Genomic DNA, 286,404 nt, shown 5'->3' on the forward strand with positions numbered 1-286,404 from the left:
GGTGAGGCAAGAGCATGCCTCGACTTCACTATAGATGGGGAAAGAATGCTCTCCAGGTGGTGTGGCCTCTGAAGGTCATAGGCATCCACAGTATTAGCTTTGGAGTCCAACACTTGTCTCACTGCGTCTAAATTCAGTCTTAGCCATGGTCAGAGGAAGATATTTTCCTCTTAACAGCCTTTCTAGGCTCTTCTGGCTGCTCTAAATTGATGTGAGATATTAACAGAAAGACAAAAGGTGAAGAGGTGTATCTGGGGGAGGCCAAGGGAAACTGAGGAACTCGCCAAGATGGTCGAGGCCCCCACCTTTACATGTGGCCTCCAGGTAAAGACAAAAGGTGTCAGGTAGTTTGGGACTTCACAGGAAGGCAATTCACATGGAGACGGACATTTAAAAACCTGGTCACTGGCCCGTGCAGAGACAGTAGGACACTGAACGGCCTCTGGTCTCTAGGCCCTGCTAAGTCTTGCCACCACACCTAGCTTGTGTTCTTTGCAGATACTGCTGCCTGCCTTATTCAGGGAACAAACAAACCATTTAGGTTCTCATAGGCAGTTGAGGAGAGGTAGCAAGAAAAACTTAACTGTTTCCTAAAAATCGGCATAAACTAACCTTAGAGGCAAAATTGCTCCTGTACAGCAGGCTTGGCTGGCCTTAAAGAGAGCCCTAGAACACCAAATCAGGTTTGATGTTGACTCGAAGACCTGTTCATGCAAGTGGTGTTGGTTTCTTAAAGGTATTTCCTGTCCCCATGCTTAGCTTGTGAGGTCTAATTGGTCTGGTGCCACCCTCACAAAGAGGCCCTTCCAAGCCCTAAGGGACCAAGGGCGAAAGTAAGGTGAAACTTTTAAGACCAAATTCCTGTCTTTCCCGTATTCAGAAAGGGTGTACCCTTGCCTAGAAGTGAACCTGTTCAAAGCTGCTGGCCTGGAGTAGGCGCTCAAATGCACATCCTCAACAATGACATTCTCTTCCCATGTTGCCCCATGACACAGCCCCTTCTTGGATGGGTTTTAACAATAGACTGAGGGGCTCAGGTTCACGTCTAATGGGAGACAGGCATCTGTGGCGTGAGCATGGCTCAGACCTGGGAGATGTCTCAGTGTGTCTCCCAAGAAACCCCTTCATGGTGTCTTAGGTCTCCTTTAACAGATAGTGACATAACAAAATGGATATTCTGATTTAGATGCTGGTTGACAGAGGCCCTTTAAAATGTATGTTTGACCATTTCTGACCTCAACGGAATTGACTCACCTCCACCCTGGTCTAGTAAGCCACTTTAAGCATCTTAAATCTCTGGTAGGGACTTGACTACGAAGAGTGGCGGAGACAGTCCTGTATCATCCCAAGAGTATTACTTGAAAAAGGGTACCACACAGCCAAGCTTCAGTGCCCTGCAATGCTCATGCACCTGTGCCTTTTCCTCATGGCACACACAGCAATCATGGCTACACAAGAAGTATTAGTCTTCTGCTGCATAACAAACTCGGCTTCCAAACGAGGCTACTAGCCCTTCTGTAGGCACTGACCAGGCTCAGATGTCCCAAGGCTGAAGCCATGGTGTCAGCCGTGTTGCGTTCTCATCCGGACACTAGAGGCAAATTTATTTTCTGATCTCATTCTTGTGGGTATATAATTCAGTTTCTTGTGTAAGGCTGTGGTCACATCTTGCTGGTGGCAGCCAAGGGCCACTCTGCTTCTAGAGGCCCTCTCGCACCCCTTGCCACATTCCCCCTTCCATCTTCAAGCTGCCATCTGTTTCTTGTGCTTTGAATTGCTGACATTGAAGGGCTGGTGTGATAAGCTCAGACCCATACTGAATAATCCTCTTCCCCATAACAATCACAGGAGCAATCTCCTATGTGTGCACAGGTTCACCTACACCCAAGGGGTTATAAAGGGGTATGCATGTGGGGTGGAATCTGGGGCCATCCTAGGATGCTGCTTACCACACCTGTGGCTCATCCTTTGCTGGACTTGAGGACAGGGACCTTCTCTCCCTCACTGCAGTCAGTACCTATGACAGAACTGGAGCATAGATGTCGAAGCTTCCAGGACTTGTCTCATAACAGACATCAGGATGTTCTTAGACTCACCAGGCCTCTTTGTAGACACAGCCTTCAAAGCCAAGTGAGGAAAGTAACACTGACAGCACATCTTAAATTTACCAAGAAGGCTGCCTTTTGAGGTTTTATTAAAAAAAAAAAAAATCCTCTCCTCCTGTTTTAAGGATATCCAAAGCATCTATGCAAGTCCCAGTTGAAACTGGCATTGCTCTGTCTGCCACTGTGGCCCACAACGTACGCCTGGGTAACTACGGGCTTATTGACCTTTTCTAGCATCCACACACTTGCAGGATGTGGCCATGAGAATAACTGGACTTAAAGGCCCCTTATATGGGAACGAGCCAAGGATCTTCTTTCTAAAAAGGGCTTTAGGACTTTCCCTCCCTATGTTGGGTGAGTGCTGCCCCCTTTGGGTCAGAGGGAGTAGTTCTCGTGCCGGCCTAGTGTTTGTTTGAATCAAGTGTCAAGAAAGCTAAGGGCCAAAACCTCCTTTGCTTCCTTCCTTCGTCCCACATCAGGGGACTCTAGTTGGGTGGTTGCGGCCGTTAAAGAACTTGCCGCAACGTGTTGCCCACTATTCCCTTCGTGTTCTTGGAGGGTTGGTCCGAAGGCCTGGGCAGTGCCATTTCAAAGGCAAAAGCGGGATTGGCTCTAACATTAGTCCTGAGCCCTGCTTCCCTTGTGTGTAAACAGGGTGGGAAGTGGCCACATGGTGCACACAGCAAATCTGCCCCATTCCTCACTGGGTCGCTGCTGACCCACGACAGGGCTCGGTCCACAGCAAGCTCCTGTGTGGATGTGGAATCCTAGGACAGCCGAGAGCAGAACTGCGCTTAGCGTTCGGTATCCCCCACACAGGCCCGGGCACAGCTCCTAATAAGTGCTGGTCCTCCACCCCCCCCATCCAGGTGGTGCTTGTTGGCATTGTGGCTCTGCTGGGCCAGCCTGGGGGCTTCGTGGAAATCTCTGGGGGGGGGGGGGTCGAAGGGGCCAGGCTGCAAGTTCCTATGCTGACCCAACTTCAATGTGCATAAGAGGCTCGGGACAAAGGTTGAAAGTTGTCTCGGGTTCACAGGTAAAGTTTGGAGGGAAAGTCTAAGCTGTACTTCTGGCCTGAGGTCAAGGTCTTCCTGGTCCTTCAGCACAATTCTTTGGGGAGGAGACCCAGCCTGACCCACAGACATGAGTTCCAGTCTTGAGTTTTAACAGCTGTCTTGGCCTGAATCACGTACCCTCTTGGAGCTGGCTTTCCAAAACAAAGAATTGAGTATCTACCTTCAGGCTTCTGGAGTGGAGATTGCCTTGTAGGTGGCAGCAGTCCTCTGCCAGCTAAATGACTGACCTAACTTACCCCTTAAGGCGGAAGAGCCTTAACTTTCTCCCAAGAGAACTCTTCTCCCTTAGTCACCTATGCGTATGCGTCACCCCCTCCCTCTTTGGAGGCACTGCTCTCTCGACACTGAAGGCCACCCTGTCCTGTGGGGGAGGTGGTGACCAGATGCTTGTGAGATGAGGGCATTAGGGCACATCATCACACGTTCTTTCCAGGCTTCTAGGGATCCAGAGGTCGTGAAAGCTGCTGCCAGGGATGACTAAGCCTGAGCCTTAAGGCACTGCACGCTCAGCTCTTCACTTCCAAAGAGTCAGTTCAGGAGGCTCTGGATGCTGTTTAGCTCCAAGCTTGCATGTCAGAGTGGGATTACATAGTCCCCGAAGTGGAAAAACTATTAAATGGGGGATGGCATCAAGTAAACATCAAATTTCCTAAAGCCAAGCTTTTCCAACCCTTTAAGATGTGAAATGCTATTTTGATAAGACATATTGCAGGGCAGAATACAAAAATGTGGTCACAAATCCCCTTGAATGGGAGCCTGAACATGTTAACAGTGGAGTAACCTACTCAAAACTGAGGGCTGGCTGCACTCTGGAGACTGCTGTGTAGGTGCTGAATATTCAGTGGTGGATGCCTGCATGCACAGCATATTCTAGATGGACAAGCAGAATAAATCAGGTAGTTGATAGGGCCTATGAAGAAAAAATGCAGGAAGAAGATAAACAGGGGAATCGTGTGTCTGCCCTGGGTCTGAGGCCACAAAGATCCTTGGGTAAGCAACTAATCCCTATTCTCTACTTCCTAATCGACAAAAATTGTCAATTTTGTCTTCAGAGACTGTGTAAAATCCTAGAACTGAGTTTTTTCTGCAGCATAATAAAAGGTTGAGACGACCCCCTCCCAATGATTGAGGGAAATGTGCATGTCATAAATTTCACATCCATGTTGGCATATTCAAAGCTCTGATAAGTCCTGCAGAGGAATGTGTCTGATTTAGGAACCACAAATTTCTGGGGTAACAGTGGAACCAGTCCACTCCTGTGGACTAGGGTAAATGTTCACCTAACCTATGAAAGAAGAGTTGAAACACCTGGAGTGAGGTAGGAATGCAGTTAACTCGTGTTCCATTTGGTTCCTTTGCCAACACCAGTTCTCTCTCAATCAAATGATCACCATTTATAAAGATGTGCTTGGCTGAGGCCCACATGCAAGGATGGAGGATCACCTAGCAATTTTTTATCCCAGGGTTTTCCTCAATCATTTAAGTTGACCACTTCAGAACAAGAAAGCACAATTTTTCCTTTAGAAGAAACTCAGATCTGGTATTGTCATGGCTGTGGTGCAGGTTCAATCCTAGGAACTTCCACATGCTGTGGGTGTGACTCCCCCCACCCCAAAAAAAACCTCACAATAATGTTGGTCAACTTATATGGGAGAATCATGGTATATGAAAGGCTCACTTAATAGGAACAGTTTGCTCTTGTTTTAAGAAAGATTGAACCAGGAGGGAGTTTCCTTTGTGGCTCAGCAGTTAACAAACCCAACTGGGATCTATTAGGATGCGAGTTCAATCCCTGGCCTTGCTCAGTGGGTTAAGGATCTGGTGTTGTGGTGAGCTGTGGTGTAGGTCACAGACATGGCTCAGATCTGGTGTTGCTGTGGTGTAGGCCGGCAGCTGTAGCTCCGATTGGACCCGTAGCCTGGGAACTTCCATACGCCACAGGTGTGGCCCTAAAGACAAAAAAAAAAAAAAAAAAAAAAAAACAACCAGGATTTCCCTTGTGTAACAGTGGGCTGATATCACTGCAGCAGCTCAGCTCACTGCTGTGGTGTGCATTCAGTCTCTGGCCCAGGAACTTCCATGTGCTTCAGGTGCAGTCCCCAAAAAATTGAACCAAAGGGTTATCCTCAGATCTTAGCAAAATGTTTCCACACTTGGGCAGGCTTCCTAGAAGTGCTCATTGAAAGAATGGAGAAGTGATTAAATGTACTGAGGAGAGTAAATAACTGGACTCAGGGAAAAGGGGGTTCTTTAGTGCTCTCTCCTCCACAAAGGAGGCGGGCTGTCCTACTGGGTTTCCTGTCTAAAATAGACATGATTAGCTGTCAGGCTGCACCTCACAAGCCTGCAAGCCTTGTAATTGCTCAGCCATGAGACAGCAACAGAGACATTCATGACTTATTGGCCAGGGAAGCTTCAATGTCAGAAACCAAGTCCTGGAGTGACAACCCATCCTGTACAGCACTCAATGGGACAAGATAGCAGTGTCCCCCTGCTTGGAGGAGGTTACCATTTATAGGGGGAATTGACATTGAGTTGGCTCATCATTACTCAGGTAACCAGCAGAATGAGCACGTCCCTGAGAGCCCCTTGCATTAATAACCATCCCAAGGATGGGTGTTTCCCTTTAGTTAAACTGGCAGGCAGGGCTGTCCTGGAGGATTAGAACAGCTACTGGTAAGGGCAGGGAGCAAGCACAGGGGCAGTTACTGATTTAATATTAAAAGGGGAAAGCTCAGCCGTGTGAGTTGGGTGTAAGCGGATCGGGAACTGGTCCAGCAGGGAGTGCAGAGGATGAGAACAGCCATCCTGAGGTGAGGGGGCTGACAGCTTGCTCTGGGTTTTCTTCAGAACTGTTTCAAGACATAAGGTCACAGATCTGGGGACAGATTCCATTTGGCCCCAGCAATGCTTTTTGGGTTAATGCTTGACTTAGCTCCTAATGCTGCTGCTTGGTGTTTGGGGGCCGTAACTCAAGTTTGCTTGTTAGTGGAAGTCCTAGAGCAAGTACTGCAGTATGTGTCCCGGTCATAACTCGGAGGCAAACAATTGGAACATGAAAGTACATGGACTATAAAAAATGTGGAATGTTCATATAGTGTACATATGTGGAAAAGATTAAAAAACCATAATCCTCTGCGAGTTAATGAGGACAGATGTTTGGCACAATGGATAGGTCAAGACAGACCCCAATCTTAGACTCTGGGCTAACCTGAGTCTCTGGCGACTCTCCCCACCCGCTCCCTGTCTGTTCACTTTTGAGGTGAGCTGGAGAGGAAATCGAGCTGTTCCCAAACTGCTAAAGGAGGTGCATCTTGGTGTCCCAGCCCCAGGAGGGAGGGGAAAAGATGCACAGGAGCAACTCTCATAAAGGGATTTAGCAAATCACATAAATAGCTTTGCTGTGAGTTGATCTTGTTCACAAAACCCAAACTTGCAACTTCATGGGTTGAAATAGGGCTTCTCAAGAACTGGACTTGATCTGAAGTGGGATTGGCTTTGGGTAGAAGCACTGGAGTTTTACTAGTGAGTTTGCCTTTAGAGAAGCAGAAAGGGGAACTGCCACACTTACTATCCCTACTGTGCCCTTCCTTGGGGCACCTGGGTGGTGGAGATGTCTAGACTCTTAAACTGAGTTAGGAGCAGTAAGTAGCCTTTGAGCTGTAACTCGGTTCTTATACCTGGAACATCCTAGCGCCTCTTCCTCTGGTCCTCCTACAATGTGGCACCATGGAGCCAGGTGCCTTCTCCCCACCCATCCCTGGAGCAAGGAGTATTTTCCTCCCAGTCAGGGAGCTGGTACACTGAATATAATCGACTCTCAACCTCACCTGCCTTCCCAGGAAATAGAGGCCAGCAAAGAAGCCTGCTGTGATCATCTCCGTAGCTCTTGGAGATGGGATTCAAAGGACTCAAGTAGAGTCAGGCAGGGTATGTCTCTCTCCCCACCTCCTCCCACCCCTCCATAGGGCTGAAGGCATCAATGGAGTAGAACGTCCACATTCAAGTAGGGACTTTGTGCTTTGACCCGTGGCAGGGTTAGGGCTTGCTTGGCTTCCATAGCACCCTTTATCGAAGAAAGCAATACTTATTATACAGGCATAGAGTGTAGAGATGACATGCTGCCACTTAGACAGAGGAGCAGAGAGGGGTATTGGAGGAATCAAGGTCCATGTTTGTTACCCTGAACCCCATATGAAACCTTTCAATCCCAAAGGCACTATCGGGCATTATGCCTGCAAAAATGCTCCTCTGTGAACTTCTTGAAAACTATAATCTATTGTAGCCTGACATGAATACTGAGCTTGGTGCTATAAGGCCACTGCATAGGTGACAACTAGCTGGTCCTATAAACTCCTCACCTCTAACCTGAGTCTTCAGATTAAGAGTAGGAAGGTGTGTTATTTATCCCAGTGACTTAACAGTCGTCTTTGTAGACGTGGCAGCCTCTAACTAGACTGAGTTCTGCAAGGGTAAGGACTTTCGTTGTTCCCCGAAGAGCACATGGACCAGTGCTTGGCATAGAGCAGGTGTGAGGACATAAGGTGTGTTCCTCCAAGGGGGAAACCTTACATTGGAGCCTTTAAGTTGTGTAAGGTCATCCTTCAATCTTAAAGTGCTATTCTGAGGAAACTGCATCTGCGATAACCTCAAGGCTCACAGAGAAAGACTAACTCAGACCTCATAGCTAATCCCTGGAGTATGGCCTCATATTTGCAAGTGTCAGAGGTCATTGTCAAAAAGTATTTGTAGCTTAGGATAGTCTCTAGCTGCAGCACTGCTTAAAGAAAAAAAAAATCTCAGATGGAAAAAAAATATGTACCCTGGAAAACCAAGTAACTAAGAGGCTCTAGTTTTTTTGTAACCAGCTTTTGAAGAGGTGTGTATAAAAGTGCTAGACCTAGTGTATGGAGGAACAGGATTTCATAAATAAAACTTCAAGTATGGCCCACTGGTATAGGTGGATATTCGACACCTCAAAACTTTAACATCTTATTGGGGGCAAAAAAAAAGGCATTTAGTCATCTGGTGGTTGTTGAAGTGTCAAATCTCCAAATAACCCTCAGCAGAATATTTTGTCCGAAAAAAGGTCATTCAGGCTTTTTTTGCTCACCAAAAGTCCCACTTTTAAAAGGGAACTGGCAAAAACCAAAACAACAAAAAACTTGGCATGAAAACAATTCAGAATTCTCTTGGTAGCTCAGCCAGTTGAGGATCTGGTGTCACTGCAGTGGCTCGGGTCGCTGCTGTGGTGCGGGTTTGATCCCTGGTCTAAGTCACACTAGCTGTTGCCAAATTGCCTTCCAAAAAAAGACAATATACACCCCACTGCAAATAGTACACTCTTCAATGGAGCTAAAGGTGGAATAACCGGGCGATCGTCCAGGAAGTTGGAATCCTTTTGATAAGGTATCTGGGCTATTCAAACCTCAATACTGTCATCCTGTGGCAAGCTCTTAAAACTTCAGTTAATATTCCAACACAGTCCCTCTGTCTTAATCATTAATGCATCCTAAGCCGATTACTAAATATTTCCTGGGTCACATATGCAAATATACCAAATCTATTTCCAAGCAGGCCTCCTGGCAAGATGTTTAGAGGAGCATGATTTCACATTAGGAGAAAAACTTGAATGTAGTTTGACTCATTTCTTATTCCCTGAACAAATGTCTTGAGCCATCACCTGACCTGAGTTCAGCGAATAGTTAATCCTTGTTCTCTCTCCCAGCTCACCCTATACCCTCTAAATAGATGGGCATCTAGAAACTGCAACCTAACAGGGAAGCTATTTGGATGGGATATAACCAGGGTGTTAAACCAAATTGTTTGTGGCTTTGGAATGTGGGACAGGATTTTGCACAAGGGCTTTATCTCTATCCCTGCTTGCCACTAATAGGTCATTAACTTATCTGGGCTATGAATGCATCCTCATTGCATATGTCCATCAAATCATAAACCCACAGCCACCCGGGCAGGCTGCACATGCAATGCTGCAGAGGCCTCTGTCTTGGAGCCAAGTGCTTTATATAACTCCACCGTGGTGGCCCCAACCAACTTGCTTTTCAACAGTTCTGTGGCACCCTTGCCTGTCTCTTGGTGACAAGCCAGGACCTTCTTCAGGCATTTTCTCAGCAGGTTAATCATATGGCATCAGTGGGAATGTTTACAGCTTGCTGCCACTTAGGGAGCTTTATCAGAGCTCTTTTAATATCAGCCCCCAGCCCCAGGCTGATAAGAGGACAGGAGGGGGCGGGGGATGGACAGCCTCAGGAGAGCTAGTGAAGACCAAAAACCAAGATGTCAATCTAATCTGAAAGACCTCCTGTAGGGTCCCTGCTGTGGGGTAGCGGTTTGGTCTGGAAATTCTTTTCAGGGGATCACATCTCTAGTTCCAGACAGACACTTGGCATCTAGCACTAGGGCACCAATCAGGTGCTGTGTTTACCAGGCTGTGTTTCTATGGTGATAAGATGCTGTTCTTCTCTACCCTTTCACAGATGTTAGGCTAAGACTTAATCCTAAGCACTACTATTCCCGCCTCTGTATGACTTTGAACAACTTTTTGGCCATTCTGGACCCTAGTTTTACAGAGGTGTGTGTATTTAGGATCTAATGAGATTTTAAAAAGGGCTAGAGAGCAGTTTGACCTTCCCCTTACAGGGAATTGTGGTTGACCCAGAATTAGAATGTATCTGAGCTTGACCAGACACCTTTAGGAAGAATAGGAACAAAGCAGGAAACCTAAAAGCAAAGATACCTTGAGGGGCTCTCTGGTGAAATATACCAAGGCGGGGGGGGGGGGGGCTCAAAGTTCACATTTGCTGCTCTTGCTGAAAAAATAAGTTTTATGTGTATCTCTTAAAGTGTAACCCTTTTAATCACCAAATTATGGGTATTCAACATTAGAGGCATTTTGTGCTAAAAGAGGCCACATGCAATTATCTGGATATGGATGAAGCACAATTTAAATCCCAGGCAGATCTCCTGGCTTCACACGAGACTTCAGCGTCACTGGGTGCCTCACCACTGTTGCAAAAGTAACCTTAGTACCTTAAGCAAACTGAGTGGTGTTGCCTTTGGCCTTCTAGAACTGTGTTATACTCTGAAATTCAGCAAATGTTCTGAAGTCTTGTATGTTAGGACATCAATGAGCCTTAGTCAGTGTCTAGATCTAGGCTAGACGCAGTGAATCACAAAACATCTTAGTTGCTCACATTGGCAGTTCTCACACTGCACCTGAGTACTTCCTCTGAACTAATCCGTTGAACATCTGTGACAACCTCTAGGTGCTTACACTGTGAGCTAGTCTGCCTCCTAGTGCTAATCTCCAGGTAGGTGATGGAAATCCTCATTTTACAAATGACATTTCACAAGGTCAACCAGCAAGTAAAGAGATTCAGACTTGGTTTATAAAGACTGGTCGTCGTCTTTTATGTACAAGCTCCCATAGGCACATCCATGTAGTTGAAATGGAGTGAAGAGTTATCAATGAGGTGGAGGAAGCAGACTGACTAGGCAGTGGAGGTTAAAGCATGACCTTGGAAAAGGGTTCTGGAAGCAGAGAGCACGCCAAGTGTCTGCCGGTTGAAGTTTAGCTGCTTGTACATCTCGCTCCTCATGTCTAGAGGTCTAGCATCTGTCTGAAACTCCATCTTAAGAATAGACTTAAGATCTTCAATGGGTACAGTTTTGCGTTGCAGGTGGAGGGCTAAGCATTTGGCTGAGTCTGAGAGCAGTTATTCTGCCTCACCTTACACCCACCTTCCCACAAAGTGGGGCTGCAGACACTGCTGGGCAGATTGGTCCATTTTGTATGTCGTCTTTGACATTAGTTTGGGCTTTTCCCAGTCTTCAAGGTGGGTATGCCATTCCTCCATCTTTTCCAGGAATGTCTGTCTCCACTGACTTGCTCACTGTATGAGCCTAGTAGTATCTCTTCATTTCTTTGGGATTTGGGGACAGAAAAGAAAAACGAGTCATCAGCTTGACATGCTTATCTGGAAGTTCCAGTAGTTAACCTACCTGTCTGTTCACCTCCTTTGAGGTGTCTGTCTCCCAAGGCAGCACTTCCCATCATTAAATCTGCATGTGAATTCTGGCTGGTCCTCTTCCAGGAAACCTGTTGAGATGGAGTTAAGAGTTATTGGGGAGTTTCACCTATGAAGGAAGGACAACGGGGAAGCAGTAATGGATGCAGGGAACCACTGGACTGTGACTTCTACCTGCAAAAATCCTTGGTGGCTCCATAGGGTGCTCTGGAGCTGAGACTGCCTACGAGGGCTTTGCATTGTGCTCACTCTTATGCCATTTCTATGCATCTCCAAATACATTTCCCTGTAGTCTGTAGAAGAGTTGCCATGTTTCACTGTCCATCATTCCTTCAACCTATCTTAAAACAATACACACAACTGAGCATCCACTCTCTAGATATGGTCTCCATAATGCTAGGTTTTCTAGACTTAATGAAGATTCAGAATTCCTAATGAAGCTTAAGTTTTGGATTAAATGTGTTCAAATATTACATAGGTCACTGTTTTTAAACTCGCATCTTGTCAGTACAAATATGAATGTTGTAGAAGTTATAAGAGCCCAAGTTTGAACTAAATTTAGCAATGCACTCAACTTCTATTGAAGTTTTTAGGTCTTCCCCTAATGCTAGGAAAACTTTTTTGGACTTTTAAGTTTTGATCTATCCTTAAACTAGTCTTGGTGAAACTGGAATGAGACTATAGTTGTCAACATATTAGCTTTAACTATGTTATTATTAGACCTATGTCTTCAAGTCACTCAGATATGATATCAGTCCTGGTGTGGGAACTTAAACCCTCTCCCAGAGGATGTGAATCCACTATTCTATGTTCTGCTACTTGCCTCATCCAAACATACTAACAATTCCTTTCTTTGGCTCATGTGTTTCCAGGTGCTAACATGGTGGTTTAAAGTACTCTACATCAGTCATTCTAAAATATTAGTAGGACATTATGAAAGTTTTCAATCTTCTGAAAATCGGTTCTTTTCCATTTCTTGCCTTGACAGCATCGAAGAGAAGGTGTCTAAAGATGACGCCATGGGGGGCTATATTAGCAGTCAATACCTGGGGGTTTAAATCAAGAAAGCAAATACTTGATAGAGCCTTGACTTTGTCTAGTTGCTGGCCAAATCAAAACACAATCTCATAGCTTAATACTATACTGAGGTTTCCCTTACTTAGGTTTAATCATTGTGTGGTTATGTTAGATGTTAAGGGGAAGCTGAGTTAAGGGTCTACAGGAGGTCTAGCATTCTTTGCTCCTCAGTTAAATTTTTCTCTAAAGAAAAAGCTAAAGGTTGATGTTAATGACACAGAATTCTCATAACTTTGGTCCCTGCTTGTCCCAGAAAACTGGCCTGGTGCTCCCTCTGACACTCAGGTAATGAGCAAACATTTAGGTAGAAATGAGAATTGTCAAGTGTCGAAGTGTTTTCTCCCCAATATTTAATAATTACCAAGGGGGAATTTATAGTATAGAATTCAGAAGATACTGCTTTAACCAAGTACTCATTAACATCACCAGCACGTGCCCCCTGCTACGAAGCTCAGAGGACAGAACAGCATCTCTTGCGTAGTGTCTTACCCAGAATGCGTAACCTCCAGCAAGCCCACATCAAGGGTGTCCAGCAAAGTAGCTGACCAGAACTCTAAAGAAGCAAGATAAGGAAAGATTGAGAAATTCCCAAAGATCCGAGAAGGTGGGGACATGAGATGCAATGCAGACTCCTGGATAGGATCCTGGGACAATGAAAGAACACAAGTGAAGAAGCGTAAGGATCATGGATTGTGAACCAGCTTGTTTAGCTCTGAGGATGGGAGATGAGATGTGCTTGTGCTAGAACACGAAGAGCTTTTCTTTAAGGAAAAAAAAACATGTGAATATTTCCAGTGTGACAGCAACCTGTAGAAGCCAGGATAGGACAGCCCCAAGCCACCTTGAACACGCTGAACTCTACAGCTGGAGAAAGCTGGCTCCTCTGGCAGGCCCAGGTCAGAGGCACCACCACTTGACATCTTCCTTCCACAACTCTACTCTTTCTTCCTCTGGTTATTACTCCTTGGCCCCCATAGTTATTCCACCGTAAGAAGTTTTACCCTCAAAATGTGACGCCTCCCGAGGGCAGGCTTACCCGAGGTTCCTTTACTCAGCTCTCCATTTCCTTGACAGTCATCTTCATCCTGGTCCACATTCAGCATCCCAGGCCTCCTTTCCTGGCAGACAAAGCTTTGTGAGTGGAATATTAAATAACCCTCCCTGGAAAGGGGAGCTTGGGTTCCATCCTTCCATTGTGTGGACCGTTTGCATTAGATCATTCTTTGCTCTCAAAATTGGGAGGGGGAAGGAGTGGGATGGACTTGGAATTTGGGGCTAATAGATGCAAACTATTGCCTCTCTGGAATGGATAAGTAATGAGATCCTGCTGTGTATATAGCACTGGGATCTATATCTAGTCACTTGTGATGGAGCATGATGTGAGAAGAATGTGTGACTGGGTCACCTTGCTGTGCAGTAGAAAATTGACAGAACATTTCAAACCAGCTATAATGGATAAAAATAAAAATCATTTTAAAAAATTAGGTAAGATCAGACTTATAAGAACAGTAGCTGCTATGGGCTGAAGTGTGTTGAAGGAAAATCCCATTCTGTGCTCCCACTCAGCAGCATTGAATTTGTGTACCAAAGCTTTTGGCTACTAGTTCTTATATTGCTCTGCCTTATCAACTGCTCAGGGCACCTAACTTCCCTTGAGCCCTCGTGGCAGGAGGGGTAGGGTAGATGGCAATATCTCTTCCTATCTCCCTGGTCTAATGCCATGAACTTGCTTGCTGACATCTCAGACCCTTCTTAAGAAATGGAAGCCTAGACATCAGAAACCTACCTGGAACCCAAAGTTAGATTTCTTACCGCCCTGCAGGGACTTTCCTGATTTTAAAAACTTGAACAAGCAGCGTTGAACTCAGTTTGAGTCTTCTGACTTAATCATTCCATTTGAACATTATTATGTGCTCAATGGGTCATGGATATTTGCCTTTGGGTACATCCGTATTAGTGGGAAATGTCAGATAAATCCCAAGCTACAGCTATGACAAGTCTATGAAGAACAGGCATGTAGCACTAAGGGGGCTAGACAGGAGATCTGACTTATGAGGATTCATGAGGAGGTATACTTGAGCTGAAAACAGGAGGATTGGGGGCAGTAGCTTAAGCAGCAAACAGTGGGGAAGGGAGGGGTTTGGATAGAACAAGCAGGGCTGGAAGGAGGCCTGCGTGGCTGGAGAGTGTGGATGGGGGGAGCCAGCTCAATAAGGCCAGAAAAATAGATGGCAGCAGTGGGGTGTAGACAGCAGACAACATCTGTGGGTGAGTCACGGAATTAACTCAGGGTCAGCGAAGTTCTCTGAAATGGACAGCTCTCCAGTTAGGAAGGACTTGCTAATGAAACTTCTTGAGTGATGTCCAGATCTTAGGCTGAGGACTGACTAAAGCATTGACTAGCCCCCACGCCACCCCTCCTCGAGTCCTGACGCAATCTGGCTCAAGGAGTTTGGTCTGCTCTTTTGAACTTGTCTTAATTCCCCTGATGGATGTCTATGAACCCCCAGGACAGGTAGGCGATGTCTTAGTTAACACAACCTCACCTCTTAACGAATGCAGTTTGAACATAAGACCTTACTTAATCCTAAGCACCACTGAGTTTCTTAAAGCAGAACCAAGAGTTGGGGGGGGGGGCGGAGGCTGATGGGGTTACTGGGGCCTTGCCCCAGGGCCCAGTATAAACCTCCACGATGTTCTCTAGGCTGTTCATTTTAAGACCATCTCAACAATGTGGTTTCTATTTCTCTCCTAACGGACCATTTTCTGCGGTCTTTCACATATGTCTGAGATGTTCTTCCAGCTTCAGTGTTCTCATGTTAGATTCCTCTGGTCGGGTGGGTAGACTGTATCTCCCAACCTCTTTTCCACTTGTGTTCCTCACAAGGAACTTTGCCAAGACCTACTCAAGGGTCTGCTGGTTTGGTTCTGAGTACAGACTGGACTGTGTCTTAATTCTTAATGTCCCCCTTGAGGTTCATGATAAGCTTAGGGTGGGGTGTTGTGATATTTTTACATGCTCAGAAGTGAAATTTCACCCAGAGGCACATGTGAGGGCAGTTCATCTCGTGTCTGGACTTCTGGTTGGAGTGTCTATCTGCCCACATGCCCCCAAGCTTAACACGTTGGACAGTGTCAGCTCTGTATGGGCTGGGTTTACTTTTCTAGTAGTCAACTGTTCTACCAAACCTTGTCTGTTGAGCATTCGGTTTCCAAACATTCAGCACATTTCCACACACACGTTTTTATGGCTTGTTAAATGAAAGCTATGGAAACACATGTGCCGGGCCGATAGCATGACCAAACCTGTAGGGGTTTGGAAATGGTGTAGTGTGGGTGATGGCCAACTATTTCTTCATACTTTGGCAAATACTTCCAGTGCATCAAGGCTCTTGCTCTTCTTGAAAAACATGCAAAATGATGAATGTGTTGGAGCAAAGGTAAAATGAACTTAAAAGCTTCAACAGGGCTACAAACTTGCTTCCTGGTGGCCAAAAGTGAAGCATGGTCTATGGAGACTAATAATTAAACTCAAGCCCACTCAGAAGGAGCCAGATTCTCCTAATGCCAAGACCCACAAGATAGAGACCTCTATTGGTTAGAACCACTGTGACAACAGTATGCCTTGAGCTGGTGTCTTAACCAGAAGATAGGTGGGTTTTCATATCTCCATTTTACAGTGGAGAAAATCGGCCTTAAACTTAAGTATTCCTGAGAGCTCAGCGAAGGAAGTGGCAGAATCAACACTGAGTTCCAGATCTGCTGGATTCCAAGCCCATGCTCATCTTTGATGCTGCCCCTCTTGTATTTGCTATGAACTGGGTTCTGTGGACATAAGGGGCTTTCTCAGTTCAGTATAGGTCAAAACGAAGAACTTCTGGAAGATGGCAGTCTGAGATTATATCCCACTGGTCCAGGGTGAGCAGGTGGGCCAAGTTCAAAACTTAGGAAAATGGATGAAACCTCTCCAGGCAGTCCTTGAGGGTTTTGTTGTTGCTATTTTAAACGCAGGCTTTGGATCCCAAGATAGAATTTAAGGTTGCAATCCCAAGACTGAGACCCAAGTTTGGGGCTGGTATCTTAAAGGGTGGGGTTTTAATGTGCTTCTTAAAAACAAACCTTTATTTCTACAAACTCATGTATTCCAAACAGTTGAATTCATAACGTGGAAAGTTGGTCTCAGAGAATCATCATTCTTGAGACAACACTGATAAACACTGAAAATACATAATGGCTTATTCTAATCACTTGCTTTATAATAGAAACACTGGGTTTCTACATAACTGATGTACAGCTTATTTTTTGCAGTTGTATTGACACACGTCAATCTTAAAATATATGAATTTAACCACTTTCATGTACCCCTTTCCTGATTCATACTGTTTAATCTTGCCCCGTTGGCTTTTTCTCTGAAGCTTAAGCCATTAAATTAGAGCCCCCATGCCTACTTACTCTCTAAAAACCCTTGTGTGCATTAAGTACAATCTCTTATGCCATAGAACAGTCAAAATGTGGAAATTTAATCTATGATCCATAGTGAAATTTCATAAGTCACACAAAATTATCCCATCTTCCCTTGCCATAGAAGTATAATTTTTTAAATGCTGTAGCAATGAAGGTACTGTAATTGAGGGATATTTAGGAAGATTGACTTTCTATCCAAGTATCAAGTATATACATTACTCACAAAACAGCCCACCAATTTGGAGTTGGTTCACAGCCACATGATATTAATCTGAGGTCCTGGGCTTCTGGCAACTGAGACTGATGTGAAGAGCCCAGAATCTTTCAGGATGCTGTAGATTCTACTCTAGCTTTCCCTTGTAAGATACTCAATGAACTGTATGTCCAATAACAGATTAGGATGCCAACACTCGAAATGTTCATTCTTCCATCTTTAATCCCCATCCGTCTTCTCTCAAGCTTCTAAATCACACTGATCATCCCTGCTGTAACTCACCCAGTTCTGGACAGTCCACAACCTGGGCAGATGGAGATGACAGGTCACCCAACACATTGCTCATACCTGGCTATAATGGATGGCAGCTTTATTCAAGTGCCATTGCATCTTACCTAAATATCATTCTAGAGCACTAACATTCCACAAAATTAAGAACATTGCTATTCCTAGCCTCGCAACCGAGTATATGAAAGTAAAACTGAAACACGTCTATAGCATTTATGTACCTAAAATGGTACAACAGCTCTGCAGATGCAAAAAGCCCAAACGAGAAGTCAGCTAATTCAAGAATGCATGAAATGAACGCCACGTCAGTGCACTGAAGGACCAAAGAGTGGGGGGTGGCTGGAGTAATTTCTGAGAACCGGGCTTTAGTTGAACCACTGTTTACATCTTAGGTCTGTCTTGACCAGCCTCATGATACAAAGTGAATATCACGAGCTGTTTTGCAATGTCATAATTCTCCTTCACCCTACTTTAAAAAGCAGGACTAATCTATCCTTTGCAGAGCTGTTAGATGTAAGTATGAATGCAAGGAAGCTAGTATGCTGCCTGTGTAAGTGGTAGCTGTAGTAATAAAAGGAGACGCACTCTCCCTAGGACCTTTGGGAGTTTGAGGAGCCCAAACTCGTGTGTTGCTAAGTAACAGCTCTCCATCTTGAGGATCTAAGTTGCCAAGTGCTCTTGGAGCTGGACCAGTCCAACACCCTGCTGATAGAGGGCAGAAGCAGGGGCTGTGCAGAGAGGAAGTGGGGGTGGGAGGCCAGGTGCCTGCTGCTGCAGCTGTGTGCTATTACCCACAGCGGTCCTGGGTAAGAGCAGGCCTAACGCTGGCCACTTGTCCATATAGTTTTATTGCTTTAATCCCACCATACTGGCCAAGGCCAGGCCAGGATAATATATTTAGGTAATGAGACATGACAGCTGGGGTCTGTGTGATGATTAGAACACACCTAGCAGAGTGTGAGAAGGTCCAAAGGTGAGAATCCTAATCCCTTGGAAATGGCTGCAACTGTGAGATGGCAAATGAACACAGGATGTTTAGGCCCAGAGCAGGGCCACAAGCCAGTTGGAAAACCTCCTCAGACCCAAGTAAACAGATGCGTCCAAAAGCATACGAATGAAGGTCTCTTTCAGGGTCAGGCGGATGATGGGTTGTGGTCAACTCTGGCCAGTTTTAGACACAAGGTGATTACATACTAGGAAATACTTGATTGTCGAATTGCCCAAATACCTCCTAGGATTTCTTTGACTATTACAACTAAAAACCACCGTCTCTAGAGTCTAAAACTCTAGATTCAACTATCAGGTTTGCCGTATGAACTTGAGCAAATGCCTAACCTCTCTGAGCCTTCTATGCATCTCCTAAAATGAACAGAAGTTACATGGATAGAGCGATATCGCACTTCATGAAGTTAGCCAAAGATATCATTTATATATGGACCCTTTAGAAGATAAACTGGGCTTCTATACAAAACAGATCCACAGACACGGAAAACCTACTATGGTAATCAGAGGGGAAAAGCGATAAACTAGGAGTTTGGGATTAACATATACACTGCTATATATAAAACCAACAAGGACCTATGTAGAGCACAGGGAAATATACTTAATATTTTGTAATAACCTATAAGGGAAAAAAAATCTGAAAAATGACATTGATGTATACTGAATCGCTTTGCTGTACACCTGAATCTAACACTTTGTAAATCCCTTGTATTTCAGTTTTAAAAAGTACCAAAAATGAATTATGAAATTAACCCACTGCTATATCCATGAAAAGAAAAAATTAAAACTTCCTTTAAAGCTTTTTAAATAGAAGTTCTCATTGATCTAGGTCCTCTGGGAGAGAGATGCTGTGGCAGGGTTAGATTTGGAGATTTTGGGAGAAGTGCCTGAGAGGGGGAATGGGAAGAACTGGGGGACCCTCAAAAATGTTGATACAAATTTGTCCCCTATGCAGGGAAAAAGGGAGTGGAGGCCAACTGCTGGGCAGCCTAAAATTTTGGCAAGGCTGGGGGGAGACCCCTGTGAGCCATAGTCACGGGTGAGCCTTTTCTGGAGAGTGGGAAGTTTCCCTGCAGTGTAGTCGTTGGCTGGGAGCTGCTCTCAGGGGATGGTGACCTCAGTTCAAATGCAGTCACAGCTCTTTGAATTCATGTGGCCATTGACCAACCAAGTTTCTAATATACATTTGAAAAAGCCATGGTCTCACAGTTGCTGCAACACTATCATCGGAGATGTAAAGAGGGGTAGCACCTGAAAGGCTCAGTTCAGAAACCAGCACATGGTTGCTGTTAGACACTCTTACCTTGGGGAGCCGTTCAAAGGCCACAGCTCACCTCCACTGCTTGTGTGAACTAAGCTAGGCAGACAAGAGGTGATGGGCCTCAGTTTTCCCACCTCTGAAACAGGGCTACCCGTTCAGGTTCAGACGAACTTGGAATGCATCTAAATGCCCCACCTAGCACAGGGCGAATGCTGAGCGAGAGCGCACCTCCTGAGTTCTTGTCAGCTATCACTACCAGAGTTTCATTGCCTGTGACTTTGGGGAAGTTTTCCTTCCATGGCTGGAGCATAGCAGGATCTGTGTCTCCAACCCCTCTTTGGTGGGAAGAGCCCTGGTATTCCCCATCCTTGCTGTCATCCTGGGCAAGTGGCAGCCTCTAGTTGGTCTCTCCTCAGGCAAGGAGTCAAAACTTGGTAAAGTTGCTAAAAAGCCGTGGTTGAGCCCTTAACCTTCTCAAGCAGCCCTGGATGGCCTTGGCCTGGTAGGGGGAACCCTCCTGGTCAAGCAGATGCAGAACCCTCTTTATCAAAGTGCACAACCTTGGGAGTTCCAAGCACCAAATGCTTGGTGCCCTATCCTTGTATTAATGCTTTGATGTTGGCAGACTTAAAATTCTTAATTTTGGCACAAGAGGCCCAGGTGTAGCTCACAAATGCGTCTCAGATCTGGCACGGCTGTGGCATAGGCCAGTGGCTGTAGCTCCAATTATTCAACCCCTAGCCTGGGAACCTCCATAGGCAGCCCTAAAAAAAACAAAAACCGAGAAACAACAAACGAGCAGATCATGTACAGAGATATGGGCTCCTGTCCTTGAAACTTGGCAGAATGTCAGCCAGGGTTTCCTGGAGCAAGTCACAACTAAATAAAACTTGTAGCGTGTAGGACTTGGACCAGGAAAGGAGAGCTATTGTCTGTCTGGGCCTAGTGGCAGGTGACTGTGTCACCTCAAATGGCTTAATCGGTTGGAAGTGTCATTGGACAGAAGAAACTTTGGGATGAATTGTCTCCCATCCCACGCCTCCCCTCCCCTCACACCCTACAAGACCTGACCTTTGCTGGACTGAAGTGGTAAAGGAAACGAGCAATGGGCTATAAGAAGTCACGGCCGGGAGGTGGGCCATTATTCCAGCTCTCTGCACACCCTCGGGGCAGAGGGATGGCTACAAATCCAGAGGAGCTGTCCCTTCCCCAGGGCATGCATCCTGGTCCAGCACTTCCTGCCATGGCTTAGAAAGCAGAGGGGCTCAGCAGAGGTCCACCAGACGTCGACCAGACGTCCCCTTCACTTTCTAGTCCCATCCTTTCCCCTTTCATCAGAAACCTTAGCCGGGCAGATGGCAGGCATGCCGAGTGTCCGCTGGGTGATCCCGTTCTCCCAGCTTTGCCGTGCAGGGACCAGAGCCTGAGTGTGGGAAGAGCCCACGTGCGTCCTCCCTGACAGCCACACGCAGGAAATACATTCATTTCCAACCTGTTGGCAACGCACTGACAGAGGAGCCACAGCTGCGGGTGTGCGGAAAGGCTGCAGGGGAGAAACGATTTCCCAGCCCCAAGCTGCTACGGAAGGAGAAATTGAACACTTACTTGTAATTTCCCCCTGAGGCCTGTCGGGGACTAATCTAAGTAGGCACTTGGGCAGAAAGGGCAGAGCCCTGGAAGCTGCGACTTTTTCTAGTGGCCACGTTCCATCCCATCCCCCACTCAGCACCACAAGAGCCCTGTTTTTGAGGATGCTAAGAACGTTCTCAGGCCTGAGTGCCCTCTTCTATAAAGATACTATTTTTTTTTTCTTAGACCATGAGATCACTAATATGTAGAATCTTAAATGATACAAAATTAATCACAAAAACACTCAAAGATTTCAAAACCAAAATCAGGGGAAACATTAGGGATAAATTAGATTGGGATTGACATACACACTATATAAAAGATCTAACTTATGCACTAGGTGTGTGTGCTTGACACAGGCTGTTTTTCACAAGGATCTACTGTATAGCACAGGAAAATCTACCCAATACTGTAGTAATCTATATGGGAAAAGAATCTCAAAAGGAACAGGTATGTGTATCTGTATAACTGACTAGCTTAGCTGTGCACCTGAAAATAACACAACGCTTAAGTCATCTGTACTCCAATAATTCTTTTTAAAAAACTTAAATCTGGGTTTGCCTCTACCTATGTGACCTCAGACAAGATCTCCGGTGTTTTAGACATCAGTCTCCTATAGAACCGTTGCAAAGAAAACCGGAGAATGCCTCTGCAGGACACGGGCCAGGCCTGGCATCTGTTCCCCAATAGCTTGTGCACCTGCTCCTGCCTGTCACTGGGCTTGCAGTAACTTTTTCCTGGGATCCCCTCGAGGTGAAGTAGTCTGCCTACTCAAAGGCTGCACACAACAGGAGTGTGTGCCTGGTGTTTCAGGAGAGATGTTGGGTGTTGGACCAACTTGGACCCTAGTGGCCAAGTTGTGATAAAGCTGATCATCCCATAGTGACTCCAGGGAATGCTGGCTCTGTGACGGACGCATTATCGTTGAGAGAGCATTTGGCATTGTAGCCAATATACCCTTGATCTTCTGAGCTATGTGACCTCTTTAGTTTTGTCATCATATTCAGACCGTGCAGACAGGAGGAACCAGAAACTCCAGAAGCCTGACTCCTGGTTTGGCTGAGTTCCTTGCAAAGTAGCACTCAGCCCTGTGAAGTCCCCCTAAGTGGAATCTTACAGCCCAGAAACCTTGAGACTCAATTCAATGCAGTCTTTCCCCCAACCTTGCCTCCTCAGATGAGAGCACCTGAGAAATAGTATCTCCCAGGCTGTGGTCTCCATGTGGGACTTGAGCATGCAGTAGGACAGAACTTAGCCACTGGAAATGAGAGAACATTGTTGGCAACTGGGTGGGTGAGCCTGGGGCTGCACCTAGCTGTGCTTCTAGCCATGGGCTTAGCCTTAGGGGTTGGTAGAGTGTGGCTGTTGAGAGCCTGGCTGTGCTGTGAGCTGGGTGACCTTAGGCAAGGGGACAGCTTTCTCGGAGCCACAGTTTCACCTGGAAGGAATGTCTGCCCCTTAGGACTTCTGTAAATCTAGATGTGTGTAAGTGCTTGACACACAAGCTGTTTCTGAGCACTTTCAAGACTGCCAAGACCCCACCAGCTTCTAAATGACATAAAAACTCAGGAGTCGAGTCTGCGCTTTTTACTTGCCTAGAGCGAGATTAAGCCATAAACCTAAATTTGGTGACTACACAGTTTCCTTTCAAATCCTTTCCATGTGCTCAGACCATTGCTGAGATTCCATCCTTATTCTCCTGTTGGACACCCCTCCACCCAGCATCACGGAAGGTGGCTGGCCAGGGACACAAAGGACCCCTACCAGCCAGGTACTCTTGTTCTTGCCAGCTCGCGTGAGAGGTGGGGGTATGTTACGTTATACTTGGCTTGTCTGGTAATGATGGCTAAAACCTTAAAAGAACAGTGGCTTAACCAAAAAGGTTTTCCCCCTTTTAAAATTGGGGGGCCGTCCGTCTCAGGTGGCATGATACACTGTGACGCGGGCAACCAGCCTCCTTAAGTTTCATTACTCTGTTCAAGGCATAGGTTCCTGAAGTCGCCTCCTGTTACAGGGTGGCTGCTGTGGTGCTGGTCCCTGTCAAGATTTCAGTCATTGGGAAGGTGAGAGGTGCCCTCCTTTAAGAACATGGCCTAGAATCTGAGCTCACCAATTTCACCTCCATCCCATTTGCTAAAATTTTAGTGACATGGCTGTACCTGGCTGCAAGAAAACCCTGTCCTATTTGGGGGTAATTGTGTCTACCCAACTAAAAAATGGGAAGTTCTATGACCAATAAAAGACAGGAACGAACTTGTGGGGCTAAATAGCAGTCTTTGGCTGATGACTTTGGCATTCCAAAACCAGTGCCGTCATCTGCCATGTGTCCTTGGGGAGACTAGAATGCCTATTTTATAGATGCGAAGGTAGCTGTCAACCTCATAGGTCTGAGGCTTGGCTTCCATGATAGGAGTGTATCTCTAGTTCCTAGCACCCAGCTGCTACTCAGATCCTTCCTCTCAGAGTTGCATGTGCCAGCTTTCCAATTCTCCTGCAATTACCTTAGTGAAAATGCTAGTTCTCCAGAAAGAAGTCTTCACAGAGAAGTGCAAGTTGCATGTAGACATCTGGGCCTGATTTAGGAAGTCTTTGAGAGAGGCACTGTTCGCTCTGCAAAGCATCCCTTTTGTCAGAGGCTGCCAGCATCGCAGGGACACTTAATGGCTAAGTACAAACAGCTGTCCCACATCTGCAGGATCCATTTTCAATGACTGTATACAGTAGATACTGCTGATAATGAACTTGGGTCGAGCAGGGCTCAGTTCATCCAGCGTACAGATTGGAGGGTGCTGCTGGGGTTGCAAGGTGCAAATGATGATTCCAGATAGTGAGGAAGCCCTGGGAGGCTGCTCTGCCTTCAGACTTGGTTTCTTAGCTAAGTAAAGTGAGACCTCAGGCTGTTTCCTCCAGAACTTTCGGTTTGTGAACAAGGGCGGTACTGTGTGATGGCTGCCCAATAAGTTTGAAAGCAACCCCCTCCCTCACCCCCAAAGAACTCTGATACAAGATCAGTATCATGAAATGTTAGAGCTGGGAGAACCTATAAAACCACCTGATCTGTTTCTCTGGGCAGGAAGAGGTGCTTTAGAAGTCTGACAAATATCCATTTTGTGGAAGAGCCCATCGTGGTATCTGGGCTTGTCCTGTTTATGACCCCAGTGATAGAAAGTGCTTCTTACATCCCTAAGGTCTCAGGTGACAGATGCTGGGTTGCTGCAAGGTTGCATTTAGGGTTTCTGGGAGCCGCTGTCAGCACCACCCCCTCCCCCGTGGGCAGCCGTGCCTACCCAAGTGATCCAGACTTGGAACAGGAGTTCAACTTTCTCTTTCAAAGAAGCTGAGTGGAAGCTACCACCCCCTGCACGTGAGGAGGCATCTCTTTTACCAAGAACTTGAGCGGTTTTCTTCCCACAGGTAGTCAGAACCTTAGCTTTAACAACCAACCCTCAACATAAAAGGCAAAGATGGGCTTTGAGTTTTCCAATCATCAAGCAATGAAGATGTCTGTGTTTTTACAGACATCAGCATTTATGACCTATTTGAAGGCCTGTGATAGAGAGGCAGTAGGATCAAGTGTGGCGATCAGACAGGGACCAGACTTGAGAGTCCTGCCCGAGCACTGATGGGCTCTGTGTCTTTGGACAAGTTACCTATCTACACCTAGGGGAGCTGAGGCACAGAGGTGTTGAGATAAAAATAGCACAATTCATTTAGTCCTCAAAGCACTTAGAAGTCAGTGCTTAAAACCATGTGTGGCATGTAGTAAGCAGAGTATTTGGAATATAAATTTTTAACACAAACTTATTTATAAAACCTGGGGCATCTCTGCTGGGGGAGGGACCTGACCTGTAAGGCATTAAGAGTTGGTTTTGAAACCTACCTGTGCAGGTGACATGAATAGTGAGTTGCAGGTATACAACTTGTGACCCCAAAAATATCTCTTTGGTATAAGAATTACTTTAGGCTGGCAATTAAACAGCAGACATGGGAGAAATGGAAAACCAAGTAGAAATCACTCCTTGTAAAAGACAGTGTGATCTAAGATCTTTTATACTTTTTAAACCAAGATTTTGAATCTCCTTTGTAGGGTGTCTCCCTCCTGTACTAGGAAGAAAAAAGGATAACCGTATCATTAGACACTCATAACAAAGCAGGAGGCAGCAACTTACATCTGTATAACAACTTTATTATTTCCTGTGCTTTTCCTGGGCAACTCCATAACTGAGCCCTTCCCCCTCCCTAGCATGGTCCCTTGTCTTTAGCTGAGGATGGTATTTAAGGTGGTGGCTCCCCCATCCTTCCCACAGCTCTGCCCTCACTCTACCATTTCATAGGTCAAGAGAGTGGACAGACCTTCCAGCAATAGTCCTGAATGTCACCCTGGTTGAGGAATGCTATTGACCTGGGGTGAACCTGGATTATATGAACCTGTCCCTGTGATGAAGGGCATGTGACTCCTGACTGGCCTCAGGCAATTGGTACCCATCTCTAGATCAGAGGAAGAGTACATATCACTCACTGGTCATTTGGCACAAGCTCAACATTCTTTGCAGGCTGATACAGCTCAACCTGGGGAGGCACTTGGCTCTGATGCCCTTCCTGTGGCTGCTCTGTTGGTCTGGATGTATTCTGAGTACATCCAGGCAGAGAGGCCGAAAATTGCCTGCAGGTAAGAACACTCTGTCTTCCCACTGGTTATTCAAGCTTGTCCAAAACCTTTGGCTCACAGAGCTCTCTGTATCCTCAGGCCATCTCTGCCCAGGGGTATCTGAGTCCCATTCTTCATCCGTTGGACACTCCCGAAAGCTCAGTTGAATGGTGGTCTCAACCAACTTGAGCTGGGCAAGAAGTAGCTCCAAGTTAGGCAAAATAATTTGGGCAACTGTTACTATAGTGACCCACATAACAAGAGATGTTATAGGGGGTGGTTAAAGGGTCTTTGTGATAAGCTAAGCTTGGAAGGTATGCAGTTAGCAAAAACAGCTAAAGCAAGCTTGATCGGCAAAGGCATATTACAGTTGGAGACAGGCAAATTAGTTTCATGGAGCTAATCCTCAGTTTCAAAGCTAGAGGCTCCTGGAGTCAAGATCGATCCCGCTGAGGGCAGGAATGGAAACCTCCCTGCTGCCATAGACTGCACCTCCTTAAGGCTCTTCTGACCTGGCCCTAGAGCTTCAGGAGTCAGACCACCTATACGAGCCTCTTGGAGTACCCTAACCCCTTCCACTTTCCACCTCTTGGGTTCTGGAGAAAGCTCTGCCATCTTGGCCATCATGTGCACCTCTGAACCTCGCTTCCTTGGTTCTCTGTGGTTGAATTCCCTCAGAAGGGAAAGAGCCATTCGTAGAGAATCTGGCCAACTTCACTTTAGGGACCACATATAATCCTATCAGAATGTATTATGGAACATGTGCTCCCTCCAAATCAAGATCTAGCATAATCTGGAGACAGGATGTAGGAGGCACTGTGTGCTTTCTGAGAGATTGGAAAAATTAAGTCAAGTCAGGTTCATGATAAACCTTGGCTAGAGCTGCCCAGCTGGTGGGCCTAGTCATTTCGTTCCTCATGAACCTTCTCTCTGGAATCTTCAGCTCTTGGAGAATGAGTGTAATGGTTTCCTTATGTACTTTCTCTGGGCCCCTTTCCTGACCATTGTACTACTGGGATCACAGCTTGGAAACTCCAAGGTACTTTAAGGTAACATTATTCTACATATTTGATCTTGAATGGACAGCTCATCTAAATGACCAAACTAATTAGATGCTCAAACTTTTGCCAAGCTTGTTGCAACAGTTTTGACCAAGCCGTCCCCCACCCCTCCCCAAGTGGGTTCCATGCCCCAAATAATGTACTTTAAGGAAAAGCTCTTTGGGGGAAAATTCAGTTTTCTATGCTGCTTACCTTTTCTAGTCCTCTGTAGTTACCAACATGGAGCCTCCAGATTCGGAATCAATTAGCTTCCGGGCCGTGATGAGAGATCTGAACAAAGCCAGTCATAATTGCTCAGTGCAGGAGACAAGTAGCATCTCCTGGCTCTGGCCTTAATGAGCCCACATGCTTGGGCCAGAGTGCCCACCCCCACCCTGACTCCCATCCTTGCTGTTTTAAGAATGGGAGCAAGGCCACTGGGCTCAGCTCTCTAATGAGAGATGACAGTGGCTCCAGCTTCTGGCTTCGGGGGCGGGCAAGGCGCAGGAGTGGCCTTCTCTGGGGGGTCTCCTTCCTGACCCAGGAGAGCAGAAGTCTGTTTCCCTGTTGCTGGGGTGTGGGGACGGGGGCACAGATGGGATCTCTATCTCTAGAGAAGAAAGCAAGCATGGTGTTTGTTTTGCATCAGCTTAGAAAGGAGGGATTAAACTCAAATGCCAAAGCAATGAGACGCAAAGGAGGGACAGATCAGGGCCAAATTCCCTCTGAGACTGATCTGAGAAGACGGGCTGCCTCAAAAGATTCCAGGCCCACTCCCCGCTCTCTGGTGACCAGATAACCTGAGGAACAGGTACTGATGGGAGCCAGAGCACCCTTGCCTGGAGCCTCTCCCACCCTTTCTCTTTTAATGTCATATGCCAGGAGCCCTGGATACCCTGCTGAGGGCTGTCCCCCACGTGCATCACCTGGCCTTCCAGTCACTTCTTACTCTTCACCCCAAACATGTACTTTGGGAGAGTGAAGGGTGCTTGGGCTTTTGCCCTCCTTGCTCTCTGATGCTTTATCTTAGCTACTGGGATAGTCAAGGTTTATCATGAGCTTGCTTTGACTTGATTCTACCTGCCCAGCCCACAGGGGACCTCTTCTCTGAATCTCCTGCTTTTAGAGAATGGGGTTTACTTCCTATTCATTCACATTCACCTCAAGATTTCTGTTTCTGAAGCTCCATTTCCAGATCCATCCACAGACCTATTTTTCTTCTAGACAGGTAAACCACAAACTCTTCTGAATCTTAACACACTAGAAACTGTTTGTTCCCTTGCTGCTCTGTGTATCCACTCACGGTCCACAGGAGACAGGTGTAGACCCTTCATTCAGACCATCTTGGTCCACTGTGTGGATCCCATCTCCTAGAACCTTGGGGTCCTCTGCTGGAAGGGCAAGGAGGTGGGACGGAGGCTCTGCTGCTTTCTTATGAGCTATAAGGGCCAATTGACAGCTGAAACTTCTTACTGCCCCGAGAGTCCTTGACTTTGAGGCAGAGCTGACCTCCCACTTAGAGGATGAAATGTCTTAAATGCACCCCAGGGTGCAGTAGACCCATGAACAGTGTTCATGTTCCCTCACTTCAGTCTAAGACTTTAAGGCCAAAATGATTCTCTTGTCCATCATGGAACTGAAAAATCCAAAGTTTAGGAATGTGCTGAAAAGTCCATCTGAGTCCCCTGCCCTGATTCAGTCCCTATTCACCCTCCCCAGGCTGGGCTGATTCACCAAGAGGGTGACTCTCTTGCTTTCTTGCTCAGTAACTTCTAGGCTACTCTGGCCTCTGCTGCTGCAATCCAGTGAGAGATGGGGAAACATACCCTCTCCGTGGAGAAGGGGCTGCAGGCAGTGGGCTCGCCCAGTGCTAGTTAGCCATGGCCTCTAAGGCTCCCCACAAATAGGTTCAGTCCCAGAGCCCCTGGGCCCTCCTGGCTTGAGGACTCCAGTAGATGAAAGGGCACCCACCTCATGCTGACAAGTTTTCCCTTAAATAAAGGCTTTTCGTAACTTTACCCAAACAACTTAATGCTGATCTTGGCTGAAGCCAGCAGTACCTCCTTTCCTCCTTGAACCCTATTTTACCCCCCAAATCTACACCATAAATGAATACAGAGTCAGTTCTCTATGCCAGGGGCTTAGAGGTCTCCACTAGCATTTGTGGTCTCAGACTACATAAAGCATCAGGGGAAGAGCCCCTGGGTTTTTTAGGGGCAGGCTGGTGACCCTATCCCAAGGCTCTCTTCAATGCTACCTGTCCTGTAGAGCAATTACATAGCACTAGGAAGGAAAAAATAGAAAACTATTGTTGGCTCCAGGAGGGTTTGATCATTGAAAGGGATAATTAGGGGCATGTGGTTCCATTGGGGGTGGAAAGCCTATAGAATAAGCTGGTTGTCACCTGCTGTCATTGGCAGAACCCACATGCTTCTCTGAAGAATCTCCTGCTAGACAGCTGATACTCTGAGGAACACAGGAGCTGCAGTACTATTGGAGTGCCATTGACCCATCCTGGTGCCGCTGGGGAAATGTACATAATGAGGACCTCACTGTTGCTGGGGCAAGGAGGGAGCAACAGGTTGTGTGCACACAGGGTCCTCAGAGGTGACTCCTATGGTGGCTCTATAATGGATGATGGCCAAATAGCAAGTGATAAAGCATCAGAAAGAATCCCCATTTTCCTGGTGCAAAGGGCTTCTGGAGTGGGGTCTCTCCTTTTCTGCATTTTAATCTCGGGGGAAACTAAAGGGCAAAACCAAGCTTTAACACTCCGTTGAGCTTTCCTTGTAGCTAAACTGTACCTGGTTTAAGTTGACTTTTCTCTGATGGGCATGCTTGTTTAGTCCCACAGAAACTCCTAGGAGTAGGATTCCCTTCCCAGAGGGGCTCAGAAACTAGCTGCCTTAAATACCAAACCCCAGACTACTCAGATGGTGGGACTACATGACTTTCCCCCATGTGGCCTCTAGATGGCTGAGCTTCCTTAATTTATTTTTTTGGGGGAGGGGAGTCTGTCACAAGAGAGGGCTGCTAATTGCATCAATCAAAGATCTCTTTCTGGGTGAAATAATTCATAACCCCCACCATCACAGGTGGCTATCTTTAAGTAATGGCTTCCTGTGTTGATAAAAACATCTGTATAGCTAAGACTGCAGATAGAACTAGAATCACTTCCCATGATGGCTTCAAGTTCTGCCTGGTTTTCCCCCAGCAGTTATTTGGAAAACACCGCTTTGATTCAGGTAAAAGTGTTGATCAGGTGGTCTTTAGAACCTTAAAACTGATCCTTTGTTCTACAATAAGGTTGCAGATGTAACTGTTTGCTTTACTACTGGGATTTCACAATAGTTTCATTACCCACGTTGAGAGGTTTGATGTGACTCCATCTTTCCAGCGCCTCCTGAATCAAGCCAAGTTGATAGAGGAGTATGTTCATGGGTGCAGTTTCCTTAGCCAGCCTCGGCTGCCCAAATTTGGGCTAATATCACCTGGGGTCTCCATTAGCAATGAAGCTTATAGGGAAGCGGGCCTTCTGAATATGTAATTAGGGTGAGTAAAAATATGTTGGATAATCAACTGGAAGACATTATTTTCAGGTCCAGAATTTAGATATGGGGATGCAACAGCCCTCTTATTTTTGGTTCGAGGGGGTTGAATAAATCTGCTTACAGGCATGAGGCCGTTTGCTGTGGCATATGTGGTAGCTAACCATACCTGTGAGTAGGGGAAATCCTTCAGTGACACCAAGTTTATTCCCTCAGGAAATGCCCAGTGCATATTTTTCCAGAAGAACACCTTAGATGACTCCTGATGTTCCCAGCAAGTTCACATTATAGCATCTTTATCCTCTACAACATGGCCAACAATGATTTTTATCTCAGGAGCTGAGGCAGAACAAAGGCTGAGGGAGAAATGTCTTTGGTCTTCCAGGCATGTCTCCAGTTGAGTATGTAAGTCAAAATGTGAGTGAGATTCTGAGACTTTTTTCTTAGCTCTCCTGGGAACAATCCCTGTAGCCTTGAGTCAGTCCAACCCTGGAGCACGAGGTCTGCTCACCCCCTCAGCCTCTGCTGCTTGGGAAGAAGCAGAGGCCCCTTCTGTTCTATGGTCTTGCATCAGCCCTCTCTCCTGGGTCTCCAAGACAGTTAACCTGAGCTGAAATCTGAAGAATAAGAAGAAGAAAGTTACAAGTCAATACTTCTGGGTAAAACAGGTTTAGAGCTGGAAAGGAAGAGACTCAACAATGTGGTGAACGGCTATCCAAGACTCCCCAGATACAGATGCAACCTGGTTCTTTGGAGGGACTCTTGCATCATCAAACATGAAAGCTGGGACCACAGGAAAGATTGAAATGGTGCCTTGATTAATGGAACTCCTAAGGGGCAAACATTCAGAATTCAGGTGATCTGTGTCTTTCCCCACAAAACTTAAGGGGGTTTAAGATGGTCCCACTGGGGGATCCTACATGTTTGCCCAACATGTAGATGACTTCAGAAAAGGAGCCTAAGGTGGGGACAGGAACAGAGACCAAGCAGGAAGACGAGGTGGACATCCTTTAACTGTGGACTTCCCAGATCTAGATGCCTCACGGTGCCTGGCACCTCAGCAAGCAAACTTAAGCTTCCAGGAGCTGTTTGGCAAGGTTGCATCCTTCCCAAGTCCTTTGTGGGGCTGGGGGACAAGTAGATGATAGCCATGTCAACGTTAGAACACCTATAGAATGCTCTTAATACTGTTATCCCAGCAGGCTGCTCACGGATGAGCTTGGGTAGCTGCCTTTGAGAAAGCAGGACATGAGATTCTGGAAGCAGCCCTGCTTCAACCATTCAAGAGCATTCGTGGGGGGTGTATTGCATTTGGAGGCTGACCCGATTGCTTCCCTGCTTTACAGCTATGGGTAGATCTGATCTGCTTTGAATGGACCACAGCGCCTGGTTGCACTGCGATGCTGGTTTTCCCAAGCTGCTGCCTGGTTCTTGCTGAGAGAAACCTTTCCTGGCTGTAAGGCACCAAGCTCCTGCTCTGGATCCTGGCTCTTGGTTAACCTCTTCGATGCTGCTTTATCTTGAAGAAGCTTTCTCAAATGGAGATTGTTTGCTTCTTCACTCTTACCTGTCTTGCTATCCAGCGTGTTCTTAGAATTAATACCTGAGGAAGCCATGAAGGAAACAGGATTGGGTGGGTAAAGTTAAATTGCCAAGTCTTTCTTTTGGTCAACCAAGCTGTTCTAAGAATGGAAGACTTTCTAAAGCTGTCCTGAGTAGGGGCGAGAGGCTCTCTCTTCTGTATGAATTAGTCACAGGCAGGGGCAATGTCAGGAAATGGGCATATCCCAGGAGAAGGCAGTTCTTCAGTTGAAATAATCCCCCAGGGAGCTGAATGCTGAGGGCTGTCTACCAGCAAGTCAAGGTAGCAAAACGAAGGGCATCAGGGAGCTGAGTAGCGTGTCATATCACATTGGTTGACAAGTGTCAATGTCCCAGAAGTGGCATCTCTTCCTCACTCAGTTTGTTTTATCCCAGTTTCTCACCTTGAGTGATTGCGTCAAATGACTTTTTTTCTACTTTTTTTAGCAAGTGGAGTTTGTAAAATTAAGAGGCTTCAACAAGCTTATAATAGAGCTGATTCTTGTACAGAATCTTAAAAGAATGTACGCTCCAAGTAGACATCAACACCTTTGCCTGAATACCCTGAAAGATAGCTATATTGCTACTTCCTGGGAGGTATTTCTGACACATGTCGCTCTGTTTCCTAGCTCAGTGGCGCTCATCAAATGCCTTTACAGACATCTACCAAGAAGAGTGTTACAACCCATAGGGTGCAGTTGAATGATGTTATATCCTATAAGTTGTAAAAAAAAAAAAAAATTGTGTTGAGTGCCTTTATCTGGTCCTGGGTCAAGAAGGACATGTGACCCCCCCCCCTACCCTGGTATTCCTTACAACCTAGTGACTTGACCAGGCTGGATTTCTGAGAAGTGGGCATCCTCCTCCAGGCTCTGCATAAGCTTTGTTTGGCCCTCTGCCTAAAACTGGGTGAGGCTGTGGACCAAGCCAAACAAAATTGCACTGCGTCTGGACTGTAAATATGTGCACGCTGCCTATCCATTCTCAGCTCTGCTAACAGTGAGAGCATTTCTAACTCAAGTCGGGAACAGAAGTCTTGGCTTCCCAATTTCTAAACTCATGGAATTCTGAGTGGGGGCATTTGTACTGGCTGGACCAGACTGAATGGCAAACTGCCCTTGTAATGACTACATGGTCAAAAGGTGTTTCCAATGGCTTAAGTTCTTTATTAAACACCCCATGAGCTGGGACTGGACCTTGGGAGACATGAAATTATCACCAAGGAAGGTGCAGCCATGGGGCAGTTGATCAGTTAAGACCTGGCTCTGTAACATGGCTCCAGGAAGGGGCTGCTGTCAATGGAATTGCCCCAAACCAAGATTATGACGGTCAAAAGGGTGGCCTGCACAGCCTTGCACTCTGCCTGGCACCCTATCTGCCACAGGGGCAGAGTAGGAATAGGGTGGGGAGAACAGAAGGCGAGGGAGGGGGCCACTGGGTCGGACACACCCAAAAGTTCACCTGGTTTGCTTTTTGAATAGTAGTCATTCTGGTCGTGACTGGTCTGCATAGAGGACAAGGTCTGCAAAGGCTACACCCTGGGTCATCATGCAGATGGAGGCTGGGCCACCACAGGTCTGTGAGTAGCTGGTTACAGGGCCAGAATAGCCATGCCTGAGTGGCTTCCACCCTTGGCCTTCATCGTAGCCACAAGTGTTCATGGAAACTATATCTACATTTATTACTCAATGAATTTATCACACCTGTCATTGTACAATGATCATCACAATCCAATTTCACAGAATTTCCATCTACATTTCTTTTAGAGGTTGGATGCTGTGTGCTTTTCACTGGGGTCCCAGCCTTCTGAAGAGACCACCTCATCCACTTTAAAGAAATGGAAGCGGCCACCAAGGAGGCTACCTGGATAGAATCAGCACCATGGGGTGGCCTGCTTCCCCAAAGCATCTTCCAGATCCCTTTAGGACCAGGACTAGAACAATGAAGGGCCCTGTCTCTGTTCTCTTCCATGGCGATGCTGGTCTTCCCTTCCTAGAGAGGCTATCTGGCTAATGAAATGGCCAGACTCCCAGAGGATTTTACTGACTCCAGGACCTGTTTTTTTTTGGTGTCACTGTCGGGTGGATACCCATTCAGGGCTGCCCTGTTCCACATCCCCATCACTTGTTTAGTCCAAGGCTAACAGCCGAGAAACAGACCTGAACACAACACGTTCTTGTTAGTGTGTAGTGGTGAGGAGGACCCCCTACCCCAGGAGGTTCCCTGGCACTATGGCACCTGCCTATATGGAATAATCTTCGAGACTACTGTGTTTCTCCAGCGCGTCTTGGATACGAGACATTGCTCTGTGCTGTTTCCCTATAGCCTCATCTCTGCTGTTGGTTTCACAGCTGTCTTTGTGGGGATGGCTCTGGGTTGTTGAGCTATGTGTGTTCTATTATAGGCCTCAGAACTGGCTTGTTAAGCCACCTTGGCTATGGGTACTGGTGTGATTTGCACTGCCCCAGCTCCGTCCTTGAAGGCGCTCAATAGGCCCACCCTGGAGGGTCACTGAGGGGTTTGTGCCAAGATAGTTGACCTTCTCTTTCATCCTAATGTGTTCAAGACAACCACTGCTTTACATTAATGGGAATGATACCCTGGTTGAAGGTGCAAGTGGGGCGTTGGGGCGGGGGGGGGGGAGGATTTGCACAATAAAGGGGCGGTGTGAGAAATAAAACCTAAGACCACGTAAGGCTATTGTTGGTATAATACTTCAGAAATCCAACTGTGAGCTAAAATCTCTTCATATGCAAAAAGGAAAAAAATCTTGACAACCAGGAAACCCAAGAGTAGGTGTGTTCCTCCAGCTCTCCTTTAAAGCCTCAGAGCCTGTGTTGTCCAGCTTTTTCCCCATAAAATTGTGTGTGTGTGGGGAGGGGGTTCCTTAGTGAAAATTAAAGATGGCTGTGAGAGAAACTGGGAATCCAGGTTCGGTGGTAACTAACCTAACAAAACCTTGCAGTGGATGCTCCATTTGGGGAAACCTAGATCCAGACAGGCATCCTTAGCATAGCTCCTGTTCCCATGTCCAATGCCCTAAATATCAAACCTGGGATTGGGCAAACTGCAAGTCTTCCTTGGCAACACTGGGTCCCTTTAAGACTGAAAGCTTGAGCAAGTGGACACTGTCCTACAAGGAGGCTTGAAGGACAGCAAGAAAGCAATGCATAGCCACCTGTTGGAGCAAAGGAGCACCTCTGAGGAACTTCACACTAACCAGGTCATCCTTCAGGATTAGCGGCGGGAAGTAAGGATTCTCAGTAAAACCCAGAAGCTTTGCTTCACAGGTGAACTGTTTTTCTTCCCAAAGGCAAAAAGCTATCAGCTAGCTTCCTCCACCGACATACTAAGCTCTACATGGCATGACCCGATTGCAGTAGAGAACCTGCTTCCAGGAGGAATGGGGTTATGTCAGCACAGGAGACTCAAGAATAGCAGGGTGTAGAGTGATGACAAAGTTTACTTCCCGGAGGCCCTGGACAAACATCCACCCTTGGCCCTTAGGGTTTCTCACTTGTCACGTGAGAGTGTTAGAGACTAGGACAAGGGATATTGGAGCCATGAGCCTTGTAATCGTCCCTCATAAGCTTTACACATTGAAGGGCTTCTGCACTTATAGGTTATTGATAATTCTAGGGAGAGGTTTTGAGGAATCTGCCTCTTGATGGAGGTGTCCTGTGAATGCTGCCACTATCAGTTGGAGATTTTGGAGATTTTATCCATGAGCAGAGTGTTAAATGATTCAATAGGTACAAGTGATGGGTGTTTCCAGAAGCAGCTCTTAGTACCATCAGAGATGAAACAAAAGATGTCCAGAGGTCATTAACTCACCAGGCTGGTGCTGTTGAAACCAAAACACCTCGGACTCGAACCCAGCCAAAGGCCAGACTGGGACTTGAACCCAAGGGTTTTTTTAATTAGAATCACCTGGTGTTTGGACTAAGACTCAGGTTCTTTGTATCTCAAAGCAGAAGGAATTCAAGAGGCAGAATGATAGGCAGGAAATAGATTTTTTTACGATAGGACTCTTGTGAGAGATACAAGCGGGCCGGGGAAGGAGGCTCTGCCCCAAGGATGAGGAGGGCTGCAGTTTTATAAGGAAAGTGGGGAGGGGGAAAAGTTGACTTCATCCTCGTTCTTCGAATAGACACCAGGCTCGCTCCTCCTTATTGGGTAAGAGAATATTTGACCCTGTGAGGTCAAAGTAGGACCGTCATAGTGCTTTCATTTATGGTTTTATGGTTAAGCAAGTCTGCTTTCCATGATGTTCTGATGGCTTTCTTGTGAGGCAGAACACTAACTCAGGTAAAGTCAGTGTGTAGGAGCATGGGCTTGGATGCATTCTTTGATATGGCTCTTGATTAACATTTGTGGTTTAAAGGCTCCAGAGAGCAATTCCCCACAGGCCTTGTTTTATGATAGGAATTGTGCCTTCCCCACAGGCCTTGTTTACTATAGGAAATGTACCTTCCCCCACCACGGAACTTAATCACCAACCTGCTCCTCAACTGATAGACTGAGTCACCCTTCCTCTCATTCCTTTTCTAAGGGAAGAGAAAGACAAATCATAAATCTTATGGGACATTTCCACCCCTAAAACCCCTATTGGACAAGGGCTGGTATAGATAATTGGGTAAGGCCAATGGGAGAAAACCCCATCTTTCTAGACCCCACGTTGGTGTCCTCCCATCTTTAAGGGATAAAAACTCCTATAGAACAATGGGAGGGGGCTCTTCTCCCTGCCTCCCAGCAGCCCTGGGAGCTATTTGCTTCCCTGTAATAAAGTCTTTGCTTGCCTGCTGCGTATGTGTTCGCAGAGTTCATTCTTCGACTGCGTGAACAAGAACTGGGATTCCAGTAACATATCTCCAGAATTGAGCCACCATTAACTTAGTGATCTCCCAAAGTTCCCTAGGTTTCCCTCTCTATTGCCCACTACTGGGACTTCTACAACTACCCCTGTAACTATCCTACTCTATCCCTAGCACTTTGTCCTAGAATGTTTCTTTTTTGAGAGACATCTGGCATGAGACTTTCCTAAGAATTCTCTGCCTAATGGATAGGGGCAGGGGAACAAAGAAGAGGGTTGTATCTCACTGAGCCTAAACAAAAGGGAATAAGAGCAGAGACAGGAACCACCATTTGAGCCATTCTGGTTTTCCAAGGCAGGGTTGCTCTATGGTCAGGGAACAGTAGTGGGACTGACCATCAAGATGGGCTCTGATGCCAACTAGAGAAGAAATTCATTGATGTTCTAGAGAAATATTTCTTCCAAGTCAATTAAGAGGGAGGATTGGGAAACGTTTCTGTACTTCTCTGGAGACTGAGAATTGTGTCACCTAAAAAAACATGCACAGCCTAAAAGTTGTTTTATTTGGTGGACAAAACTGAGGACACTGACGTAACCCTGAGAAAACTGCTCCGAGCCTGTAAGGGGGGCAGCTAGGATACACAGGAGCTTTGCAACAAAGGGCAGCTTGATGGAACAAGAAGATTACTGTCTTAAAGAAAAAAAAAAAAAAAACATGTAATTCATTTAAGAAAGTTAGCACTTTCCTATATATGGGAAGATGCAAGAGTCAGGGCTCCCTAAAATCATTCCTTTGATATGCACCTCAGCTGTCTGGGACCGTATCCTGCATTTTCACATCCTATGTTTCCTTGGGGCTCACCACTGGGAGGGGCTGCTGGAAGGCAGGTATTCTTTGTTTTCTTCCTGAGTTTCCTCAGGGCTCACCAGCTCCCCCTAGAAGGTGGCTGCAGTCTCTGTGACATCCTTTGTTTACTGATCTGGCTGGCAATATTTTATTTTTCAACTGGAAGGATGTAGGAAAGGCTAGTTAGAGCTGAAGGTGCCTTCAAGTGCTTGAGTGTGGAACAATCTCTTTACCCAGTGTCCTGATTCTGAAATAATGGCAGAAAACAAGGAGGGTTTTGTCTCGTGGAGGAGCCATCATTTCTTGGAGTTGAAGACAAAGGTTTTTCATGGTCTTCCTTTCTAGAGGATTCATCTAGACTACTCTGGCTTGCCAGGTTAGCTAAATCTGGAGTGGACATGGTTTCCCACTTCATCCTGGTTCCTTCCTCTAGAAGGGGAAGGTCCCAGTTCAGCCCATTAGTAAACAGTTAAAAGCTACTCAGGTTGAATCAACATCCAAAGAAAGGCCAGAATTTCAAAATCTGAGGTCAATTATACTAGTTGTGAACAGACCCATCAGTTTTTCTGTGTGCAAACTTGAGTTTTGTTCCAATTAATAAGCTTTGGAAAAGCCGCCTTAGCACTTGCCTGACAAAGGCCCTTAGTGATTGCCTGAGCCTGGTCAGTAGGTGGGTTACCCTGTTATCCTAGAGGTGTTTTAGGATTTTCCCAGTTGGTCATTTTCATCTAATTCTGGACCTTCACTGATAAGCTTATGACCTGGCTGATACAGTCAAAATTAACAACCTAGTTTCTTTGATTATATTAAATTCCTCGAATCTGTGAGGGGCTTTGGTTATCTTGGGCAAAGCTTTGCCTATGGCTCACAGCTCACTTTTAGCCCAGGGAATGAGAGAAATGAAGGGTTTGGCCTGAAATCCTCAGAAGGCTTAAATGTAAAGGAAGCCCAGAGGAAGGGAGGGGGTGGGGAGAGTTTTGGAAAAGAAATTTGGAAGAGAACTAAGGGGGAACTGAGGATGCAGGAAGGAGGAAGATGGTGACAGGAAGAGCCTGAGATAAAGCCAAGGAGGGCTGGAGGCTTCAGAGGCCATTTTATCTTTCTTTAATCATTTGTTTGCCTCAGTTCATCTCAACATTTGTATTTTGCAGAGGCAATTCTTTGCTCACAATAACATTTGGAAGCCTCAACACTAATTGAAATAGGTGTTCAACTCAGTTTTGGAAATTATAGAGTTCTGCCAGTCCAACTAGGTTTTTAGAAAAATAAGTTTGGGGAATATGGAAGCTCCCCATAATGGCCATCGACGTTCTAAATTGCTGGGCTTTGATTATGCCATTGGTGATGCCTACAGAATGAAGTCTCCGTTAAAAACGCAGAAGGAGGAATTTCTGTTGTGGCTCAGCAGATTAAGAACCCGACATAGTGTCCATGAGGATGTGGGTTGATCCCTGGCCATGATCAGTGGGTTAAGGATCCGGCGTTGCCCCAAGCTGCAGGATCACAGAATAGGCTCAGATCTGGCATGGCTGTGGTGTAGGCGGGCAACAGCAGCTCTGATTCGATCCCTAGCCTGGGAACTTCAAGTGCCACGGGTGGCCCTAAAAGCAAACATGAAAGGATAGGGTTCAGAGGTTTGCAGCTCCTAAGTTTGGTTTCCCTGGCAACCAGCGCACATTTTTAAGGGTTATCCAAAAGTCACTCCATTAACGTAACGGTGTGGTTGAAAGGGGCTTGTCATAAATAAGAAAGCACACCCATTTTACCCTTTAATGTTAGACCTATTTCAGGAACTGAGAACAAGACTAAAGACTGAAACAAAAGCTGCTCCAATGACTCTTGCACTTTCCTGTGGAAGGGTCTTAGGAGCTCTGTGCCAGGACACAGACTAAGACAAAGTGAACATTTATTTTACCGTATCACAGGGGATAATCGGCAAGATAACACATATCCTCTTCAAAAAGCCATGGGTTCTTCCTTCCACAAAGGATTCAACTACAATCTTTATAAAGAGCACAGAGAACTCTACCCAAGAACTCTACCCGGTATTCTGTGGTCACCTATATGTATGACTTGTGTCACTTTGTTGAACAGTAGAAATTATCACAGCCTTGTAAATTAACTGCAATAAAACAACAAACAAAAAGCCTAAGTATGGGGAGGCTCCGATGCTCTATTCTCCGTTCTAGGCTCCAGTGTCGAAAAGCTGCCTGTTTTTGCTGTTGTTTTTCCTTTACCAGCATCTCCCTCTTTCTCCAGCTCACCTGGCTCCACGAAGGAGCCTGGGGAAACCAAGTGACCTGATGAATCAAGTCTGAGGCAAACTCAATCACCAGCGTCTTCTGGGAAGGCCTCTATGATGCAATACATACTACCTTGGCCCAAATATTTAAAACTCAGAAGGGGTCATAAGACTCGCTGATGCCACTGCTGTAGGGTGTTTTTTGACCTTTCTCTTCTTGAAGGCAAATGTCTTCAAGGCCTTTGGTTTAAAGCGTTCACCTCAACTCCAGCAGCCTGGAGGGAAGAAGGGCTGAAATCAGAGCCTTTGTTGCTGTTCTAAGTCTTGGCAGAGGCCTTGCCACCCTGTTCACCGTTAAGGCTCTCCCTACATGGGGCCGTTTCTTGCCTACCTCTGGGGGGGAGATAGGTGGGTCTGCAGCCTCCACTTGTTTCTATCACTTCATTCTATTAACCAAATAAAACTTCACACATTACTTCCCTAGTTAATATTTAGTGAACTGCATAATGGATATACATGTGCACCCATACACAGCAGTGCGAGGAACCGAGTCCGTTATGAGTTGTGACTTTTTTCTTTAGTTTCAATAAAACTACTGCAAACTGGAGTTCCTGTTGTGGTGAAGCAGAAACGAATGCAACCAGTATCCATCCATGAGGATGCAGGTTTGATCCTTGGCCTCAATCAGTGGGTCGGGGATCCAGCGTTTCCATGAGCTGTGCTCTAGTTCACAGTTGTGGCTCGGATCCCATGTCGCATGTCCTTGCCAGGGTGAGGCAGATGGTCAAGTGTCCCTCTCCTGGGTCTCCCATTTTCATGCCCGCTGGCCCCTGAAGCATTTCTAACCGGCAACACCTGCATCTGTTGTTAGACACTGGCAGGCAAGGTATGGTAGGTACACAGGTGAAGTATAAATGCCTTAACCGATGATTGGTTGCTGGTGGGATGGAAATACCCCAGCTCCCTCCCCACCACGAGGTCCCCTGGAGATGATGGAGTCTCCAAGCTCGCCTGGAGGGCTGAGCCAGTTACTTTCTGGGGGATCGGGCTTAATACTAAGGCCTCAATGCTTTCTTGCCTTCCTGGTCCAACTTCCTCACTCCCGAACTGCTGGGTCCTAAGGCTGTTTCCTAATCAAGTCTGCTCTGAGATTCAGGTGGAATTTAAGATGGTAGGCTTACCTAGGTTTCCCACATGGTCTTTTTGCTTAGAGTGTAGCACTTTGGAAATTGAAGTCAGGGGTGTGTGCAACTGTTAAACTCAGTTACCTGAAATTTAAGATGGGCACAGCACTTTTGAGGGGCAGAGATGGGCTTCCAACTTGGAATTCTCTGGACCCATAGTTAAGAGCAAACTCCCTGACATCAAATAGCACGTGTGATGGGATTGAGAAGGAAACAGAAGTAAAGGGCAGCAAGAAGAGATGGCAGAACCACCAACCTACCAGAAGGGCCAAAAAAATCCTAATTCCAAGTGGCCCCAGGCTGGAACGGACTCTGGCTTCTGATGCTGGGGTCATCCCCCAATTAGCTAACAACCTGCAAAGTAGGTTGAATGAACCAGGTAAAATGCTCTGAATGGAGGAAGGAAGCTTATGGTAAATTCTATTGGAAAGCAGATCCTTAAAAAGAACACTTATCTTGGCATTCCCATTGTGGCGCAATGGAAACAAATCCGAATAGGAACCATGAGGCTGCAGGTTCGATCCCTGGCCTTGCTCAGCAGGGCAAGGAACTGGCATTGCCATGAGCTGTGGTGTAGGTCACAGATGCGGCTCAGATCTGGCTGTGGCTGTGGTGTAGACCAGTGGCTACGGCTCCGATTAGACCCCTAGCCTGGGAACCTTCATATGCCATGGGTATGGCCCTAAAGAGACAAAAAGACAAAAGAAACCCACTCATTTCAACATAGAAGGATGACTTGCTTAATTTTGGCTGTACACGAGTGCATTTACCCTGACTCCATCAAGCTCCATACTTAAGATTTTCTCTTTCTGTGATAAAAAGTTACAGTAAAGAAAACATGGCTACAAAAATACTGGCTTGCAGGGAGTTCCCATCATGGCTCGGTGGAAACGAATACGACTGGAAACCATGAGGTTGCAGGTTCGATCCCTGGCCTTGATCAGTGGGATAAGGATCCAGTGTTGCCATGAGCTATGGTGTAGGTCACAGACGCAGCTCGGATCTGGCATTGCTATGTTATAGGCTGGCAGCTACAGCTCCGATTTGACCCCTAGCCCGGGAACCTCCATGTGCCATGGGTGAGGCCCTAAAAAAAAAAAAAAAAAAAAAAAAAAAGACAAAAATACTGGCTTGGGAGTTCAGCCCACAGTCCTATTAATTGCTGTTGAAGAAAAAAAAAAAAAAAAAAAAAAGGATCCGGGACCCAATCATGGAGAAAGGGCTAAGACCTCTCCTGCCTTCTTCTTGAGCCACCGACCTATGCTTTGCAACAGCTCTCCCTCTCTTCCCAGGTCAGCTGATTTAAGGGAGGAGAAAAAAGGGAGATGCGGAAAAGAAGATTTCTGCCCTAAATAGATAGCTTGACCTCTGGCTTTTCCCATACAGCCACGTCTTCATCTTGGAAATCTCCTCCCTGGTGAAGACTCCCCCACGCCCACCCCAGCTAAGGAGGGGAGGCTGCTGTTTCTCTTGAACCACTCTCCCAGGTAACCAGAAGCAGCAGCTTAGTGCTGAGATGGGCATCTGTTTGCAAGGCTGTAAATCAGGAAGCCTTGGATGGGGTCAGGCCTGGTCAGATTTCTGATGGCATTAGGGTAACAAATGGGGAGTGGGGTTTCTGTTGGTTTTGGCTCAAGCTGAGGAGGAATACCGGCATTTAGCTAAATGATAAACTCAGCACCAACACATCCCAGGTCAGCAATTTGTTTTAAAGAGCACTTGGGAGGAGCTGGGTGGAACCTCCCTGGGCAAATTGTGGCCACCTGCTCAGGCCTGCCCTGATGTGAGAGGTAGACAAGCATGACACCAATGAAGGGGGGCCGGGCTGGACAGGGGACTGGAGCTGACACTGGGCAAAGGCTAGTGCTGGTCTTGACAGGAACTCACTGTGATAGCTTTTATACAGCATGCCCACCACCCTGCTTGGCTCCTTGGGGAGACCTGGGCATTTGGTGGGAATGTCAGCAGCTTATGGGGAGGATGGGTGATGCCCTGTGAAAGAAAGAGGAAGCAGAAGCAGGCGAGGAGAGCCACAGCTCACGATGCAGATCTGAAGGGGGTTCCACCCCATGGGGGCTCCAGAGAAAAGACTGCCCATTCGAGAAGCTCCCCCGTTGGGCAGCTGTGGCTGGGTCCTCGGATCCCCCACCCTACTCAGCCACCAGCTGGGGTCACCTGGGAAGACTACAGCGATAGCACAAGTGCTGTGATGGGCCCCAAACACATTGCTGCTATGAGCTCTCCTTCTATCGAAGAGCAAGTTCCTTCTCGATGGGGGTCCCAGGGCTGCTTCAGGGAGCTGTCTCTTCCCACACTTCCCCACACAAAATTTCAAGTTCTTGGGAGAGTCAAGTCAGGCCAATGCATCCAGATAAAGTGCCCATTTTAATTGGACCCTTGTAGAAAATGGACACGTAGCTCATATTATCTGCAATCTTAATGGTGGGCATCATTTGAGAGGTACCTGGATCACCTCCTTAAACAGCTGCACCCCCCTGTATAACTCTTCGAAAAGCCTGAAGCCCAAGTGTCTGAAGCTATGCATTTAGCAAACCTTAATGTCTCCAAGCACCTGGTTTGTTGAAGACTCAAAAAGCGTAAGACAGGGGGAAGGAGGGGAGTCAGGATGAGGTTGCCCTTGGGAGTGTCAATTCCCCAGTGCTTTCAGGCTGGTGCAGAGGACCGTCTCAGGGAAAGGGACCAGACAAAGGGGCAGAGACACCAGCACTAGAGGTGGCCAGCTGAATGGAACTCAGGACGTCAGCAGAGTACAAATTACATTTTCCAGAAATGTCTGTACTTCCTGTCCATCTTGCCAAACCCTTGGAACCTAAACCAGCTTTTGTTTTTTTCCTCAATTGATAAAAATATGGCAGAAATGACTCTTGTGTTTTCCAAGACCAGATCACAAAAGGGGAGATGGCTTCCACCAGGCACTGTTTTAGGACACTTGTTCTCAGAACTACAACCATGGTGTGAGGAAGCCCAAGTATCTCTGAGGAGAGACCTAACTGGAAAGGAAGCAAGAGCCAGGGCCAACTTACCAGCCATTAGATAGGAGGAAAGGACACACTTTCAAGAGTACTCAGTCAAGTTGCCCTAAATGATGCCATGGGGAGCTGTTGGCTCCCGGCCCATCACATGTCTGTGCAGATTCATGGGCAAAAATCAAAGGCTCCTGTCTATTTAAGGCACTCAGTCTTGGCAAAAGATGCACAGGGGACCTCAGCTCTGAAATAACTGTGAGGTCTGGGGAAAGAACACTTTGTTTTACAGATGAATAAAAGTTCAGCAAGGTGAAGTCAATGTGCCTGAAGTCACAGGACTAGTAAGACAATTAATAATCAAGCCCAGATCTGCCTGACCTTAAACTCTTTACTTCTCCTCAATACTAACTAACCTGACTATTGACTGTCTTCTTGAGCTTTCCAAACAGATATCAGCCATCCCACATTCAGCACACAAAGTACTGATTAGGCATCTCCAGCAAAGATTCTCAGGAAAAAAGGGATATGAAAGACACCCTCCTGCTGTGCAAACTTCTCTACTGAAAGGATGCTCCGCCTTCTATTGCTGCTCAGACTCAGAGTTACAGAGTTGCTAAGAGCTGTAAATCAGAGTACTTACTCTTCATGATTGAAGATAAGCAATACTGGCCCATCTCCTAGCTAAGCTTTAGTTTTCTTGGCTGTAAAATGGGGATAAGGAACTTGCCCAAGCCTATACGACCTGGAGGGACTGGTGATTCAAATTTTGACCCCCTCATCCATTGCTCTCCCTACCACATCAGAGCTGCCCCCAATGCCAAGCAGACAGAATGTGCCAAATGATATGAAACTTCTTCACTGGGACTCAAGTGATCTCAGCTGTAGTGCTTGTTAGCAAAGCCTGGGGACCCTTGTTTCTGGCTCAGACCCCAGAGCTGGTCCCCTCCTCTCATATACTCAAGTCTCTGCAAGCACACACACATTGTTGTTGCCAAGATGGAAGTTAGCCCACCCAAATGCTTTGTGGTGGCAAATAAGCCACACCCCTTCTCCCACGTCTGTGGTCTTTACAGATAAGAGGGTGCTGGTTCATCAAGGGGCAGGACCTACGGCTGATAACATAGACAGTGGCCATGGACTCTGCATTGAGAAGCACAGAAAGGAGCCTTATCCAGGAAAATTCATGAGGATGGGACGTGAGATGGCACCCAGAACACTACCTAACAGCTGATGAAAGGCTGATGATGTCCATCCTAGGCTCACGGGTACCTCAAAGAGAGGCAGATGCAACACTTGAGGCCGATGTTAAGAAGGAGGCCCAGTCAATGACCCATTCTGGTATCAGGAATGAGACAGATAGGCCAGCCAAGACACTGGGAGCTATACTGATGAATGCCCGAGGACACATGTTTGGTGTCAGACCCTAGCTTGCCTCTTATCTGCTGGGAAACCTTGGACAAGCTGCTTGAGTCCTTCCACCCCTCCCCACCCTCATCTCTAAAATGGGAATAAGGTTACCCAGTTCTGAGCACTTAAGGACTTGTGTGACTATGTAATTTCTCACCCATCATTAGAGCACCTAGCATGTTGGCTGCTGAATATTGTCTTACCGAAACTGCAACTGTCTGCTTGTTCATGGCTGCTGTAAGGACTGTGACAAGTACCATTCGAATGTCACAGGCTGAGTTTCCTGGGAAATGGACTGAAGTGAAGTTCAGAGGGTAACCTTGGGATCAACTCCCATGGAACGGGTGAGAATTGAGCTGCAGTGTAAACCTAGTGACAGCATTGGCCAATCCCTATGGGATCCCTGGCTCTAGAATAACCCTTCCCAGGCATTATGGGATGTTCTGACCAAGGCTTTATACCACCATACACATGTGTCACTGGTTGAGAGCTACATAGAGAAGAGCGTGACCTTGGTTAAGCAGCTTTTTGCACCTGATATGATCTATGAAAAGGGATCTGGGTGGAACCTCCTAGATATATAGTGGTGGGAGTGGGGCATGGAGGGCTTCCTGGAGGAAGTGTCTTCTGAGCTGCATTCCTAAAGGTCCAATGAGTAGGATCTGGCCAGACAAAAGATACTAAGGGAGAGTCTAGATAAAGATATCACAAATGAAGAGTAGGGAGAAAGCAGACACCAGTCCCACTGATGACTTTGGAGGCCCTAAACATGTTCCTGTTTCAAGCTTCTACCCCTGGGAACACATTTCTCTTAGCTGTCTACATGATTCACTTCCTGGGTGCAATCAGAAAGCCTTCCTAAAGAGGTGACATTCAAGCTGATGACACTAAAGCAGCCCCTGCTGCACCCCTTCCTTCACCATGCTGGGCTTCTGGCTCTCATTGCCCCCTGATAGGGAGGTAGTTCTGTCTTCCAGGAGGCTCATAATAGGAAGCTTCCCTCAGGCGCTGCCTTGGGCACCCACTTTGTGTTTTCAGCATCTCCAGCACAAATACTTGGCTACATTCAAGGGCTTCGCCCGAGTGAGTGAAGAGATTGGAGAGAAGCAAGGGGCAAGGTGGTAAGATGGAAGGTGACATCATGTGTGGGGGTCTTGGGGTGGAGGAGCTTGTTTAGAAAACATCATTACAACTTGACACCCTGCTGGGTGCATTGACAACTGGAATGGACATCCTAGGAGTACAGAGTGGCCTTCCTCCCAAAGTCCTGGAAATTTAAGGACTTGCACTTGCAGCTGATAGGGTCCATCCGCCTGCCTCCAGGCCAGATGGCACCTTAAGCCATCCCAGGTGCCAGACTCCCCAGAGCAGGCCCTTTCAGAGGTCCCTCTCATCAGCTTGCCTTGAAGTCTCTCACCTTCCTGGGCAGGATGTTCCTTTATTGCAAACTCCCCAACTGATTGTTCTCAGGACCAAGTCCTTTGATGGTTTTATCGTCCCTAAATTCACACCAGGCCCCAATAACTTCAGAGCAGGTAGAGAATGCAGAGCAGGGAGGGTGCGGGAAGTGAAGGGCCCAGGATCAAGGCAGGAGATTGCAATCTATAAATCTGCGGGCACCAGACTTGCCTCTGAAGGCTTCCACGTGTGGGACAGGGGCGGCTCCTGCAATCTCCGGCCTAGGATGCCAGGGCTAAGTGGATCAAGGTGGTCCTCCACCTTGCAGAGCCTCTGAGCACACCTGCTCTTTCTGCGTGGGAAAGAGTCCATGCGGCCAACTGGAGCTCTGCTCATTGATGACCAGATCCAGGACCAGGTGTCACTGGGGACTGGATTGATGAGGCTTCCTACTGGCTCTGGCACATCCAACTCCTGCCAGACTGGCTTAGCCAATTTGCCAACTCAGAGTCTGTCTGAGGGATCCCAAACTGAGACCAAAATTTGGGTACCATTGTGTTTGTCAGTTTTCCTCCCTTCTCTGTCATTCATATTCCCCACTCCACTATGCTTTCTGGGATGACCTCCCTTTAAAGGGATTATTAATTAAGGTGAACTACTCTTGAGTATCTAGAGTTTTATCCTATCAGGAACCTCTCAAGAAACTGCTCAGACCAAACCTCAGGATTGTTCTCTGAGAAGGAGCCTGGGGGTATTGAACCACTAACCCTTTCATTGGCTGGGAGGATCACTCTGGGAATTAGCTTCTCAGCACTTCTGAGTTGCTTATGATTATTGTGGCCAGAGGAAGCCCAATGGGCAGAGATGCAGATGCTTTTGGAGGAAGCAGTAGTGGTGGCATTAGCAGAAAGTCATGAGATAGGAGTTGTCCACTGACATTGAAGGTGAACATCAGGGTGGGCCAAGAGGATGTAGCGAACATGCACTGCATTTGGAAACTTGCATTGATGGGGGCTTGTATAGCGTTCCAACTACATGAGCTCCAGCTTCTGCCTGGACCAGTTGAGCAGCCTTTATTTATTCAACTACCAAATACTGAAGCAATGGTTCTGTTCCAGCACTGTTTGAGGTGCTGAGGTTACAGACCTAAAGAATATAATTGTGACCTCTTCAAGAAATAGCCGTTAACTTTTCTCACCCAATAGAAGTAGGTATTCACCCTTCATCACATTGCTCTATTTGGCCTCCATAGATACTCCGGCAAATAAGAAAATATCAAAGGTGGCCTCCTGCAGCTGATTAAGCTAAGATCTGAAGAACAGGAAGCCAGAGAAGCCAAAAGCAGAAGTGAAGAACACTCCAGGTCAAGGGAACAAAGAGGAGAAGAGGGTAGGCTGCAACTGGGTTTGGTGTCAAGCTGCTGGAAGGCCAAATAAGGCTAGTAAAGTGTGGGTAGGAGAGGCCTTTGGAAAGGACAAAGGGGGCTGGGTTATGTAGGACAGAGAAGGAAGCTTAGGTTTTACTTTTAGGCCAATGGGAAATGACTAGAAGCATTAGGAGATTTTAAAACATTACTCTGTCATCAAGGATGAAGCTAATAGTCTTCCATTCTCTCTAGAAAAGTCAATAGGAAGGAAGGGGTCAGATCTGGGATATATCAGTTTGTGACGTGGTGGTGGATGGGATATGGGAAGAGACTTTTGTAAGCTAGACTTCTCAGATCTGTTAGTTTGGTCTTCCAGAAAGTAATGCAGAGGTGGCACTAAAAGGGCAAGTGTCTTATTTGGGGCAATTCCCAGGGGTTTCACTGGGGCTGACACTGCTTCTCAATTCTGCTTTCAATGGTGCCTCATGAACAGGTTGAGCTTGGTTGGGGTAGAAGTATTTATACTGAAGAAATTGGCAAATGCCATAAATCAGGGCCAGTTGTTAACTGATTTCCAGCACATCACAGATAAGCCTGTGAAAGATGAGAAGGGGAAGAAGAAATAGCAGGGAATGTCTTGGCCTCTGAAACAGAGCTGGCAAAATATTAGTTGACCCAATAGGGAGATAGAGCACAGGCTGTAGGACTCTTCTAGCAGCTAGAAAAAGGGACAGACCCCAGAACCCCTGCCATGCTTGGTCATGGGCCATGAGCTGCCCAGGAAGAGCATGATCCCAGCCTGAAAGCTGACGCTGATTCTGAATCTGTGGGCCAAACCACATTGCTGCAGCTGAAGAAAAGCTCTCCTAAGAGATCCAAGAAATGCACCTCCCTGGCTTATCCCCTCTGGGTCAGTGGGAGGGGGTGTCAGTTTTATCCAGTGAGATGCACATGTACCTGGACCTACTCACTGGGTCCTGCTGCTACACAAATGGCTGTCGATGCTCATCCATATTTCCACATCTTATGTGGTCCAGACCTATCTCCCTTCCTGTGCCAGCTGTGCTCCCTTCTTACTCCTGCATCCTGTTGTGTTCAGCTAGTGTATAGAGAAGACCAGAATGCAAGAGAGGTTAGGTCATTGACTGACTCCAGCAGCAGAACTTCCACACCTGCTGTGTTTCCCCCAGACACTAGCATAGTTTATTCCAATGTCAAACCTTCACTCACGAGACCTTTTCTAGCATATTTTAAATTACCCTCCTCCCACTACCTCCACTCGTGTCCCTGCTTTATTTTTCTTCATAGCTCATATCACCAACTGATGTTGTATATTTGGCTCACCTGCCTCCCTCAATATGAGGAGTGAGCTTGAACCATGAGCTCCATAAGGACTGAACTTTCATTCTGTTCGTTGCTATGTCCCCAGCACCTAGAACAATACCTGATGCAGAGCAGGTCAAGGGGCGCACAATGTGAAAGGAGCCCTGGATGTGGGCAGTGCCTACCTGTATGGCCCAGTAGGGTGGATCCATCAGCAAGATCCCAGGCAGGGGTAAATGCCTGGGAACTTAATCAATTTCAAGGCCAGTCAAGTGTTGGAAGAGCAAATAGGGTAAGATGAGCCAATGCAGGAATTAGCAATTGTGGGGAAGGGGGGTATGGCTGTTGCAGAGGCTGGGGGCAAAAGAGGTAGGATCACCTACCTTTGGATAGAGCCATTGTGCTGTATCTGGGAAGGCTTAGGATTTCCCCAGCAGTGGCTGGTGACGAGGGAGGGATAGAGCTGGCATCAGGACCTGGAAATAAGAGACAACACCCGGAGTTCCTGTCATGGCTCAGCAGTTAATGAACCCCACTAGGATCCACGAGGATGCGGATCTGATCCCTGGCCTCACTCAGTGGGTTAAGCATCCAGCATTGCCGTGAGCTGTGATATAGTTTGCAGATGTGGCTCGGATCCTGTGTGGCTGTGGTACAGGCTGGCAGCTGTAGCTCCCATTTGACCCCTAGCCTGGGAACCTCTATAAGCTTCAGGTGCGACCCTAAAAACAAAACAAAAAGGGGGGGGAGAGACAACCCTCAAGGAGGGGAGGGAAGGACGAGTATAGCCTGGTTGTCTTTCTCATGTGTGCCCATTGGGTAGACACAAACCAGATCCAGCAGGCGAGGAGCCTAGGAAAGCCTGCAGCTGTTTACATTTAGAGCTGAGCAGAGGGAAGAGTGAGAAATAGGTAAAAAGGCAAAGAGGTGATGACCGGCAAAGCAGTCCTGGTCTCGCACATCATAGGTATTCAAATATTTGAAGACCGGCACCCTTCTGTTCTCTCATTCCAGGAGAAATAGAATGGAGCAGGCCTGCAGGATGACGGAGTAATGCTATGTGGGTACAGGGAGGTGGAAAGTAGTCTCTTATTGACAGTCTTCCAACCCCCAGCAAGCCCAGACAATGTGTTTCTTGTCCATAGATTTTTGTGAGATCTACACTCTCAAAATAACCCCTCTCCCCTCTACATTTTAAAATAGTGAGCTGGCTTGAGCGAATCTGTTCTACTGACCAAAAAAAGTCTTGATTGGAAGGGTTTGCTTTCAGAAAGGCCATGCTTGGGGCAGAGGGATGCTCTCTTGCTCAATAACCTTCTATGGCTCACTACTACCTTCAGGATCAAGTCCATGCTTTTTTCTGAAAGCCTTCAAATGCAGGCTATAGAGGTTCAGCTAGACACTTACCTCCTTCTCTTTTACTTCTCAGTGAGGCCCAAGCCAGGAAAACCACCTCAGCCCTTGTGCCATTTAACTATTGCTGTGTAAAACTTAAACTCGGTGGTCTAAGCTAAGCATGTGTGATTGCTACTGAGTCTAGGACTCAGGCAGGTGGGAATTTCAGTGCCAACTGGGCTCACCCATGCATCTCTCATCAGCGGGGGTTGAGTGGGCAGCTCTGGGCTTTCTCATGTGTTTGGGAATCTGCTGGCTCTAGTTTGACCTTTGGCTGGGACAACTGGACCCCATGGTCAGTCTCTAGCTTAGCTTCATCCCCATCATGGTAGTATGTCTACTCTTTAGACTCCAGCTAACGTAGTAGATGCCATAGTGTACCATCCAGGTCATCTTTCTGGACTGAAACTCCCCCAGGTGCTGTGAGTTTGGGCTGCTAATGGCTCATAGATCAACTCTTCTCTGGGACCTGCCTTCTGGCTGAAGAGCTGTTTCACTCAACACCTGCTATCTTCTCAGGGGCAAATTATACTCAATGGCTGGTCTACGAAGGGCACAAAACTCATCTCTTCACTTTGAAATGGAAAGGGCCTTTTAGCCTTGTCCTAAGGATCTGTGCGGGGTCCATGGAAGCCCCTGCAGCAGCCTTACAATTCAATCTCTCCCAGGAGAATCCCAACCCTTCTTCCTTGGCCTCCATAGGCACTATTCTAAAGGGTTCTCCCTAGCAAACCCACCTGCATGCAAATACCAGGAAATACTACCTACAACACATTATTTTCTTACTGATGGGTTGAAAGAGGAATTGACACCCATTCTTAACACTGACCAGGGAGTTCTGCTGTGGCTCAGTGGGTTAAGAACCCAACATAGTATCCATGAGGACACAGGTTCAATCCCCAGCCTCACTCAGTGGATTAAGGATCTGGCATTGCCACAAGCTGCGGTATAGGTCACAGAGGAAGCTTGGATCTGGCATGGCTGTGGTGTAGGCTGGCAGCTTCAGCTCCAGTTTGACCCCTAGCCACAAACTTGTGCTGCAGGTATGGCCTTAAAAAGAAAAACAAAACAAAACCAAAAAACTGACCAGCATACCACTGGTATAAACAACCAGCTCTCCAGGGGAACAGTTCTGATTTGTGTGCTTGCCAGTTTCCATGGTGTAAATATTCCCACCATGACCAACTCCAAATTATCATTTTGAAGTCATTGAATATGGAATTGGGATGAGATGGACAAAATGGTCTCATAGACCCATAGGAGCCAGCTCCAGGACCAAGCATCCCCATGCACATGTGCATATGTAACTAAAACAAAAGCATCTTAGAACAATACCTGCCCTTACTGGAGAGAACTGATTTTTCTGTCCTTTCACCTTTTTAAAGCCCACCTCAAGTCACTGATTTTAAGGCCTCTGATGAATCCTGACCTGCAGTTTAAAAAGTGTGCCTTAGGAGTGGGTCCTGCTTGGGCTGAATGCTGGGAGGGAGGGAGTATCTGGGGCAGAGGTCTTCTGCCCCTCCAGAGTGATCCAAGACTCCTTAGTTCAGGAGGTGGAGAAGTAAAGATGAGTAGAAAGTTGAAGGTTGTTTTCTAACATTGAAAAGCTTGCAAATCCTCTCTGCTGACCTTGATATAAGCCCCTCTAAAGAACTGGTTCCCATTGGACAGTCTCCCCCTTTGCAAACACATTTCTCATGGGGTAAGACTTAAATCCAGATTTAGTTTCCAAAGAGAACTCCAAAGTCTTTCCTGATCCAGCATTCCCACTCCCAGCCTCATAAAACTCTTGGGTTCTTCAAACGCCATGGAGTTCTTTGGATAAAACAAGCCATATCCTGCCGTTAAGACCCTGACAGTACCTGAAGCCATCTCCTTCACGATGGTCTGAGGTTTTTGGTACCTTCAACAATTGGCCAACTGGCCACCGCAGGGCTCAGTTCAGCTGCAGGCATGTCACATGGCTTGTGCAAAATGGGGAGCTTGGACACACACAAGCCGGGAGTTGGGCTTCTTGTGAGCAAAGCCTGGCAACACCGGGTCTGTGTTCCTGCAGGGCAATGACCTGATGGCCTTAACTGGAACTCTGAAAACCAGGGTCACAACAGGCAGCAAGAGTTTGACACCCCCAAAGAACAGGGGTGAAAGTTTGGGCATCGCGGTCCTGGGATAGATCGGAAACCAGCCCCTTTCCAATGCCTGTGGTTTGATGTGAGCACAGCACCCAAAGGGTAAGAGCTGACCTGATCCAGGCAGGAATGAAACTTGTCCCCAGCCCAAGCATTCCACGGACTACAGCCCTGACTTTAGCTGTTTGCAATTGGTTGGGAACAGTGCCATTCCAGGAAGTTTCTCTCCTCCAAGGCAGCGGAGCCACCTCTGTCTCTTTGAAGATTATGGGGCTTTAGCATGCCTTTAAAGTGAATTTCCCCCCACTGTGTTTTATTATAATTAATGACCAGAAAACTCTTCTCTCTTTCCCCCTCCTTTATCTCTTAAATATGTTTCTTTCCTCTTTAAAAACGCAATATTTCTTTTAACCCAGGATATGGATGAGCCTGTCCCTAGCAGGGCAGGCCCCGCTTCATCTGTCAACTTGATTATGCAAAGCCCCTGTTTTCAGCTGGCATCCGAGGTGGATTTCAAAGCCATGACTCATGTGCGCTTCCAGGCTCAGGACCCAGAGAGCGACCTCCACAAGGAGCTCTTCGCCCGGGTTTCCCTTCTTGAGAGGAGGTGGCCTCCAAGGTCCCCGGAGGCAATATGATTTGGAAGAGTCTTTGCAAGCACGCACACATGCAGACATACGACCACAGCGTGGATTGTGCTGACCAGAGCTGCTTCTCTGTTCCTGGTGTCCCAAGGTCATCTCTTGGATACAAGAGGCACATCTGCAATAGCTCAAGTGACTCTGGGATCCAGTGGATAAATGTGCAAAGATATACGTCAGAGGCATTAGATTATTTCCAGTTTTTTCTTTTTTAAAGTGTTCTATGGGATGGGCAGACATCAGAACAATGGACAGATGTCCTCAATATTAGGTGCCAAATAGCAGAATTCAGAAAAGTTGCGTTACACATGCCCATGTGCACAGAATAGGTTTTTCTTTTTCTTTTCCTTTTTTTTTTTTCTTTTCGCTTTTTAGGGCTGCACTCTCAGCACATGGAAGTTCCTGGGTTGGGGTCAAATCAGAGCTGCAACTGCTGGCCTACATCACAGCCACAGCCAAGAAGGATCTGAGCTGCATCTGCAACCTACACCACGGCTCATGGCAATGCCAGATCCTTAACCCACTGAGCAAGGCCAGGGATCAAACCCACATGCTCACGGATCCTATTAGGGTTCGTTACCACTGAGCCACAACAGGAACAAGATTTTTCTTAACACTAGAGGTATTGGGGTCCCAATAAGTCTGCCTGGGGGCTGTCCTATGTACTATAAAGTGTTTCACAGGTTAGCACCAGCCTTCTACATCTCTCGAGTGTTGCCAAATACAAAACAGTGGTTCTTGATGGGGGTGATTTTGCCCTGGGGACAAAGATACACACCAAGGTATCAATAGTCAGTTCTTTTGGGTAGCAGAACCAGGGAGTAAGATGTTTTACTGTTTATTTTTTATTTATCTTTGTAATGGTTTTTATTTTTTCCAGTATAGTTTATTTACAGTGTTCTGTCAATTTCTACTGTACAGCAAAGTGACCCAGTCATACACATATTCATACATTCTTTTTCTCTGACTTTTTATTTTTTATTATTAGTTTTTTGTCTTTTGTCTTTTTAGGCCCACACCCATGGCATATGGAGGTCCCCGGGCTAGGGGTCGAATTGGAGCTGTAGCCGCTGGCCTACACCACAGCCACACAAGATCTGAGCTGAGTCTGTGACCTATACCACAGCTCACGGCAATGCTGGATCCCTCTCTGACTTTTTAAAAGTTGCATTGCTTTGGTTTGGGGAGGAGGGAGATGCTCTGAGACAAAGTTTGCACAACCGATTTAATAAATATAAACTAAGGGTTGGGTATTAGAAAATCCACATATCTGAAGGTTCTTGCTGATGCTACTGGTATACAAATGTATGTGTTCCTTTCATTTAGGAGCGTGGTTTACACACTGGGCTCTGTGCTTGAGGGCTCTTGAAGTTTTGGTTCAGGGCCCTAGAGTTCTAAACATCAGGCAAAGTGAGTGTGCACATCTCTCTCATTGGTTATACCATGCATTTGACAGAGGCTTAATTTGGGTGGGAAAGCTTTTGCAAAGTAGAAGCTTTTATAAACTCTTTGCAAAGTAACATCATTTCACGCTCACTGTTAGGTAGGTGGGACGCAGTTTTCCATCAATATAGTGAAGAATGTGCCATGTCTGCTTTGCCTCCAGTAGGACACTTGGCTGGGGTGGGCAGGGTAGGGGAGAGGAAGGATGGGAGGGGCTTGACTTGGAAGTTCAGGTATAACACGGGCAGAGGCCAGGTTTGCACAGCATACCCAAGGTATCTTTAAGGATGCTTCTTTTCACAAACCACTCCTTGAAAAGATTCCTATAATCTAGGGGCGTGTATTCAGGATCGTGGCTCAAGTTGGCTTTGCTCCATCATTTGGGAGATTATAAAAATCCAGAGGCCAGCGTGCTCCTGTCCCAGGAATGACAATTTCACTGGGTCTGGAGCAGGGCCCAGGTCTCTGGATGCTCTGAAAGCATCTCCCGGGGATTCTAATGTAAACTTACCCAATTTCTTGTGGGCTTTTTCAGCCCAAGTCCATTGTTGGAGGCCCTCTGTGATAAATGAGAGGTGGAATGGAAACCACCATAAAATAGTCTTCAGCTAGGGCAAGCCACAGTGATGATGCGCAGGCTAGAAGATGGATCTAGGTGGAGGGCCCGTCCCCATGCATATTGGGCGGTCAGCAGTAGCAAATGTGCTTCTGAAGGGTTTGCAGACCCTATATCTGAGCCATGTGGATGAGTCGCCAGCTGAATTTGGACCTCCAGATCTCTGTGCTGCTGATCAAAGCTTCCAAGCCTAGGGTTTCTCAGTTATTGAGGACTAAGTTTCCCCATGCCTAAAACTCTGCTCCCAGGAGGAGGGAGGGTTGAAACACACGTAGGAGGTCTCTGCTCAAAGCCAGTGATGATTCCCAGGTCCCACCCCACCCCCAAGTCCTGCCTCTTCCTTAAGACCCAATTCTTTTATTTTTTTAATTTTATTTTTTCCATTATATAGCTGGTTTACAGAGTTCTGTCAATGTTCTACTGTACAGTGTGGTGACCCAGTTATATGTACATGTATAGATTCACACAAGTGATCAGACAGTTCCTAGTGCTTTACAGCAGGATCTCATTGCCTATCCATTCCAAAGGCAAGAGTTTGCATCTATTAACCCCAGACTCCCAGACCATCCTACTCCCTCCCCCTACCCCTTGGCAACCACAAGTCTATTCTCCATGTCCATGATTTTCTTTTCTGTGGACTTAAGGCCCAACTCTAATCTCACTCTACCAAGAAGCTTGGCCTAATTCCTATAGCCCTTTGTTACGAGCACATCATTATATTAGCAAATGAGAACACCAACCCCAGGATGGCTCAGCAAGGTCGGGTCACCGTCTGGCTTGAGACAGGCCTGGGTCAGCGAACACGGTTCCCCGAGTTTCCAAACCATCCTTTGTAAAACGGAGCAGATACCTATAGACATGAGTCTGATCCATAGTAGGCAGTGTAAGGACAGGCGGGGAAACGCTGCTGAAACTCAAATAGTCCGGTTTTTAGTTATTATTAATTTGCCAGTGCTAACTTCTACTTTTGATAAATGCCATGGAGACATAAGATGGATGTTAACCCTAGGGGAAGCTGGGCAAAGGGGATGTGTATGTCTGTGTTCTCTTTGCAGGCCTGGCCACAAAGATTTTTTTTTAGGAAGTGGAACAAAAAATAATTCTATTCATATCAAAAAGCCAAACCAAAGCAGAATAGTTCATGGAACTGACAGGATCCCAATTCAGCAGCCAGTGTCTTTCCTCTGCCCAAGGCCAATGCCCCTGGGCCCAAGGCCTATGTCAAATGCCACTGAGATGTTTGGATTTTGCACCAAATTCTGGGTATGGCTCTTCCTCTGAAGAACTTATTTGAATAATGCACAGTGAGAGATGGGTAACCCTTACATGATTCCCCAGATCTGAAATGGGCTGGGAGGCACAGACCACTGACATGTGTTAGGAAACCCAGAGTGGAGTCCATGTCCCAGCTCTGCCACTAACAGCTGGAAATTTTTTTTTTTTTTTTTGAAACAGAATGGGGGGTTTCCCTAGCTCTTTACCTCAATTTCTCCACCTTTGAAATAGGGATAGTAGAATCTATCTAGTGGAACTGCTTTGGATTAAATGGAATTATAAAAGATTTGCACCACCACTGCCATATAACTGCTTTTTTAGAACCAGCTAGTACTATTTCTTTCCATTTATTTATTTTGCTTTTTAGGGCCGCACTCTCAGTATATGGAGGTTCCCAGGCTAGGGGTCAAAACAAAGCTACTGCTGCCAGCCACAGCAATGCAGGATCCCAGCCTCATCTGTAACCTACACCGCAGTTCACACCACGATGGGAATTCCTAGGGCTCTTTCTTACTGTGCCAATCAAACCATGTAATTCTGACAGATACTGGTTAGACGCCATTTTCTAGACTTTTTTTTAAAGTATAGCTGATTTACTGTGTCGTGCCAATTTCTGATGTACAGCAAAGTCATACATATATACATACACACACATCCCCTTTCTTCCATCATGGTCTATCCCAAGAGACTGGATATAGTTCCCTGGGCTATACAGTAGGACCTCATTGCTTATCCATTCTAAAAGGAATAGTTTCAGACACTGTTTTCTAGTATGGGTATCACATTGCTATATCTATGAATGGCATCTGAGGACTGGTGCCTCTGGCTCATGCCTCTCAAAAGTGGTCTTAAGCATACCTGAATTCTGGGCAGACCCTGGCATTGAGGCACTATTGGGTTTCTCTCTTGCGTCCAGTCTCACTGAGCTCGGTCATTGGCCTCACAGATCTGATGGTACATAATTTTTCTGGAGCAGAATTTCTCTTACTAGCTAAAGTTATTCTTCTCTGTTAAGTCACTTTAGGGTGATCTTAAGAGAAACAAGAGCTTTATAGCCTTTACTGTAAAAGGTTCCCAATTTTCTCACGAGTGCCCATCTAGAGGGGACAATGTTTTTGCTTTTTAGGGCTACATCCGAAGTATATGGAGGTTCCCGGGCTGGGGGTCCAATAGGAACTACAGCTGCTGGCCTATACCACAGCATCTGAGCTGTGTCTGCGACCTACACCACAGCTCACAGCAACACCAGATCCTTAACCCACTGAGCAAGGACAGGGATAGAACCTACAACCTCATGGTTCCTAGTCGGATTCATTTCCACTGTGCCACAATGGGAACTCCAAGAAGGGACAACTTTTTAGTGCTAACCCTCACTACGGGCCACAATCAGCTGTGGCCAAAATGAGACAGATTAATAGGTACCAATGTGGAGCGATGGCTAAAACATTAGGTAAAAATGTGATGTGTTGTGCTGTAGCCTACACTCTTTATCTCAAAAATTAAAGGCATGTATGTGTACACATTAAAGCACAATTTCTAGGAAAACACACAGGAAAAGATCCAGTACAGTGCTGTTAAAGTTTATGTAATAATCAAAATCTCTGTCTAGTTCTGCGGCCCTGTGCCATAGCCACTAGTAATACATAGACTGTTGAGCAATTGAAACGTAGCCACTGTGGCTGAGGAATTAAAATTAAGTAGAATTGGAGTTCCCATTGTGGATCTGGGTTAAGAGCCTGACTAGTATCCATGAGGATGTGGTTTCAATGCCTCATCTCGCTCAGTGGGTTAAGGATCCCTCATTGCTGTGAGCTGTGGTGGTAGATCACAGATACAGCTTGGATCTGGTGTTGCTGTGGCGCAGGCTGGCAGCTGCAGCTCCAATTCGACCCCTAGCCTGGGAACTTCCAGGTGTGGCCCTAAAAAGAAAGAAAAAGTGTAAGTAGAATTAACATCAAAATTGGAATGGCCTCATTGGCTGGTAGATACCAAACTGAGTGGGAGAGCAACTTAATAATGGCATTGGGGCAGGAGAAAGGGGAGTTAAAGGGGGCTCTTTCCTCCTTTTGTTTGGCTTATTTAGGAAATTGATCGTAGTTCCATATTTATGAATGAACACTCTTCTACATATAGTAAGGTGCCCTGGATTGGATCCTGGGACAAAAGGACAGCAGTGGAAACACTGAAATTTGAAGAAAGGCTGGAGTGAGTCACTACTAATAGCCCTGTGTTTGGTTTGGGTTCTGACAAATGCATCGTGATAATGTAAAATCGAGAGGAAGCCCGCATGGGGGAGGGTTCTTCCCTGTACCATCTTTGTAACTTTTCTGTAGACCTAACACTATCCCCCAAATCAGGCTTGTCTTAAAAATGAACACTGATAAGTTTGGTGCTCAGTTTTTCTAGATGTTAAAAAGTCAGACATTGGCCACTTCTCTGATGCAGGAAAAGAACACACGCTCAAATCCTCATGGGTTTGGGGCTCAGGATATTTGGGAAGCTTGGCTGAGAGGAGGGAGGCTGTTAGGCTGCTCAGGAGCATGACGGGAAGCTGTGGTACCCACTCTGCCTGACGGCTGGTCTTAGGCCACACTGCCTTCGGAGACCTGGTGGCTACCCAGGATAAGGGCAAGAACCCTGACAGCCACATCTCACAAAAAGGTGCCACCAAAGCTGGTGCTTCTTTGAGGTTCCTTTCAGCTCATTCTGAACATACCTCAAATGAAAAAGCCTGGATGTAGGTCCCACATTCATCACCTGTGTTCTTGATAGCGCCACCTAGAGGTAGATGTAAAGATGTTTCACTGTTTCTATTCTGAGGAAGAAAGTGAATTCCCATTGCCTCTGAGCTTCCAGATCCCAGCCAGAAATCCCACGTCTGAGCTTTTCGATGCCTGGCACTGTTCTACAGAGTGGAAAACAGACAAGGTCCCTGCCCGCTCTCATAGAATTACAGGCTTATTGGACCCCAGGATGCATACTCTGCAAGGATGTAAGGGTTTGGGATAAACTTGGTCCCTGAGCTTCTGGGAGCCTCTGTTATCTCATCTGTAAAATCTGAATGATGATTTTCACAGCCACCAGGATAAGAATTTACTGTGCTTGAAATTCAAGCATCAGTTTTTTTAAGACCTGATACATAGTGGCAGCTACCGTTTCCAGCACACACCATCATTCCAAGTGGAAGAGTCTTGAACCACATATTCTTCTGGAAAGCTCCCTGGCTGAGCAAGGATAAGGGGAGGGAAAGGCTGTAACTCTTGATGACCTTGAGATTCAAGCCAGGTATTATGTAGCAATAGAAAACTCAAACCTGGGGAAAGTCTGGAGTCTGTTTTGGGTCCCAGTTTTGTCATGGGTAAAAGGTGCCTAAGTATTCTGAGTAGGCCGTTCAGTATGAGAGGCTAGAGACCAGCATTTTTAGGAATAAGGACATCTTGTGATAAGTGTCTGTTCCAGTAGGAACATCACAGGAAGTTAACGAGGTCCTCAGCCACAGCAGGACCATTGGGCAGAGTTGCTGGGAGGGCACCATGACTTTCCAGGTTGGGGCCGCCAGTGCCTCCCCCAGCCTGTGGGTCATGTGACACCTGCCTTTCCCAGCATTGTCCCTGACCTGAGTAAATGATGACTATTTAATCGAAACCAGACCGCGCCGCTAGCCCGATGAGCACCTCACGGGCACCAGCCTCCCCCTCTGGCTGCGAGCTCTTGTGCCGGGCTCTTTGTCCTTCAGGGAGCTGCTTCTTGCTAATTTCCTCCTTTGCACAAGTCAGTGGAGCTGAGGGCAAGGTGGGGAAACAAGTTGCTGAGGATGTTGCACAAAGCGGGCTCCTGGCCACCCTGGACCCTGCTCCTTCTGCAAGGACTATTCCAAGGCTGGGATTAGGCGATGCAGGATGTGAGCAGGGAAGTTGGAGATGCATTTGCTTCCATGCTTCCAGGAACACCCTGAATGGCAGAGTAGAGTGAAGACATACCTTCCTGCTCAAAAAGAATACAATTGACTAGAGGATGCTAAAATCCGATGGCTAAATGCCAAGGGGTCCTATCATCCTGGATGGCAGGGCTTGGAGGGGCAGCCACAGTGGTGTAAGGCAGGTCCCAGCTCTAGCCACTCAAACTAGAAACTCCAGCAGCCCCTCTAGCTCTGGAAAACCCCTTGCCTCGCACACAGAAGGTCCTGCAGATCCCAGAGACTCTGCAGGACCCCTACCTCTGCTGCCTCCAAGAGACAGGAAGCAGGCACTAGACCTCCTTCTTCCCTAGGGAGCAGACCAGGCTTCCCCGTGTGTTCCCAGGAGAGCTCTGTCCTGGCCCCTGTGGGTCCCTGAGGTCTGACAACTGGGATCTGGCTGGCCTGCTGCTCCTCCAGCAGGACTTTGGTCCCTGCCTCTTCAGAAGAGGCAAGGGGACAGACTGGGTCTCCTCTTCACTGAGACTCCAATCCTCACCTCCCCAGCTCCCATCCAAGGCCAAGCGCCTTTTGCATTCTCCTCCACCTCTTCCAGAAGCCCCTCCTGCATGCGTGCCAAGGGGCCCTGCCCAAGGGGTTAGAGCGTGAAGCAGCCCACGTATTGCAATCAGGAATCATTCTTGAAGACATGAACATGTGAGAAATCTTAAGTGTCCAAACTTTGCATGTGCCCCTCTTGTGTGCACTTGGCCATGTTGTTCTGTATAGCCTTATTCACTTCTGAGCCTTCATTTCCTCACTTGTGAAAATAAGTTAATAGCTCCCAGCCCGTGGGCTTGTTCTGAGGATTAAACAAGCAGATGTTTTAATAAGGTCCTTCCATCTAGCACAAGGAGCTGTCTCCACTCTCTTAGGGTAGACCATGACGGAAGATAGCATAAGAAAGGGATTTTTTATATATGCATGAATGGGTCACGTTGCTGCACAGCAGAAATTGCCACAACACTAACTCAGCTATACTTTAATAAAAAATAAAACATTTGCCCATTTTTTTAAATTTATTTTATCCAGCAGTGGGAACAGTGCCTGGCACATCACATTATACAAATGTTATTTAATAACCATCCCCCGAGCCTTCACAAAAACCTCATGGAGGAAGGAACTACTGTCTCCCTCTTGCCAAAGGAACAATAACCTGGGGTCTCTGTGCCTCACCAGTCACACAGCATGTGGCAGCCTCCAAATTTTGAACCTCGGCCATCTGACTCTAGTCTTTGCCCCAGTAACCTGTTTCATGCTGCAGCTAACTGATTGGGTGACTTCATGCAAGATAGTTTTTCTCTCTGAGTGTGGTCATACTGTGTTCTGCACCCATGCCGGCCATCAGTCTTAACACTGTGCATTTAAACTACTGGCTTTTTAGCCCATGACATCGCCAGGCTGTTGTCCTATTAAAACCTATTATGAGGGAGTTCCTGTCATGGCTCAGCCATAACGAACCCAACTAGTATTGGTATGGATGCTGGTTTGATCCCTGGCCTCATTCAGTGGGTTAAGGATCTGGTGTTGCTGTGAGCTGTGGTGTAAGTGGAGACGTGGCTCAGATCCCACGTGGCTGTGGCTGTGGCGTAGGCCAGCAGTTGCAGCTCCGATTCTACCCCAAGCCTGGGAACTTCCATATGCCACAGGTGCATCCCTAAAAAGACAAAAAAAAAAAAATTACATCATAAGCCATCCACTGGTTGAATGCAAGTGGAGAGGGTTGATATTTTAAGAGGAACCACAGTAACCCTAGGGAAGCCCTTAGCCAACCGCCAGTTTTCAAATAACACTTGTAATGGACTTACTAGGTATGACACGCTCTACTGTGTTCTCTGCATATGTTAACTTCTTCCAACCACGTTTTCTCATGTGTAATATAGGAAAGGGGGGTTGTTCTCAGGATTAAGGGAGTTTACTTGCCCATGAAGGTCGCAGCGTAAGAAAACCAGCATCTGGCTCCTAACCAGCCTTCTTGATGATGAAGGGCCGAGAGGATACCCAGCTGGTCCCCAGGCTTCTCTGAAAGCCAAGTGCACCCCAGGGCCGGGCGGGATGGTGGGCATTGTGTGTGTTATTCCTGCCCCACCGTCTGAAATGAGGGCATTTGGTCTGCAGAGGACATTGAGTAATAACTGGAGAAAGGGCCGCTCTGGTTCCCAAATAAACAGGCTCGTGAGTGATGAGGGGACTCCCCCCTCCTCCCACCCTCACTCCCACCCGGGGCCGCTGCGGCTGCCGCCGCCAGCCCTGAGCACACGTTTCTTACACGAAGGCGAGTAAACACCACCAGGACCCACTTCAAAAGGCTCCGTGGGCAGCCGCTGCTGATGGAACCGACGTGCCTTTGGGGGGCTGGGCCCGAACAGAGGGGCTGGGGCGGCCTCCGGTAACAGACGGCCCCAAGATGTCCAAATACATCAGTGTGGAGGCCTCAAAGGCCCAGGGCCTGAGAGCAGGAAAAATAAATAATTTCGTTATCTCTGATGAATTTTTGCCTTTGATCTCATGCCCCCCCTTCCATCGCTCTTTCTCCCCACCCCCTCCCCCGATTTTTCTCTCCCCACTACCTCTTTTTTTCCAAACCTTTCCTCCTCGTGGTTTGATTTATGCCCCAAACCGCTCGGCGAGGCTGACGTCCCTGATGAATTGATGGGGCTGTTCTGCTCCGAGACCTCAAGCAGGCGGCTGGGAAGGGGGCAGGGGAAAAGCATTGGATGGTTCGTTTCGAACAGGGAAAGACCTGGCTCCAGCAAGGGGGCTGCTGCATAGACACACGTGGGCACACACATAGACCCATGGCCATTGGCACATCCAGGTACTGGGACTTGGGACAGCCTCTGCTTCACCTCATCCACTGGGTTTGAGCCAACCTCGGAGCAAGGAGAAGAATGCTTTTCTACCTTCCTCTCTTGAGGGTTATCCACTCAAAACCATTCAGTGCTTACTGCGTGCAAAGCCCTAGGAACATGGGGGGTGGGGTGGGTGTCTCAATCAGGGCAAGATCATGCCCAGGTTCAAGTTGTAGCTCTGCATTTCACTACCTATGCGACGTCAGGAAAACTACTCAAACTCTCTGTGCTGCAGTTTCCTCACAGGTAAAACAGTAGTGGGATTCACATCATAGGATTAAACAAGGTAATGCTGAAAGCACTGAATGGCAGCTCTTGGGTGCCAAGCACATTTCTATCTTTTATTAGTGGAGGAAACAAGAAGTGAATGGTGGAGTTCCCGTTGAGGCTCAGTGGGTTATGAACCCGACTACTATCCCATGAGGATGCGTGTTTGACCCCTGGCCTCACTCAGTGGGTTAAGGATCTGGTGCTGTCATGAGTTGTGGTGTAGGTTGCAGATGCAGCTCAGATCCTGCGTGGCTGTGGCGTAGACCGGCAGCTGCAGTTCAGATTCAACCCCTAGCCTGGGAACTTCCATATGCCACGGGGGCAGCCCTAAAAAGCAAAAAAAAAAAAAAAAAAAAAAAAAAGGAAAGGAAGTGAATGGTGTCAACCCAGTTTCCAGAGCAGTCCAGACACTCTCACCAATAGTTCATGAGAAGCCCTGCTGACCCACACCTCTGCCTATGCCTGTCTACTTGGAAGTGACCCGTTACAATGTCTCAGCAGGTCCTACCCTTCTGACACCCCTCGAATACACTGCTGTATCTTCCTTATCATGGTCTTCATTTTACACTCAAACTTTCCCTAAGGGAGGAGGTGGTAGGATCCCCACTTCACAGATGAGCAAACTGAGGATCAACCCACATCACACTGACAGGAAAGGGAGAGATCTCATCTCCACCTGGCGCTTAGTCACAGTCACTCCCTTCAAGAGACCACAGTGCCTCCCTCTATTAGCTATGAGCACCCTCTGTATCCCCAGAGTGGGCATCACCATGGTAACCGCCCCAGGTAAGCAGTAGCTTTCATGGCAGGAGCTGGACTTGATTCTAAAAGTCTGCGGTGCTGTGGGTTTTGTGGCTCCAGGAGTTCCAGACCATGACGTGGCTAGTCCCATGCTTAAGGCTATTGGGCAGCCCCTCAGGGACTGTAAAGTGCTCACCCTTGAGAATCTGGCTGTGAGGTTAAGTGCTGCCTCCATGACAGAGATCCATGTGACGACCTTGAGCATGTGTCTCAACCTTACTGTGCCTCTGCCTCCTCCTCCTCCTCCATCTGAAAAGGGACATAGCACATTGCTGCTAGGACCAGAGACGACCATGCCACATGGTCTGTTTACAAATATCTGATGCTTTAATTAGGACCTTTGGAACACAAAGTATTTGCCACTACCATTTAAAAAAAAAAAAAGAGGAAAAATTATGTTTGGGAAAGTAATCTAGTTCCAGCAGTTTAGGTAGAAACACCAAGGAATTTGTCTTCTTGATAACTTAGATACCATAGAATTTTGAAGGGAGAATGTGTGTGTGTGTGTGTTACTACGAGTTGCTGGAAAGGGCAGCAAAGAGATCACCTTGCTTAGAGTGCCGACTCTCCATGCAGCCGTCACCTTGTAGCCACACTTCCTGCCTGCTACTCCATCAACGAAGAATAAAATTCTAAGTGGATAACATTCCAAACAAAGGATAAAATAAACCTAATTAAAGAGGCGGATAAAAGTAGAAGAGGTTAAAATAACAGAATTAGTGTAAAACAACTCCCTCGAGTAGGGGAACACCTCCAGCTATGGGTCCTCAAACAGCCCCCACTCCCGGGGCTGGAACTCCTTGCCGTCATAATGGGCATTTATTTGCTCAGCCTCCCTGGATGCATGGGAGGAGTGAAACAGAGAAACAGTGGCTGCTGCCTTCAGTATCTCACCCACAGGAGATGCTCCCCAGGCTTTTTTTTTTTTCTTTTCCTTTTTCCTGCCTGTAATTCGATTCAAGAAGACCCCTGGAACCAAAAATCTCCAGTGAAAGGATAAGATAAAGTTTAGAAACTGACACAAGACATACAGTAAGATGGCAAATGATGTAATCATGGTCTAAAGGAGAAAATAGATGGAATGGCTCTAAAGTCAAGAAGCTGTGTAAATCAACTATAATTTTAAAAAAGGTTAGTATTCGTTTAAAAAAAATGAAAAGAGAAAAACCATATGACCCAGCAATCCCATTTCTGGATATATACCCAAAATAAAATCAGTACTTCTGAGAGAAAAAAAAAATAGTCAAGAAGCTAAGGAGTTCCCGTTGTGGCTCAGCAGGTTGGGAACCCAACATAGTGTCGCGAGGAAGCAGGTTCAATCCGTGGCCCCGCTCAGTGGGTTAAGGATCTGGCATTGAGTGGTATGGGCACAAATGCGGCTCGGATCTGGTGTGACCGTAGCTCTGATTTCACCCCTCGCCTGGAAACGTCCATATGTATGCCACCAGTGCTGCTGGGAAAAGAAAAACAAAAACCAAACAAAAGGATGCTAAGAACTTAATCAGCCAACAGGAAACAAGGTATCAGATTTGAGCTGCTCCACCTCTTTGGGAGTTTAAGGTCATAGGTGACCCTCCAGCTTCACATGCCTGGACATCTTCAGACCAAGGCAACTTGACTCTAGAAAGAAGAAACTTCTGCTCACCTGCCTTCTAGAGTTAGAGGTGTCGGCAAGAAACCCCAGAAGAGCTTTCCCCTGACTTCCAGGTGAGCAGGGACTCTCCACCCCTCTCATCTCATGCCCAGGCGTGAGCCTGGGTGTCACACTCAGGCTTGGCTTCTCCTGGCAAATGTCCTTCCCTCAGAAAAATAAAAAACAGGTGCATGCCCATAATTCCCAAGCATAGCTGCCTTCCTGCAGCCTCACTTCTGGAAAAATCTCTCATCCTCCCGCCTCGACTCAGGTGGTGTAGCCTGCTACGGGTATTCCCTGTCTAAAGGATGTCTTCTTCTCAAACCAGGGTGCATCAGCCTTGAAATATCCCTGTGGTTTCTAGGGGAATGTGTGGGGGTCTGGACCGGTCAGAGAAGAAGGAAAAGGAAGGAAGGGAGTTGGCACATGATCCCATAGGACCTGCTGCAGTGGAATGTCCAGCACTGGTTATCCATAAGAGGTGACCCTACTGGAGAAAGACCCGGATGTTGGAGTCCTGCTGACCATGGTCTGCACAGGAAGGAGGATAGTGTGATGGTCAAGGATGACCTAGGCTACAGGCCGGGTGACTGGGATTTTGACCTGTTTTTATCACCCACTGGCAGTTTGCACTTGGACATTCTTTATAACCCTGAGCCTTATTTTTCTCTTCTGTAAAAGAGCAACAATAGTTCCACAAAATAGTACTTCATGTGTCTTTAGGGATGAAATAAGTTTCTGGGTCGTAAAGGGTTTTGAACCCCCTCCCATGCCAGACACTGTTTAGTATTAATTATTGTCTTATCATGCCTCCCGTGCCCAACATTTGCTGGCTGTGTGACTTGGAAAAATGAAAGAGACATCCTAGGAATCGCATAAAATAGGGAGGGTCCCTTCCTCCCCCGAGGTGACTGTGCAAATGAGGAGAGGTCTACCCAGACCTGCCGTGGCCTCAGGCACAGACTTCAGACTCTGTGGCTTTGTGCTTGGACCCTGGGCCCTCCACACTGTGTGTGGCTTTGGCAATGACTCTGTTTCCGTTTTCTCACCTGTAAAATGGAGATGAGAAAATCTCAAGGTGCTTCTGTAAGGATTAGCGGAGATGGTGCTTGGCGCTTGATAAAAGCTCTGCAAACAGAAGCTGTGTTCAGTGCAGGGAAGACCTTTTTCCCAAGTTGCAGCAATGAAGGTTTTCATGATCACGAGTCAGGCATTGTAATCACTCACTGTGTGTTCGTCTTTTTCCTCTCTTCCCTGGGGAACCCTCCTCCACCCCGTCCTATCCTATCAGTGTCTTTCCTTTCTCTCCATTCCTTTCCGTTGAGAAAAAAGAACCCCATCTGAGTCGCTCCCAGCCCATCTGTTTCAAAATTCAGGGAAAGATGCCAAACAGCCTCCCCAGCTGGGGACTAGCTTGCCTCTGATAAGGATGGAGGAGAGAGGTGAATTCTGAAAATTAAACAAATCCTGGTGTCTTTGAAAGGTCACCCAGCTCTGAGGTTGGCCATCCTGTCGGTGACAGGCTGCAGAGCTAGTCAGCCAGAAGAGGGAGCCTCCAGAACAGATGAAACCAAAATCACGGGGGAGCAGGGTGGGGGCACAGAGAAACGCAGCCCCAGGATGTCCCTCTCAGCAGATTAGAGGGTCAGTCCACTCTGTAAGACCTGTTGCGCTCAGGAGGTGAAAAAGGAAGACAGGGACCACACCCCACTCTTTGCTCCAAGTTTTGAGAACTTCCCATAATTGCTGTAGCTGGAACCACAAAGCCCTGTGCCTGGTCTTTTTCACCCAATCTTTAAAGCACATTTGTGTGAGTAACAGGTAGTTCTAGGATCCCTATTTGACAGATGGCAAAGCAAGGACTTTGGATCCTGCTGCTCCATGACTGAGCAGTGGGGCTCAACAGTTGGCTTATAATATTCAGCAAACCATGTTGTCAACAGATGTGCTGTCACCCAGACTTTGTTGTTCCATTTATAGAGCACAGGCAGAGTAGATGGAGCATAATTCTTAAGGGCCCTAGGATCTTCAGACGGTAAATGAGCACGGGCTTCAACTTCAAGTCGCCAGCTGCTTTAGCCTCTAGCAAGAGAGTCAGCCTGTCTTTTGAAGCCTTGAAGCCAGGCATTGACTTCTCCTCTCTAGCTATGACCGTCCTAGGTGGCATCTTCTTACAAGGCCAGGCTGGTTCATCTACATTGAATCATTGGTTGTTTAGTATATCCGCCTTCATGAATTATCTTTGCTAGATCTTCTGGATAACTTGCGGTAACTTCTGCCTCAGCACTTGCTGCTTCACCTTGCATTTTGTCTTTATGGAGATGGCTTCTTAAACCTCATGAACCAGCCTCTGCTCTCTTCAAATTTCTCTTCTGCAGCTTCCTCACCTCGCTCAGGCTTCAGAGAATTGAAGAGAGTTAGGGTCTGTCTTCCTTTGGCTTAGGGAAATGTTAGTCAGTTTGATCTTCTCTCCAGACCACTAAAACTTTCTCCCCATATCAGCGACAAGGCTGTTTTGTGTTATCATCATTCACAGGTGCACTGGAGCAGCACTTCAAATTTCCTTCAAGCAGAGTTCCCATCGTGGCTCAGCAGAAACAGATCTGACTAGTATCCAAAAGACGCAGGTTTGATTCCTGGTCTCGCTCAGCAGGTTAAGGATCCAGCATTGGCCACAGTGCGGCCCTAAAAAAAAAAGACTCAAAAAATAAATTTCCTTCAAGAACTTTGCTTTGCATTCATAACTTGACCCACTGTTATACGAAAAGCTAGGCCTTCTGTGCCAATCTTGGCTTTGGATGTGCCTTCCTCTCTAAGCTAAGCTTTGCTTCCTTTTGATTTAAATTGAGGAGTTCCCGTGTGGGGCAGTGGTTAATGAATCCGACTAGGAACCATGAGGTTGTGGGTTCGATCCCTGGCCTTGCTCCGTGGGTTAAGGATCCAGCATTGCTGTGAGCTGTGGTGTAGGTCGCAGACATGGCTCAGATCCCGTGTTGCTGTGGCTCTGGCATAGGTAGGCGGCTACAGCTCCAGTTAGACCCCTAGCCTGGGAACCTCCAAGTGTCACTGCAGTGGCTCAAGAAAAGGCAAAAAGACAAAAAAAGAAAACAAAAATTGAGAGGAGAGTGACTCTTCCCTTCACTGGAACACTTAAGGCCATTGCAGGGTTATCAACTGGCCTGATTTCAATATTGTTTTGTCTCGAGGAATAGAAAGGCCTGAGGAGAGGGACAGAAATGAGGTCAGTGGAGCAGTCAGAACACACAGCATTTCTTAAGCTTGCTGGCTTATGTGGGGGTGATCGTGGTGCCTGAAAACAATTACAATAGGGACATCAAAGATCCTCGATCCCAGATTGCCGTAACAAGTAGAAGAATAATATAAAAGCTGGAAATGTGAGAGTTACCAAAATGTGACACAGAGACAGGAAAATAAGAGTTCCCTTGTGGTACAAGAGGTTAAGGATCCAGCATTGTCACTGCAGCAGCTTGGGTCACTGCTGTGGCACTAGTTCGATCCCTGGCCTGGGAACTTCCACATGCTGTGGGCGTGGCCAAAAAAAAGACAGGAAAATGAGCAGATGCTATTGGAAAAATGGTGCCGATAGACTTTCCCTCACTTAGATGTGACCTCAAATGTTAGATGGAGAATGGCCACCAACCTTCAATTTGAAAAAAAAACACAATTATCTATGAAGTGCAATAAAACAAGGTATGCATATTATACATGTATATATATGTGTGTGTGTGTTATATATGTTATAGTCATTTATGCATGTTATACACAATACGATATATGAAGTATGTGTGACTATATATTCATATACATTCATTTGTGTATACACATATGCATACATGAATACTGGTATGTATATAGTCTCCAAAAAGGGCTGCCAGCCATTCCTCCCCTCTCTGTATAATTCCTCGTTATAAGAGATGGAGTTCTTTTTCCTCCTCTTCTTGACCGTGGACTGGCCTTGGGACTTGCTGTAATCAGTAAAGCATCGTGGTGGAAATGAGGTTCTGGGACTTCCAAGCTTTTCAGAGACTGGGGCTGCTGCTTCCCCTTCCTGAAGCCCTGCTGCCATGTTGAAAGGAAGCCCACGCTGGACCCACAGTGAGGAGAGGCCCTGTGCAGAGAGGCCCCGGAGGGTGAGAGGTCATCTGGGCATCCACTAGGTACATGCAAACACACAAGCGACTCCAGCTGCTGTCACATAGAGCAGAAGAATCACCCAACATAGCCCTGCCCAGATACCAGATTTCACCACAATATAAGGTGAAATCCATGTTATTTAAAGCTACTAAGTTTAAAGAGGTTGGTTATTCAGCAATCATTTGATTCCCCTAGAGGTAAACTCAAATGTTAGGATTTTGTCTTATTCTGCTATATCCCTGGGTCTAGCACAGTCCTTGGTACTTGGTAATTACTTAAGTGTTTTAATAGATGGTTAAAGCCCTTCAAGTAGGCACAGTGTCTTATTCACTGCGGTATCTCCAGTTCCTGGGCCACAAAGTCCCTGCCTTCTTACTGACTAGAGATGACTGGGGTACACTTTTATCTGGAGCTACCTTTCCTAGTAAGGTAAGAGTAAGGGCAGGCAGACAGTAGGGATAGGAAACAGACCCACAAGGCAGGAGGTCTGGGAACATCTCACCCTTAACCCAGCAGCCAGCTGCTCACAGGCCCCCTTGTCAAAGGGTATACTTCTCCCTACCTTCTGGTCCCAATTCTTTCTGTTGGTGGACTGCACCCCCATTCTTCCTCTAGTTGTAACAGAAAGGAGCCCTTCTAATTCCAAGCAGTGCCCAGGGGACAGGCCCTCCATCTCGGTTCCTTGGTACTGGTTTCCAATGGAAAACAGGGTGTCTGAGTCTGTTTTCTGGTTGATCAGCTCAGGGTCCTAAGACTAGGAGGATCTGAAGGGAGGTGGATTCTGCTTGCTCTGCCCTCACCTCCCAGGGCATGCATGCTTTGGAGAAAGAGGCTGTGGACTAGAGGCGGACAAGGGAAAGAGATGCCCAGCTCTCTGTGGCAGCCACCTCCCCATTATCTGGGCCCTGGCATCAGATCCCTGCTCCAGCTTCCCCGGCTGAGCCTGACAGCCTTGTACGTTAGCACATTTCAAAAGCAGTGTCCACTTTGAGAACACTGCTGGGGCCCAAGAGCAGTCACTTCCTTTGACAAATGCCAGTGCTGACAGCTAGACAGTGTTCTACAAACCCTGGCCTCCTGCTGCTCCCCCGGTGGTGCCGGGTAGAACAGGAAGGAGCTCAGGGGCAAGTCAGTCACCAAAGACAGTGACATTTGAGAGGATGTCCACTTGATGAGAATACGTGCCCACGGATGAGGAGCTATTAGCTCTAATGCCCCAGAATTCTCAGTCTCCCAGAGCATCCCTTGGGCAAGTTTGCTCACGCCTCTAAACCTCACTGTCCCCACCTGTAAAATAGAGGCAGTTGCCTCGCTGTGTACTTATCTATCACTGCTCACCAGATAACCACAAGCCCAGCTTAAAATAGCACATGTTTATTTTCTCAGTTTCTGCAGGAAATCAGTACATTGCCTGGCTGAGTCCTCTGGGACAAGGTCTCTGGCAAAACCACAAAGTGTCAGCCAAGGCTGAGGTCTCATCTGAAGGCTCATCTGGAGAAGGGTCTGTTCTCAAGCTCCTGTGGTGTTGGCAGGACCCACGTTCCTGCAGGTCATAGGACTGATGATCTCAGTTTCTTACCAGCTGTTGGTAGGAGGCTTACTTTGGTTCTTTGCCACATGGGCCTCCTGCACGTGGCCACTGGCTTCATGAGGGTCTGCAAGCAAGACGGAAGTTACAGTCTATGAAACTTGTCACAGATGCAGCATCCCCTCCCCTTTGCCATGTGCTGTTGCTTAGAATCAAGTCCCAGGTCCTACTTGCATTCAAAGGGGTGGGAGTGATAGTTTTACAAAGGCATAAACTCTGGGAGGTGGGGATCATTGGAGACCATCTTAGAGCCTGTCTGCAGGCTTACCTAACTCCTAGCAGGGTTGGGGGGAGCGCAGGGAGACTGGTAGATGATGAAGAAGCTGATGTATGAAGCACTTAGTGTTGGCCCTGGTTTATCTGTTTAATTCTTCTAACATTCAAGGTCCCAGCCGGGCACAGCTGGCACATTCAAATGAAGTCCTTTTGTTAAACTCCCCCTAAAGTGATGGAAAGGCAGGATAGAAACAAAAATGGAGGGTGGGAAGTACCCTGGGGCTAGCTAGAGCAGGCACCTGAAAGGTACACACTGTAGACTTATATCCCTCCGAAGTTTGTGTTGAAACCAACTCCTAATATGATGGTATGAGGCGGTGGGACCTTTGGGAGGTGATCAGGTTATGAGAGCGGAGCCCTCATGAATGGGGTCAGGGCCTTAGAAAAGGGAGCCCAGAGAGATCCCTCACCCCTTCCACCATGTAAGGGCATGGTAAGGAGATGGCATCTATGAACCAGGGAGGGCCTCTCACCAGACACAGAAATGGCCATCACCTTGAACTTGGACTTTCAGCTTCCAGACACTGAGAAATACACATCTGTTGTTTAAGCTCCCTGTCTATAGTATTTTTGTTACAGTAGCCAGAACGGTTTAGGAGGAAGGGTGCAGGTCCTGGGATGTAGAGAAAAGAGCTATATGGAGAAGGCTGCCTGATGGGAACCACAGCCTCTGGTGAGGGAGCAGCCTCTGGCCAACCAGCAGCCCAGCAGGGAGGGAGCCAGGGGGAAATACACAGCCCTCTATCCTCCTCTTCCTGACACCCTGCTTCACCTCCCAGTAGCGGAGCTGCACTGGAAGTCAGAGAGCAAGGGAGCCTTAGGTGGGCAGTCCCCACTGGTCAGCCTCTCCGAAGAGGTGTAGGGCAGATCTAAGGGCCCACAGAGCATCTCCTGCAGTCATTCTAACCAGCCCATTTCCAAGGCAACTGGTGAATGGAAGTAGAATGCAGGTTTCCTGTTTCTAAAGATTGGAACACCTGCTCAGTTCCAGGACTGTTAAGATCCGAAGACAAGTACAGCATAGTTCATGACCCAGTGCAAGGTCAGAACATTACAGCTTGTGGCCCAAATATAGCCCACCACATGTTTCTGTAAATCAAGTTTTATTGGAACCGAGCCATGGTCATTCATGTACGTCTTGTCTATGATGGCTTTCTCATGACAATAACAACATTGAATAGTTGCAGTAGAGAATGTCCAGCCCTCAAAGACTAAAATATTTGCCGTCAAGGGAGTTTCTATTGTGGCTCAGTGGGTTAAGAACCCAACATAGTGTACTTGAGGATTCAGGCTCAATTCCTGTCCTCCTTCAGTAGATTAAGGATCTGGCATTGCCACAAGCCACAGTGTAGATCCCAGATTCTGCTTGAATTTGGCATTGCTATGGCTGTGGTATAGGCCAGCAGCTGCAGCTGCAGCTCCAATTTGACTCCTAGCCCAGGAACTTCCACATGCTATAGGTGCAGCCATAAAAAATAAATAAATAGGAGTTCCCGTCGTGGTGCGGCGGCAACGAAACCGACTAGGAACCATGAGGTTGCGGGTTCAATCCCTGGCTTCACTCAGTGGGTTAAGGATCCAGCATTGCCATAAGCTGTGGTGTAGGTCACAGACACAGCTCAGATCTGGCATTGCTGTCTGTGGCTGTGGTGTAGGCTGGCAGCTGTAGCTCTGATTAGACCCCTGGCCTGGGAACCTCCATATGCCATGGGTGTGGCCCTAAAAGACAAATAATTTAAAAAATAAAAAAATATTTGCCATTTGTCCCTTCATAGAAAAAAAAATGCCAAACTGTGGTCTAGAAGGGGAAAAAACATAATGTGGAAAGTAAGTTTAAGTTGTTTGGAGGATAGGAGTAGGAAGAAATTAAACACAATCCCTATTTTTAAATGTAAGTGTGGGTTGGAGTTCCCTAGTGGCTCAATATGATCTGGCACCAGTGCTGCTATGGCTCCAGTTTTAGCTATTTCACGGATTAGATCCCTGGCCCCGGGAACTTCTGCATGCCACAGGCACAGCAAAAAATAATAATGTCCAGGATCTTAATTAACTAGAATACAGCATGAAAGCTCCCAAGAGACATTGTCTTTCGGGGGAATCAGCACAAGTATATTTCAGTATTTTAAAATGTACACATGAAATTGTTTGACAGTCAAGGCGCATTGAATCCTAGCATCTACTTGGCATAGGCACACATATAGTCCTGGATGATCTGCAACAAGAGTGGGAGACCCAGCAAAACCCAAGTATGCCTTCTGAATTCACCATGAACTTGATTTTGCCAAAGCCAGCACCTTTCTATTACCCAAGCTTCCTTGAATAGAGTCCCCATCTTGTCTTAGCAAACCCACTCTTATCAATAGTTAAAATGGGAAAGAAAATAGTCAACGTTTACTCAACAAACGTCTGAGCATCTTTGGCGTGGGAGGTGCCCAGGCAGGTGCTAGGGGTTTTTGGCAGCTACAATCACTCATTCCTCTCAGAGACCTTGATCTCAGAGAAGATCCCCCGCATGTGTCCCCTCAGTCCTGTTCCTTTCTTTTCCAGCCCCCCTTCAGGGCAGGTGGGTCAGAATGACCTACAGCAGACTTAGGATGGTCTCCTGACTCTGTTGTGTGTGCCTGTGGCATATGGAAGTTCCTGCAAAAGTTCTGGAGATGGGGGTGGTGCTGTTTGCACAACAGCGTGAATGAACTAAATGCCCCGGAATACTTTAAAAAATTCTAAGAGAGATAATGGAGTACTGCTGCAGAAAGAAAGGAGTGCCTTCCCATAGCTGTTGGGCTTTGCTGCCACCCACAGTGGACTCTTGAACCCTGAGCCCTTTGCTCCTTGCAGCTGTCAAGCAGCCTCCCCACCCCAGCTCATCCATCATAGGGTCCTTGCTCTGATCCGTCTCTCCAAGGCCAGCCCAGACACCTCGCTCATCTATCAGAGATGCTGATACCATTCACCTCTTGCCCACCTTCCCTAGCGCATCAGCCCTCCTTCATCCTCAGGCTTGTCTCTGCTCCACCTGCCTCTCCCTCCCTAACCTCCACGACTCTCACCTCTACCTTTCCTAAGTGTCCTTCAACAGGGCAAGATGCCCAAGCCAGAACCAGAGCAGGTGCTGCAGTGACAGAGATGGGACCACCCCCCTGCTTGGAGCTGATCTTCTGGCCCCATTTCCGGAGACTCTGGGATTCTAAGACAGCCTCTCTCAAATGATGAACTTGAAACCAGTCACCTTGCAGAGGGCAGATCTTGTTAAAATGCAGAGTCTGAATCAGGCAGCCTAGGTGGGGTCTGAGACTCTGCATGTCAGACCAGCTCCCAGATGATGTGGATACTGGCCCTGTGGTCCAGGGGCCAGTTTGAGAAGCCACATCTAAGATGCTATCCAGCTCCGCCTCCACTGCCTGATCTCAGGAAGACTTCAGAGGACTCTGAGAAGGATCTGGGCTGATATTGCAGATCCTGCTTGAGAACTTTTGGGGAGAATCCAACCAATGAAATTGAACGAAATCAGAGGGCAAGGCAGTGATCTTCATCAAGCATGCCATTACCCATCTGGGAGAAAGATGGGTGTTTTAGTGGAATTTAGGACATTCACTTTTTACCAAAGTGATTGATGAGGGAAGTGGGACAAAGCTTCATTACAGGAGAGACCAAAGAATAAATAATAAATAAAAGCCTCCCCGGTCCAGGAATGAGCTTAATCCCTTCCCCCTCCCCTATCCCCTACAAATAAAGATTGCGGAAAAGGGGGAAATGGTAACTTGACAGTGAAGAAACTTGGCAAATACCACCTTGACCAAGGGGTCAAGATTAACAGCATCTGGGAGGGCAGGTGACCAATGGGGCAGTGCCCCTCTGGGGTCTTCTTCCCAGTGACCCATCACCCCAGCCTCTTCATGAGAAAAACATCAGAAGAACCCCAATTCAGGCACGTTCTGCAAAATGTGAGTGTTGCTCCAATCGCCCGAGGTCATGAGCAGCAAGAAAAGACTGAGGAACGGTCAGAGATTGGAGGAGATGAGCCAAGGCAGTGTGGGATCCCGACGAGACATGCAAACAAGAAAAGAACTACAATGTGTAAAAGGTGGTGAAATCTGACCAAAGGCTGACCACACTGAGTTATGTCCTGAAGTCGGTTTCTCAGTGCTGTTTTTTTTTTTTTTCTTTTTACAGCCACACCTGTAGCATATGGAAGTTCCCACACTAGGGGTCAAATTGGGGATGCAGCTGCCAGCCCACACGCCAGTGTGTGGCAATGCCAGATCCTTAACCCGCTGAACAAGGCCAGGGATCGAACCCACATCCTCACAGACACTATGTAGTATTTTTAAGCCACTGAGCCACAACCAGAACTCTGGTTTCTCAGTGTTAATGAGAAGACGCCAACATTAGGGGCATAGGGTATATGGGAATTCTCTGCATGATCAGTACAGCTGTTACTAAAATCTAAAATTATTCCAATGTTTAAGAAGTTTTTTTAAGAAAGTAATTAACCTCTTACACTGTAGGCAGAAAAAACTTGGAACCAAGATCGTGTGGGGGTGGAGGGGCTGGTGGCATATGCAACAGCAGAAAGGAATTATTTTATCATTAGCATTGTTTCAAAGTTTACTATCTCCAGCCAAGTCTTCTCCAAAACACTTCTGGGCCAACCACTGGAACCCCACGGGGAGCTGAAGGGAGGGGAAGGGGAAGGGTCTGCCCCAGGACATAAGAAGGCACATTTGTCTATAAGGAAAAACAGCAGTAAAATGGACTAATGGTGGGTCTGCCTTTTTTTTTTTGTTTTTGCTTTTTAGGGCCGTACCAGTTCCCAGGTAGGTGTCAAATCAGACCTGCAGCTGCCAGCCACAGCCACACCAGATCCTAGCCAAGTCTGCAACCTACACCACTGCTTACAGCAACACCGGATCCTTAACCCACTGATTGAGACCAGGAATCGAACCTGCCTCCTCCTAGTTACTAGTCAAGTTCATCACCATTGAGCCACAGTGGGAACTCCAGGTCCGCTTTTTATTATTGCTCTCTGCTGGCAGTTCTAAGCAGTCCTACTTTTGACCCTAAAATCCAGACCTTGAAAATGGAGACCAACCTCAGTTTCTCTTCTTGCATGAAACAATGCTGAGGCCAAGTAGGCAGAACCCAGCTACTGGTTTCAGAACATACTTGCCTCTAGAAGACGTGGCCAGATAATGTGCTTATCAGGACAATTTGCTCATCAAGATTCACCACAAATCCTAGTCTCACTGGGCCCACCTGTCCAGAGCCGTTATGTCATAAATGCAATCCATTCCCCACCTTGCAAGACCCACCTGAGAACCACCCAGTCCAACTCTGGGTTTTGTTTTTGTTTTAGGGCCGCACTCAAGGCACATGGAAGTGCTGTCCCTCATTGGAGAGGACAAACTGAGACTCAAATGTCATCACATGGATAGTGAGTCGGGGGAACCACCTGACCCCAGATTTTTTTCTGCTGAAACAACCACTATAGAGACAAGCATGAGCCCCCAGCCCTGACAACAGCTGAGCTCAGGCCTGAGAAAGCCCCAAGGTCATTCCAAGGTTTCCAGGCATATTCCCCACCCAGACACCTCCTCATAGATCCCTGTCTGACCAATTGTGACCGGAACATCTTGTCGATTCCTTAGAAACACAGTTGTTTTGTTTCGTTTCTTTTCAGGGCCACACCCGAGGCATATGGAAATTCCCGGGCTAGAGGTCGAATCAGAGCTGTAGCTGCCAGCCTACACCAGCCACGGCAACACCAGATCCAAGCCACGTCTTGTGACCTACACCACAGCTCACAGCAATGCTGGATCCTAAACCCACTTAGCAAGGCCAGGGATTAAGCCTGCATCCTCATGGATACCAGTTGGGTTTTTTTTTTTTTTTACCACTGAGTCACAGCAAGAACTCCAGGAATGCAGTTGTTGCTTTTAAGCCAGCCGAGAAGATCTCAGCTGAGAATCTAGTTCCAGCTCTAGAATGATCCAGGCCTAGGGGAGGAGGGCTGAGTCTAGTAACCTCTCCCCCAGGGCCCGTTACGGCCATCCCGTGTGTCAGGGGAGCAGTCTTGAAGCACTGCACACTGGCCAGGTGTATTTCTGGCCCTGAGCCCCAGAACCCTTGCAGATTTAATTCAGGGACTTCCGTGGAATTTTAGCAGCCTCAGACCCAGAGCCAAAGGCCCTCCCAGTTCTCTGGGTGAGGTCATCACTTCCCCAAGATTCAGATCACACAGTTCAGCAGCTTCGGAGTCAAAGACTTGGTCCCAAGCCCTGGAAGTTTCACCCCTGCTGTCTTCAGTCTAGCATGTGGGTGAGTAAGGTTTCATGGATTGGAGGACCTTCTACAGTACGTGCTCCCCAAATGAACATTTTAAAACCATCTGCATCCTTAGTGATTCAGAGCGGGGACTCCAGAGCCAGTCTGCCAGGGTTCAGATCCCAGATCTGCCACTTGCCAGCTGGGTGACCTGGAGCTAGTTACTGAACCTCTCTGTGCCTCCTCTTCTCATCTTTGAAATGAAGCTGATGACATTAGCTACCTCATAGGGTTGTGGCAAAGATGAAGTGAGGGACTATTTCTAAGGTGCTTAGAACACTTTCCATGGACCAGGTCCTGTATCATCACCTGGGTAACCCCTCGACGCTAAGCTTCCATGCTTCCTGATGCTCTTCTTACTGTTAAGAATATCAGTACAAAAGGGAAGGAAACCCAAAGTAAAAGTCCTCCCTATCTAATGACCACCTGCTACCTTTCCTGTTTCCCCACAATAATCAATGCTAAGAGTCCTTTACATTCTTCTAGGAAAAAAAATTCTACTTAATACTATGCCATCATATCATGATGATGAATACGATGGTAATTAATAAGGAATTGCCATGATAGTTTATGAATCCCCCAGTTTGAGAAACATAAACGCCCACCAAGCTGTGAGCAGGCTATACAACAGCATTTATTTAGCATTTCCGCTTTGGTCAGGCCCTGGGATTATCTTATTTAATTATGCATTATCTTATTTAATTCGCACCAGCTGATGATATAGGCACTGTTATTGTTCCATTTCACAGATGAAGAAACCAAGGGTTACCAAGAATGAGCCCCTTGGGCAAGATTACCCAGCTAGCAAATGGTGGTGTGAGAGACAGCTCTTTTTTCCAGCTGCATTCTTAGATGTAGGATGACAGAGCCAGAAGGAAATAGGCTTTACGCTTCCTTTTATGTATTTATTTATTTGTTTATTTACTTTAAATTACTCAAATGAATTTATCACATCTGTAGTTGCATAATGATCAATTCACACTGTCAAACTCACATTGGGAGGCTGACTCTCCGCCTGCTTTGAGGCAGCGTGTGGGAGCTTGAGGTCTGGATTTGGGATGACCGTCGAATGAAGACATTGGTCCCAACAGAGGGCTTCACAGTGTTGCCATGACCCTGGCACTTCAGGTCTGCAGCCTCCAAGACAAGACTTGTATGCAAGGCATTTATTAGAGGGTCGTCCCCAGGAGAAACCCATAAGGGTGAGGCGGGAGCAGGAGAGGGATGGAGTGGGGCAGGGCGGGAGGGTCCATCAAGGACAAAACGTCAGGCGAAGTCTCAGCCTGATCCTCCAGGGCCCTCTGGAGTGTGAAACTAGGCCTCTGAATTTGACCCTATTCAGAAGGCATCTAGGCTTCTCTACCCTCCACCCATTGTCACAGCCTAAGGGCAGCCCCGGGAAAAGTCCCAGATAGTTCTAGCTCTCTGCCAAGGAGGGCAGGACAACTCCCCAAGGGAGGTGGAGATGCAGGCCAATAGGAAAAGAAGGCTCAGACTCTGAGGGTGGAGTCACGGCTTCCGGGGAGCCAGGGGTGTCTCCTCCTTGTGACAACTCTCATTCCTTCCATCCTGGACACCTCATCCCGCCCTTTGGATTGTCATGTGGATGGCCACATGCCCCTGAGCCCTCCCCAGCCCAGCTGTGAGCCTGCTTCTGGATGCCAGCATCCTAGTCAGAGGGCCAGGCAGTGTCCTTCTGGATCTCAAAATCCTTCCTAAAACAAGGCAGTGATGGGACTAGACTACTGGGATTTTTAGCCTCTCCCTTTAAAAGTGGCAGGAGATTTTCTTTTAGAGGCATATTACATAAAAGCCATAAATATAATTTTTTCAGTTTTCATCTACCAGATTGCTTGATCCTAGAGATCTTTTCCCTTTCTTCCTCCTTCCCTCCCTCTCTCTCCCTTTCTCTCTTTCTCTCTGCACACACACACAGACAATGCTCAGGCTCTGTAGAAATGGGCACTTCAGGACACTGGTATCAAGAGTGCTCATTGCTATAGCCCTCTTGGAAGCAATCTGATTTTTTTTTTTTTTTGGTCTTTTTTGCTATTTCTTTGGGCCACTCCCGCGGCATATGGAGGTTCCCAGGCTAGGGGTCCAATTGGAGCTGTAGCTACCGGCCTACACCAGAGCCACAGCAACGCTGGATCTGAGCCGCATCTGCAACCTACACCACAGCTCACGGCAACGCTGGATCCTTAACCCACTGAGCAAGGGCAGGGACCGAACCCGCAACCTCATGGTTCCTAGTCGGATTCATTAACCACTGCGCCACGACGGGAACTCCAGCAATCTGATTTTTTAAAAAAATCTACACTTCCAAAATCCTGTGACCCTAGGCCCACTTCTGCAACTCTAGGAGGGGCAGCAAGTGCTCAAAAAACACGGACAAGGGTTTTGATTGTAGCATGTTTTATAACACGAAAAAAATCACTGGCACAACCTCCCTGTCCATCGGTAGGCAAAGAGTGAACCACAGTGTGGAGTATTATGTGATGCTTAAAAAGAACGAGGCAGACCCATGATTTTTAACTCGAAAAATGTCCAGGACATATCAGCAAAAAGGGCACATTGCACAATAACTATATGATGTGATGTGATTTTTGCAAAGCAGGGGGCGAGCCTATGTATCCGTATGTTTCTCATCTGCAGTAGGAAGAAGGCAGGGAAGGCCACACGACCAGCAATTGTTGTTTAGCTCAGGGTGCTAGGATGCTACACCCCTCCGCATTTCATGTTTTTCCCAAAAAGATGCCAATAGTGCTATTCGAATTTACAAGATGAGGTGTTAAAACTAAAACCATGAAGAGTGGCTGGTCAAAGGGGGAGCGTGGGGAGGGGTGGCATGGCCCCCCGTCTGGCCCTCTGTCCTCAGTCCACCGTCCTGGGCTCGAGGGTGGATTGCAGAGCACGGTCCCCCCACCTCCACTGCCCCCCGGGCCAGCCCCCGAGGTCCTCCTGGGATGTCTCACATTGACAGGCTCCATGCGGCCCCGCCCTCTGGCTCTCGGCGGGCCTGCTGCCCTGGCCCTGACCCCAGCCCTCCCAGAGGTTGAAAGGCCACCGTGAGATAACCCAGCTCCATGCCCCCAGCCCGCAGAAGGTCAGTTAAAAAGCATCAACCTGGCGGAAGCCCCTTGGCTGCCTCTCTGGGCTCTTCAGTGCCTCCTAAGAAAACTACCATCAGGCACTGAGCCCTTAGGTGAGAAGGCCTGCGCTGAGCCCTTTAATGGCTATAATGTCTCAGCCTCCACAGCAGCAGCTAAGAGCCAGGACTCTGAAGACAGGCTACTGATATCTCTGGGACTCAGTTTGCCCATCTGTGAAATGGGGGTGGTGATAATGGTACCTTCCTCAGTGGGTTGTTGAAAGAATCAAAAAATTGTGTCTGTATGTGTTTAAGACTGTGTATTTGCTTGTATGTATTAATATAGACTTCCATCTAAACTCTTACCTATATCCATATATAGATATACAGAGATATTTATATATATTCTCTTATCTATCTTTATGTACATATATGTTTTATATATATTATATTGGCTCTATTCCAATCTATCTTATGGTCTAACTATCGCTAGATAGGTATAATTATTTATATAGGTAGATATATAGATATTGATACATCTATATCTATATATCAATAGCTAGATCATAAGACAGAAGATAGACAGATGATAGACAAGACTAATACTTATTAAGTACTTACTTTTTCCCATAAATTCTCTTTCAAATAGTAGATAGGAGCTCTGGTGTTGAACTCAGCCTGGACCTGGTTTCAAATCCCTGCTCCACAGACGATAATTAAATCTCCCAAGATGACTGCCAGGAGGAGGCTGGGAAAGTGGGACCCTGATTGCTACCCCTTGGAGAGCTGGTGTCAGGTGGGAAGTGTCCGGGAAAATGAGGTGCCACTTGGATGAATTCCTCCCACGAGAGAAGACAGCATGGACAGGACTGTTGAAGGGGTTTCCATGTTGAGAGTGAGTTGGTACTCGGTCCTCTGAAGGGATGGGTGAGGAGCTGGGCCATTTTGCTGCACAGCCAAGAGGGGCACCCCTGCATGCTGGGAGAGGGGGTATCTCTGGGGACAGCTGCTCTTGGGGTGGCCACACGGTTGCCCCATCAGGACATTCTCAGAGGACGCCACTGGGCAGTGTGCTGGGGATGAGGTGGGGATGGGGGACCAACCCCTAGGCCTTCAGAAAGTTCATTGTCCCTTCTGACCTCTTGTCAAAGGCATAGCCTTATTGATCTCCTGCAGTTTTCTGTAAAATGGGGGCATTAGCAGACCAGGACCTTCCAATTAGGAAAAAAAAAAACAAAATTATTTATTAATGGTTTAAAAATTAACAATTCAATCAACTGAAACTCTTGGCTGTGTACATAATGTGTACCATCTCATCTAATCCTGCCCCCAATCCCTAACCCCCAAGAGCCGGGGACACTTTTAATCCCCATTTTGAAGAAGTGAGCAGCAGATCTAAACATGTTATGAAACACTGTCACCTATCAAGTGTCCACGATGCACAGGGCATCACACCAGACACTTTGCAAGGTTACTTGATGCTTAGATAATGCAGTTAAAAGGACTGCTCTCCCCAGTCCCCAGTCGGATACACTGAGGTGCACAGAGGTCGAATCCCTTGTTCAAAGCCTCAGCGAGCGCGCGAGGGAAAGCTGGGATGCAAACCAGAGTTTCTCGGGCTCCAAATTCCTTTCTACTCGGACAAAGGGCTGCTTCTGCTTAAAGAGTATGAAGGACCCCTTGTGGCAAAATTTTGCCTCACTTGAAAATAACCCCAACAGAAGAGGGGCTGATTGACGGGGAGGGGAGGAGAGATGAGCAGGAGGGACATGTTTTTTTCCTGTGAGGAGGAAAAAAAGAGACTCCCCTGACCTGAAAGCAACTCAGCTATTCCACCTCAGCATTCCTAACAAGGGGAAAAATTAAAACAACGCAAACCTGCAACAAGAGATTGATTAAATCTGTTCATTTATCTGATGCAGCTCAAAAGGCCATTTAATGTGATGTCACAGAACACTGAAGAATCTGGAAAGATTCCATTCAATAGGTTCGTGAAAAAATAAGGCTGGAAATAATCATGTACAACTGATCCATCTTCAAAAGACAAAATCTACATTTTACATCTTTTTGGTCCTATGTTAAATCAATGTTGCGTGGTTACACTTGAATGGTAAGATCAATTATTGGCAATTTTTAATATTCTTCTTACTTGCATTTTCCACATTTCATGTGCCTAAATGCTTTATTTTTCCTCTGGAGAAAAACACTATCCTATAAAAAAGATTAAAAATTATTTTTATCAGGAGTTCCCTAGTGGCTCAGTGGGTTAAGGATCTGGCATTGTCGCTGCTGTGGCTCAGGTCACTGCTGTGGCATGGGTTTGATCCCTGGCCTGGGAATTTCTGCATCATGCCTGCACAGCCAAATAAAAAGAAAAAAAGATTTAAAAATTAGAAATAAAAAATTTGTTGAAATTCTTTTTATCATGCTATTATAGAAAAAAAGCCTCCCCTTAGGGGCCTCAGTCTAACCCCTATAAAGTGAGGTTTGACTAGGTGACCTTTAAATGACTCAATTGTTTCTGGCAGAAGGCAAGTCCCCATGTGATTCCTCAAAGTCCATTCGTGAGCTGCAGCTAAAAATCCCCCAAAGTGGGGACGTTGCAGCCCCCACTGGACAGGGAAGGGCCATCTGCGGACACCTTTCCAGGGGGTTGGGGCAGTTCTCTGATCTGGGTCAGTGGCTGCCAATGTGACAAGGATTTCAATCTTACGGACACAGCATGCCTCGATGTTGCTTTCTGTGAAATGGAGCAACAACTTGTCTCTCGAATCTTACCCACTGTGAGGTGGAGGGAACAGATAAAAATGGCACTGCATGTGGCTTGACCAGGGACCAGTCCTCCTTCGAAGCCTGTCCTCAGGGACAGGAGGGACGTGGGTCTGTGCAGAATGCAGTGAGGCTGAAATCTGGAGAGGGAGTGGGCAGTTAGCAGTCCCCTATGGGAAACACTCGTGTGCATTTTAGAATGTCCCCCACTTGGAATGGTATTGCACCCACTGCCTGACACTGGTAGGTGCCTTGCAGGTGTTTTTAGAATTCCTGCCTCACACTCCATCACCAATCCCTTCCCCAGGGGCCAGGCTGTGGCTCTAGCCAGCAAGCCCCACCCATGCTGGCATCTTTCTCCTTCCAGATCTTTAGATAGATTTTCAGCTACTCTAGCCTGCCACCTCCTTCTGCAGGAGCATTTTAACTCAATCCATCAATCAACTGATATTTCAGAGGCCAAGGAGGAACCTACCTACAAGTCTGGTAAAAGTTGTACATGGGTATGAGAAAGCTGGCCCTCACCCCAACTCTGCCACTCGCTATTTGTGACACCTTGGGCATTTCCTTTTCCCCTGTCTTAACCTGGGAGGACACTGAGGCTCAGAGAGGTGCAAGAATTCCCCCAAAGTCACACAGCAGCTAAGTGGAGGAGTGAGCATTTGAGCCCAAGTCTATCTGGATTCACAGCCTGCTCTCCTCCCATTCTGCCACCTCTGTTCTCTATCTATCTTAACCCAGGACCACACCTCCAGTAAAAAGATGGCATTCCAGGTTATATGAGACCAGCTGGGTGGCAGGGCCCTGGCGTGATGTGAGAGGTACTGGGGATTCCTGGTCCTACCCCTTCCCCAATCTCTCTGCCCACAATTGCCCACTGGCTGCCAGTTCCAGATTTGAGATGCTGCCCAAGCCCTTGGTTGCAAAGGCTGGTGTGTGAACTATTGAGCTGAATCCCTAGCCTCAGTCCAGCTCTCCTGAACCTAAATCCTGTTGTGAACAAGATTTCAGGGCATTCCTGCCTAGGACACCCCATGAAATGCAGGTGTAACTCTTTTTATTATTATCATTATTATTATTTTTAGGTACCTGTGGTATATGAAGTTCCCAGGCTAAGGGTCAAATCGGAGCTGCCACTGCAGGCCCACGCCACAGCCACAGCCATGGCAACACTGGATCTGAGCAGCATCTATAAGCCACATTTTGCTGTAATGCCAGATCCTTAACCCACTGAGCAAGGCCAGGAATTGAACCCACATCCTCACTGCCATTATGTCCCATTCTTAACCCATTGAGCCCTTAATATGAGCTAGATGGCCTTACCTGACTTCTTTCACTCACTATTTTTTTGTTTGCTTGCTTGATTGCTTTTTAGGGCCACACCTGTGGCATGTGAAAGTTCCCAGGGTAGGTGTCAGGTTGAAGCAATGCAGGATCTGAGCCACATCTGCCAATGACACCGCAGCTCATGGCAATGCTGGATCGTAACCAACAGCAAGCCCAGGGATCGAACGCACATCCTCATGGATACTAGTTGGGCTTGTTACCGCTGAGCCACAACAGGAACATCTCTTTCGCCCACATCTCGTGATAAATCTATGAGGGAACTCATATCATTGTGCCCATTTTCCAGAGAGGAAAAGAGCACTCACCAGCTATGGGACTTCCAGAAATGTCCTTGACTGTTCTAAGTGTCAGAGCCAGGATGCAAACTTTAGGAAGAGTGAATCCAGATCCTACCCTCTCCACCTCTCCCTTGGGCTGTCTGGGAGATATGAGAATCCTGATTATGCCTGTGGGTGTCTGCACTGTCCCCTCTCTTCTTTTTAACCGAGTATTTTGCCTTTGTCCTCCAAGGTTCATCTCCAACGTCACCACCTCTGTGAAGCCTTCCAGGGTTCCCCTTTCCAAACATCTGGGAATGGCTTCTGTCTCTAAGCCCCCACATCATGTTGTACCAGTTTCATCTTTCTGTTCAGACCCCCATCATACATTGACAGCTCAACACCCTGGTCCAGGAAGAGTGTCCCCACATGAAACTGTGTCTAATCCAACTCAGAATCCAGTCCTTGGACATTAATTCGTTCAGCCTCTCCTCTGTCTACAAAAAAAAAAAAAAAAAAAAAAAAAAAGTCCAAGTTCTTGATTCTTTTGTTCCCAGCTGAATAAACATACCCGGATGTGCAGCCCACAAGAATTTAGGGAAAGGGGGCATTTTCTAATGGACTGGCACACAAAATGGGGTCTCTGTGCCCCATCAGATGGACTCTCGATGCAGAGATGGAGGGTGATGATGGGAGACATTGGGTCTCATAAAACTAGAAGCTTCCGTGGCAGGTGGTCCCCATGCTGCATATGCATATGTTGCCTCGTCTAAACATGTCTACAACTGGTGTAAATCCAAACAGCACACTTGAATACAGTCAAGTGTCAGGATGATCTCTCACAGAGAACAGTATCAAACTGCCTTCCATAAATGAACTCTCTTAAACCTCACAACCGTCCAGTGAGGTTTATACCATCCAAACTCCAGCACAGTCTTTTTCCCATTTTATCTAAATGTATGCACATGAACACTACTAATAACCATCCCCAGAAAGGTATGTGATGATATTTAGGCAATTATTAAATAATATACCAGGTTATCTCTGATTTGATTATGCACCTTCCTAGGCAAAACAAACAAACAAAAAAATAACTTTAGAAAAAGCATTGGCTTTTAATCACTGGCCTGCTCATTTATACACACAATCTTATGTTCTAGTGACTTTTTCATCCCAGGGTCTTCCTCAACCATTTAAGCACTTCAGAACATGAAAGCACAACTCCCTTTAAAAGAAACACAGGCGTTCCCGATGTGGTACAGGAAGTTAAGGATCTTAGTTGTTCCTGTGGCGGTATGGGTTTGATCCCCAGCCCCGGGAACTTCCATATACCACAAGTGTGGCTAAAAAGTAATAATAATAAATTAACTAAATTTAAAGAAACTCAGATCTGGCATTGTCACTGCTATGGCTCTGGCAGTGGCGTGGGTTCAGTCCCTGGCACAGGACCTTCCATGGGCCGTGGGTGCAGCCAGAAGAAAGGAAGGAGGAGGGAGGGAGGGAGGAAGGAAGAAAAATTCTGGGGGAAAAAAAGTGGTTAAACAAATACATGAAGAATAGCATGTAAACTAAGAACCGTGATCACATGTTCATACAACAGGGGCTGGGTGATTCTTGGTGGTCCTGAGCCCTGGAGGTTGTTTAGCAGCATCCCTGACTCTGCCCACTGGATGCCGGTCGTGTTCACTTTCTACAGCTGAACAAGACAACACCAACGCAGCAGCTTCCACAACACACAATTACTATCTTACGCTTCTGCAGATCAGATGTTCTACACAGGTCTGACAGGGCTAAGGTCAAGGCTTCAGTGGGGCCGTGTTCCATTCTGGAAGTTCAAGGCAAGAATCCATTTTCTTGTCCTTACCTGCCCACATTCCTTGGCTCCATCTTCAGACCAGCAACGAGCGTACCTCTGACTTTTGGTCCGTCGTCAAATTCCCTCTGATTTCCTTCTGCTGCCCCTCTTCCCTCATTTAAGGGCCCTCTGATTCCATTTGCCCACCCGGATAATCCAGGATAATCTCTCTCTTTGAAGGTAACCACACTGGCGACCTCACCTCCAGCTGGAACCTTAATTCCCCTCCACCACGTAACACACTCAGTAGTTTCTGGCATTGGTAGAGAGACACCGTTGGGGTGGGGTAGGAGGGCGTTATTCTGCCTACCACACTTGTAGCTACCCTATCCCAAGTTGTCACCATCAAATATAGCTCCAGACATCAGTGAAAGTCCCCAGGGTTGTCAGGGGCAAGCGTGGTGGGGGGTCACCCCAGGTTGAGAACCACTGATTTGGAAGCTTCTCAAACATCTTCAAGCCCTGCTTCTGAGAATCATGTTTTGCAGTGAGTTCATAAGAAATGCAGAGTCAGAGGGAGAAAAGCAAGTGTCCAGTGAAGAGTAAGTGCCAGCTCCTGGACCTTCACCAGATCCCATGAGGTCATGGACACTAAATGAATGAGTGACTTAACCCATCTAACCCTCCGCTTCCTTATCTGTATGAAGGGGGGAAATAGGAATGTCTAGGCTTGTGGAGAAGATTCAAGGAGAAAGCATATGGAAAATGCTCCCACCACGCTTGAGAACAGAGAGGTTCAAAGGTTAGGTGCTGAGGAGATTGTCTGGAATAGACAAATAGTGTCTCACTTTAGGTGCCCTCAAGTCAGAGCCCAAGACCAACGTTATTTAGGGAAGGGCTCCCAGGAAGTTGGAGCAGAGGCTGGTGGGGGGAGGAACGAGAAGGGTAACCTAAGGATGAGAGAAAGCCAACTCAAAGGTGCCTTATTGCGCTGGGTGCCACCTGGGGTCAGTCCCACCTGGGCACCCTCTGGGGGACCACATAGAATGCACCTCAAATATGTCCACCCATGACAAGGGAGGAAAGTGTGCAGAAGAGCTAGCCACCTGCTTCAGAGTCCAGGGTCTTCCCCGAGAATGGTAACCCCCGAATTCTTCCCTTCCAAAGAGACAGAAGATGAGGTGAAGACAGTGGAGAAGACGGCCAACTGCAAGCCACAGGGAGAGCCCGCAGAAGGAACCAACCTGCCGACCCTGATCTCAGGCTTCCAGAACAATGGGGAAATTAATTTCTGTTTAGGGACTTGGTTATGGCAGCCACAGCAAGCCGACAATATCATAAGCATGCTCAAACAATGCTGTATTTCAGATGACTTGGGTTGTTTTTTTTAATAACACAGGGATGTCCAGTCCCCAAATCAAGGCATGCCACGCTGGGAAAGGAGAGTGAAAGGCAGGGATCTTGGAGCCTCAGGCCCAATGCCATCCATCCCTGACCAGCTGCACCTTCCCTGTCTCAGGGCCCTCGCCTCTGTCCAGGCATCATCTCCCAAACACACTTTGCCTCCTTGGCTCACAGTTGGCTGCTGGAGAAGTGGAGCCAGAGACACCTCCCGACCCAGGAATCGAGTCTTTGATCTGTCCTGATTGGGGGCTGAGGTCACTTTGATGTGTGTGGTACCCTTGGCTGGGTTGCCTCAGCCACAGCAGCTAATAGCAGCCGGTTTCCCAGTGGGGATCTGAGCAGCTAAACCACCCACCCTTCTGTGACAGAAGGCAGCCTCCCCTGCTCCTGTCCCGGGTCACACGGGCCTGTGGTTCTGGACATCAGGGACTCAGATGCAGGCTCTCAGCCTTCACGCCTCAACCACACTCAACATGCAACCTGCAACATGTGACAGAGTCCTCTTCAAATTCCATTCAAGAGGCAGGGGCCATTTGCCTACAGAGTTTTTCAGAGGAGAGGGGATACACCGGAATATAACCAGATCTAGAGGCCTAGAAATTACTAAAGTGACAGAGAAAGACAAAGATCATATGATGTCACTTCTATGCGGAGTCTAAAAAAAAAAGATACAAATTAACTTATTTACAAAACATAAATAGGGAGTTCCCATCATGGCTCAGTGGAAATGAATATGACTAGCATTCATGTGGACACAGGTTTGATCCCTGGCCTTGCTCAGTGGGGTAAGGACCTAGCGTTGCCTTGAGCTGTGGTGTAGGTTGCAGACGCAGCTCAGATCCTGGGTTGCTGCAGCTGTGGTGCGGGTCGGCAGATGTAGCTCTGATTCAACCCCTAGCCTGGGAACCTCCATATAAGCTGCAGGGTGCAGCCCTAAAAATACAAAATACAAACAAACCAAAACCAAAAAAACAAACAAACAAACGAACAAACAAACAAAAAACAGAAATAGACTCACAGGAGTTCCCACTGTGGCACAACAGGATCAGGCATTCTCTGCAACAGCAGGGATGCTGGTTTCATTCCCTGGCTTGGTGCAGTGGGTTAAGGATCCAATGTTGTTGCAGCTGTGGCACAGGTCACAGCTCCAGCTGGGATTCGATCACGGGCCTGGGAACTCCATATGCTGCAGCGTGGGCAGAAAAAGAGAGAGAGAATGCCCCCATACTAATGGTGCACATGTATTTTTTCTTTCTATAAATCTTTCAACTGAGCTGTAATTCATTCTTAGGCTTTAACTTGAAGATATCATAGTTGCTGGCATTTGATGTTTAGCAATACAAGCAAAAGAGAAAAATACCAGCAAAAGAGAAAAAAAGAAATAGACTCAGACACAGAAGACAAACTCATGGTTACCAAACGGGAAAGGGAGGGAAGGGATAAGTTTGGGATTAACAGATCCACACTATTATATACAAAATAGCAACCAACAAGGGCCAATTGTATAGCACAGGGAACTATACCATATCTTCTAATAACCTATAATGGAAAAGAATCTGAAAACGAATAGATTTATATATGTATACTTGTATAACTGAATCACTTCGCTGTATACCTGAAACTACCACAACATTGTAAATCAACTATACTTCATTTAAAAGAAAAAAAAAAAAAAAACACTTCCGTAAAGTTGAGAACAGGAAACCAGGTTGCTGTCAACTTTCTTAAAACACAAGGCAGAAGGGGGAAAAAACCTCTTCATTGCTTGCCTATGCACAGGTGGTCCTTAACCAAGATGCGTTTCCTTTGGCTATAAGATTGTTTTACAGGCTCTTTTTGGAAAAGTCAAATAATGTTTTTGAAAATTGTCATCAGATGCTTCCAAAAAAACACAGACCTCTGACCAGAGGGGGAGGTGGTGTGGCCTTTCCTGGGCAGGAGGCACCCGGGAGCCTGGAGCGGGCGGCGGGGGCGGGGGGGGGGGGTAGTCAGGCCATTGGTGGCCGGAGTTAGCAGAGTCCCAGGGCAGAGGAGGTCACACTCTCAGAGATGCCAGTGGACCACCCCAGGCAGGGCTGCCCTGCAGCACTCACAGTGGCTCATTCTCTCTCAGACAGCTGGGCACTAGGCTTGGAGAAAAGGACGAGACTGTGTGTCTTGGCAAAGCCAGGAAGCAGGGGGGGGGGGGTGGGGGGGGCTGGAAGATGGTCATTTCACAAGCCAGGCATTCGCATCTTTCATCCCTGTAGGAGGAGGAGCCAATTCCAAGCAGGCCCCCAGGGGCCAGAGCTATTGGTGGAGCAGAAACAAAACCTTTAGGATCTAAGTAGGTCAGTCTCTCTTTTGAGAAAGGGAGAGATTCTGGAGGAAAAGATGGTAGATGTGGGAAATGTGGATGCCAAGATCCCTCCAATTTCCAGATAGCAGTTAGAAAGAAGGTTCAGGAGCTCCCGTTGTGGCTCAGTGGGTTAAAAACCCGACATAGCATCCATGAGGATACAGGTTCAATCTCTGGCCTCAATCAGTGAGTTAAGGATCTGGCATTGCTGCGGCTGTGGCGTAGGGCAGCAGCTGCAGCTCAGATTCAATCCCTAGCCTGGGAACCTCCATGTGCCGCAGGTGCAGCCTTAAAAAGAAAAAAAAAAAAAAAAAAAAAAAAAAGGCCAGATTCAGGAGGAAGGGCCCTTTCATTCATGGGCCATGTGACTTGGCCACAGGTGAACTCAGGACTTGGTAAATACCTCCCATCTGCAACACTGGGGCTCAACTCCTCCACCACCCAACTACCATCTTCTGATACCATTGGGAGGAAAATTAGGTCATGTCTGGATAATGCTTCCCAGTGACCTGTTTCTCACCACATAAATAATAGCCATAGATTTTTGTAAAGGTGTGTCACCTGCATGCAATCTGCAAATAAAGCTTATTCCATTAGGATCCTAGGTATTAGATGATTACTCACCTTCCACTAATAGGGTGACTATTGCCTGGGACTCTCCTGGGTGTAGCACTGAAAGTTCCACATCCTGGGAAACCCTTCTGTCACGGGAAAAGAAAAGGGACTGTTTAGCCATCCCAAACACACATACACACACACCCCTCTTAGGTCACCCAGACCTTTTTAAGGATATTGGCAATTCAATTGCAAAAATTAGTCTCTCACCCCTTTGGACTTGCTGGTCACCACGCAGAGCCTTTTTACATCCCATACATGTGATAGATGCAGCCAAAGCCCCACCTGCATCCCCTTAATCCCTGGGGCACCCACCCCTGAGCTGCTCCAAGTGCTTCAGGGCCTTACAACCACTCAACCTTCCCTGCAAAACTGACCAGCACTGAGTCAAACCACCTCACTCTAGACGTCTACACCACCCCCACCACCACGATCACCTGCTCCCCCCCACTTCACCCCCCCACCCCACCCCCCTGTCACTAAGGGCAGCCAGTCACTGCAATGCAAGTTATGCTCTAGTGTCCCCCGAGGGTCCGGCTGAGGTGGGACTTCACCTGAGCCCACACTAAGGCTGGGCCCCTGCCCCTGCCGCATCCTGTTTGCCTCACTCCCCCTCCCTACCCCTGAGGCCTCCAGCCACCAATCGAGCGCCCCTGAACCCCTGCCCCAGACTCTGCCTCTGGAGATCCTAACCGAGATAGAGTATCTGGTGGGCTTCACTCCCTCCAGTGTCACCTCTCTGCCACAGTAACTCTTGAAGTTCTTGCCCTTCTTTCTATGGCCACTGGCAGAGTTGAAGCCACCAGCATCTCTTAACAGGGATGACCACACAGCCTGCTCCCTGCCTCCTTGCCTCCACTCCTGCCCCCTGCAGGTCACTCTCCTCTAAACCGCCAGGGTTGGGTGCTTTTAGAATTAAGTGTTGGTTCAAGATCACTGGCCTTGATCACCTTAAAAACTGAAGGAAGTTTTCCCTGGTAAGTCTCTCATAATAATACCTCACATCTCTTAAGCACAATTTGCTTCAGGCTGAGAAGAGACCAGGATATTTGAGAAGATATTTGGGATGCTCAGAATGGACTAAACTGCCCTGCTTATGTTAGGCTCACAGAAGCAGAAACCTAGAGTCTTCTGCAAGAGATTTATTAAGGACTTGCTCCAGGAGGAAGCAGAGGGTGATGGCGGAGGGGAGCAGAAGGGGGACAGGGACAAAGCCAAGCCAGGGTGAGGTTTCAACAAAGCCTCAGAACAGCCTGATCCTGTGGGGAGCTCGTCTCAACTCATCAAGGCAAATAAGCTGAGCATTCATACTCCCGGTCCAGTTGGTCATCAGCTGAGGGTGATGCCTCGGGTGTAGTCTATCTCCTGGCACCTGATCCCCCTAGGTTTTCAGGCAGAACTGCCAGTAGCCTGGGAGCAGACCTCCAAAGACAGATACAGGTGCAGCTGCAAGGAGCAAAAGTTCACAGAAGCCAGAGGATGTTTGTATAGATACGCTAAAAAAAAAAAAAAAAAAAAATGTTGGGGGAGGATCTGGATGGAGCATGAATGATGCAAATATGCTGGAAACCTGGGCATTCTGGTTAAAATGTAAGTCTGCAAGTGCCAGATCCTGTTTACATGTCCCACTTTCCCAAGGGTCAGCAGAGATGGACCGGCATTGGCGAGCCCCCCTGGGAGCCAGACTCAAGGGCCAGCTGAAATCCCGTCCCACCGTTTTTGCCACTTACGCTCCTCCTGTCATGAAAGTTTTCAGGCTTCTCTCCCTTCTCATGATTTATGTTCCTACAAAGGTGGTTCATACAAAGAACATCTGTATATCAAATCCACTTGACTTAATCAGTTCAGAGATGCTTCTTCAAGTCTGCCTGAAATTGTCCTTCCTCTCTGAGCAGTTAAACATCTCCAGAATGTCTCTTAAGGAATGAATGGGTTTGGGGTGGAGATGCTTGAAAACTTCCAAAAGTTGTTTCCAAAATTCTATGGGCATCTGAGCTTTTTGTAGAGGGGATCTGTGGTTTTGTTTGGTGATTCAGGTGGCCCATGACCCAAAACACATCTAAAGAGAAAAGTTCAGAGTTCCTATTGTGGCTCAAAGGGTTAAAAACCCAGTGTTGTCTCTGTGAAGATGCACGTTCAATCCCTGGTCTTGCTCAGTGGGTTAAGGATCTGGCGTTGCCATAAGCAGATGCAGCTCAGATCCAGCACTGCTGTGGCTCTGGCATAGGCCAGTGGCTACAGCTTCTATTTGACCCTTAGCCTGGGAATTTCCATATACTTCAGGTGTGGCATGGAAAATGGGAGCCAGTGGAAAAAGGCTTTTCTCCTTTCTGGCTCGCTCTGAGATGCATTTCATGAGACTTCCTAGGTGCTACAGAATGTTCACCAGTTGCCTAGCCATAGCCAAATCAGTAAGTAACACATGCCTGGCTTTCCTTCCTTCCCTGTCCCTCCTTCCTGTTCCCTTGGGTTCATTTCCCAAGTCAAATGCCTGCACATGAACCCTTGCCTCAAGCTCTGCTTTCAGACACAGGCTAAGAGATTATGCAGTCTAAGATTGAGACAGGAGGTAAAATGAGCTCCAGGATAGACATTTGCAACTAGCCTCTTACTTATCCTTCCTAAGGCAGGAGATAGGTGGGCTCTGGGACAAATATTTACAACCAGCCACCTACCTATACTTTAGGATAGAAATAACAATCGGCACAAGGCAAATAACTGGTACTTGTCTTTGGTGACCTTGTTAAACAATGGTAACGACAGGATCAAAAAGAGGGGCTGAGCCCTGCTTGGACAGAGGAACAAAGAGGTCACTTACTCCTCCGTCTTCAAGGTCTGGGAGACCCCAACCACATGCAGAGAGACCCCAGTGGGTCAGAAAGGGAGGGGGTGCCAGGCCATAATAAGTCTAGAGACCCCTCCCCCTATGCTTTGCTTTAGAATCCATCTTGGCCAAAAGATACCCATGTAGATCAGGGGAGGGTCCTGTGTCCTCAGGTGTGAAAAATAAATCAAGATAACTGGCCAAAGGAAGACAAAGACCTGGAAGAACTGCCCTACATAAGTGAATTACATTGCCTCTCTGGCACGTTCCTCACTCAAGGGGACGCCTGCACCTGCACTCCTCCTTTGGGTGTGTATTACTTCTTTGCTTCTTACTTAAATAAATTGACTACTTCTTGGTGTGCTCTCCCACATGCTGCACTGTAATTCTAACAATAAACTTTCTACCTGTTTTTACACGCTTTGCCTCCTTGAAACATTCTTGCTTTCAACAGGGGGCAAGAATCAGGGCAATTCTGCTTTTGGCCTCTAGGTGGTCTAGTGACTAGGATTCCTGGTTTTCATCCAAGCTGCCCTGGTACAATTCCTGAGCAGAGGATTAAGATCTCACTTCAAGTCGTCGCTCACTGCTGTCTCCCTGAGATCAAGACTACAGGGAAAGGGGAATGGACTTTTCCCTGGGCCATCTGCATGTCCCTTTAGGAACTGATGAAGCTCTTGGAGGAGAGAATTGGGAGGGGGAGGTCCAGGGAGGACACCCAGTCCCTGAGGGCATGTCACTGGCTTACCAGGAGCTCCAAAGGCCCCAGGGCCACTGAACAGCTCTTGATGCCTATTCCACAACTATTGTGTGTTGTTTCCTTAACCTCCTCTCCTCCAAGAATTAAAAAACGCTCTCTCTACAGACCCACCTCCAAGAGCACCATCCCTACAACAGCAAGAGCCCAACACTGACCAAGCTGTGACCTTGGGCGAGCTCCTTGGACACTCTCCGTGCCTCTGTTTTCTCATCTGTAAAATAGGGATCTGAACAGGCTGGTCTCAGCATGTTCTTACAAGGTTTATGTGAGGCCAATGCCTGTCAGGCGGTTTCCTGTCTCTCCTAGTTCCTGGTGAGCATGCAATAAATAAAAACAATTTAAGCAGTTTCCATGGAGAGGGTAGTGACCGGAAGGGCACGCGAGGGAGTTTCAGGGGTGGGGGAGGGGCAGCTGGGAACGTTCTGCTTCTCCATCTGGCGGCTGCTGGTTCCATGGGTGTGTTTGGTTTGGGATCATTCGGTGTGCTGAAATGCGCATTCCCCCATGTATCTGTTATACTTTAATAAGAAGTCAAAAGCCTAAAACAAAATAAGATAAATAAAATAAAACAAAATACAATAAAGTTACCTGCTGCTGTTCATAGTAATGTTATTGAACACAGCCTGCCTGTTGGAGAAAGTGGAAGAATTCTTGGCTTGAGCAAGAAAACCAGTGACTACGCCTTGGGCCCACCGAGCCAAAGCCAGACCATCCAATTAGGGCCAGTTCCCAGGTGGGTACACAGGGCTGGTTCTTGGTTGTCTGACTTCCCATCTCAAGACCTCAGTTTCTCCATGGATCAAGTGGAAAGAAAGAATCCTTACTGAATTCCAGTGCCTTGTGGCTCTCCATTTTACCGATGGGGAAAAATGAGGCTCCAACTAGATCATTACAAATTAGCAGGCACTGGAGTTCCCGTCGTGGCTCAGTGATTAACGAATCCGACTAGGAACCATGAAGTTGCAGGTTCGATCCCTGGCCTTGCTCAGTGGGTTAAGGATCTAGCGTTGCTGGGAGCTGTGGCGTGGGTCGCAGACTTGGCTTGGATCCCACGTTGCTGGGGCTCCGGCATAGGCCAGAGGCTACAGGTCCGATTAGATCCCTAGCCTGGGAACCTCCATGTGCTGCAGGAGCAGCCCTAGAAAAGGCAAAGAGACAAAAAAAAAAAAAAAAAAAAAAAAAAAATTAGCAGGCACTAAACTTTGAGGAACCTGCAGACTCTGTCATTCCCTGCCAGGCCTGGCTCTAGGCGTGAGAAGAACCTTAAGGCACAGCAACCGAAATTTATGCCCTTACTCAAGCCAGGCCCTGTTCTAAGTGCTTTGCATTCCTGAGCTGATTTTTGTGCTCCCGTTATCATCCCCATTTTGCAGAGGAGGAAACTGAGACGCCCAGAGTCAAGGTCGCAGAAGCAAAGCCCATGCTCCTAGCAACCCTTAGCGCCAAGCCCCTTCAGTTGAGTGGGTTGCCCCTCACTCGCAGCCCCCAACTGCCCCTGGCCTTCCTTCCCTTCCCCCACCCCTGCATTTAGCCAGGCTGGGTGCTTGCCAAGGCTTCGGCTGTCACAGCGTTCCCATCTTTGATCACCAGTCAGCGTTCTTGAAGTGCCGAGTCTCCCAGATGTTGGGCTGATCAAAGGCAGCTGTTGCCTGGACCCTCCCCAGAGCACAAGATTATAGTCGCACGTTGGCCGAGAGGCAGGAGGGTGGGAGGGACGCACACGTGAGCGATGGAGCCGCGTAGCCGGCGAAGCGGGGCAATGGGAGACCCGCGCGGGGGGCGCTGGCCCTGTCACTGCGGGTCTCAGAAGGACCGGGGTCCTCCGACGCTGGGCAGAGAAGCTAATGCGGGGGACAGAGACGCGATGGGCTTAGCCTTGAAAAAGCAGAAACCGCAGTTTCAGGGGCTGGAACCTCAAAAGGAACTCACAGGCAAAATCTCAGAAATGAATGCAGAGGTCGCCAGTAGCTTTTCTAAAGACAGTTAATTCCCAGCAGTTACACTATTCGCCCCATTGCCTCCATCGATTCTCGCAGAATCGTTGAGAGCTACGTTTTATGTTTACAATTAATTAAATACAAAGCAGAACATGAAACAACAGGTAAACAAGATAATCGTGTGAGTTTTGATTTTTTTTTTTTTTAATACAGTTAGAGGAACAGAGCAGAGGAGCATACACCAGAAAATCCACAGCGGTCCTATCTGGTCTGGGAGGAAACATTCCTTTTTACTTCTCATCTTCTTTCCTTCCAGTCAGCAAAATGTATGGGCATATGCTCAAGTAATAGTACCTAAGCTTTGGTACTATTAAACAATAGTACCTACATGTTTGCTGGATTCCAGAAACTGGCTTATCTCTATTTGGCGGAATTAATGCATGCTATTTTGTACTCAAATTTTGAAATTTAAGCAAAATGTAAAATAGTGTAGATACTTGGATATCAATTTTCTAAAAGATGATGTAACTATATAAATGACAGGTAGTAGGTAGGCAGGTAGACAGACGGACAGACAGACATATAAGGCTGGAAAAAAAAATGAACTGAAATACACAAGGAGCCTCCAAAACCTACTATCTGACTGGCAGGTGCAAATCCCATCTCCCTCCTTGGCCCAGTTTCTGTTCTCCCATGGGAGAAATAGAAATGCGTGCTGTGCAAGGCCTTGTAACCCCACCCTCAGAAACCCCAAGGCCACAAAGTCTTAAGATAATGGCCGCTCTCATTTTCAAGCGTGTAGTCTGTGCCCAGGCCCGTGCATACATTTTTCTCTAACCCTCACAACAACCCCTGCAGGATGTGGTGTCATTCTGGTTTTACCAGCTGCAGAAACTAACACTCAGAAGGGCCAGCAACAGTAGCTGTGCTAGAGCTGGATGTGCCCACTCTTGAGAGCTGATGGTTCACTTTTTCAAGAATTTTGTGAGTGAGTTGTCAAACTTGGCCATTCTTAACACCTAAATCATATAAACTTACAATTAAATAAAACGTTAAAAAACAAAGGCAATTACTCCAAACTCACTACTTCCTAATTGTTTTTACAACATTTTGCTACCATCTCTGTGCCTAAAGCTCCTTCTGGCTGGTGGAAATTTTAGGTCGTGGGGGCACTACTGTGTATCACTTCCCAGTGCCACATCCAGTGACATTGGTAGAAATCAGCTGGTGGAAGTATTTACACCGTGGACATTGGCAGATGTAACAGAACAGGATTTTGTTTTTTCCAGAGTGCCATCGTGAAACAGCACACACTATAGGCAGTGATGAGTCAGGATGTGAAATACATAAGAACAAATTCTGTGCTCTTAATGCCTCCACTTAATTGCTGTGACCCTAGCCTGGGTCAGAGTTCCACACTGTCCTCTAAGCCTGGCCTCAGAGCCACCAGGGTGTCTTCCAGGTACATAAGGAAAGAAAATTCCGGAGTTCCCATCATGGCTCAGCAGTTAACAAACCCGACTAGTATCCATGAGGATGCGGATTTGATCCCTGGCCTCAATCATCGGGTTAAGGATCTGGAGTTGCCGGGAGCTGTGGTGTAGGTCGCAGGTGTGGCTGGGGTCCCGCGTTGCTGTGGCTCTGGCATAGTGTAGGGTGGTGGCTACAGCTCCGACTGGAGCCGGGGAAACTCCATATGCCTAAAACACAAAAGGAAGGAAGGAAGGGAGGGAGAGAGAAAGAAAATGTCAGTTTCATGGAAGCAGAAAGAAATCATTCTATTGAGAATGAAAAGTACATGAATTGAATCCTGTTCTATTGATGCTACAAGCTTTAAGCAAAAGTCCCAGCCCTGACCTCAGCCCTGACTGCGAGATGGATGGCGGCCTTGCTGGGAATATAGCTGTGAACTACACAATGTTGATGGGAATCATGGCTCCCTCTATTGAGCACTTACTGTATGCCGTGTGTGTGCAGAGCCCTTTAAGGGAATTGTCTCATAGATTCTCCACAACACGTGTTTTTCCATTCAAATATGTTTAGGAAAACCCAGCCACTTGATTTTGCTCTTTCCCCAGACAAGGCCCAAAGATCATAAGAAGCATGAGCCTTGGGAATAGAAGGGCGAACGCAAGCACACGCCCTAATCATTCATCCTCAATAGGTGCTGTACCCGCCTCCAGTCCCCAGACGTGCTAAGACCTAAGAGCCGAGGTATGGAGGTCACTGTTGTGTCAAGAACCACATCCTGGTGCAAGCAGCTTGACTTCACATGGCCTTAAGAACTGGGCACGGTCAAGGGTGTTGAAATTAGATTCACCACATCACTTCCCTGCCCAAAACCTTGAGGTGGTGGCTCAAAGCCCTTTGGTGTCTAAACACCCTAGCAAGGTCAAGGTCCACTACAGACCTGCATCCACGTGTCCAGTGTGATCTCTCAGGGTCCCCTCTGTGGTCTTCTACAACCTCAGCCCACCAAGCATTTCAGGCCCTCAAAGGCCACAACCTCCCACACCTCTGCCCTGTACATGCAGGTTGTTCATCCTCCCTCAAGATGTATCTTCACAAACCAGCCTGGAGACATAAGGGCCTCCTCTGTGGCCTCCAAGCACGTGTAGAAACCTCCGAGAGAGTGTCAGCCAAAATGTCTACTCAACCGCTCGGAGTGGCCATCATCATCAGCACCTACAAATAGCAAATGCTGGAGAGGCTGCAGAGAAAAGGGAACCCTCCTATACAATGGGTGGGAATGAAAATTGGTGCGGCCACTGTGGAAAATGGTATGGAGCTTCCTTAAAAAAACTAAAAACAGGAGTTCCCGTCGTGGCTCAGTGGTTTAACCAATCTGACTAGGAACCATGAGGTTGCCGGTTCGATCCCTGGCCTTGCTCAGTGGGTTAAGGATCCAGCATTTGCCATGAGCTGTGGTGCAGGCTGGCAGCTGTGGCTCCGATTAGACCTCTAGCCTGGGAACCTCATGTGCTGTGGGAGCAGCCCTAGAAAAGGCAAAAACAAAAACAAAAAAACCTAAAAACAGAATTACCTTATGATCCTGCAATCCCACTCCTGGGCATCTATCTGGAGAAAACTCTAACTTGAAAAGATACATGCACCCCCATGTTCATAGCAGCACTATTTACAATAGCCAAGACAGGGAAACAACCTACATATCTGTTGACAGATGAATGGATAAAGAAGATGTGGTACATATATATAATGAAATATTACTCGGCCTTAAAAAAAGAATGAATTCATGCCATTTGCAGCAATATGGATGGACCTAGAGATTATCATACCAAGTGAAGTGAGACAAAGAAAGACAAATATCATATGATATCACTTATATGTGGAATCTTAAAAAATGATACAAATGAACTTATTTACAAACCAGAAATAGGCTCACAGACATAGAAAACAAACTTATGGTTACCAAAGGGGAAGAGGGGGAGGGATAAATTTGGAATTTTGGATTAACAGATAACAGACTACTATATATAAAATAGGTAAACAACAAGGACCTATTGTATAGCATAGGGAACTATATTCAGTATCTTAGGATAACTTGTAATGGATTAAAAAAAGAATAGATACATATGTGTATAACTGAACCACGTTGCTGTACACATGAAATATTATAAATCAACTATACTTCAATAAAAAATAAGATCTTAAAATGAATGTAACCACCAAAGCTAAGATGAAAACCCATCAAAACTGACTTTGATTCAATCAGAAGGGACTATTTCTGGGAGAAACAACTGGTCTACCCATCCTGAGCATCCTCTCTGCCTAGCCCTGCCTTTGCCCTCATCACGCTGCATCTCAAGGGATTTCTTTCTCCCTCTGTTGCCCTCTGAAGAATGTGAACAGCTGGAGGGTAGGCACTGGGTCCCAAAGTCTTGCCCAGTCAATATTGCTGAGTGCCAAGTGGCATTTAGCCTCACTAGATCTGTGCTTTTAGCCTTGTCTGTAAAATGAGTCAATAAAGACACATACCTGCTGATTCAGCTTAACATGCATGAGTGTTTAGCATGATTAACATAATCAGTCAATAAGTGGTAATTTTCATTATTATTTGGTGTGTGTTGGGTTTATGGGCTTATCAGCTACAAGGGGAGTTTTCTCCAGGATGGAAGAGAGATGAATTGGGCCTTGGGGAGGGACCAGCTGGGTAGTCCACTGCTCTGCCTTGATATTCCAGAGCTGGAGCCCCCCACCCCTCCATCCCTGCCCCCTAAGAGCATGAGACCAAAGTATGGGGGGATGCTGATCAGTCACCAGGACTTTAAAGGCCAGTCGGCTTTCATACACCGCGTCCTCCCAATGTTTCTCTTAGCTACATGCTAACACCCGTTTGTTTAGAACTCACAGCAAATACATCTCAGAGAGGACTTTGATCCCTGGCAGCTGTGTGAGTGAGGCAGGGTCCCAGGGGCAGACAGAGTCTGGAAAGGAGGCAGGCTGGACTTGCCTCTCTCATGCCCTCTGGGCTTGGCACTTAATCCCCCAAGCCCTGCCCCAGCTTGCTGTCCTGGAGGCAGAATCAAGAGCAAAAGCCCAAGTTCCAAAGTCAGAGAGATGTGGGTTCAACATCGGCTCTGCCACTTTCCAGCTACATGAGTGTAGGGAAGTCACTCAACCTCTCTGGGCATCCCTTTCTTTCCTTCCTTTTCTTTTTTTAGCTTTTTAGGACTGCACCTGTGGCATATGGAGATTCCCAGGCTAGGGGTCTAATCGGAGCCACAGCTGCCGGCCTACACCACAGCCACAGCAATGTAGGCTCTGAGCCACATCAGCTCACACCAACGTTGGATCCTTAACCCACTGAGGGAAGCCAGGGATCAAACCCACATCCTCATTGATACTAGTCGGATTTGTTTCTGCTGCGCCATGATAGGAACTCCCTGGCCTCCCTTTCTTCATCTGTAAAATGGGCTTAATTCTTCATCTTAAAGCCAGTAGTTGGCACAGGAATAAATAAGATCATGTGTGTAAAGCACCTGGACAAGATAGGAACTTGGAGTTCCTGTCGTGGCTCAGTGGTTAACGAATCCGACTAGGAACCATGAGGTTGCAGGTTCGATCCCTGGCTTGCTCAGTGGGTTAAGGATCCGGTGTTGCCAGTGAGCTGTGGTGTAGGTTGCAGATGCAGCTCGGATCCCGCATTGCTGTGGCTCTGTTGTAGGTAAGTGGCTACAGCTCCGATTTGACCCCTAGCCTGGGAACCTCCATATGTCAGAGGAGGGGCCCAAGAAATGGCAAAAAAAAAAGACAAAAAAAAAAAAAAAAGATAGAAACTTAAATGTTTGAATGAGCAAATATTTTGGCTCTGTATGTCAGAAAGGCAGCACAACATTGTAATGAAAAGCACAGGGTCAGGGGCTACATGGCGCCACTACTGTCTGTGTGACTTTGGGATAGTCGCCTCCCGTTTTTGAGCCTCAATCTTTTCATCTGTAAAGTGGAAATCATTATAGGGAAGGTTAATATGAAAATGAGCCCAGGCAACACTTTAAGTGCTCAGAACAGTACTCAGCACGTTGTGCACAATAAATCTATCATCTTCTCAATCTGCCTCTGTAACGTCATGTGATGCTGTACAACCACAGGCATTGCCCCACCTTTCTGAGCAGATTCCTATCAGAAAAGGATAATGATGATGATGATAAAGAACTCATAGAGTTGGGGTGGGTTCTGAGACCCCATGGGGAGAGCCCTGCCTGAAAGCAATCCCGGGGGACAGATGGTGTGATGGGGTCACAGGGTCACTTAGCTTAACGTTTCCTCAGTTTCCCCAAACTGAAATGTAGGAAGTTTTCCCCCACCCCGGGATTCAGACACGGCATCAGGTGTGGCCCTCTACATGGTGGGTGGAGAAAGCCACCTCATTTTCCCAGCCTCACTGAGAATGTCCCAGTCTCATGGAGTAGAGGATTTCATTGTGACTATGTCAGGTGGCAAGAGAACAAGGAGGATTTGACTTTATCTCTGTTCCCTCCTGCTGACATCAAGAGCAGCAGGCTGAGGGAGGTCTTCCCGGATGGCTCAGAAACTGGTACTAAGAGGACCCCACCACTCTCCTCTCCAGCCCCCCACCACCTCTCACTGGAATACTGTGGCAGCCTCCTCCATGGTCTCCTTGTACAGAAGAGACTGAACACCCATTCTCATCTCCTGAATTCATAGGACTCTGAGTTTGTCAGGGGTGGTAATATTTCCATCCATAAGACTCCATTTCCCAGCATTCCTCGTAGCCAGCGAGAGCCATGTGCCTGAGTTCTGGCTAATGGCAGGTGGGTAGAAGCTGTTGGGAGAGATTCCTGGGAAGACCTTTAAAAGTATCCGACTTTTGCTTGCTGACCAGGACTTTTGCTCTTCCCTCTTCGGTCCCCCTTTCCATCTGGAATGTAAATATGTTAGCTGGAGCTGCAATAGCAACTTCTTTATTTCATTATTACAACTTTCATTTTCAACACATGCAGCCTCTGTCTCCTGCTTCATAATGGCTTCCCCAGCTCCTGCCTTCATGTCTGCTTTCTGACCAGATGGAAGGGATGTGGGGGCAGGGGGGGGGGACACTTTTTTTCCCATTATCACCCAACCTAGAAGGTGCATACCTGACTTCTCTTCACCTCTCAGTGGCCAGTGCTAGTCACATGGCCATACCTAGCAGCAAGGGAGCCTGGGATATGTAGTCTTTAGCTAAGGAGGCATATGCCCTTTACTGAGCTTGGAGGGTGGGTCCTCTGCCATACACCAGAGAGGAAACCAAGTTCCCTTGTTGAGAAAAGCCTTATAGCTCTCTCCACCCTCACTCTTACCCCCTCCACTCATTGGCCTAGCTTTGCACTATGATCCCAAGACATCATTTAAAATCTCCTTTGGGGGTTGCTCCAAAGCCTTATTTTGTTACCCTCCTGAGGATGCCATGAAGATAGCTAAGCTCTCACCACCTTCCCCTGCTTCCCATTCAGTGTGACAGTTTTCTTCCCACCTACTTCCCACTGCTAGTTCTCCTCTAGTTCCTGACACAAGGATGACCTGCAAATGGATCATTCAATTTTTTTCTTCCTACTGGTGGGTAGTGAGATCTTCAATTCCTTTTCCAAACCCAAGACCTTAGAGTTTGGTCTCTAAGAGAAAAAAAATCAGCAGCAACAACCAAAACACTATTACTCATTGTAATAGCATATGACCCCTAGTGAGTCCTATCTTTAGACCAAGTGCTTTTATGTATTTATCCATTTGATCTTCCCAACAAACCCATGAGGTAAGTGCTGATGTCTTCATTCTACAGATGAGAAATAAGAATGTAGAAGGATTAAAAGTCACTTGCCTTAGGCCATCCATTCCAAAACATCCTCTCCAGGGCAACCGCCTACCTCTTCAATGATAATCACACTGCCTTTTCCATCCACAGTCTCAAAACACCACAGCCTTCCCCTGCCTTCACACCTAGTTAGAAGATGTAGGAGCTCTTGCTGGACCAGAAACTGGGGAATCCCAAAAAGACAGAGAGTGAATAGGACAGGATTGAAAGAGAAAGCCTCATTCAAAATCTACAGAGGAAAATGGTTCTGGAAAAAGTAAGAGGGATGCCAAGGTCACCCCCTGCCTACAGATGACAGATACTGAAAGTTGGAGCCTCCCAAGGGCCACCAAGAGTGGACATACCATGACCATACTGGTCATGGGATGCAATGAAGCACCCAGGTGTTATCTGGCTAACTTGCAAGGTGTTCTAAGCCTGGTCTAGATTTTGTTGCTGGGCTTGGAGGAGTGAGAGAAGAGACCCAAATGATAGAAGAGATGATGAGAAAATGGAAATTCTAATGAATGGTGTCTAACATAACTTCTCTATCTTCCCATAAACTTTCAGTCAAGTCTATGTGAAGTACTTATGTTTGGGAATTAGGGCTGATTGGGAAGGGGGGGGCACATGCAATAAAATTGAGGTTGACCCCAAAATAGGGAGCTGGATAGCCTCTGTGGATCTGGGAGACTGGCCTTTGTGGTTCTCTATGGAGCATACAGCAAGCTCCCCCATGCTCTAGTTTCTGGTAGAGTTTGGCCAGTAGGAGGCACCAGCAGGAGATCTGAAGACAAGAGGTGATGTGGGGTGGGAGAGTTAGTTCCCCTAGCGCCCTCCCTGCTGGGAGCAGGATGGTGGAGACCACATTCTCCCACAGAAGGTCACAGCTCAGGATGGAATGTCAATTCGTACAGCTGAAGTTCCATCCAGATTGTGGCCATTGCTTATGTCAGCTTTGGTCCAACAGGAAGCAGATGCCAAGACAGAATGAGCCAGCCAAGAGATTCACTGAAGAAATGTATATGAAGGATAAAAGAGAAAGAGCAGGAGGAGGCAGGGATACCCTTCATATCAGGACACAGGACTGACACGTCCAGAAGGAGAGAGGAAAAGGAGGAGGACTGGGGAGAAAGGGCATCAGAATGCAGCCCAGCTCTGAGAAAGCCTCGCCCCGGCCACTAGGGGGCCCCAGAGCAAAGACTGTCCATTAGCGGAGTCCCACAATAGGACAATAATGTTTTTTACTTAAAGATCATCCTGCATGTTTTTATTTTTACTATACCAAGTATGGTGGTGATGGCTTTATAAATGTATCCACTTTTAATTAGGTTACCCCTTGTGTAAAAATATATCAAACACACACACACATATGCTTACATATGCACACACTGCTTCTGGGAAGATGTCTAAGATCCTGCCAAGGATGATGTCAATCATTCCACACGCCCTCGGCCCTTACACCCCGAGAGCTTGCTTCTGAAACCCTGAGACTCCTCTCTAAGGGCTCCCTACAGTTTCAGGTCCTACATGTGGCGGTCCTGCAGGCCAGAGCGCAGTATCGTTGAAACTTCCCACTCTGCGTCCAGGTTCACAAGGATTTTCCCTTTCCTCCCCCTGCGCTGAACCCGTTTATATGTGATCCTCTCCCTCCACCTGCTGGCCGATATCTAGAACTGCAGGAAGGCTTTCCAAACATGCAGCGCAAAAATCAGGGGACTAAAAAGCCTCTAAGCCAATCAGAAAGAGTGGGGCGGGGAGGAATGGACGTGATGGGCGTTGGCAAGAGTCCTGACCTTGAGCTCCGGGGAGCAACCGGGGAGGGAAGGGAAGGGAAAGAAGCAGGCAGGCATTGGAAGAAAGAGAAGTCAGGCTGAGCTGCAGGGACCTTCCAGAGAATTCTGTAGATGGGCTGAGACTTCAGGGTTGCCCTTGGTCAGACAAGGAGGCTGGGCTTCTATAACCCCCCAACATCATGCAGTTACTGGACCAGGGAAGTGCAGGAACGCGCGGAGTGGCAGCCTTCTGCAGCTGAGGAGAGGTCTACAAACAGTCCTGCAAGGAAAGGGAGCTGGATAGCCCTTCCCATCATCCACCAGAGAAGAGGTCCATGCAGCCCCTACCTCGTGAGGCTTTCTTCTCCAGGCAACAGGAATTTAAAATGCGGACAAGGGAAATATCCGTAGTGACAAATGACTGAGGGAAGTGGAGGGTGCATTCAGAGCCAATGGGGAGTTCCCTGGTGGTTCAGCAGGTTAAGGACCTGGGGTTGTCACTTCTGTGTCAGGTCGATGCTGTGAGGCAGGTCTGATCCCTTGCCTGGGAACTTCTGAATGCTCTGGGTGCAGCCAAAAATAAATAGATAAATAAATACACGAATAAATGTCAAGTAATTGACACCAAAAATGCCTTTCTACCTAAAATATCTCAAGCCCCAACCCATGGGCCCCTAGGGATGCCCAGCTTCTTTCTCAATATTGCTTTTGGTAGATGAGTTAGATTTCTTTTTAATAGATGAAACACACTGCCAGCAGCAATTACCCCACTTTCCCCAGCCATCTTTTTCTGCTTCCCAGACGCCGTCACTGTTACCAATTTCTCACTGCTTCCCCCAGAGATAGCCAAGCGCGGGATCAGCCAACTTTTTCGGTAAAGAACCAGACAGTAAATAGGTTCAGTTTTGTGGGCATATGGCCTTGGTCACATCCACCTCTGCTGTTGCAACACAAAAGCAGCCACAGACAAGGCACCTGGGAACACCAGTCGGTGGCTTGGTTCTGATAAAATTTTACGGATGGACATGGAAATTTGAATTTCATATCATCTTTCATGAGTCACATGACACGATTTTTCTTTTGATTTTTTTTAACCACTTAAAAATGTGAAAACACTTCTTAGCTCTGAAGCCATTACAAAAACCAGATTGGGTCCAGGACAGAGTTTGCTGCCCGGTATGAAGCAGGACTGCATAGAGGGTCCCTTTTTTTTCTCCCCCAAAGGGAACATCCTCCTGTACATGCCTTTTGCCCTTTATAATATGCCTTGGCAATTATTCCACACCTGTAAATACTGACCTCCTTCACCCCTCCTTTTTTTTTTTTTTTTTTTTGCCTTTTAGGGCCGCACCTGTGACATATGGAATTTCCCGAACTAGGGGTTGAATGGGAGCTGCAGCTGCCAGTCTACACCACAGCCACAGCAACAGCCAGATACGAAGTGCATCTGCAACCTACACCATAGCTTGCAGCAACACTGGATCCTTAACCCACTGAATGAAGCCAGGAGTTAAACCTGCATCCTCATGGATACTGGTCGGATTCTTAACCCACTGAGCCACAACGGGAACTCCTACCTGCTTTTTTTTTTTTTTTTCCCTGTAAATTCCCAGGTGTCATCAGAGAGGCCAGCCTGGCGGGGTCCTGGTGCCTCTGTATTATATTTGCTGGAAGAGGAAAGGAGGTGGGAGACAAAACAGGAAGGAGAGCAGGAAGACTAATAATAATGTTACAACGTGGCTGCTTATTAAATGCACGGGGATCTACAGCCCAGGAGCTGTTCCTCCTTTCCTGACATGTGGTGACCATATTTTCCTGGCCCAGATCCGGGAGGGGCAATTGGCCTAGAGCATTCCATTTTCTTTTAATATCTTTGAAAGACCTTCTGATTTGTGAATTTTTTAAGGGAAGGCTACATCTAGTTGCAAATTTTAATCAAGGCAGTTCATGAAAATAATAATATAAAAGTACACAAAACCAGGACTTGCTGGGCAACCCACACTTGCCCTCTCATAAAAGGCCAGTATCTCAGAGCTGCCTCATAAAGCCCCTCCAGCCCATCCAGAGCAGGATTGCAATATGCAGAAAACAACCCCTTAATTGTCATTTAACTAAAGAGCACTTGCCTACATATCAATAAATATCTGTTGGATAAATGAGTGGGTTGGAAACACGGTGTCCAACCCTTATCACCTCCTCTAGGCTGGGGAATACGTTTTTACATGGGTCTGTGTGTTGCCTTTGAACAGACAGCCTACTGCGGAGAGGGTGAAACCTGACCTTCAGATCCCGTGTTGCTATGCTATGGCTGTGACATAGGCGGGCAGTTGTAGCTCTGATTTGACCCCTAGCCTGGGAACTTCCAAATGCTGCGGGTGTGGCCCTAAAAAGCAAAATACATACATAAAAATTAAAAATCGTCGCAATTCTCCCTTAAAATAAAAAATTTAAAAAGTGAAAAAAATTTAAAATCTACAATAAGGCTCATTGAATTAAAAAAAAATGTGAACTGGAAACTGGCACTTGTCATCACTTGCATCAGCCTCTACATGGACTGAATAATGAGTCACTGCAGCTGCCGACCCACAGCAACTCCTGAGCAGAGCTCAGGGTGGAGATCAGGAGTGAGGCACTCTGTGCGCCAGGAAAACTGGCAGAACAGGTCTTCAGACAGATATTTTTAGGAGAAGATTTTTTTTTTTAATTTTTTGTCTTTTGTCCTTTTAGGGCCACACCTGCAGCATATGGAGGTGCCCAGGGTCTAATCTGAGCTGTAGCTGCCGGCCTTCACCACAGCCACAGCAACGGCAGATCCGAGCCACGTCTGAGACCTACCCCACAGCTCACGGCAATGCCAGATCCTTAACCCACTGAGCAAGAACAGGAATCGAACCCACAACCTCATGGTTCCTAGTCGGATTCATTAACCACTGAGCCACAACAGGAACTCCCAGTTTGTGTATTTTTTTAAGTCCACAAAAAGAAGCTGACATAGTGTCTATGAGGATGCAGGTTCGACCACTGGCTTCGCTCAGTGGGTTAATGATCCAGCGTTGCCGAGAGCTACAGCACAGGTCGAAGCTGTGGTATTGCTGTGGATGTGGTGTAGGCCAGTAGATATAGCTCCAATTTGACCCCTTGCCTGGGAACTTTCATATGCCCTAGGTGCAGCCATAAAAAGGAAAAAAAAAAAAATTAAGGATCTTGAGATGAGACCATCCTGGGTTTAAGATGGGCCCTAAATCCAATAGCAGCCATGCTATCGAAAGAAAAGAAAGGGAGGCAGATTTGATTCAGACACCAGAGAGAAGTCCATGCAAAGGCAGAGGTAGCCATTGCAGCGATGCAGCCCCAAGCCATGGTTCCCCTGGAGCCACCAGAAGCTGGGACATAGGAGAAAGGATCTTCCCCAAGAGACTCAGGGGCAGCTCGGCTCTGCTCACACCTTGATCTTGGATTTCTCTCCTCAAGAAACATGAGGGAACACATTTCTGTTATTTTTAAGCCACTAAGTCTCTGAGGGCTTACACCCAGGAGGATACAGCTCAGATAGCTCTGAAGGACTGTTCCCAACAGGTAAAGTGGGGAGCTGGGATAGATAGGAGGTTTTGCTGAAACAAAGAAGGTAGTTCTGAAACTGAGCACTACCGGCCTGAATCTAGCCAGATTGGGACTTGAACCCACGTGCTGGGACTCGAACCCAGCCTAAAGCAAGATTGGGACTTAAACCTATGGTTTTAAATTAGAATCACTCACCTGGTGTCTGGACCCACTGAGGTTCAGGTTCTTCGTGCCTCCGAGCAGAAGGAATTCAGCGAAAGACAGTGATAGGCAAGAAATAGATTTAAGATAGGACTCTTTTGAGAGATGCAAGCGGGCAGGCAAGAAGGCTCTGCACCTCCACCCGCACCCCCCAACTTGGTGGGCTACAGTTTTATCATCCAAGGGGAGTTGGGGGTGGGAAAAGACCACTTCGTCCTCTTTCTCAGAGCTATAGCTCCTCCTTAGAATCTGGTAAGGTGTAGGCGGTCCTCAAATTCCTGCACTGGGTCAGAATCTGAATGCAGGCCTCAACCCATCCCCCACCCAATGACCTGAAGCAATTCTCGTACTTGCGCTAGTCAAGCAAGCCTGCCTTGTTCTGATGGATTTCTTGAGCAATTATTAACTTACAGTGATCTCTCAAAGTCCCCCAGGTTTCCCTCTCTATCTATGATCCTTTATTGGGACTTCTACAACTACCTGTGCCTACTCCATCCCATCAGTTCAACATCAAAAGATTACTGCTACTCAAAAAATAGACTCTCAAGTTGATTTCAGCGCTTTTCCATGTACAGGAAGATGCAAGAGTCTGGGCTCATTGGAATCATTGCTTGGATATGTGCTTTCTCTAGGGTCAATATCCCATCTTTTTCCATCCTGAATTCCCCTCAGGGTGTACCTGAGGGGGAAGCTGATGGCTTTAAAGACCATTATTCTTTGTTTACTGAAACAGCAAGTGCTCTTTGAGCCTATCACTTAATACCACTTAATATTTAATAGCTATATGACTTTGAGCAAGCCGCCTTACTTGCCTGGCTCCCAGTTTCCTCGCCTGCAAAATGGGATGTTTATTTCCTTGCAGCACATGCTAAAACTTATAGGTGATGTTCAGTAACTGATTCCTGGTGCCTAGCAGCCTTTCTGAGCCCCATCTCTGAAAGAGCAAGATTCCCCAATTCTGCCTCCATTCGCATGGCCGTTTTAGGACTCAACAATAAAATAAAATAAAGTTGAAGGCTGAAATGATTTTCCGTCTAACCAAACGATTTCCAGTCTGATTCTGCCGGCGTTGGGAATAAGCGTCCTCCTCGCGACTTCGCCACGGATTTGGTCTCCCCTGCACCTGCGCAGAATGCAAACGCTCAGGCCCGCCCCTTGGAGGGTGTGACTTCCTTGGGTACACTCTTTGGCCACGCCTACTTCCGGGGAAGTAGGGGACGGCCGCGCCTGGAGCACGTGATTTTGTTCCGGCTAGCCAAAGATGGCGGCGCCCACAGTTGTAGCGTGAGAGTTGTTGTGGGAGTCGGTATCCATTCGCGCTGGAATCAAAATACTGGGAGAGCGTGCGCCATGTCCCGACTAATCGTGAAGAACCTCCCGAATGGGGTGAGTACAGAGCTTGGACTTGGGAATCTGAAATTGGGACCAGCGAGGAGCTGGGGGTTGGGAGGGAGGTAGTTGGGGGAGAATTAGGGGATTACGCTCTGAGGCAGGATTCCGGGATGATTCAAAACCCAAAAGGGTCAGGATTCTTGGCAGATCCCCATTTGACAGACGGGAGAGAGGGATAGCGTCTGCTTAAAATTTCACAACTAGCACGTTGTTTCCTGACCCCAGTCGGACACCTCCTTCCCCGGGAGATGCCAATCCCTACGTTGTGTCAAATGCCGTGCTCCCACAACCCTCTTTTTGCATCACTTTTTTTTGTTGACTCGTGACTGGGTCAGACACTATCTTTTTTCCTCTTCCCCTGCGAACAGTTTCGGGGAGGAAAATGGGGAGCAATAGGCTGACGACCTGCGTTCCAGTTCCCACTCCCGCCTTTAGGACAGGTAGGGAGAGTTTAAGAAAACTGGGTGTGAAGAGCTTGCAACTACTTGTCCAGTAAGTGAGGAGGGGTGACCCAGCCATACTTATCTCTGTTTCCTTAGAGTCAAGCACAGAACTGAGCACATGGTAGGCATGCAGTAAAAACATGCTGAATAAATGAATGAAAAACTAGATGAATGTGTGGCGGTAGATGATTAGATGCAGTGTACCTGAGTGGATCATCCGTTTCTATTTCACTAGAACTTGAAGGGAGAGCCCCTACACTCACCCACTGGTGTTGCCAGTAAGGTCATTCCCATAATGAAACTCCTATTTGGTTGGCTTGAGAGATCTTCTGTACTCCTTAGAGTAAGAACATAAAGCCATTTTTGTTTAATTGTTGTGTTTTTTAACTCTACCTTTTTTCCACCTCTGGTGGAAACTGTCAAGGGATTTTTTAAGTTCAGTGGTGTAAAACAAGAAACAATGTCTTTTTTTCCATCCCATCCTCCATCTCCCTCCAGGAATAACCATCTTTATGGCTTGTTTTTAGTACTCCTCATAGGCATCACTCAGTGTCCAAAGAGTGACCTCTTAACCTTGATTTCTTGGCTTATTTATCCCAATGACTGTCTGCTGACCCCCACTATGAAAGATAAGAAACCTACATCATCTGTGCCTTCCTTCCAGTCTATGTTATTTGTTTCTCATTCTTCCATCATTTACCCTAAATAGTATACTTTAAAAATATCTATCATCGATCCCTCCTTTGGCCTCAGACAGTGTCTCTTGGTGCCTTCCTCCTCTGATGGAGGAGGATTTTAGCATGGCTACTCATTCTCCTCCCCCCAACTAGCATCTCATTGTGTTTCTCAGTGTGGCTTTGTCTCTCAACATTGCTCGTGTGATGAGTGAATGAATAAAAACCATAGTAGTAGCACCTGATGCTTTGAGAACTTACTGTGCGCCAGACACTATTAGGTAAAGTAATTTATTTAAACTTTACCATAAACCAATGAGAAAGATTCCATTACTATGATGCCCACTTTAAAGGTGAAGAAACCGGGGTACAGCAAGGTAAAGTGATTTGTCTGAGGTCACACATAGAGCAGGGATTGAACTGAGCAGGCTGGTTCTAGAATTTGCAGTCTTTACCACTACACCATCGTGTCTGTCTTAGCATGACTGTATGCATTTGTCTTTACTCTGTCCCATCAGATAAATATTTGGCAGTGAGTCCTCTGTACATTGCTGACATTGTAAACAGAGGTGGATAGAGCTTGGTCCCCATTTTTATGGCCCTTGGAGTCTAATGGACCAGGCACACCAGATCATTCTGGCATAGGTACAGGGATTGAAGTGCAAACTGGTGCTGTGTAAGCACAGAGGGGTTGGTTACCTGACCCACCTGGGGAATCTAAGAACGACTTCCTGGGGGAGGAGTTAACCAGGGCCTGTCTGGGGAAATTTCACCCAGAGGAGACAACAGTAGTAAAACCTCAGAGATGAGAAGCAGAGAAGGCTGCAAGGAATTCATCAAGAGGCACAAGAGGTGGGTCAGGACCAGATCGTGAAGAACAGCCTGTTTTTCCTTAGATGTTTATTCTTGAGCCTTTGGTGTTAAAAGTCCCCAAAGGTTTTTGTCGGAGGAATGATGGGTCAGACTTGAATGTGGTCTCTGCCAGGTGATGGGAAGATGAATTCATTGCCTTTTATGTATCTGAGTTGAGCCACAGACCTTGGACAGATCATTTACCCTCTCTGAGCTTCTTTTTATCCTGAATAAAAGGCAGGTAAAAATTCCGAAGTCATAGTGGTCATGAGATTTTAATGAGATCAAAGTTATTTAAAGAACCTGCCTCAGAAAATGTCTCTTACTTTTTTCCTGGGCTACCAAGACCTCTAGCTTCTTTGATTTCAGGTCTTGTTTCATCTGTTTGTGGGGCTGTGAGTGTCCCCTCCCCTCCACGCCGCCACCCCCCCCCCCCCACACACACACACCCTTCTGAATCTGCTTAGAAAACTTGGCTGAGTTGTGAGGGTGGCTGGCTGGAGTGAGGGTGGTGGGAAGCCAGTAGCCAGTTTGACTAGTGTGGGGCTCCTTGACCAAATAATAACATTACTGTATTAGTTATCTATCCCTACTGCAACACATTACCACAAGCTTGGTGACTTAATATCAGTTTATGCCACAGTTTGGGAGGTCAGAAATCTTCAAATCATTATGGCAACAGGGCTGTGTTCCTTTGGAGTCTCTAGGGGAGAATCTGTTTCCTTGCCCTTTTCAGCTTCTAGAGGATGCCTGTACTCCTTGGCTGCTACCCACATCCTAAATCTTCCAGTCTCTTTCTGCTTCCATCATCTCATCGCCTTTTCCAATTCTGACCCCTCCTGCCTCCCTCCTCTAAGGACCCTTGTGATTACCTTGGATCCATCCAGATAATCCCAGGATAATTCCTTTTGCTATGTGAGGTCACACCTTCACAGGTGTCTCAGAGATTAGGACGTGAACATCTTTGTTCCATTAGTCTGTCTCCACAGTTAGCAGACACTTGAGTGCTTTACTGTGTTCCTTAATTCACATGTTTATTCCAACAAGCATTTATTAGGTGTTTGCTGTGTAGCGGCCACAGTGCTGGGCTCCTTGTGTAAAAGTCTCCTTAGCTTCCCTGCAGCCCATAGGGTAGGAAGGTTTCATTGCAGCTGTTCTGAGTCTTGATCTCCTCATGGATGAAGTGGGTAAGGGACTTGCTCAAGGCCACACAATGAGTAAGTGTTTGAGCCAGAGCTGGAACCAGGTGCAGCTGCAAAGCATGCCCTGCCACTGCCCCATCCAAAGTCTTCTCCAGGGAACCCCGCAGCCTCTGGTTCCCAGCCTGTTTTGTCCCCCTTGGCTCTGGGGACTCCCTGGTTCCTCCCTCATCGTCCCCCTTCTGCCCTAGATGAAGGAGGAGCGTTTCCGGCAGCTGTTCACCGCCTTTGGCACGCTGACAGACTGCAGCCTCAAGTTCACCAAAGATGGCAAGTTCCGAAAGTTCGGCTTCATCGGCTTCAAGTCTGAGGAAGAGGCCCAAACGGCACTGAACCATTTTAATAAGAGTTTCATTGACACGTCCAGGATCACGGTGAGTCCAGGCGCATCTCGCCCCCGCCTGCCTGTCAAAAGTGGCCCCCTTGCTCTTTTCACTCCCCACTGGAGTCCAAAGCCTGTTCCCTTCCAGACCCTTAGCCCTTGGTCTTCCTCACTGTGCTTGTGAGTCCCCTGCAGTGTTTGCATAAACAGTTTCCTGGGCCCAATCCCTTGGGGTTGGGGGCGGGGCCCAAGAATTTGCATATCTCAGAAGCTCACAGGTGAAGCCCATGCGGCTAATCCCAGAAGGAGAGCCACAGGCACGTTATCCATCCACGCATCCAATCAGCAAGTGCTCAGTGAGCATCCACTGGATGCTGGGGATTTAGAAGAAATGTAGTACCCCAGCCTCTGTCCTCATGGAGCCAGCAGCCTGTAGGTAGACGGGGACCAGCAGGTGAACAGGCTGGTTTCCTTCCGCAAAACCAGTGCTGTGATGGTGAAGCATCAGGGACTGTTGGAGAAGGCCCTTCCCCTGGCCCAGGGGAAGTCAGGAAAGCTTCCTGAAGGAGGAAGTCCCACCCGTGTCACTCATGTGCATTTACTGCATTTAATGTCTTGGTAAAATATCTATAACACTTTATTGAGAGGGAAAAAACAGACATTGGACAAGTACGTATGAGATCCCATTTATACAGGATCATCCCCAATCTGTATGCATGTAATGTGTGTACAGAGAGCCACACAGAAAGATCATTATCAAAATATTAATTCCTCTCTCTGGGTGATAGGAATTGGGGGTAAAAATCTTTTTGCCTTTTATTTTCCTTGTACTTTTCTCTATTGTTTGAATTTTACACAGTGCGCACGTGTCGTTATGACAGAAACAGCAGAGCTATTTTGAAAGTCCACACAGAGTGAATATTTTGTGCCAAGATGGCAGCCCCTTCCCCAGGGTGGAGGTTGCCCGACCAGGGTCCCCCTGGACTGAGGTGGGAAGTGCCCACATGGCTCCCGTAGGACCAGCTCTTAGGAGGGTTACAGCAGTGGAAGGTGTTGGGGTGTTTAGAGCTGAAGAGGTATGTCAGCACAGGTTTGGCACTCAGCAGTCTCCTGGGCTCCAAGGTGGTCACCCCGCTTTTATCCTGACCCCGGAGTTGCTCTCTGGGGCCAAGCTCACGTCACAGTAATCAGTAGTACTGGCAGCCATTGGCACTGCGTTGCGCCAGGCCCTCTGTCACCTCATTTCACCCCCTGTGGAGCAGATGGCTAAGAGCTCAGGCTCCAGGCCCAGACCCCCTGATGTCCCGTCTCTGCTCTGTTGCCATCTGTCTCAGTGACCCAGAGCAGGTGACTTCATTTTCTGTGCCTCAGTTCCCTGATGTGAGAAGCGGGGAGGGTCACGGTTCCTCCCTCCCCTTGCTGAGAGGCTCGTGTTCATACTCGCAAAGCACGTGGGCTTCTTCAGTAAATGTTACCACTGGGAAGACTGTGTTAAGGAGGGGACGCCTAGGCCGGGGGTGGGTGTGAGTCCTTTGTTTCACCTGTCCCAGCCAGTAAAGGGCAGTTGCTCTTTTAAGAAATCCATGCTCCTGGAGTTTCCTTGGTGGCTCAGTAGTTAACAAACCCAACTAGGATCCATGAGGATGTGGGTTCGATCCCTGGCCTCGCTAAGTGGATTAAGGATCTGGCATTGCCATGAGCTGTGGTGTAGGCTGGCAGCTGCAGCTCTGATTCAACACTTAGCCTGGGAACTTCCATATGCGGTGGGTGCGGTCCTAAAAAAAAAAGCCCAGGCAGGGTGGCAGGTGTCACCATCACGCTCTCTGTCCCCTGCAGGTGGAGTTCTGCAAGTCGTTCGGGGACCCAACGAAGCCCCGAGCCTGGAGCAAGCATGCCCAGAAACCAAGCCAGTCCAAGCCACCTCCCAAAGACAAAGACTCTGTCCCCCCAGAAGCCAAGAAAGTGCGTTGGCGGTCCCTCCCACCCATGTCCCCATGTCAGCAGGGTGGTCACCCTTGGGAGGGCGGGGCCTCAGAGTGGGAGGGATGAGGGTTGGTTCCCAAAAGCAGCCCTCCCAGGGCCACGTGGTTCCATCTCCTTTCATCAGTGGCCCTCACCACCTGCACCTTCTGTTTTCAGGACAACAGAAAGAAGAAGGTAGCAGGTGAACTGGAGAAGGTGAGTCTGTCCTGGTGACTGAGTGGAGGGTGGGCAGAGCCCTGCCTCTCTTCTCCCCTTGCCGTGTCCCTGTGACAGCTTTGTCTTCCTATCTGAAGAGTCCATGCTGCCCTCCCCAGGACTGACCCAGCTGGCCCCCAGGCTCCTCTGGAGACCGGGGCGGGGGGGGGCGGCGGCAGGGGAATGACCTTGGAGGATGCCCTTACCTGCCTGAGCGTTAGGAAGGGTGAGCCCTACTGAGCCTTCTCTGCCTCTTCTCCCTCCCTCCCACTCCCCTGCCACCCTGGCACCCCAGCTGAAGAAAGATGACGAGTTCCAGGAGTTCCTGTCGGTTCACCAGAAGCGGACGCAGGTGGCCACCTGGGCCAATGATGCCCTGGACGCTGAGCCTTCAAAGGGGAAGAGCAAGCCGGCCGATGACTACCTGAACTTCGACTCCGACTCGGGGCAAGAGAGTGAGGAGGAAGGAACCAGGGAGGACCCGGAAGGTGAGGGGGTGCCCCCTGCCATGCCTGGGCCTGTGTGCATGTGACCTGGGGCCCCTTGGTGCCAGGTCTAGGAGGCAGAGTCAGATGCTGCCTGTAGAGGGGAGATTACCCCACCCGCAGGTACGTGGCCCTTGACCAAATTTGGTCCCTTAGTCAGTTGGTTACTCAAGTATTTATTGAACACCTACCACATACCGGGTGCTGCTCAGGCACTGGGGATAAAGCAGGGAGCAAAAGACAGAGAATCCTGCCCCCTTGGAGCTGGCATCCTGGTGGGAAAGAGAAACAGTAAAGAAATCTGTCTGCTGTTTAGTATGTGATGTGATCATGAGGGCCATAGAAAGCAGGGAGGGGGGTGGGAGAGTCACCGGGGAGGCCTCTGAGGAGGTGACCGGGTGGGGGGTGAGCCTCCATCCTCAGAACGGGCTCCCAGTGTTACTGGGGTCGGGGTGGCTGTACGGGCCCATGAGTGATTGTAGCTCAGAATGGCGAGCGCAATGCTCTATGGGTGACTTTAATGGAAAAGTGAGGGGACGGTTTCATGTGAGTTTTATGGCTGGTCAAGTTCTTGTGCAGAGCTGGGCTCTGAAAGACTCGCTGGGGGTTGGTGGAACTCTGGGGGGAAGGGGGAAAAAGGGCTTCAAGGCAGAGGGAGCACTGTGGAAAAGGCACAGAGGCAAGGGAGGTGCAGGGGCTGGAGGGGGGTGCCCTGTGGCCCAGGGTGGCCGAGGCAGACAGAGCTGGAGGAGAGCCAGTGAGGCCAGCAGGCCTGACAAGGCCCCAGGCTTCATCCTGAGAGTAGCCGGGGGCCACTGGTGGGTTTTGATCCAGGCGTGCCATCCTACCTACACTCTGAAGAAATGGAGCCAGGAGCCACAAAATTCTCAAACATGCAGCGCAGAAACTACCCAAACTCTCCTGGTTTCACCCTGTTAGATGGTATCTATCAGAGGACATACTGGGGCTGGTGCTGCTTGGCCCCAGGACCCTGTCCTGTGGGCTTGGCACCACCTGCCAGTCACACCACCGGGCTGTCTGCCATCCCAGCCCTCTGCTTGGCTCACAACCATCGCTGACTCCCAGCCTCCCTATTTTCCCAGAGGAGGCCGATGGCCTTGAATGCAAGGCAGCTGCACAGAAAGAGCTGTCAGACATGGATTACCTGAGATCCAAGGTGGTGGCTGCGGAGTCCTCGGAGGAGGAGGAGAGTGAAGATGAAGCTGTGAACTTCGAGGAAGGGAGCGAGGCTGAGGAAGAGGGTTCCTGCACCGCTCCCACCCAGCAGGACAGGGAGGCGGCCCCAGCAGAGGTGAAGCACTGGAGCCTGGGGAGGGAGGAGGTCCACCCTGCCTCGCCCACATTCCCTGCAGCCACTTTGTTGGGGGTGTAACATCAAGGAAAGACAGCTCGGCGGCCCAGAGACCTGCCTGCCTTTGGCCTGCTTGCTGTGTGACCCCAGCAAGCATGTCCCCTCTCCTAGTTTATTTCCTGCTGCTGACATGGAGAGGCGGCCAGCCCCTTGGGAATTGGTGGAGGCCAGGGGCAAATGAGCTGAAGAAGGCTCCCGAGGGTACTGTCCTTTGTATCTAGCGGCACAGTAGACGGGTGGGAGCCTGTGAGTAACGATGGGTGAAATTAACTGAGCACCCAGTATACGTGAGGTTCGGAACCTGGCATGTCATTTGTCATTGATTCTCATGACAGTCTTGGGAATGGGGATTCTTGTCCCCTTTGACAGGTGAGAAAACTGAGGCCCAGTGACAGGAATTGACTTGCCCAAGGTCACCGCTGGGAAGCAGTGGGGTCAGGACCCAGACTGGCCCTCGTCTCCCACCTGAGAGTCCTCTTTGCTTAGGCAGCTTCACACAGCTTTTGGGTCCTCATTCCCTCTTCTCCCTCCTTTTCTTTCTCCTTCCTCTTTTCCTTCCTTTAACTTTGTGCTCTTTCTGATTTGCACAATCTGCCCTTTTCTCCTAAAAGTGTATATTCTATAAGGGGGAGCTGAGGGCAGCTAAGTCAGGCAGCTGTGGGTTCAAATCCCAGCCCCGAAGTGGAGTAGCCATGGGATCCAGGGTGAGGTACTTCTCTTCGAGTCTCAGATCTTCCTCTGAGATGATGCTTGGCAAGGCCCTGGCCTCTGTGTCCAGTTTTCCAGAACCCCCATGCCCAAGTGTACATTGAAACTTCCCAATTTCAGGAAGATACCCCATAACTCATGCAGGGCAGCACCCCATAATCAGGCACATGGTGTTTCTGCAGCTGAACTAGAGGTAACCACTCAGCTTCATGGGATCGATGTCAACCCTAAATGGTGATGTCACAGCTCAGAGCAGGTTTTGCCCGAAAATGAGTCCAAGGCAGGGCAGGTTTTGTTACCAAAGGAGTTCAGCAGAGCTAGGTCTTTGAGAGCTGTTTCGGTTTCAGAATTACAGAAGACATCTTGAATGTATGGCCCCCATTAGACTGTTTTAAAGATTCCAGCGGACAGTTATGTCTGCAAGGGCTTTGCTCAATGTCTGGCACAGAGAATGCGCTAAATCAGTGGCAGCAAATACCATGGAAGCCAGTACTCCTTCCCAGGCCTTTCTCCTCCATGTGGCCTGGGGCCCGGGTTCCCACCCTCATCTTGGGGCCACACAGAGGCTTGGCACCTCCTACCCAATACTCCAGCCAGACTCCACATCCCCGGCAGGCACAGGGCTCCCAGCATTGCCAGCCTGCTGGGTGGTGAGGGCCTCGGAGCCGTCACTGCCGGCCGGGTCCTCCCGCAGCTGCACTCATTGTGGCCATTTCTGTTCTCTGCCATCACTCAGACAGAGAAACCAGCCCACCAGAGGGAACCCACCACTCCCCACACCGTGAAGCTGCGGGGAGCCCCGTTCAACGTCACAGAGGTATGTGCCAGTAATGGGAGGGGGCAGGGAGCAGGAGACAGGGTGAGGATGCCAGGAGCCCCTGCTATCTGGGGGCTTCAGGATCAATTGAGGGCTTGGGCTAGAGGGAATTTGGGGACCAGAAAGGCTGAGAATAGGGTCTCGGGCCTGGTCAGCATCAAGAGATGGGCTGGCTGTATGAAACTGAGGACGACTGCTCTCACTCACCCATCATCTGCACTAGGGGTGGGCAGACTTTTCCTGCTAAAAACATTTTTTTAAAGACCAACTGGTAAATACCTCAGGCTTTGTGGTCGATGTGGTCTCTGTTATGATGCCTCAACCCTGCTGTGGTAGCACTGAGGCAGCCCTGGAGGATAGTATAGTAGTCGCATAGGTGTGGCTGGGTGCCGGTAAAACTTCATTTACAAAACAAAAGGCCTCAGGTCACATTCAGCCTGCTACTGTAGTTTGCTGACTCTGGGGCTACACAGGAGAGAACATTTTAAAAATTTCCCTACTTACGAAAGTAGCAGAAGTTCAGCATAGGAAATTTTCTTTCTTTCCCTTTTTTTTTTTTTTTTTTTTTTTGGTCTTTTTAGGGCCACACCCACGGCATACGGAAGTTCCCAGGCTAGGGGTCAAATCAGAGCTACAGCTCCCAGCCTACACCACAGCCACAGAAACACAGAATCCGAGCCAGGTCTGTGACCTACACCATAGTTCACGGCAACACTGGATTCTTAAGCCATCCAGCGAGGCCGGGGATCAGACCTGCAACCTCATGGATCCTAGTCAGGTTTGCTACCACTGAGCCACGACGGGAACTCCAGGAAGTTTTCTTTTTATGGCTACACTTGCGACATATGAAGTTTCTGGGCCAAGGGTTGAATCAGAGCTTCAGCTACAGGCCTTTGCTACAGCCACAGCAACACTGGATCTGAGCCTACACCACAGCTTATGGCCACACCGGATCCTAAATGCACTGAGCGAGGCCAGGGATAGAACCCACATCCTCACAGAGACAACATCACGTCCTTAACCCACTGAGCCACAGTGAGAACTCTGGAAATTTTTTTTTAATGTAGCTAAATGAAAAGAGGTAAGTTATCTGTCTCTAGGATGACTGTCTAACTTGCCAAGCGCATTGTGTTGCGAGAGAGAGGTGTGCTAACCAGATAGGGCACAGGATGCAGGGCTAGTTACCCCCAGGTCTGGTTATTGTAGGGGTGAGGATAGACTGGAGCAGCCCTTCCCCACCACCTGTATCCCATTCAGTGACAACTGCTAATAAATTTCTGAGTATGTCTTCCTAGACACTCTTTTCTTTGTATACAAATATCCAACCTGTCTTTTCTTTTTTAAAAAGCAATCCTACAGCAGGAACGCTTTTGAAACTCCTCCCCGTTACAAAACTCCTCCCCTTTACATTATGTCAAATATCTTTGCATATTGAATATTCCACTACAGTATCATTTTTACATTGCATGCTATTCCTGACTCTGGACACAGTCTGTTATACCTACCCACTCCACTTCCAGTCTTCTGCCACATGAATAATAATGCAGTTAGCACATTTCTTGGGAACAAAGACCAGCAGATTTTTTTCTATCAATGTCAGATAGTGTGTATTTTAGGCTTGGTGAGCTATATGGTCTCTGTTGCTTTTTTTTGATAAGCCTTTGAAAGTTTAAACCATTCTTAGCTTTCGGGCTGTGGGCCTGTGGGCGATAGTTTGCCAACCCCTGCTCTAGGTAAATATTTTATACGAGCCCATGCATGTACATTTTTAAGGCTTTGATACAGAATATCAGTCGCCCCCTGGAAGCCTTGCCAGTTTATTCTCCCTAAAGCAGAGTATGCAAGCATCCAGGTCTGTGAACCCTGGGTATCAGTCTTTTATCAACATGACAGATGAAAGTGGCACCTCATTTTAATTTATATCTTAAATTATTAGTTAGATTGACCCTTCTTTCACTGTTGCAAATCATGTGTGTCTTCTCTTTTGGAAAGTGACTAATTCTATGTTTTGACCTTTTTTTCCTTGAAGTATTCATTTTTTTGAGTCTCTATATTTGCTAAAAAATTTTTTTAATGTTCTGCATAATGAGTATCTGGGCTGCACTAGGGCCCCAGATTGTCTACTAATTTAGAGTCAGAATTCTTTCACTATCAACTGTGCAGAAAATCAGCGTGCTTTCATGAGGAGGTGGCGGGGGACATTAGGTGGACTTTTGCAAATTGATGTACAAAAAGTGGTCACTTCTGTCCTCTCCATAAATGATAACAGTATGTTTGTGCTTTATTTTTATTTATTTATTTTTTTATTATTATGCTTTCTGGGTCACATCTACAGCGTACAGAAGTTCCCAGGCTAGGGGTTGAATTGGAGCTGCAGCCGCCAGCCTGCACCACAGCCACAGCAATGTCAGATCTGAGCCCCGAGTCTGTGACCTACACCACAGCTCACGGCAACGCTGGATCCTTAACCCCCTGAGCAAGGCCAGGGATCAAACCCGCAACCTCATCGTTCCTGGTTGGATTTGTTAACCACTGAGCCACGAAGGGAATGCCTGTTTGTGCTTTTTTTTTTTTTTTAACTGCATTTAAATCACCCTCACATCCAAAATAGAGATGTAGTTAAGAAAGTTGGGGACCATCAACACTAGCACTCTACATCTGTCATCCCCATGAAGTGACATGGACAACAGTGGTGCTTGGACGGAAGTGGGGAAAGCCACGTTTAACCCCAATTAAGTAAAAAGCTACTTCAGAGAAAAAGATCAGAAACAATATCTTAAAAACACTAATGGCGCTATTACCGTTTTGTATTTAACTTCTTCATTTCTTGTCCAACTTAAAAAATTTTTTTGCCAAGGAATTTTTATTTTATGAGAAAAGGTGTGTAATTTAGTGGGCAATTGGACACTGTAAAGGATGAAACGCTTTGGTATCCTTTCTGAATTTAGAAATTTGGTCCATGTTTCTTTTTTGAATTCGCACTTTCATTACTAGATTGAGAAACAGAGGAAAAAAAACCTTTTCTTCTCCTCACAGAAAAATGTCATGGAATTCCTGGCACCCCTGAAACCAGTGGCCATTCGAATAGTGCGAAATGCTCATGGGAACAAAACGGGTAAGGTTGAGGTTGTTTAAGGGGCTGGAGAGGCAGGCGGTAAAGGCGGGCGGTTGGAGCAATTGCCCTGTGGAGATGTTTTGAGGGAAGCCATTTATTTTCCTGCTTGTGGTCCCCACTGCCGTGCTCAGGACGAGGGTCCGCCTCTTGTCCCAGCCGCTGGCAGCTTGGTCTGAGGTTTTCACCTGTGGAGTCAGGGCCAGGCGAGGCGTGAGGGGGACTCAGTCATGAGATGACTGTGGCCTTTGGCCCCAGCGCAAGGGCCCACTGAGGGCTTGAAGCAAGAGGAGGCCACGATTGGATTCAGAATCGTCCCTGGCTGAGGAGGGAAGGGTTCCAAAGACAGGGCCCACGAGGAGGCAGAGGGGGCTTTGGTAGTCCTCCAGGGGCGGGCGCTGTGATAGAGACCAAAACCCAGGGGTTCTGGCTTGAGATACAGCACTGCCACCTACTAGCCGAGTGCCCATGGGCACAGTACTTACCTCCTCCAGAAAAGTGGGAGGCGAGGCTGCCCAGTTACCTCCCAGTGTTGAAGCCCAGTGAGGTCAAGGACACGAGGCCTCTCGTGTTCTTGGAAAGACTCCACGGGCCTGTCTGTGCAAGTCAGGGCAGTTGTTGTGGAGGTGGCCCTGTGGTGCTGAACTGGGTCACAACAGTGCCAGTACCGGCACTTGTCCAGAGGTCAAGGAGCAGGTACCAGTCAGGGTGGGTGAGGCTGGGAGGGAGGCACAGCCTTCCCGTGTCTGACTGATGCAGTCCAGCATCTTTGTAAAACCAGGCCACGGGGTCAAAGGAACACTTCCTGCAAAAGGAAATTCCTGGTGGGAGTGGGGGTGCGGCGGGGGGAGATGGTATAAGGAATCTCTTTGTATTTGGGAGATTTGGCAAAAAATACAGGTTTCCTCCCTCCCCGCTTCCTGCTCAGCTTCCCCCAAACACCTAGCACAGTGTGCACGTTCCTGTCTGTAGGTCTCACCTTTGTCGTGGTCCTTTCACAGGGTATGTCTTTGTGGATTTCAGCAGCGAAGAGGAAGTGAAGAAAGCTCTGCAGTGCAACAGGGAGTACATGGGTAAGGGTGCGCGCAGGCGCCTACAGGCCGGAGGGCTTCCTGCGTACAGTCAGTTACTCCACAAGTTTGCAGTGTGTCTGCTGTGTGCCGGGCACTGCTCTAGGCGCAAACCAGAGCCACTGCCCTCCTGGCGGAAGTGAGGTTAGGTTGAGAGAGGGGAGAGGCAGGAGAGAACCAGAGGGGCCATGCTGTGGACAAACGTAGGGGAGGCCGGGATTGGAGGAGGTGCCTTTTAAACAGGATCTCGTCCACTTGGGCCACACTGAGCTGGTGACGTTGGCCCAAAAGCTAGAGGAGCAGAGGAAGCAAGCTCTGGCGTTACGGATCTGAGTCACCTGTCCAGGCCAGGGGCTGGGCCCAAGATCACGTCCCTGGAGACGGTTCAGGTGACCTCCCAACTCCAGACCCTGCACCTGCTGTTCTGTGGCACGGACAGGTGACTCAGATCCAGCCATCGATCCCTTGTGAGGAGACAAGTTCTGTTAGTGAAGAGGAGAAACCTGAGTTGTCTTGTTAGCAAGTCAGGTGGTAGGTATTTATTGAGCACCTACTGTGTGCATGCAGAGGCGATGGTGGTGTTCACGGTCTAATCAGGCACCCAAGGCAATGCATGGACACAGTTCAGCAGCAGCACGAGGTAGCTCTTCAGGGTTAGGTTGTCACCTGAGAAGATTCCCAGGGTGGCGCCAGGGCCTGTGCCCTGGAATCGGGAGGACATGGCCCAGGCTGGCTCCCCCAGGGCTGAAGCAAAACTCACAGGACGATTAAGATTCAGGCACAGGTCCGGATTGGGCCGCTGTCCTGGATAACAGAGCCTGGCAGCCAGTGCTGTCACCAGCCAGCTGCTTTTCTGAAAAGCAGCACCAAAGCCTTCGGAAGCTGACAGGTTCCAGGCCTGCCCCCGGGACTCTGATGGCCTCTCCTTGTGCAGGTGGACGCTACATCGAGGTGTTCAGGGAAAAGAGCATCCCCACGGCCAAGGCGCCCCCGAAGAACAGCACCAAAGCCTGGCAGGGTCGGACACTCGGGGAGCATGAGGAGGAGGAGGACCTGGCTGACTCTGGGAGGCTCTTTGTGCGAAACCTGCCCTACACCAGCTCCGAAGAGGACCTTGAGAAGCTCTTTTCCAAATACGGTAGGGACACGGCTGGGCCCTTCAGTCCACGACACATGTGAGCGCATCTGCCCCCGCTGCCCCCCTACTGCCCGCTGAGCTGTGTGCCTTACGATGCCATTTCACAGATGGGAAGCCTGAGGCCCATAAAGACTGCTGGCCTGCCCAAGGCCACCTGTGTAGTAGGTGGAGGCAGGGTCTAGTCCAGACACCTCTGCTCTCAGGACAGACACGTGAAGGATCTGGCCTTTGGGGGGGTCTCAGGGCAGCCCCTTGCCTCCTGCCGAGTGGCCATGGCCAGCCCAGAACAGCAGCTCCAGGCTCTCACTCGTTGCAGCCCATCTCCTGACCAGTGCCCAGAATTTCCTCGCCCAGCACTCAGGCCCAGCCCTGGACTCTGACACCTTTTCTGCCCTCAGGTCCCCTGTCTGAGCTGCATTACCCCATTGACAGCCTGACCAAGAAGCCCAAGGGCTTTGCCTTCGTCACCTTCATGTTCCCGGAGCATGCCGTCAAGGCCTACGCGGAGGTGGATGGGCAGGTGTTCCAGGTGATGCCCTGCAAGCTGGCGGGCGGCTGCTGGGCCCAAGTGACGGGAGAGGCTGTGTGTGCATGTGCAAGCATGAGACACGCGCCCTTGCTTCCTTCCCTGGAAGCACATCCGATGGTGTGTGAAGCCACCTCGTGATGTGAGCTTCTGGAAGGTGGCTCCATGGGGCAGGGTTGGCTCTGTTCTGTTCACTGATCTGTCATGAACATAGTAGTCCCTAAGGTAGAATCTTTGGATTGAATGAATGTGCTTTCCATCTGGGGAAATACCACTTGGAAGAGGAGTAAGGAAACAAAGAGTTCTGACCTGATCCTTGAGATGGCCACGATATACTGTCAGAAACTCTTCTCTCTTCCAGAAAGGCCAACTGATGCGCTTTGTACATCTGCCTAAGCCCCATACTGCCTTGCCTCCCTTTCCTCTCATTCATTTTTTCATTCACGATTTACTGATTCCTCTTGGGCAGTCAGGCCAGACCTGGCTCCTGCCCGGGTGGAGCTCACACTCTCACTTCCCTTTGCAGGGACAGAGTGGGTCTGGGCTAGGGGCGGGGAGCCCTGCAGGTGTTATTTACGGACTGAGCTGCTTCCTCTGTGGGGCTCTTTCGGGCAGCCCCATCATGGTATCAGGCCCCTGTGCCACATGGCCAGCCCCCTCCCATTCAGAGTTCAGGGTCACCTCTTGTGACAGGGGTCTCAGTGCTGGGTCCGGCCCCCGAGGCAGGATGTAGAAGCCCCTGCCCCCTTCCTGTCTTTACCCTCCCCCTCATTCCCTCCAGGGCAGGATGCTCCACGTGCTTCCATCCACCATTAAGAAGGAAGCCAGCGAGGACACTGACACCCCAGGATCATCATCCTATAAAAAGAAGAAGGAGTCGAAAGACAAAGCCAGCAGCTCCAGGTCCGTGCCTGCCTCCAACCCGACCTTCCACCGCCTTGCCCCTCCTTTCCTGGCCACCTGGGTCCCCTTGCTCCTTCCGGTAGCTTTAGCCCCTCATCCGTAACTGTGCTCAGCCTCAGTTTCCTCATCTGCAAAATGGGGAGAATCCATGGTGCCTCACTTCTGTAGTTTTGAAGGATTAAGTGAGTTAACATAAGACAAGTGCTTGGTCCCTGGCACAGAGTAAGCACTGGACAAGTGCTGGGAACTTAATATCATCATGGCGCTTGTCTTCTTCAGGCCTGGGCTACTTGGCCCACGCCAGGAAAGATGGGGGAGGAGGAGGCTTTCGGGCTTAGGAAGGCAGGCCCCTGGGTTCATTTCTTAGCAGACTTTGCGTCTGAAAAAAACTCTGTCCTCCACCCCCACCCCACGCCCCCATTCAGCTGAAGTCTGACCTCCCTGTTCTGCCTCTGCCTCGCAGCTCTCACAACTGGAACACTCTGTTCATGGGACCAAATGCAGTGGCCGATGCCATCGCCCAGAAGTACAACTCCACCAAGAGTCAAGTGTTTGACCACGTGGGTGGCGCCCCATCTGATTTGCCCCCTGGCTCTGGGTGGGGGACGGGGGCAGTTGCTGGGGTCATCGGCCACCTCAGGGTCCCTGGAGCTGAAGTCGTGGGCTTCCCCTGGACCCCTCACGTGGAAACCCCCACATCTGCCCTGCAGCCCTGGCCTCACATTGCTGACAATGAGCACTGAGTGTGGTGCTCCCCGGCCCAGCCCCTGCCCGCCCCACTTCTCAGATGAAGAGGCCTAGGGACACAGAGGCACTTGCCCAGGGTCACGCACCTGGAAAGGAGCGGAGGTGGGGTGACACCAGGGCCACCTGACTACCCAAGGGTTGTCCTACCCACCCTCTCAGCCCAGCGAGAGCAGGTCTTTGAACGGAGCCTGGGGCAGCGGAGGGGGTGTCACTGGTCTCTGTCCCTCCTCTGTCAAGTCTAATCTTGTTCCTCTGACTTTCCTCACTGCCCGGCCCCTCCAGATCACATACCTTCCTCTATATGCTTATGTCTCCAGTTAGATGGCGGCCAAGTTCACTCTGACAAAAACTTGGGAGTGTGTGTTCCAGCCAGTAGGCAAAGGATATCTGTAGATTTGGTCCATCAGCTAGACCCATTGCTGTTTACTCCCCTGTCCCGCACTGAAGGTCAGCGCCATCCATCAGAAATAGAACTCAAGCCCACACAGAATCATAAATGTCCTAGCAGCCATGTTTTACAAAAAGCAAGTGAAACAGGCAAATTGAATTTTCAGAATTCAGTCTATTCAGTATAGCCAAAATGCTTGTTTCATTATCCACAGTATGAAAAAATTATGAGCTATCTTGCATTACATTCTCACTGAGGGTTCAAAATCCAGTGCGTGTCTCACGGTCACAGCACTTCTGGGTTCTGATGCATGTGCTGTGTTTTGGGCACCAGTGGCTGACCTCGTGGGGCACCGTGTTGGGCCCCATGGCCCTGGATTCAGCCAGTTGGGAGGGGCTGCAGGCAGTTCAGATCCCACAAGCGCTCTGAGCACCGGAAAGGCAGCAGGGCCCTAAAGGAAAACACTCCTGCTCTTCCAGAGCTTCTAGCAGAAAAAGACACTCACTCATTAACAAAGGTGCTGTGTGTCATTGTGATGGCTTAAAGAAGGCTTAGGCCGAGTAGGGGGTCAGGGCGTGGCAGCAAGGCGGGCTGCTGGGGGCAGTGATGTTCCAGCAAGAATTACTGGAAGGCAGAGGTGAGCGCACAGAAGCTCTGAGGTAGGGATACACTTGGCGTGAGACCCTGACCTACAGCCTGAGCAGCGAGAACCGGGGCGGGGGGGTGGGGAGGCTGGAGGAGTGGGTGTGGGGTGCTCCTTTCACTGTGACAGATGGAGAACCCAGAGCCACCACGTCAGTGCAGGCGTCCACGGGGTCTGCCTCTGGCTGAGCCTCCTCCTTGGGCTGATGGGAGATGGGACCCATCACATGCCTGACAGTGACAGGGCATCTTCCTTTCTCCCCCACAGGAGACCAAGGGCAGCGTGGCCGTGCGCGTGGCCCTGGGGGAGACCCAACTGGTCCAGGAAGTGAGGCGCTTCCTCCTTGACAATGGGGTCAGCCTGGACTCCTTCAGCCAGGTGGGTGCCAGCTGCCTGGCTCAGCCAGCCGCTCCGGGCTGGAGCCTCACATCCTCGCGTGTGCGGATGGGTTGGAGGGTCAGGCCTTTCGGGGATGGTTGTTACTATCTTTTCAACTGTCTCTTAAGAAAGTAAGACAGGAGTTCCTGTTGTGGCTCAGCCGGTTAAGAATCTGACTAGTATCCGTGAGGATGCAGGTTCGATCCCTGGCCCTGCTCAGTGGGTTAAGGATCTGGCGTTGCCGTGAGCTGTGGTGTAGGTTACAGATGTAGCTCGGATCTACTGTGGCCGTGGCTGTGGTGTAGACCGGCAGATGCAACTACTATTTGATCCCTAGCCCAGGCACTTCCATGTGCTGCGGATGTGGCCCTAAAAAGGAAAAAAAGAAAAAAGAACGGCAGATCACTGGCTCAGACATGCACCCATCTGACCTGGATTGTGTGGGGGCTGTATGCAAGGGGCTATTCTCACCCGGAGTTTCTGCACATGACCTGGAGAGGGGACTGTGAACACCCTGCTCCCCACCCTGCACCCCAGCACTTGCTAAAGGGCACATGTTGTCTGTTTGGGGATCGAGACCTTTCTTGAACCAGTTAGGGGAAGGTTCCGCCCTTCCGTGTGCTTATTCCCCTCCAGGTACAGGGAACGATGTGTAGCCTTAGAGAGCACCGGTGGAGGACACCTGACATCGCCCCTTGTTTTATAGACGGGAACTGAGGCCCAGAGGGTGGGGAGGTGACTTAAAACAGCTGTGTCCTCAGCTTCCCCAAACCTTAGAGTTTCACCCTGAAAGCATGGAAGGATGGGTGGCTAACAGAAGGATGATTAAGTGGCTGGCTGGCTGGCTGGGTGAGTGGATAGAAAGTGGGAATGATGGGGGGTGATTGGGTGGGTGAGTAGTGGCTGAGTTAATTAGGTAGGCTGATGGCTAACTTTGATTAGGTCCTCCGAAAGCAGCCCCACTGTGCTCCCATTTTTGTACAGCAGGGCCCACAGTCACAGAGAGGTAAAGTCACTTGTTCTGGGTCACACTGCTAGTCATGATGGAGCTGGATTGGAGTGCAGGCCCCAGAGGCCACGCTCCTAATGGTATGCTCCATGGCCTGAGTTACCCTTGAAGAGCACACTGAGGAGTTCCCATAGTGGCTCAGTGGGTTACAAACCCAACTAGTATCCATGAGGATGCAGGTTCAATATTTGGACTCACTTAGTGAGTTAAGGATCTGGCGTTGCCATGAGCTGTGGTGCAGGTCACCAATGTGGCTAGGATCCTGCGTTGCTGTGGCTGTGGTGTAGGCCGGCAGCTGCAGCCCCGATTTGACCCTTAGCCTGGGAACCTTCATGTGCCACAGGTGCAGCCCTAAAAAGAAAAGGGAAAAAAAAACAGTGTGCTAATGTCCATCTTGCCTGCCTGCAAATGTCCTCCACCCCCCTCACCTCACTCGATTCTTACAGTAGCCACAGGAGGGCTGTCACCATGAGCCCATTTTGCAGATGAGAAAATTGAGACCCAGAAGGAAAGTGGTTGATCCAAGATTTCAAATTAGATTAGTGGCCTGGCTGAGACTCATACCCAAATACGCCCTGTGCCTGGAATTCTTCTGTTAGCTTTTTTTTGGCTCTTTTATGCCTTATCCAATTAATTATTTTAATAAAATAATTGCTACTGCTAGCAGAGTGCTTATGCATGAGGTTTGCTTATGTCAGCCTGTTTGATCTACTCCTTCCCCGGAGCAATCAACGAAGCAGGTGCTGGGTCCTCAAGTTGGGGTTGAGACACACTGAAGCACCTTACTCAAGGCCATATCTCTGGCATCTTGGTTTGGGTTCTTCCAAAAGCCAACTCCGAGACGAAGACTCGAGTGCAAGCAGTTCACAGAAAACACTGACAAGAAGGGACGAGGGGAGGGAGGAGACCCATACAGCGTGTACCTATCACGGTGCTGCTGGGAGGGCGGCAGGTGGGGCTTCCCCCCCCCCCCCACTCGCCCAGGATACCCACACAGCTCATACCTCAGAGGCATCCCATCCAAGGACAGGATATGCCTCCTTCTAAGAGCCTTGGGCTGCTCCCAGGCCATGTTAACTTCTCACACACGGCAACAGGGCGTCCACAGCTCCAGGACGAGGCCCTGAGCGCAGATATGCAGATTCTGGCCCAAGCTGGAGGGTCCAGTGAGGGCTCTGTTCAGGCACAGAATCCCTCAGCTCAGGAGGAGAAGGGCTAAGATTTGACAAGGGGGTCCAGCTCTGGAACCCCCCTCCTTCATCCACTCCTCAGAGCCACCTCTCATTCATGGGACAGGGTGTCCAAGAGGGTGGGGGGGCTCTTGGACCTGCTCCCATGGGGCCTGGTACCCGAGGTCCCACAGGGGCCCCTGGTCTGGAGTCACCCATGGCTCAGTGCTAGCCTCGGGGACCCAGGAACCTCCCTTTCATCATCCCACTTGAGTTGATCTCCTCCTTGCAGGCCGCTGCAGAGCGAAGTAAGACTGTGATCCTGGCAAAGAACCTCCCAGCGGGCACCCAGGCGGCCGAGCTGCAGGAGACCTTTGGCCGCTTCGGCAGCCTTGGCCGCGTGCTGCTGCCGGAGGGCGGTGTCACTGCCATCGTGGAGTTCCTGGAGGCGCTAGAGGCCCGCAAAGCCTTCCGACACCTGGCCTATTCCAAGGTAGGGCCACCGCAGCCATGCTTCAGGGAGCGGGTGGAGGGAGCTGACAGCTGAACAGGCTTAGCTTAGACCTGGCACGTGGGGCACCAGCTGGAAACCACCCACCTCTGTTGTAACTGTGGCTGTCATCCTGCCCCTGGGAGCACCCCTGGATGGAGGTGGGGTGCAGGGGGGTGGCTTGAGACGTTATCCAGAAAGCCTGCCTGGTTCCCTGCCATACTCTTGCTTTCCTCAGCTTTCCATTCCCCCATGAACTTGAACTGTCATCCCCGGTGCTTTGGGTGGTCTGTACCTACGATTGGTTGAAAGTCAATTTTATAGATGGGCTATGTCCTACTTCTTGGTAACAAGGAAAAGAAATCATATGAGTTAGTGCATTCCTTTCTGGGACTGCCATAAAAGGTTTCTACAAACTTGGTGGCTTAAAACAGTGGAAGTGTGTTCTCCCATAGTCCTGGGGTCTCAAGTCTGGTGTCAAGGTGTCCAAAGGCCAGGCTCCTCTAAAGACTCTTGTGGGGGCGGGGGAGGGTCCTTCCTGTCCTCTTCCAGCATCTGGAGGCTCCAGGTGTCCCTTAGCTCATGGCTGCATCAGTCCCATCTCCACCTCTGCCAACGTGGCCTTCTCTTTCTCTCCATCTCCAGCCCTCCCTCTGCTTTTCTCTTACCCAACGGGTGCTCGTCATTGGATTTAGGGTCCAACCAGATAACACAGGGATCTCACCTCAAGACCCTTCACTCAGGGAGTTCCTGTCATAGCTCAATGGGTTAAGAACCCAACTAGTGTCCATGAGGATGCAGGTTCAATCCCTGGCCTCGCTTAATGGGTTAAGGATCTGGCGTTGCTGTGGCTATAGTGTAGGCTGGCACCTACAGCTCCAATTCAACCCCTCGCCTGTGAACTTCCATATGCATGGGTATCATGCTAAAAAAAGCAAAAAAAAAAAAAAAAAAAAGATAAGACCCTTCACTAAATGACATTTGCAGAGATCTTTTATATCCAAGCAAGGCCATGTTCACAGGTTCTGGGACTTGGGACGTGGACATATCAGTTGGAGGTCCCCCTTCAACCCACTGCAAGTGCTTCTCCTTATCAGTCAGTGTAACCCTTTGTAGACTGTGTCTCATTTATCCTTTTTTTTTTTTTTTTAAAAAAAAACAACAACAAAAAAAAAAACCTACGTATGTACACAGGTTCACACATGCTACCTCTGAGTGTATGTGTGGTGTCAATGGCCCCACTGCACATCCTCTAGGAAGGCTGCCCTGTGTGGTGGATTCTGCTCTCCCTCCCCTCCGCAGTCTGGTTAGAGAAAACGGGATGAAGATGGGTCCAGTGACAGCAGGTGCTCAGGCCTCTGCCCCAAGCCCTGAGCTGCAGCTCAGGCCCCTCTTCCCAGGCATTGGGCAGCACAAAGGGTGCTGCACTCCAGGCACCTGGCCCATCATCCCCAGTTGTGAACTGAGTCCCTCCCCCGCCCCTGTCTCTGCAGTTCCACCATGTCCCCCTGTATCTGGAGTGGGCCCCGATGGGTGTCTTTTCCAGCCCAGCCCCGCAGAAGAAAGAACCCCAAGACACACCGGCAGAACTGACGGAAAAGGACAGGATGGAGCCAGAAACAGGTGAGAGCAGAGGCTGAGGTGTCCTGGGGCAGCAGGTGAGGGAAGGGCAGCACTCAGTTGTCTATCACGCATTCGGTTCAAAGTGCTTCATTCATCCTGAGACTACTGGGTCCCAGTCTCATGGATTTTACAGGCATGTAAAATGTCCTTTAAAAATAGACCATAGGGAGTTCCCGTTGTGGCGCAGCGGTTAACGAATCCGACTAGGAACCATGAGGTTGCGGGTTCGGTCCCTGCCCTTGCTCAGTGGGTTAAGGATCCAGCGTTGCCGTGAGCTGTGGTGTAGGTTGCAGATACGGCTCAGATCCTGCGTTGCTGTGGCTCTGGCGTAGGCCGGTGGCTACAGCTCCGATTGGACCCCTAGCCTGGGAACCTCCATATGCTGTGGGAGCAGCCCAAGAAATAGCAAAAAAAAAAAAAAAGTAGACCGTAGACATTCCAGTTGTGGCTTAGTAGAGTAATGAACCTGACTAGTGTTCATGAGGATGCGGGTTCGTTCAGTCCCTGGCCTCACTCAGTGGGTTGAGGATCCAGTGTTGCCTCGAGCTGTGGTGTAGGTTGCAGGCACAGCTCCAGTTTGACCCCTAGCCTGGGAACTTCTGTATGCTGCAGATATGGCCCTAAAAAGAAAAAAAAAATGGGGCATAAAAATTATTAGTACAGCATAAGGTGTCCTACTTTTGGACAAACAAAAAACAAAAACTGGAACCTATTATTAGGGGTTCAGAAGAGAACAAGAGAAAACAGCCTTCTTACTCCCTCATCCACCAGGATGGGTGCGCCTGGCTGTTGGAGATGTTTATTCTCCAGGGTCCTGGGGTGGCATAGCGCCCTCTGGTGTCCAATGACTGCAAAGGCAGGAAAGGGAAGGGATGTGGACCCCCCCAGTGATGGATGCTTTACCCTTGAGTGAGGAAGGGTGCTGCTGACACTCAAGGCAGCACAGTTCTTCCTTGTTGGGACTCTTCTACAGTTGTAAGACATTTTGCATCCCTGGACCCTACGCACTGAGTGTCAGGAATGCCCCCTGTAATTGTGGCAGACAGGCAGAGACACACACATATACACTCACTCACACACACACACACACACACACACAAACACACACACTGTCTCTCTCTCTCTCCCTCTCTCCCCCCCTCCCCCCCCTTCCCCCCCAGATGCCCTCTAGGGGGCAGTGCAGCTCTCAATTGAGAAACATTTAGGGGACTGTGACTGTCCCAGAATTAATAGGCACACGCACATGCACTCCCAGGTGCCCTCTAGGGGGCAGTGCAGCCCTCAGTTGAGAACCACGTGGGAGACCATGATTTTTCCAGGATCAAAGGCCTTTAGAAAAGCTTTGAAAAGGACCTGACAGCCCCTTACCCAGACCCTATGATCTTGCCCATCTGTAGTATCCCCTACCCCATCTCACCATAGGGTTGCCAGTTTGTTAACATAAGGATTTAGAAAATACATCTCCTATATACCCTCTCCATTTTCCTCATAAAAAAAAAAAAAAAAAATGAGTGTCATGGTGGGGGGAGTGGGTGTGGGGAGGCAGGATTTTCAAACTAAAGAACAATCCTTTAGCTGAATAGACCTCACCATCAGTTATGCTCCCTAGGCTGTCTGCAGTTCCTGTAAATCAGTAAAAGCTCCTTCAAGACTGGCCTGGTCACTGCAAGGCATTTGGGAACCACTGGTCTAGAAGCCTTGTTTCTGTCAGGAAGGAAAATTCTTCCTTTTCTACTTTCTGAGGCCCCTGAAAGCCTCCCTAGCCCTTGGGGTTACCGGTCATTGCTATACATCTCTCAAGAGCCCCGCACCAGCCCCTGGTTAGGGGTTATTTTTGTCCACCACTTGGTAGCATTCCCTTCCAATCTGCTCATACTTCCATCAAAAAGACTTCCTTTTATGTAGTCATGGTTTCTCTCAACTAGCCGTCACCCCGAAATAGTCGGGGCCAGGCCCTGCCTCCCAAGGGGCTGGTGTGCAGCATTCTGCCATCACTGACACAAAGGAGACCCAGGGCTGGGGCAGGAGTAAATAGTTGTAGCAAACAGAGCAGGTTTGGGGCCTGGAAGTTGTGTGCGTCTGTGCTGGTCCCCAGCCCTCCTGAGTCCCATGTCGTCAGGCAGATTCCCACAGAGCATGGTTCCCGGGCCTCCTTTTGCCCTTTCTGTTCCTTTTCTTACACGGGTCACAGACACAGTCACCTCCCCAGTCCCTGGGCTGTTCCTTTTAGCCTGCTCCTCCTCCACGCTGCTCCCGAAGCCTCCCCAGCTCCCATCCCCACAGGCGGGGGCCTCAGCCAGCGCCCCCTAGGTCTGGATCTTCTCAGGCTCCGCAGGAAGGCGAGCGGGAGGGGAGTGGACGGAGGGGGGGTGTTCCCCATCCCCCCTTCTCTACAAAGCCCTCCGTTCCCTGTACTGGTCTCGGGGGAGGGGGACAGTGTGTTTTATCTCCCCACAACCAAGACCCTCACCTCCAGATAAAGGGCTCCGAGTGGGGGGAGGTCCTGCAAAGCTGCTTGCAACTGATAACAGTCTCTGCTGTCAGCCTTCTGCGCCGAGAGCTGCAAAGGGGAGGGAGCCACAGTAAATTCTGCGGCCTGATTATAATAAAGCCCCATGTGGCGATGCGTGACTGGATTTTATTGTGCCAACTACAGATGGAAGCATATCCCCCCTGCCTCTCCAGGCCCCTGCCAGCCCACCTTGCTTTCCCAGTCTTCACCCTGGTCCCCAGCACCCCCGCCCCAGCCCCGGCCCCATCCTGCTCTCACTTCTGCCCTCTTTTCTTGCTTCCTGGTGACTTCATTGGCGAACATCTGTCTGGTTCACAATACCTCCTTTTTCCTTCCTAGTCTTTCCGTCATCTCCCTACTTGAGGCCAGGAGCAGAAGTGCTTTTTAACAGTGACCTCTGGCTTTGTCCTTGGCCGTCTCCATGCCTCGCTGGCCATGTGTGTGGGCCATAGCAGGGCCTGGCCGCTCCGGGGACAGAAGTGCTTCCCAGGGATGCGGCCAGCAGGGCCATGGTCCCCGGACTCAGAGCTGGGGCTCTGGCTGCTCCTTTCAGAAGCCTTCAGCCGGCCGGCCTGCCTCTCACAGTGATGTTTTCTCTGGGTGTCTCAGCAGCGCCTGTTTGGGCAGTGTGGGCAGTTGGTCTGAGAGGAAGGCTAATGGCACTGCTGTTGATCACTGCCAGCCCAGGCCCCGTTGTAACTGGGCTTCTGTGTGCTTGTTCTCATAACTGCTCTGCACGTGGGCGCAGTGATCCTCGTCCTGGAGGGAGCACAGAGAGGCTGAGTGACTTGTGCAAAGTCACACATCTAGAAAGAGCCAGGCTGTGCCCCCGTACCACCACATCCAAGGTCTGTGCTCTTAGCTGTGACTTCACAGCCCCATCTCTCACACTCAGTGCCCTTAGTGAAGCAAATCATCATCCACCAATATTTTTGGAGCACCTGCCCTGGGTCCGGTGCTGGGAGTGCAGAGGTGCCTGAGTCAGACGTGGTCCCATCTTCAAGGAGCAGCAAACCAATAAGGCAATTTCAGAACAGGGTTAGGACTCTGAAGCAAGGTACCCAGGGAGCTCTGATGACAAGTGGCCAGGCCTGTGCTGGGGACCACTGCCTAGGAAGAGCCCTGAGGGCAGGTGAGCTGAGACCTGATGAGAAACTAGGCCTGGGAAGAGAGGGGATGAGCAGAGAGGGCAGAGGAGACAGGTAGCAGGTGCAAAGGCCCTGTGGGTGGGTTTGGGAGGCTTGGAGGTCAGGATAGAGGCTGGTGCAGCTGGATTGGAAGAGAGGGGACACAGTGGGAGAAGCTGGCAGGCCAGCAACAGGTGCTGGGGGGAGACCAGTAAGGAGGCTGCCCAGTTGTCCAACGAGAGGCTCCGGTGCCTTGGACCAGGGACCAGGACCTGTTACCCACCTGGGTGTGCTGCTGACCCAGCTCTTCCCACTTCTAAGGAGTTGGCAAACGCCCCGACCCTTGACATCTGTGGCTACGTCTTGCTTGAAATAAAAGACGTGATTAAACAAGGCTTGACTTTGCTCCAACAGCCCAGAAATGTCCATTGTTTTTTCCAAACCTTTGTGTCCCAGCAGCCCCTCCCCCACATCTGACTCCCCTCCCAGGATGCTAGAAGAACTAACAAGACAAAGGCACCCTGGTTTTGAGATCTGCAGAAAAAAGGATCTAAGGACAATAAGAAGGGAGACCACAGATGCAGTCAGGAGGCAGAGCACAGAGTGAAAAAGCACATGGCTTTGGAAGTGACAGTGATGATCTAGGTCAGGAGCCAGACCATGCTACTCACTAGCTGTGTGGCCCTGGGCAACTGGCTTACCCATAATGGGTTAGCGTCGTCAATGAGAAAATGCAGTTACACACACATACTGCTGGCTTATTTGGAAATGCAAGTATCTGCTACTCCATCCTGGCTGTCCCCACCCTCATTCTTCCTGGGCTGGGGCTGAGGGCCGCTCACCCACCCTCTGGGGAAGGGATCCACCTGTTCCCAGGCTGTTCCCAGACTCTGACTGCAAGTTCAGCCCAGCTCCGTCACTTGCATCGCACTTTCTAGGGAGATGCCTGTGACCTTTGAAATAAGTGTTTGAAGCAGACCAGCCCCTGCTTATATGGCAGGAAAGCAGGAAGGAGTGGACTCTGGCCATGCTCACACTGCTGGGTTCCCTGGAGCTGTTGTCCTGATGAGGCTTCAAGTCCCAGAAGTGCCACTGGGACTTTGGGGAAGGGGCATCCAGCTTTGCCAGACTGGGATCGAAGAGCCTAGCACAGAGGCCCAGGAGCTGGTTCTTCTGCTGACAGAATTCATGTGCCACTGAATTAGTTGCCAAGGTTTTTTAAAAAACAAAACAAAAACAAAAAAACGGGTTTTCCCACAAAAAGCAGCATTTCCAGTTTCTCTCAAAAGCTCTGAACACCTGACCACACTTGGGTTGAGCTTCCCTCTTTGGAAGCCGTTGGCAAGTGCACGCACAGGTGACCCCTTAACACTGGCTGTGAGCCCTCCTGGTCACCACCACCCCCCCATTCTTGGCGCTATGAAAAGGTGCTTTTCAGTCTCCCAGGAACCTCCCTCCCAGCCTGAAGAGGCCTGAGGTTTAGATTTCAGATGCAGCAACTTGCAGACATTTCCTTGTATCTCACCCATCGATTGTGATGTGGCCATAGCAGATCCCTGTGCCTTCCTTCTTCCCCTCTTCTCTGAGGTTGCGGGGGGGGGGGTGGGGGGGGGGAGTGTCCTTTGCAGCTGAAGGTCATGGTCTTCCTTTGGACTGACATTCTCTTTTAGAACCTAGAGTCTTGGCCTCTCTGCATAGCTTCACTCCCCCTTCCTTAGTAATGCTCTTCCCACCCCACTTTGCTTTGAAAGTTGGGTTTTGAGGACAAATGGCCACACCACGGAGAACCTTGTTGTAGGGTAAATTGCGTTAGTTTCTTGGATGGGGAAGGAGCCTTTATGCAGATTTCTTCTTTTTTGTCCTGGAGCCAGAGAGCGGGGATTCTGGGTTCGCCTCCGAGGAAGCACGAGGGGCCAAGGCTGCTTCTTCAACTGATGTGTAACCCGCAACATCATCACTGTCACTGTTTCCATTAGGGCTTGAAAGGGTTGTTTTATGACCAAGCAGTTGAAGTTTAATTAGGTCTGGCTAGCAGTAGGCTTGCATCAGAAAGAGCCTGGGAGAGGGAGGTGACTCTGGTGCCAGCGTGAGAATGTGGGGGGTGGGTTGGAAGCCCCAGAAGCTCTTTTGGGCTTCAAGGCCTTGCATGCGAGTGTGTGCGAGAGACCATCAGCTCAGGGCCAGTGCACTGTGGAGCTGCCTCTATAGGGCTCAGACCCACAGGGAGGGACTGGGACGGGGCCACCTGCTTAGAACCATGAGGGCGAGGGCTGTGGGGGGCACACTCTGATGACCCCTCGGAGAATGGCATTGATAGGGTTTGATTCCCCTGGGAGTATGGGAGGAGCTTGTCCCCAGGCCCCAATCATGTGAAACAGTGGGGAGGCTGACCCAAATGGAACACATGTCCCAGCAGTGAGATGTCTCATCGGGCTGTGATGTGGTTCCCAACCTTTTGAGGCTTCTGTCACCCTCTGGTGATATCCACACCATCACCAGGGCTGGCCAGCTGCCTGAGCTGCCGCCACCACCTGCCCTGCTAACTCACAACCCCACATTTGCCCTTCCCCCCTCCTGAAATGCTGTTCCTTCAGAGTAGACGTGGTCCAGAGGGGTGGGGGTGACAGGATGCAGCCCTTTGTAATCACAGTCTCCAAAATAACCAAGAACACATATTTTCTCATTGTGTATGTGTTTCTCATAAACTCTCTGTCTAGGATGTGATTGGGGTCATGTTATATATTGTTTTATATCTTCACTTTTCTCTTGAATTTCCTATCATGAGCATCATTCCATGCCTTTAAACATTTTTTGGAACCGTCTTTTTTTTTTTTTTAGGGCTGCACTGGGGGGATGTGGAAGTTCCCATGCTAAGGGTGGAATTGGAGCTGCAGTTGCCGGCCGACACCACAGCCACAGCAGCGCCAGATCCGAGTTGTAGATCTTCAACCTACAGCACAGTGGAATCATCATTTTTAACAACTAGGTATTAGTCTAGCCTTTGGTGGCATTGTAATTGTCCAGATTTCCTGTTCATGAATATACAAGGTTTTATTTTTTTTTAAGTTTTCATTGATAAACATAGCTCTGAATTGAATATATTGTGTGTATATATATAAGCACATATGTATACGTTTATATATAAAATATATACATATGTTTATATATATATAAAACTTTAAATGAATTTTAAATGAATGTAACATCCCTTAGGTTCAAGGGGGTATTTTAAATGTTCTAAGTTAACTGTCATTCTATAATTTTTGAGTAGTTTTAAGTTACGTTTTAGTTTGAAAGTTTGTTAAGTTCTGGCTTTTTTTTTTTTTTTTTTTTTTTGAGGAAAAAGAACGTGTTGCATTTGGGGTTCAGTAATAAGCTCACACAGTAATTTATTTGGAAGTTCAAATTCCGTGGGTTGTGTAATGTGGGTTAGTCTTAAGAGTCATGATTTTTGGCCTGGATTTCATACTCCTTTGTCTTTAAAACAGGTATAAGACAGGACGTCTTCCCCCTCCCCACAAACTCAGCAAAAGCAGAATCAGTGTCCCTTCTTGATGCCACCCACACAGACAGGACCCCTGCCCCCTGATCTAGCAGGTTCTGTGTCTTAGGTCCTGGGGCTTTGGCAGATAAGACATCACTTAATGGATTTGTCTTTTGGGGGGGCGCCCATGCCAGGTGGCGAGACTCCAGAAGTTGAAAAGCCAACAGAGGGAGGAGCAGATGCCGCTTCAGCAAAGGTAGAAGAGGAGGAGGAAGAAGAGGAGGAGGAGGAAGAGAGCCTTCCTGGGTGCACCCTGTTTATCAAAAATCTCAACTTCAGCACCACGGAGGAGACGCTGAAGGGAGTGAGTGGCTGGTGGGGCCAGAAGGGAGTGGGCGGGGGCAGGAAACTTGGTCTGGTGGTGCACTTGTTCTGCCCAGAGCAGGGGTGCTGTGTGGATTAACAGCCAAGAGCCACCCGCCTGACACCTCTGCCTGGCTGTCCAGTAGACATCTCACCTGGAGATTTGAGCCTCTGTCACACCAGCCCGAGGGCTGAGAGCATCACCTGCACGTGCCCGAGGGGACCATCAGGATGCTTAGGAAGGGTCTGCAGTGTGAACACTGGTCAGTGTTAGCAACCAGAGGAGGGCTGCCCTGGAGAGGCGCTGGGGAGTTTCTAGAAGAAATCAGGCCAGAGTTCAAGAAATGGGGCTTCTGGTTCCAAAGGATGGGGGTCTGCAGGCTCCCCCACTAGACTGAGAACTGCTCACAGGGAGAACCGCCCCCTTCTATGAACTTCTTTATTGGCACAGAATAAATGCATGGTCCCCCACCCTCTTTTTTTTTTTTTTGTTAATTTAATGCATGAATTGGTGATAGCCATGAACTGGTTCTGAAAAGGAAGACAGCCATAAGGATTGAGCTGATTGGCTTCTACAAATTCTTTTGAGTTCTAAAACCCTATAGACGTTTCAAGAGGGGAGATGGTGCCCTCTGCATCCTAGAGACAGGACAGTGGTGGGTGGGTGCACAGGAGGCCAGCCTGGGCTGTCAGGGAAAGGCAGGAGGTCAGAGCCTGCACTCTGAGATCCTCTGGCTAAGTCTCCAATGTGACTGTCATTTGCCAGTTAGAAGAGCCACCAGGGCAGCAGAGGCGCCTAGCGAAGGCAGCAGCATTTTAAGGGCAAAGATTCACCCTCTCGGGCAATGGGAGACCACCCTTGGACTTTTCTTAGGCTACTTTCTGAGTCCGTTTTGGTCTGGTTTGGGTTTGCATTTACAAGTAGACACACACTAGTAGTGTCCAAAAGCTCAATAGCATTGAAGAGGTCAAACCAGCTTGCAGTCAGTTTGCGTTTTGTTTCTGGCATGCTGGCTCTCCTGCCTGTACCTGGCAGGGGACTATCATCAGCAGGAGTCATTTTTTTTTCCTGGAAGATGTGCCCACACTTCAGCCTAAGAGCATCCTCGGAATTGAGAAATTCTGAGGCAGGTAGGTACAGCCAAAGTGATCAAGACCAGGCTCTTCCTATTCCACATGTGGAGACTGAGGTTCCGAGAGGTCAATTCCCTGACCTGGCATCACACAGAGGTGCTGTGGGGAGCAGGGTCCAGCTCACAGGGCTTCCCTCTCAGCCATCTTGTCTGAGTGTAGAGCTGTGCTTAGGGGTCAGACTGCCTGGGCTAGGATCCCATCCTCACTCCTTGCTAACAGTGGGACCCTGGGCCAATCCTTTATCCTCTCCTTGCCTTGGTTTTCCCATCCATAAAATGGAGATGTTTATAGACTCTCGCGGTGGAGTTGTTTGGAAGATCTGATTAGAACAGATGAGATACTGCAAGACAAGTGTTTGACACTCAGAATAAGAGTCAGTGACAGTTAGATGCATGTGAGTTTTGTTTGCTGGTCAGGATCTCCCTGCCCCTCTGCATCCCCTTCGCTCTGTGCTTGAGCAGTGACTAGCCCTGCGGATGGCGTGGAGGACACAGCAGTGAACCAGAAGGATAGGACTTCATACTGGTCAGGGCTCACATTCTATCTAGGGAGGCAGCAAAAGTAAAGGGAACAATAAGGCAGAATGGAATTTTTTTTTTTTTTAAGTTGTTGAAACTGAGCTGGCCCTAAGTGCAGGGGCAGTGGGAAGGGTCACGACTGGGGTCCATGGACTCCCAGCTTCCATAAGTAGGTCTGTCTTCCCCATTGTGTGACCCTCAGTGACTCTCTGGACTATTTGGTGGCCCATGTCCTTCCTGGACACCTGGAGCCAGAACCCAGCTCAGTTGCCCTTACCAGGACCCATAAGGGACCATCCAGGTTACTTAAAGTAGGCCATGGCCCCCTGCCTCCAGGTATTTTAGGAACCCCTGAGGTGGTATTACGGCAAATTTAGGGAGCCTCCTGTCTGACCAGGTCCCCCACCTGCACAATGTTTAGAACTTGGGCTCTGGAGCCTGGGTCCAAATCTCAGCTCCAGGGTTTCCCAGCTCTGTGACCCCAGGTGCATCTCTAACCCTTCAAAGCCTCAGTTTTATCATCTGAAAAACAGGGGTGGTAATCCCTGCCCAGGAGAGTTGCTGCAAGGGCTGGGTGAGTTCGTGTGGGCAGAGGGCTGCCCGGGGCCTGGCCACAGAAACACATCCAGGGCTTAGTTCTGCCCTTACTGTACCTGCGGCTGCATAGGTCACCTCTGTCCTTCAAGGCAGACCTGCACCCGTTGCAGGATTAGCCCCGGAATGCTGATGACACGTGTTGACATTCTCTTCCAGGTGTTTTCCAAAGTGGGTGCGGTGAAGAGCTGCTCCATTTCCAAGAAGAAGAACAAAGCAGGTATTCCCCAGGGGATCTTGGTCAGAAAGAAATGATTCTGAATGAAAGAAACGGGGTGAGGGTACCTGGCACTTGCTTACTTTGAAGGTCCCCTTTCATACTGAAGCATCAGCAGCCCCACACTCTCCTGATGTCCTCATCTAAAATGGTCCTTTTTCCTGGGTCCCTGGAGACTCCTGACTTCTATGGGAGTAGCCATGCCCATCACATTCTTCTGAGTCTAGACCCTCTGCCCACCCCAGACTGTCAGAAGTGGTACTGGAGCCATGCGACTGAGCAGATTGGCAGAGCTGATGCTGTTAAGTACCAGAAGCTTCTCCCTCCTCCCAGCATCTCTGTGCTCTGGAAATCTAGGGACGAGCAGGAGCTGACCCTTCTTGGGCTTCTCTTCTTCCCTTCCAAGAGAAGTAACCCAGATGTAGAACATCTGGAATACTCCTCTGAATCATCAGCCTTGCACCTCACTGGCCCCTGGGTGCCTTGGCCATGCAGATGCCATTCATGTCTCCAGTCAGCCTCGGCCATTCTGGAAAGTCCCTTGGCCTCTGGTCCGTTTCTTCTCCAGCCCTGGCTTCCTGCAGGTGATGGACAGGCCATCAGCCCTTGTTTTTCCACAGCCATGCGATCCCCATCCTTCAATTTGGCAGGATTTGTGGGGGTGCCACCTAGGTCAGCCCACGACTGGGTCCTAAGAGACAAGTGAGGTAGTAGTTACAGCACAGAGCAATAAGAGGCCTGGTAGAGGGCGGCCTGGCTGCACAGGCCGCCAGGGGTCTCCATGTTAGATCAAGACTCTGAGGATAGGGAATCAGAGCAGACAGCTGGTGGGAACAGGGAATGCAGATGAAGGAGGTGGGAAAGGACTGTAATAGCAGATCCGGAATGCATTGAAGAGGCAGCTCATGCACTCATAAAGGTAGACCAATTCCAGATCCCAGTGACTTTCTGCCAGGCAAAGGATTCTGGGCTTTGTCCCAGAGGGGCCCTGGAGGATTTGAAGCAGACATGCAGCAGGGAATTTAGGGAGGTCCTTGTATTCATTTGCTAGCACAGCTGTAACAAAATACTATAAACTTGGTGGCTTCCACCACAGAAGCTTATTATCACATGGTTCTGGAAGCCAGAGGTCCAGGATCGAGGTGTGGGCAGGGTTGGTTCATTCTGAGAGGTATGAGGGCAGGATCTGTTCCAGCCTCTCTCTTGGGCTGGTGGATGATTGTCTTCATGTTCACATGGCATTCTCCTTGGTTACACCTGTCCTGTGTTCAGATTCCAACACCACCCCTTTTCTTCTTTATTAAGGACACCAACCATATTGGATTAGGGCTTAACCCTAATGACTTCATTTTTAACATGATTACCTCTGGAAAGAACCCATGTCCCAATAAGGCCACATTCTGGGATGTGGGGGGTTAGGGCTTCAGCGTACAAATTGAAGGGTACGGGGGCACAGTTCAAACTATAACATCTTTGTTCCCCAGGAACTGCGGGTGTAGTTTGGGATACAAAGAGAGGCAACTAAATACCAAGTGAATGATACAAAGGCTCATTCGCATGGGTTCAGGAAAGGGTGACCACTGAAGTCTGGGGGGTGGGTCATGCTGGCGAAGATGTCACCAGCTCCATCTGGGGCTGTCCCTGTGGGTCGTATGGTCGCTGCCCCTCTTTGTGGTCAGATGTTCTGTGGAGCCCGTGCTCTCAGCCCTCAGAGCGCTCTTCAGCATGCTTTAGAACACATATCTGATCTTTCTGTCCCTGGAGCAGCTCTTAAAACCTACCCTCTTTTTCAAGAGCCTGTATGTGAGAGCTCTGCTCTTTGTAACTCGCTTGTCACAATGTGGGGGGGATCTAGATGGTGTCTGTTATCAGTGAGGGTCTCAGCAGGAAGCAGAGGGCACACTCAGCCGTGGTTGTAGAGGAGATGTTTGTAAAGAGGGGGCCACTTGCCAGGGTGCGGGCTGGGCTGAGAGGACCCATGAGCATGTCGAGGCAGTGGGTCCTGTGGGAGAACGCCCCTCCCCTGCTGAGCCCTGGGGAGGAATGACCAGAACCGTAGAAGAAGGGCCACCAGCAGAGCTGAGGGTGAGGGGTGGACACTGACGGTACCAGAGTTGGGCCAAAGCGGGAAGGTGGTGGGGTATGTGGAAAGAACCAGGTCCCCAATTCTCTTTCCTCCACCCCCCCATCTCAAATCGGGGCTTCCCATTGGCTAAACCCAGCAGGATACCAGAAGGCCAGGGAACCCAGGTTGTGCTGTCTGTAGAAGTCAGCATCTCAGGGCAGAAGGGCAGAGTGGATCTGCAAGTGTCAGTGACTAGGTGAGGAACTTGCCTTTTACAGCTAGATGCGCTTTTTAAATATCCTATGCTCACAGATACCCTGACCGCCCCCCCCCCCCACAGCCTTGATCCTCAGAACAGAGCTTTCTGATATCTGCTGAAATACAAATACTGAAAGTCACCACGGGGTGGCACTGCCTGCCAGCTAGCAGTTCTGTCTGAGCCTCCCCTTTGTCACCCCAGAGCTAGGTTTGGGCAGTTTGTGGGGTTTCTTCCTCCGCTGGGCCATCGTTTTATACCATGTGGCGGTGAGTAGAAATGCAAGGCCGGGCACAGTCTCACAAACAACACTGAGGACCACCAAGTCAACAGTGGTAAACGGAGTCTCATCTGGGCCCATCCACCTTGAGCTAGCTGTCTCTGAGTTCAACTGTGAAAAAACCGGAGAATAAAATTAGTAAGCTGGTATGAAAGGCTGGGGGAGAGGCATGCCTCACATTTGTGTCAAAAGGACAAGCTGTAGTTAGGGATCTTACTTGTTTTTAAATTTTTTTAATTAAAACAAAAATTTTTTTTGAGATCTTATCTTTGTGGAGGGGGGGTATACATAAACACACACAGGAAGCAAAGTTCCCTGTACGTTTCTGAGATGTCCCTGGTTCTCTGAACCCATGCTACTCAGTCCCTAGCAATAGGGAACCAGAGGGGCTGTAATAACAGTCGCCCACTCTGTCCCAACCTGCTATCTGAAACGCAGGATCCGGGTGTAATGGGTGGTCAGAAATACTTGGTAAAGAGTAAGCCTTTGACGCACTTGACTTTGATACATGTGTCCGCTTTATGCATTATGTATGGAAGCAGGGGACTGCCTGGGTAGAGGTTTTGCCGCCTGTCATGACGATGGTCATCCCTCCCTCCCAAAGGCGGAATTCTATCATGAAGTTAATTATCACGTCAATCATCTGTTAATTAATAGTCAGCTGAGCCTCAGGTGGCGGCTCTATAACCTCGTCGGCTGACTTCTTCCGAGACAACTGGTCATAAATGGCAAGCTGGGTGCCAGGGTCTTTTTGGGAATGAAGAGGGCTGTGAAGAAATGAGAATGTAGAAGGGGAGTCCAGGGGCCCCTTGGAGCCCTTGAACTTGGGTTGGTGCACCTTCTTCATTTTTTTTCCCCACCTAGCACACTGATGCGATTTCTGCCTCGTCTCTTTCAGGAGCGCTGCTGTCCATGGGGTTTGGATTTGTGGAGTATAAGAAGCCAGAGCAGGCCCAGAAAGCTCTCAAGCAGCTCCAGGTAAGTGGAGATTCTCAGCCAAGGTCCATGGAGGTACCAGGTGGGGAGGAGGGTGGGCAGGCCCCTTCAGATCTCTGAAATTATGGATGAGTCCACATCTTCCCAGGCCCGCCACTTTTTCCAAGTCCCTAGGGGACTCCAGGGCAAAGTAAGAACCTTCCCCAGCACCCCGTAGTCACTTTAGTGCCTCCATTCAGTCTCCAAGCCTTCCTCGAGGGCCTGGTTTATGCCAAGCCTCAGGGAAATTGGTGCGGCAGACCTCTGAATAAATACACCAAGACCAGGTCGTGGGAAGGGCTTGGATGGAAATAAAGCAGGCATTCTGATGGGGGGAGGGTTCCTCTAGATTACATCGTCAGGAGAGACCTCTCTGAGGACGTGACAGGTGAGCTGACCACTAACAAGAAGGAGTCAGCTACACAAAGATTTGGGGGGAAACGTGCAAAGGGTGCAAATGTGCAAAGGGTGTGGGGCGGGGACTCTAAGGCAGGAGTGAGCTTATTCCTGTGCGAGAAGCAGAAAGAGGCCGTGTGGCAGAGGCAGCGTGTGCGGTAGGAAGTGTGTGGAGGTGGATCTTGGAGACGTTTTAAGGTCTGTAGGATTCAGCGTCAAGGTGGGGGGTTTGCACAAGGCCAGGCAGTGGGAAGGTAGAGTTGAATAGGGTCAAGTTCACAGGCCAGGGCGTAGCAGGCTGCACACTCTCTCAGCTCCCATTCTCCCTGAGAGGTGCTCTTGGGCCTGCACAGTTGGGCTAGACATCAGGGAGAAAGGGCTGCCTCCCTGGGGAGCCTGGCTTATTTAGAAGGACTCTCTAAGCGACTCATTCTGTCCCACTAGAGCTTCCTGTTCAAGGGAAAGGCCTGAAGCGTTGTAGGAGATGTGACTGGCCCCTTAGCTAAGAGGATTGTTCTTGTAGAATTTTGTCAACCTTCCCCTTGGCCCAAGGAACCTCCAGGAAGGGCCAAATTGGCTTTGGGTGGGATGGTGGGGAGGTGACAGGCTTGGGGGCCTCTGCTTTCCACTAGGGCTTGCAAACAGCCACGGAGGCCAGGCAGGCTATGTGCACCAGTGAAGGGATGGCCTTATCTGGAGCAGAACCCGGCTGCTCCTGCTCAGTCTAAAGCGGAAGCCACTTTCTGCCTGATGGGAGGGTGGTCCCCAGTCACACCAGATCTTCTCTGGTTTGGGTTTTGTTTGTTGTTTTTTTAAAAGAAACAGAAGAAATCCAACCTTGTTATTAGATGCCATGTTCTCATCTAACCGGATTTCAGCTCTGCACACCCAGTAGTCTTTCTCTTTCATGTAACTCCAGACTTTGTCAGATTCTGCCTTGCACACATATAGAGTTCTGTTCCGTGCTATATATGTGTGTATTGTCACAAAGGATTGTTTAAACACAGCTATGTGTACTGTATTTTGTGGGAGAGCTAAAGGATTTTCAAGGGTAATTTGACTAATACTCCAGTTTTGCCTTAAGGGACCCATGTAGAGCCTAGCTTTGGAAGCATCTCCATTGTGATTTAGAATTTTTTTTTCTCAGAGCAAACCATCTAAACTGAACTCTCTCTGCAAGCCAGACTGAAGGGGCTTACTTTGCCTGAAAATGCTAATAAACAATGGAAAATTCTGTGCCCCTCAAATGGCTTAAAGGTCAAGGCCCACTCATGGTTCGAGAGGACTTGGAGGGCTGGGTCTCTGTAACCACCAGCTGATACCCAGGCTTTGCGGGAGCTGTTTCTGGGAAAAGCCCTTCTCTGTCCTTGATTCCAGCAAGCTGCTCTGCCTGGGAACAGGCAGTCCCCCCCTCCCCGCCGCCCCCCAGAAGTCCCCTTTCCCCTCGTTCAGCTGAAGCCCTCTCTGCTGAAGGACAGGGATTCGGGTGAGTGTTTCTTGGAGGACAGATGGCCAGGCGGTGTTGTCTTATTTCTCAGGGTCACGTTGTGGATGGCCACAAGCTGGAAGTGAGGATCTCGGAACGAGCCACCAAGTGAGTCTTCACTGCCGCCACCCCACCCTCCCCCCACCTTGGTCTGAGCTGGTCCTTTCTGCACTGGTCCTTGGTCCCCAGGGGGTGGCCCTTTGGCATCCTGCCCCAGCTGTCCCCCCTCCCCACTGGGGCCCCTTCCTACTTAAGGTGATGTCCCATGTGCCAGCTCCCACACTCGTTTCCCTATAAACGGGACCCTGCCAGTCCCCCAGAGTAAACCTTTAACATCTAGTCATTATAACAGAGGAACACAGTCAGGAGCAGCAAGCAAAATGTGAATATCTTGGCATAAATAAACTGAGGCAGAGCTGCAAGGTGCTGGCGCTTTGTACGAACCAGAGGAAACAGTAAAACCCAGATGTCTTGCTTTATGGGGCTTTGTTTCTTGGATCTGGACAGCAGCCCAGAGACGGCCTCCACTTCATTTGAAAGAGATTTCCTAGGCATTGGAGATGGAGACAGACCACCGCGTCCAACGACCAGCTTCCAGAAGCAGTGGAGGGTTTCTAGAGTTGTAGTTTGGTCCCTGCTTCTTCACAACCTCGCGTGTCCTAATTGAACTCATACGCTGGAGGGGCTTTGAATGGTGCCCAGTATGTAACACATACCCAGGGTCAGCTGTGAGCATCCTTGTCATTGTCACTCCCATCTCCCTGCCTTAGGTGATGAAGTGACCACCTCTAACAATCCTTGAGCTGGTTTAAGATATTTATGTGGTGGTTTTCGGCAAGTCGGTCATTTATTGTAGTCGTTGAGCAAATTAGCTGCCAGAGAGCTGATCCAAAGCGGCAGCTGTTTCTTCCTTCTCTCCTTGGTTTTTGTTTTTTGGGGAGTTTTTTTGGCTGCACCTGTGGCTTGTAGGGGTTCTAGGGCCAGGGATTAAACCCAAGCCACAGTAGTGACCCAAGCCGCAGCAGTGACAACACCAAACTCTTAACTCACTGCACCACATGAGAACTCCTCTCCTTTTTGGGGGGGGGGAGGGAGGCTGCACCTGGGGGATATAGAAGTTCCCAGGCCAGGGGTCGAATGGGATCTGCAGTTGCCAGCCTACACCACAGCCACAGCAAACCCAGATCTGAGCAGCATCTGCGACCTACACCACAGCTCACAGCAATGCTGAATCCTTAATCCACTGAGCAGGGGCAGAGCTCAAACCTGAGTCCTCATGGATACTAGTTGGGTTCGTTACTGCTGAGTCACAATAGGAAGTCCCTCTCCTTGTTTTTTAATGGTAGTTGTGAAGCCAGCCTAGGCCCCCTCTGCTGGCCCCCTCCACTCATCATGTTCCATGCCTTGCTGAGCATCTTCAGCTAGAAGAAGGCTTGAGAGAGCCCACAGAAGCCAACGGGGGTTCCTGAGTCGTGACTTAAGAGCCCAGAGAGTCCAAGCTTTGAGCCCACAGTTCTGGGTCCTCATCCATGGGCTGTGTGACTTTGGGCAGATAACTTTGCCCATAAAGTAAAACATAACTGGAGGTTGTACTCAAAGCATCTAGCACACACCCAGCACAGGATCGCTCAGCCAGTGGTGCTGGTCTTTCTTCTTAGTCCCCAGGGAGTCAGGCTGCCGTCACCTTGCTGACTGTCAATTCCTAGGCAGTGCTCATTTAGTCGTTCTTCTGTTCAAGAAAAAATTACAGAAAGCCTACTGGGCACCTGATAATCTTCCTAGGAGCTGGGGAGTTTATATTCTAGTGCCGTGCTATTTCATAGAACCTTCTACAATGATGGGAGCATCCTGCAGTATTCTATTTTTGTGCTGCCCCGGGTGGTAGCCACTTGCCACACATGGCATTTTGGCACTCAAAATGTGGCGAGTACCACTGTGTTAGTTATCTATCATTGCAAAGCAAAGTATCCCATAACTTAACAGCTTAAAACAGCAGACACTGATTATCCCACAGTTTCTGAGGGTCAGGAATTCAAGAGCAGCTTAGCTGGGAATTTCTGTCTAAAGAGTCTTCTGTGAGATACTGGTCAGGGCTGCAGTCTCATCTGAAGGCTCAGCTAGGGTCGATTCACTTCCAAAGTGGCACATTCATTTGGCTGTTGGCAGGAGGCCTCAGTTCCTCACCATGCTGGCCTCTCCCCAGGCTTGTATGAGTGTCCTTGCTGCATGACAGCTGGTTTCCCCCGGAGTGAGTGATCCGAGGAAGCAGGAGGAGGAGGCAGCAGTGTCTTTTATGACCTGGTCTCAGTGTAGGAGGGGAGTCCTAGATGGCATGAATACCAAGAGGCAGAGACCAGCGAGGACCATCTTGGAGGCTGGCTATCCCAGCAACCAAGGAGTTGAATTTTTAATTTGTGGCATTTTAATTTTGCTATAGCTAGCTGCACGTGGCTGGTGGCTGCAGTATTGGCCAGCACAGCCCTGGAGCACAGGCAGTAAAGAGAAACATGACTGCATATGTCATACACTGTTAACGGCGAGTGTGAGGAAGAAAAATATTGCTAAGGAATGGGAACGGGTGGCTCTTTTAGTGGGGACGGTTAGGGAGGGCCTCTGAGGAGGTGATGTGGAGCAGACTTAAAGGAAGTGAGTCATAACAATAGCCATTATAATAATGGCTGCCTTTCATGGAACGTTTAACCTGTGGTAGGCACAGTGCAAGGTGTTTTGACCTGTCTTTCATTATATTCTTAAATAATCCAATGAGGTTGGTGCTACTATTAGGCCTCTTACACAGCTGAGAAAACTAAGGCCCATGGAGGTTAACCAATAACTCGCCCAGGCTCACACAGACCCTAAGTGGCCAACGAGGCCGTCACACCAGGTTGTCAACTCACAGCTGTGCTCGTGACCCTGCCCTGCTCATGACCCAGAACAGAAGGTTTCCCTGGAAGAGCAGGAAGACAGAGTCGGGATGGCCTTGAACCTCAGGCAGAGTTTCCTCTCGCAGCCCTGGCCTAGCTCCGTGGCTAGAAACTGCTGCAGGCCCTTGGATGATGCCCTTCTGGTTAGTGATGAAAGGTCTTCAGTGTGACCTTGGGACCAGCCACAGTCTTTCTGGGCACCTGGAAAGAAAGAGACAGAGGAGGCTGGGTCTGGGGAGACGCCGGCCCCACCCTCATCAGAGTTCTTTTCTGAAGTCCCTGCTGTTCCCCGAGTCTCTCAGATCAAGGGCAGCAGACACCCCAGGGTAGGATGTGATGACTGCACAGTCACGGTTGTTGGGGGCAGGAGATAATCAGGCTATGTACCACCCCTGGGAGGCCACCTCCCCCCCCCCCCCCTTTCCTCTCAGCCTCGTCTGCCTGGGCTCCTTGAGTCCCTCACCTGAGCAGAGCACAAGAGCATCGGTGCCAGGGGTGGGGGTGGGGAAGGGAACGGGGTGGAGTCAGTGCCAGGCAACAGCTGCCCGGGCCCCAGATAACCTGAAGCCCCTCCCCGACCCTCCAGGCCAGCCCCAACAGCCACTCGGAAGAAGCAAGTAGCCAGAAAGCAGACCACGTCCAAGATCCTGGTGCGGAACATCCCCTTCCAGGCCGACAGCCGCGAGATCCGCGAGCTCTTCAGGTGAGAGGCGCTGATTCGGTCCACAGGGCCTGCCTGTGTGTGCAAACCTGCCAGACCTTCGGGTCCTCCACGGTTCCACCTCCAAGGTCTCTCAAAGGTCATCTCCTGGCTGCCTTTGGTTTATCTCCCTGGTCACACTGCTCTCCAGAGCACTGGGCAGCAAAGTGTCCAAACAGGGCGGTTAGTTTCCTCCATCTCCGCCAGCGCCCTACAGGAGGGGCAGGAACCCAGGCAGCTGAAGTCCACCTCTTCCGGTGATGTGCCTGAAAACCTACTGCTCAAGTCATCCTTTGGTTTAAGCCAGTGGTCCACCGTCTCTGCACATTTGAAGCAATCAGTGTCTTTTATGATAAAACGCACCTTCATGCAGGCTCCACCCCCAGAGAGGCGGATTCTGGTCAGGGGTGGAGCTCAAATGTGTTTGTGTCAAAGCTCCCCCAGGGATTCTGGTACGCAGCCAGGGTTGGGGACCACTGGTTGACATTGCTGTCTGTGAAAATCCTCTTGTGAAATGAGGGGGAATCATCTGCCTAAATAACACCATCCATCAGCAGCTGTGGGCACAGGAGTTAGAAACTCAGAGATCTCTTAGGGACCAGGCAGGAAACGGGGCCTGGGAGAGCAGGCTGGGTGGGGACCAATGGACTGGAGGGCCAGGTGATGCTCGGCAGGGATGCAGAAGTCACAGGACCGGTTCTCCCCACGTTTTAAGAGAGAAGCTGGCAATCTAGATTCCGAGGGAGAGTAAGGTGGCAACTAATTCACTTTTTAGAAACATTTTGAGAGTCTTATCTGTGAGCCCAATATAGCCCAAGGGCTGTGAGTGTGCAACCCCTGTGCCGGTGCTTTATACTGTTTGTTTTCTTCGGATAAGTCAGGTACCACCCAGCACCAAACCCAGGATGGGACATCTTAGGGAGAGGGCGTAACGGGACATGGGTAAAGCCAGGGCACCCTCTAGGTATGTGCTGCATGGCACAGAGAATGGGCCATCTAGCTCTCAGAACCTAAGGGCAGATGACATGGGCCCCAACCAAGCAGGTGGTGGAAGCTTGGCTGCTATCTCAGAGTATTCTGGAAACCTACAGCTCCTTGGCCTGCACAGGGGTGACCATTTAGGATTCCGTGTCCGAGACCTTGTTTGTTGAATGTGCGTTTGTCTAGTTCTGGCATGAAGATCGGGAGCACTAAGTCCCCATTACAGTTACCAGTTAGCCTCCCGCCAGGTCAGCCGTGGGTGCAAAATGCAAGTCCCAAATCTTCAGAGACTAGCAAGTATGTGTTATCTTTGCGTGAAATCACCCGTCTTTGCTCTTAACTCCGTGGTTTAAGGAATGGGGGGGTCACTTGTGGGATTTGCATGAAAAATCCCTGTCCTCCTCCCCCTGTTGTAAATAGCACGGTGGTGGATAGTTGATTAACAGACGTCAATTAGCCCAGTTCCCAACGCGAAGACAGTGGCCCTCCCGGTTCCTAGGGAGCAGGGTGGTAGCTGTGATCCCCAGGGCCCCTGCGTGGTAGTTAACAGCCTGGAAAGTTGGGAGGGGGTCACAGTTGTGGGTGGGGGTTGTTTTCGATCTCCCAGCATTTGGGGAGATGAGTCAAGAGGAGCAAGGTCCAGTCACAAGAAAGTATGGATCCCTAGCCTTGCACGGCCAACGTCGCACTTGTTTCAACCTGCGTCTGCTGTTTTGAGTCCAATTTAAGAACTGCCAGATCAAAACGGGAATTGTGTGGAGCAGGGCAGCACGTGCTGATCAGAAAACAGCACCCGCTGAAATGACAGTTTCGCTTGGTTCCGCAGTCTGTGGAGGATGACACTTATCCAGGGAAACAAAAGACCGCCACGGAAGGGGAAAAGCGCTTTGTCTGATCTCGCATTTTATGTTTATTTTCAGAAGACAGGGAATTAGTGTCTCCCGAACATCATCAGGCGCCCTGCCCCTTCCTCCCACCACTGTTCAGGTGGTAGTTTTCATGGAAACCTCCAAGAGCTTTCTTGGAGCCTGGCTTTGTTGTTTTTTCCAGCTGGGGGGTTGCGGCAGTTCCAAGCACAGGCAGCAGGGGTCGCTGTGAGCCGTCTCAGGGAGACATGCTTGGTCAGGAGACCACAGACCCAGTTTCAGACAAAGGCAGTGGCCAGTAAAGGTCAGAGCTGGGAAGGAAGATGTCAGGGCTTAAGGGAACCAGTCCAGTCTGTTTTGCCAGGCAGGTTTCTCGGACTTACCCTACCAGGTGTAATCAGATCACTGTGTGTTGGGCTCTGCTGTGTGCCCTCCTATGCTGTATCCTTTTTTTTCCTTTTTCTTTTTTTAGGGCCGCATCCTTGGCATATGGGGGGGTTCCCAGGTTAGTGGTCCAGTTGGAGCTGCAGCTGCCAGCCACAGCCACAGCAATGCGGAATCAGAGCTGCATCTGAAACCTACACCACAGCTCAAGGCAATGCCAGATCCCTAACCCACTGACCAGGGCCAGGGATTGAACCCATGTCCTCATGGATACTAGTCAGGTTCGTTACCATTGAGCCACAAAAGGAATCCAAGGGTGGCCTTCATGAGTGGGTCTTGGGTTGGGGTCTCATGCGATTAGCACCTTCTTGAGTGTGTCCTCCTGAGAAGAAATGGCCCATGGGGCAGTCATCAGATCACCCCTTCTTTGAAGGACCAGGTTATCAGCCTTTTCCCTCCCTTTGCCCAGAGGGGCTGTATGAGGGAAATTGACCCCAAGCCGTATACTCCTCAGACTCAGCAGCCTTTGACAACTGTGTCATTTCACAGATGTGGAGGCTGAGGGCTTTCCCCAGCCCCAGCACATTAGAGCAGACCCAGGGTGGGAGCCCCATGAACTTGGGCTTCTCAGAGGAGTGGGGAGGGCCCTGCCCTTGACTCCTTGGGCCCCAAACAGGTTGCTTAGCCTCAGTTTCTTCTGTGCAGTAGAGCTCAGGATCCTTGCCTCCTGCTGCACAGGCTCCTGGGAGGAGCCCAGGAAACAGCAGAATGACCAGGGCTTCTGGACATGAGAAGTCTCCCCATAGAGGCCAGGGATCAGCATCTCTGTTAGATGTGCCTTGGGTTGCCCAGGAAGCAGGTGCCACCATTGATTCAGTGCCTTTCTCCTCCCTGCCGCCTCCTTAGAGCAGAGGTTGCAAATTAGCAGGGAGATGAGGCCCTTGATGTGGTTTATCTGGGCCCACACAGTGTTAGGGAAAGGGTGCTGGGTGAGTTGCAAAAAAAAACATTTGCAGGAGTTCCTGTCGTGGCGCAGTGGTTAATGAATCCGACTAGGAACCATGAGGTTGCGGGTTCGATCCCTGCCCTTGCTCAGTGGGTTAACGATCTGGCGTTGCCGTGAGCTGAGGTGTAGGTCGCAGACGCGGCTCGGATCCTGCGTTGCTGTGGCTCTGGCATAGGCTGGTGGCTACAGCTCCGATTAGACCCCTAGCCTGGGAACCTCCATATGCCGTGGGAGCGGCCCAAGAAATAGCAAAAAAGAAAAAAAAAAAAAAACAAAAAAAAACTTGCAAACATGGGGTTCCACATCCACCCCCCCCAAGAATATAAGCTCAGACACGCTGTCTGGTTCACTGCAGTGGCCGCACGCCCCAGTATGTGGGTGGTTCTCAGTAAATGTTTGCTGAGCATATAGATTTTACAGTCCAAAACCCCATACTCCATGAAACCTGATCAACGGGGCATGTGAGACACAGAGAGGTCAAGGAGTTTGCCCAGGGTCACACAGCTCTGCAGCGGCACAACCAGGTCTCTCTCACTCCAGATCCCCCACCCCCACCCCCTGGGGAACTGTCCCCCAAGGTCACAGAGATCAGGTGGGAGCTGCTGGCACAAATGCCGCCTCCTCCTCCTCCTCCTCCTCCTCCTCCTCCTCCTCCTCCTCCTCTTCCTCCTCCTCGCCTTCTTGGGCAGCTACAGGCCACAGATGGAGAGCTTTTCATCCGAGCCTTTTTTCCCCCTTCCTCAGAGGTGTGAACCACCTGCTAGGGGTGTGAATGGGTGAGCTCCCAACAGGTGTCTGGAGGCCTTAATTACATGGCTTGCATCTCCTGTCCCTGGCACACCTGTTGTGCCCGCTTTGTGGGCCACGTCCGTCCGTCCCCCCCCCCCGCCTTCTCTCCTCATTTCCTCTTCCAGTGACCATGACCATGACCGTGGAGAGAGGGATGTGGGCAGCTTGCTGGCCGAGTTCCTCTCACACGCTCCCCCTTTGTCCCCCTTGCCAGGTCGTGGGTTCACTGCCCATTTAACTCCTGGTTGTAGCAGTACTTTTCCAGAAGCTCTGAGCCCTGTAATCTGCTCTCCACGGAAGCCTGGATGTATGGGGCCACTTCCTATTCACCAGGGAGAAGCTCTGCAAAAAAAGCGTGGGCAGTTCAGGAGAGCCAGCATGGACCATTCCAGAAAGAGAGTGGGTGGGAGAAAGAAACCCTTCGGCCAAGTTCTGAAAGGGGAGTAGGGTAAGGAAGGCACGGCTGTCCCCAGGTGCCCCCACCCCAGGTCATCTCCCACCAAGTGCACCTCCGCAGAGCAACCCTAGAAAGAAGGCACCACACGCATCATTCAGACCCGGCCATGCTGCTCATTGTCATGTTGTCTGTGGCTAGTTTCACGCTGAGCCAGCAGAGTTGGGCAGTTCTGACGGAGACCTGAGGATCCATAAGCTTAAGAAAACACCAACTGGCTGGCCCTTTATGGGGGAAAGTTTGCTCAAGCCTGGACCGGATTAAACCAGCACCTTAGCTAATGGAGCACGCCCCAGGGGGTTGGGTTTTGTCTTCCAGTTTTGATTACACGTGTAAACTATATTTTTCTTCCCTTTTATGAAATGTACAAACATTGTAGGGAAAGCTGTAGCCCCGCCGACCCTGCAGGAGAGGACGTGAGGTCTCGGCGCAGAGAACTGTAGTGTTATTCTGCAAACCACGTCTCCACTCTGCCCCGTCCTGTTTTCTCATCAGGGTGTCCCAGCTCCTCTGACTTCGCTGAGTACTTTGTTGTTGTTGTCGTTGTTTGTGTTGGTTTGTTTTGTTGTAGGACTTTTTTAAGAGCAGTTTAAGATTTAGAGCAAAATTGAGAGGCAGGCATCGACATTTCCCACCTACTCCTTGCCCTGGCATATACACAGCCTCCCCCACTATCCACAGCGAATGGGTTGTTTGCAGTGTTTTGTCTTTTTCAAATAGCACATGCTCCTGGGAACATTCCTGTGTGTGTCTTTTGGTTTCCACATATGTGCTTTTCTACAGGGTGTACCTATGGAATCGCTGAGTTACGAGGCGGGCATATTTCAGCTTCAGTAAATATTGCCAAGCAGGTTTCCAAAGTAAATGTGTCAGTTTGCACTTCCTCCATTGGTGTAAGTGTTCTCGTTGCCTCATGTCCTCGTCAACACTTGGTAGTATCTGTCTTTCTCTTTTTTAGGCATGTCTGGTGAGTATATAATGGCGTATCATCTCGTGACTAATTTAATGCTTCCCTGATGGCTAAGGAAGTCAAGTGGTTTTTTCACGTTTATGGTGATTTGGATATACTCTTTTTATTGTAATTAAAGTAAAGTTGACTTAGGACATTGTACCAGTTTCTGCCGGACAGCCAAGTGACCCAGTCATACATATGTATACAATCCCTTTCTTATATGATCTTCCATCATGGTCTAGATTTGGATATACTCTTTTGCAGAATGCCTGTTCAAGTCTTTTGCCCATTTTTAAAAAATTGGGTTGTCAGACTTTTTTTCTTAGTAATTTTCTTAATTCCTTTTTATGTAATTCTATACATTCTGGCTTCAGGTCCTTTGCTGGATATGCGATTTTGCGTCCTCTCCGTCTCCCATTCTGTGGGTAGCTTTATGCTGTCCTTGGATGAACTGAGGCTCTTAATTTTGATATTGTCAATTTGTCTTTTTTTTTTTTTTTTCAATCTCAGAAACTTTTGTGTCCTATTTATGAAATCTTAGCCTCCTCCAGGCTCTTGAAGACAGTCTCCTACATTTTCCTCTAAAATCTCTGACCTTTCACATTTAGGTATGCAATCCATCTGGAATTGATTTTTGTGCATGGCGTGAGGTAGAGATCAAGGGACGTTTTTTTCCCCCACATGGATATTCACTTGGCCGACATCATTTATGGCAAAGACCATTCTTTCCCCTCTGCTCTGCAGTATTGATTTTGTCATAAATCAGGTGACTGTGTATGTGAGGGTCTGTTTCTGGACTGTCTCATCTGTTCCCTGGGTCTATTTGTCTACCCCAATGCCAATACGCACCGTCTTAATTACTATGGCTTTGTAATAGCTTGCTCTGTGGCGTCTTTGTTCTTAGGACTGCCGGGCTGTTTTCCGCCCTGTGCTCTTCAGATCTTTGGGTTTTAGTCCACAGCAGCTGGAGGTCCTGAGCAGAGGGAGTGGCGGCATCTGACTTTTATCTGTGAAAGACCTTGTGAGGAGACCCAAGAGGATGTTTTTGCAGTCACCTGGGCAAGAGGTGGTCGAGGCTTGGACCAGGTGTCTCCCGTGGAAGTGCCATGCTGGATTGGCTTGGGGGTGCATTTTCAGAGTCGTGCCGATGGCTTTGTGAGGGCTGTGATGCAGGTGGGAATCAAGGATGACCCTTATATTTTGGTCCTAAGCAAGGAGCCAGATGATCTGGGGGCCGGGCAGTCTGAGGGAGGCATCAGCACACTCTGCCTGCCCACCCTTCCCTCCCCTGCCATGTATCACAAGTTGGGGGCCACAATGGCAGTGCCAGAGTTGCACTTCTCAGCTGATCTGTGCACTCGTGTGCATGCGTGCGTGTCCGGGACACCTTAAGTCCCGGGCCTCCTGCTTGCTGTGTGGATGTCAGCTGTAGCAGCAGCATGGCTGTATCAGTTTCCTTCATGGGCAAGTTCACTCCCATTGACAGTGCCCCAGATGTGTGCACAGCCCTTACCAGTGGGCCCAGCCGGGACCTCAAGTGCCTTTGTGCTCATGCTCTCATCTGTCCCTCCTCCCACAAGCCCCGGGGACTGCCACAGACCAGGCAGATGGCTGTCCAGCCATAAAACCCCAAGCAAGTGGCATGTTCCCAGTCATTCTCTTTCTCTGCTGCTTTTCCCACTACCAGTTCCAAGGAGAGAGACAGGCCTTTTCAGTGTTCCCAGGGAGCTCATGTCTACTAAGTCCTTATAGCATGCCTGACTTCAGCATCATCACCTGAGATTTTACGTGTCTGTGATGCCTTCTAAGGCCAGCCTAGCAATACTTAACATGTGTTTACTGGGAGCTGAGTGCTGCACCCACTTCCAAGAGCCCGCTTCTGCCCCCAGGATCACGATACTCTAAGGAAATGATGGGCCCACCTGGAAGATGGTCACAGTTACAAGGCAGGAATGCAAAATAACAAGGAATCAATTCTTCCACTGGGGGCCTGGCCCAAAGCTGGAATGCAGGAATCCTTGCCTAACCTCTTTTTATTTGGGAAAATCTGGGGTTGTGAGTGAAATCCAGGGTTCACATTAGCCAGCTATGGAGTGCAGCTCAGCAGACTCACATGGTCCAAATCACAGAGGTCCTACCCCTACCCGATGGGGTGACTGCACCTTGAATCCAGCTTTGAACACGGGGCCCCTTGGCTTAGAAGGAAGGGCATGAATGCACCAAGCAATATCAGATTAGAGGACACTGCAGGCCTGGGACTCCCAACAGATGTTACTGGGAGTCAGATTTCCTTTCTTTGGGGAAAAACAAGCAGATATACACATCTATCAGAATGGCTGAAAGAAAAGAATAATGGAAACACAAGATGCTGAGGAGGGTACACAGAGACTGGATCACTATGCATTGCTGGGGAGAATGGGAAACCGTCCTGCTATTCTGGAAGAGGGTTCGGGCAGTTTCGGACAAACTAAACTGGCACTTACCACGCGACCCAGCAGTTGCACTCTTGGGCAGCTCTGCCAGGAAAATGGAGATTTGTTCATCCGGAAACCTATGCACACGTCCATCCACTGATGAGTGGCTAGACCAAATGTGGTGTCTCCATACAGTGAGATGTTACTGTGCCATAAATAGAAATAAGGTACTGCTAGCTGCCATACCATGGACACGCGTTATGTTAAGTGAAAGAAGCCAGACACAAAAGACCACATGTTACACGATTTCATTTATATAAAACATCCGTAATAGACAAATAGAGAAAGAAAGAAAGTAGGTTAATAGTTGTTTAGGGATGGGGAAGGGGAGTTGGGGTGATGGCTGAAGGATATGACAGCTGATGAAATTTCTAGAATGGCTATGGTGAGGATTGCACAACTCTGTGAAAACACTAAAAACTATTGAATTGTGTGCTTTGGATGGGCAAATTGTATATCGCATCTCAATAAAGCTGTTGGAAGGAAGGAAGCCACACACAAACACAAGCAGCTTTATTCCTCATGTCCATCAACGGCACATAGTTAGACAAACTGTGATCCATCTCTACAATGGGAATATGACTCAGCAATGAAAAGGAACAAAACAGCAGCCTGGATGAAGCTCTAGAGAATTATGCTGAGTGGGAAAAGCTAATCCCCGGAGTTCCATACTGCCTGATTCCATGTATGTAACATCCTTGAAATGACAACATCCTAGATGGAGAGCACATGAGTGGGTGCCTGTGGTGCAGTCAGCGAGAAGGGAGGGAACTGTGGCCATAAAGGGTATAGCACAAGGGATCTTGTGATGAAACCATTCTGGGTCTGACTCTGGTGGTCTCATGAGTCTACATATGTTAAGACCGCATGGAATAAACATACACACCCATGAATACATACAGAGCTGGTGACATCCGAGTAAGATCAGTGATAGCATTACTGTCGGTTTTCTGGCTGTGATCTATACTATGGTTTTGCAAGATGTTACCAGTGGGGGAAACGGGGTGAAGGGTATGTAGGGTCTCTCTTATTTCTTACAACTGAATGTGAGTCTGTAGTTATCTCAAAATAAAAAAATTTTTAAAACAAATATCCCAATCCGTAATGGATAAGAAAAGGCCACTTCTTGTGGTAGTAAGTTGCCCATTACAAGGTGTAAGCAAGTGAAGGCTAAGATGACTGTTAAGGATTTCTGATGGAGTAAGAGGCCAGTTTGTCAGCTGTAGAGTGCATGGGTTCAAAGAAAGGAGAATCTTCTGGGCTTTGGGGTCAGCTGACAGTGGTCTAATCCTGTGGTCAGAAGGAAATTAACACCCAGCAGCTTACAGTTAATAGCCAAGGTTGGGGGGGGATGACCCCAATTTGTATAAAGAGTATACCCTCTTTATTACTTAAATCTAGACTAATTGAACCCCAGGAAATGAAAAGACTAGTTTAGTAAGTAAATTTCATCTCCTAGGATCTATTTTTATTTCGTAGGTTTATGCACGAACTTAGTGCTATAGAAAAATACCAGGCGTCACTTGTTGGTGGTGTGAGGAAACCTCAGTTGAGTATTTCTGCACCCTTTTCAGAGAGCTCGGGAACCAGCAGGTAACTTCCTTAGGCTCTACCTCCAGATCCTCAGTCCTGCAGGCTGGGTTGAGCATGAAGCCCCTTCTCTCAGAGCTGGCTTTCCCCCATTTAAGATCCCAGAAACACGGCCCTAAGGAATCCAGTGGGGATGTGTTCTGGGTGATACTTTCTTCATTTAGGAGGCCAGCCTTGCAGCAAATCCATGCCAGACCCTTTGCTTCTCCTTTTTAATGATCCTGCTTCCTGCCTACCAGGGGATGGTCAGAGGCTGTTAGAGTGACTCATCCCCAAACCAGGACAGAGCAGTGCTTGCCCAGGTGTGGCACTCAGGTTACTCGAGTTCTCCTTTTCCTTGCTGTCCGTGTCCCCCAGTCATCAGAGGTTGGCTGTCAGCTTGAAAAGGAGCCAGTGCAATGTTCCAAGTGAGAAAAACACCCGCCCAGGGAGTCAGGAGACGTGAATTCTGGCCCAGCTCTGCCTTGCTCCCACTGTGTAACCTTGAGCAGGTAGTGACTCCTCAGAGCCTCTGTTTGTTGAGTGACGGGCTTGGGCGAGGCCGGCCAGAGCAGACCGCTTCCTCCTTCCTCACAAGCCAACACAAACCTATTGGTCATGGGCTGTAGAGGTGTGTATTGGAGGATTGTGAGGCTGCCTGGGCTCTGCAGGAAAGGACACTAATCGATGAGTGATGTCTGCCCCAGATGCAGGAACAGCATCTGTGATAGGCAAGTAGCTACAGGTATTTGCAGAAGGATATCATATTTATCACGTGTCACTAGGCTTCAGCGTTTCCTTCCTGCAGACCGACTGGTAGAGCAGTCCCAAACCACAGCCCATGAGGAAGCCTCCTTAGTGCTCCTCTTTACAAAAATAAAAATAAACTGAGATTCGAGGGGCTCTTTCTTCCTTATTCTTTCCTTCCTTCCTTTTCGATGCTGTAGGTTTGGTCTTCCATTGCAGCTGACGTTTCCTTCACCCCATGCCTAGACTGACTCCAGAGTAGGTGACAAAGCCCAGACAGGGGAAGGAGGCACCTCCGGGAGAATATGCAGTTGCGGGGAGTGGGTAGGGTGCTTTGTGTGCCGGCTCCCACCTCACCAGCCTGCTCTTACCTCCTCTCTCCCCATTCAGTGCCTTTTCAGTTACAAGGTCTCCGCGCTTTGTCTGGGCTTGTTGGGAGGGGGGCAGTCGGGCTCATTGTCGCCACCAATAATTGTGTTCTGAGTCTCAGGCATCCTGGTGCTGAAAGGCAGCAGGGAGGGAGCCCTAGGAAATCTCGGGAGGCTTCCGAGGAAGAGCAGCTTCTGAATCCTCTCCTGTCTGGGGGTTCCCCTGGAAAAGGGAGAGTCTCAACACAGTGCTTTTTAGTTAAGAAATAACCCATCAGTACAGCAAATATTTATGAAACATCTCTGATGAGGCAGGGACCATGCCAGGTGCTGGCTTAGAGAGACAACTGTGAACTCCCGGAAGGGAAGGGACTGTCCCGGTTTGGGGAGAAGTGGGTACAGGGTTTACTGCATTAAAACCCTCACTGTAGAGGTCGAGTCTTACACGTCATGGGTCTGGTGACGACTACTCCAGGACTCAGTCTCCATGTCTATAGAATGGCAAGATTAACAACTGGAGGAGGGAGTGGGATGGACTTGGAGTGTGGGGTTGGTAGATGCAAACTATTCCATTTAGAATGGATAAGCAAAGAGGTCCTACTGTATAGCACAGGGAACTATATCGAATCTCTTATGATAGAACATGATGGAAGATGATATGAAAAAAAGTGTGTGTATCACTTTGCTGTACAGCACAAATTAGCACATTGTAAATCAACTATACTTGAATTTAAAAAATTTAAGGTATGTTTATATTATTAAGAAAAAATTAACTCCTGTGTCCAGTTTGCCATAAGGACAAGGTCAATGATAGTGGTAAAGCACTTAGCCTTTTTCCAGTCCAGAGGGCATTGTACATGGTGCCCAGAGCTCCTAGGATACACCAGGAGGGCACTGCTTACTCACAGTCTTAGGAATCAATCTTACCTTATCTTTCTGGTCCTCCCCAAGGACACTCCGAAGTGAGGGAGCTTAAGGATACAGAGGTCTCTGGAAGAATTTTCTATTCTAAAAGGAACATTTCATAAAATCATGGCCCATGACCATGTTCCACAAACTTAAGAAATGTATAAAGAGCCCTCCTTTTAAGGAAAAAGAAAAATCTCATGGCCCTTCCTACCCCCCACCCCACAGCAATGATGTAAATATTTCTATTATTATTTTACTTAACTGTGTACAAATGTAAAACCCAGAGTAAACCAACAACTTATGCTTATGGTTCTCTTAGGACCATAAAACCAAAACACATTTTGAAATTAAATACAAACAAAATTTAAAATCAATAAAATTCAAATTAACAACATTATTTTAGTGTGACGGATGATGCTGTTTTGTGGAAACTAAATTCAGAACGTGGGTTTTAATATTAGAAAGATGTCGCCTCGGGTCCAGATCTATAATCGGTTTCTGTACTTTTACTCAGTCATACCAACGCAGAGCATGCTTGTTTGCACAAGCAAGTACGTGCAGGGTGGAAACACAGGCTTCATTTGCCAGTTCAGCATAATCAGACCTCTCGCTTATCTAAATCTCAGCCAGTCGTCAGATGTCGCTTTTCAGGCAGTGTCACTGAGTGGTTCTGTAAAGCCATCTTGATTGCTTAAAAATAAAAGTTAGCATTAGAATGTCATTGAAAATATCAATGAATGGATAGATAACCAATTTCTTTTAGAATTGAGGACAGAAAAGTGTCTCATCGTTTATTCTTACTAATAGGTCTCTTGCTGCAAGTTGGTACACGTAAGTTCCACATGCTACAGCATCTACTCTCACCCTAAGTACCATCTCCTCTAGTACAGATCTTTTGAGGTCAGCATGCTTGTGTCAGATTTCTGTTACAATACACGTATATACGCACATCTTAAAAATTAGGTTATCTTGGAGTTCCTGTCATGGCGCAGTGGTTAACGAATCCGACTAGGAACCATGAGGTTGCGGGTTCAATCCCTGGTCTTGCTCAGTGGGTCAAGGATCGATCCGGTGTTGCCATGAGCTGTGGTGTAGGTCGAAGACTCAGCTTGGATCCCGAGTTGCTGTGGCTCTGACGTAGGCTACAGTTCCAATTGATTAGCCCCCTAACCTGGGAACCTCCATATGCCGTGGGAGTGGCCCTAGAAAAGGCAAAAAGACAAAAAAAAAAAAAAAACTAGGTTATCTAAATACGAACAGAGGAGGTCCCGCTGCGGCACAGCAGGGTAATGGTCCGGCATTGTCTCTGGGGCCGCGTGGGTTCAATCCCCGGCCTGGCACAGTGGGTTAAGGATCTGGTGCTGCCACACCTGTGGCGTAGGTCTCAGCCCTGATTCAAACCCTGGCCCAGGAACTTCCATGGGCCGCAGGGGCAGCAGAAAAAGAAAGATAATAGTACTAATAGTAAATACATAAAATTATAAAATTATCCTATGAAAGTAGTTAGTCCTCCCCACAACCCAGCCCTTACCCTCATGCACATACCCACCTCTGTCTGAGAGGCAGCAGACCTTTGAGAAACTCTGTTCTATTATGTAGACTCTTAGCAGAGTACCAATTTCAGGCCCAAGGTACTTGTGGGGTCCACTTAGACCTGTGGATCTTTTTCCCTGCCAAGTGCACTTGTGGTTGAAATGTCACTGGTTTTCACGTAGTTCATGCTTTAGGAATCAGTCATTTGGCCACTTGGTCACCCAAAGTTCAGTGATGCCTTCGAAGCTCTTCAGCCTGCCCTCCCGGTCTGAATTTGCTGGCAAAAGGATGTGGGCCCAGGTGATCATAGACATGAAAGCAAGAGGCTGCTCAGAGAAGGGGCTGTTAGGGTGGGAGGCTTCATGCTAAGTCCAACACCAACCATTAGCTTCATGATTCAGAGCTCCAGTGCTGTAGTCTGCGGGCAGGGCACCCTCCAGAATGGTGCAGTACTCAACCTTTGCAACTCAATGCGGTGGGCGGACAAAGCACATTGCAGGAGAGATGTATGAGCCCGTGGCTTGGGGTTTTGCCTGTGGTTTGGTGTGGTTTAATTCTGGGAGTCCATCAGATGGGTGTTTCAATGTTGGCTCTTCCAATACTAGCTATCAGACCTAGACAAGTCATTTAAATACCCTGTTACCTCAGTATCTGCATCCCTAAAATGGGGCCCATACTACATACTTGTCAGAGTCATTGGGAGGATTCAAAGAGGAGGTAAAAGTACAGCAGTTAGCACACTGACCTGGTTCCCAAACTGTGCACGGAGGCACCTCAGGGTGCCTCAGTGAAATCATAGGTACACGGCAGGCTATTTTAGATTTTCGAAAAAAACACTGTAACATCTATCAGTCATGGTGCCAACTGCCGTGTTCAGCTGTTTAGACCCGTTAGTTATTTCTTTTGGCCTCGGAATGCCATGAAAACATTGCTGCGGCATCAAGGGCCCCATGCATGAACCAAGAAAGCTGGGAACCTGTGGGCTTGTGTTTGGTACAAATCACAGCTCAATAAATAGCAGAGGTTGTTTTATTGTAATATAACCAGAAAGACTGTGCTGGCCTCAAGATTCCAATGTAGCTTCTCCTCCTCAGACATTTCACTTGTGGGACTGGTAGCCAAGAGGATTAGGCTGTTCCTCCTGAGTCCTCTCCCTTCATCACCTCCGTTCGCTTGTAAAATGCAGTTCAGAACATTGATTTCCCAGCTCAGATTTTGGAAAAAGCCCAGGCTGCCTGCAGTCATCTCAAAGGGGAGTCATGAAGCATCTAAAACATAAAAGTCTTAGAAAGAAATTAATTCACTTGAGTGTCCATGCCTTACAGAGTTCCTGGCAAGGGCGGTCTGGACTCCGGAGTCGGGGGCGGTGGGCAGGGGTGGCAGCCAGGCTGCATGACTTCTGCAGAGGACAGCCTTAACTGCCCTAAGCCTTTGAAGTGTACGGGAACCCCGGCTGAGAAACCCCTCTGAGCTCTGAGCTTAGCAGCTTCACGTGTCTCGGGGCTGCAGCAACGGGAGGTTTGGCCGGGCTTTCCCCGCACGGCAACAGGTGGACAAAGCACATTGCCCGAGAGATGTGTGAGCCCATGGCTTGGGGGTTTTGCCTGTGGTTTGGTGTGGTTTAATTGCCTTCTTGCTCCTAGCCACCCCCGGCCATTTGGCGGATTGGGGTGCTCCTTGGATATTAGGTTAAACTATATGAGCATGCCAATATATGGTCATCTTTGACCTGCAGAAACAACGCTTTTCCTTAGTTCAACCTAGTGGTAATTGCCGCCCCCTCCATTAAATCCCTACCATGCAGCCATGGGTCCTTGCACTCGTATGCATGCGTGCATGTGCTCTCTCTTTTCGTTCATTTTTTTAAGACAAGCAAAATTTAATTGCACAACTAAAACAGGGGTGTGTTTTCTGTGTCGAAAGAAGGATTGAAGGCCAAAACCCTCGATCATCACCCCATGCTAGTGTCATCCTCCTAGCCAGAGAAATTAACGGCATCCATTTGGCAACTGTCTCTAGATCTGTCCTTATGCATCCCATATATATGCGAACCTGAAGACAGAATATGCAGTTGTTTGGGTCCATTTAGATAAAAACGGTGCCACGTTGCCTGTTTCATTACGTTTTTTTCCTTCCTCTGAAATGTGTCTTGGCAGTCTTTTCAATTTAGTCCCTATAGCTCCACCTGGTTCTTTTTTTGGTTTGGGTTATATTTGTTTTTGTTTTAAGTGGTTCCCCAATTCTTTATTCTTTTAATTGAAGTATAGTTGATTTACAGTGTTGTGTTAATTTCCACTATACAACAGAGTGACTCAATAATAAATACATACACACATTCTTTTTTATATTCTTTTGAATGATGATTTATCACAGGATATTGAACCTAGTTCCCTGTGCTGTACAGTAAGACTGTGCTGTTTATCCAGTCTACAGACACTTGTTTGCCTCTGCTAACCTGGTTCTTCTTAATGTCCTGCGCTATCTCTTTACTCCAAGAGGGTCACACAGCCCATTTTACAGATGAGGAAAGCAAAGTTCAGAGTGGGGGTAGTCACACAGCCGGGACATGGCAGAGCCACTTCTGACTTCCAACCCAGGCTGAATTTTCTCCCACCATCAGCCTTCCCCCATTCCTGAGGCCTCAGCGGCCTGTCCCATCATCCTATTGAGACTGACATATAACTCCCTCTGCCGAACCGTGTTGAGGGATGGGGCTTCCTCGCAGACCCTCCACCCGGGTTAATGGGGAGTTACCATTGATTCCATGGATGGCCAATTTCCAAGGAATTAGAATAGACTAAAATATACTTAATGTTGGAACTTGGTGGAGTGTAATTGAATCTTTGACGATCCGGAAGGCGATGCAGGGCCTGCAGGGCCCCGGGTCATCATTACGAATATCAGTTATCACTGTGCACCGGGCAGAAGCCCTGGTTAATGGGGCTTCCTGGCTGCTGGCCTGGGTGACTCTCATTGTGTATGGCATCCCCTGTGACAGACCTTGTACTCTGGCCAGAATAGTAGGCTTAGAGAAGGGACAGCCCTTGTCCAGTATCAGAAAGCTTGGGGAGGGGGGAAGAAGGGAGTTTCCATTGTGGCTCAGAGGTTAACAAACCCGACTAGTAACCATGAGTTTGCAGGTTCAATCCCTGGCTTCGCTCAGTGGGTTAAAGATCTGGTGTTGCCGTGAGCTGTGGTGTAGGTTGCAGACACTGCTCGGATCCCCCATTGCTGTGGCTCTGGTGTAGGCTGGCGGCTACAGCTCCGATTCGACCCCTAGCCTGGGAACCTCCATATGCCGCAGGTGCAACCCTCTAAAAGACAGAAGACAAAAAAAGAAAAAAGGAAGCTTGGAGACATCTGGGGGTACATGGCCCTCCCCTTGAATGGCTTTAATATCGCCCCCTATGTGTATCCCACTTACGCTTCTGCAAACCACTTTCAGGCAGAGTTTGGGCTCTGCAGGCAGGCAGCACCAAGCTGAGTCACGGCCCAGACCATGCCTTGTTTGAGGAGATAGATGTGCACTTTATCCCTTTTCAGAAAAAGGAACCTCAGAGCTGAAGGAACTCCAAGTTGCCAGCAACTTGCCTAGAAATCTATAAAGGAACCTTGTCTTTTTTTCTTTACTTGCAAGTAGATTCTTCACCTACTTCCAGAAAGGGCACAAGTTCAATTCAGTCAGTGCAGAAATTTAAGAAAACTGTCAGTTGAAAGAAAACTGTATCACAACTCCCAGACTGAAGAGTACCTCAGTAAAAGTGTCCTTAGGTCTGAGCTCCTTAGCAACCAAAGCAAGAAGGGGAAAAAGCCCTAGCACCTGCTAATTCTTAAGCTACCACCAGCCCTCTAAAGAGATGCCGGGCTCCCAGGGGACTAGCAGGATGAATAAAGCCTGTAGTTCTCAAACCAGAGAGAGCAGACTGCATTCGATCTAGTACCTAAAACCACAGGACTGACAGGCATCGCACCTTCCTGTAGCATGTTTCACTCAGCAACATAGACCAAAAAATTACATTTTTATTATGTTTTTGCACAAACTGAAGCCCTACAAATGATCGTGGAATAGAATGCAAAGTTGCATGAAGTGTTAAAAAGACCACTTTGAGTCACACTCACTGAATCTTCAGAAGTGGGCATGTATTCTCGTCTGCCATTTGGAATAAGGTGCATTGCTGAGAAGTTTGGGGAAGTCTTAAAAAAAAAAACCTGCTCTGTCAGAGTTGCGAGGGGTGGGGAAATGCATAGGGGGTGTTTCCTGAAATATTCTGGTCACACTCAAGACCCAGTTCCCTTGGGATAAACCTTCTGAGTGTCTTCTAGCTTCCTCTCTTCCCCATCTCTGTTCCTGTATTGCTCCTGAACTCCAAAACCAACCCTTTCAAAAATCTAATTGTATTAAGTGGAGACAGGACCATATACTACTTTAGTGGGTATTTTTCCACTCAGCCCTTCCTAGAATTTCAAACCTCTTTCCTACACAAAACTCTCTTGAATCTCTGTTATTAGCAAGGCAGACTTTTTACTCTTTTGAAAATCCCCTCTTCTGAGCAGAGAAGTAACCTCATTCCAGAGACTTATGGGACATGGAGCACAAGCCAAAGAAAACCTCCCCTCTGCCCACCACGAGACACCACAACCCCCTTTTGCGGGCGCCTTCCCGCATCCACTTTTCACATGCCTCGGTAGGCAGGGCCGGTATTAATATCACCATTTCACAGATGAGGAGACAGCGTCAGAGAGGTTAAGTACCTCGCCCGAGGTCTTGTGGCTGGTTAAGTGGCAGAACCAAGGCCCGAGCCCGAGTCCCAGCCTGCGTTCCTTCCCCCGGCTCTGTAGGTGAGGTTTGACGTAGCCCCCAAATAGGCTCCTCACCTATTCATGGGATGCTGAGAGCCTCTTGTCCTTCCGAGTGTAGCACTTAAAAGCCTTCTATAATGGCTCAGCTCACAGAGTAAGTTACACCGGGCTGATCCTTCCTTTATGGGAGTTTACTCTTTAAAGTGGGCACGGGTGACACAGACCGGGTTATTCAAGATGCGCATTGTCGCACACAAAACAGAGTAAGCTAAATGTTTATCCGACACGCGGATGGAGGAAGAAAGGCTTGCTGCAGGGAAATGAGTGGGAAGAAAGAGAGAGTCATGTGGAAGAGGTTTTAATCCAGGCAGTGTGATGGCACTTCCCCGGGACAATTATACTCTGCCTACCTTGAATTTAAATAAAGTCCCTTTAACGGCTCGTTCACAAAAATGCTTTTTTTCACCCCAGCCTGAGCCGTCACCTCAGTGGCTTTTAATATAGCTGAGCTCAACCCAGAATGATTTAAAAACAAAAAAAAGAACCAACGGTGGATTTCTAAGGGCCTCCTTGGCGAGTATGGTGTGTGCTCTGGAATTTTCAGAGGCATTCCGTATCCTCAAGTAAAAGAATGTTACAGCCCCTGCCTCCTCCTCCCACCTGAACAATCCCAACCCTGCCTGGTGCCCGCAGACGCCACCGTGCTTCGCAAACATAGGGAGACCCCAGGCAAGGGCTGGCCCTGCCACATGGGAAGGGAGTTTCAGATCCACCTGCCCCTGTTCAGCTCAACCCCTCCCTCTTAGGAAACATGGAAAAGTGCTGACCACACACTTTGTATTCCCTGGGGCTTATTTGTGCTTTTCTAAACAAGTCCTGCTAATGTTGGCTTCCCCAGGGGAGTAACAGCTCAGGAAAGAGTTGGCTGGATAAATAAAAACACAGCCCAGCAGCTGGCTGTGGATGATGAGGCGGGCGTAGGGCAGGGCTGTGAGGCATCCTCGAAGGAGCCCAGGAGCCCGTGGTTCTGTTCCTGGGGCCCCTGATACAGCCTCCCTGGAGGGGTGCACAGAAAAGACCCTGTGGGTTGTTTCTACTCAGAGATCCCATCAGCACATCCGCACGTGGGCACACTGCATCTTGGAGTGTGTGGCATCCTTTCTGGGAAGGACATCAGACCCGTTCTGAGGTCCCATGGGACCCTCTTTAAGGGGAGTGGAATGGAGAGAGTCTTCCGTGTCCAGATGCTTTGGGGTCTTTTCTTATCCCATGTCTCCTCCACCATGGCCAGTGCCCACCCCTGGCATCTCTGAGCATTCCCTGCCACGCTCAGAAGCCGGTGGGGTGGGGGAGGACGTGGCACGTCCCCACTCACGAAGTCACTCATTTGTATCTCATTTTCGAGTTATTATCGAGCCGCCGGTCGCAAGAGTGTTTTGACAGTAGCTGTCAGCAAGGTGCCGGCAGCTGCCATCGCCTCCGATTGGCTGAAGACACCCATGGCAGTGTGCTGGATAACATCCCAGCCCTCCCTGCCCCCGCCCCAGCCCGGAGTCGGGGGACGGGGCGCCAAGGGAGAAAAAGCAAACAGAAGAGCAGAGAAGGGAGACCAGCCCAGCCGCTCCAGGCCCCAAGGCAGCCCAGCTCAGTCTCGCAGCCTCCAGAGTCCTTAGCATCTTTCCTGCTAGAGAAGGCGGCCGTAAAAGACTCAGCCTGTGTCCTGTGTTTTGTTTAATTTATTTTATTTGAGGTTTTGAGCAGCAAGGGAGGGGGGCGATGAGAGAGGATCCATCCAAACAACCATTTAGGCTTGTCAGAGTTCATTTATTGAATTAGCAAGGTTACCACTTGCGGGCTCCCAGCTGCCAGCCTGCAAAGCCAGGGTGGATTCGGCCCCAGAGCCGGGAGCCTGGGAGGGCGGCGCTGAGCGGAGAGCCAGGCGCTCTGATCAATTACGCCTGCTTTTCTTCCCCCTCTGCTTGACTGAAGTGCAGAGGAATGCGTGTGCTTCCCTTCTCCCTTGAAGAGTCTCCTCTCTCCATAATATCAATCGTTCCACGTGTTTCTTTCTAAGCGCTGTGCATCCAGGCAAGAGAATAAATAATGCTTTGTATTCACTGCCTTTTACCTAAGCCGTTTAAAATTCATTCTTTTCTCTTTTTTTTTTTTTTTTTTTTTTTTAAGTATGGGGGAAAAATGTCAGCGACACCAGAAAGCAGATGTTTCGTGATCGGGAAGCAAGCACACTTCTGCCTGAAATTGAGGGCCCATGGGGGTATCTCAAATGCACAGCGACTGCAGGAGAATGTAATCTTTGTGTACCAGACAAGGGAGACCGGGTGTCGGCCTAGTTTCCTACCCCAAGAATTCCCAAATCAGCTCCAGCTTCCGTGATGGGGGCTGCTCACTTTGGGTTTCTGCCACCGTAGTCAGGCTCAGGGCTGAGAGAGTGTGGGTGTTACAGGTGCACACCCCCTCCCCATCCCTGATGATTTCCTTTGCCCCTTGGCACCAGAGCTGAAAAGAGGTCCATTCTCAGGATGTGTCGCTTTATCTAGAGCAGTAGCATTCAGCCAGGGCACTTGCACCCATCAGGGGACACTTGGCAGTGTCTGGAGTTGGTTTTGGTGGTCACAGCATGGAGGGGGCTGGTGGCATCTAGTGGGTAGGTGTCCGGGAAGTGGCCAAACATCCTACATGCATAGGGTGACCCCATGATACTGAATTATGCCCCCCCACACCTCCTGAAGGATGTCAGCAGTGCAGAGGTGGAGAAACCCTGGACTGTAGGGCAAGGGCCTTACTTGCAGAGGAAACGGCAGAGGAGCTGTGAGAGTCCCAGTGTTTCTAAATAGGGGTGCTGTTGCGGGGGGAGCTGTGTCATGCCTGAGGGGTCTTTCACTTGTATAGCTGCCACCTGGTCAGTGCCCTTTCATTGTGACAACCAAAAGCAGCCCCCACAGATCTCTCTGGGTTGGGGGGTGCCCTTTCCCTAAGAACTCTTGCCTTCAGTTTTGCTTTTAGGGATGACCATGTGCCTGGTGCCAAGCTCAGTTCCCCCACAGCCCTTTTTATATTAGTCTTCACAACAGTCCCAGAAGGTCGATCTTTTGACCTCTATTTTAAAGAGAAGGAAGAGAAATGAAGTTGAGAGAGGCAACATCCTGTACCTGCAGCCAAGAAGCAAGAAGAAAGGGTTAAAGCCCAGACCTGTCAGAAGCCAAAGTCTTACCCACTCTGCTCACTGCAACTCTCAGAGCCTCAGTTTCCCCATCTGTTAAGTGAGGGGAAATGATAGCTGCCCTTCCACCTCACATGTTTTTCTTGAGAGTCTTAAGAGAGAGTGCACAGAAAGGGCCTTTGAAAATGCACCAAGTGCACACCTAAGGAAATTGCCATGATTGTTGTACCTGCGAAGAGTCTAAAACCACGTGAATAGTGAAAAGCGTTCTTCATGGACTGGCGCTGTCAGCTGAGTCAGTGGACCCCAGAATGTACACGTAGAAGATGGGGTTTAAAGCCAGACTAGGGGAGTTCCCGTCATGGCGCAGTGATTAACGAATCCGACTAGGAACCATGAGGTTTCAGGTTCGCTCCCTGCCCTTGCTTAGTGGGTTAACGATCCAGCATTGCCGTGAGCTGTGGTGTAGGTTGCAGACGCGGCTTGGATCCCGCGTTGCTGTGGCTCTGGCGTAGGCCAGTGGCTACAGCTCTGATTTGACCCCTAGCCTGGGAACCTCCATATGCTGCGGGAGCAAAGAAATAGCAAAAAGACAAAAAAAAAAAAAAAAAAAAAAAAAAAGCCAGACTAGGTCAGGGCTGAAATGTACAAAGTGGTCACAAAGCAGTCTCACATAACTTTGGATGACATGGTGTTGTCTTCCTCAGGATTGTTACATGCCGTGTCATCAAACAGACCAGTTATATAATGGCTTTTTTTTTTTTTTTTTGTCTTTTTTTTAAGGCCACACCCATGGTACATGGAGGTTCCCAGACTAGGGGGTCATACTGGAGCTACAGCTACCAGCCTACATCATGGCCACAGCAATGTGGCATCCAAGCTTTGTCTGCCTCTACACCACAACTTATGGCAACACTGGATCCTTAACCCACTAAGCGAGGCCAGGGATCAAACCTGTGTTCTCATGGATGCTAGTCAGATTCATTTCTGCTGAGCCACGATGGAAACTCCAAAGAAAATAGGTTTTTTGTTTTGTTTTGTTTTTGTCTTTTCCAGGGCTGCACCCTCGGCATGTAGAGGTTCCCAGGCTAGGGGTCTAATCAGAGGTGTAGCCGCTGGCGTACACCACAGCCACAGCAACACCAGATCCTACACCACAGCTCATGGCAATGCTGGATACTTAACCCACTGAGCGAGGCCAGGGATGGAACCCAAAACTTTCTAGTCGGATTCGTTAACCCCTGAGCCACGACAGGAATCCAAACAGATTGTTTTTAAAGCATTGAGTTTTTACAAAAAGCATCACGGGTGTAGTAGTAAAGTGCCCCAACTCAGAATCTCAGTAGAACAAGTTCTGTGCCATCTCTCTCCCCAGCTTGGATGAGTGATGGGGATGGGGCAGCCAGTCAGAGGGACCAGCTGCAGATCGGGCTGCACATCCTGATCACCTTGGGGGCTTTTCACAAGCAGGGACGCCGGAGTCCCACCCCAGACCAGTTAAAGCAGACCCTCTAGGCCCTGGCATTTTTTTTTAAAGACCTAAATATTTAAGAATGTATTTCTTCAAAAACAGGATTCTTTTTACCATGGCTATGCAGTTCTCAAATCAGGAAGTTAGCTTAGATGCAGTCTTCTTATCTAATCTACTGAGCTTATTCAGAGTCTGTCAGTTGGCCTAATAATTATTATAAAAATCTGATTCAAGAGTCAATCCAGGATTACATTTTGCATTTAGGTTTTCACATCTCTTGAGTTTCCTTAAATTTGGGAAATGTTTTCATTTTTTAAAAAATTTTATCAGATGGATTCAGGGGTTATTCAGTGAGTTATAGCATGTTTATCATTATTTACTGTGTTACTGAAATGGTCACCAGTTTGGCTTTCAAGCTGGGCTATGTGTTTTTGACATGTCCCTATTTTTTTTTTTTCTTTGAGTGCTTCCTTGTTTTCTGGCCTAATGGGATATTGCAGACTCATCTGGTACTTTCTCAGCTCCAGTCCTGGAATGAGCCATTTCTCCAAGGAGCCCTAGTTTTCTTCAGTGGGAGGTATTTAGAAACCAAGATCTGGGTGCCTGGTGTGCTCAGGGGTCTCATGGCCTCTGGATCAGGGTTTTAGCACACCTGCGACTAGATAATTTTCTGTGGGAGGGGCTGCCCTGTGCATTGTGGGATGTTCAGCAGCATCCCTGACCTTTACCTGCTAGATGTCAGAATCTTGGTGTCTGGAACCAGTTGCAGGTCCAGAATTTCTCCAGTGAGGGAAGCGGGGCATCTGCAGGGACTTGTCTGAGAGCTGCATTCTCATGGTAAAGAGAGTCCTTACTGAGAGTGGGTGTGGCGTGGGGACTGGGAAAGTCCTGAAGGCTCTGGTACCCCCTAGCCACAGCTTGGAGCTGTGGCCGGTCTTGGTCCAGCTCCCCTCCCTGTCACTCTCTGAGTCATCTCAGCTCCCTCCGCTTGAACTCTCAGAGAAAATTCACCCCAACTCCAGTGCCTTCTCTCATTCTTCCTGGTACTAAATAGGCTTTATCTTGGCAATCCTCTTCAGTACAACCTCAGAGCACTTTTAAAATAAAACAGGCCAGCCCTTTACCTCCAAGGAGGAAGAGTTGCTAGAACACAGAATTTTGGCAAAGCAGGGTAAGGCTTTACAGTTTGCAGAGCCCTTCTGTGAACCTCCATGGAGGTGACTAGCCCTGCAGCCCAGTTCACATGTGGGGTCAGTGCCTTGTTCAAGGTCCCACAGCCCCATGGGCCAGGTTGCCAACATCTCTAAACCACCGTTTAAAACTCACGGAACCAGGCAGCCTGTTAACCTGTTCATTCCAAGAGGAATAAGCTTTTCTTTCTTTTTACCCTGAGCCAGGAGACCCCAGCACTGAGTCTCCTCCTGTATTACTGCCATTCAGTGTCTCAACTTCTAGAACTTTCTCCCTGAGAGGAGAAAACATGTCCACAGCAAGATCCAAGCTGTACTTCCCAAAGAACAGAGGCCCCCGGCACCAAGCCTGCTGATGGCTGAAGCTGGGAGGTTTCACAGCGGATGTACCAGTATGAGAGGGTCAGGCTTCAGCAGCCCAGGGTGCTGGCTGGGCGCACGTTCAGTGCCCAGCAGTCCTGGACACCCCTGGAGTGCGGGGGCTGTGTGCACATCACCTGTGTGGGTGGGGTTGGCTTCCATCCAGCAGGTTAACTGGTCACCTAAAGGTAGCCAGTTCCCCATCCCCGGGTACCTTAAGAGTGTATATGCTGTAAGGAAGCAACAGTGGTTTGTAGAAATGAGAGCTTTAATCCAGTTTCTAGAAGCAGCCTTCTCTCCAGTCAGGGAGACAGAAGGCCCACACCCACTGTCCAAATTGCTGCTTCTTAACAAAGCATTCGCCCTTCCCGTCATGTCCTCTCCAGTTCCCAGCTTCCTCTTCCTCCTGCCGTGGGACCCTGAAGGAGGCAGGGAACCACTCAAAGGCTTTGACAAGCGGTCGCTTTACAGAAAGCCCCTCTGGGCTCTGGATATAAAAGGAACGTAACTGGCAGCCTGAGGAAGGCACAGTTTGGAGTAGCCTTCCCTCTGGTTTTTCTAATTCACTCGTTTCTCCCCCACAAAGGTAGATGGGTAAAGCACGCCCGCCCGGGCCTGGTAAGAAATGTTCTCACCCTTCCGTCTCTCCAGCCGGGGACTTCTTCTGGGTACAGGAACTTCGATTATTTTTTGAAGGTGGGGACATCAAGCCACACGACACCCGTCCTCCTTCTACCTCCCTTCCCATGACAGATCGTTAAATTATTCCAAGGGAGCCAGAGCTCTGAGGCTAAATTACTACGACGACCGTATCATGGCAACTGTACCTGCCTCTAGTTCTATCACTTTCTTCTGTAGCCGCAGCCGCCGAGAAACTTGGTGGAGAAAAGTCATTATCAGGGCCGGGTGGGGAATCTGAGACAATAAGTGTTTCAAAGCACCCTCCTGTCTCCACAAACCCATTAGAGCGGTGGCCCAGTTGGGGCGAGGCTTGCCTGGGTACCGAAACAGACTGGGGGAAGGGACGTCTAGGGTGTGATGTCAGTCCTTAGGTTGACAGGCCAAAATCTAAAGGGCATTTGCAGACCAAGTGGAGCTTGATCACAGCAGTGTTTTCAGGAAGGCAGGGAGGCAGAGAGGGTCCCTTTCTTTCTGCAGTTCTGATTTTTACAATCACTCATTCATTTCTTAAAATACAGAGTGCATGGTGGAACCTTGACAGGTACATGGGTGGCCAAGACCATTGAGATCCCTGCCCTGGCAGAGCTGATGTACACGTTGGGTGATGGACCACCCACAGGGGGCCCTCAGACAGTGGTACACTCAGGGCTGACTCTTTCTGAGCTGATGGAGTCGGTCGTGCCTGGGTGTGTAGCTCGGGTGGTCAGGGAGGGCTTTCTGGAGGGGGTGACTGTGACTTGAGACTCAACTGATGGGAAAAACCTAACCTTGCAGGGACCAAGGCAAGAGAGCGCCAAGCCCGCCAGGCCTGAGTCAGTGAATCTCTCTCTATCCCAGAGTCTAACTAAGTGCGGCAGCTGCAGCATCCTGCCAGCCCAAAGAATTTGAAGCCACTTAAAGGAGGACCCTCATTTGGACAAGGCCAACAAAACAAGAGCCTTTGTATCTGTCAGGGTGCCAGCTGGGAACAGATTTATATGGGCAGGATTATGGAACCCATACAGAAACAGTGGGGCGGGGGTGGGAAGGAGACACCCAAAGGCCAACAGCACAACAGCAGAAATCTGTCACACAGGGGTGTCAGATGTAGCAGGTGAAAACAGGATGCCCGTTTTCATCTGAATTTCAGATTTTAATATTCTTTCAAATAAGGTGGGGGAGTTCTTGCTGTAGTGCAGTGGGTTAATGATCTGGCTTGTCTCTGTGGAGGCACTGTTTCAATCCCTGGCCCAGCATGGTGGGTTAAAGGATCCAGCGTTCCTGTGGCCATGGCGTAAGTCAGATTTGATCCCTGGCTCTGGAACTTCCATGTGCTGTAGGTGGGTCTGAAAAAGAAAAATAGTAATAGTACATAAGGTGTTTTTTCTAGGGTTTTTTGGTGTTTGTTTAGGGCTGCACCCATGGCATATGGATGTTCCCAGGCTAGGGGTCAAATTGGAGATACAACTGCCGGCCTACACAACAGCCACAGCAACTCGGGATCTGAGCCGTACACCACAGCTCACGGCAACGCCGGATCCTTAACCCACTGAGCGAGGCCAGGGATCAAACCCACAATCTCATGGTTCCTAGTCAGATTTGTTTCCGCTGCAACAGAAACTCCAAGGGGGCTTTTTTAAAGTGTTGTTGCGTGCAGTATTGGCGACATACTTACCCCGGACAATTATTTGTTTTTTATCTGAAATTCTTATTTAACTGAGTGTTCAGTGTTTTATCTGGCAGTCCTCATCACTGCCCCTGGGGCCAGAGTGACAGTCCAGCATGGAGGAGGGGCTGCCTGGGGGAGCCGTTGTTGGAGCAGGCAGAACTGCCTCCAGAGAAGGGGCTCCCAAGCCAAAGGACCCTGGGAAGAAATACTCCAGCCCCTCTCTCCAGTCACCCTCCCACCTGCCCACAAAGGACTCAGGTGCTGCCCTCCATAGCACACCTGAGAGGGGCAGACGGAGGGGTCGTGTGCAAGGGAGAGCAGTACTGGGGCCAGAGAACCTTGGCCTTTGGAAGGTTCTTGCAATGGGATACTGGATGTAGCCTGAGCTCCCTGGCAGCCTCAGGAATAAAAGAAGCAAGTGCTTCCACTGGGCTTCTTGGACACATGGATCAAGAGAGAATGTTATTTTCTTAGTGCTGAACTCTTAAGAGCAAGGAATGAAGTAGCAATCCAAGTACAGTTCAGTATTTGAGGAGGTGTCAGTGGGTCTCCTTTCTCCCCTTTAAAACCAGTACATAAACTGTATATATGCACATAATCAGTGTATAGATATATTTGTATATTATACTTAACACGTGTGATTATTTTTATAGGACATGCACATAGTGTAAAAGCTATAAAAAGGTATAGAATAAATGGCAAGTATATATCTTAGTTTGGTTCTCCCCATGCCAGGAACTTGGAGAAGGATGTAGGTACAGAGAATGTATGGGCAGGTGACCCCAGGAGCAGTGAGAGGAGGTCAGGGAAGGAGCAGTCATACTCAGGGGGGCAGCTGAGGCCACGGCTTGGAGCACTGGGGCCTGATCCCACAGAGACTCCGCAGAACCCGACAGAACATCTTCCAGAACAGGCCACCTGAGCTCCCTGCTAGCAGAGACTGCCCCCAGGGCCATGGCTGCTCTGCACTTTGACTTGAGCAAGCTCCTGAGACAGAGAGGGAGCCCCTGGAGGTGGGCGCTGGCAGGGAGAAGGAGTCCGAGCCCTCAGGAGGGCCAGCCACCACAGCTGAGGCAGATGCCATCGTGGCGAGGGGAGGTGACATGCTGTCTGGTCCCTTGTGCTGCTTCCCACAGGCAGCCACTGCAGGCGATGTCTTACATTTCACCCCAGAAACAATGCTGTGTGCACATGCATACCTGTGTACGGCCCCCTCCCCGCCTTTTTTTATTTGATTGTAGGTGATTTACATTGTTCTATCCCTGCCATTTTTTTAAAACTCTCTGGCACCTGTTGTGTTTTGGTTTTGTTTTGTCTTCCACTTAATCACCCATCTTGCTGAGGATCTGCTTTGGGGAGTCATTTCCTAATATTGCTCCTCCATGAGGTGACCTTGGGACCACCGGAGGTCGCTGTCCATGGTGTGCTTGCTGGATGAAGGCGTGGGCATGGCTGGGGAGATGGGAGGGGGCGTGCGCCTTGTTCCTTCTGAGCAGAGCAGTAGGTCTTCCCTTCTTCTGGTCCTGAGGAGAAAAGCTGGGTTGGGGGCTGCTTCAGGGGCACCAGGCCCAGCCGTCTGCAATGACAGGCTCCTGGAAACCGTCCCTCATTAGGGCCCCCTCGGGTAAATGACGCCTTGGGAGGGCGAGGTGGAGAGGCCTAATGATGCTTTCTGCAAACCTTCCTAATTACCAGTTAACTTGGATCTTCTCACGGCCTCTAATAAGTGCCCCTTGATCCAGTACCTGCAGACCTCGAGATGCTGCCGCTTCAGTTTCAGACCACCTCAATAAACAATATCACATTAAAGCAAGGCACACAGCTTTTTATACTGTGGTCTATTAAGTGTGCAACAGCACTGTGTCTTAAAACAATGACAATGTGTGTACCTTAATTAAAAAGTACTATATTGCTTAAAAATGCCGAAACAATTACAGTCATCACATCAAAGATCACAGATCGTCGTAACAAATACAACAATGATGAAAAAGTTTAAAATATTTCACGAATTACCAAAATGGGACACAGACACAAAGTGAGCAAATGCCATTGAAAAAATGGCGCCAGAAGAGTTACTTAATGCAGAGTTGCCACAAACCTTCAGTTTGTTTTAAAAAAAAAAAAAAAAAGCCATGTCTGCAGCATACAGTAAAACGAGGTCTACCCAATCAAGGAAAATAAGTAGCTCAGGAGCCAGGAGGTAAAGACACCTGGTCGTCAGGGTGATGTGAGGACGTGAGTAGGACACGGCCATGCAAGGAGGAGGCCCTGAGCTGAGGACGGTGATGGCCTGATGACTGAGTGGAGCAGGGTTGGACCAGGGAATGAGATTGGTTCCCACCCTAGGCATGGGGAAGTTCCTGGGCCGGGGATGGAACACTCATCACACCAGAGACCTGAGCTGCTGCCGTGACGATACCAGATCTTTAACCCCTTGCACCACAAGGGAATTCCTTCAAACGTTCTTTAAGAGCCTGTATTGGTTAATTTTGTGTCAGCTTGACGGGGCCACCATGTGCCCAGAGAGCTGGTAAAATATCGTTTCGAGGAGTTCCTGTCATGGCTCAGCTGAAATGAATCTGACTAGGAACCATTAGGTTGCGGGTTCGATCCCTGGCCTCCCTCAGTGGGTTAAGGATCCAGCGTTGCCATGAGCTGTGGTGTAGGCTGGCAGCTGTAGCTGCAATTTGACCCCTAGCCTGGGAACCTCCATGTGCCGTGGGTACGGCCCTAAAAAACAAAACAAAACAAAAAAACAAAAAATATCATTTCGAGGTATATCTGTGAGGGCCCTTCTGGAAGAGATGGGCATTTGAACTGGTGAACTGAGTGAAGCAGAGGCCCCTCCCCAGCATGGCCGGGTACCACCTCGTCCCCAAGGGCCCCGAGAGAACGGAAAGGGGAAGGGAGGTAGACTTGCTCTCTGTTGGATCAGGGACACCCGTCTCTGCCCCCAAACATTGTTACTGCTCGATCTGCAGCCTTGGAACTCAGACCAGACTTGTACTGCAGGCCCCAGTTCTTGGGCCTTTGGCCTGGGACTTAAACCAGCGGCTCCCTTAGTTCTCAGGCTCTTGGACTTGGACTAGAACTCGGTTTCCTAGGCCTCCAAGTCTAAAAAATGGCAAAATGTGGGACTTTTCAGCCTCCATAATCTTGTGAACCAGCGCCTCCTAGTAAATCTCTTTCTATATGTCTGTGTATAACCTATTTGTTCTGTGTCTCTGGAGAACCCAAATACAGAGCCAGAGAGGAAACGCTTTTGGCTTGTGGGTTGCGTAGTCATCATCACAGACTCTGCATGGCTCGGAAGCAGCCTAGAGCAGACCTAAGCAAATGGGCATAGCTGGGCTCCAGTACAGCTTGATTGACCCAAACAGGTAATAGGCCAGGTTTGGCCAGGAGGCCACAGATTGCCCACCCCTGGTTTAAAAGAACTAGTCACCTTTTCCTCATTGTCATTTAAAATTGAAACAGCCAGGAGAGCAGGTGGTGCTTCTGCCGTAGTAACTGACCTTCCACCCTCTATGCCTTCAGTCTTTGTCCCCAGGACACAGCAGTGGTCACTGGGGGGACAGAGGGGGTGCATTCTTGAGGGAAATCGCTCCCCTCCCCGCCCCCCACAAAATCCCAAGGTGCAAACCATGGCCACGTGGGGCTCCCTGCTTCAAATTGGAGGAGATGGGCTAGAGCATCCTTATGGCCCCTGGGCAGCCCATCAGGTGAACAGGGCATCGGTCTGTGGGTTCCAGTCCCATCTCTGCCACTTGGCCTTGAGAAGGAAGGTGGGGCCAGGCGCCTTCCCCTTTCCTCATCTGTCAGATGGGCCACCAGTCCTGACCCAGGTCCCCTCGGTGCTGGCTCTGAAGACAGGACAGAACACAGCTGTCACCTCGCTTCCCAGGGAGGGTTACCCTGACCTGCCTCACCCGAACCCCTCCGTTCATTCTGTCATCCCCCCTTCATTTGTCCTCTGCCGACTCAGGGCCCAGCTCTGTGCACAGCACCTCAGACAGATCTCCTTTAGTCCCCACCACAGTTCTGTTGAGTGGGAGGACCAGTATCGCCGTTTTACAGACAGGCAGGTGGAGGTCGAGCCAGGGGAGGCAGCTTGGCTCCCAAGCTTGTGCCCGTAACCCCTGTGTAACTACTTGTAACACCATCCATGCCTCTAGACCTCCAGCCTCTCCCAGTTTGGGGGGGGGGGCACCCCACGTGTGGGGTGCAAGCTTGTCCTTGCCTTTGAAAGAACAGCCCCCCCAGGGGTAGGAAACACCATGTCTGATCTGCTCCGAATTTCCATTTCCCTGGGATGGGGGTGGTGGGAACTTGAATCCAGCCAGAGAAACCGAGTCTGGTTTTAATTATCTCCTATCCTGTCCCACGAGGGCGTGAAAACCTTTGATTATTTTTCTCTACCAGTAACTCCTCACGCCCACCCCTAGGCGCACGTCACCACAGGCCTGCTGCCTCAGAAGCAGCTGCGGCTACACTTCCTCATCTTCCAGATGGAATGGGGAGAGGGAGGCGAGGACGAGGAGGCTCAGCTGAGATTCACACACCCAGCCCCTCTCCTGCTCGCCAAGAGGGAGCCAGGAGATAAAGCACGTCCAGGGCTTTGTGCGTTGCCAGAGACAGGATAATTTACTCTTCCCTCCTCTCGAACTTTGCAAATGATGCTCTTTAACGCGCTCGTGAGATAAACAGGGCTTGCTGCAGAGGGGACCTTTCCCTACTGACTGTTGATTTCTTTCCTCTTTCTCCCCACCTCTGCCTGGGCTCCTTGGTTTTCTTACACCCCAGATCCCGTCTGGCCCTAATTGGGTTTCTTGTCACAGAAAGAGCCCAACCCACCTACACATGAGACAGACCCCATGGCAGGACCCATCTTGGCTCTCACATCAGACGTGCTCCCTCTGCTCCCGTGGCTGCTGGAACCAGCCCTCCAAAGACCATTTCTCTGTCCCAGACTCCAGACCACTCCCAGCCCAAGCCAGGCCCCTTTGGAGCTCAGCTTCTGACGAGATGAGATTGGGTGCGTTCAGGGTGGTTTGGCGGTAGACTGGAGCTCAGCTTCTGATGGACCATCAGACACTAAATAAACTTCCTCTTCCCTCCTGTAATTGAATCAAGCTCGTATGTTGGTTTGTTTGGCCCCAAACAAACGGTTTCCCCTCACAAATCCATTTCCACCTCTCCCTGCGTCTGAAAACAGCCAGCCTGAGCTTGGACTGTTTTATCATTGTTTTCTTTCTCAGGCTTTAAAAAATCATATTTGTCCCAGCCGGCCGGAGTAGGTGTTTCACCTCCCCCTCAGCATAGGCAGACTTGCCAGCATGAATCACCCGTCCTCACCCCATCTCCTGGCCGAAGCCTTCCCCCCCCCAACCCCCCACTGTGGACCTGCCTCTCCCCGGTCTCCCACAAGGGTGGGTCGGCTGTCATTCCCTGGTGCCCACAGGCTGGCTTTGCTTGGAAGCTCAGGTGGTGAAACTGGTAATCTGAGGCTCATTCCCTCTGAACCCCTCTGGACCAGAAAAGCAGTCCTCTCCCAGCTGTGACCTGCGGGCCTCCTGGGGCAACACCGTGACTGTGCTCTCTCCTCTTCCCAACCACGAGTAGAGCTAGATGGATACCTGGGACTCTTGTCAAGGGGGTGGAGAGCTCGCTAATGCTTTGGGGGGGGTCTAGGGTGTTCCACCTAATGGCAGGTGTCAGAAGCTTCTAGAATGCCAAGCTCTTCAGAAGCTCCCCACCACATCTGTCAACATCTTGGCCTTTTATTCTGCTTCCTCCATCATTTACCTGACAGCTTCCCAGCAGCTGGCAGATTCCAGTGAGAACCTGAGGAGTGGGTTCAGGGGCAGAAGTGGGTTCGTCTGCATGGAATGGGGACATAGCACAGCAAGGTGGGGGACGTCGGGGACTCCACAGTCACATAGCCCTAGACGCAGCCCCATGAGCTTAGACAGACTCCTCCCCACCCCACCCCACCCCTGGTGTCACATGCACCCTGGAAGTGTATCTGACGGCACCAGGCACATGGTCCCCTTCCCACTGTCCACTGCCTGTTTCTGGAGTTGAGGGCCTGGGTTTGTGCTGAGCGCCTGCAGCGCGCCAGGCGCCGTTGTTCCCCGTGTCCATCAGGGAAGACGAGCCATAAGCCAGTAGAGGACAGAGTACACAGTAGGATGGAAAGCCGATAACATCCAGGAAGAGGGATGAGTCAGGCGATGGCAGATGCAAGGCCAGTGCCGCTGGGGCCTGGTGGGAAGCTTCAAGGCAGTGTCCTCCAGCCCCGCAGTCTGTACCTTCGCCATTTTGTGGGGCAGCGACTGGGCTCATGGCTCCCTGTGTTCGCCTCGTGCTGAGCGGGTCCCTAGGCTGGTGGCACAGTGAATAGCTCTCATCTCCATGGGACCGAGCACCTTCCACTAGGCATAAATATGCAATAACTCAGTACCTCTCCCCCGAGGAGTGAGAAGTTTCCTCAGAAAGTGGCTTTGTCACCTTATGTCTTATAAGCATCATTTTGCTCTAAAAACATTGACCATGCAGTGGAAGTCCTTTGTGCACTGTGCCTATTCCTACCCACGCAAAGGACGCTGAGCCCAGGCCACACTATGGGGGCGGGTCAGAGCTGAGTAGTGCATCTCCTTTTGGCCTCTGCACCTGACAGCCCTGGGCTGCTGTGCTTGTCCAGTTATTTTAATAGCGCATTTTGGTTTTTTGGACTAACACAGCAGTCAGCAAACTAAGGCGCCCGTGCCAGCCCCTGTCTTTGTGAGTAAAGTTTTGTTGGCACACAGCTGCTCCTGGACATTCACGTGTTGTCTGCGGCTGCTTTCACACTACAGTGGCAGAGCTGAGTAGTTGCAAAGGCAGGAATATTTACCATCTGACCCTTTACATCAGAGAAAGTGCGCGTGCACCCTGGTCTAATCCAGGCACATCAGTCACCACTTCTTGGGGCCTTTTAGGAGCCTGCCCCTCCTAACCCCTTTTCCCTTCTCAGCTGCTCTGGGACCAGAAACTAGGTAAGCAAGTTTGTCAAGTAAAGACAAATGGGCTTTCAGTGGGAGGGGCAAGACCAAGGGCTTGCTATATGTGACAGGCAGAAGCTGGGGGGTGGAGGGGGCTTCCTAGTGTCATTCTCTTTCTCTGGGAACTCTTTCCTTCCTTCTGGATTCCCTGGGTCCTCCATGAATGAGCCGTAGCAGCTCCTTTTGTGGGAGCTGTGTGGCCTTGGCAGCATGAAACTTGCTGGGCTCTAAACCCCCTGCTCCCCAAGTCTTTTTTCTTTCTTTTTTTTTGGGGGGGGGGTACTTTTTAGGGCTGTACCTGCGGCATATGGAAGTTCCCAGGCTAGGGGTCAAATTGGAGCTGCAGCTGCAGCTGCCAGCATATGCCACAGCAACTTGGGATCCAAGCCACGTCTGCATCCTACACCACAGCTCATGGCAACACTGGATCCTTAATCCACTGAGCGAGGCCAGGGATTGAACCTTCATCCTCATGGATGCCAGTCAGAGCCACGACAGGGACTTCTGCTCCCCGAGTTTCTATCCTGGACCCCTTGGCTCACGTCCCATTTGTCCTCTGAATTCACAGACCCCCTGCAGGAGTTCCCACCATTCCCACCACCATTCCTCCCCTTTTCCTAAAGATGCTGTCAGGACACCAGAGTCTTGTCTGGAGCACCACCTTGTGCTGCTCCACAGAGATGGGAGGAAATGAGGCCCAGCAGCCGTGTTACAGGCATGCGCTATGGTGCACCCCAGCAGCCCTGAGCTGCTAGTGGTCAATCTCGCCTCTCCCTGAGGGATGCCTTCCTCTTGATGAATCAGTTAGTGGAAGGTGACGTAGGTGGCTGTGGGCTGCTGCTTGGCACTTATAATTGGGGACCATCAATGGAGAGTTTCTGGTCCCCTGGCCACTAGATCCTTCTGCCTTTCCATGTGTGCTGCTTAGGATCCCTTCAAACCCTTCCAAGCCCAGCAGAAGTTCTCTGTGTTAGATCTTGCTTCTCCTCTTCCCTTCCCATCCTCCTTGTCCTCGTCTGCCTGCCCCCCACATTCCCCAGTTAGGGCTACTTAGATCATTGGAAACCTGTGCCCTCGGCTTGAAACCGTAGAACAAGCCATGATTAGTTTGGGAGAGTGGGATGGGACTGATGAGAATCAATCGGAGATGACCTGGATTCGTGATATGCAGCCCTCGTTAAGGCTCTGAGCACTGAAATAGATCCAAGAGAAATGGCATCATAAGGGCCCTTTCTCTGTGGGTTTAGATGTGGCAGGGGAGGGGTGGACACAGAGTGGGTATGGCTGAGAAGTGAAGTGGCCTTCTAATCCCTAACGCAGCCTTCTCAGGCAGCCTGGCCATGACCTGGCAGCAGGTAGCCTGAGGGGTATGAGCCAGGGGCAAGGGGTAGCTCCCCACTCAGCCCACTCTGAGACGGGGGTCCAGCTACCTGCCTTATTAGCATGGGATCTGACCCCAGCTTCTCCTACCTTGGAGAGATCCCAGGGACGTAGACTAAGCCAGGAGCAGAGGGCTCCAGGTCGGGTGGTGAGGCAGGCCTGGGAGTGGTCCTGCTCAGGCTAGCAGCAGCCATGGGCAGAGCAACAGGTACCAAGTTAGAAACAAGTTTAACTGGCTAGCGACTTCCTGGGTTCTCTCCACCTCCTCTCCCCTTTTCTGGAGTTACCCTGGCGATATCAGGCACCATGGAGATAATTACAAGAAGCAAGATACATGGCACACTAATTCTTTAATCAGATTTAAGCCCACAAGAAAGAGGCTGGGTCTGGGGAAGGTGTTTTTCTTTTTATTTTTCTTTTTTTTTTTCTATTTCCTTTCTAATTTTTTTCCCTTCCTCTCAAACATTTCCTGTACTGAGAATAACGACACCAAAGGGTGTTAAATTGGTTCTGAATGTCCACCTCTGGCTGGTCACATTCTTGTAACGATTTCATTAGCCTGAATTATCCACTTTATTTTCTTGTAATGGGATTAGTGGTACTTGAGGCAGCCAGAGACTAGAGGGGGAGAAAGTGGGGGAGAGTGTTCTCCGTGTGTTCCATTAACTCACCCCGGCAGAGGCGTGGAACTGACCAGAATGTGCGCCCCGAGCCAGAGGTTGCACCTTGATCCTCCTCCTTCCAAGAGGAAGTGGGAACACAGCTGTTTCAGGGTCTCACTGGCCCCGAGGGAAGAGAGAGGCCAAGGTCTGGCTGAAGGATGCCTCCCTGGGGACAGTTTCTTCTAATTATCTTGTAACACTAGTAAGACACGTGGATAAGATGGAGAGCGTCTTTTCTCAGGGCTCCAAGCATCAGAAAATCACATCTGGCCCTGTTGCCTTATCTCTTGGCTGGAAACCCCTGAGCTGGCCCGGGGGCGGGGAGGGGGGGGCTGACCAACCAAGCCTGCTCCCTTCTCGCTTCTACCAGAAACATCATAAGCTTGGGAGGTGTCACTAGCTTGGCACCAGTGCAGATCTGTGTGAAGGACAAGAGTGTTACTGGTAACAACTTACCTTTCTTCCTTCCTGAAACATGCTGGGACCCGTGGCAACAGCAGCCCCGCATGGTGGGGTGATTATTCCAGTTTTACAGGTGACAAAACTGAACCTCATGGCATTGCTGTGAGCTTCTGTGTAGGTTGCAGATGCGGCTTGGATCCTGAGTTGCTGTGGCTGTGGCTGGCAGCTGTAGCTCGGATTCGACCCCCAGCCTGGGAACTGTATGCCTTGAGTGCGGCCCTAAAAAGAGGAAAAAAAAAAAAAAGGCCATGTTAGGTGCAGGGCTGGGATTTGAACCCATGTCAGACTCCAAACTTCGGTTCTTTCAGTGATGCTGCGACCTGGCCCCTCACTGTCACAATTAGACTCCTACAGTGTTTTCCCATTTTGCATAGTCTGTGGTAAACTAGAGGTTTCACCTGAGTGTTCAAGGCAACAGGCTTTCACCTTAATGTGTGTGACTGCCTTTTATCTTTTTATCTCCCACATTGTATTTCCCAGCTGTGTTCCATGGAATATCAGTGTCTTGGGAAATGCTGATAGGTTTTCTCATTTGAGGGGAGGAGGGCTTCAGTGGCAGGATGACAAGTGCTTTGTCTTCTCTCTCGCTCTTGCAGATAAATCCTCCCTGCACTGAATGTCTTAAAGGCACTGACAAGGTCTGCAGCAGGGAAGCTTCCTGAGCTTTGTTTAACCAGATCACTCCCAGATTTATTTAATTTCAGAAGGGTTTTTACCTGCAGTACCTACTAACATTTTTCAGGACAAGTTTGAGAAATGTTTTTGAAAAGTTACCTCTGATTTCCAAAACTTTTTTTTTTTTATGACATTTTCTACCTGAGGGCTATACTCAGTTTCAGCAGATAGTGTTCAGGCTTCAGTTGCTCCTGAAATCCTACAGCCATGCACAGATGTCCCCACTCTAATGCAGAGCAGTGGTTAAGGGCACAGGCTTTAGAAAGTTCCCATCTTGGCTCAGTGGCAACGAACCTGACTAGTATCCATGAGGACGTGGGTTTGATCCCTGGCCTCGCTCAGTGCGTTAAGGATCCAGTGTTGCTGTGAGTTGTGGTATAGGTCACTGACTCAATTCGAATCTGGCATTGTGGTGGCTGTGGCATAGGCCAGCAGCTTCATCTCTGAATCGACCCCTCCCTCGCCTGCCAACTTCAATATGCCGCAGGTGTGGTCCTAAAAAGCAAGAAAAAAAAATTTTAAAGATGAACATCTACAGGGAAACAGCAGCATATATACACATCACTTATTCATTAAAAGTGTGCATATATTGGGGATGAATGCTCAAAACTATTTTACTGAGAACGTTCACCAGCCCCAGGGGGAAAAATGAAAACCACCATCGTATACTCGGTGAGAAAGAGGGTGTGCCCCATGGAGGCCTGAGCAGTTCTGGCCCACTGTTCTTTCCCAGCACTGAGCACAGTGCCCACATAGTGCTCAGGAAATAGTTGCCAAGTGAGGGGCCCATAATAACCAAATGACAAAGCACATTAACATTTCTAAGATCTGGAGCTGTGTCTTAGACAGTGGTGAGGGGCGACTCATTCAGTGCCCATGTAGCCAACCATGGAGGTGTCCACGGCTTGCTGGATGCTGTGGGGCTAATGTGATGGGAAAGCCCTCTCTGTCCTCAACCGAGGCTTCAGGGGGCCCGGAGGGAGAGGGCAGGGACCTAATCTAGGGTAATAAGGAGGGGAGAAAATGCCTTCACTCTGGAAGTCAACAGCCCTCTGGTCTCTTAGAAATAAATCAGAGTGGAACTTGCACGTAGGCATGCTAAACGGAGCATCTGGTGTGTTTGGCAACAGAGTGCTTAAAATGTTTTGACTTTAGGAGTTCCTGTTGTGGCTTAGTGGGTTCTGAACCCGACCAGTTTCCATGAGGATGTGGGTTTGATCCCTGGCCTCGCTCAGTGGGTTAAGGATCTGGCATTGCTGTGAGCTGTGGTGTAGGTTGCAGATACTGTTTGGATCTGGCTTTGCTGTGGCTATGTCTGCAGACACTGTAGCTGTGGCTGTGGCTGGCAGCTGCAGCTCCAATTTGACTTCTAGCCTGGGAACTTCCATATGCTGCCCTGCAAAAAAAAAAAAAAAAAAAAAAAAGTTTTTACTTTGTCACCAATATTTAAAAATCCCTTTTCTTAAAAGAGTGTAGCTTTACAGTCCTCTTTAGAAGAAAGATCTGCTGGTTCTGGGCCCAGCTGGTTGTTCAGGCTGGGGCTGAGGGACCCTCTCCACTCTGTAGAGCCATGGCCCTCAGCCTGGGTCGGGCTCACTCTCCCCTGGAGGTCTTGTTACAGCCTGGATCCCAGAGCTTCCAGTTCAGGAAGAGGGGAGGGGCCTGAGACTTTGCATTTCTGACAAGCTGCAGGTGACACTGAGGCTGTTGGTCCAGGGATCACCCAGAGCTGGGGCATTTCTGCCAATTTGCCCCCTGCCGTCGTCTGTTTGGCCACAGAGGTCTTTGACTTGGGGGCCAGCTTTCCTTTTTTTTTCTTTTTTTTCGGGCCACATATGTGGCATATGGAAGGCTAGGGGTTAAATCGGAGCTGCAGCCACAGCAGCAGCAATGCCAGATACAAGGCACATTTGTGACCTACACCGCAGCTCATGGCAGTGCCAGATCCTTAATCGACTGAGCAAGGTCAGGGATCACACCTGCATCCTCATGGATACTAGTTGGGTTCATTATAGCTGAGCCACAACGGGAACTCTCAGGGGCCAGCTTTCTGTCCCTTCCATTGTCCTGGCTCTGGCATGTCTCAAGTTGTTTTTATACATCTTCCTCTCTCTCTCCCTTTCTGATTATCAGTCCCACGTGGAAACGACTCAGCCAGGGTCACTCAGCCAGAGAGGGCAGAAGCCTCTATTTTTCAGAGCCAGGTCCCCTTCTCCACAGCCTCTCGGGAGAGTCTGGATTCTGCCTATAACTCGGGCCCCGGCTCTGATTCAGAGATACCATTTAACTGCTCATCCCCGAGATTCCTCATCTAGAAAACGAGAGGGTCACGCTTGCCTGGAAAGGACCCCATGAAAGGCTATTGAGAAACGCTAAGCGCTGTCCTCCGCACCTCCTTTCTCCCTTTCTTGGAAACCAGGCCATTCTTCAGCCTCCAAGAGGCAAAAAACGAAAAAGAGTAGTGCGATGGTGATAAGGTAACCTTTCTACATCCGGCTCTCACCGCGATGAGCGGTGAGTAATTGGAAAAGTTCAGTCTGAAAGGCCCTCTTTAAAAAAGAGCGAGAGAGAACAAAAGAGGAAGAACCTCTGAGCTTAAATATGCCTCCACCAAACGGCTCCCAATGCCATTGCCTCACCGCCCCTCCCCCAGCAGTGGAGTAGAGGCGTGATCCAGGGTCAGCACACACTCGCCTGCGGTGTAGGGGAGCAGTCAGCACAGGCGGAGCCTCGCCGAGACCCCCGCTTCTGTCCGCACCTTTTCCAGGGCTGTGGGGGAGCAACGAGGTCCTCTCTCTCCCACCCTGCGGGGCAGGATCTGAACGCACTGTCTCAGCTCTGGCCCCTCAGGTCGTCATCCAGTCGGCCCCCTTTCTGCAGGTTGTCCTTCATTCCCTGCAGTCGAAGGAATCGATGAAGGCACTTTGGAAGGAGAACCAACCCACAGGGGCCAAACACTCCTTGTAATGACATGTTTGTGGAACATGTGAGCGCGTCCTGAGGACGGAAGGACAGATGTGCCAGTGCCAGATGTGACGGCGCCACCACGGTCATGTCCACACTGTGCGAGAGAGGATTCGGGTGAAGGAAGGGGCCTGGGCGCCGAGGGAGAACTCCGTCAGTGCTGAGAGCATGTTTGCCTGAATGTTCAGAGTGTTGTTTGTGGGCTACACACAGGCTTGGGTTCTGCAGACATAATAGACTAGACTCTGCCGTCTTTCTCGAACAAGAAGGGAAAGACAAATAAGCAAACAAGCCGTTCCAGACAGTGCTCAGATCTGACAGGTGGCTGGTGGGGTGGAGGGAGAGGCTTTAAATAGGGTGGCCGCAGAAGGTGTCTTTGAGAAGGTGGCATTTGAGCCAAGGTTGAATGACCAGAGGGTCGACTGTGAAGCTAGCAGGCAAGGAGATTCTGGGTTACAGGTCAAAGGTCCTGGGGCAGGCCCAAGTTTGATGGCTTCAGGGGCAGGAGGAAAGCCAGTGTGGTCAGATTAGCCTCCATTTCCCCATCCATGAGGCTGGAGGATTGGATGAAGCAGCCTTGACCAAAGGCTTGGGTTTGTGCTTTTCCAAAGGGGGAGGCTGGATGATGGTCCTGTTGCCTGGCCTCCCTCTGCTGCAGAAACCACCTCTCATAGCTGGAGCATCCATTCAGCCTGTCTGTCCCTCCTCCTTGCCTCAACTGCAGCCCTTACCACACGGCAACACAGCAAAGAAAGGATACAAGACGGGATGCAGGGCAAAGGAGCTGCCATCCTGCTACATTCATCCACCTGATGGGAACTACTCAGTGGGTCCATGAGTTCCCAGGTGGACCCTTCTTTAGGATGGTGAACAGAGAGGGGAGGGCAGAGAGCAGAAGTCAGAAGCCCTGAGCTCCAGACCCAAAGCAGTTTAAATGGGGGCCTTATCCCAGAGTCCTCTTCTGTTTGTCAGGCAGCGGGGGGCTGGCTGCCTGCCTGCAGCTCTTCCCTTTCAGGCAAGGGTCCTTAAGAATAAAGTTGAGGTCCAACCCACCAGTGCCTCTGCCCAGCACCTAGCACACAGAGCCCTTGCCAATTATTCTTAGACAAGACAGACCACATAAACTCCCATGAGCAGGAGCTTGAGCAGAAGCTCAAGTTCAGGGACAGACTGCCCACTTTGAGTCCAGCATGGCTCATGACCACCCATGGGACCTTGGCCAAGTCCTTTCACTCCTGTTGTAGTTCATGACTCGGGCTGACCTTGGAGAAATCACATAGCTTCTTTGAGCCTCGGTTTTCTCTGTAAAATGGGAATAACAGGGCCAAGTTCATAAGGCTGTTGTGAGGTCATGTATAGCCAAAGTTTAACACACTGCAAGGCACATGGCACTGAAAAGGACTGGGGGACCGGATGGATGTTTAGTGTGTGTTTTTTAGAAGATTGGTGGTGGTGGTGGTGGTGGTGGTGGTGGTATATTGGAAAGGCTTTTTAATGCCAAGAGATGTATCTCTTTTTTTTTTTTTTTTTCTTACTCTAGAAGGTACAGAAAGAAGCCAGCGATTTATTCTTATCACAAAACCACCCCTTCATCTTGTTCTTGTTCAGACCACGCTGTTGTTCCAATTCTGGGTCCTTTGGGTGGAAGCTGATTTTTCTTTTTTTTCCCCCTCAGCAGTGCCTTAAGCACAGCTAGAGAGAAGTCAGGCCAACAGACTTCCCCACGTGACTCAGCACTTCTGCTGGAACTCTGGTTCCTCAGTGGAAAGTGAGGAGTTCCCTGGTGGCTTAGCAGGTTAAGAATCTGGTGTGGTCACTGCTGTGACATAGGTTCAGTCCTTGGCCTGGGAACTTTTGTATGCTACAGGTACAGCCGGGGGTTGGGGAGGGGGACACAAATAGGAGAGTGATAAGGACTTATGTCCAGGGAGCAGAGAGGCCTAGGCTCTTTAGGGTGTACTGACCCCCACTTGGTGTCAGTGTGCCAGCTAGCTTCCCAGCCTGTCCATTCAGCCCCCAAACCCAAGCATCGGAGCAGCTGTAAAATCTTTAGGCTTGGCATATCTGAAGGGCTCTCTCTCTGTCTCCCCCCTCACTTCCTCCCCCTTCCCAACCCCAATCCCATCACTTTGATCAAGGAGGAGGGAGAGGATTATTCACCCCTTTTCAGTCACAGAACCAAAATCCCAGAACAGTTCCATCCAGGGCTGAGCCAGTTCTGGCCAGAGGACCTGAGGGAGGAAATCCCCCCCCTCCACAGGACACACGCATATTTTGTCTGCGTTTGGGCCTGTGTGCAAACACAATTTGCATGCCAGGACTTGTTTACAAGGCCTGAGCATAATTGGCTTGCCTGGCTCCACACCTCGGCACCCCCTCCCACCTCCTCATCCTCCCCCATCCCACCCCCACTGCACCTCGAAAGAAATTAGAAACGTGACAACAAACTCCAGTTGTCGAAGGCCCACAAATCCCCACCAGTCACGCGTTCCCGGTGTGGCAGAGGGGGTTGGGGCTGCGGCGTCGGGGAGTAATTGGTGAACCCGAGGTGAATGAAATAATTGGAAAAGTGAGGTGTGATTTTGTTACTGAAGTGTGAGCGTAGTGGGGGAGGGAAGGAGGGCCATGTTTAAAAGCCCGGTATGTCCTCTTTATTCACAGCTTCTGATACAGTAATTGCTATTTTGTGGTTTCTATTATCCACACAGTGGGGAGCACCCAGTGTCTCCTTCCCTAGCGGTAGAGTCAGGCTGGTGGGGGGGGAGGGGTTCCTGGGTGCCCTGTCATCTTCCTCCCACTCTGGTCCCTGGTGGCCCTGCCCAGCCTCACCCAGGCCTCTGCTCCCAGGAAACATGGTTCGGCCAGAGCTTCCTGCAAAAGCCGCTCTTGAAAATGGCTCCGTGGGCTTTGCTGTCAGATAAGAACCTTAATAATGGCTGGTATTTATATATCGCTTATCTCCAAGGAGCTAAAGGTACTTCATTGATTTCCCCCCCAACCTATTTTTTTTTTCCTTTTAATTCTCTTTCGATATCTCTCTGAGATCATTAGTATCGGCTTTATTTTCTCCCACACAGTGGTTACACAAGCAGCCAAAGCCATTCACTCCCCCAGCACTGCTCTTGAGCTGGCAGGGCAAGCTCACCTGGGTTTCAAGTCCCAAACTCCCGGGCTTGGGCCAGTCACTAGGCCTCTCTGGCTCTTGGTTTTCTCACCTGTGTAGACAGGAGGTCCCACAATTGTTGGACCTGGAAACAGTATATTGAAAAGGCCTAGCACGTCGCAGGCACGCTAGCACTGGCATCTGGGGTGACAGCAACAATGACAGTCTCTTGAAGTTGCAGCCATTCATTCCAGGGCTTCATGGTTATCTGGAAGTTCCTTCTAAGATCTAACCCTAGTCTCCCACCTGCTCCATATGCCCTCGTTCTGTCTTATCCCATTCTCAGAAGGAAGGGACATGTGGTCACGATAACCATGTCCCCAATCCCCTGAAGGATGGTGGGATTTTTGAAGCTCCGAGGGTCTTGGGAGGCAGCATTTCCTTGGCCTTGCGGATGTCTGCCTGGAAACCCCAGGCAAGGGCTGTGACCTACCCCCTGGCCCCCTAGCTGCCTGGGACAGGACCCCAGCTCCCTGCCTGTCCCCACCTTCACTCCCTCGTGCCCCTCCATCATGGCTTCCTCCTGCCGAGGTCTCAAATGCCACTTCTCCAGGCCACGTAAGCGTGGCTCCTTCAGCTTCTCCTCATCAGCTTTTTTCTCCACCTTTTAATTATTTTCCTACCCTTTCTCCGGACCCTTAGCTGCTTACCATGCATAGAGCATCCACAGCTTGCAGTGTGCTGCAGAGAGGGAGGAATTAACCTCACCAATCTCCATCTCCCTCTCTCGCTCGCTCTCTCTCATGCACACACACAGGCGAGCTCCCCAGAAATGAGCCAGGACTAGGAGGAAATCTAGGCAGGGGCCCTTGAGACCATCGGGGAACAGGAGGTTGGAGCTCAGGGAGGTGGGCATGCAGCTCAGGGAGAAGGAACCAGGACTTTGCCGGCCTCCCTCACCCTGGATCCCAGGCAACTCACTGGACCCCTCGGAGTCTGCAGTCCTAGTGGCCACCTCCGCATGCAGCTTTCCAGCTTCACATCAGACGGGGCCAAGCCTCAGTAAGAGAGAGACCCCAGCTCCTGGAAGTGCCCAGTCCCCTCCAGATAACTGAAAAGGGTGAACCATCATGCAGTGGAAAGAGCTCAGCTTCACATCAAAGAGTCCCAGATTCACATTCTGGCCCCACCACTTTCTGGCAAGAACCACTGCCTCCCCGAGCTTGAGTTTCTTCGTCTGTAAAATGGGGGCGCTGAGACCAGTAATAATGAACACTTGTGCCGTTTGTATGTACCCACATGACCTGATTCATGGAATCCTCATCACCACCCTCTGAGTGGGTGTGAAGTCCCAGTGGTCGTGTCCTCCTCCCAGGGCTGTCGTTCATCATTCCAGAATTACCTTCAGGTCTACTCTGAGCCAAGCCCCGTGATGGGCAAGAGAGATGGGGTTTCTACTCTCTCAGAGCCGGGTTCCTGCCCCAGGGGAAGGCACAGAGTTACACAGGCATCCACGCTGCAGCGCCCTGTTTGAGAAGCACAGTGGGCCCTGACTACTGGTGAGGGGAGCAACCCAGCCTAGAGGGCAGATCGGCCAAGGCCTGAAAGAGCCTGGGGCAGGGGTGGAGAGCGGAGCAAAGGGACCTGCACACCCAGAGGTTGCTAGTGGCCATGTCTGTCCAGCCCCCAGCATGGCATGGACACAGTGGGTGCTCGCCCAGGCCTCCATGGGCCCTTCCATCTTCTCAGACCGTGCCTGAGGCTCTCTGAGGAACTTGGAGCCAGCGGGCCATTTATATTTATCCAAAGGAGCCTGCAAGAGAATGTGTGCGTCCTCCGCCCTCCTTGTCCAAGGCCAGCCCTGGCGGAAGCACCCGGGCCTCGCTGGGAAAAGAGGCAGCATGTGTGTCGTGGGGCGCGTCGGCCTTTAGGTGGCGGAATAAAGCAGGTTTTGCAGGCTGGGCTCCACGGGCTCTCCCACCTCATCTCACTGCTTGTCCCCACCTGCCCAGCCTCGGGGCCCCTCCAAGTCAGCCACTGAGCCTCAGCCGGGGGCCGGGAAGACGGACAGGCCTCCTCTGCCCAGCCCCTCCAGCCCCTCCCCTCCCTGGGAGGCCGGCCTTGTCGCCAGCAGCCCAGTTTCTGTCGCCTGCTCAGAGAGGCGCCGGGAGGGGGAGCAGAGCCGCGGCTGGGGAGGGCGCTGAGGAGACGTGCAGATTCATTTTGAGGCTTCATAATGCTGCATTTACACACCGTCCTGCCTTCAGAAATTGGGCTGGCAGATGCCTGGTCATGCTGGCAGGGCTGCGGGTTAACTCCTCGGATTTAGCTTAGATCATTTCACGAGAGCTTACGGCCTTTACGGTGTTTGTCGCCCAATCGGTCTCTGGCCCCGAGGTATCCAGGACCGTCGTCGTCGTGTGTAGATGCGTGTGCCCAGGCGCCCGCAAGTGTGTGTAGATTTCAAAATAAAATAATACCTCTCTTCACATGCCGTGCACATTAAATATTTATCGGCGGCAATTTGTGCGTATATCTTTGATAAATGGACCTGAGGATGGGGTTGGGGCGAGGGAGTGAGACGGGAAAGCAAGAGCAGCTTGATCCTTTTGTCTGGGAATTTCTCAAGGTTTATGGGGGAGGCGGGTGCGGAGGATGGTCCGAGGCTGCGTTTATGTGTTTACCTGTCTGATCCCTTTGGGGGCGGGGGGTGCCTGAGCCATTTTCTCCTCCGAAGCTTTACCTGACTTTGGCTTAGCAGATATTAAAACCCAGAGGCGGGAGGAGTAGGGTTTAGAGGGAGTCGCTGTGTGTCATGCAAGCACCAAGCACTCCAGAAACATCCCAGGTCCTGGATCTGAGAGAAGGGACTCATCCTACTTACTCAGCGCAGACGTGGAGGCATATTCAGGTCAGGAGATGGTGCTGACCCTACGTCCAGAGCACTGGCTCACCCACACCAGCAGCCCCTGGCCCTGGCTGCCTCCCCAGGAGGCTGGACCCCCCACCCCCCGCCGAATATTTACACACCCACACCCGCCCCTGGGACAAGGGGAGGACGAGTGTGCCTGCCTGATGGAAAATTTTCTATCAGCTTCCCCAGTCTGATCATTCTCTTCCACCCAGTGAGAGGGAGAAGGCCACACACACACACACACACACGGAGCACATGCGGGGGCGGCGGGGGGGGGGGGGCGCCTGACACGGACATGAGCACTTGTGCATGTGTGTACACGCGCACGTGTGCATCTTTGGGCACTGCTCTCTTCTGGGGAAGGGAGAAGCCAGTGGGACTCGGTTGTGTGCGCCTCCGCCCCCACGCACTCCTTGGCTGGCCTCAGTTCTGAAACTCCTGTGATTTCATTCTAGCACCTTCGGGGAGCTGAAGACCGTCCGCCTGCCGAAGAAGATGACTGGGACAGGCACGCACAGAGGGTTCGGCTTCGTCGACTTCTTCACCAAGCAGGACGCGAAGGTGAGAGCCCCACCCGGCCCCTCCTTTCTGGGGACTACAAAGGAGAAGCATCAAGGCCTCTTAGCAGATGTGCGGGTCTTCTCCCCCCGCCACAGTGTCCTTGCAAGGGAAGACCCTCGGTTTTGTGTGTGGAGAAGGGGGCCATTCTGCGTCCTCAGCTGTTCCAGGTCAGACTGGAAGCGTGCGAGACACCATGCCGTGTGCCCAGGGGAACCCGGGAACAGCACTGGGTGGGGAGAGGCCACCATACACCCCAGTGGGAACCTGTCTTCCTGCTAGTGCCTGGGGCTTCTGTGCTGGTTTCAGGGGAGGTCAGCGCAGGCGGGGGCTACTATGTATAAGCACAGAACTCGGGTTCCTCAGAAACAACATCTTTTACTTTTGACGCAAGGCAGCCTCTTCTGTTTGGGGCTTGGTGTGATGCCTCCTGGGTCCTTGCCCTCTGCCGCAGCAGACAAGGAGCAGAGGCTATGTGACTGGGGTTCCTGCTGTGTCTGCTGTCACTGCCCTCACAGCTTCAGGTTAGGATCCTGGAGGGAGGGGCCGTGGCCCTGTCATCATGGGCTCCCTCCATGAGCCTATGCCATGAGCACCTTCCTGCCTCCCGGCCTGTCTTCCCTCGCGGGTACGGGAAAGCAGCAGGCAGTTGTCACTAACGGCTGGGACCCCCTCTGCCCCTGAAGAGGTGTCTTCAGAAAAGCCAATGGTATTTGTTGCAATTGCACTCATCAGCCCCTGCAGCAAGTTGGCATTGCCAGAGGCCTAGCAGAGTGGAACTGAAGGTGACATCTCAGGGACACAGCTGCGGCCTTTGTGGGCCCTGGGAACATGCACAGGCAGAGAGGGCGCCCCGGGACCTCAGCGAGCCTGCCAGCCACCTTTGTCTCAGCATCTTGAACTCAAGTGCTTGCTTTGTCGACACGTGGCCACGTTTGTCCAGACATCTGCTCCTCTTTCTTCTCGGCTGGCAGCCTTTCCCTTGCCTCCTGTCGTGACGGCAGGGGCCGCGCTTCCCGCGTGCAGCCAGACCCTGCACGGCCTTGACACTCAGCAGCAGGCCAGGCATCTGCGAGGTCCCCTCACTGGCCGCTTGGCTTTCCTGGCCCTGCCCCGTGCCTCAATCTCCTCCTCAGTAAAACAGGGATGTGACAGGTCCCACACTCACAGGGGAGGCACGTGAAGCCCTGACACCGGTCCTGAGGTCGAGTGAGCTATTTCCTCCTCATTCCCACTGGCCCAGGTCCTTTCAGAGCCACCAGTTCTCTATCCATGGACAGAGAGGAGAGGATGCTGGGCAGCTCTTTCTCTACTGCGTCCGTTGAGCCCTGAGCTTCCGGGGCAGTGGGCAGTGAGGGTGTTCTTAACACCATTGTCACCTGTTTCATATCATTGTCACCTGTTTCATATCGGGGTTTCTGCATGAGACTGTGACTGGGGGAGAAGTGAAGGGAGGACAGGGATTCACTCCCCATCCCTAAGAAACATCTCTTGTTAAGGACCAGTGTAGGCACTGGCTGTTAGAGCACAAACTGCCTATGTCTGAGTCCCAGCACTGTGCTCACCTGCTGCATGACCTTGGGCAGGCAGCTTCCTCTCTATGGCCTGGGTTCCCACCCCCCTTATAAAACGGGAAGAGGATTTCCCCCATCAAGTCATTACAAGGTTTGGATGAGATGATAGGACAGGATCTGGCCCCCAGGAGCTCTGCCTCTAGCCGCAATAAGTGGTGATGGTGGTGACATGTAAGAAGGGACAGGGAGGGAGCAGAGAGAAAAGGCATCAGGGCTTTTCAGCCTGAAGCCATTCTTCTTCTTTCACGCAGTGGCCTCTCTCTAGATCGTGAAGTCAGGATTAATGCGGCTCTCAGGGTCTGGGGGTTGGTCCAGGCCTGGGCTCCCAGCCTCAAGTTTCATTTGAGTGTTGGCAGGACGCAGTCAGTACAGCTTTGTTTCTGGGGTTCTCAGGTAGGCAGGGCAATGCCAGTGCCCACCTGGCAGCACCTGGCACCCGAGGCCGGGCTGCAAATGTTCCTTCCAAAGCCCAGCACAGCCCTGGCTGGTCGATGGAAGAAGCTCCTCCCCCTCCGTTTCCTTCCCGCCCTGCATTCTGGGCTCCAGGAGGAGAGAGGGCAGCCGAGGACAGCGAGGACTCAACCCCCAGCCCCACCGGCACTGGCTTTTGCTGCCCCTCGCCTCCAACAGGCGGCAGCTCGGCTCCTGAGCTGTCCTGGCCCCACCGTTCCCACCTCTCGCTGCCGGGACGCAGTCCCTCTGTGCCACCCCCGCCGTGGAGCTAGCCGGTGGAGCGAGCCGGTGCCACCGGGAGGCACCTCTCCTGCAAAGATTCCTCTGCTCTTTTTGCTTCCCGGGGAAGCTGCCGTGGCTTCTCCCTCTCCTTCTCCCCGTCTGTCTGAAGAACTTTATTGTCTCCCGAGTGGAACATTTAGCGCTCTCCACTGACCCATAGAGCCGTGCGCACTGCATATTGGTGAATAGAATTCTGAATATTGTAAATATCTGGTTAGCTCGAGGGTGGACGTGATTTTGAAGAGGGAAAGTAATGCGGGAAGAAGACATTGAGTTAGAAAACCCGGGAGATTTCTTTTCATTTTAGCAGAAGGAACTCGTGGGAATCCCAGGGCTGGTGGGAGAACCTCCAGAACCCCCAGTGTCTCAGGACACCCCCCCGCCCCAGTCTGCTACCCCTCCCTCAGGGGTTCTCCCTTGGAAGCACTTCAGGAAACGAGACCTGCTTTAGAAATCCTTCCAGGGGCTTGACTGTACCCTGACCACTCAGCTCCCTCCCTGAGGGCTTTGCCCCCATTTCCTGCATCCTCTGGGAAGTTAAGCAGTCGTCACTCTTTTGGCATCAGCAACGCTTGAATCTGGAGATATCCTCAGATGGGAGAAAAGGCGAAGGGGAGCAGACGCGTGTTCGAGGAGGAGGCTGGGAGGAAGTAAAGGCTCATTGCAGACCCTCGAGTCTGGAAAGCAGTGGAGAAACTGGCTTTGAGCCAGCTCTGTGACTCCCAGCCCGGTGCTCATTCCCCAGCACCAACCAGTCCACTTTGCCAACTGCAGAGCAGAGAAGAGTTAGGCGCCCCGGTCAATCCCTAGAGCAGCCTCTCTGCACACCCATTTTTCTTTGGGCCCCAAGCAAGGCTGTCTGTGTTCTCTGTGCAGCCTGGGATTCTAAGTCTTCTGACCTTGCTCCATGACCCCGTGTTCCACCCTGCTCCTCCTCAGGAACTCATCAGCCTTCAGGCCCCTCTGGGTCAAGCACACACCCCCATCTAGAAAGAGAGTGCCAGCACGAGGCTCCACAGGGAGCTCTGGGTAACCAGGCAACTGATGACAATAGCCAGAGGCTCCCGCAACCGGCGGCCAGCTTCGTACGTGACATGTACACCGCACATGCATTGTCTAGTCCCAACCTGCAGCAGCTCCAGAATGGCGGGAGATTTGCATAACTCCCTCCCCGGTTTCTCCAAGCATCTGCATGTACAGCCGCTGCAGAGTCCTGGGAACCCACAGGAAGCCAGACCTGGCTCTGCCGCTGAGATGCTAAATGGAGAGTGGATCTGGCCGGCAGGCCCCATCACAGGCTCTGCGAGCTGGCGTGTTCTCCCCACCTGGGACATTCCATCGCCCAGCGTCCCAGGCATAGCTCTCAGTCCCTCTGGAAGGGCTGGTATGATCTAGACCTCCAGGTGGGATGGGCCCGCCTTCTTAAAGAACCTTCCCCCACATGCTGGAGGGAAGCAGAGGCAAAGGTTGATGAGGGCAGACAGGACGTCATGGACTTCCAAACACAGTGGTCTTCCCAGTGGCTGGGTCTGTGCTTGTGTGTATCGATGTTTGTAGTGTCACACACAGCTCTCTGGTCCCTGATGATGTTTCTAGAGGGGCAGTCTCTTGACTTTGATTGGAGAAAAAAAAAAAAAAGTATCAACTTCTAAAAGCCCTTCTTCATTGCTGGGCATTTGCATGCATAGGTGGTAGGAAGCCATTTGACAGATGGGGAAACTGAGGTTCGAAGGGATGGCGCCACTTGCCAGAACTGGGAAACCCCGTGTCTGTCTAATTCCAAAGCCCATATATTCAGGATGTCCTGCCTTTATTTGTACTCCCTTAAACTGAGTGCCACCTCTGGCCAAATCATGCGCCAGCCCCCTCCGCTCTCCTCCACACCCATCACCTCTCTCTCGGCCCCAAAGAAAAGGGCTCACCAATTAGACATGTTGGAGAAAGGCCAAGAGGTTGACCCTTAGAACATCTCCTGGGAACCAGCCCAGGATGGAATCAGCATCTCCTGGCCCCCAGAGGAGGAACAGGCATTACTTTAGTGGCATCCAGAGCCACACTGTCTCCTTCCAATTCTCTCAAGCCTTGGGGCCAGCAGCTTTCTACCTGGGCAGGTGACCCGGGGTTCAGCAAACAGGTGTGCCCATGCCTATTGGCCAAGAGGCCACCAATAGCTATTCAGATTCCGTTTAGAAGCCACCATCTTCTCTGTCTTTACCTGGACCCCTGGTCATGGAGGAAGAAGGGAAAGAAGGCAGAGAGCAGCCTTGCAGCCCAGAAACCAGAACATTCTTCCACCCCTACCACCATGTCTGTGCCTTTAATTTTTCCCTTCCCCGAGCCCACCGAGCCTTTGTACTTTTGCAGTTGCAGCTGTTTTTATTTGCCGCCGCTGCTGTTGTTTTAAAAGGTCTATTTTCACATGGAATGTTATCCAATTAGCAGAGCAATGTGTTGGCTTAAATAAACACTTGGGGGGAGCCGGCAGTAGGGAGATGCGATGGCGGTCGGCGTTGGCAGGCAGCATCCTTCTCACTGTGGTAAACAGCCGCAGCTTTAATTGTAGGGTCACACCAGTGAACATCGCCTTTCTCGCTTTTGCACGTGGCCATGGGTGGTGGCTGAGGGCGGGACGTGGACATGTGGCCCCAGGCCCCCCCCAGTTGGGGTGATGTGGAAGGTTCTGTAGGGGGTCCCATCAGGCCTCTCTGCACCCATGGCCTTGGCCTTGCAGATTCCACCAAAACAGAACCTGTGGCAGGAAGAAGTGATGATGAGCGTGCCCAACCGAGCTTCTTAAGGTGGGGACAGCCACCTGCTTGCTGGGTGCCCAGTGCACCCAGCACAGTGCCCAGCCATGGTGCAGGCACCATCAATAGTTACCATCATCAGATTAGCAACATTGTATGCTCCACATGCACATTTGCTTAACTGAGTGGAGGAGGGTGCAGAGTACAGCCCCCCCACCCAGGGAAGCACAGCTGGTCTGATGGGGACATTGCATCACAGAAATGAAGAATCCATGGGCTGTGTCACACCCCCAGGCAGCCCATTCTAGAAAGGCAGGGCAGCACGGTGGTTAGCAGCATGGCCTGGGGAGTCAGAGCTGCCCCTCTCCATCTGCATGACTGTGGTCAGGGGGCTTCATGTCCCCAGACCCCAGGTTACTCATTCGCACAACCAGAAATAATAGTACCACCGCTGGAGGCATTTGTGAAGGTTGAGTGGAATGGTGTGTGCCGAGTGCTTAACACAGGCTAAGGCACAGCCCCAAAGAGGCAGGGGCAGCCGAGTGTTCTAGGCCCCTGTGGGTCGGAGGCATAGCAGCCTGAAGCCTAGGTATCAGCTGCTTTTTGTCTCCTGAAGTGCTAAGTGGAGGCAAATTCAGGAATCGGGGTTCTGTCCCCATTTGTCGGTTTAAACGTGTGTATTAGATGTGTACACTCATGCTTGTGTTTTAATTGCAGGTCTTGCCTAATTCCTATCATCAGGGCCCAGGGGTAAAAGAAAATGTGTTTGAATACTGAGCCTTGCATTTCAAGACAGGGATTCAGGCTCAGCCAACACATTTATGGGCTGAGAATCCAGGGTCAGGACAAGCCTCCCTCATTAGACTAGCACATGTGCATCCCTCATCTTTGAGGTATAAGCGGGGCCATGACATGCTCATCTGTTGACTGCATCCCTCTCTCCCTCCATGTGCACTGGGGTTTGCCCAGCCCCCAGCAGGAGGCCACAGAGCTCCCCTACGCTGAAAAGGATTCAGGTTCACATGTCCTCATTTCACATTTATTCAGGAATCAGGACATGTTCCCAAGGAAAGGTAGCCAGCCCAGCCTAGCTGGAAGGCCTTTCTCCCTCCCAGCAGCACTAAATAATCATTATCCTTTTAAAACTCTACCACAAAGGCAACAACAACACAGGCCCTGGGGATCAGGCCCTGACTGTGCCCCAGGCCCTGGGTTAAATGGATAGTCACCATCTCATGTCCTCTCCCCATCAGGAAGGGGGAAGTTCCCCACTTTGTAGTTGAGAAAGTGAACCCCCAGCGAAGTTTCCCATCAAGTCAAAACCAGAAAGCAGCAAGACCACTCTTTGCGTCCCCACTCTGGAGCCCAAGACCATTACCAGGCCCCGATGCCTCGTTGCCTTGTCACTTCTGACCCTTGGTTACCTAGTAGCTCTTTCATCCCTCCCTGAGCTCAGAGGTGGTGTGTCCCCTTCCTGTCCCCTAGTTTAGTTCCCTACTGTTGGCTCGCAGTAGGTCCTCCAGGGATGTTGAGTTGGGTTGGGTTGAGCAGAGTAGATGGAAGGAAGAAAGGAAGGAAGAGACATCTATTCATCTGCAGGATTTTAGACATGACAGCCTGGACGAGCAGCCCCTGTGTGTTTTCCTTAGAAAGCCGCCCCCTGCTCCAGGGTATCGTAACTGGACCAAGGTGCTGAGTTGGGACCCACAGTCAGAGTCACCAGTGCTGTGCAAAGAGCCCACTTATGCTGGGGACCAGCTCCTCCCCTGCGGAGGCCAGAAGGAGCTGGAAAGCTTGCTTACAGGACTCTGGAAGTGGTGACACAGGGACAAAAATGATCTGTCCTTCGGAGCACCGGACATTGTCCAAAAGGAAGTGGTGCAGACCACCTCAGGACAGCAGGCACCCTCCCCCCTCCACCCCCCACCCCGAAATCACAGGCCACCGTTTTTTATCCCCTCACAAAAGGAGCCAAGCCTCTAGAAGTCCCAGTACGGCTGGTGCTCCCAGTCCCTTGGCTGAGCTGCTGTGCTCTGAGCTCACGTGGTCATTCTTGGCCAGCGTGACGGACCATGCTTCCTCCAGGCATCCGGGGCACAGATGGTTCAGGCCAGGTTGGCGTCATCCATGTTCAGGTGGATTTGGCGTCCACTGAGAGACACAGCCCTCCCACTCAGCAAGAGACAGCAGAGGGGCCGAAAGATGCCCTGGGCATCTCAAGACAAGAGCCCCAGCCCAGGAGCCCCAGCCCTTGGGACAGGAATCCTGTCAAGGGCATCAAATGAGCTTTTGTTGCCAGGAGGCAGAAGCCCATCTCCAGGGAGAGCCACGGAAAGGTCAGGCCCGGCCCTGAGCTAGCAGCCTTCTAGCGCCTTCCCTGTTCTGGAAAGACGGCTTCCAGGCCTGGTCACCATCTAGCCGGTGCTGGAGGCCAGGGCTCTCAGTGTCCTCAGTTGGTGGCTTAGGTCAGAGGAGATGAAAGATGCGTGTTTCTGGGACAGCCAAGGCAGAGGACCGGGTGATGGGGGCAGCTCTGGACTCCAGCTCAGCCTGCTCAGAGGCCTCACATTATCTGAGCAGGGCCAAGGCCTGAGACTGCTCTGTGAAGGGGACAGTCCGTCTGCCTCGGGTCCATGCAGCGGGACTTCAGGCGGCCATCTGCGTCAGCAAACAGGACCCACCTGCAGATGGTTCAAGTGAAAAGAGAACTATGGAGAAGGGCTTAGGGGCCAGTGATAGTGGGAGCTGTCGGCACCTTAGGCTAAGGGGCCTTAAAGGGCCAGGGTGAGCCTGAGCTGTTAGGGGCCACCAGCAGGAGCTGTGGTCCTGGAGGGGGAATAAGGAGAAAGTACTCCAACCTTTGTGCCCCTGCCTCTGATCTCCCGTTTGCTCATCCTGACTAGAGGCCAGGACCAAGAAGCTCTGGTTATTCGGACCAGGGGAGTCAGCTCGGAAGGCACAGAGAAGAGGTGCAGGGGGAGGAGCAGGAAGAAGCAGCCTGGGTCCATTGGGTGATGGCAGGAAGTGGCTCCGAGGAGCAGGCCGGTCTCGTCCTCGCTGGCATCCCCCTCTGCCAAACCAGGGCACCTTTAGAGTTCCTTTCTGGACCTTCAGGCTTCGGCAGTGACCCAGCTGGTTGACCGGGTGTCCTGCTGAGTCCTAGTGGCATGGGTTACTCTTCCCATCCCAAGAAGTCCCAGAGTCACCCATGCTGGGAGCAGGGTCCTCTGTCCCCCTCTGTGTGCCAGACCCAGGACTGGGTATGTGTCAGGTCTTGTCCCAATCAAAGGCAGAGCATCCCACTTGTCCAGACAGGACTGTGTGGGCGAGGCATGCTCCTTTCCTGTTGCCTTTGTGGTCTGAGTCGCAGGGCTTGAAGGAAGCGCGGCAGGAGATCTAAACCCGCCCTGGTCTCCAGCCAGCACTGCCTCACCATCCCTTCCGGTTTGGAGACCCTCAGAGGAGGCCACCCACGGTGTGCTCTACAGATACTTACTGAGCACACTCTCCCGAGTGCTGTGCCAAGGATAGCAAGCATAGAGACCTCCCACCGGAGTTCATGGTCAAGCCAGGGAGCCTGGCGCACAGGCAGGCATTAATGGGGCGGGTGCTGAAGGGAGGCTGGGGGCTCGGGGTGGGGGCTGGGCACCTGGCGGCGGGTCTGGACGATGAGAGCAGGGGGCTGCCGGCCCGCAAGTCAGCTGTGATGAAAAGAGCCCTTCCAAGGCTGGGGTAAGGGGGCTTATGAAGGCCTAGAGGTGGATAAGGAGAAGCTGAAAGGAAAATTAAGAAGGAACTTGACCTGCATATAAACCTTGGTCTGGGGCTTCCCTTCCTTGGAATGGGAGAATAGTTCTGTGCTCAAGAGTAGCCTGAGGTCACGTGCCCAGCTTCTGCGGAACCCGGGCAATCTATAAATCCGTGGTATGAAGGCCCTTGGATAGCAGGGGAGGAAGGCAGGCCACAGAAGCAGGATTTGGCGAAAAGCAGAGGGCCGGGAATGTCTAACTTTCCACTTTTTCTGTTGAGACACCCAGCGCTACACTGCACCCTGGGTGCCCCGAGCCCTCACCAAGCCTGGAGTTGAGGTGTGGAAGTCTCTCCAGGGAGCGGGTGGCATGCGTTTTGGTGCGGTCAAATGTGGGCACTTGACAGAGAAAGGAACTGCTCTCAGACCTCAGGCAGAGAGGTTCTGCTTCCCCTGCACTGGCCAGAAAGCCCCCTGACACCCAGAGCCCTGTCTCCCCCTCACCCACCCCCGCCTTCTACGATGTCTCAAATATAACAGCCCCCCTTCCAGGCTCTTTGAATGAAACACAATTAGTCTGGATTATCCAAGGCCAAGTTTAGCCTGGAACCACTGTCCTCACTGCCTGCGACAGTTTGAGGCCACCACCTTCCAACCACTGAGGCAGTGGGGCTTGGAAGGCAACCTGATTTCATATTAACCTGAGGGGACTAGAACCAGGAAGGGTAATTCTGCTATTTTTGGAGATTCACATATTGTACTCTAACCTCGAATAGAAAAGAGCTTTTGTACCCTACTTACCATTGTTCCTGCTCTTTAGCGTGATAATGGGAAGTCGAGGGCATACATCCTGATAATAACAACAGCCAGCCATCAGTCCATGAGAATTGCCACATGCCAGGCAGTGTGGTAAGGGTGAGACTTAAGAGTTATTGAATCCGCAGCTCCATTCTTCTCTGCTGTCTCTCATTTTACAAATGAGGAATCTGACGCTCAGAGAGGTTAAGCGGCTTGCCCAAGATCACACAGCTTGTAAGTGATGATGCAGGGATTTGAACCATAGTAGCCCAAGTCCAGAACCCCCATGTTAACTGCTATGCCCCCTCACTTCTTAGAATGAAAAGCCCTTCCAGAGAGAAGGAAAGAATTTGCAAGGGGTGATATTGGAGGGAGGCTGGGAGAATTTTTAGCATCTTCTCCAAAGAACAGAGATTGCTCCAGGCTTTGTGTGGCAGGAGACTGGAGAGTAGGTTTCCAAGGGTGAGAAAGACACACAAGTCCGACAGCTGGAATCAGGATCTCGCCTGGACCCACCCTGCAGGCTCTGTTTCCCGCTTCTTCTGAGTTTTACTTAGCTCCAGCCAGATACAGCTTCTTGGCTGCTGCACCCAGCTGTGTCCCCGGGACCACAGCTCCTCAGGGACCCTGGCACCAGGATGGAAGACCCACCACTCCAGACTCCCAACCGATTCCTCTCCCCCATCTTAAAACCCCAGCTCCCCCAGTCAGGCTGTTTCGCTGCCTTGCCAGCTGAGAGCGCGTGTGTTTTAAAGCTCTGAATGGGCCATTTCGGCTCGGAGTCCAGATGCATTTTTATATCCACATGGAAAAAAAAAAAATACAGAGGCTCTGCTGGCAGTCAGAAAGAGTTTTTTTAAATTAACGTTTAAAAAAAAAAAAAAGGGAAAGAAAAAGTTTCCTGCACCTGGCCCTTCTCAGAAAAGCACAGAGGAGAACAAAAACATGTCTTGAATTTGGCTACACGTCTCATTTTAAAAAGATGCTTGTCCCCCAACCTTGGACAAGCACTTTTCAGATTCACTACTCTGTGCCACCCTCGGGGCTTGTGGTGTTTAAGTCCCACAGTTAGCTCCATTTTGCAGGTGAGGAAACTGAGGCTTCAGTGGAGCCATTGGCTTACCCAAGGTCACAGTTATCTTCCTAGGCTGCTGCAGGAGACTGGGTGGCTTCAAAACAACAAAAATATATTCACTTACAGTTGGAACAGCCAGAAGTCCAAGATCAAGGTGTCAGCAGTGTGGGTTCCTTCTCAGGGAAGATCTCTTCCCTGCCTTTCTCCTAGCTTCTGGTGACACCAGCGTCCCTTGGCTTATGGATAACTCTGCAGCCTCTGCCTCATCCTCACCTCTGGTCACCCTGAGTCTGTATCTTCATGTGGCTGGCTGACTCACTCTTATAAGGACACCAGTCACACTGGGTCGGGCCCGCCCTGCCCCAGTATGTCCTTGTCTTAATTGAATGACATCTGCAAAGACCCTGTTTGCAGATAAGGTCACAACCTGGGGTGCCGAGGTTAGGATTTTGACAACTTTTGGGGGAGGACCCATTCCAATCCCTAATGTTCACAGTACAGATGAGGCCGGAGAGAGATTGGTTCCGGTCCAGCCCCCTCCTGGTTATCAGCTGCCTCCTCGCAGCATCAAAGAAGCCAGAGGAACAAACCCCACAGCGCCTCTTTTCTACCAGATGGTGCCGCTTGCAGCCAGAGAACAAGACGCCACCACTAGCCACTGTCGCTCCCCGATGCTGATAGTGCTTGGAGCCCACCCTCTACAAACCCGGCTAACCCAAAGCCTCTGCGCTGAGAGGAAAAAATTGCGAACGTAACACCACCACTAAGAGAACTAGCATCTATTGAGCGCTTACTGTGTGCCCCCAGGCTCTTCTGGGCACTTGGCATATTACCTCATTGTCACCTTCTCTAAAACCCTAGAATAGAGTACCGTTAACATTCCCATTTTACAGATGAGGAAACTGAGGCCAGGGAGATTCATTTAACTTGCCCAAGGCCTTGAAGCTCAAAAGTACAGGACCCAGCCTGGGTGGCCTCAAGCTCCTGGCCACCAAGCACCCTGGCCTCTGTGTACCTTGGGGGTGTTTGGGCAGAGCTGAAGCATGGTGCCATTTAGCCTGAGACCTGGCAATGTTTAAGAGGGAATGGGTGGGGCCATTTATATGAAATGTCCAGAATAGGCAAATCCATAGAGACAGAAAGTAGATTAGTGCTTACTGGGGGTCAGGGGCTTGGGAGTGGGTGCTGATGGGTCTGGCATTTCTTTTGGAGTCATGGTGATGAAAATGTCCTGAAATTGATATGTTGAGGTCACACAACTCTGTGAAGAGACTAAAAGCCATTGGACTGTACACTGCAGATGGGTGGCCTGGATGGTATGTGAATTCTACCTCAATAAGGCTGTTCCACCACAAAAACCAAAAAGAGGGAAATAGGCAGAGTGGGGAGGGAGGTCAGGAACAGCAAATAGCGCAAGGGGAGAGAGCATGCAGGCCCAGGCCACTGAGCCGGGGACGGAAGCTGGCGGCCAGGAGGACTGCTCAGCCAGGGGCAAGAGAGATGAGGGCAGAGTCCTCGGGGCCACCCAGTGAGAGTGAAGGGCCCATGCAGGTGTCATTGAGGGGCTCGGTGTCCTTAGAGGTGCTGCCCCTGACAGCCAGGCGGGAGGCCACCATCCCCAGATCCGACCTAACGCGGGAGGGAAGCCGACCACCTACCCCACGCTCCAATCACGTACCCAGATAGCGGATGTATTGACCGCATGGCCACTTGCAGCTCTGTCCCTGGACATCTAACCCACTAATTGAATAGAAGTGCCCAGGAGCTCCCCACATCCTCCCCGGAGAGCAGATGTCACGGGGCCAGAGCTGGCCTTTAGATTTGTGGTGCCAGTGGGCAGGAGCCAGGCTGAGTGCCTGCGGTGGGTCCTCACTGATACTCTGCGTTCTGTTACAGAGAGCCTTCAATGCCCTGTGTCACAGCACCCACTTGTATGGCAGGAGGCTGGTCCTGGAGTGGGCCGACTCCGAGGTGACCCTGCAAGCCCTGCGGCGGAAGACGGCCGAGCACTTCCACGGTAAGAGTGATGGGACCTGCAAAGAGCATGTCCCTCTGTGGGCAGACTGCAGGGCCAGGCGCGGGGCCCCCCTCTGTCTCTCCACATCGGCTCCCGCCCTCCTTCCCTTTCTCTGCGCCAGGGAGCTGACCCGCGTGGATGGCATCAGGGCCTCCATGACCTTTCGGTTTCCCAATCGAATTGGGTCATTGGGAGGCCTGGCAAGAAGTTGGGGAGAGGAGGAGGAGCCTGGGGTCACAGTGGCAATCCCCACCCCCACCTCCTTTCCTGCCTGCTTGGTGACACTGCCACCAAAGGCCATAGCTCAAATCCGGTGGCCCTCTCCACCCAGCACTCTCTGTCCAGGGCCCTGTAGATGACCTGGGGCCACTCGCCCCAGTTTCCCTGCACCTGCTCCCCCTTTCCTAGACCCTCATCAGGTAGGAGTTTGAGCGCCATCTCTTTCCTGCCAGGACCCCGGGGGTCACAGGACCTAGCTCCACCTCTTAGACACCTCGGTGTGCATCACACAGCCTCGCTGGTTATTCAGTCCATCCCCAGAAAATACCTACAGAGCACCCGCTGTGTCCCAGCACGAGGGGCGCAGCAGTGACCTCGTGGGGCTGCGGGTCCAGGTGGAAGAGGCTGGGCACGTGGCTTGAGCAGGCGGTCCAGAAAGGCCTCCCTGCAGAGGTGACATTTGTGCCCACAGAAGGGCTGCCCAAGGTTTGACATGAGTGTGACACCTCGAGAGATGGGGGGGCCAGCGTGGCTGGAGCGGGTGAAGTTGGGGAGGGGAGCAGGGGCTCTCACAGGTCTTGCCCTCTCTAGCAGGCTGTCCAGAGACAGGATGGAAGCACTCTGTAACTCATCCTGTGAAACCCTTTTGAATGCAGCCCCTGCCAACCCTGGGGGCCCTTCCAACCTAACCCTCCCCGCCAACACCTCCCACAGAATTCACTGGCCCCAAAAGCCAGGCATGGCTCTGTGTCTTTGCATATGGTCTTCCCTCTGCTCAGAATGCCTTGCCTCTTGATTTTTTTTTTTTTTTTTTTAAACCTGGCAAGTGCCTATCTTTAAGGCCCAGCTCAAAAGACACCTGGGAAGCCCTCCCTTCACACACAAACCCCGACCAGGTATCAGTAATGGCTCTGTCCTCTGCTCTCCCATCTCTGTTCCTATACCTCCTTCCACATCGTCATGGGTTTCTTTATGGTTCTTCTCCTCGCTGGGCTGGGGTGTGCTGTGCTCACCTCTGCCACTCATCAGTTCATCCTGGGGTCCCCGTGCCAGTCTGGGCCCATCCAAATCTGGGCAGTATACAAGCAATGACAGACAAGGAAGTAGAAAAATCAGGGCTAAGTACACAGTGGCAAGCACACAACTCAGTAAGTCCCCAAATCCTGGCCTGCAGAAGGAGAGCCTATCCTTATCGACAGCCATTGACAGGCCCAAATGCACCCATCGGCAAATGTTTGTGTAAGGGACTCTACCCCCTGCCACCCCCCACCCCCGGGGCTGGCGGGACAGTGCAGGCTCAGCAGTTCTGCCCTGCCTTGGAGAGCAGCCCCTTCGATCGATCGATTAAGTTCCAAAGACAGCATTATTGCTGAGGCCCCGACAGGGGCAGATACAATAACAACAGCTGGAGAGACAGCAGTTGGTTTGCATTCACCTTCCCATTCATTCCCCAGCAGCCCCGGGAGGTGGGCATGATTAGCCCTGTTTTATGGATGGCAAGACTGAGACCAGTGGTGCATTGAAGGGACTCAGGACAGCTATTGTTTATTGAGGACCTATTCTGCCCTCCTCTGTGACACACAACGTGGCTCTCATCCTCACAGCAAACCTTGCAGCCATGGGCCCTGCTGTCCCCATTTTACAGACAAAGAAACTGAGGCAGGGCAAGTGTCAGCCATGTGCCCAAGACATGAAAAAAAGTCTGGAAAGTGCAGAGCTGAGATTAGAACTCAAGACCAGCTCTGAAGCCTTCCACCCCACCGCCCGGCTTTATACTAGCAAGTGCTGCTTTTAAAAGTCTCTGGCCTCTCTTAAGAGCTAAGTTGTATGTGTTTACTGCATGGCTCCCTTCCTCCTGATTCTTCCAGCCCCTGAACCCAGAATCTCCAAGATCCCTTCCAATGGAGGGAATGCGTAATAAGTCATAACAGGAAGCATCAGGTGGCTTTTTAGAATTGACGCAGCCTCTTAGAAGGCCCTGTGGTGTGCATGTTACCTCATCCCTGTTTACAGATGAGGAACTCAAGGCACAGAAATGAGAAAAGGTCCCCTGAGGCCAGAGCTGAGTGTCAGGGCCAAACCAGGTATTTCCACTCCTTTGGGGACTCTCCGAAGGAACATTGCCTCCCCAGGTTCTGGGAGGGGCCCTCAGCTCTGAGCGAACCAAGTGTAGAGGGGGTAAGCTCTGAGGACCTCCCCACCAGTGGGTGTCAGGGTCCCAGTAGGGAACAAAAGTCACCTCTCACCTGCCATGCAGAGGTGGGGGGCAAGGGGCAGAGGTGAGCAGTAGTGAGGAGGTGGGGGCAGGGGGAGGAGATGATGTCCCCAGGGTCCAGTGAGAGCAGGAGCCTTGGGGATAGCCACTGGGTCCCTGAATATAGAGGAATGCAACCAGTACCAGAGAACTGCACCAAAGCAGGAGGGAGTGGGCAAAGGGTGTCTGCAGCCCCCTCGCCACCCTCTCCACTCCCCTCCCACTCTCCCATTGGCCCATCCTGTCTTGTCAACCAGAGCGCCAGCTTCCCCAGTGACCCCTTTGGGGGACAGAGCAGGAAAGAGGAGGGACTGGCAGCACCAAATAGGATATTCAGCACCTGTGGTGATCCACAGAGGTCAGGTCGTAGGGTTGAGGTGGGGGCCCTGTTTTCTGGGAGGCAGGAGCAGCGGTTCTAAGCTTGGCAGGGATGCGACTCACCTGTAGGGGGTCACTGGCGCACACAGCCAAGTGTCAGACCTCCAGCCGGCCTCCCTCTCTCGGGTATCAAGAGGTAGCCTGAAAGTTTGGGGGCCAAAAAAGTCTGAAATAATTCCCCATCGTGTTTTTATGGCACTCTTTTCCAAAGAGATATATGATAATCCTTAGAAAACAGAAGAACACTCTCTCCAGCGCACAGCAGGTCAGGGATTTTCAACCCAGAATCCATGGAACCTTGTCTTCATGGGTCCCAGTCTAAATCTGGCCTTGGAGGGGCTGTGAATACCCAAAAATGCTGTTATCCGGGTGTGTGTATGTGTGTTTACCTCTCTGGCAAGAAGGTTTTGTTGTCATCAGATTTTCTCTAAGGTCGTGGTCCCCAAAAAGTTACTTTTAGTGGGAAGAGCATCTTTGGAATCAATAGGACATGAATCCTCTTGCTTCCCAGCCGGGTGACCCTGAACAAGTCATGGTTCCCCGCCCCGGGGCTTCTGCTTCCCAGTGAGGTTAAACGGGCACCTGCTTATGGAGTTGGTTTGGTGTGAAAATAATTGGTGATAACTCGGTGCCCGTTTTTTCCCACCCACCCAACCCCCCTAGGAGGTCAGTGCCCTTAATCACCCCGTTTTACAGATGAAGAGACTGAGGGCCCCAGAGATAAAGTAACTTTGCCCAGGGCCATGCGGGTCATGGGTGATGGAAGCAAGCTTTGAACTTGAACAGTTTGGCTACAGCGCCCCATTCTTGAGGTGACTGCTTCCTCCGTCCTTCCCAAGAAAACAGGACGACGTAGACACTTGGCACAGAACAAGTGCTCTGGAAATGTCTGCCCTCACCCACCCTCCCCCTTGTCTGCTTGATCTCTTTGGAAACGGGATAACCACAGCAGCTCTGAATATTCAGAGTAGGGCTGCTGGCCTCCTGCCCTCCTGGCTGGACCCTTCCTTCCCCCACACCCACCCCCACTTTGCCCCTTCCCTATGGTGAAAAATACCCAGCTCGTTTGTGTGGAAATCTGCATTGTTCCGAGATTGCAGGGCCCTGGCAGACGCCGAGGGCAGGCGGGCTCCATGCCCAGTCCCCTCCCATGGCCCTGATCTGTGCCAGGAAGGCACTCAGATCTCAGGTGGGGGCCCCGAGCCCTGTTTGCCCAGCCTGAGCACTGAGGCCACGACAAAGGGCTCCCTGGCGAAGGTGGGCCTCAGAATGAAAGGCAGGCATCTTAACCATTCAGCAGGACCCAGGGGAAGCTTGCCAGGGGCCCTTTGGCCTCTGAGCTGCCCCTGGGGACAGTGGGAGGTGGCCAGAGTGATAGAGAGGAGCTTTGGCCCCATGGTGGCTGGTGCAATCAGCGTGAATTACCCCGAGTTCACCGCTGCCTCAGGGACTCAGTTCCTCCAACAGACCAGCCACTCACTTCGGGGAGGCCTTAGGGACAGAGTGCTGGTGGGTGAGAGCTCCCCAGGCCCTGTGACCAGCCATTCTCCTCCCTGTCTCTGCTTAGGTCAAGGCACACAGCTCCCTGTGCAGTTCAGCCTAGATAATACTAATTGTTATTATTACGATGACCACCTTCATCTGGTAAGCCTCACTCTGTGCCAGGGATTATCTGTGGGCTTCCACAGGTCTTAATCCTGCAGAATCCCAGCAGGTAAATACTGTCACTATCCTCAGTTTCACAGACGAGGAAAGCGAAGCAGAGAGGGCAGATAACTTGCCCGGGGGTGCCCAGCTACTAGTGGCCAAGCCGGAAGTCAGACCTGGACTTTTAGCCATCCTGCAGACTCCGGATTGGCAGGTGTGCCCCAGGGCCCCTTCCGTTTCATCCTAGTGTGTGTCCCCGCGTCCATTCTGTGGCCTGGGGCAGTCACTTGGCCTCCGCTTTGTCATCTGTGCAGTGGACTAGGGTGTCCACCTCAAGGGGAATCAGGAGGCTTACAGGAGGTGCAGCAGATATTGTTTAGCCTCCCTCCACCCCACCCCGCCAGGTGCTAGGGCTTCATCCTCTGGGCCACCATGAACACTCCCTGTTTTCCTTGCATTCCAGTGGAGCCAGGCCAAGGGAGAGGGTTCTCTGTACAGAGGGATGAAGCATAAAGGAGAACCCCCGTTTTGTTTGTTTTGTTTGGGGGGGGCGGTTGCTGTTGTTATTTTGGCATATGAAAGTTTCCCAGGCCAGAGATTGAATCTGAACCACAGCTGCAACATAGGCTGCAGCTCCGGCAACGCCGGATCCTTTAACCCACTGCACCGGGCCAGGGATTGAACCCGAGCCTCCTCAGTGACCTGAACCATTGCAGTCGAATTCTTAACCCACTGCACCATAGAGGGAACTCCAAGAAAGAACTCCAGTTTTTATAAGCCCAGACAGTAAGGAACGTGGGAGGGAGGGAGGAAGGATGAGAATGAATATGTGTCCATCGCCTGGGTAGTGCTCAGGATGGTGTGTTTGCATCTGACTCTAGACGCCACCAGGTCCCCATGCCTGGCACATGGTAGGCACTTATTAATACACAGTAGCAATGAGGAGGAGGGGGAGGAGGACTCCTCGCTGGTAAAACGGCATTCACGATGTCCTGCCTCCTGACGCAGTTATGGGAACTGAATGCACTCAATGCCCAGTCTGGACCTCGCTGCTCATCTAGGCTCCCTTCCTTATTGGCCACCAAAAAAGCTTGTTTCAAACCCCCCAGTACCCCCTCCCCAGGGGGAGGCCTTCATGTCACCCACTGCCCCTTTGTCACTGCCAGGCATTAGATGTTCCCTTGCAAGTCCATGCTTACAAAATACCCATCAAATGGAACAGCCAAGAGCAGGTCTGGAGAAGCCATCCCAAAAGCTGCCCCCGGTAGGCAGGCAAAGCCCTTGCCCCTAGACAGCGGTGCTTGTAACTAGGGAAGAGCAAGGTGGCCCTCTTCCTCTGAACCGTCCCCCCCCCTCCCCTGTCCTCTTCCTGCCTCCCTTCCCGGCCCAGAACCATCATCCTTCTCATCTGCAGCCCGGCAGCCCCTGGCAGGTGAAGTGCTATTCTTCGGTGACTTGCATGTGGGAGGGTGAAAAGAGAGAGCACGGAGGGAAGAAAGAGGAAAGTCGGCCACTGGCTGTGTCCTTTTCTTCCCGAGCGTGTTACAAACCAGCAGGGTCGCGGCATCGAGAAGCTTTCAGGGCCCCGGCAGGCCGCAGTACCTGCGAGCGCCGCCGACAGAATATAATGGTACGGAAGCAATCAGCAATCCGCCCGCAGAACCCTCTGTTTTCGAGCGTGCACAGCCAGGGAGGCCTGGGCAAACAGGCTTTTATTTGGCCGGGAGCGCGGCTCTGCTTCCCGGCGTTGTCTTATTCCAGCTGAGAGGACTGATGGGCTGTGGTTAGCGCTTGCACCTTTCACCTCCGGAGCTGGGAGCGCAGACATGACCGGCATGGCAAGTGGCTGGCAGCGGCGCCATCCCCCCGCCCGCTTGCCCGCCCGGCCGAGTCAGGCCAGCCTGGGAGGTGAGATCTGCCATGTTCAGGCCCAGATGGGCGCCTGTCCCATCGGTCACTGGCCCCTGGTACAGCAGCCCTCCCAGCCGGGAAGAAAGAAACCTGACTCCTGGGGCCCTTGTCCTGTCAGCCTGGCCCCTAGCCCTCTTGACTTTAGGTCTCAGCCTGAGTGTCAGAGATTTGACTTTCTCCAACACCCACTTCCTGCAAGTTCCCTTGTCACACCCCCCACCTCATCTTCCCAGCACTTAGCGTTCATATATGTGGGTGTGCGGTTATTTAACCTCACTAGCCCCATAGAAGCTTTATCCCCCAGGGGACAAGGTCCTCTCCATGTCCCCTGCCTTAGCCTCGCATCTAGCACAAAGTAGGTGCTCACTAACTATCGGTGGGGTGAATAAACGAACAGAGCTGAAAACCTCATCATCAGCAAGGCCCTTTCTGATGCAGCCTCTAACACGTACTGGGCTGGGCTCTGCAAGTGTCACCAGAATTCATCCTGACCCTCACCCCACAGGTAGGAAAATGAGGGTTCAGAAAAGCCAGACAAGGCGCTCCTGTCCCCGGAGTTAGTTAGGCATGCAGCCAGCACTGCAGTCCTACACAGTGTGCAGACAGACAGCCCTAACCTTGACCCTCAAAGGACCACTAGTCTGAAAAGAAGCCATTATGTGACTTCTTGCTAAAGATGAAGTCAGGAGAGGAAGAAAGAAGAGAGAGGACCTACCATATCGAGGGCCATGCCAGGCGGTTTCATATACTGTCTCATTTTTGCCTCACAACTCCTGAGAGAAGGGGTGCTGTTCCCATTTTTCTGAGGTGCAGACTGAGCCCCAGAAGTGTCTAGGGTCTTGCCTGAGGACACAAAGCTTTGCACATACAGATCACCCCATTTCACCACTCCCAAGATCCTCAGCAGTTCCTAAATCCCAAATTAAAAAATTTTTTGAACACAGCCATGGTGTCTCTAGCTGTGTTTTCACACCACAAGGCCAGACTTGAATAGTTGTGACAGAGACCCTATGGCCTGCAAAGCCCTAAAATATTTACCATCACTTTTACAGAAAAAGCACACAGCTCCTAGGGCTTGTGAAATGACTGCCCTTCTTGTATCTAAAGCCTCGGAGTGGCTAATTCCTCCTAGTAACTCCACCCCACCCCACACCCCACCCCCACCTCCACCCCCTGCCAGAGAGCATGTGACTCTAGAGGCATCATAACCACACCCTCATCCTCCCAACTAGAACCCTCTGCTTAAGAATTCCAGCTTTCTGGAGTTCCTGTCGTGGCGCAGTGGTTAACGAATCCGACTAGGAACCATGAGGTTGCGGGTTCGGTCCCTGCCCTTGTTCAGCGGGTTAACGATCCGGCGTTGCCGTGAGCTGTGGTGTAGGTTGCAGACGCGGCTCGGATCCTGCGTTGCTGTGCCTCTGGCGTAGGACAGTGGCTACAGCTCCGATTGGACCCCTAGCCTGGGAACCTCCATATGCCGCGGGAGCGGCCCAAGAAATAGCAACAACAACAACAACAACAAAAAAAGAATTCCAGCTTTCAGAGTTCCCATCGTGACGCAGTGGTTAACGAATCCGACTATGAACCATGAGGTTGCGGGTTCGATCCCTGCCCTTGCTCAATGGGTTAACGATCTGGCGTTGCCGTGAGCTGTGCGGTAGGTCACAGACAGGGCTCAGATCCCCCGTTGCTGTGGCTCTGGTGTAGGCTGGCACCTACAGCTCCGATTCGACCCCTAGCCTGGGAACCTCCATATGCCATGGGAGCGGCCCAAGAAATGGCAAAAAGACAAAAAAAAAAAAAAGAATTCCAGCTTTCCCTGGAACCGAGGCCTTGCTTCCCACTTCATTCATTCACTCAGTTCTTCATTGATCACCTAATTATACAGCCTTACTCAGCACAGCAACAAAGCAGTGAACAAAAGAGAAGGGCTCTGCCCTCGCGGAGCTGGTATCTGAGTGGGAAAGACAAATGATGAAAAAGGAAAAGTAGCAAGAAAGTTACAATCGCAGCCCCCTGTGGAGGAGATGCACCAGGATAATATCATATGCTCCTCTGGGACAGGAAGGGGAAGGAGAGATTCCAAATGTGGTGGGTAAAGGTCTTTCCGAGGAGGCCGTCTTTTTGTGTGTTGTGAAGGAGCCAGTCAGCCTGAGATCTGGAGGGACTTCATTCCAGGCCCAGGGAGCTGTAGGTGCAAAGGCCCTGGGGTAGAAGCATGCCCAGAGCAGGCCACTGTGGCTAGAGAGTAAGTGTGAGGTGGTATGAAACAATGACATAGAGGCCAGCAGGGCTCCCCGGTGGGGCCTTGTAGGATGGGCAGGGAGGCTGGCTTTTATTCAAGACACAGCAGGTAGTCCCTTGAAGATTTAGAGGGGAGTGCTATGGCCTCATTTGCACTCCAGATCTCATCCTGGCTGCCACGTGGGGCCTGCATTGTACAGGGGGCAAGAATGAAATAGGAGTCCTGCTGTAGTTGCCAGCCAGCCAGGGCAATGGTTGAAGCAGGAACAGAGGCCAGAAAGGTGGAAAGAAGCCAGTGGATTGAGCATATGAGGTTAAGGTAGAGCTGACCAGACTTGTTTCCAGAAGGTAGGAGGACAAGGCAGTAGGACAGTAGGGAGATTTTTGCTCAGAGCCAGCCCCTTTCAAAGGACAGTGGTGCCACATGATAATGGGGCCCAGGAAGCTGGGATGGGCAGGTGAGGGGAGGGTTGATCTGATCTGGACATGTCGGGTTTGAGACACCTATTAGGACTCCTCTGGGATGTCAAGCAGATAGATCTATGAGTTTGGAGCTCAGGGGCAAAGTCTGGGCTGAGGTATAAATTTGGAAGTCATCAGCATACAGATGATATTTAAAGCCTGCAACAGTTCACCAAACCCCCCTTCCATAACTTAATCACTCACAGGATGGCACATTTTCAAAAGATCGGGGACCAGGAGAGCCCGTTATCCCCACACCAGCCCTTGCAAATATGCCTCCTTGATCTTGGCCATGAAAACATAATTATCGGGCTTTAAAAATCACAGTCAGTAAAGTTCAAGCAAGTATGTGAAGTCACAGAATTTATTATTCAAAATATCCCTCTGCCGTGGTTCTTTCCAGCTACCTGGAGACAGAAGTTTTCTGTAAGATCCCCTCACCTCATTTTTATTCCTTCATTTGGGCTCCTTTCATTCCCTCTTTAAGGCTTTGCTGTGGCAGCCCTGCCTCTGGAGGTGTCAGGTGTCAAAGGTCCCATTGGGAGGCAGGTGAAGGCGGCCTGTCCCAGACTGCAACAGAGGGTCCTGACCAAGGAAAGGCCAGCATGGGAACTGGAGCTCTGCAGGGGTGTTTTACCCCTGCCCCCTTGGAAGGGGACTCGCCGCCCCTGTCCAGGGTGCTGAATTTTGTTCTCTCTCTTGCTCCCAGCCACCTTGGTAGGCAGCACCAGGAAAGAGGTCGGAACTGGGCAGGAGACCCACTCTTCCTCACACACCTCCGGCCACCCCAGTAGTGACAGAATCTAGAGGAGAAAAATCAAGAAGCAGAAATTGTTTTGGTCAAGGTGGCCCCTTGGTGGCAGCTGCTAGGAAGGGTACAAATGGCTGGGCCATGGGGAGGGAACCACGTTCAGAGCGCCGACTTTCTCCCTGCAGAGGTGCTGGGCAGGCTGGAGGGGCCCAGGGCAAACTGGAGCAGGTGTCCTCCAGGTCACCCCCTGCCCCTCCCCCTCCCCACGCCCCGAGCCTCTTTGAGTGGTGTTTTGGAAATATTTCCAAGCTCTCCGGCAATATCCTGCATCCTCCTTCCCCTTCCCCCGGGAATGGCTGTCCGTGCGGGGAAGGTACTTGCTCCCAATCCAGCTAAATTGTTATTGACTTGTGTTCTCTGCGTTCTGCAAACATTTCACTCAGCCGTCGCCAGCGAGGCCAGGAATCCCTGCTAGGGCTAACGGGGAAACCAGCTGTGCCGGGCCATTTCTCCTGCTCTTCCTCATCGATCACGGAATTAAACTGACAGAAGGAGAATTTCAGAGCAACTTGGGAGGGGAAGGGGCTGGGTCCGGATTGGACGAGGGTTGGGGGACCTGGGGACCAGAGTGCTGAAAATAGGGGCAGGAGGAGGGTGGGCCTGCCTCCAGGGTTGTGGCTGGCGGCAGGGGGCGGCCGGTTTTGTATCTGAACTGTAGGCTGGCCCAGGCCTGAGAAACCCAAGGAAAACACACAGACGGGGAGGTTGTTATTACTGCTTCATGACCATGAGTGAAAACTAGTGGGGCTTTGTAGACAGAGAGGAGAGAGAGAAACAAGTCAGCCACTGTACTGGTGAGCCATCGACGAAGATCACAGATCTTTATTTTCCCCACAAGATAAGGGGGGGCGGGAGTGGGTTTATTACAAATTAATTGTCACTATTTTGCCATCAGAGAAATGAGCTAAAAATCAAGATTCTGGCCTCTATTGAAAAATTAGGTCTGACCACCCCCTGGTCCTGCATTCCCATAGGGTAGCTGAGGCCAAGTTACATGGGCTTTTTTTTTCTCTTCCACAGTATAGCCCTCCCTCTAGTCACTGCCACCCCCCCACACACACACCCACCAGACCATTGACTCCATCACCTTCCTACCTGGCCCCTCAGACCTTTGCACTTAAGAGATGCCGGCGCACACAGCATCACACCTCGAGACGGATGTTACTGAGTCTTTCTTTTTAGCCTCTACTCCGGACCCAGGGCCTGCGCTAAGAGGAAAGGGACAGGTGGCTAATGTCAGCCAAGTCTCTGGAAATGAGAAGATCCCTCCAGGCCCGAGACAGGGGAGTGAGGGACACCTTTCAGCTTCTCATGGTTTCTTTTTGTTTTGTTCTCTGCCATCAGTCACCTTCCTCTGGATACCCCCCAACCACCCCAGTCCGCTCAGGCTGCTCCAGCATCTGTAACTAATGCAAACACATGCAGGACCAAGCCCCAAAGCTCCAGGCTTAGCCCAGCCCCACGGCCCTACCAGGGGCTAAATCCATGATAATCCAGGCTGAGCGCTTTCACCTGCCCCAGTGGATGGGGAGCCACCAGCCCCGCTGCCTGAAACTCATGCACACCCAGTATGCCCAGAGCTCAAGGCAAGGGTGACTCACCCCGCTGGGGTCCTTGGCACTGTGCTTAATAACAGTAGGAGTCACACAGTCTCAATAGCCAATGCCTACCCCGGACCACTGGCATCAGAACCTCTGGGGGTGGGGTCCAGGTATCAGAGATTTTCTAGATGATTCTCTCAGGCTGTGGGTAGGGAACCAATAGCATCTTGAGAAAATGGCTGGTACAGGCAGGTGGGTGCTGCCAGCCAGCCTCGGTCTGGTTCACGGCTTTCCTGTTGAGGAGTTCCTCTGAGGAGTCTGGGTGGGTGTGTCCCCCTGCAGGGCAGGCAGCTGAGCCCCGGGACCATAGGCGTCACAATGGGGACCAGCCTGATCTGAGCAAAAGGCCCCACTTGGGGAGTCTCCCGAAAGCCCTAGAGCAGCTGCTTCCGCGTCTGAAAAACGGGGCAGTAACATCAGCAGCTTGCTGCCTGGAGCCCACATTGCTGGGCTTGGGGCCTGAGGACACAGGGTTCTTTGCCTTCCCCGCCAGCCCGCTACCCTGACTGGGCCCTCTGGGTACCCCATTTCCTGAGCACTGCCTGCCCTCCTCGTGTCCTTGGACAACACCTCCATTGTTACTTGTAATGTGACTCGACACCTCTGTGCGCCTGGCATCGGGCCGCGTGCGTCCATGCCTTATCTGCCTTATCAACTCCTCTGCAGTGGGCCCTGCAGTAGTACTTTCTGCAGGTAGTAGGAAATCAGACAAGCCAAGGGACCAGTAAGCAACAGAGCTCAGAGCCCAGCTCTGCCTGCCCTGGGACCCCAGCATGGCCTCCGAGGCTGCTGGTTCTGCTTGTCACTTTGGGGTCCTTCGCGGCCGGATCCCTAGCACCAGGCCTGGCACGTGATATGTAGTCAGTGACTACTGGCTGTGAGTGACTGAAGGCCTCAATCAAGAGAGCAGGCGCTGTCCCCATTTAACAGACAAGAACACAGAGGAATGGAGTTCAGCAGCTCCCTTCAATCCCTGAGGTGACAGAGGCGGATCTGGGGCCCAGTGTCCCACCTGCAGGCTCTGAGCAAGGGCTTTTGGATCACACCTGGGCTTTAGTAGGACCAGCTGTGATTTGAAAGGGCTCATCCCGGAAACAGCTTCCTTGTACTGATAAAGGGCCACCCCTTTGGTCTTAGGAGCCAGGCTGATCCATTCCCTGAAGAGTGCCTTTTATTCTGTGAGAATTGAGTGTCCACCTGCTGTTAACAGAGCCATGGGTTGCAGACCCATTCTCGGTATCTGAAGATTTTGCCCATGGTGGGGCTGCAAGTCTAGAACCTAGGTGGCAGCAGGGGCTGGTGGGGGGGTACCCAGGAGCAGGGGGGACACCAGGCCAGCCCTCAGGGTGCTGGCCCCTCACAATACCCACACCTTGTACCACCAGCACCCTGATGTCCCCAAGGGTGGGGATTGCTAGTTGCTTGTGTCCCCCCAGTAGCCTAGGACCGCAGGCCACGAGTCTGAAGGTTGTAGTGTCTTGTCCCAACCTGGAATCCTGCCCTCCACCTTCCTCCCGAGCCTCCGTCCTCTCCTCCCCTCACCCCCAGCCTATTGAGTCATTTCTGGTATGGGTTTAACAGGGGACACCTGCTACACAGGCCTGCACTTTACAGTTTGCCAAGGCCTCGCCCGCTTTTTGTCTCAGAGAACAGCAAGCTGGGGGGCCTCCAGGAACAAGCAGAGAGCACCCAAATAAGCAAGGCCTCCCATTTCCAGGGGCAGCTAGCACACAGCCCATCAGTTAAGTTACTCTTAGGTAGGAACCTGGACCCAGTGTGGCCAGATCATCCAATTTCAAGAGAAACCAGAAATGGAGATTCTTCTGTAGCTTTTCCTGTTTTTACGTAACTTTTTTTTAATGTTCAACGATGTCAGTAAATCCAGACGCTCTTCGGTGGGCCTCTGTGTGTGAGCTGAAATCCCCACACTGCCAGCCTACCCTGTGCCAGGGCCACGCATGCACCTGTGGCCAGAGAAAGCCAGGTGGGGAGATGTTACTGTGTCCCAGAGCTGCCTGCGGATGCTGTAGGTGACCAGCAGGATGGGGCACCCAGAGCAGTCAACCATGTTTGTCCGGAGTACTGCTGTCCCCGCTTTAGCGAGGAGGGAAGTGACCTGCCCACACGCTCTCAGTAGCAGCATCCATTAATGACGGTGAAGATGGCTCACCTTTATGGAGCGCATGCTGCATGCCGGGCACTATTGTAAAGGCCTTCGGTATCTTTGCCCTCCTGGTACTGAGGCACCCGAGGAGCTGGGTGCTGTTCAGTAACTGCCCAGACTGAGCACAGAGAGGGGAGGCCCCTGGCCTCAGGTGGCCCAGCTGGGAGCAGCAGGCTTCCACCCGATCCGGGCAGCCTGGCTCCAGCTGGCAATGCCATCAGCGCCAAGCCCAGCCCCCCTGGCTGGTCACACACCTGCCTCTTCTCAGGGTTCCTTTCAGAATCCCCTCCTCCCTCGACCAGCCACACTCTTCTCACCTCCCCCCCCCAACCTCCCCCGCCCCGACCTTTCCTCGATGCTCTGCCTCCAGAACAAACCCCATGAAGCGCTTTCTCTGGTCCTCCCGACAGCCACCCGCCTCCCCATTCCACCCTCACCCTTCCCTCCGCCTGCCTCCGCCTCGCGCACAGGGCGACAGCGCCAGCCAGGGACGGGAGAGACGCGGGCTGGCATTCTGTCAAGGAATTAATTGAAAAATAAAATCATTAGATGGGAACTCCAGAAATGCAAAATGGTGGTTGGGGGGGCGGGGGCAGGACTGGGGGGCTGTTGGGGGACGGCTGAGCTTTTTGTCAAGTTAATTTCTCGGGTATTGATGTTTGGTGACATTCACTTGTTGTTTATCTTCGGGTGCAGCTGTAATACTGAAAGAAAACGCACAGCTTGTTTCGTTTATTTATTTTACACCTTTCTCCGGTTCTGCATTATGTTTGTTTGGTGAAAACCCACTGAGGCTTTTGATGTCGGGGAAATGGGATTTCAGGAACTATTCCCGGCAAGCAGGGTGCTCTGCGTGTGGGCAGGGCCGGCAGGGGGTTCTGGGGATCATCTGGTGGGGATAGGGGGCTCCATGCGCCTCCTGGGGGGGTGCTGCTGGGGGCCCAGCCTGAGCCAGATGCGCCAGGCACATGGGTACCGAAACCGAGCCCTCAGGGTGCCAGGCTCTGTGCGTGAACTTGCTAATCCTCACTGCTGCCCCAGAGGTGGATGGCACCTCCACCCCAGTGTACGCGCAAGGCAGCCGAGACCCAGAGAGCTGAAGTGACCTGCCACAGGTCACCGAGAGCTAAGTGGCAGGACTGGGACCTCAGGTTGTCCGACCTCTCCGCCCCTCAGCCCACAGCCGGTGGTGGAGATACCCCTGGGCCTCCATTTTCCACCTGGAGGAAGAGGGATCTACCTGCTCTGGCCCTGACAAACTTCATTTACCTGACAACTATTGATCACCGACTGTGTACCAGCCTTTCCAGGACAGCCCCCGCCCTGTTCACGCTCACTGGCCTAATGGCAAAGACACATTCAGTCAACATCTCTGACGTGAATGATAGCACAGGGTGGTCTCAGCGCCCCTGTGGAGCCTCACCAGGTGCCAGCATTGTTCTTTTTTCTCCTTCAGTCCTCACCTTAGCCCCATGAGGTAGGTGTTCCTAGTGGCCCCGCATAAGGAAGCTGAGGCCAGAAGGGTTAAGTCTGCTGCCCACAGCCTCACAGCCAGTCGGTGGTGGGGCCGTGGGGTCTACCCCTGCGCTCCTAAGCACGGTTACCGTGGGTCTGGGGACAAGTGGGGGGCCTCTGAAGGGCTTTCACAGGAAGGAGGAGCCCTCCCCTTGAAGGGGGGGGCCTGGAAGGCAGCAGAGGATGGTCGCGGGGAAGGGAGGGGTGGAGAATGAACCTGCCCTCCCCATTTTATACATGGAGGGTTGACTCTCGGCGGGCACGTGCCCTGCCCAAGGTTGCCCAGTTCAAGAAGGGCCAAAGCCAACTGTGGCTGATCCTAAAGCCAGACACAGTGGCCACACCCTGTCACAGCATCCTGGGTGACCTTGGCCCTGCCACATCCTCCCCCAACCCTGCGCCCCCTGGGCACAACAGAGCCCAACACAGCAAGCGTGGGTTCCCAGCTGGACCCTCTGAGGAAGAATCCAGGGGCTTCCGTGTGTTAGCTGTGGGCCTCAGGGTGTACCCTTCTCTGCACTCCATTTCCCCACCTGTGAAATGGGGGCAATGACGCCCCAGGGGGTTATGAAACTCAGGTGTGACGCTGCTTGTAAAGTGCGCGTCCTGTGTGTCTCCTTTTCCAGCTGCATCCCCCTCCCTCTGGGCCTCAGTGTCCCCAGTCTCTGTGCCTCTAGTCCTGTGGCTCTATTTGCTTGTTTACTATCCCACCAACTGCACTTGTGTTTAAAGTTGCCCACCTCGATGCCCAGGGACTCATTTGTTCACTCATCACTCCTTCACCCATTTTTATGTCCAACAAATGACGACAGAGCACCTACTGTGTGCTGGGACCTGCGACGGGATCACCCTAGCACCCCCTTGCAGGGCCCACAGTTTGGGGGGGCCAGGCCAGTGCAGTGCTGGGCACACTCAGATGGCAGAGAGATCCTCAGAGCTGGCCAGGTCCCTAGTGACCCTGGGCCGTGCCTCTCTGAAAGGTTCCCCAGGTGGGCTGGTGCCCGGGGGTGCTCTGTGCTGGCCACTGGGGGCACCCAAAGTTTAAGCCATGGAAAAGCACGACCTGTGTGCCTGGCAGGCGGCATAGGTCAGTTTCCTTCCTCAGTCTACCCTTTGGTGCCTCTCAAACTTAACCCATGCTCACATTACTTACTTAAAATAAAGATTGTAAAAAGGGCGCCCACACGAGTGAAAATTCACCCAGATGCAGTTAGTGCCGGGTGAGTGAGAGGTACAGAGAGCAACCACAGTCTGACAGCTAGTGGGAGTGTCTGTCGCTCCTGGCCTCCTACAAGATGGCTTATGATTGGAATGAGCAGCAGCTGCTTATTCCAAGAAAGAAGCTGAAACTCCGTTGTAGAGGTGAAATTCCTCACCCAGGGACCCGCCGGGGAGGGGACGACCCACCGGGGAGGGGACGACGGGCCTGGGCAGCGTGGCTGCGTCCCATCCTGCTGGCGCTGCCTCTCAGGGTGTTCGCAGCATGAGCCTCATAAGGGCCGGAACTTGTAGCACCCGGGCTTTTGGCTCTGTGTGTGTGTGTGTGTGTGTGTGTGTGTGTGTGTGTGTGTCTTTTTAGGGCCATACCCGCGGCATATGGAAGTTCCCAGGCTAGGGGTCCAATAGGAGCTATAGCCGCCGACGTACACCACAGCCACAGCAACGCGGGATCTGAGCCGCATCTAGGACCTACACCACAGCTCACAGCAATACCAGGTCCTTAACCCACTGAGTGAGGCCAGAAATCGAACCCGCATCCTTATGGATATTAGTCAGGTTCTTAACCCACTGAGCCAGAGCAGGAACTCCAGTGTTTGACTCTTTGAATGATTGTTGAATAACTAAAGGAAAAGAGGGAGTCTTTGGTGCTGGTGTGATTCAGAGGAAGATGCGTACAGAGGGTAGGGCAGGAATTCCAGGCACCGGAGTGGAAGAAGGTTCACAAGTCTTTAAAATAGTGAGGCCCAGCTGCTGGGCAGAGACTGGTACCCATGGGGTCAGGGCTGAGACTGAGAGGTGCCTGCTGTTTCAGAGGGTGATAGATGCCATGAAATGCTCTGTACAGCTGTCTACCAGTGGTTAAACTAGCAAAGGGGTGTGGAGAGGGCCTGAGCAAGGAGTCGCTTGAGTTCTGGCCGTGTTTGCATTGTTACCTCCTCCGGAAAGCCACCCTGATAGCCTAGCACCCGGCAGGTGGCTCCCCCATCCTGGAGGAGTGCTCATCCCTTCTGGGCCTGCAGTGGTCTGGCTCCTTCTCCAGGTCTCCCCAAGGGGGCCAGGGATACCCTAGACGAGGTCAGGCCTGTCTTGTTCACTACATGCCCAGGTCAGAGCAGGTGCTGCCAGGCCTCTGTTGTGAAAGGTTATGAAAGACACAAGCTTCGGGCCTCGTCTCTGCTTCTGATTGTCCTTTGCAGCCTGAACTCAGCAAGCCGAACTCTTCAACCTCATCTCTACCTGTCACTCATTCAGTCACTCACTCAACGGATACTGATTGAGCACCTACTGTGGGTGGGCCAGGCACTGTTCTAGGCATTAGGAGTAGAGCAGTGAACAAAGCTGACCAAACACCTGCCAACCTGGAGCCGACATTTCAGCCAGGGAGACAGACATAAACTAATAAGTAAATAAGCCCGGGTCCTTCTGCTCACTATCCGAGACTGGACTCTGGCAGAGGAGTCCTTTGCCATCCTCCAGGCCAGAGATGACAGCAGCTCAGGCCACAGCGGAGGTGGGGGGAAACATGTAGAGCCCAGAACCATTTCAGAAGTTGAGGAGGTCCTGTTGTGGCTTAGCGGGTAACGAATCTGACTGGTATCCATGAGGATGCAGGTTCAATCCCTGGCCTCACTCAGTGGGTTTAGGATCTGGCATTGCCATGAACTGTGGTGTTGGTCACAGACACGGCTAGGATCCTGCATTGCTGTGGCTCTGGTGTAGGCTGGCGACTACAGCTCCCATTAGACCCCTAGCCTGGGAACCTCCCTGTGCTGTGGGTGCGGCCCTAAAAAGCAAAACAAAAAACAAACAAACAAAAGAAGTTGAGTCACACAGTTTGGAGGCATGACTCCTGCCCTTTTGCCAGTCTCAGCATCATGCTCAGGCTCTGGGAAGGAATAAAGCTGCCAAGGTGAAGATGGTAACTGCCACCACTGTGGCTGCTGCTGGCTACCACTGGCCACCTCTTGGACCCCAGGCCAACCCTGGTCCAGGAGAGTAGGGACTGACCATCCCAGGAGCTAACACCCCCGCCCCCCATTGTTAGTCGCTGGGAGGGGGCATCAGTGACAGGCCCACAGGCCCTATTCTGAGACACTTCTATTTCCTGGCTCCTATTACCTGCCCACAAATTCAATTTCCAGAGGCCATTGTGCACCTCCAGGGCCTGGCGAATATGAGGAAACCCAGAGGAGGGAGGGAGGGAGGGAAGCATGTGTCTGCCTGGATGCAGGCAGCCACCCCACCCCCAGCCCATCCGTCCCCTCTGCCTCCTCAAGGCCAATGATGATGGTGCCTAGGATGCCTGGGCTCAGCCGCCAGGCCTCCACACCTCACCCTCGCCGAGGGCCAGCCCTGCCGCGTCCCCCTCATTGCCCCATTCACACATCCCCCGTCCGACAAACACTCAGGGGCACCCACTAGGTGCCAGCAGCATGCTCAGCAGGGGGACACGGCCATGAACGGGGCAGCTCTGTCCCCAAGCAAAGGAATGCCCGCTGTGTGTTGGTGGTGAGATGAGACAGAGCAGGGCGGGTTGGAGAGGTGGGGTCCTCTCTGAGGAGGGGACGTGGGAGTGGGGGTCTCGAGGTGGGAGCACACTTCAGGGGCCTGGGGAGGGTCCAGCCCAAGCGATGCCTCGAGGCTGCCTCTGTGCCACACAGAGCTCCCAGAACAGAGTGGGAGTACCTGTTCTGGAAGGATCCTTTGGGCTGCCCAGTGGGGAGGCCAGAGGCAGGGAGTCCGCTGAGAAGGTGGGCACACCTGGGTCAGGTGGGTGGCCGTGGAGAAGAAAAGGTTCAGTGTCCCAGTTTCATTGGGGTGACATGAAGAAATAGCCTCAAAGAGGCCAAGTCACTTGCCCAGGACCAAGTGGAAGAGACCCGAGATGCTGCGTCTTGGGGGCAAGCCCTGGGTTGAGCTCTGGGGAGAGCCCCCACCTGTTCAGTGGGGAGATGGCGACTAAGCGTCACGGGGGTGACTGGTTCTACCTGGAAGACTTCACAGAGGAGGCATTGCTTGAGCCAGGGGAGGAGAGCAGGTAGGGACAGCCTCCGACAGCTGCCTCCATTCAAGTGCAGCGTTATCTGGGAGTGAGGCTGACCGTTAATGACTGGTTAGACTAGCAGAGGGACTGGCAGCGTCCCTCTAACCCCAGAGCCTAATCTCCCCTCTCCCCATTCCCGAGGCACCTTCTCCCGCCACCCTTTATCTCCCTGGTGATCTCTGGGCAACAGCGGCAACTTTTATGAAAAGAGGAAAGACTGCGTTTTGGTGTGTGTTGACTCCTGGCTTCACCACTTCTTAGCTCTGGCTCAGTTCCCCCAGGTGGAAGAGGTAATAATAGTACCTACCTGTGGGATTGTTAAGAAGATAAGAGCCACAGCACACAGTAGATAATCAGTAGTTTTGGGGCCCAGAGGACATGCATTTTGCTGAGCCTACCATGCCCTTTCATACTGTCATCTGAAACCCCTTCCCCATCGCCTCACAGAGAACTCCTGTGCATTCTTCAAAACCCAAGTCAAATATCCCCTCTTCTCTAGAGCCACCTCTAATTGTTAGTCCCTCCATGCCTCCACTGGTGTCCTTGAGCATCTCATCACCCAGCACCTAATGAATACCTGCTGTATGCTAGCTGCCTGCTGTAGTCTGCGACCGCCAGGAAACAGAAGCAGTTCCTACTTGCCTCCCAACTACGGCCCCCACTTGATTCGGCCTCTCTGGAGGTTTTGGCTCCCTGCCCCCACCAAGCAGAGATTTCCTCCCTCCCTTTCTGTGTGGGTGCAAGTGGGGAGGGGGTGACCGACAGGGACAGGAGAGAGACAGCCTGGGTGACTCAGAGACTAACTCCCCGTATTTCTCTTCCTCTGTGTGTTCCCTTCCCCTGCCTCTCCTCTCTCCCTGTTTCTTACCTCTTCTGTCTCTTCTCTCCACGGGCTTGTGTCTCCTCTCCCATTTCTCCCGCCACTTCTCCCTCCTCCATTCTCAAATTCCCCCCCACCCCACCCGCCGTGTTGCTCTTCCCTTCCCGCCTCCTAACCCTCTCGGCTGTTCTTTTTCTCCTCTCGTGCCATCTGGGCTCCCACAGAGCCCCCGAAGAAAAAGCGGTCTGTGGTGTTGGACGAGATCCTGGAGCAGCTGGAAGACAGTGAGAACGATGGCGAGGAGCAGACTCTTCAGCTGTGAGCTGGCACCAGGAGGGTACGTGGCTCGGGGCCCTGGGGACAAGGGGGACAGCCGCTCCACCTTCCGCGCTCCCTACCTCCTGTGGGGGCTGGGGGACAGCAGGCAGCCCCCACCCTTCACTGGTCCAAGGTCAGAGGGGACGACGGCCCCACACTGACCGAGCCTGCTCTGTGCCCGGCACCGGAAGCTAGAGAGCAGGCAGGGTGTGGCCACACTGGGGAGACCCTTGTGGCCGTGTGCAGTCTCGGAAGCAGCCAAAACCAGCCACCACCACCGCTTCCCCACCTGAGTTCTCCCACTGGCTCCTCCTCCCAGCAGCCCTGAGCCGCAGCCAGGGCCCCATCCTGCTGGTGGAAGGCGAGGGCAGCTCCCTGCACTCTGGCGGTCTGGGCATGAAGCCACCCACCACCCGGCACAGACAGGGGGCCCCACCTCACCTCCCTGTGCCCAGCCTCCTCCTCACTAACTGGTTCCCACCTCACAGGGCTCTAGTGAGAAAGAAATATAGTAATCCCTGAAGAAGGCCAGGTGCGGTGCTGCACATGTAAGGCAAGCTCCAGAAGGTTCCATTCTTGTTCCCCTTTCCAGGGCTGCTAAGCTGGAGTTCCCACCTCCGTCTGTCCAAGGACGACTCGCAGCCTGGGACTTGACCTCTGACCTGCCGCATCCTCGCCCCTGAGGGCTGTGAGCCCTTAGTCACCAGAGCACCTTGTGTCCATGGTGACCATGGGGCCACTCACAAAGCCCCAACTCCAAGCCCAGCTGCCAGGTTCATTGGTTGAGCTCAGCTGTGTTGCTAACGGTGAATGCCTTTGGCTCACGGACTGGGGACCCAATGAAATGCCATCAGGTCCCCAGCCCTGGCAAGCAGCACCCCAAGGCTCATCCCAGATTTGGGGGCACCCACGGGCCCACACCTACTCCTGCCTGGAGGTTTGTGCCCAGCACACGCCAGGATGGGGACAGTGGAGAGAAAAGGGCTGTGGCCCATGTGCCCTGGGACCAACTGGGGCCACTCTGAGCCTCAGCTTCTCTCTCTGTAAGGTGAGGGATCTCGTGCCTACCTCAGACATGGTGCCTGGACTCCTTCATCAATCCAAGTAAAGCCAGAACAAGTGCTCATCAGCGTTTCTATTTACTTCTTAATTTGGGGCGGCAGGGCTGTGAGTGCCAGCCCAGGAATCTTCTGAGTTGCTGTGTAAAATTTGGTCTCTGTTTTTCTGGGAGGAGGCTCCAGTGCACTTCAAGCAGTTTTCAAAGTGGCCTGGAATCCAAGCAAGACTACACAGCGCCGACCGCCTCCCACGAGGCCCAGCGTGTCCCCAGTTCCCTCTGGGGCAGGTGCTTCCTGATCAGTCCTAGCTCACCCCTGGGACGTGAAGAGAAGTGAAAGACACAGGCCCAGCGTGGCTCATTCCCAGCTTTTAAGGGGAGTGTCCCCCCAACATCAGACCACTGCATCCAGTGGAGGCCCGGGGTGACCGGACTCCCAAGTCACCGTGGGTCCCAGGAATGATGGGGCTGGGATCTCCCCCTCCCTCCCCACAGTGTGTCCTATTAAGGGCCATGTGGATTCTTCTAGTCAAATAAGATCACAGACCCATGGGATTGGCACGGAAGCAGGCAGCATTGGCACCAACATCACTGACCTAGGTAACTATACTAGGACGTCCCCAGAGCAGGATTTGCCACCTCCTGCTGTCAGCGCGCCAGCTCAGGCTCTGCGTTCAGACCAGTCTGGGTCCCTGGTTCAATCCATCCCTCGCCAGCTTCAGGAGCCTGGGTCAGTGCCTTAACCTCACCTTTCAAATGGGATGACGCTAACAGTGCCTCCATCACAGGGGGTCGGGGGTAGTGAGGCCCGGAGAGCTTCAAATACCTGCAGGATGTGAATGTCTGACCCCAGCCTTGGGTCTTTCTTTGACCTTCATGCTTTACTGTCTTAACTGTGTCCCCAAAAAAAGAAGCAAGCTTCAACCCAAGCTAGAGAGTAATAAAATAAAGCCAGGCCCTTAGCCTCGCCCAGAGGAAGAGGGACCACACGAAAGCATTTCAGGAGAAAAGCATCCATCCAGCGTATGCTGGGTGAACTGGGGAGGTTGACAGTCACTGTTATCACCAGGGTGGTGGGGCGCAAGGGGGCTTTCAAGGAGGGGCTTCAGTTGGGTTTGAATGATGACAGGGCATGGTGGTGGTCCCATTCTCTCAGAAGATCTAGGAGAGAAGTTCCAGAAATAAAGCACGGAGTCTCGGCTGAAGAAAGATGAGCCTTCTGATCCTCATGTAGACGGGAGCCAAGACTGGAGACAGGCTCACCTCTGCTCAAGGGGTCTGCGACCCCCCGATACGGTCTGGGGAGAACTAAGAGGAGCACATGATGAGTCTGGACTGGAGCAGCGCCCGGGACAGGGCAGGTGATGCAGACAGCCTGGGACCACAAGGTCAGCGGGACTGCCTGCTTGCACCTGGACAGGGCCCCTGGGCTCGGGCTGTTGAGGAGCAGGGACAGGCTTGGAGAAGAAAGAGAGACAGTTGAGGCCCCTGGGCCTGACGCTGGGGGCAGGGGGTGTTACCCAGACACTTCCGATGGACGTGGAGGGTCCAGGCTCTGTTGCGGGACGAGCATGGTCAACAGGAGGGGCGGAAGTGAATGGCAATGAGGTGCCCTCCGTGTGGGGTGGGGGCAGTAGAATGCACAGGCCCCTGATTCCAGGAAGGCCTGGGTTGGAATCTCAGCAGCACCACCCACTTGCCTGTGTGACATGCTCAATTCTCATATCTTTAAAACGGGTGTAAGAATTACTGCAAGTAGGATTTTTGTTAAGACCGAATAGGAGATCATGGATGGAAAGCACTTAGCAGATTGCTTCAGACGTAGGGAACCTTAAATAATGGTGGTAGTGGTAATTATCAATGTCATTGTCATCATTATTCTACAAAGAGAAAAGCTTACAGGGCTACACGTAGGAAATGCCCAAGGAAGTCAGACCAGGCCTGTATACACCAGGCCTGCTGGGCCCACGTTGGAGGCACAGGCAGGGCTGGGAGTCCCAGGAGGTGGGTGCTGATGGAAAGGAGTCCTTGTATCCAGGAAGGCAGCCCAGAGAGGGTGCCCTCTACTCAGCACAGCCCCAGAGCAGTCCAAGCAGGCATGCGTGGCTTACCCAGTCACACAAAGGCAAAGCCAGGTGCAGGGTGGGCCTGGGGATGCCCAGGTGTGGTCAGGAAACATGTGAACCCCTCCCCCAGGGACCCCCCCCCAGTGGCCCACCCTTTCCACCTTGGGGTCACCCGCGGGCAGTGATGCCATTGCCACAGTAGGCTGACAGCCAGGCTCGGGCGCCTGCATCAGCATATAAGCCATCCCACAGACCTGAGCCATTTAAAGAAAGGCCCGCGTCAGCAGTCAGCACTGCGGGGCGATCCACGGGTATGAGGTCTCCTTCCTGCTGGGAAACGCAAGCTGGCAACCTCCAGCCAGTTGGCACAGTGTGCGGGGCTGGCATGGAGGCTCATGAGACTTAGAGAGCCCAGGTCCCAACAGAAGCACCTTGACCCTGGGAGAGCACCCCGCATCTTATGGCATCTCAGAAAGACGGGAAAAGAGCCCCAGCCAGAAGCAGAGAGGCTGGCGGAGTAAGCCCTCAAAGCCAACCACTAATCCTCCCCCCAATTCATTCGTTCATCCATCCAACGCCAAGTGCCCCCCTGCGCTCAGCCCTGTGCTGGGTACCAGAGATGCAAGGACAGAAACCCCGGGTCCACTCCGAGGTCTGGCTCCTGGGCTTGAAGTCAGGCAGAGGAGGATTTCCAGCGGCCCTTTGCCTCCTTGTTTTTCCTCCCTTCCTTTTACTGCCTCCTTGGGCGCTTTTGTCTTTTGTGGCAGGGCCCGTCCCTCCCAGCGCCCGTCTGTGCTCTGCAGCATCTAGGAAAGGATTAGTGCAAGCCGAGCATGCAGGCTTTGGTGAACAGAGCCGAGTTTGGTTTCAACATCTAATTCAATTTGTTCTGCCGAGATTGAAATATGAAATGGTTGCCAGTCAAACGTTCAAAGGACGGCGAAGGGAGAGTGAGCGCCTGCTGAAATTTAAATTTTAATGAAAATGACTTTAACCCTTTGGTACACCTTGCAGAAACGGAACCTGAGATCCCATCCCGCGAAAAAGCCTCTTGGGTTCTCTTTGCTGAGCTTCACTAATAATACGCAGTCATTTTTTTTCAGCAGTGTTATAATAATAACAGATTAATAGAAAGCTTACTTGATAATCATTTGTTATCCCATGCTGCCCCCCCCCACCCCCGTTGAAATAGGCGCCTCCCCACAGCTGACTTCCAAGCCCTGTGCTGGTCGAGCCAGCCCCCATGATGTCTGAGCGCCTCCCCAGCCCCATCATGACTGTTAATGGTTGTCTGAGTTAAGGTTTCATGTCTGTCCTTCCTCCTGGGATTGTCGGCCCCAGGAGGGCAGGGTCCCTGCCTGTTTTGTGCATATCACATCCCCTGTGCCTGGTGGATTGGAGGTGGGGGTGGGGCAGTGCTTGGTGAATATTCGATGAACAATCAGATGCTCCCTACTTTATCCTCCCAGCAGCCAGGGGAGGTAAGTTTACTAGATAGACCAGAGTGAGCCTCGGAGGAGCAGACGACATTACCCAGATGATCAGTGGCTGCCCTCCAGCTCTGGGCAGTTCCCAGCCTCGTGTTCTCCTGCCTCCAGGGCAGTGGCAGCAGCAGCAGGTGTGCACAGGAGAGCCTGGCCCCGTTCAGGGCGTTCATGCACACCCTCTTCCCACCCTGCCCCCTGGGCTGTGCTGCTGTCCCCATTTTACAGACAAGGAGCTTGAGGCTCAGGAAGGAAAGCACCGTGGGCCAGAACTCACAATCTAACCTCAAGGCGGCTTGAAGGAAACGCTCTTCCGCTGACAAGGCACTTTATGCTCAGCCCCAACTTGCCATGAACCCCTAACATACTTTGTGATTTTGTTTTAATACCATCAAGTGCCACCCATCCCCAGGATGCAAGCATGGGTTGGGGCTTAGTGTGGCTGTGGAGGACACTAGACACTGCCCTGGCATCCTAGAGCTCCAGCGTAGAGAGTTGGGGTGCTGGGACACCCCTAGACTCCCAGAGCCTCATTCCTGGGGTCATGTTGCTGCAGCGCCCAAGGAGAGGTCTGAACCAACCTGAAACTCACCATAGATGTTTGCTGACAGTCCTGGATCCAGAGGAGCTGATAGTGGAACGTGGGGAGACAGACAGCAAGCAGATGTTTTTTCCTGTCATGACAGAGGGGACCGAGGGGGGTGTGTGGTGGGGGCAGCAGGAGCAAGGCCCCTGGGGTGGGAGGGCTCACTGTGCAGGCTCAGCTTGGCTGCTGAGCAGCCACCTGCGGAGGTGAGCAGAGCAAGCTCCTGCTGTTGCTGCTGTGGAATAGGGAACTGGCTGTGGAGGGTCAGGTGCTTGTAGTAATCCGGAGGAGGGTGAGAGGCTTCGACCAGCAGAGGTGACAGGAAGCCAGGTAGGTCTCAATTGTGTTGAAGGTGGAGCCCAGAGGACTGACTAGAGGTGCAGCACTGTGGTTTGGGGCCTTTGCCACAGGAGAACAAAGTCAGCGTGTGCAGAGACCAAGCTCAGGAGCTGGCCCAGACAGAAACCGGGAATTGGTTTTGTTTGTTTGGTTGTTTGTTTTGTTTTGTGTCTTTTTAGAGCCACACCCTTGGCACATGGAGGGGCTAGGGGTCGAATCAAAGCTACAGCTCCCGGACTACGCCACAGCTCACGGCAATGCCAGATCCTTAACCCACTGAGCAAAGCCAGGAATCAAACCTGTGTCCTCATGGTTACTAGTCAGATTTTGTTTCCGCTGAGCCATGACGGAGTTGGGTTTTTGACACATTAGGTTGGAGATAGCAGTCGGGTGGAGATGGAGAGCTTCCCGGTAGATGTGTGTCTCTAGTTCAGGAGAGAGCTGGACCAAAGGTGTAATGGAAAATGGTCTGTTTCCCTTTAAGAAATCCAGCCAGGGGACTTCCAGCCCCATGCAGGCAGAGCGGAGGTGCCCTTGCTCAAAGCTCACCAGTTCCCAGTGCTTGCTCTCTCTCTCTTTTTTTTTTTTTTTTTTTTTGGCGTTTTAGGGCTGCACCTGCGTTATATGGAAGTTCCCAGGATTGGGGTTGAATCGGAGCTGTAGCTGTTGGTCTACACCACAGCCACAACCACAGATCCAAGCTGGGTCTGCAACCTACACCACAGCTCACGGCAACACCGGATCCTTAACCCACTGAGCGAGGCCAGGGATCAAACCTGCGTCCTCATGCATACTAGTCAGATTCGTTTCCACTGAGCCACAATGGGAACTCCTCCCAGTTCATTTTGAAACCACTTTTAGATTGTTCCAAACTCTTGACCACAACATCCCGTCTTCCAAGCAAAAGTCTCATGCAGAACCCCACTCTAGAAAACAGATAAAGCAGAACTGCATTGTTCAGAGTCCGGGGTGGGAAGCCTGGCCCCCACGTGTTCATCCTCCCCCTTCGGCACCTGAGTGATTGGAAAACTACTGATGTAAACACATCTCATGAAGCATAAAGTACTGGCTTCCATGGTACACGAGACAATTTTAGGCAGCCCGCAAACTTTTTTTCTAACTTTTCATTTATGAGATTCATTTCACCTGTATGCTACAGAAAGATACATACAGCTAGTTCATCAAGCCTATGCCTTTGCCAAGCTCTAAGGCGGAGGTAAAAAAAAAAGTGAATTTGTACAAGGAAAATTACTAAGAACGTGACTGTGATACAAAGAAGTGGTAGAGAAGGGTCATGAATGATCTAAACCAGGGGCTGATGAGCTGCGGCCCATGGGCCAGATCCAGCCACTGCCTGTTTGTGTAAATAAAGTTTTATTAACACACAGCCATGCCCATTGGTTTATAGATGATCTACAGCTGCCTTCCTGCTGCAGCAGCAGAGCTGAGGAGTTGCAACAGAGACTGTATGGCTGCAGAGCCCAAGATATTTACTGTCTGGTCCTTTACATCAAGTTTGCCAAGCCCTGATCTAAAGCAAGCCCATCTATCTTATAACTCAGAAAGCCAGAGCCTGGATGCCTGGCTTCCTCGAGGCCACACCATGGCTTGGCTCCCCATTCTGCATTCTCCCCACCCCGACACCTCTGCCCAGACCTGGCCAGGCTCCCTGGGTTGCAGCTCTGCCACCTACCTTCAGCATGACCTTGACGTACGTGCTCCTCAGCCTCCATGCGCCACTGTCCCCATCTGTGAACCAAGAACAACAGGACGACTCCCGGGGTAGTGAGGATCAAATGAGTGCAGCGGGGTCCCTGCCACGTGGTAAGCACTGTACAAGCATTCGCGGTGGTTACCCCATCCCCACAGCATAAGGGGTGCCCCCCACCACGCCTGGTGGTCTCACCATCACCCACCACCCAGCACAAGCCCCGAGCCCAGGGCCTCCTAGCTCAGCGGCAGGATGAAAGGGGCCCTGCAATCTAATTAGAGCATCACCAGAAGCCAGGGCTGCATCCCCTCCAGCTTCCTAAATAGACCCCACTTCCCTTTAATTGCAGCTTTCATGAAAACGATCCTTTGGGGCTGTGGCACCCCATCCTTGGGCCTAGGCCAACAGCAAGCATTTCTCTGTATTTGTGCAGATTTGCGGATGGCAGCTGCTTACTGCCTTCCCTGGGCACCACCAGGAAATTTTGGTCTCCCCAAAAAATTCCAGGCGATAATATCACCACCACCTCGAATGTCTCTGTGTTGTCTTGCTGTTTACAGGGCTCTCTCGCAGGGTTGGGTCTCAGCTAAGATAAGACAGAGGCTGTCACTCTCACTGCCCAGGTGAGGGAATGGGCTTGAGGACCAAAGTGAACCGCCCAGGATTAATACTCCTGGAAGGTGCTGGAATAAGGCAGGTCCCCTTCCCTCCAGGCATCTCCACTGGCCATTGCCTCACACTCAACAATCTTAGCTTCTTGGGAGAAGGAAGGAAGCTTGAGTGGTGGGTCATAGCTGAAAAACACTGGTTCCTTTCTTTCTTTTTTTTTTTTTTTTTTTTTTTTGCCACGCTAGGGGTCAAATTAGCTACAGCTGCCAGCTTACTCCACAGCCATAGCAACGCGGGAGCCGAGCCACATCTGCGACCTACACCACATTTCATGGCAATGCCAGATCCTTAACCCACTGAGCAAGGCCAGGAATCAAACCCAAATCCTCATGGATACTAGTCGGGTTCGTTACCACTGAGCCACAATGGGAACTCCCCAGAGACTTTATTGCCAAAACCGGGAAGTTCTGGCTGGTCTCCTGAGTCCCCAGCCCCCCATAAGTCTTCTCACTTGAGCGTTCCTGCTGCCAAAGGACCCAGGTGACACTCATTGATCCCCCCAACCCCCGCCACGGGGAGGCGGGGGGTCAGTGAACCAGCAAGTTCATATCCTCCTGCCAGAAGCTTATGTGCACTTTGACCTCTGACCAAACACCCAGGTGATGCCAGCACTGCCCAGGGTTCACTGGCAGAGTCCCTCCAGGCAGGCAGCCTCAACCCCAAAATTCCTGGAGGAAGAGGAGCTGGCCCTACCCCACAGTGCCCTGAGCACCTCAAGCATGGGGCATGGTTCCCATTCCCGCCCCCCCTTTTAAAAAATCCCCGGAGTTCCCACCGTGGCGCAGTGGTTAACGAATCCGACTATGAACCATGAGGTTGCGGGTTCAATCCCTGCCCTTGCTCAGTGGGTTAACGATCCGGCGTTGCTGTGAGCTGTGGTGTAGGTTGCAGATGCGGCTCGGATCCAGCATTGCTGTGGCTCTGGCGTAGGCCGGTGGCCACAGCTCTGATTCGACCCCTAGCCTGGGAACCTCCATATGCCGCGGGAGCGGCCCAAAGAAATAGCAAAAAGACAAAAATAAAACAAAATAAAATAAAAAATTCCCAGTTTCTTCAACACCCAGATCCAGTTCATTCTATTTCCTAAGACCCTCTGTTCAAGCCCCATTTTCTCTGGGAAATGTCTACATGTAAAAATTGGAGTTTCACCTCATTTCTGTGCATCCCGGCTCCTCTCCCATCCCTAGGCCTCCCTGCCCTGGGTTTGGAAGTCTGGATTCAGGGATGGGCAGCACCACTAGCCTCATTTGGGGTTGGGGGGTGGGGGGTGCAAAAAGTTTCCTTGTTCCTTCTCGGAGAAGCCAGACTTGAGCTTTCTAGTGTCTGGAATATAGTCGCAATACCCACATCTTTCTATTTCAGCTGGGTAGCTGATCCACCTGGAAGAATATAGACAAATCTATGCTCCTGGCCCCTGCTCAGAAAAACAGTTTCCCAGAGTGGAGGGGGAGGGTGTGGGGAGAGGGCGCTGTCAATGTTTGTGAGTTGACTGTCAATATTTACTTTCAGGGCAACTTGCCAAAACAAAAACCCCTGGACTCTCAAGACAGGGTACTTGCCAGAAGCCCAAGCCCTTGGGGGGTGAGAGGTTACGTTCCTCCCTTTAGCCCATAAGCACAGGCTTGAGAATCATAGCAGCCTAGATTTTGCTTCCCAGGTTTCTGAATCTCTGCATCTGCTTCCTCTGCAAAGGGGAGGGGAGACTGTCCCTCCCAGGGGGTCACAAGCCCCCAGGGGATGTGGGCTGAGCCACACCCCAGAACCTGGTCCATGGGAAGCACCTGACTATCCATCCCACTGAGTTTTACTGCATGCTGCCCTGGCACCAGGTGATGAGCCAGGGGTGCGAGCCTCGGTCCCCATGGAACTTGGCTGAAAACGGGAAATGAGATTGCAGAGCAGACACCGCTGTGGTGTGTGTGCGGAGATGGTGTGGTGTGCCAGGACAGTAATGATGGGGGGCCTGACTCCGATGGGGCTGTTGAGGAGGCACCTCTCAGAAGTGATGTCCCAGCTGCCGGGGGAGAAAAGTGGCCAAGCCAGGCGGAAGGAACAAGCGCAGGCGAAGATGGAGCAGAAGGAACTGGGGCTTCTGCCTGCCACCCTCCCTACACCCAGCCCCCAGCCCCTCCTCTCTGTCACCATCCCGACTGGAAAGCCCTGCTGGCTCCTCCTGGTGCTGGCCACCACTGGGGATGGACGGCTGTCAGCCGGGGGCCTCCACCACGTGTCAGGACAGCTCAGGTCCCCGTGTCCTCAGAGCAGCCGCCTCCCTAAGGCAGAGCCACGTGGCAGCTGACTGAGGCTTCAGATGTATCCACTCATGAATATCAATCAGGCCTGGTAATTCACAGTAAGTGGGCTCCAGATTGACTAATAAGCAAGGCTTTCACCCCAGACCGGGGCCGGGGAAGGAGAGTGGCAGGTGTGGGTGCGATGTGACCAGAATCAAGAAACCTGAGGGCAGGGCTACAGCCGGCAAGATGATCCGTGGCCGCCCACTTCTCTGAGGGGCCACCAGGCAGCTTGGGGAATAGCAGCCAGCGCCCTGAGGGAGCCGGGGGCAGGCTCTGGCCCCAGAGGTGGCACAGGAGCAACTAAAGAAACAGCCACAGCATGAAAAGGGTGGAAGGGGCTGGAGAGAGAGGATTCGGCCTTTCAGGGATGCTGGCACACACCATGGTGTCTGGCTGGCATTGAGGGTGTGGGACCCCAAGTGAGACCAGGATAACCCTTCACTTGGGGATCTCCTGACCACATTGCAGGGTCCAACCAGAGACCCCAGAGGACGGGTGGCCGGGGGCAGGCCATCCCCGGAAGACCACAACCCTCATCATCAGGTGAGGAAAACTGCTCCTGGGAGTCCTGAAGGCTTGCCGTGGGTGACAAGCTCACCCACCTTCCCCGCAGCCTCAGCTCCAGAAATCCAAATTGTGCACAACCGAGTAGGGAAAGCCAGACTGCTGGGTGAAAGTTCCAGCTCTGCTGCTTATGAGCTCTGTGACCTCAGGACCAAGTGGCCTGGCCTTTCTGTGCCTCAGTCTCCTCGTCTGTAAACTGGGGATGACAGGAATGCCCACCTCAGAGGATTCAGTGGGGGGGGTGGTTATCACCCTGTGCTGGGTGACTTGGGCCAGACACTGAACCTCTCTGAGCTGTGGCCGCCTCCGTATCATGGGTCTGTAGGCTGACAAAGACATAAAGCCTCTGGCACAAAGTGGGCCTTGAAGGAGGGTCCTTCCTTCCTCTCCTCAGCCTCCCCAATTCTGGTTTTTCTCCATCCACCGTCCTAAGAGACCACCATCGTCACTGATCTAACCACAGGTTAATTTATTTAACCTTCACTACCCGTCAGATGTGCACTGTTACCACCATCTTCGTCTCCAGTGAGGAAGCAGAGGTGTTCCCGTTGTGGCTCAGTGGGTTAAGAACCTGACTAGTATCTATGAGGACGTGGGTTCGATCCCTTGCCTCGCTCAGTGAGTTAAGCATCCAGTGTTGCCATGAGGTGTGCTGTAGGTCACAGATGAGGCTCAGATCCTGCGTTGCTGTGGTTGTGGCGTAGGCCAGCAACTGCAGCTCTGATTCTATCTCTAGCCCAGGAACTTCCATATGCTGCAGGTGCAGCCCTAAAAAGAAAACAAAGTAAAACAAAAAAAAAGGCAGCAGAAACCCAGAGAGGTTAAGCACCTTGTGCAAGGCCACACAGCTCCAGGGTCAACCAGGATTGGAAGCAGGCAGCCAACTCTGGGCTGTGCTCTCTACCTCCAGGCCGTGTCCCCACCCAGACTCTCATGTCTGCCTCTGCCTGTTGTCTCTCAAAGGTGGAGACACAGCCCAGCCCATTTGAGAAAGCCACGGCAAAGCTCCCCCTTGATCCTGTGAGCTGGAAGCTTCCCTCCAGCCAGGCTGCTTGCAGCCAGAACCTGTCCCTTTTCCTCTGCCCCGGGAGGCATGTTTGAATTTTTAATTGGAGTTTGTGGGGGTTCTGCAGACGTTACATCCCTACTGCATCCTTGACTTTGTGGGTGTGGCACTACCTTGGTGTCATAGTCCCTAACTGTTAGGATGAAACTCGTTCCAAGAAACGGTATCTTCCCTCCTGTCCCAGTGCTCACGAGGGCATGGGAGCAGCATCTGTTCTCCCAGCCCCAGGGCTCTGTCTCCAAAGGCAGTCAAGTTCCTAGGGGGCTAGGGGGCAGTGGTTGACCCAGAAGAAGGACTGAGTCATTTGGGGCCCAAATTAGAAGACCCTGAGCCCTCCCGGTGAAACCAAGCAGGGCCCTGGGACTCCTGGACACAGAATCCTTTCTGGATCCCCCATTTCTTGTTTTTAGCAAATAAGCTTTGGCCTCCACGACCTTCCCTGAGTTCCAAAATGCAGTTTGACCGTTGCTAATCAGGGAAGGGAGGGGATGCAGAGTTGGGGAGGGCCAATCAGGAAACTACAGGGCAGATTTGGGACAGGGTCTTGGTCCCTCCTCAAGGAATATGGATGACAATATCTTTGAGCAGAGAGAAGGACTGGGAACCAGAGCAAGGAGAGGGCACCGGAAGTGGGGGGAACCTTCACAGGGCCTCAGAGACAGTCTCGCTGATGGGGGGGACATCACTGGGTCCTCCAGAGGACCAGACCAGCCGAAGCTCAGTAGGGGCCTCAGCTCAGCACCCGGCACACAGTAAGTGCTCAATAAACGGGCAGCGCCATGGGGGCAATCAGTGTTCCATTGATTCTTAAGTGTCTATCAGGGTCAGCTCCAATTCCCCAGTTGAAACTGCAAGGACAGGCGATATTCACAAGGGGCATCGGGGAATAGTTGATCCACCTTGCTGCTGCTGCTGCTAATTTTCATTTGTGACTCAAGGGGGCCTCTGGGCCTCCGAGCTGCAGGGGTGTGCCCAGTGAATTCTGGATTCTGTAGGTGCCTCAGGCACCTGCCTCCTGGTATGGGGGTTCCAGTTACCCACACTCGGTGGGGTGGTGAGGGATGGCCATCAGAGCTTAGGAAGACCAGCCCACTGCCTCCCATGAAACACTGGGTAGTTTCTCATTTTCCCCTTGAGCAGTTTCACAGCCCAGTTAAACCTGCAGCGAAGGCTCGCTGGGATGGAGACCCAGGCCCAGAGATGGAGGAGGGTGAGGGGAATAAATATACCCAGCAGGGCATCCTTCCCCCCTGGCCCCCCAGCAAATGCAAAATAACCAGGAAGAGCTCAAGGGAGATAGTGACTGACAGATACTAAGCCCTGGGCCCTCCCCGGACCCCTGTGAGTATTCGATAAATACATATTCCCAGCGTATAGATTCCACTTTGGATATTTATTTCGCAAACCAGACAGCAAACTATACAAAGACACACTCTTCCAGCTCTTTTAAAGCAGAAATTTGCCCCTTGGTTTATCACCCTGAAGTGTAGTTCAGCCACAGAATTCTTCTGCTGACTGGGATAGTCTTTATTTTATTTTTTGTCTTTCTAGGGCTGAACCTGTGGCATATGGAAGTTCCCAGGCTAAGGGTCCACTCAGAGCTGAAGGTGCCAGTCTACACCACAGCCACAGCAACAGGGGGATACTTGACCCACTGAGCGAGGCCAGGGCTCGAACCTGCATCCTCATGGATACTAGTCTGGTTCATAACCCGCTGAGCCATAACAGGAACTCCAATGAGCCCATCATGTCAAAAAGGGTCAGGGCCGCAGGCAGTCCCAGGCCGACCACTGTCCTGACAGCATCATTTTCCTTCCAGCTCACTGGTCGCCTTTGCAGCTCGCTTTCAATCAGCCTGAGCAGCTGAAATGAGATCCCCCGGCAAGTGTCAGCCCAGGCCGCCAGGCAGGCCAGACGCCTCGTACAGGCGTCTCCAGGTGCCGTCCCTCCCCAGGAGCATCAGAATCAGATCTGACCAGGGGCTGTCCAGCCTGGGCTGCACCGAATCTGGCGGTTCTGTGGGGCTTCAAAGCATCAAGGGCTTCGGGGCCAAGCCCCACCGTATCCCTGCCTGCCTTTGTCACCTCAGTCTCAAGCCTCAGGATGATTCTCAGAACAGAATCATGGCCTTGGCCTTGTGGGCCCTGTGGTGAGCATCCGCTGCCCTGGTTTCCTCCGGGAGGCCTTCCCTTCCACCATATGAAGTAGCAACCCCCCCACCCCATGCTCCATCCCCCTTTCATTTGTTTCCTGGCACTTACCACCCTCTGACACAGTTTCTATTGATGTGTTTGTTTATTATCCACTCCTCCTCCCCATCAACTAGAGTGTTCCCTGAGGGCAGGTGTGTCCTCTCAGTCACCACTGGGTCCTCAGAGTCCAGTACAGCTCCTGGGACAAAAGCACGTAGATACTGAGAGAAGGAGTCAATTGGGTAGGTAGAGAGTGGGTTCTCCCTCCTTCAGTCAGAACAGCCCTGCCAGGCGAGTCTTATCCCCACTTCTCAGATGAGCAGACTGAGGCCCTGGGGCCTGCACAGGCCCAGAGAGCCCCCGCTTCACCCTTCAGGGGCTGCTGGCCACAGGAAATCTTCCCCTCCATGAAGGCCCTTGGCAAGCGGCCGCTTTCTGCAAGGGACCCGTGGGAATCAAATCAGTCAAGAAGTTGGAAGAGTTGGGTTGGCCGGCCAGACTCTGAGCCCCGGGCGGGGCTGCAGCCGCTGTCTGCACGGCGGCGGAGGGGTCTTGGGGTTTGCTGGCAGACGGCCGGCTGAAGGCTCGCGCCTCGACTTAGTTAGAATGCAGCCTTTAGATCGCTCGTCTCTCTGATGGCTGCGAGTGATTGACACTTACAAATTACCCAGCCGAAAGTGTCGAGTCTTTGACCCCTGAGTAACATCTTTGGCAAGCCTGAGATTTGCCAGCATTTTGTCATCTAATTACTACAAATCCCTTGAAAATTCACTGGCTGGTGAATTTTTAATGCGGGGCAATTTCAATGTGATGCATTGCCCAGATGGGTTCTTGCGCTTCTCACCTTTCTCTCTCTGTCTTTCCCCCTCTCCCTCTCAGGCTCACATCCCTCTTTGCGTAACTTTAATCATCTCACAAACTTCTGAATGAGCTTGTAGCAGCAGCCCCAGCCTGAATCTGGGCAGTGCGACTGGGGGCCGTGATGTCTCCCCGTCTGTGGTCTGTTCTTGGCAATGGGTATCTAAGAGCGGTCCCACTTCAATCCTGCCTCCCAGGCATCCTGTGGGGCTCTGCCTCCTCCCCCTCGATGTCCCCCACTAGCACCACACACGAGGCAGCACAAACCAACCAGCCTCCTTCACGACATGCCGTGCGAGGGGTCGCTCTCCCTGGGCAGAGGGGCTGGTGACTATTTGCAGGGTTGGTCACTTTCGTATGAAATCCTGGGGCAGAGCAAATATTTCTGCACATTATTTCCCCCCCCCCCCCCCCCGCTCATTCTTTAGCTCCTCAGAGGATGGTGCTCACCAAGGCAAGGGAGAGAGGGTGCCTTATCTGGAGCAGTGCAGAAATTGTACCTTCCACATCGTGTACCCCGATAACCTCTTGCCTCCTCTGTCTGACCCCAAGAGGAAACCCAACTCTCGCCGTCGGAGCGCCACGCCGACCCCACCCATGCTCCTGAGTGAACTTGGGACTTCAACCCCCAGGAAGCCAACCCTCAGGGCTTGCTCTGCACAGGTGCAAAACAACCCTCACGCCTCCAGTGGTCAGTGAACAGGAAATCCCACTCCATTCTCTCCTGGAAAATCGTCTTCCCCTTCCTGTGCAGTTTTTAATTATTCTTTGTTTTTTCTTCACCTTTTCTATGTATATCGGATTCTTATCTCTAAATACCAAAACAAGACGCCTCTTCAACTTGCGTCCCCCAGAACAACCCTCCTCCCCCGCCCCGGGTGTTAGGTTTTCCACGTTGACAACTCAGAAGGTGAAAACTGTGGTTGCCTCTGTGTTCTGGCTGTTGACCTTGTGGAGATAAGTCCCTTCCAGCCACCCCGCCAGCCCTCTCGACCCCCGCCCTCCTTCCCCCTATTCAGGGAGACGAGGTTTTGCCTTTCAGCCCCATTCCTGGTTACATATGTACACGGCTGATAAAATATTCCACTTCAGCCCTTCTCCCCATGGGACCCGCCGTCTTACGGGAAGAGGTTTGTATGACAGCAACCACGACAGCCTGCGTGTCGCCTGGAAACCGCGATGGAGGGGGAGCCTGAGTCTCCTCTTTCATCAGATTCCCTCTTCTTGGTCCGAGAACAGCCTTCACTGGAGAGAAAAGACCTGGGCCTCCTCCCTGAGCTCCGGTCAAGGCTCAGACAGTCACCCTCCAGTCCTTGAAAGGGGAGATGTTACCCATCCCGCCCGTTGGCTGCTTGGCTACAGCCACCTCCCTGGGTGCCCCCTGGGGCCTCCCAGACCTGCAGAGAGATTGGCTCTGCCCCAGCTGTGTCTGCTTGGTGCCTCTGCTCACTCTCTCTGGATGCCCTGGGGAGCTGAGACCAGAGCAGCAACTCAGTGGCGGCAGGTCCCCAAGATGCAAACTTGGCCGGACAGAGGGACCTGGCAACCGGAAAAAGGGTGGGCCTTGGGCCCGCTGGGGGAGGTGGGGTGTCGCAGCTGGCGGAGGTCACCCAGGAAGGACAGAGCTGAGGAATGGTCTGGGAGCCCTGCCTGAAGGGCTCTGGAAGGGATGTGAGACTGCAGCATAAGCACAGATCCCGGCTCCTCTTTGCCCACCATGTCCGTCTCCCTTTATCTCTAACCGATTCTCAAATCCAGAAGATCCTGGAGGCGAAAGCAGGGACTGAGGGAGGCGTCCCCAAGCGTCTTTCTAACCTCTTTTTACAAAAAGCACCAGCTCCCTTTGCCCTGCGTTCCCAGGAGCAGGAACTTTGAGCCCAGCATTCTGAAAGGTGGCCCGGCAGGTCTCTACCCCCACGGGTTCCTGCAGGCTGGGTGCCAAGGGGCAGAGCTGCCACAGACCCTGTGCTAAAAAGATTTTCAAGTAAGGTGTTGGGGGGAGTTCCCATTGTGGCTCAGCAGTAAGAACCCAACTAGCATCCATGAGGATGCTGGTTCGATCCCTGGTCCTGCTCAGTGGGTTAAGGATCCGGCGTTGCCGTGAGCTAGTGTAGGTCACATACGTGGCTCAGATCTGGCGTTGCTGTTGCTGTGGCTGTGGTGTAGGCCAGCAGCTGCAGCTCCGATTGGACCCCTTGTGTGGGAATTTCCATATGCCATGGGTGTGGCCTCTAAAAAGCAAAATAAATAAATACATAGGTGAAAGGTTACGGCAGGGGTGGAGTCTTCCAAAGAACCTGAAGAAGGTGGGGTTCCCATAGGATCACAACCAGCATTGAGTAAGCACCCACTCAGTGCCAGGCACCTGGTTGGCAAAGACGAGGGGCATGCCCTGGCCACGAAAGGTTAAAGTTTAGTGAGAATGACCTTTGCATGCAGACAACCTCTTAGAAGGGGCGCATCCAGGTGGGAGGTTGCCCGGTGAAGGCAGGGCATCCACAGTGGGCTTCATGGCCGAGTAAACCAACACTCATGCCTTGAGATCCCTCTAGCGGGAGCCGGGCAGTTTTCAGGCAAGCCTTTTTCACGTAAAGGTGCCCACAGGCATTTTGTGTGAAATACAGCCCAGTCCCTTCATGCCACGGTCCGATTAGCACATGCAAGCAACACTGGGGCCATGGGAAACGAAACACATCAGGACCCCAAAACAAGAGAGCATTGTCAATGGTTAATGCTGTTATCTGCCCCCCGATGCTGCCCGCCTTCCCCCTCGTGGTCCTCAAGGCAGGAATGGAATAAGCAAAAAGGCTGGTGAGAAGTGTGAGGGTGTCTTTCTTTTCCTTATGCCTCAAAATTCCTCTACTTTTTTCTTGTTTTGTTTCATGGGGGGGGGGGGGTTGTACGTGCACATGTGTGCCTGATGCAGGGGTGTGTACGGACACACGTTTCACTCCTAACAAGAGCACTGTTATTTGAATGTCTGGGTTGTTTTGTTTTTGTTTTTTCTTTTTTTGAAAGTCTGGTTTTATTTGAACGTAGTCCCCACTTGACAATATCTGCCAACAGCTTTGAGACTATCAACATTTTTTTCCTCCTCCCTTTCATGTATTCATTCAACAAGTATTTCTTGAGAGCCTGGTACTGCTGTTAGCACGGGGGCATACTGCTAGGACAGAATGTCCTGGCCTCCCCAAGTCTCTTGGGGAAATAGATGATAAGCAAATTATACAAATAAGTGTAAAATTGCATGTAGGGGAGTTCCCATTGTGGCACAGCAGAAATGAATCTGACTAGGAACCATAAGGTTGTGGGTTCAATCCCTGGCCTCGATCAGTGGTTAAGGATGCAGCGTTGCCATGAGCTGTGGTGTAGGTTGCAATGAGGCTTGGATCTGGCATTGCTGTGACTGTGGGGGAGGCCGGCAGCTGTAGCTCTGATTAGACTCCTAGCCTGGGAACCTCCATATGTTGTAGGTGCAGCCCTAAAAAAAAAAAAAAAAAGACAAAAGACAAATAAATAAATAAGTAATAAAATAAAATAAAATTGCATGTAGGGAAAGGGCTGACTTTGGTCTGGAAGGGCCACTCCGAGGAAGTGACATTTAAGCCAAAACTTGAAGACTGAAAAGAAACCCCCCATGCATGACAGACATGGAGGTGGGGTGAGCAGTATATTGGGCAGAGAGACAAGCAAGTTCCAAGAAGCAGGAACACCTGTCCTTGAGGACATAAAGTTGGCCACAGTTCCTGGAACATAGGGGATGATATAAAGAAGGGACTCAAGAGATATTTAGAGGCAAATAGTGAGAAACTTCATTTAATCAGAAAGGACATATATGCTGCAACACTGAAGTGTGGAAGGTGGGGTGGAAACCGGATGTGGCAAATGCTATGAGATAGGCGATTGTTTCCAATCTCTCGGGCTGTGCTGTTTCCACTTGCTTTCCCAACCCCTCCCGTGTCCCTGCCCTGGCAGCTAGAAACATCTGAGACCCGGTTCTAGCCTCTGATCCTAAGCAGAAATCTGCTAGAAGCTTCCCAGGGAAGTTTGTTTTCCTGATAAAGAGAATGAAACTGCAGCATCTTTCTTTTTGCCTTTAACTTGGATGTGATGCCTGGGGCTGCAGCAACCATTTTGTAACTTGGAGGGAAGGAAAAAGAATCACAAAGACAGACAAGCCATTTATCCTCACTTCCCTCCAGATTTGGCTTATATGTGAATAATGGCCCCCATTTATTTAAGATACAGCTACTTGGGTTTTCTATTATTTGTTGTCAAAAGCATCCCTGGGCTGGTACAGAAGTAAGGAATTGGGGTTGGAGAGACGTGAATAACGGTATGGGTGAATCTGAGTTCAAACACAGCAGAGCCTTGATATTCGGAGCACCAGGTGTGGAAGAGGCATCCTTAATGGTAAAGGGAACCTACTCCTTGCTTGCCCATCTCTGTCTCAAGTTCCATATTTATCTAGAAGGGCTACGGGGAAGTGAATCATGATCGACACAGATCCTTTTTTATCTTGTGATCCTTATTTCCACCAAAAGCCAGTTTGGTGGACTCGTGTAACCACCCAAGAAAGACTGCTTTCTGGGGTGAAATTCATGTGTTCATTGAACCAAGATGGAGACAGAGTCAAAGGTGTTAAAGAGTGAGAGAAAGTTTTTTAGCTCGAGCCCTGAAGAGGCCCTCGTGCTGTATCCCCTGGGTTTCCAGGGTTTGAGGTACATGGATAAATGTTTTGTGGAACAAGAAAGAAAAACTATGAGGATGTGCCAGTTCTTTGCACAATGTTAGAAGAAGAAAGGAAAAAGAACATTTATTCAGTGTTTTGTGTTCTCCCAAGAGGCCCACATAAATCCTTGTTAAGCGAAGGAATGCATTGAAATAGAAATCATACAATGGCCACAAACTTGAGATTTCCTGGAGCTGAGGCCTCAGAAATGTGATGGTTGAAAGCACAAACCACATGGATGGGATGAATACGGGAGCCCTGGGCTCCTAGAATCCAACATCAGAGCCACCCCGATTCTGCCCTCTTAATCCAGTCCCAGCTGAGGTCAAGGTCCATTTGGGCCAAGAGAAGCCACCAGGCCCCAGGGGAAGGAACCAGCGCTGCTGTTCAGAGGCCGAATGCACAGCTCTCTGCTTGTGGTGCACTGATATTCAATCAACAAACATTTGTTGAAGACCTATTATGTGTCCATACTGTCTTGGGTGCTGAAAATCATCTGAGAGCAAAAGCTTATTAACATAAAAGATGACTGTCAAGGTAGCTGCCAGACCTGAGAATCAAGGACATCATAAAGGGGAGTTCCTGTTGTGGCTCAGCCGGTTAAGAACCTGACTAGTATCCATGAGGATACAGGTTCGATCCCTGGCCTCGCTCAGTGGGTTAAGGATCTGATGTTGCTCTGAGCTGTGGTGTAGGTCGCAGATAAGGCTCAGCTTTCTGGTCGCTGTGGCTGTGGCATAGGCTGGCAGCTGCAGCTTGATTTGACCCCTAGCCTGAACTTCCATATGCTTCACTCTCAGCCCTAAGAAGAAAAAAAATAAAAGGAACATCATAATGGCCCCGTTCTCTGCTAGGAAGTGTGCTTTCAGCTGCCTCTCCACCAGATCATGATTTGTCCCCACCTGAAAAATGCCAGAAGTGGCATAAATGCTGAAAATCGAGCTAATATCGCTATTGGCATCACCTGGAACATTTTAGAATATAGCAGTTTGGAAAAAGCATCCCAGGGCCTTGGTGTTACTGGAATCACAAAGATTTCAAGGAAGAAGCGAGGCGATCTGCAGAGACCCCTTGGACTTGGTTCAGTTTCCCCCACCAGCTCTACAGCAGCTTGGTCCTTTCTCCAGTTGCAGGAACGAGGCCCCATGATATTCTAACTTCCTTTTCCTCGTACAAATGAACTGCTGGTTTGCAGACATTTACCATCAAAAATTAGATTTGGGGTGTAAGATGAAGGGAGAAAGGAATAGAATATAAATTAAATCAGGACATGGACACAAAAACATCAGTATGAGAATGTTCAGAGCAGCTTTGCTTGCAAAAGGCTGGAAACAACCCAAATGTCCATCAAGAGCACAATAGGTAAGTAAATTGTGGCGTGTTCGCACAACTGAATACTTGTCAGCAATGAAAAAGAACAACTGATCTACTCAACGGCACGGGTAAATCTCCCAGAGAGTGTTCCCTGAGTGCAAGAGGGCAGACACAAACCAGCTGTGACTCCCTTGGTCCAGAGTTCAAGGGGAGGCCAAGCTAATGGCTGTTGATCGGAATCGGAACTGTGGCTCCCCCTGGGGAGCAGGCCAGTGATGGAGGGGCTGGAAGGAGGCTGGCATGGGCTGGAAATATTGTACATCTTGATCTGGGTGGTGGTTACAAGGGTGTTGACCGGGCTTAAAAATTCACGGAAATGGCATTTTAAGTCATAACTCACTTTTTTAAAAAGGGAAGACTATAAATAGTCACATGTGTGTGTCATTCAGTTATAAAGCCCACTATGTGAGTCATCCCCTACCTAGCCTGCATATTAGGATTCCCTGTGGAGTTTCTTAAACAAGGCATGCCTTGACCCCCCCCCAGGGATCCTGGAATAACTCACCTGAGACATGGGGGATGGTTGGTTCAAAACTCCCCAGGTAATATTGATGGGCAGCCAGGGTTGAGAATTGCCGCTCTAATGAGCCAAAGCACAGCCACACGTGGAGTTTCCAACCTGGTCCTGAGACTTCTGTCTCAAGAACAGCCCTATCCTCCCTCCCTCCAGATGTTTTCCATCTGTTTCCAGAGACAAGATACCAGAAATGATTGAAAGGTGGGTTGTCTCCTGCTCCAAGAAATTTCAAGCAAGCAGTTGGCACAGACCTCAGGGAAGAAAAGGCTTTGTGGAAAAGCTGGATCTCCAGTTAGGTGGGTCAAACTCAAACAGATGGAGAATGGAAGGATAAGCATTCCAGGGTGGAATGGCATGAACGGAGGCACAGAGACAGACAAGACAGTGTAAAAAGCACTACCTATCTCTCAGGGACTAGGCCAGCTGGAGTGCTCTCTCTAGACTTTTCTCTGCCTCCTCCTCACCTCATATGAACTTTGGACATCCCTCAACTTACTTCCCTATAGAGTAACAGTTCATTTTGCAAGCCTATCTCTCTCTTAAACCATAAGCTCCCCCAATACCATGATTGACATAGCCACTTTTGAGCTATACTCCTTCTAACCCAATTTCTTGGATAGTGAGGGAGCGAAAGATAAAGTTTCCAACAGAGAGCTGGGGAGTCAGGCTGAAAATGATGTCAAATAGATCTGGCCCCAAATTGCTCAGCTTGTAAGTGGTAAAAATTAACTCAGGATCAGATGCTGGACACCATCTGTTTGCCCCCACCCCATCCAGATCTACTGCATGCTGTTCTCCACCTGCTCTGTGCCAGGAAGCTGGCCCAGAGGGACTGCATGAGTGGACCCCCTTTAAGGCTCCCGGATGTGTGTGGCCAGCAGGACCTTACACAGCAGCTTGCAGCAACACCGGATTGTTAACCCACTGAGTGAGGCCAGGGTTGGAACCCACATCCTCAACAGAGACTACCCTGGCTGCCCTGGGCAGAGGAGCAGGTCTTTGTAGGAAGCAGAGAGCTTGTGCTAAGCCCAACAAAGTTCACTCTTCTTGGGTTAATGACCACTTGAGTATCAGATGAAAGCGAAGATCTTTGCCGGGAAAGAAAACAGTTTTTAGTGGATGCAAAAGGGGGTGTGCACATGCATAATTTCAGGGGCCTCACCACCAACGAGCCCTATCTCTGACCTCAAAGGAGCAGCCTCGGGTTGGGGGAAAGGGAGGCCTGAGACAGGCAGTGGATCCAGAACAGTTGTTTGCCCCAAACATCCGCAGTTGCTTCTAGACCCTGAACCAGAATGAACACACACACACACACACACACACACACACACACACACACACACACAAACACCCCCCGATCCATTCCTTGCAAAGTCACATCCAGCACTAATCATAATACCACCAGCAGCTGCTGCTCTTTAGGGTCACACCAGACACATTATCCAAGTTTTTCCTCTCAAGAGCCCTCGATGCTGTGATTACCTCCATTTTGTAGACAGTGGAACTGGGGCTCAGAGAGGTGAAGTCACTCATCCAAGGTCACGCAGCAGAGCTGAGATGAGACCAGCTCAAGCTGGCAATAACACCCTAACTCAGACCCCAATGCTAGTGACCTTACAACCAGGATGTGTATGTGCGTTGTATTTTTTTTTTTTTTTAATGCAGAAGAATTTATTTTCCCAAACAACTCATAACATGTAAAACAAAAGGAAGGCAGGTCTGATGAAAGTGCTGGGATGGGAGACCATGTATTCCGACCCTCACGTGCCATGTCCTGATAGAGTCACAGGCCTCCACATCCATAATTTGAAAACTGAAATAAATAGCTAATGTTTAAGGAATACTTGTTCTATGCATGGTGTCATTCTAAGCATGTTTATTTATTTTTATTATGTTTTCTTTTCTTTTCTTCTCTCTCTTTTTTAGGGCCGCACCTGCAGCATATGGAAGTTCCCAGGCTAGGGGTCCAATTGGAGCTGCAGCTGCCAGGCTACACCAGAGCCACAGCAATGCCAGATCCGAGTCGCATGTGTGACCTACCGCACAGATCACAGCAACGCCGGATCCTTAACCCACTGAGCAAGGCCAGGGATCGAACCCGCATCCTCAAGTATGTTATGTTGGATTCTTCACCTGCTGAGCAACAAGGGGAACTCCTATTTATTTATTTTTAAATGTGTTCTTGGCCATACCCACTGCATGTGGAATTTCCTAGCCACCTGAGCAGCTGCAGTGACAAAACCAGAGTCTAAGCTGCTGTACCACAAGGGAGTCCACATGACATTTATTAATTCATTAAATTTTCCCTACAAGGTACAATCCATAACTATGCCCATTTTACAGAAGAGGAAGCAGATTCAGAGAAGTTAGTAACTTATCTAAGGCTACACAGTAAGTGGCACTTAGGAATCAGGAAGTTCTGTGTCTGCATGTAGGTCTATGTGTTTATGTCTCTGTGTGTCTTGGCACATTCTTTTTCCTTTTTCTTTTTCCATTTTTGGCCGCCCCGCAGCATGTGGAAGTTCCTGGGCCAGGGATCGAATCCAAGCCACGGCTACAACTTACACTGTAGCTGTGGCAACACCGGATCTTTAACCCGCTGCTCTGGGCTAGAGACTGAACCCTCCTCATGCCACACAGATGATGCTGGATCATGAACCCACTGCATTGCAGGGAGAGCTCCCCATGGACATTCTTATAACTGTGATGTTTGAATGGAAAAGTCTGGAAAAATGGGCATGAAAGCATAGGGCGTGGTTTTTTACAGGATTAGAGAAAGCAGATGGACCTTTACCTGTAATGTTTGAAATTTTCAATCAGGCATACAAAATAGAGCTCTTTTAAAAAGGAAAGTTAATAATATGTTCCATGCTGACCTGTGGAGCAGGCCTTGAGTATGTGAACCTGCATGTGCCTGAGCGTGTGTAAGTGTACTGGGGGGAAAGGAACTTCTAGAAAGCCGCATAAAGTTGCCCAGGTCCTGGGTACCATGAGGCTAGATTGCTACGTGATGCTGGGGGGCTCACAGGTGACCGAGAGTCATGTCCCCCCCGACATCCTCAAGGTGTGCGCCCACCTGGTGGTGGACCCTGGGTCCCCCCAGAAAAATCGGCAGCTGCCTTAAGCCACTGGCACTTGCTGGAGCCATGGACCTCGCCCTCCGGGGTGCCCACAGCCACCCTTCGAGTGTGAACAACCACCCCCTCCCCGAAGTCCCCCAGAGTTCACAAGGCAGGAAATTCTCATTTTCACCCAGGAGACAGCCTGTCTGTCGGAGAGCTAGGAGCCTCCTTCTTTTTTTTTTTTTTTTTTCTTCCCTGAATGATAATTTCCCCCCGTTTTTTGTAGCTAAAAATCACCCAGGCTTGTCCAGACGAGAGGGCAGAAAATTATGCAGTGAAAGAGAAGGGAAGATAATTTCTCTGGGTCACAGGCATTCTCACTTGTCATCCGTCTGCAGGAGGAGAAGTGGAGAAGGGGGGAGAGCCAGCGGTGAGGCAAGGCTGGAGGATGAAAATGAAGGCTGGCCCAAATCCATCACTGTCTTCCTCAGCGCTCCCTGGGGGGGACCAGCCTGGGGAGGAGGACGGGAGGGAGGGATAGGGGTTTGGGGCTCTGATCAAGGGCCCAGGAAGGTGGGAAAACTGAAGAGGGCAGGCAAGAGGGCAGCCTGGCCGTCCCAGCTGCAAGCGTCCCCACTCCCTCCCTTTGGTCCTCAGTTTCCCCATCGAGAAAAAAGGGATAAGAACCCCCTCCTCTGCTCACCACCTGCACTGGAGATAACAGATGGGAACATCCTGGAGAATCCAGACCATGAAAACCCAAGATGTGCGAGGTAAGAGCACCGATGTTCAGCAAAGGCGGATGAAGTCTGTGGGCTGGGGGTGCGAGAGGGTGGGTTCAGATCCCAGTGCCGCCCCAGGGAGGGCTTGGGCAAAGGGCACCTCTGTATGAGCCTCAGTTTCCCCATGAGGAAACCAGAGATAATAACCTGAGCCATCTCATAGGGTTGTGGAGAGGGCGAAGTGAGCATTACATGTAATGCATTGGGCATATTATAATCTCTCAATTGCAGTGGCAACAGGCACAACAGAAAATTACAAGGGAACGACCAACAATCATCCACATTAACGATGCATAATGCCTCAGAGTCTCCATTTCTCATGTGTTGAAGAAAAAAAGAAAAAGCTTCTTAAGCTTTTAAAGAGGGAGGTTGTAAGAGTTCCTGCTGTGGTGCAATGGGCTCAGCAGTGTCTCTGGAGTCTTGGGAGGAGGGTTCAAGGCCCAACCTAGCACAGCAGGTTAAGATCTGGCATTGCAGGAGTTCCCATGGTGGTTCAGTGAAAACAAGTCTGACTAGTGACCATGAGGACGGGGGTTCAATCCCTGGTCTCGCTCAGAGGGTTAAGGCTCTAGCATGGCCGTGAGCTGTGGTGTGGGCTGCAGATATGGCTCAGATCTGGAGTTGCTGTGGCTGTGATGTAGGCCAGCAGCTGTGGCTTCTGTTCAACCCGTAGCCTGGGAACCTCCATGTGCCGTGGGTACATCCCTCAAAAGCAAAAAAAAAAAAAAAAGATTTGGCATTGCTGCAGCTGTGGCATAGATCACAACTGTGGCTTGGATCTGATTCCTGACCCGGGAACTCCATATGCCTCAGGGCAGCCCCCACCACCCCCCAAAAAGGGGAGGTTGTAGAAAAACATGAAATCTATGGTCAGACGTGCTGGTTTGAGTCCTAGCTCTACCACCCACTGTGTGGCCCCCAGACGAATCCGTTTACTTCTGTGGGCCTGTTTTCCCACATCTACAAAGGGCAGGCTGTGATACCCTACCCGGTTGCTGGGAAGATTAGAAATACGCAGTGTGGAATTCCTTATGTGGTGCAGAGGGTTAAGGATCTGTGTTGTGGGTGGGGTTCCATCCCCAGCCTGACACAGAGGGTTAAGAATACGATTTTGCTGCAGCTGTGGTGTAGGTCACAGCTGCAGCTCAGGCTTGGATTGGATCCCTGGCCCAGGAGATTCCATAGGTTGAGGGTGTGGCTGAAAAAGAAAAAAAAAGGAGAAAGAGATACTGAGTGAGACAAGTCTAGTATAATCGTGCCCAAGAGTCTTTGTGATGTCATTTCTTCTCTGCTCTCTTCCTCTTCCCCCCCTCCCCCTCCTCCTCCTCTTCAACCACACAGCTGGTCCCCAGAAGGCAGGTTTTGAGCAGGAGGAAAAAGACAGTGGGAAGGGCCAGCAGCCTTTATGCCAACTGGGAGGGAGCTTCCCCACTCACGGACCTTGTGCCTTATTTTGCCATTGAAGGTGCATGAACAGTCCTCAGTTGAATCGAATGCAGGGACCAGCAAAATCGCTCCATAAAAGGGCTAGATAGTGAATATTTTCTGTTTCAGAGGCCAGATGGTCTCTGCCACAATTCCTCCACTCGGCCAGTGTAGCAGAGTTGAGTAAAGTGGCCAGAAACAATCTGGAAACAAATGGTGTAACAGGGTCCCCATAACACGTATTTATAAAACAAGCTACAAGCCAGATTTGGCCCATGGGCTGTCGTTAGTCTACAGTTTGCTCTATGGTCCCGGTCTATTGGAAGGAAGTGGTAGCAGGAGAAACCCACCCAGACCGGCACTCTGTCAAACTGAAATGACCTCAGTTTTTTTGTGTGTGAGCATCAGGACTGGGGGGAGGGACAACTCCAGAAGTTGAATTCATTCTCCAGCCCATCACTGAAGGCCAGCATTGGGTGTCCTTCAGGACCTGTTCATGCACCTTCAACAGTGAAACAAGGCACAAGGTCCATGAGTGGGGAGGCTCCCTCCCAATTGTCTTCCAGGTCCCATCTGCTGTGACTCCCTACTCTGCCCAACCACCACCTCCTTTCTGGACCCTGCGGCCCTCCAAAACTTTATTTTTTGAAGTGATCCCTGGTGGAAATACTATTAGTGTTTCTCTGGCCTGTCAGTTTGGAGTCGAGCTTCAAGTTGGTTCAAATGCTGAGTTGGGATTTTCGAAGAATCACAGCACTATCTAAAGCAAGATGGCAAATGTGTAGCCAACAGTGTGTAACTTCCGTTCCTGTACCAAGCCAGACATTACTAATCTATCAAGACAATCATTCCTGCTCTAAGCAGCCATTTCGTCAGATAGAATTGCTTTTGAGATAAAGCTCTATCATAAGCTCTATCAGAAGAGAGAGAATAGCTGCCTTAAGTGTTCATTTCTTTCACAGGCCAGGCAAATCCTGAGGTCTGAGTCGAAATGGTTTGTAAAACTCTTAGCACAATGTCAAGGGTTGACTAAGGTTCCCATTAATGGGAGCTCCAACTTGGGCTTCTAGTGGCTGGCTTTGGAAGAGCCAAGCCCAGATGGAGGAGCTTGGGTCTTGCAAATCCTGAGAGAAGCTTTGGGGTATGTAGCTAAAAGCTAGGATCTTCTGCCTGCCCCACATTCAGGTCCCTTAGTTGTCCAAGAAGGAAGCATATGGGTATACACATCAGGAGGAAGGGGTGACCTTCCTATGGCTGCAAAGGCTTCCTGTTGATTTTTTTAAAGAAAATCAAGACCCCTCCCCACTCTGACTTCTTTTCATTCCTTTGAGATTATGATGTTCCTCCTGTCTCAGAGTCTCGGCATCTGCTGTTCCCTCCGAATAAAATGTTCCTCCGTGCCCTCTCACCTACTCAATGCCTCCTTATCCTTTAGACCTCAGCTCAGATGTCAGGAAGCCTTTCTTGACAGCCCACATCCCCTCCTGCCCTGATAAGATGGGAAGACCCATGTTCATCGATTGACTCATTCATTGTATAGATATTGATTGAGGGCCTACCACGTGCCAGACTGAATAGCTGGGAGGATCAGGAAGCAAAACAAAACAAAACAACAAAAACAAAAAAAAACCCTAGATTCTTATAAGGAAGTAAACACAAGAAGGCAAACATGGCTGGAGCAAAGTGGGGGGTGAGGAGCAGGGAGAGAGAAGGTGCAGGGAAAGGTTGAATTTAATACAAAAGGCAAAGGGAAGCTGTATCAGTCAGCTATTGCTATAATAATGCCATGAAACAAATCATCCCAACATATATTCAATGGCTTAAAACAGTAAGCATTAAGCAATAAGTACTGAATCTCTGGGTTGTGGTTCTGACTTTGCCTGGGCTCTCTCATGCCTCTGTGATCTGCTGTGGGTCATGTAGGTGGCTCAGTGGGTGGAGGCTGCCCTCTCTTACATGTTGGAGGGTCTGCTGGCTGACAGTTAGTCTAGAACAGCCTCTGCCAGGAGGACTTGGCTGTCCTCCACGTGGTCACTCCAGTGGCAGGTTAGTGCGGGCTCATTCTCCAGGTGGAGGAAGGGCTACGAGAAGGAGCAGAAGCTGCGAGGTCTCTGGAGGTCTAGGCTTGGAGCTGGTGTGGTGTGACTTCTGCAACATGCTCTTGGCCAAACCCAGCATGGAAGCCAGTTTGGTCCACTATCTTCTATCTCTCCCATAACACAGTGCCAGGCACAGGTGAGGCTCTTAGTCAATAATTGCGGGATGCATGGACAGGTGGAAGGATGATGGGTGGATGTCCTTGGCCTTTGGCTGAGTCATAATTGGTGATGGGTTAAAATCCCAGGGCCTGGATGTTTAGGAGCCCTCGCTCCCCTTCCCCAGGGCTGCAAAGAGGAGAGGGGACGACCTTATTCCTCCCAAAGTTTAATTAAGTGATCTGCCTCCACGGGGCTAATCCTGTTATCACTGCCCAGAGCTGACCACAGGGGCGGTGTAAAATGTCAGCTGTCTGGAGGACCTGGTGGGGTGTTGAAAGCCACTGGAATTTGGGGACAGGCAGGGGGTGGAGCGGAAGCCAGAGCCCCCACAGAGGCAGAACATCCGCTTTCCAGATGCAACACAAAGAGGCTAAGCTCTCTTTCAATCCTATCCCAGGAGGAGATGTTGAGGAGGAGGGGGGAGCTTCTGGCCTAGGTGGACTTTGCTGCGGCTGCTGCCCATCGCGGGTGCTACATTCCAGAGGGGAAACTTCTGGCCTCACTTTCCTCCCTCCCTTTAAAAGAGGTAGATGCTCCTCTGTCCCAGACACAGTTCTGGACCAGATGAGCTTAGGTTTGGATTCTAGGTCAACCATTTCCTGTGTGACCTTGGGCAAATTGCTTAACCTCTCTGAGGCTCCTTTTGTTCGTCTCTACAATGCAGGTGGTGATATCCATCCTCCAAGTTTAGTGAGAAGATTCATGAAAACACCTAGAAAAGTGCCTTGCATGTGTGGATGCTCAAAAGAATGCTGCTCAGAGGCTTCCTCCCGCTGTTATGACCACACATCTCACAATGAATGAGAATGGTTGACTTTTGTCTCTTCTACCCACCCACGGACCCCCTGGGAGCAAAGACTATGTCTTAGACATAGGGCCACCACCCTTCTCCCTTAAGGCTGCCTCTCACCTCATGGCTTATGACCAGTGCCTCCTGAAGGTGTGCAGAGCACAGGCTAAGTGACTTTAGCAGGCAGCTCTGTTCATTGCCAGACCCCAGATCCTCACCCAGGCTTGGCGGGGTTTGCCTCAGCTTTTCACATGTGACTCATTCATTCATTCATCTACAGATATTCACTGAAACCACCTCACTGTCTATAAAATGGGGTGCGAGAATGGAGGGAGAGTCATAGGACAAGACAGACCTTCTTGGTCCAACCTTTCCCCTGAAGGTAATTCCCTCATCTAGTGCCTGATAGTCCCCCCAAAGAAGGCAGAAGTCTTAATGGCTTCCAGTCTTGAGGGCTCAGGGCACTGGCTGAGGTGAGAGATTTTTGGGGCCTTTGGTTTTGTTTTTTCTTTTTTGGCCACCCCATGGCATATGGAGTTCTTGGGCCAGAGATCAAATCCCAGCAGCAGTTGAAACCTACACCACAGCTATGGCTACGCCGCATCCTTTAACCCACTGTGCTGGGCTGGGGATCGAACCTGCATCCTGGTGGTAAGAGTTTAAGACAGTTGCTGTTTGGGGAAGAGAGAAGCAAAGTTCCAAGGATGTAAGTGCAGAGGAGAAAGCAGAGCCTGGGTGGAAAGGACCAACACTAGGACCCCACACTGGCCCTGGAGTCACCAGAGCTTTCCACTCATCATATGCTGTCCTACGAACTTCAATTTCACCCTCCAACCAACCTAGGAGGCTGGTGTTATTTTTACCCCCATCTTACAGATGAGAAAATTGAGACTCAGAGAGGCATCCAAAGGCACACAGCCAGTACTTGGGGAGCTAGGCTACCAACTCTTGGAACATCTGTTTTCTCATCTGCAAAATGGGGGTGAGTCTGTGTGCCTACTTCCCGGGGTGCTTGGGGGATGCAGAGCTGTGTGTGCCTGGCCCAGAGAGAGCAGATGAGGGAGGTGCTGCCATCTGGCCTGAGTCCACTGAGGGTTGCCAGCCAGAGGTGGGGACAGAGGCACATCTGCCTCCTGCCACCAGGTCTCCAGAGGTCAGGCAGAAACGGCAACCCCCAAAGAACTCCATAAAACCCAAGTGGTAGTTAAGTCAGAGTCTTGAGCCAATAGGAGTAATTAGCGCACTGCACACAGAGAGTAAAACCCAAATGTCAGACAATGCCCGGGCCATTAAACCCGGCCTCTGCTTCGACTCCTGCCCGCCGCCGGCTGGATCTCCACCTGGCCGCTGACCTTCTCGAAGGCTGCGGACAGCACAGCAGAGAGCTGGCCAGTCCTGGGGACTGGACCGTGGGACGCCAGGTGAGCTTTGCAAACTGCTCAGCTCTGACTCATCTTCTTCATCTGTTAAATGGGTTGTTTCCACCTCATAGGGTTGTAGGGAGAATTAGATTTGGTTGTGCATCTAGAATGTTAGTCACATGATAGCCACTCTCTGAGAAGTGGACAAGTACCACAAAGACACATCGTAGGTGTGGCAGACACTTCTGGCACCCTACTCAGATGGCCTTCCCTAGCACCTGTCCCCCACCATCAGGGTGGCTGCTAAGGGCTCCTTCCATCTCCAGAGACATGCCCTCTGTCAATGGGAGCTGCCCATGAGGCGGGGGTTTGTCACCACATCCCCCAGGGAAGCCTCCAGCCAATGCTTAGCTGATGCAGGAGTACAAAAGGTCAACCACTTGCTTCAGGAGCTGGGGTAACCCTGTGGTACCATTCACCCTCCCGAGCTCCCCCTGGCAACAGGCTGAGGCTGGACTCCTATTAAAACCACGTCTTCACCCAGCTCCTTCCCTCACTCCATCCTTCTCCCCTCCCCCTCACAGTTTTCTTCTGCAAATTCTCCTTCAATAAAACACTTCCTGGAGTTCCCGTCGTTGCTGGGCAGAAACAAATCTGACTAGTATCCAGAAGGACACAGGTTTGATCCCTGGCCTTGCTTAGTGGGTTGGGGATCTGGCAATGCCATGAGCTATGGTATAGGTTGCAGATGTGACTCGGATCTGGCATTGCTGTGGCTGTGGTGTAGGCTGGCAGCTACAGCTCCAATTTGACCCCTAGCCTGGGAACTTTCGTATGCCACAGGTGTGGCCCTAAAACAAACAAACAAAACATTTCCTGTGAATCTTGATCCCAGGCTCTGCTTAGCAAGGGAATCACTTAAGATCCTAGGTGCTCTGGAGTTCTCATCGTGGCTCAGCTGGTGACAAGCCTGACTAGTATCCATGAGGATGCAGGTTCGATCCCTGGCCTCAGTCAGTGGGTTAAGGATCTGGCTTTGCTGTGAGCTGTGTTGTAGGTCGCAGACTTGGCTCAGATCTGGCATTCCTGTGGCTGTAGTGTAGGTCAGCAGCTGCAGCTCTGTTTCAACCCCTAGCCTGGGAACTTCCCTATGCCACAGGTGCAGCCCTAAAAAGACAAAATAAAATAAAATGTTTAAAAGCAAAAAAAGATCACAGGTATTCAATAATGACTTGTATCAAGGTATTGTCTGTTGGTCTAAAAAAAACAGGACTGGGACTAGGGCAAGGCAGATAAGTGCCTAGGGTGTAAAATTTAAGGAAGCCCTCACTCTTAGATCTATGCAAATGCTTGGTGCTGCTAAAAAATTGGAGCCAGGAGTTCTAGTTGTGGCGCAGCGGAAATGAATCTGACTAAGGACCATGAGGTTGCAGGTTTGATCCCTGACTTCGCTCAGTGGGTTGAGGATCTGGCATTGCTGTGAGCTGTGGTGTAGGTCACAGATGTGATTTGGATCCTGTGTTGCTGTGGCTGTGGTGTAGGCCAGCAGCTACAGCTCTGATTCAATCCCTAGGCTGGGAACCTCCATATGCCATGGGTGCGGCTCTAAAAAAGCAAAAAAAAAAAAAAAAAAAAAAAAATGGAACCAATTACACCTCGATGGATCAAGAACCAGTTATGTAAATCACTGACATCCCAAAAGGGGGCAGAAAGTCATGATATGAAATTGATGCTTGAGTCAGGTGTCAACAGACCTAAGTTCAAATCTTGGTTCTGCTATGTGGTAACTGTGACCTTGGGTAAGTCACCTCACCTCTCTGAACCTCTGGCTCCCTATGCCTAAAACCTGCCTGATAATACCTCTTGTATGAGGCTGTTGGAGCATTTGATGAGATTATGCTGATGTACTTTGCACATGGTAAGTGGACTTCTCCTTACCGATGGGCAGCTGGATCAGTGTGTAAGGAATCTTTCATTCATAATTACGATCAAATGAGGTCTGCATAAGTGCACCCCATTCCATGAATTGGCCCCAGGAGCTGAAAGGAAGACCACAACAAATGACCCAGAAGCACCCTTCCGGAGGTGAGACGACAAAGCACAGGGCTTGAAGAATCACATCTGGCCGTGTCTGGGTCCACCATTCACTATGTGGCCTAGAGCAAGCTGTGTTTCCTTTCTCTGCCTCAGTTTCTGAGTCTGCAAAATGCTCATGACAAAGCTCATACTGTTAACTAAGAGTGACAGAGAGTTAACCATGCGCCCAAGCCCTGGCTGGATCTAAGTCCCTGTCCTCCATCCTCCACTAGAGCTGTGTGATGCTGGACCCCCGATGTACCCATTTTTTGTCTATTTTTTTGGCTTAGCAACGAAACCTAACTCAAGGGGAGGGTGGAAAAAATGAGACAGGTTTTCTTTTCTTTTCTTTTTTCTTTTTTTCTTTTTTTTTGGTCTTTTTGCCTCTTCTAGGGCCACTCCTGTGGCATATGGAGGTTCCCAGGCTAGGGGTCTAATTGGAGCTGTAGCTGCCGGCCTATGCCACAGCCACAGCCACAGCAACGTGGAATCTGAGCCACATCTGCAACCTACACCACAGCTCATGGCAACGCCAGATCCTCAACCCACTGAGCAAGGCCAGGGATCGAACCCACAACCTCATGGTTCCTAGTCGGATTGGTTAACCACCGAACCACGATGGGAACTCTGAGACAGGTTTTCTTTGGGGGGGCACACTTGTGGCGTGTGAAGTTCCAAGGCCAGGGATTGAAGCTGTGCCACAAAAGTGACAATGTCGGATCCTTAACCTGCTGAGCCACCAGGGAACTCCAAGATGAGACAATTTAATTCATTAAGTGCCAGGAAACAAGCTTGAATTTGTTTATTATTATAATTATTAAGGCCGTACCCATGGCATACAGAAGTTCACAGGCTAGGGGTCGAATCAGAGCTGCAAGCCTATACCACAGCCACAGCAATGTGGGATCTGAGCCACATCTGTGAACTACACCACAGCTCAAGGCAACACTAGATTCTTTAACTCACTGATAGAGGCAAGGGATCAAATCCACATCCTTATGGATACTAGTCAGGTTCTTAACCCACTGAGCTGCAATAGGATCTCCCAAGCCTGAATGTAATAGATACTCAATATATATGGCAACTACTATTCTTCCACTACTTCTGTATTAGTATTTTTTAATGTATGTATACTTAATTTTTCATTTTTAATTAATGTATAGTTGATTTATAATGTTGTGTGTATTGGTATTATTAGTAGGAGTATTAATATAATGTCAAGCACCCAACGCACTGCCCGGGGACCATCAGTTCCCTTCCCTTCTCTGGATGTGCATCCTGGCTGTGTCCACCAGCTGACCCACCCCAATTAGGCGACCCTCGTGTTAATATTGACACACAAAGGAGCCAGCTGGTGACCTCTGAACTCGGCTCACTTGGGATCACAGGCTGATTTCGGCCTCAGCCCTCAGCTCTGAGAGCAGGGCTCGTAATCTTCTTTGACGTCAAAAGGAGCTGGCCTCCCCCCGACCTCTGCTCCAGGCTCTCGGATTCCTGGCGTTCCTGGGGCCTGATGGGAATCACACTGCCCATGGCATGAATGTGGCCTGAACCAGCTGGTAGGAGGGCTGCAAGCGCCAGTGTCTGCTGCTGGGAGATGCAAGAACCTTCAACTCAAGAAAGCTTACCTGGCCTCCTGATACATGGAGGCAGACTGCCAGCCAAGGAGCCCAGCTAGGAGATATTTGCAGTTGCCCAGGAGGGAGATGCTGATGGCTGAATGTGGGCGCTAGTGGGAAATCAAGCCTGGATGGGGCAGACACTGGGAGGGTGGAGTCCCGGGGTTCACTCGGGGGTACTGAAGGGATGGTCCCAGAGGGAGGTACCCTTCCCAAATGTACGCGCACGGGTTTCTGTCCTCACAAGGGAGGGGTCCAGGCACCTCACCCAGGGCCCTTTTCTCTGCTATGGGTGACCAGAACTTGTGATTAGAAATTAGCAAGCATTAGAATAGCCTTGTGTCTCTACCCCGCTGTCTCTACCCAAAACCAGTGCTAGTCTCAGCCCTGACTACCCCAGAGCCCAGGAAATGGACCCAGAACCTGGAGATGCCCAGGAGGAGTTGCCATGGCAACAGGCGTGGCAGCACGGCAAAATGGGGGGTTTGCTGACCTGGACCCAGCCCACTGGGTAACCTGTAGACAAAGGCATGAACTGTTTGTCAACTGTCATTGGAGCTGGCTCTGGGGCATCTGGCTCTGGGCATCCCATCAAAGGAGAGGTTTGCTCACGGACTTGGCTAGATGCAGAGTACCAGGCCAACCTGCAGATGGACCTCTCTGGCTCTTTCCAGATCTTTCTATGATGACTTTGATTATGGTCCCTTCTGGAAGACAGTCTGCTTCCATCTTCTCTGTGGAGTTCTCCACTCCTGTGTTGATGAGAGATGAGGCCCTGAGCCCTGGAATGATTGATGTCCAGCTGGAACCCCTTTCTGTGACAGGCCTGGTGCTCATAGGTGGGGGTGAAAGAGGATGGAAGAAAGGTCAAAATAATTCAGATTAAGGATGAGGCAGATGGCTTGGGTTTGACTCTGGCTCTGTCACTCACTAGCTGTGTGACCTTGGGCCAGTAACTCAATGTCTCTGGGCCTCATGTTCTCATTGGCAAACTGGGAGCAATCATACCAGCAGACACTCCATTGGACTGCAGTGAGGCTTAAATGAGAAAATGCATGATAATCTTAGGACAGCGGCTGGCATAGTGAAAGTGTGTTCAGTTCTTACCAGTCTTTCCTTCACTGAAATCACTCATTCCCAGGAGGATAGGAACACATTTCTGGCCACAGAGCCATGAAGATTCAGAGGGTTAAATAAAATTGCAAAAGAGTGAACAAATCAGAATTGAGTGTTTTAAGAATGAGAAAGAAAGATGCTTTAAAAATATCAGAGTCCCCATCGTGGCTCAGCAAAAGCAAATCTGACTAGTAACCATGAGGATGCAGGTTCGATTCCTGGCGTTGCTCAGTGAGTTAAGGATCTGGTGTTGCCGTGCGCTGTGGTGTAGGTCACAGATGCAGCTTGGATCTGGTGGTGTTGTGGCTTAGGCTGGCGGCTACAGCTCCAATTGGACCCCTAACCTGGGAACCTCCATATGTCGCAGGTACAGCCCTAAAAAGGCTATATATATAGATTTAGATATATATACACACACACACATATATAATCTTTACTAGAACATAAGCTTCCAGGAGGCAGCAAATAGGTCTGTCTGATTTACCCCAATCTCCCCAATCCCAGTACAAGGAAAGGTCCAAACTCTTATTTTCAGAGCCTGAAAATGCCATTGGTTGTAAGAGGCACCATCCATCTAATTATAGCATTTCTAGAAAGCAGATGTGGGTATTCTATTTGTGATATATCTCAAGTTTTCACATGTTAAAAAGGAAAGAAGTTGATCTTAAAATTGGGGAAATAAAGGAATCGGTCATCCCTAAATATTGTCTGACTATGCGAATGAATGAAGGGTTGCAGAAATAATCAAAGGAGTATGGATTAATACCATGCACAGTCAAGACTGGAAGATTTAGAAGGGAACACACCATCACAAGCAGAGCAAGCATATCAAGGGAAGGCTTCCTGGAAGAGGTGGCCCATGAGTGGGAATAAAGAAGAATTTATCTGACTTAGAAAGAGGAAGCAATGGTGGTTGGAAGCTGTTGTAGGGGAGGGACATCTTGACAAATTACAAAACAAAGAGACCAGCATCCCCACCTCCTTCGCCCCCCTCCTGAGACAATGGAAGATGGCCAAATTATCCACGGAGGTGACTTCTATGTTAGCTCGCAGGAGTCAGGACTAAACCAGACAGGAGTCCCAGGACTTGCATCAGGCTAAAACTACATGAGACTTAAGATATGGGCTCGGGAGTTCTTGCTGTGGTGCAAGGGGATAGGCAGCTCTTCTGGAGCACTGGGATGCAGGTTCGATCCCAGCCCAGCACAGTGGGTTAAGGATCCTGCTCTGCCACAGCTGCAATGTAGATCCCTGGTCCTGGAACTCCATATGCCGCTGGGCAGCCAAAAGAAAAAAAAAGAGGAGTTCCCATCATGGCGCAGTGGTTAACGAATCCGACTAGGAACCATGAGGTTGCGGGTTCGGTCCCTGCCCTTGCTCAGTGGGTTAAGGATCCGGCGTTGCCATGAGCTGTGGTGTAGGTTGCAGATGTGGCTCGGATCCCGCGTTGCTGTGGCTCTGGTGTAGGCCAGCGGCTACAGCTCTGATTAGACCCCTAGCCTGGGAACCTCCATATGCCACAGGAGCAGCCCAAAGAAATAGCAAAAAAAAAAAAAAAAAAAAAAAAGATACGGTCATGGATTTCTTTATTTACTTGATTTGTTTGTTTGTTTGTTTGTTTTGGTCTTTTTAGTGCCTCACCCACGGCATATGGAAGTTCCCAGGCTAGGAGTCGAATCAGAGCTACAGCTGCCAGCCTGCACCACAGCTAGAGCAACTCACAACCTGTGCTATGTCTGCGACCTGCACCACAGCTCATGGCAACACTGGAGCCTTAACTCAGTGAGCAAGGCCAGGGATGGAACCCATGTCCTCATGGATACTAATCAGGTTCATTAACTGCTGAGGCACGATGGGAACTCCCAGGCTTAGATTTAAATCAGTTCTGCTTGCTCCTTAGCTGGGCAACCCCAGTCTGATGACTTGGCCTCTCTGAGCATCAGGTCCCTCACCCAGGAAGTGGGGAGACCAATAAGGCTCTGAGGTCAGACATGCACAGAATCAAGCATGTGGAAAGTGCCTCACAAACATTAATTGGAGGATAAATAGGCTATGTTTTCTTTTCTTTCTTTCTTTTTTTTTTTTTTTTTTTTTAAAGTTTTGAAAGTTAAAGGCCACCAGCAAGAAGCCTGGAGACAGACCTCTTTGGTTGTTGGAGTCTCCTTCAAGCCCTGGAATCGGAGAGTCCCAAGATGAGTTACAACTTCCCAAGCCTCCAAGCCTGGGGGCCTATCGATGGATCTAGGCAGAATTGGGTATTTTGCAGGGCTCAGCGCAAAATGAAAACGTGAGGTCCCTTGTTCAAAAAGTATTAAGAATTTCAAAATGGGGACAACAGAGCATAAAGCCACGCATCGGGGCCCTTCTAAGCACAGGGCTCTGTGCGACTACACAGGTTGCAATCTCATAAGGTGGGCACTGGGTAGAGTCATGTGCCCTCCAAGCTGCCTCTTCCAGGCTCTCAGTGATCAGCCAGCCTCCAGACATAATCCTGGCAAACACTCAGAAAGGATATTAACATTCTATGGGCCCCACCATGGACTGGAACACACTCAATCTGAACACAGCCTTGTGAGGTAGGTATTATTATTATTATTATTATTATTTTCTTTTTACAGCAGTACCTGCAGCATATGGAAGTTCCCAGGCTAAGAGTCAAATCCAAGCTGCAGTTGCTGGCCTACACCACAGCCACAGCAATGCCAGATCTGAGCTGCGTCTGGGATCTACACCGCGGCTTGCTGCAACACCAGATCCTTAACTCACTGAGTGAGGCCAGGGACTGAACCCATATCCTCATGGATATTAGTCAGGTTCTTAACCTGCTGAGCCACACTGGGAACTCCCAATAGGTAATGTTATGATCCCAGGTTACAGATCAGGAAACTGAGGCGCACAAAGGCCCACCAGGTGGGCCACCAAAGGGCATACAGCTGGGTGGTGGCTTAAATCCAGGTCTTTGGGAACCCGTAAGTCTGGGATCTGGTGGCATCTCAGCTCCACCAGCTCCGCCTTCCAGATGAGGAAATATACATTCCCCCTTAATGCAGGCAGCCTCTGATGAGGTTTAAGCCAAATGTGGGAGGAACCACGCCTAACTTTTTAATCCCAGTCCCCATGGGCACCTCCTGCCCACCGCACCCGTTTCCTCCAGCAAGACAGGGTCTGGCCTCCGCCAACTTGCTCCTGGGCCAAGGCCGAGTTAACGTCAGAAGGGAGCCAGGAGTGTGTGAGAGCGAAAGGACATGTCAAATCAATCATATTTAAACAAAAGCCTCTCCCGCCCAAGGGCCCTTTTAAAAGCTGCTTATTTAATTAAAAGTCCCATTTTCCATATTTATGGCCCTTATTCAGTTAAATATTAACCGCTGGGGCCAGGGCTGGTGTGTGCTTTGCGAGCCGCGTGTGGGGAGGTTCATTACCGCGGCCGGGACTTCTCCGACGGCGGCGCGGCCGCAGGATCAATGCGCTCGCCTTGCCTTGGACAAACACCCGCGCCGCCGCGCCGCCCGCGTGCAGCCCAGCTCCGCTCGCGCTTCCTCGCTCCGGTTCGCTGTCTCAGCCCCGGAGAGACAGACGAGGGGCAGTGGGCGACAGTGAGACGGTGAGAGACCCCCAGAGAGCCCGACAGACAGGGAGACAGCGAGAGATGCCAGAGAGACTGTGAGAGAGAGAGAGAGAGATCCAGAGGGGCAGTGAGACAGAGAGACCCACGGAGACAGAGATCCAGAGAGACAGAGACCCAGAGAAACGATGTATTGTTGTACCTGTGGCTCAGTCAGGACCAGGTACATACTTTATGGAACCCAGTGAAAAAGAGAAATGTCAAAAATCAAGACTTTCAAGACAGGCTTGCATGACCATATGCGGGTGGGGAGCGCCCTGGTCTCTGCCAAGATCCAAGTGTGTGCTGGGTCCAGGGTGGCAGAGGTACCCCCAGGCTTCGGGGTGGGGGTAGGAAAGGCCCCTACCAACCCCACTCACTGCTCCTCCCAGCACCCACTTCATTAGGAGACTGGCCAAAAAAAGAGGAAAAGGGGAGAACGGGCATCTCTTAAAGGCTTGATCCCCAAGCTCTCGGGGATAGGAGGTCTCAGTTTCTGTAACTCCTGGAGTGGGGATGGTCCCTGGCCAAAGGCAACCATTAAAAAGGAAGGAACCATCGGGTAAGGAAGATGTTCGGGTCCCAGTAGGTGCTCATGGCTGCAGGATCATCATCACACAGCAAACGTTCCCCAGGCTTCCCACCGGCCTGGCACCCCACCCCCGCCCCGCCCCCACAACCAATGCTGTCCAAGGATTGACTCCTGGAATCCTCATTTCCATCCTAGAAGAGATTCCCATTTTACAGATGGGGAAACTGAGGCTTAGGAAGGTTAGGTAATAAGGCTAGGGTCCCAGAGCCAGTGAGGGACAAAGCTGGGATTTGACTCTTGTCCTCTAACTCCTATCCACACTCTAGAAATCGCCAGAGTCCCTAAGACCTGGCTGAAGGCCACCAGTGCCCTTTATAAGTCCTGTGACCTCAGGCAGCTTCCTGACTCTCCCTGAGCATCAGTTTCCCCATCTTGGAAATGGGGGAGGAAGATTCCTGGGGCCATTTTGAATCTGGTTTTTGGTTGTTCAACCCCGGCTCCTACACTCCATGCTGCAGTTGGTGGACACACCCAGTTGTGCCCAGGAATCACTGCTGTCCTCCCCACCTCTTCTGAGCCCTGCCTGTCCCGCTGGCTCTGCTTCTGCCGCATGACCTGACACTCTGGACATAGGGAACAAAGCCAGGTGCTCCATTACCACTGATTCAGTGCTCAGAGGGTCAGGGCTTTCTCGGTTCCCCTTCACAGGAAACAGTATGGTGAATGGAAAAGATGCACTTTGGGGCCACAGAGTCCTAGGTTCGAATCCCACCTCTGCCAGATCGGGCTGCCTTATGTCACCTCTCTGAGCCTCAGTTTCCCCATCTGCAAAATGGGGAATGATGATGGAACCTCCTCATATCTGTTACAAGGATTAGAGGACATGATCCTCGTAGAGGGCTTAGCAGGGCCTGGCGAGGCTGGTGCACATGCTGTCAGCCTGAATCTCCTCCGGAGACGTGTGGCTCCAAAGGATGGTGAGGCTCCTGTTCCCACCTATTCTTTGCCAGTTTCCCAGGGTCCCAGCAGGGCAACACTCAGGCTCCTGTGCCACCTCTTGTCTGACTGTGAACTCAGTCTTTAAGCACACCACTGCTCCTTCTGGGACCTCAGTTTACCCATCCATGGTATGGGGATTGTTGGGTATAGAAAATCTCTCAGGTCCATTTGCAGGGCTAATCCATCTGGGCAGCAGAAAGGGTGATAAACTTGACCTGAATGTGAGGCTCTTGGTAAAATGTGCCCATTTATATTTAGAAAAGACCACGTGGAAACAGAGGCAGTGCCCAGGCCCTCGGAGGTGTGAGGTGCCAAAGGCATGCTGCAAAAGGTGCCTTCTGCATCACAGACCCAGCAGGCATGCACAGAGGCACACGAACGCCCACGCACCTTTGGCCCCAGGCTCTCCCCCAGCCCACCCCCGTTTGCATCCTGTTAGGAGCTTGGTTCCTTCCACCGCCACTCCCTCCCCCCAAAGAAAAAAATCTGAAAAACCAGATTAGAACTTCACACACGCATCGCCGGGAAAAATCTATGTCTCATTTTCATATCTAGCAAAATAAAATGACACCAGAACACTCCAGCAAACCCCTCGAGGGGGGAGTGCGTCTGCCGAAGATGAGGGGGGGAGACACCTTTCCCAAAGGGGGGAGGCCCCAGGGCTAGAAACGCGGGAGGGGGCAGTGAGCCTGGTGAGGGGCTGGGGATGAAATCGATCAGGCCATTTTCTCCTGGGGTTGGAGGAAGGCTGGGGGTCCTGGAAAGAGGCTGGGGCTGGGGGTGGGGGTCGAATGGGGGGAGGGCGCAGGGAGAGGGACAGAGGGAGAAGGAATAAAATCCCGGGGATGGTGGTGTGAGTGAGGGAGCGGGGGAGAGAGAGAGAGAGACACTAGGTTATCAGAGAAGTGTGAAGACAATAATACAATCTGACATTTCTGAAACAAGACCCCCCGGTTGCCATGGCAACGTCTCATGTGGGAGCAGCTCCCAGGAGACGGCTCCGAGATGTACTATAAATGATGTTTGATTAGAATTTAAATCATTTAGGCAGAGAGAAGATAGGCCTTTTGTCAGCAAGGGGACCTGGGGGTGGGGTGGGAGGGGGGCTGGGGGTGGTGGCGGGGGAGGGGGCGCAGCCAAAGACCGCGGGCTTCAGCTCTGCCAGCCCGGGCGTGGGGAGCGGGATCGGAGGTCAGCCAGGGGGTTGATTACTTTTGCCCTCGGCTTCATTCCCGTTTACAGTAACCTTTCCATGGTGGCCGGAGGGACTTGGAGGGCAGGAGAGGAGAGGCCTGGGGGGACTGGGCCAGGGGTGGGAGGGGAGTAAGTGAGAGCAGCAGAGATGGAGAGAGACAGAGATAATGAAAGAGCCCAGAGACCGATGGGGAGAGAAACGGGAAAAGCCAGGGAGAGAAAGACAGACACACGGACACACAGAGGGGCAGAGATTGTGAGAGACAGAAGGAATATCAACCAAGAAACAGACTGAAAGACACAGAAGAAAGAAGATACAGAGGGAGAGAAAAGAGACTGGAGGGAAACAAAGAGAGATCAAGAAATGGAGAAAAAGAGGCAGCACAGAGACACAGGAGTCGAAGCCAGAGCATTTGTTGCTGAAGGACAGAGAGAGACAGAAAGAAACACTGAGACACTAAGACACAGAGACACAGAGACAAAGTGAGAAAGAGGATTCCTGAATTGACACACTGGGAACCACTCTCTGGCCTCTATAAAATGTACCAGGAATGTAAAAGCTGAGGATGAGCCCTGCGCTTAGAAAAAGCTCTGCCTCTATCTCCCACTCTGGTTCCCCCACCTGGCCCCAGTCCCCCCACCCCAACCCCGGAACTCTGGGAGGGGGTTAGTGACCCAGAACAGAGGCATTGCCTGCCTCTGGTCTAAGGAAAATGCATCAAGCTAACCCTTCCCATGAAAGCTTAGGCAAAGGACTTCCCCACTCTGACCCTCAGTTTCCTCATCTATAAAATGAGAAATCTCAGTCAGATCAACACTTGGACAATAAGTTTTGTCTGCTTCATTCCATTTTGATTTTTAGTTGCATTTGTTGCAGACATTTGAAAGAGACCTCATGTAAATATGTGCATTTCTGGGTTCTTAAAAAATAGGAAAGTCTATCCACATGAGGACTGCACTTCTACATGGCAGCCACCTGCTGGAGATGCATAGCAGTCACCACTTATAGGCAGAGCATAAGTCTCCAGTTTGTCATAGTCCCCACCACTCCCTTTTGTCTTATGCCCAGCTGCATTTTACTTTTCATGCTTCCTACATGGCCACTGTGGGCATTTGAACTTTTAAACCGTGCAAATAATCTCCAGGATCCTTACGGCTCTAGGGAGCCACTAACGTATATGTGGTTTGTAGACACACCTTTCAGGCATCATGGTTTTGGGCACCCAGGATAGCAGAACTTATGGGCAACCACAGGAGTAAAGCAACATACACAGCCTTTTACACACAGTAGGTGCTCAATAAACGTCTAATGGGGGGCACTTCCCTTATAAAGGGTGACAATGATGTGTGACTCTAGGCAAATAAGAGGCACTTAATGTCTTTGAACTTCAATTTTCTCACCTACAAAGTAGAGCTGCTACCGTCATCATAGGAATGTTCAGAACATTTCTGCAGCAGGGCCTGATGCATAGTAGGGGCTCCGTCTGTGGAATCCACTTTTGTTGTCGCTGATACAACGAGTTATAAGAGGATCCAAGGGGGAGTTCCCATCGTGGCACAGTGGTTAACGAATCTGGCTAGGAACCATGAGGCGGCAGATTCAATCCCTGGCCTTGCTCAGTGGGTTAAGGATCCGGCGTTGCCCTGAGCTGTGGTGTAGATTGCAGACGCAACTCAGATCCCACATTGCTGTGGCTCTGGTGTAGGCCAGCGGCTACAGCTCCGATTCAACCCCTAGCCTGGGAACCTCCAAATGCTGCGGGAGCAGCCCTAGAAAAGGCAAAAAGACAAAAAAAAAAAAAAAAAAAAAAAAAAAAAAAGGATCCAAGGGAAGAAGAAAATCTTGGGGTGACGGGGAGATTGAAAAGAATTTACAGCATTTTCCTCAGACAAAGTTGTTTGCCCAAGAGCATTTTCCCTTCTCAATTTTAGGAGTTTGAAGCTTTGTTATTAAAGGGGATGGTGGATTCATCTATGATAAGTAACCAATAGTGGCCACAGAACCTCCTGACCCTTCCAACTCCTGTTACACAGGTAGTGCTCTCTGGAGCACTGTGTTGAGACAAATGTTAAGAGCAAGCCTGGACTTAGTGAGCAAGAATGCTGGGATCCATTAGTGATGTCTGCCATGGGCATGGATGCAGTCCCTCGTTTGCTATCCTGGGTGGAGTGTGTCTGGGTCCCTAGGAAAGAATAATCCTTTTCCATTTCTTTCCATATTTTACTTTACTGTATATTTTTACTACTGGGAGGTTAGATTGTGATTAGATGTGGGCAGCTGAATGGTGACTCCCAGAAAAGACAAGGAGGCTGGCAGAGCTGACAGCCTGGGAGGCAGGAGGAGGTCATTTGATCATTTCTGGGAGTACGTGGGTCATTCAACATTGCCGTGAGCTGCACACCAGAGAGGACCTTTGAACTGGAGCACCCATTCTGTGAAAGGCCCTTGGGGACTCAGGGGATTTGCATATCCTTTTGACTTGAATGAAGGCATAATCAGTGTGGCATGCCCAGCACGGTGCCTGGCCCATGGGGACTACTTGGGCATCTGCTTCTGGGTCCTCATGTCACATCCCCTCAGCCCACCTCTAATGAAGTCCAAGTTCTGTGCAAGCAAGCTGAGATTCATGTCTGTGTTGACTGCCTCCTATCTTAAGCATATCTTTGTGTGTCTTTCCACCAGTCCCAGGTCTTGTCTGATGCCCTGGGAACACACTCAGCTGTACAAAGTGCAGCCTGGACATTTAGTTTACATATTTATTCTTTTCATAGTCACACCTGAAGCATATGGACGTTCCCAGGTTACGAGTCAAACTGGAGCTGCAGCTCCTGACCTATACCAGAGCCATAGCGATACCTGATCTGAGCTGCATCTGAGACTGATGTGACAGCTTCTGGCAACGCCGGATCCTTAACCCATTGAGCAAGTCCAGGGATCAAACCCACATCCTCACAGATACTATGTCGGGTTCTTAACCCACTGAGCCAGGTTAACAATGGGAACTCCAGCCTGGACATTTAGGTCGTGGCTTGTATTAATTTCCTGAGACTACTGTCTCAAATTCCCATGCTGCCTTCGGGGGAATCCAAACTCAGACAGAGCTCAATAAATGTTAGCTATTGCATTGGTTGAGCTGGAGGTGATAGATACAACCATAGTGGCTTAAAACAATATGCATTCATTATCTTACAGTTCTGGTGGTCAGAAGTCCGACATGGGTCTCATCGGGCCAAAATCAAGTGCTGCCTTCCTCTTGGAGGCTCTAGGGAAGAAGCATTCCTTGCCTTTTCTAGCTTTGGGAAGCTCCCCACATTTTTTGGCTCGTGGCCCCTTCCCCCATCTTCAAAACCAGCAGCATCCTTCTCCCACAGCCAGCTCTTTGGTTGTCCATCTTTTGCCTCCTTCTTCCACTTAGAAGAACTCTTATAAGTACACTGGGTCCAGCAGGATAATCCAGGATAATCTACCTACTTTAAGGTCAGCTGATTAACCACCTTAATTCCATCTGCAACCTTCATTTCCCTTTGCCCGACACTTCTCAGGTTCTGTGGTTTAGGACACGGACAGTTTTTGGGGTCATTTTTCTGCCTATCACATCTCCCTTGGGGCCAGCCCTTCTAGCAGTGGAGGATAGATGCCAGTGGATAATGCTCCAACCTCTTGCTGTTCAATAGATAATTCTGGAAACCATTCTCTACATTTCTCAGAATGTCCTGGAGAAATTGAGTCCCAATTGTCTGCAGTAGCAACTGCAGTAATGCAGCTTTATATCGACTTTCGTCCTTCCCTGAATTACTCTCCCTTGTCACTCCTGCTTCCAGAGATCACCTGCCAGATATATCATCTGCACCCAGGTCCTCATCTCAAGCTCGGCTTTCAGGGCAACCCAAACTAAATCAGTGCTCAATAAATGGTAGCTATTGCATTGGTCGAGCTGGAGGATGATAGTCACCCAGTTCGAAGTGGCTTAAGCAGAAACAATTTATTTTCTCATTGACTGAAAAGTTTATAGTTATATCGAGGACTTCAGGTACAGCTGGATCCAGGTCCCCAAGCAATGTCATCAAGAAATTGTCTCTTTTTCAGTTTGAAAGTTGTGCTTCTCTCTGAGTTGGCTTCATTCTCAGGCAGCATCTCCTCACAGCTTGGCAAAGAAGACCCCCACCTGCTCTAGGCATCAGCAGCAGCAAAAATGGGAACAGCTTTTATCCAAAAGCACTAGCAAACATCAAGTCCTGTTCCTTAGCTCTGATTGGCTCATCCTGGGTCATGTGCCCATGCCTGAACCAATCACTATAGGGGGAGAGGATGTGGTACTCTCATGGGCCTGTCTGGGGTCACCTGCCTATCCCAGGTCCTGGGGGTAGGGTCAACCCTATCAAGGCCACCTGGCCTGAGAGCAGGTAAGCTGAGGCTCCCCTAAGAAAACTGGGGTACACTTAACATAAGAAGAAGTAAAGGGAAAAGCACAGCATCCTCTACAAGTAAGACCATCACATACTGTTAATTTTAGGTAAACCTCTGCCAAGAATGGGAGACAAGATGCTGCCCAGCGGGTGGGAGCCTGGAGCTGGGAAGAAGGGAAGCCAGGCAAGGTGCCAGTCAGCAGTGCCAACCCATCCCGGCTGGAGGGAATACCCAGGATCAGAAATCTGCAGTCTGAGAACTCGTCTATGGTTCTTTTTTTTTTTTTTTTTTTTTTTTTTTTGCAATTTCTATTTTCTTCACTACAAAGCTGAGGGAAAGCCAAAAGGAAATAAAGTCCCTTTCAGAAATGCCAGCCTATTTGTGCCGTATGAAATAGTCTATGAAGAGAGAAAGCACCTTTTGTGGGGCTTGAGGAGAAAGAAGAGAGGGTGGGGGCAGCGGTGAAAAGGGAAATGTATGGGAAGCCGCCCTCCTCCCCCGGGAAGAGACGAGCAAGGGTAGGGAGGAAGTGAATGTTTCGTTTTGCACAAGCTGAGCCCAGGGAAGATTTGTGTGCTTTGATTACTGGGGATGCTACAGTCGTGGACGAGAATCCCAGCCCTGCCCACGGCCTTGTGGTATGACCTTGGGCATATTTTATAACCACGCTGAGCTTCAGTTTTCCCATCTGGGAAATGGGGATAATAGTACCTCCTCCTGTGCCTTTTGTGACGATTACATGAAAAGGTACATACGAAGCCATTAACCAGATGTGCTTGAATCCATGATAGTTACACAAAACATCACAATTTCAAATAAAGATGGGATCTGACTGTACTCTTTTTTTTTTTTTTTTTTTTTTTGCCTTACCCTAATCCTGACCTGTCTGGAAATTGGCTGGGGGTCAGCAGCTGGCTTTCTCTGGGCCGCCACACGTAAGCCCAGAACTTTTGAGAGTCTAAGAACGCAAGACTCAAAACCAGCCTTCCACAGGAGTTCCTGTTGTGGCTCAGGGGTTCAGAACCTGATAATAGTGTCTGTGAGGATGTGAGGTTCGACCCCTGGCCTTGCTCAGTAGGTTAAAAATCCTGAGTTGATGCAAGCTGCGGTGTAGGTCGCAGAGGCTTGCTTGGATCCTGCCTTGCTGTGGCTGTGGTATACGCCGGCAGCTGCAGCTCCGATTCAGCCCCTAGCAGGGGAACTTACATATGCCACAGGTTCAGCCCTTAAAAGAAAAAGATTGTTAAAGCTGGCCTTCTGGTTTGTTAAGATGGCATATTTGCCCATGGAGTAGGCTCGATAGAACATGTTTTATTTAGAGTTTGTTTGCTCAATTTATAATTTTTAAATATTCAGACATTGGGTACGTGGGCTTCCCTTTGTCTTCTTGCTTCTGGCCTTGCTGACGTTAGCAACTGGCTGCCCTCGTGGGGAGCTGGACCTGCTCTGTGCTGGGAGCAGGACCCAGTTCCCTGCAGGCTAGTTTAAAGGGACAGAAACATCATAGGGAAGATTGAGGTGGCGGGAAGGTGCTAGGAGATGGGGGGCAAAGAAGAGGAAGCAGAGGGGTTGCCAAGGAAAGACAGAGAGCATGCTGGGTTGAGTTATAGCCCCTCAAATTTGTGTCTACCTGGAGCCTCAGAATGTGACCTTATTCAGAAAAGGGCTTTTGCCAATGTATCTAGTCAAAGATCTGAAGAGGACATCATCCTAGATTTAGGGTGACGCCTCAACACAATGCTTGGTGTCTTTATAAATGAAGAGTTCCTGTTGTGATGTGGTGGAAATGGTAGCATCTCTGCAGCACCAGGACACAGGTTCCATCCCCTGCCCATCACCGTGGGTTAAAGGATCCAGCATTGCTGCATCTGTGGCATAGGTTGCAACTATGGCTCGGATCTGATCCCTGGCCAGGGAACTCCATATGCCATGGGTCGGCCAAAAAAGAAAAAAAAAAAAAAAAAAAAGAATGAAAGAAAGAAAAAAGAGAGAGGGAGAGTTGCAACAGACACAAGGTGAAGATGGAGGCGGAGGTTGGAGGCATGCATCTGCAAGCCCAGGGCTGTCGGCGCCCAGCAGCTAAAGAGAGGCATAGAACAGATGTGTTCTCTCAGAGCCTTGAGAAGGAACTGCCCTGGCCAAGACCTTGATTTCAGACTTCTGGCCTCCAGATCTGTGCAAGGATAAATGCCTGTTGTTCTAAGTCCCCCAGTTTGTTGTCATTTGTTGTGGCAGCCTCAGGAAACTAATACAGGGAGAAGAGACCTGCTGGGCAGGGGACCAACCAGAACAAAGGCTTGGAGGTGCCAGGATGCTTACTCTGCCTCAGACGAGGCAGGACATTTTCCGTCAGAGCTGCCCAGAGGCACGTGCTTTTGTTTTATATGGTTACAGCACTAAGCCATGGATTGGTTTCCTCATATGTCACAATGCTAGACTGTGAACCTCTGGAGAACAGGAAAATCATATACTTTAATGATTCCAATACAAGCTCTGGGTTAATGAAAACAAACGAACCCTCTATTAATTACTAATAGTATACTACATGCCCGTTAAGCACCAAGTCTGGCCCAAGTATTTTATTATTTTATTATTTTGTTATTTTTTTTTATCTTATTTTATTTTTCAGGGCCACTCCCATGGCATATGGTGATTCCCAGGCTAGGGGTTGAATCGGAGCTACAGCTGCCAGCCTACACCACAGCCACAGCAATGCCAGACCTGAGCCACATCAGTGACCTACAACACAGTTCATGGCAACGGTGGATCCTTAACCCACTGAGTGAGGCCAGGGATCGAACTCGCAACCTCCTGGTTCCTAGTCAGATTTGTTTCCGCTGCACCACGATGGGTACTCCCGGCCCAAGCATTTTATAAACATGATCTCTTTGAATCCTTACCTCTAAGGTAGGCACTATTATTATCCCCATTTCCCTGCTCGAAACTCAAGCTCCCAGGAGTTCCCTGGTGGCTCAGCAGGTTAAGGATCCAGCATTGTCACTGCTGTGGTTCAGGCTGCTGCCGTGGCACAGGTTTGATCCCTGGCCCTGGAACTTCTGCATGCCATGGGTGTGGCCAAAAATTACCGCAGAACCAAAAAACTCAAGCTCCCAAAGACTCTCAGCATTGAGGAAAATAAAACGATAACACTTCCACCATGCTCAGATGTGCCCATAGCAGTTTAAGAGTTTTACACTATGTGTCAACCTGTTTCACCTTGACAGTAACTCTGCAAGCAGCATGCTGGACATTCTACATATTTAATCCTCCCAACCATCCCTGTGTTAGAGCAGAAATAGTGATGACCATTTCATACAGAATATTTGAATAATAAGCAAGTGACAGCAGCATGCAAAGGGATGGTGACATTGTGCTGCCTTTGGTCCTTAATTGTCTTTCTACTCATCCCCTCTCTTCCCCATGAGACTCCTAGGGGGCCTAGAGCCTGTCTAATTGATCCTTGGATCCCAGATACATAGCACAGGGCCCGGCACACAGTAGGTGTGCATGTTCCTGAGCTGCCCACAAGCCCTCCTGCATCTGGCATGGTCCCGAGAAGAGTAGAAGGCCAGTGAAGCGATTTGGCTGGACTGATGCCCTCCCTTCCTCTCTCCCTAGGGGTCAGTGAGGAGGAGGATGTGGAGGCAGGATTCACTCCAGTGCTGCCTTGATGGAGCTATATATTACCCAGTATAAATGGAGCTACTCTGAGAGGTATCTTGCAGTGGGAGGCAGATGGGGCCAGGGGAGCAGGCCTGATCGCCCATCAGAGCCGCTGTCTCTGCTGCGCCAGAGTGAGGCCACAGTGGGGCCCCACAGATGCTCCATCAGGGTCCCCTGCCCCTAGCTGTCCCCTTGGCAGATGGGTGGGGTGACTATCACTTAGGGATAAGCATCCTCTTGTGACCCCAGCTGTCCCAGACCCAAGCTGGAGGGGTGGTGGACAGAGAGAAAGTGACAGCGGGACATTTACAATTTCAGTGGGCCGATGGCAGCAGGGGCCAAGGCAGGCGGGGGCAGTTGGTACTTAGGGCTGAAGGGATTTAGATGGGTCCAAGACAGCCGACCCCAGAGACAGCCAGAGAGTGCCCAGGCCTGTGGGAAGGGGACCAGCAGCCAGGTCTGGGCAGGTGCAAGGTGCACATTTTCAGAGATGAGCTGGGGAAGGTGAGTATGAGGGTGGCAGTGGGGACAGCTTGGGCAGCTCTCAGGGAGAAGGACCAGAGAGCCCTGGACACCCTCTCTTTCTCACTCTGTCTTTCCTTATCGCTCTGTTTCTGTCTCCTTGTCTCTCTGCCTGCTTCTCTCTTTTCTCTTTCTCTAGTCTCTGTTTCAGCTGGACTCTGTCTCTCTCTACCCCTTCTTTACTTCTCATCCCTCACTCCCTCTTTGCCTTTCCTCCTCCTCCTCACCTCCTCCTCTCTTTCTCCCCTCCTCCTCCTGCTCCTTCTCCTCCTTCTCCTTTTCCTCCTCCTCCTTGTTCTTCTTCTTCCTCCCCCTCTACCTCCTTCTCTTTACCTCCTCCTTCTCCCCCCCTCCTCTCCCTCCCTCCCACTCCCTCCCCCCCCCGCCTCTCCTCCTCCTCCCTCCTCCTCATCCCCCCTCCCCCTTTTCCTCCTCCTCCTTCTCCTCATTCTGTCTCTCTGTCTCTCCCTCTCTCTTCCTGTACAGGTATGTCCTATTGCTGGCATTCACTGAGTGCATGTTATATTCAGAACACTATTCTAAGCTTTTAAGCTCTATCTGCCTATGTGACCTGCTTCATTCTCACACAGCTCTGGAAGGCTGTTACATCCTGTGGATCCTGGTATTGTTCAGCACATCTTTGTAGCCTATCTTATACCCAATAGTCTGTAGCTCCCACTTCCCCACCCCTATATTATTCCTCCCTCCTCCCCACTGGTAACCACTAGTTTGTTCTCTATATCTGTGAGTGTGCTCTTTTTTGTTATATTCATTAGTTTGTTTTATGTTTTAGGTTCCACATAGACATGATACCATACGGTACTGGTCTTTCTCTGACTTATCTCACTAAGCATGATATCCTCCAAGTCCATCCATATGGCTGCAAATGGCAAAATTTCATTCTTTTTTATGGCTGAGTAGTATTCCATTACACACACACACACACACACACACCAACTTCTTTATCCATTCATCTGTTAGTGGACACATAGGTTTCTTCCTTATCTTGGCTATCGTGAATAATACTAACAGCATATTTTGAAGGTGCTTAACATAGTACTTGGCACAGATTAAGGGCTCAGTAAATAATGATGATGATAATATCATTATTATTAAATACTAGGGAGTTTGTCGCACTTTCACTCATGGCAGGTTCCCTCATTCACAACTGCTAGTTCATCAAAAGAGATCTTATTAAGCACTGGCGAAAGGCTGAAAATAACCTGATGTAGCCTCCAAAATTTTTTTTTCTTGACTGTGCCCACAGCGTGTGAAAATTCCCAGGCCAGGAATTGAACTTGCTCCATGGCAGCAACCTGGGCTGCTGCAGTGACAACGCTGGATCCTTAACCCACTGTGCCACCTGGGAACTGCCCCAAGCCACTTTTAAAATTGCATATGGAGAACTCTCAGACTCTTGCAGGGCCACAGCAGTAGGGCAGGTGCTGGTTACAGTGTGCAGGTGGCTTTTCCCACCAGCTTAAAATCTTCTGTTTTTTCAAGTCGGTGGATCTACTCTGAGCTGATTAAAATCACCATGGAGCTTTGAAACACTGCTAATCCCACTTGAAAACCTGCATCATGGGTGGGGCTCCAGCACCTGTATTTTCTAAAGCTACCCAGGAAGAGCTGCCAGGTAAATACAGGATGCCTAATTAAGTCTAAATTTCAAATAGACTGCAAATAATACTTTAAAATATAAGTATTGGGGTTCCTGTTGTGGCTCAGAGGTAATGAACCCAACTAGTATCCATGAGGATGCAGGTTCAATCCCCGACCTTGCTCAGTGGGTTAAGGATCCAGCGTAGCTGTGAGCGTGGTGTAGGTTGGAAACAAGGCTCAGATCTAGAGCTGCTGTTGTTGTGGTGTAGGCTGGCAGCTGTAGCTCCTATTTGACCCCTAGCTTGGGAATTTCCATATGCTGGGGGTGTGGCCCTAAAAAATAAAATAAATAAATAAATAAATAAACTATAAGTATGTCCCAAATTTTCTGTGGGACACACTTATACCAAAAAATGTATTTGTTGTCTATCTGAAATTCTAATTTTACTGGCCATCTTGAGTTTTTATTTGCTATATCTGGCAACCATATGCCCAGTGGATTCTGATGCCCAGGGAGATAGGAAAACGATGGGTAGATGATGTCCAATGCTGGATCCTTAACCCACTGTGCTGGGCCAGGGGATTGAACCTGTGTCATGCTGCAGAGACCCCCACAGATCCCGTTGCACCACAGCAGGAACTTCCATAAGAGCTTAATTTATTTGCTTTGGGTTTACATTCCACCAAGCCAGTGAGCAAGCCTATCTTGTCCTCTGTGGTATCAGTACAGCTCCTGGGAGAGGAGAAACATCCAATACCAATAGGCAATTTAAATAAATGGTAATATTCTGGGGTAGCGACAAGTCACTTTCCTGGTTCAGGTCCCTTAGATATATGAGTCAATCCACCTTTGCTCCACTAAGTGGGGTCCATGGAGCCACCTCCCTGACATCACCTTGG

The 286,404-nt window shown here is 50.2% G+C and overlaps 1 protein-coding gene and 1 long non-coding RNA gene across 2 annotated transcripts; both read left to right on the forward strand.

The window, feature by feature from the left end:
• Positions 1–112,128: 112,128 nt before the first annotated feature.
• On the forward strand, positions 112,129–234,105 carry RBM19 (RNA binding motif protein 19). Its single transcript, XM_005670677.4, has 25 exons — positions 112,129–112,270; positions 115,636–115,818; positions 117,603–117,728; positions 117,906–117,944; positions 118,240–118,432; positions 119,533–119,741; positions 121,246–121,326; positions 124,363–124,441; positions 125,440–125,511; positions 126,443–126,646; positions 127,045–127,175; positions 127,954–128,075; positions 128,539–128,635; positions 130,121–130,231; positions 132,702–132,902; positions 134,393–134,522; positions 141,840–142,009; positions 144,414–144,474; positions 147,971–148,050; positions 149,982–150,037; positions 153,440–153,556; positions 199,575–199,680; positions 212,251–212,371; positions 232,886–232,998; positions 233,572–234,105. The coding sequence occupies exons 1-24, from the start codon at positions 112,235–112,237 to the stop codon at positions 232,981–232,983; spliced, it is 2,823 nt and encodes a 940-aa protein (XP_005670734.2). The 5' UTR covers positions 112,129–112,234; the 3' UTR covers positions 232,984–232,998; positions 233,572–234,105.
• LOC146396587 (uncharacterized) lies at positions 175,319–181,934 on the forward strand. Its single transcript, XR_014826907.1, has 2 exons — positions 175,319–175,387; positions 175,659–181,934. It is a non-coding gene; the product is annotated as an uncharacterized LOC146396587 (long non-coding RNA).
• Positions 234,106–286,404: the final 52,299 nt, after the last annotated feature.

This window comes from Sus scrofa, chromosome 14 (genome assembly GCF_054392235.1).
Source record: "Sus scrofa isolate SSC_HxYL_T2T_F1_AM1 chromosome 14, Sscrofa_HxYL_maternal_Yorkshire_Landrace_v2.0, whole genome shotgun sequence".
In the NCBI taxonomy this organism is placed as follows: Eukaryota; Metazoa; Chordata; class Mammalia; order Artiodactyla; family Suidae; genus Sus; species Sus scrofa.

What these genes read in the sequence shown, in the direction of transcription:
- RBM19 (XM_005670677.4), top strand. Translation starts at nt 112,235, where the DNA reads ATGTCCCGACTAATCGTGAAGAACCTCCCGAATGGG. An exon ending in CCCCGTTCAACGTCACAGAG is followed by an intron (nt 121,327 to 124,362) that starts GTATGTGCCAGT and finishes TTCTCCTCACAG; the next exon opens with AAAAATGTCATGGAATTCCT. An exon ending in GCCTGGACTCCTTCAGCCAG is followed by an intron (nt 130,232 to 132,701) that starts GTGGGTGCCAGC and finishes TCCTCCTTGCAG; the next exon opens with GCCGCTGCAGAGCGAAGTAA.